Source organism: Leptonotus elevatus, chromosome 2 (assembly GCF_054856555.1).
Source record: "Leptonotus elevatus isolate MCC_2025b chromosome 2, RoL_Lele_1.0, whole genome shotgun sequence".
Classification (NCBI taxonomy): Eukaryota; Metazoa; Chordata; class Actinopteri; order Syngnathiformes; family Syngnathidae; genus Leptonotus; species Leptonotus elevatus.
In genome coordinates, this window is record NC_141240.1 from 8971695 (window position 1) to 9260052 (window position 288358).

At 40.3% G+C, this 288358-nt stretch overlaps 10 protein-coding genes across 25 annotated transcripts in view; 7 read left to right on the top strand and 3 right to left on the bottom strand.

Moving 5' to 3' along the window:
• Positions 1 to 3334: 3334 nt before the first annotated feature.
• rnd3a (Rho family GTPase 3a) lies at positions 3335 to 15105 on the top strand. The gene is made up of 5 exons (XM_086068417.1): positions 3335 to 3633; positions 3847 to 3934; positions 11625 to 11734; positions 12668 to 12802; positions 12880 to 15105. The coding sequence occupies exons 1-5, from the start codon at positions 3484 to 3486 to the stop codon at positions 13120 to 13122; spliced, it is 726 nt and encodes a 241-aa protein (XP_085924543.1). The 5' UTR covers positions 3335 to 3483; the 3' UTR covers positions 13123 to 15105.
• Positions 15106 to 48511: 33406 nt separating this feature from the next.
• Positions 48512 to 52926, top strand: mmadhca (metabolism of cobalamin associated Da). 3 transcript variants are annotated; one of them, XM_086068892.1, is made up of 8 exons: positions 48512 to 48609; positions 49016 to 49068; positions 49370 to 49511; positions 49716 to 49933; positions 50932 to 51037; positions 51137 to 51264; positions 51754 to 51840; positions 52374 to 52926. In XM_086068892.1, the coding sequence occupies exons 2-8, from the start codon at positions 49057 to 49059 to the stop codon at positions 52593 to 52595; spliced, it is 915 nt and encodes a 304-aa protein (XP_085925018.1). In that variant the 5' UTR covers positions 48512 to 48609; positions 49016 to 49056; the 3' UTR covers positions 52596 to 52926. The 3 variants fall into 3 exon arrangements, with proteins under 3 accessions (XP_085925018.1, XP_085925020.1, XP_085925019.1); XM_086068894.1 differs by having other exon boundaries at positions 51137 to 51252; XM_086068893.1 differs by lacking the exon at positions 48512 to 48609 and adding an exon at positions 48648 to 48712.
• LOC147178328 (uncharacterized) lies at positions 51968 to 55858 on the bottom strand. The gene is made up of 4 exons (XM_086068890.1): positions 54744 to 55858; positions 54243 to 54352; positions 54024 to 54170; positions 51968 to 53930 (listed from the first exon to the last, which is right to left on the bottom strand). The coding sequence occupies exons 1-4, from the start codon at positions 54789 to 54791 to the stop codon at positions 52988 to 52990; spliced, it is 1248 nt and encodes a 415-aa protein (XP_085925016.1). The 5' UTR covers positions 54792 to 55858; the 3' UTR covers positions 51968 to 52987.
• pspc1 (paraspeckle component 1) lies at positions 55439 to 62488 on the top strand. The gene is made up of 10 exons (XM_086068889.1): positions 55439 to 55953; positions 56534 to 56683; positions 56764 to 56915; positions 57085 to 57180; positions 57259 to 57455; positions 57577 to 57661; positions 58788 to 58896; positions 59279 to 59336; positions 61676 to 61812; positions 62162 to 62488. Exons 1-10 carry the CDS (start codon positions 55561 to 55563, stop codon positions 62345 to 62347), a joined length of 1563 nt encoding a protein of 520 aa, XP_085925015.1. The 5' UTR covers positions 55439 to 55560; the 3' UTR covers positions 62348 to 62488.
• A 1662-nt stretch (positions 62489 to 64150) lies between these two features.
• LOC147178330 (rho GTPase-activating protein 20-like) lies at positions 64151 to 79177 on the top strand. 2 transcript variants are annotated; one of them, XM_086068558.1, is made up of 16 exons: positions 64151 to 64246; positions 66789 to 66908; positions 68222 to 68307; positions 70033 to 70206; positions 70282 to 70431; positions 70521 to 70562; positions 70642 to 70726; positions 70817 to 70894; positions 71634 to 71700; positions 72697 to 72876; positions 72966 to 73135; positions 73241 to 73405; positions 73648 to 73760; positions 74356 to 74548; positions 76055 to 76172; positions 76274 to 79177. In XM_086068558.1, the coding sequence occupies exons 2-16, from the start codon at positions 66837 to 66839 to the stop codon at positions 77017 to 77019; spliced, it is 2439 nt and encodes an 812-aa protein (XP_085924684.1). In that variant the 5' UTR covers positions 64151 to 64246; positions 66789 to 66836; the 3' UTR covers positions 77020 to 79177. The 2 variants fall into 2 exon arrangements, with proteins under 2 accessions (XP_085924684.1, XP_085924683.1); XM_086068557.1 differs by lacking the exon at positions 64151 to 64246 and having other exon boundaries at positions 66597 to 66908.
• Positions 78573 to 81930, bottom strand: LOC147178331 (adrenodoxin-like). 2 transcript variants are annotated; one of them, XM_086068560.1, is made up of 4 exons: positions 81487 to 81930; positions 79407 to 79495; positions 79194 to 79323; positions 78573 to 78971 (listed from the first exon to the last, which is right to left on the bottom strand). In XM_086068560.1, the coding sequence occupies exons 1-4, from the start codon at positions 81621 to 81623 to the stop codon at positions 78863 to 78865; spliced, it is 465 nt and encodes a 154-aa protein (XP_085924686.1). In that variant the 5' UTR covers positions 81624 to 81930; the 3' UTR covers positions 78573 to 78862. The 2 variants fall into 2 exon arrangements, with proteins under 2 accessions (XP_085924686.1, XP_085924685.1); XM_086068559.1 differs by having other exon boundaries at positions 79407 to 79531.
• Positions 81931 to 86331: 4401 nt separating this feature from the next.
• LOC147178332 (uncharacterized) lies at positions 86332 to 90655 on the top strand. Of its 2 annotated transcripts, XM_086069294.1 has the most exons (8): positions 86332 to 86552; positions 86630 to 86673; positions 87735 to 87932; positions 88176 to 88244; positions 88364 to 89277; positions 89373 to 89510; positions 89866 to 89977; positions 90511 to 90655. In XM_086069294.1, the coding sequence occupies exons 2-8, from the start codon at positions 86631 to 86633 to the stop codon at positions 90582 to 90584; spliced, it is 1548 nt and encodes a 515-aa protein (XP_085925420.1). In that variant the 5' UTR covers positions 86332 to 86552; position 86630; the 3' UTR covers positions 90585 to 90655. The 2 variants fall into 2 exon arrangements, with proteins under 2 accessions (XP_085925420.1, XP_085925419.1); XM_086069293.1 differs by lacking the exons at positions 89866 to 89977; positions 90511 to 90655 and having other exon boundaries at positions 89373 to 89822.
• A 68-nt stretch (positions 90656 to 90723) lies between these two features.
• Positions 90724 to 130157, bottom strand: nbeal1 (neurobeachin-like 1). 5 transcript variants are annotated; one of them, XM_086068094.1, is made up of 55 exons: positions 130029 to 130157; positions 129291 to 129604; positions 122780 to 122871; positions 120415 to 120576; positions 120205 to 120286; positions 117658 to 117785; positions 117489 to 117571; positions 116934 to 117019; positions 114447 to 114807; positions 114208 to 114314; positions 113674 to 113760; positions 112239 to 112322; positions 112018 to 112116; positions 111371 to 111942; positions 110150 to 110282; positions 109817 to 109936; positions 109395 to 109704; positions 109226 to 109311; positions 109056 to 109145; positions 108798 to 108975; positions 108581 to 108714; positions 108199 to 108358; positions 107976 to 108078; positions 107732 to 107891; positions 106257 to 106415; positions 105992 to 106151; positions 105814 to 105902; positions 104966 to 105571; positions 104697 to 104872; positions 104305 to 104593; positions 103903 to 104211; positions 103673 to 103822; positions 103430 to 103587; positions 102909 to 103033; positions 102688 to 102814; positions 102451 to 102599; positions 101827 to 101960; positions 101639 to 101740; positions 101364 to 101459; positions 101163 to 101287; positions 99272 to 99412; positions 99054 to 99184; positions 98853 to 98962; positions 98583 to 98700; positions 98390 to 98487; positions 97817 to 97933; positions 97647 to 97736; positions 97399 to 97508; positions 97143 to 97315; positions 96956 to 97050; positions 96614 to 96730; positions 95554 to 95715; positions 95297 to 95445; positions 92692 to 92827; positions 90724 to 92101 (listed from the first exon to the last, which is right to left on the bottom strand). In XM_086068094.1, exons 2-55 carry the CDS (start codon positions 129339 to 129341, stop codon positions 92012 to 92014), a joined length of 8259 nt encoding a protein of 2752 aa, XP_085924220.1. In that variant the 5' UTR covers positions 129342 to 129604; positions 130029 to 130157; the 3' UTR covers positions 90724 to 92011. The 5 variants fall into 5 exon arrangements, with proteins under 5 accessions (XP_085924220.1, XP_085924222.1, XP_085924218.1 ...); XM_086068096.1 differs by lacking the exon at positions 113674 to 113760; XM_086068092.1 differs by having other exon boundaries at positions 90724 to 92827.
• A 4381-nt stretch (positions 130158 to 134538) lies between these two features.
• Positions 134539 to 192075, top strand: xirp2a (xin actin binding repeat containing 2a). Of its 2 annotated transcripts, XM_086069272.1 has the most exons (10): positions 134539 to 134860; positions 159121 to 159232; positions 172364 to 172509; positions 177939 to 178076; positions 180128 to 180214; positions 180365 to 180431; positions 180717 to 180820; positions 181034 to 190118; positions 191712 to 191845; positions 191928 to 192075. In XM_086069272.1, the coding sequence occupies exons 1-9, from the start codon at positions 134666 to 134668 to the stop codon at positions 191804 to 191806; spliced, it is 10029 nt and encodes a 3342-aa protein (XP_085925398.1). In that variant the 5' UTR covers positions 134539 to 134665; the 3' UTR covers positions 191807 to 191845; positions 191928 to 192075. The 2 variants fall into 2 exon arrangements, with proteins under 2 accessions (XP_085925398.1, XP_085925397.1); XM_086069271.1 differs by lacking the exons at positions 134539 to 134860; positions 159121 to 159232; positions 172364 to 172509; ... (3 more) ...; positions 180717 to 180820; positions 191928 to 192075 and having other exon boundaries at positions 180949 to 190162.
• A 5176-nt stretch (positions 192076 to 197251) lies between these two features.
• LOC147178335 (beta-1,3-galactosyltransferase 1-like) overlaps positions 197252 to 288358 on the top strand; it is a 100167-nt gene continuing 9060 nt past the window's right edge. For 2 of the 6 annotated variants that reach the window (XM_086068700.1, XM_086068696.1), the window contains exons 1-5: positions 197252 to 197378; positions 242047 to 242097; positions 260275 to 260381; positions 270023 to 270172; positions 270907 to 271008. The gene's annotated coding sequence lies outside the window, so the exon portion shown is untranslated. Of the gene's footprint in view, positions 197379 to 242046; positions 242098 to 249353; positions 249373 to 260274; positions 260382 to 270022; positions 270173 to 270906; positions 271009 to 274826; positions 275706 to 288358 lie in introns of those variants that run through there. The other 4 variants (XR_015094078.1, XM_086068698.1, XM_086068699.1 and 1 more) reach the window with 4 other exon arrangements.

Consider the following 288358-nt stretch of genomic DNA (forward strand, 5'->3'; position numbering starts at 1 on the left):
TTACTGTACTTTGTTTTTAGCCATACTGTACTTTTTTTATACCCATAATGCATTGCTGTTTACAGTTAAATACTGTACTGTAAAATTAAAAAACAAGAAAATGCTGTATTTTTTTACTGTAGATTTGACAGAAATTTGTTACAGTGTAACCCTGAATAATTCAAGCACATTTTCAGATGTTTGTATTAAACTAGTAGCCCTTCGCATTAAACAGTACCATAAATAAAGGATTTTGAAAAGAAGGGTGATTTAGAGTTTTCAATTAACGTCCATATTTTTGGAATGTGGGAGGAAGTTGCAGAACCCAGAGAAAATCAATGCCAGCAAGGGGAGAACATGCAAACTCCATCCTAGACCAGTTGAGAATCAATCCCCGAACCTCAGAACTGTGACACAGATGCCTACTCCAGTGTGCTGCACAATGTATGGTATCAAATGTAGAAGCAATGGCAGGCAAATGACAAATCAGCTTTTTTTGTGTTTATTATTCAAAATATGATTTGAAATAAGTAAATGTGTTCCATATGTAAATGCGAATGAAGCCAATCTGCATATTGTCACTTATATGGCCCAAATATGCAACGACGGAGATGAGCACAAAACAGTGCTGTCACCCAGGTGGTGAAGCTCTACAATCTCTTGCATCAGATAGAATTTAAATGAGGCCAAATGCACATGTGGTTCAGAAATGGCAGCCAGAGAGGGTAAAATCCCCCGTCCCCCACTCTCCTGGCAGTGTTTTGTCCTGCAGGCACAGTTTCCACACAACAGACGGGACTCTCGCCTCACAGCCTGCAGGGTGGAGCTGAATCAGTGTAAAAGAAAAAAAAATCGACCAGCCACGCCAAGAGTCCAAAAATGATATAGCAGAAGGAAGAACGGATATAGAATAACTGCTGTTTTCTCATTTTTGTTGTAACGCTTTTTTTTTTTGCCTCAAGTCTCTTTAATAGAAACTGTGTTGTTGCTCATTGGCAATTCTGTGGGGGAAAGACAGGCTGTATGTGTTGTGAACATAATAAAAGAATTCTCAGTGGAAACAATCAAAGCTGCATTGAAGAAAAAGCCAGAAACTCACCTGGGTTCATGGGGTTCAAATATGGACCTCTCAAAAGCACTTTGTGTGTGCCTGCAACATAATCAATGGCAGTGTCTCAAGGTTGCACCTAACAGCAGCCAGGGGGCTCAATCTCAGTTGAACAAATCATGTTGAAAGCACCCTAGGCATCTCATTTGGACTGTGACTTACTGCCTTTTTGTCTCTGTATATTATTCTAATATTACGTATTACTAACTTCTCAGCATCCGGCACAAAATACGTCAAAGGACAAACAAACACAGAATTATAATTGAGATGATGACTAAAGAGTGCATTTCGATTGGTCAGCTAAATCTTAGCCCTCAGAACATTGCTCAAGTACACACCCTGAGAGTTTTTCACCTCACAGGGTGAAAAATATAAAACATGAGGATAAGCGATTTGGAGAATGAATAAAGAAATGTTATATAGGCTTCATGAAAAATTAAGTGCACACAGCAAACTACCGTATCTACTGTACTATTGTAATTATTGATTACTTTGATCCTATTGTTTCAGACTGTTTTGATACATTTAGAGTGCAACTGGTCACATATTATTGCTAGCATAATACAATATTACCTTGTTTATAAAGAACGTTTATACAGCTATGCTAATACAGTTATTCTCATAATAATAGCAAAGTGACACACTGCACTTCATCGTTACAATTTATGCTCCATAAGGTAGGTATTGCCAGCCATGTCTGCCAGCTACGACAGTGATGTGAGGAGAAACTAGCATCAAATGTCACACAGAATTTTAGCATAATTTATGCCCAATACAAGCAATTTAATGACAGCTACACATTGCTTGTAGCTTTTATGAATGTGTATATTAACTAACAGATGTCACGAGCCGTGGTGACAAGTAACAAAGTCCAAATACTATGTCACTGTACTTAAGTACATATTTCAGCTATATTACTTGAGGAGTTATTTTTTCAAATACGTTTACTGCCTACATAAGAAAATAAAATCGGTACTTTTTTTCCTACCTCCATGGATGAGGCCACGGCATAAGAAAATACATAAACAGAGAGATGTGAAGTCAACTGCAGTTAATTAAGATCTTGATTCATTCATCTTCATTGTAAGATTGTGACTGATTGACACAGAAGCAAGATATTAGCCGTTCATAAATGTTTGATGGTGTCAGCTGCAAGACTGATTTGTGTCTGTGTCTTGTGCCAACCTAAAAAAAGAAATAAAAATAAAAAATACCCAAATTCTGCTATGATTAGCTAGATTAGGAATATTCACTGCTCACTTTTCAAAGCTAGCAAAGCAATGAGAACATGGTATGATAATAGCACAAAAGTCAAGCTGGCTGGATCTTAAATGTGTTATGCGATGTGTGTGGGTTTTTTATTGTCTCAGTAAGTGCACAGTTTCCGTTAATAAAAGAGGGAAACTATTTTGTTTGCAGAGACTTATTTTTTAAGTTGTAGCCTACCAGGTTACCAAAAAGGGTGATGTATACAATTATTGGCAAGAAAAAAACCCGTTTACTTTTGTACTTAAGTTAGTATTTCTTCTACAGCATAATTTTTAACTTTTACTTTTTTTTTTTTTTTTACAAACTCACCTGTACTTAGACTTAAGTACAAAGTGTGATTACTTTTGCCACCTCTGATCACCAACCTATCTATCTCTGGCAAAGAGTGAAATCCTTGGATTTCCTCCAAATACAACATCATTTTTCAAAACGAAAAGTAAATATGTAGACATTTGACCCCGAAAGTGACAATATTTATGCAATAGTAAAGTCATAATACAGAAAATGTATGTATGAATAACGCTCAGACATACAATGAAATATGAAACATGTAGGCAATAATTGCAATTAAGCGAGTCATGTATACCACAGGTGTCCAACTCAAGGCCGAAAGCAAATTATGTGCATACTCTTTCATGTTCCTTGCTAAAATAGTAACATTTCTCATTGTCTTTAAATGTTTGAACAAAGAGTTTTTGCTGGCCTCATGAATGTGTTGTGTACATATGAGACTCGATCACACATTTATTTGGGTTCACTGTCACATCAAACCAAAACTCCGATGTGGGGACCCCAACCAAAAAATAATTTGACATTCCTGTTGGATACATTTCTGGCCCTTCCAACCAGCAGGGGGTGCCATACTGACAAACAGCACTGCAGTTAGCTGTATGTTGACGAAGAGGTTGACAGAAAAGGCCCGAGCTGGATCCACGCGAGGAGGGCGGGGCTGCCACCATTGGTTCCCGTCGGCCTATAAGAGCGAGAGGGAGACATTTCCACCGGCTTCGAGCAGGCGCAGACAACTTAGGGAGTTCGTCAGCGAGGCGGCGTCAAGCATCCACACGCACCAAACGTTGGACTGTTTTTGCTTTTGAAATCATAGAGTCACTCCCCGGCGGGAATCAATGAAGGAAATACGCCCGTGTCAGAAACTCTCCGTGAAATCTGCCATGGATCCGAGTCCGAGTGTGAAGTGTAAGATCGTGGTGGTGGGAGACAGCCAGTGCGGGAAGACCGCGCTGCTTCACGTGTTCGCCAAGGACTGTTTCCCTGAGGTGAGAACCTTGAGCAACATGGTGGTGATGATGATGATGTGAATTCATGAGCACACGCATTGCTGGATGCTCGATGTCAGTGTGATGCACTGATCCACCCCCTCCCCCTTTTATGATGTATGTGTGGATGTATATAGTGCATGGATTCAGTAACATGCGCTGATGCAGCGATTCTTGTCCTAACATTGCACTGTGTTGTTTTGGTTCTGGCAGAGTTATGTCCCCACTGTGTTTGAGAACTACACGGCCAGTTTTGAAATCGACACACAGAGGATTGAACTCAGCCTGTGGGACACTTCAGGTAACAACGCCTTATAAATGCAAATCTCTTCTTCATGTGAATAGCCTATGCTTTCTTTTTTGGATTTCCCTAAGAGGACGTCAAAATAATAGTTATTTTAGTTTTGATGACGAAAGAAGATGCATGCGGTGATGCTAGTCTGCCTTTTCTCGGGAGTTCCCTTACTTGTGGCGTGTAGGCCCTATTGTTCCCTTACCTTGTTCAACTCACAAAACCCCTTGTTGTCACCGCTCCTTCTTTGGAAGTAAAAACAAAACAAAAATGAGCATAAGACATTTAGTCATTTGATGTTGGCTAACAGATGTATTGTGAGGAATGTTATGTGATGTCACCCATGCCTGTGGTTTGGTGCAACGCGAAAGCCGCATCTTTCCTGAAACTGACCTCACTGTATGCACTAGGAATAGATTGTGGCCTCAATATGTAGCCTAGTATTTAAAATGTTCTATAATTTTTTGATAAAAATCGGAACCATTTGTAAAGCCCAAGTCTGCAATCCAAAATGCACAATGGCCATTTTACATCTGGACAACACACTTTTGGAAATCTGCCTAGTTTTGAGACAACTCAGAGCTTGCAACATATGTACTGCTGCTTCAGTTTTTTTTCTGTAGATTTTGCAATCAGGGACCAAATGACCTGCAGCATCCGGTGTGTGTGTGTGTTTGTGTTGGGGGGGGGGGGGGTGTGAAAACAACCCCTCACACATCCATCAATGCCTGAGCAGTGAAAAGCGCAGCAGTCAGTCCATCAAGCGCGAGTGCAGCATATGTTGCATGTGTATAGGGGGTGAGGGGACGAGGGTTGTGAAAATGGGGACGGGTGGGGCCAAGCAGGCAGCCAGCTGTTCCTCTTCGCAGGTTTGGAATTCCTCCGTGGTGTTTGAGTAACTTTTTTTAGACCTTAAAAAATGTGTCTGCTTTAAAGAGGCAAGACTGCAAAAAGAGGCGAATCCCTCTTGAATTAGAGAAAGCAGCGTAGGTAGAACCTTTTTCCTTGAGGGAAATAGGAGAAGAAACATCTGTCAAATATTGCGCACATTTGAAATTCCTTCACGCCCACTCGTGTTTGTGTGACTTGTAAAAAGCCAAGGAAAGAAAGCGCGTTTTATAGTACTGCGTTGGCCAGTCGCCCAGAGACATTTTCCCTTTTCTCTCTCTTTCATAGAACTATGTTTGTGTGTCTTTCAATGTGTTTGAGGAAATCTTTCTTATGTGATCTTATGAGATGGCACCCAGACCCCACCTCAGATTAACCTCCCCCACCCAAGCTGACAGACACATGCTGATAGAGCCTTGGTCGCACTATCGATCCATTATGTGCTACGTCCTAGTGTGTGTTCAAACAAAGACCAGCAGGCACTTGGATAAAGAGCAGCACATAGAAATGAAGTCAAACACAATTTCTAAACCCCCACCCCCTGCTAGAAAACACCTACACACACATATGGTGGGGGGTCTTTGTTGTGCCCTGATGGGCAACCTAATAAGCAGTGTGTGTTTAACGATGGAGGGTGAGATAGGCCTAATTCAGGTCATTAGGGCAAACCCCTGACAGTTTGCTCCGCCTTCCATTTGCCCATCCTGCCTTGTCGCCTTCATTGTAGTGAGCAGTATTTATTTTACTTTGGGTGAACACCTGCAGTCTGGGCCCGGGTCAAAGTAGGACTAAGATGAGCCTCCCACATAGCGACAAGTATTTCCGGGAATGTGCTCCCTTCCCGTCGGCAGCCATTGTTGCATCGGATCGCGTTTCGGGGCTCGAATTAGAGCTGCATGTCTGGCATTCCTCCGACTAAAGGTTTCGCCATCCCTGGGACAAAGAACCCTTTTGTGTCCGCAGGTCTGGATCCTTAGAAGGATGAAATTGAAGTGGCGTGATTCACTAGTCCCACACGGACAAATTGAATCATGGATGAATTAGTTAATTGGCAGGAGAGCCAAGACTACACGAAATAAAAGGCAATGCCCTCAACTTCACCTTGTTGCGAGCAGTATTAAAAGAAAAAGATTGCTTTTAAAAGTCCAGTTTTGATATTTTCACATTACATTTTTCCAGATTTCCAACCCCTTCAGAGTTTTGTAAAAAAAAAAAAAAAAAAATGTGTGTAACCTTGTACAGTAATGCTGGTAATAAATTACTCCAAAATGTGCATGTTTTATAGTAATGACTACTCTTAAAACATTATTTTCCCCAACCAAATAATCAGACTACATTTACTCATCAACTTTATTTACTTTAAAGCTACTGAATGCATAAAATTCTATGTTGTATCGCTACTGCCACTTGTTGATGAAAAATAAAACGCATCCTTCTTCACATACGCAATGCACACATGACGTCACATCCACAGACCGAGTGCGGGAAATTCGAACCCGAATCAAGTCTGAAAACCTTTGGCCAGAGGCTTGCAGGAGTACTTACTGTGAACAGCTAAGGTGTTAATCTATTAAAACACATTCACTGCCATAAATAAATTTTAAAAAATCTTAAAAATTAGGGGTGACAGGCAATTAAATTTTGTCATTGTAATTAATCGTATGACTTCACTAGTTAACTCACAATTAATCACAAATTTTATATCTGTTCTAAATGTACAATGAAAACAATTCAAGGTTTTCATACTCTTGTTAACAAAAGTGGAAAAAAAATTAAACTAATAGAAATAGTTCAAATAAATTTTCGACGTTTATAGCCGTCAATGGCAGTGAATGGATAAAAAAAAAAAAAAGGAAAAAAGTAGAAATTTGGGGCGTCAGGTGATTAAAATTTTAATCATAATTAATCATGACTTTACTAGTTAATTCACGACTAATCACAAATTCTATATCTGTTCTAAATATACAATAAAAAAATTCTAGCTTTTTATACTTTTTTTTTAACAAAAGAGTGGGGAAAAAAAGTTAAACTAATAGAAATAGTTCTAATGAATTTTTGACGTTTTTAGCCATCAATGGCAGTGAATGAGTTAATTAGAAGATGTTTCAGTCATAAATGGTCAAATAAAAAGGCTACTGTAAAGATATTTTTGGCCAAATTGTTGCAGAGCGCAGCTTTAAGAAGGTAACAGCAGAATTTCAGTTGGTAAACACCTTCCACCACCAAAGGCAGTTACCATTAATTGCCTCCAGTTTGCAGCAGTGAGCAACATTTGACAAGATTTTAGCCCGTATCCCACTGAGCGGCAAACATTTGCGAGGGTCGCTGATATTGTTTATGTTTTTTTGTCCGGGTTCATTCGAGGTGTTCACTAACAGTTGTAATGGTTGCTGACAGTTTCGCAAAATGTTCAAAAACTCCCTTCCCGCGATGCATTCACAAGCATTCGTAAACAAGAAAGCTCACAATGTTTGAGTGTTGCGTGGCAGGTCAGGTTAGTGTTGAAGGGCGAACTATCAAGCTGATTGCTATTTATTGCTACCACGCAATTTTCCGATAGCTAACATTAGCATAATTATTTTTGATTTGAGCATGGAAAGCTCCCTAAAAAAAAGTCTGCGCAATTGTAGTTTTTTTTGTGTGCAGTAGAGTTCACACCATCCTCCTCAAAGTTGTTAAGTGCCAGTAAAAATGATACATACGCCATCAGACCATGACAAAAGTTTCATTAATCTAGCTGTAAATCAATGTTTCATCAGCAGAATTATGAAGATATAAATTGAAGGTTGAGAAGTTCATTAGAGGGGCTTTACGTCAAAGAATTAGGAGTGGGAATCTTTGAATGTCTCATGATTCGATGAATCTGAATCTGCAATCCGATTCAGAATCGATTTTCAATTCAAAGTGATCTGATTGACAATGGTTTTTGCCTCAATCTACAGATGTGCAAAGAATTGTAATGATCTACTCCAGTCTGACTCGCTAATGTTAATTAGCGCGCTACTCGCGGCACTTTTATCACTCAAAAGAACGGCTCCACACTGCAAAAAAAACACTTTTATTGGAATAACTTGATCGTGACTTTTTCCTTCTACTCTCTAATGTGGCTACAACTTAACAGTGTATTAGACCGTGTGGAACCACACTGCCCCTAAGTGGCCAAATCGGGTACAACATGAACAGCGCTCCAAATAAAGGCACACACAGACAAAGGCAAGCCAGTCTAAAATAATTTAAATAAAATCGATTTTGGGACATTTAAAATCGATTCAGAATCATACTAAATCATGATTCTTATGAAAATCTATTTTTTTTTTCGGGCACACCCTTACAAAGAATGTTGTCTTTATTAATTTAAAAAAAAATACAAATAAAAACAAACTTTATTTTTAAACATCACTGTTAAATGTGCATTTCCAAAATACAATGTGGCAAAGGATTGGCGGTCTTTCTCAGGCAGCATAGTGCACTGTCACTTTAAGAAACTTTCAATCAAACTTTGTTTTAACATCTAATAATCAGTCATAACGTTACTTTTAAAATTAAGTAAGCAGTAAAGTAACCAAGTTGCTTTTTGAATTTAACTGGCAACACTGATCTGTTAAACAAACACAATTTAAAAAAAATAGGGTATGGAAGTGAGTTAAACTGCCATGCAGCATTTGATTATGAATTTGCCTATTGTTTTGCTGCTTTGTGATGTCAGGTTTAACAATAGCATATTGAATGAACCTTTTGTGTCAGAGTTGAGCGAGTGCTTGTAAAAGCTCCATGGGGCTTGAATTGTGGAACATTCTTGTCACTCTTTCCACAGGTGGTTCAACACTAGACATTCTACGTTCCTCCGCTCGAGCTCAGCTATGCATTAAATCAGCAGGTCTTTCCATAGCTCTGTTGCGGTTAACTCCGGGGACAGCCTGTTTGTGTTAGCTCGCACAACAATCCAGCTCAGCAAGCCAGTGGTGTCTACGTAGTTTGCAGTCAGGAGAATTGGTATCTATATCTGTATTCCAAACTGGCATTAGAGCACCAGAAATATTGAGCTAACATGGCATTTGTCATTGCAGTTGAAAATGGAGGTCGAGCCTGGTGTGTGTATCTTTCTTTTAGATTTACAGATCCTTTGACAACAACAGCAGCAGCTAATTACATGGCAGTCACCTGGGGTGGTGGTGGTGTGTGTGTGTGTGTGTGTGTGTATCCTGCTGGGAGAAACATTAGGAGCATTGGTTTGGGTGAAGGGGCTCCAACTGACTCCCCTCAATTATTGGCTTTTGTTTACTGTGTAGCATTCTTTGTTGTTGAATTCGCTGGCAGGTTATACTACATCACACTGCTATCAATTCCCTCTATTTACGTAGCAAACAGTCATCACCATCCAGCTGACACACCCTGTGGTGAAAACATCAACCAGATGAGTTTTAATGTGCTATACGGTGCTCTGGCAAGCTGAACTGGATCACTTGGTGGAAATGTTTTTACTGAATCCCCCCCCCCCCCAATCAACATTTGGAAGCAGTAGTATTGCGGAATGCAGGCTTGTAACCAGAGCGCAACGGGGCTGATTCCCTCAAACACGACACCCCATAATATTTCAACGTAAACACACATTTATCCACTACTTTAACATGCTGCCAGGATTGCCTCCTCTACCACAAAGACGTCCATCATAGGACATTAATTTGAGGTCTGTTTAAAACAAAAACAAAAAAAACAGACACATTTATGATGCACTGTATTGAAAGTCCACTTGAAAATCCTACAGCATTCGATTCTTCAGCAGACCAAGACATTTTGGATAGGATTTATGTTCTAACACATGCAGCCATATAGTGTATTTAATCGTGAGTTAACTAGTGAAGTCATGCGATTAGTTACAATTAAAAAAATAATAATTCGCCTGACGCCCTTAATTTTTAATAATCTTTTTTTTTAAGATTAAAAAACAAGTTTATAAAAAAATTTGGGGTGTCAGGCGATTAAAATTTTTATTGTAATTAATCGTATGACTTCACTAGTTAATTCAGAATTAACTCATTCACTGCCATTGACGGCTATAAACGTCAAAAATTCATTTGAACTATTTCTATTAGTTAAAAAAAACTTTTATTAACAATTGTATGAAACCTAGAATTTTTTTAATTGTATATTTAGAAAATATATTAAATTTGTGATTAATCGCGAGTTAACTAGTGAAGTCATGCGATTAATTACTATTAAAAACTTTAATCTCCTGACGCCCCGCTTTTTTTATAATCTTTTTTTTTTATTCATTCACTGCCATTGATGGCTATAAACGTAAAAAAAATAATTTTAACTATTAGTTTAACATTTTTTTCCCACTTTTGTTAACAAGAGTATGAAAACCTTTTTTTTTACATTTGTACATTTAGAACAGATGTAAAATTTGTGATTAATCGCGAGTTAACTTGTGAAGTCATGCGCTTAATTACAATTAAAACATTTAATCACCTCTTGCCTTTAATTTTTAATAATCTTATTTTTTTAAAGGAATTTATGGCAGTAAATGAGTTAATCACAAATGTTATATCTGTTCTAAATGTACAATAAAAAAATTCCAGGTTTTCATACTTTTGTTAACAAAAGTGGGAAAAAAATGTTAAACTAATAGAAATAGTTTAAATGAATTTTTGACGTCTATAGCCGTCAATGGCAGTGAATGAGTTGAACAGTGTTTATGCTAATATGGTCAATCTGTGGCATGTTGTGTGATACACAATAATGGGTCGTCAATATTTGTACTTACTCATCACTGCCAAGTCAAAGGTGAAAAATTATTGACTCACTTGCACAATCAAGTGACTTGCTCTCCCAATGGGTGACTGAGTTCATGTATCAATCAGCCAGTGTTACGGTTTTATTTCACCTAAAAGGAAGTATGGCTGGTTTAAATGCTTACCCTCTCAAAACGATTTGAATAAAGAGAGTGATACGTGTGTGTGTGCGTGCATTCCTGGCTGTTCAGTGTTTGGAAACGGACCTCCCAGGGGAGACTTCAATTCCCCATAACAAAATTCCCCAGATTTTTGGCGGCCATTTGTGTGTGGTCGGCTATAACTTGTCATGTGATCTTGACTCACCTTGACATTACCCCGCCCCCCAGCACTTCCTGACCACGATGTCTGTCGGGGCGTAAGGGCGTCTCCATCGCATATGGCTTCAATTTGAGGAGGGAGTGGTTTCCTCACTCTGAGGTTCTATTTCTCTGCAGTTCTTTTTTTCTTTCCCGAGAAGGATCTTGTCACAGTCAGCACATTTTTTGCATTATTTGTTTTGCTCTCTGTTGCTATGGATGATGTCATGTAACCAAGTGTAGTGCATTCGTTATACATTCATTGTTGTGTTTGAAGATCAGGAATGGGCTCCTCCCTAAATGATGAAGATTTCACTCAACTGTATAGAGTGAAAAGTGTCTGATACTGGCTGATTTCCTTTTTTTTCTCGTTCCTGATGACACTATGATCCATATTTGGCTGATCTCAAAATCTTTAACAGTCAATTAATTATGGAATATGTCTTAATGCCTCAGTTGGCTACCTGTTCTCCATTTTGTATGTATGCACTATAAATTAAGCTTGTAAGAAATCTGCCACACAATGATTTTATACTTTTTTTTTTTTTTTTAAAGAAAAATATACGTGACGTGTTATGCTTCGTTAGCTCTTGAGCATTTGACCAAAAATTAATCATCTATGAACCAACTGGCAGGGTTGTCGGAGCACAATTTCTACAACAGCAACGCTGCTTGGTTCATGTTTTGAACCCATCTCCTCATTTGTCTTTCTTCCAGGTTCTCCATACTACGACAACGTGAGGCCTCTTTCGTATCCCGACTCGGATGCAGTGCTCATCTGCTTTGACATCAGTCGCCCCGAAACGCTCGACAGTGTTCTGAAGAAGGTCGGTTGTCTTCGATTCTCTTCATTAAGCCCTTCCACGTGTGACATCAATAAAGCATTCGGTTGTGTTTGATCTGCTGGCAAGAAACCTGTCTTGGATTGATCTGGATCCAAAGTCTGAAATCAGTCAAGTTGGCATGTGCACTCGGTTACATAGTTGAAAGAAGGAAGTGACACAACTGTGAAGCTGCTGTGGTTTTGATCTCCTGATTGTGGAAGTTCAGGCTGACTTCCACATGATACAGTGTGTAAATAACACCAGCCATCACCAGACTGGTAGAAGATCTGTTTCTTAAACACAATTACTCAAAAAATGCAAAGAGGCTTTCCACAAATAAAAACATGCTAGAGTGTGTGTTTTGCACAATACTCCCCATTTGCTGTTGGCGGTCTATAAATGTTATGATATGGAGTTTTTGGAACAAAGCATCAAACAGAAGTTTTTTTTTCTTCCTCTGTATCTAGTTTTTTCTTATCTTGTACCAGACTCAGAAAGGAAATCTAAAAAGACCCAGAGTTACAAAGGAACAAATTCCAATTTTTGTAAACCGTGTCGATAGGAATATGTCCGTCCACGTGGCCTGTCTGTTGCAGCAGGGTCATTGTGAAGTACGATTTCCCGTTTGCACGTCGGTGTACTTGATCCCCTGACTGAGTCGCCTGGGCCAGATGCAGTTTCGCCTCCGATTAAAGCCCTTAGAGAATGTCCATCCATCACAGAGCGTCTATTGTTGGCAGGAAGGAAACATGGAGATTATTTGTAGCCCCCGTCCACCCCAGGGTTCAAAGCCTGTTGGGCTAGAGGAAGTTGCGGGGTTGACCTTTGTACCTCGAAATCCGGCTAGAAATCAACCTTGCCCAAGAAGAACCAGCAGATGTTTTGTATATTCCTGCAAAAGTTCTGTGTCCTTAATTACAATTTTTTTTTCTACAGTGGAAGGGGGAGATACTGGAGTTTTGTCCCAACACTAAGATGCTGCTGGTCGGCTGCAAGTCAGACCTACGCACTGACCTGAACACGCTAGTCGAGCTCTCGAACCACCGGCAGACCCCCGTGTCTTATGACCAGGTACACTCAAGTTTCCCCAATTTGTATTTCTTTTTTTCAAATTGTCGAAATCACTTACCATCCCCTTTCCTTCACAGGGCTCCAGCATGGCCAAGCAGATCTCTGCGCCGTACATCGAGTGCTCCGCTCAGCAATCGGAGAACAGCGTGCGGGACATTTTCCATGTGGCCACGCTGGCCTGCATCAACAAGAACAGCAAAAATGTCAAGCGCAGCAAGACCGCCCGCAAGAGGATTTCACACATGCCCGGCAGGCCCGACCTAGCAGCTGTAGCCTCAGACCTCCGCAAGGACAAGGCCAGAAGTTGCTGTGTCATGTGACTGATTGAACTGAGGGCGAATAGACTGACGGGATTGGGGACTGAGCAAGCAGGAAGCTACAGGGAACGCCTCTTGCCTGCATGACAAAGACCCATTTTGTGCCTGGAATGGGGCATTCTAAGATTGAATTCATATACACGTTCCTGGAATACGCCGCGCCAATGACAAGGCAAAGTCGCGTCCCGCTCCGCACAAGCCCCCTCCCCAGTTGTCAAGGAAGCTGTCAGCGTGCTACCTGATCAGGAAGTGGGTTTACTTCCTGCTTCCTGAGGGAGGACAAAGCAGATGCAGGCCACGCCCACAGGAACGAAGTTGGAGAAGTGATGTCATTGGAACACTCGTAAGAACATACGGCATTGTGATGAGGCCACGGTTGGGTGGGTGGGATTGCAACAAAAAGGGGCAAAGAGGTGCTGATGTTGCCGGCGCTGGGCTTGAGAGTAACACATTGTCCGTCAAGTCAAGTCAAGTTATGTCATGGCAGCCTTGCACAATGAAGAAACTGTTTGTCCCGTCTGCAATATGTTGTATAATGTGAAGTCATTGGTGTGTAGCGGTGTCACTTTCCCATGATTGGTTGTTCTGGAAATTGCATGTCTGCACTAGCGTCCGGTGTTTGAAGGAAATGTTTGGCAAAATGAAGAGGCAATTGGTGATCAATTTCATATACATTCATTTAATACTCATTTTAGATGGCAAAAAATGCTAAAGGTAGCATATTTCCTGGAATTGATATTCCAACAATGCTCCCAAAACATTTAACAAAGTAGTATGAGCTAATTTTTCCTCACATTTAAGTACCTCAGCCTCAGGATTGTTCAAGAAAAATGAGCATGTTAACATGTGATAGCAACTAAGTGGTAACTGAAATCTCCCAAGGTACCAAAGATGAGGGGTGCTGCCGCCTCTACGGTCTATTCATCATTCCATCCCCTGTACACCAGTCTGTGGTGTCAGCAGATATTTATTAGAATCTTCGTTATGTGTTAGTCCTGCATTAGAACTTACCTCTCTCTTACTGCTTGCTTCTTTTTTTTTGGCAGCCTATTTGACAGCTAACTAGTTGGATCTCAACGCTTGCCAATTTGGGAAATCCATGGCGTGTCCATTGCCTCAAGAAGTGGAAGCTAATCTCAAATGAATTGATAAATACAAATTACCGCTCCGTGTAAAGCTACAGCAAAATATGCAATAGTCCTCTGAAAACAGGTGGCGGTGTATTTATTCATGTGCATGGAGCAATAAGGATATTTCTAAGATTACCTTTTGTTCGGTTTCTTATTTTTAAAAAACATTATTATTTTTTTTACTAGACTAACAATTAACATCAGAAAGGTTGTTTGTGTTCGGTAGCAATGAGTTGAATGGCTCCAGTGACCAGTGTCATCTTTTACAGTAAGCTACGTCTCTTCTGTAGGCCGTAATGTCGACTTGGTTGCTAGCTTTGCCACTTGACTAGCCCTTCAATTGTCCATGTGCTTCTAGTCAATGAAGATTATGTTTAACCTACTACACTTTCATCAAGGGTCAACTGTCCACCTCCAGGAAAGAGCAGCTAGTGCAAATGTTGCCTTAATGTACAGCGCTGTTAACCTCTTAGTTTGGTTATTAGTGAAGGTAACAAAACTAAGGTTTGTTCTTGTATGCTTTTTGCATCAGCCTGCTGCACATGTTCTAATCTGCGTCATCAGGGTCTATGATTAAAATAAATAAATAAAAAATGTCTGTGTTGGAGCAACGCAATTTAATGGTTGGGGGGGAGAAACCCCCACACAGGTAATGACGCAATTGTAATGTCAGTTTTAAAATGTCCCACTTAGTTGGCGCCAGTGCTGTGACTCAAATCTTTTGGTTTCATGTTGTCTCCTGCCTGTGTGTATTTTCATGTTTTCTCTAATGCTGATGTCACCTTGCCGATGTCGTTACCACCATATTTATTGATATGTATATTTTCCTTCTAAAATAAATGAAAATGTAATTGAAGTTGGAAGTGTTGTTGGTGGTGGTTCTCTGGAAGTTCTCTCGAGTCATGGTCTTTTTTTTTCTTTAGTTCAGGCACACCTGTCTTTCATTTGAAGCAAACAGGATGTGGGAGATTACAATTAACAGTGAAAACAAACTTGCAAGCGCTTAGAAAAAAAGCTGCTTAGTGAATGTTTGGCACATTAAATCACTTTCTCCAAGGTCAATATGAACTTTGACACTCGTTTATTTATCAAACCATTAGTACAACCCAGGTCCAACTGAATGTTGTAATCAGTGAAAATGTGTGATTTGTGTAGGTTTTGTTACTTGTGGGCCGGCCTGGTCCCTATCCCCCACGAATAATGGGGTTCCACTGTGTAGATTTGATTTGTAATATCACCATTCACCACTAGATGACAGACATGGCTTCGTTGCACTTCCCTGTACTACAATGTGAGTAGACCGAATATTTTTTGTGGACTTGGAATGACATGAAAGACAAACATAGTACCTCATTGTTTAACTTTTGAATGAATTGATTTTTGTGAAAAATGAGCAAAATGAGTTCTGAGCCATTTTCAACAGTAAGAAGATATTTTATCTATAATTAATATAACATGATTTTTTCATGAACAGTTAACACATTTAAAAATGTATTTTGCCACTTGCTATCTACAGAAGATAACATCACCTGTGCTGAAGAAACGGGTAATGACCAATCATGGCTCAGTTTGCTGACCAAACCCAGAAAACTCTAGCCAAGCGAGGCCATTTTTGACGCGTCATTTCCAGATGAGTGGTGTGGGTGTACCCCCCAGGAGGAGGGTGTGGGAGGAAAAGTAAGCCACGCTAACCCTTTTCCACCTTATTCCTACGCCCCATGAGTCTTTGCGTGAATTATGCTTCCGACTTCTGTAATGAATTGAAACCGGCATTTTGTTTGCAAGGAAACTGTGCAAGTCCACTTTCTATGACAGTTACAGACTTTACCAAAACACCAGTTGTTGAAGCTTTAGCTTCATGCTAATGTAGCTGGGTAGTACGATGGCATAACAAAGAGGCCAGCGACAACATACAGTCGCATGTTTACTCGCTTCAGACGTGAGGCAATGAGCAATCTCAAAACGCTCTGAGGCGTAGCAGTACTTGCACAATAATAACCGTCATGTTTTGTTAAATGAGGTTGGGCAAAATCTTGTAGGAGCTAGCCAAAACCCATTTTCAGTTCCCATTGCATGTTAGCTACATTACTAGCCGGGGAAGTCTATTGCTTGATGTAAAGAAGCTTTACGCCACTTGATGTCATGAACTGCAATCAATCTTCACCTAAATTTATGCGAGCATCTCTACTTATGTCAATCTGAACTGCTGCAAACTTCCGCAAAAGGCGCTCACTATAGCTTAATGACAAAAACGCTTACCACCCTCAATAATCCAAGCAGAATATTGCTGGGACCGTTCTAAATTCAGAGGGTTAATACTAAAGTGTCGTATCTCCCATACACAAAAATCATACCCGATGTTGATGTTGGCACTTGACCATTCTTGGCAATGGCAATTGTCGCAAAGCAAACCGGTTCAATGTGTGCGTTATGCCGTGTTCTTTATCCACAAAATGAAATGACTCGAGCATAGGTGGTTGATGTGGGCTATTAAAATGAAGATTCTCAGACTAATTCCTCTGATCCTCATCCCAGGTAGGCGCTGTAAACTACTGTTCATCACAACGTCCCTCTTCCTTGTAGTACAAGTGCAACAAGTCATTTCTCAATGCAATGGGGGCTCAGGATCATTTAGAAAAAAAAAAGGTGGGTGGGGGGCATAAGAACAGATGTCCAACTGACGACTGAGGCCCCGTCCAGACGGAAGCAAAGCCGGCTTCGTTCCTCAAACAAATCTCGTACACACAGAAGCGCTTCAAGACTTGCGTGTGTCCAAAAGAAGACGCTGAGGACGTTTAATGGCTGTAATGTATATGCCAAGTCTGGAGTGGCGCTGTAGCGCAGTCACAGGGAGTTAGCGGAAAGCGTAGAAGAAGAATCAGTGAAGAAGACGGACACTTTTTTTTTTTTACTTTATTGCAATCTACAGAACAAACATGGCTTTGCATATATCAAAACAACATGAAAAAGACAAACACAGGAGAAGTGACAATACTGGGCGCGTATTGAAATCTTCCCATTCTGGAGCCCGTTTTCAAAAGTGATCGGTTTCAAGCTCCGAAACCGCGCCGTCGTGTGGACGAACGGCTTAAACGGTAAGAAACTTGTGAGGATTCATTGAAACTGGCTTTCGTGTGGGCGGGGCCTGGGAGCCGTTTTGGGAAATATTTTTTTAGCAATGCATACAATGATTTTAAATCCAGTCCCTGCTCTGTCTCTCACCAAAAAATGGGAAGAGGGAGGGTTATACAGTATTGGAATTCTAAGGATGCGGTTAATAATTAATTAGTTATGATTTCTCCAAAACTAATTGATGAAATTGAAAATAGGCCTACATGCTAATATCAGTTTCCTGATGAAAAAAACCCCCAATCTTTGACGTAGATGATGCAGCTGTAACAGTATTATGACTTGCTAACCATTTCATATCAACAACACACATGTACTATAATGGGTGTGTGAAATCATGCAAGTTTCCTCAAGTTGATCTTAAAAGGAAAATGCTGCAAATTGTGAGGATCAAACAGCCAGAAACATACACTCAAACATTCTCTCAACCGCAACTTTCTGTTACGGGAGTAAAAGCAGTTCCTTTTGAATCATCTCATGGCCAAGCCGTCTGCCCGCTCCAGTTCTTCACTTCATTCTTTATTCTCATTGTTGTGTCTCTATTTTACAGCTGTGCATGACTGATTGCGTGAGGCGTGAGGAGGAGATGGGGGTAAAGGAGGCGGAGGTGACAACACGCCACCAGTTTAGGCCTATTGATCCAAGCATTCCATCCCAGCTGCTCTTGACGGGAAATAACATAATGGGATGGGGGATGTGTGCGGATATGAAATCAGTGACCTCAACAGCTCACTTGAATTCCCTATCACACTCGGGCTCTTTAATGGCAGCACTCCATCACGGTGCTGGATGCTCATTCTCGCTTGTATTGCGGTGTCACATCTAAACTCATTTATTTCTCAATCAGTACGGATGAGAAACTTGTTCAATTTCACAAGATGGTGGAAAACAGTCTCTCGCTCCCTAAGTTGATAGATGAAGGGATGCATCTTATTTTCTCCTCACTAACACTTTGTCTATATGATGTTTATGACAAAACCTAACTCACATTGAATTGGTAGGAAATCTCAAACGTTTCACAGTAGAACACACTCACTCAGTTTAGTGAGTAATAGAAGGATCTGCTTGTTTTGCTTTTTCTTGAGCTTTTTTTTTTTTGCAATAACACTCAATTCAGGGGTGGACAAACCCAGTCTTTGAATCTTGCAGGTTTTGGATGTTTCCCTTCTCCAACACACCTGATTCATCTGATCAGCTCATCAGCAAGCTCTGCATAAGCCTGATAATGATCCTGTTCATTGGAATCAGATGTGGTGGAGGAGGGAAACATGAAAAACAGGGGTGTCAAACATACGGCCCGCGGCTGCAAAGGGGTTTAATGCAGCCCGCAAGTAAAAAAAATTATAATATTGTCAGACCAATTGATCAGCCGTAATTACACAAGCAATCCTCTGATGAGCAATGCAACTTGTACAAGGAATTGCCTTGGATGTCATTATTTTACACATAACCTAAAGTTAGGGTTTGTTTAAAATAATTTATCATAGACCGACATAAACGTGTTAAACACGACACATTCAATTACTGGTAACATAAACACATATGGCAAGGATTAACATCCTTATAACTTCATTAACTGCTCCACAGAATGCATGTAACTATGCATATGCAAAACAGGTCTGGAAGTCATACAGGCAAAGTGTTGCTGCGTCCATTTGCATTTGTCTTATTTTATGGAACAATATAATTACAGTTGAGCTCCCTAATTTAGGGCTGGCTCACAAATTGTGAAAATCTGCGTATAATAATAATAATAATACAGAGGTACCTCAGAGTTTGAACATATTTTGTTCCTGTGCAGTGTTCAAAGTCCGAATTGTTCAACCTCCGAAAAAAGATTTCCCTTAGGAAATAATGTAAATGCAATTAATCTGTTCCCAAGATCCAAAAACTGAAAATTTCCATTTCAATTTCCATTTCTTTTTTTTATATTTACACCCTGTACAATATTTAAAAAAATTACAAATTTGTTGTGGAAAAATCGAATCTCGCGAGTGTATGGCGCACCTCCGGGAGTTTTCACACTCTGACTGGAAATGAGCAGCGCATCGTCTCAACTACTGCAACGTGAGCATTCGGCATCGCTCGGCTTCACTCGTTTTCCCGTTCAAGGTACATTCGGCTTAGCTTGCTTTGCTTGGGTGTTCAAACTCCGAGAATGAGTTCAAACAAACGCATTTTTTTACTTAGATTTTTGGGTTGAAGTCCGATTTGTACGAGTTCGAGACGTTCAAACTCCGAGGATCCACTGTATTTTTAAGTTAAATAACATGATATTACCGATCCGGCCCATTGGTAATATATTTTCCTCCATGCAGCCCCTGAGCTAGTATGAGCTTGACACCTCTGCTCTAAAACCTGCAGGACTCTGGCCCTTGAGAATCAGAATTGCCCACCCTAACATCCTAACAAGAGAAGAAGAAATTCTGTATGTTATTAATTAAAATTTTGGAGGTTTAAAAAAAAAATGTATTGTTGTTTTTATTTTAAACTTGTTTGACAATTAAAAAAGTGAAGTCAGGAGAAAGTAAACACTGGGTTTTATTGTTTTCAATGTGACTGTTAAGAATGTCACTTAACTATTGCTTGTATATAAAAAAGGTTTTATGATGACCCTGGGCCAGGTTATTTCTATATCAATTATTCCACATCAGATAATATTTTGTTATCAATATTTGATTACTGTACTTGTATTTCCATTACTATCAGTATTTTTCTCACTGTTTGACTGTGAGAAATTGTGTAGTTATACTCCTTTATTGTCAGGAATGCAGAACACTTAAGTGATTAAATATGCTTCCTTACCCAATGAAGTTTCAGTTTTTTTTTTTTTTTACAGAGTCCGTGATGAAAGCTAGTCTGTATATTAACCTCAGCTATAGTGCCACTCACACCATGTGATGTCTGTCTGTCTAGTTAACACCTGACCTCCACTGACCACCTCCTCCTCTTATTGGGAGCAGCTGCACATCACAAGACCACAGATGACTTTCAACCAAGATTTTGGTCTACTTTTCTTGCTAACACGCTAACTGTAGACCTACTAAAGTGGCCTTTTATGCCAGCGCAGCCCACCTGAGGATTTTTTTTTAAGACCAGGAGAGTTGTGCTCATGTAGGCCGGATTCCTCACTTATTACAGTATCTGGGTCAGGCGAGAAGTAGCAGACCTCTGACAAGATCGGCTGTTTCAAAGAACAGCTATCTGATATACAATTACAATTTACAGGAACCTCTACTGCTTGGTCCCATTTGGATAGTTCTGTTTCCATACCTTGCAACACAATGGATTTCATTTCAGGAAGCCTGTCTGTGCTGCATGTTTTATAGTCGAAACTAAAAAGTCGAAATGAAGTAATTGGAATTTCCCAACTGATAAAAGATCATCATTTGTGCCTCTCGTCTTAGCATGTCACATTTTTGAGGTTGCACTCAGGGTGGAGTAAGTTTGGGATGTTCTACATATTGCAAAACTAGCTCATGGTTTTTTTTAATGAAGGAGGGCGATGTAAGGGCAGGAGGCTTAAAGGGCCAGCTAGTGAACCGCCTATCTATTATGTCGTCAGCTAACACACCAGGTGTCTAAGTCTTGAGTATTTGAAAGGAAATCTGTTGTTAATATTGTAAAGTACTGAGAAAAAAATCCACCTGATGCAGTTGTAGATAGTTTCTTACATTCATTTGTCCGCCCCATTTCCCCCCAACTGACAAACTCATGCAGCTCAGCCCTCATGTATGTGGTGAGATCACTGCCTGCCAGCAGTGTCAGCTTTCAGTGTAGGGGGGGGGGGGGGGGGGGGGAAACTACATCCATACTTGTTCTTCATCACATTTGAGTAAGTTTATATTTGTAGATGTGAATTGCAAGTTTGCATGCTCTGACAACAATCCCAACCTGGGATTGGAAACCAATAAAATACTACGGTAATTAAAATGAGTCACTCTTTACTGGTTATATTCTAACAAGCCATTCATTTAAAAAAAAAAAATCAGACGTGCGTCCAGCTCACCCGCAACCCAAATGAAGACAAGTGATCAAGGACACGGATGGACAATTATGTATGATTTTGTGACTGCGATCTTTGTATGGAGCTGACACAGCTATCACATCGTGTGTACACACCCTGCAGTAGAATACACAAACCAAATCGGGGTTTATTGTTCTGCTGCATGCTGTGGCAAGCTGAACTGAAACGTAGGCCTAGCTAGCACTTGGTGGAAATGTGGCTTAAAGAACCCTGGTTCAAACCCAAAGTACTTATAAACACTGCATTTTCCTCACGAAATGAGAGCAGAGCAAAAAGCAGGCCAATGCAGGCCTCCCTCTCTCACCCCTTTTGATTAGCATGAATCAGCTTAAGATGTCAAGCCAACCACCGTGGCCACCAGGAAACACACCCTCACACCTCCTCTCCTCCGTCTCCCCTCCTCTCCTGGAGTGTTGCTGAATCCCTGCTGTGCATTTTGTTTTGCTTGAACGGTGGCTCCATTTCATCTCATGTTGTGAGTGGAGGGCGGGAGGGGACTTCTCATGGCTGTCTTTCTGCTTGTTGTCCTCCGACGAGCCCGCCAGTCTTCTTAAGAAGTCATTAGAAATCCACCATGGGAAATCAAGTCCCTCCAATCCCGAACCCACTTTAGCTACAACGTAGCGGGCCTCTCCCTTCTCCCTAACTTCAAACCGAGCTGCTCGACAGCCAAAAGCAATTAGGCCCACGAGGGAGGTCATGGATGACTCCAGGTCCTGCAAGGTGGGGCCCAAAAAAAACTGAAAGTCAATTAAAATGAGGGGGGGAAGTGGTTGCTCTGCGATCGCTCCACAGATTTCAAAGGGAGCACACGGGATTGTTCCAACCATCTGGAACGTTGAAGGATAACAAGGCTACAAATCCGACGGGTTTTCATGAACATCTTGTCTCATCCCTTTGGGAAGCGGCTGAAAGATCATTTGTAGGTCACACTTGAGATTTGACCTAGAGGAAAGTGAAAATATAGTGCATAACACTCATCCTGTCCAAATTCTTGCAGCTGCAAAATAATTCAAAATCCCCTTGGGCCACAAATGAAAAGAAATGTGTGTGATTACTAACTTAATATGTTGTCATGCTCCAGAAACTCCACTGGTTTCTCCCAGCAGTAATGTGGGGTCAGCACAGTCTATGCTCGTCTCATAGGGAACATTCTGCATACTAGTGTTGTCACGATACCAACATTTTGACTTCGATACTATACCTGCATAAAATACCTCGATACCGGTACTGAAACAGTACAAAAATCTAAAACATCAGCAAAGCAGCAAAAAAAAATGTTTTTATGAATTCAAAATATTAGGATGTATACATGTTCATTTATGTAAATAAATGATAAAAATAAACTATATATTTATGTATATACTGTATGTGCTTTCACATTGCATGCCATATTTTTTAAGTACTGTATTTGACTGCATTCGATGTAATCCGTTTTAAATACTGGCAATACAGTGGCACTCCAATGACTCAATCTAACGTTGCTTGAGTGCGCGTGCATGTCTCATGTTTTCAGTGAACGGGAGCGAACGGATCACTTCCTGAAGTGATTCGTTCTTTTCTCAGTTCATTTGAGCTCAATCTTTGCGAACGACCAATCGGCAGCCAGTGTCAGACACGGGCGAACGTACTCCCACGCTATTAGCGTTAGCTAACGCGGATCAGCGAGTGAACGAGTCAGTGAGTGAACGTGTTGCCAATTCCGGTTCAGGAATGACTAAGTAAGTGAACGTACTTTTGTTTGTGGTAGAAACACACCCATGACAACAAATATAGCAACATAACATTAACTGCGTGTTTTTATTTTATTTTTTATTTTTTTTACGGCCGTGCCAGCAGGGGGGGGGGGATGAATTAATCTTTTGAACGCTTCTTTTTAATGAACTGATTCTAAAGATTAAGTTCACTTAAAAGAACTCTCATGCCCTTCACTACTTCCAATTAGTAGAATGCGTAATCAAACTGGGAACAAAATAATTCACACTCGACTTATTTTTTAAGGGACGTGTCAAAAAGTGCGTCACAACCTGTTGCTGTGTCAATCATCTGGGCTTTTTCTATGCATACCTGTGATTTCCTACTGTGTGCCTTTCCATTGAACGCACCTTGAGTCCACTGCAGGGCCAGGAGTGATTGTTGCTTTTTCTTCTGCTTCTCTGCGAAAAACATTTGTTACAAAACGTCATGTCGGTTGGCTTGCCGTGGCTGTCGGCCATGTAAGAAAAAAGTTCCATATGACACTTTGCGTGTCATGCATCTCAACGAGGAGTGCACGGCCAGCGAGCGCTTCAGTGTTCAGTGCGTGAAGCCATCTTCCTGAGCCCTCTCGCACACAAGCTGAAAGAGGCGTGCCGCTTAAGGCGTTTTCCGCATATCGGTAGAAGAAGAAGGTAGACAGGCGGCCATGCGTGTATGTGTACCCGCCTTTAAAACAGAGTTGGCGGGCTGTCTGGTATATATTTTTTTAAGTACCAGTGCTAAAAAAAATTTTATACCGAGCCGTTTTTGATATCAAAACATTGAGGTACGGTACTGGTACCGGTATCTCGTGCAACACTACTGCATACTGACGCCAACATTAATTTAAAGTAGCACTTAGGAACTTTTCAACCTTAATACAATATTTTCATAGCTCTTCTGATGAAACATCGACTTAAAACTAGTTGAATAGTAATTTTGCCATAGCCTGAAGGTGTCGGTATCATTTTTACTCGCACTAAGCAACTTTGAGAAGGATAGTAGGAACATTGCCATAAAAAAAATTACAAATGTGCTGACTGCTTTATGGCATATGTCACTTCCCCATTTCCACATTTGTTACAAAGATGGAGGTCAATTTGAATGTTGATGCACGATTACTGCTTTCCTGGCAGAAGTTGCATAACAACTGACATTTTTTTTCTGAGGAGACAAAAAAGAAAAAGGGAAGCTACCGGATAAAAGGACAGTCAGGGATCAACATTGACCAGGCTTTCACTCACTGGCATGAGCTAAAAATACAACGCCATGCGCTTGTCCTCATGGCAAATGAGGTCTTCCTTCAGGCATAACATTACCGCTTTTGACCATATGGGTCCGCCATAATCAACGTAAACTGAAAGTTCCTTAGTAATGCTTTAAGTGGTCATTTTAATTGTTTGTACCTGTACAAATTGGTCTCAGGAATGCCTGCCTGCCAACCCATCAAGTGTGAAATTACACAACATTTTGTGAGTTGCATATATTTCAAAAATGTGTCTGTCAACAAGCCATTCTGAATTTTGCCAAATTGTATCGTAACATTGTTGCTGAATACTGACCTCCTTAGCAGCTAGGGTAGGCAAAAAAATCATCCATTTCAAGTGGAAAACAGACACAAAGATTAACATTAGCTTAGCTAACAACATTAACAGCCCTTTATTCTTATAACCAGCACTTGAATTTTTTACTTATCTGTGCCTCTAATGGGCAAGTGTAATTTGATGGCTTGTTGAAGAAGCCATGAGTTAAAATAGAAATTATGTTGTTTTTTTGGTTTTTTTTATGACCTTATTTTACAACAACAAGTAGCCGCTATCCTAGGCACCCCGTTCGTTAAGTTAACAAAAGATGTACAGGCTGGGGCAAGATGAGCAGTGGTGAGATAGAACCCCGCCCTCCCTCCAGAGTGTTACAAATGAATGTGTGCTGTCATTCTTTATTCTTTAACCAACAAATGTCAGAGACTTTTTAATTTAGACACCTGGAAACAGTTTTAAATTTTGAAAAAATACACAATACGTCTCCTCCTCTGCAGTCATTGGACACAATATTAGGTATACGTTTATGTGATGTTTGTGTTGCGAATTGCTGTCATTTTTCTTACACTGCTTGTAATTCTTTTTTTAGCATAACTTTTTAGACTTTCTGAAGAAAATGCATTTTCCCCCACTTTGCTCTGAAGATTATAATGTTATGGTCATTGCTAGGAACTATTTCAAGTTTTCCAATACTGTGATTCAAAAGTATGGTGACGTTTGACCCAACTTGTGAAGCACTAAAAGCCTCTAAAAGCACAACTTCACATTTAAATATTGATAGATTAATTTTGAAAAGTGAACTTCAATCTTGCATCCTTTTCCTCCTGTCGTTTTGTGGCCTAAGGCTGTCACTCATGCCGGCGTGCTCGAAAAAAATGTGAGGAAATTTTGGGTTGGGCCAGTCTTGCGCAACATCCTGGATGTTCTCACCCTAAAAATAAATCTGATTAAACACCATGTCATCAACTGAGAGTTTCCCTGCATCTCTCCTGTCTTCTATTATTCATTATTAGAGTGTCTTTCATACTGGAAGCATTCAAATCAGGAAAAAAACTGTATAGTTAGGGAAAAACTGTTGAATAACTGTTTGTAAAAAATACATATAAATAAAATAATAATGAGATTTATTTAAACAGCCATCCATGCACTTGTCCTCATCAGGGTCACAGATGAGCTGGAGCCTATCCCATGAGGGGCGGGGTATACATTTGACTGGTTGCCAGTCCATAGACAAATATAGACAAACAAGCATTCACATTCGCACCTACAGACAATTGTTTAATGAATCTAAGAAACATCTTTTTGGAATGTGTTAGGATAAAATGCAAACTTGATAGGAAAGATATACTACAGTATTCTCAACTGCATTGTGCTGCCATATTTGTTTATCATGTATATGATTTATTTTGTAAGACAAGGCTTACCTAATAGCCAGGCAAATTAAATATAAAAGAGTTTGTTGTGTGACTTTGTCATTTGTTTTTCTTGATAAAGGATTACAAATTATGCTATGAGTGAGTAAAGCTCATTTCCCACCAATAAATTGTCAGAATTTCCTTTAAAATGCTTTTTTTTTGCTTTGTATACTTAAAGAAGTGGCATCATAAATGGTGTTGACTTTTTATATCCGCTGTACCTTCATAAATAGATTAGATCCTTTAACATCAGCATGACTCTATCGATCGCTCTACATGCCAAATGGTCGCAAAAATTCCAGTTAATTAGGAGGTGTATCATAATAATGACCCAAATAATTATAACCTTCAGCTTACCTACACCATGTCTTTGTATCTCCAGATTCTTGAATCCCTACTATGCCGTTTTTTTCTACATTTGACAAGGTAGGTGCTCACTTGTGATGGTAAGTAATAAAATGGGCAGACACAGCAGCAACAGCTTGACTCCACGAAACATGACAGCGAGTTGTTGTGGCACCGCTTGGACAAATGTGAGACAATTGTTCCACACCGGTGGAGACCCAGATCTGTCACATCTATGTTGCTATTTTTTGGGAGAACGCTTATCTTTTCAAATTTCATGGCTGCAGCATTGTCCTCATGTGGCTGAGCATTTTTCCTCTGCGAAAGATTTCCTTGTCAGGTTGTGTAAACATGACATTCTCGTCCCCGTTTGCAAGCACTCATACACGCAAAAATACAGAATTACATTGTGGATGTCACCATAATGGGAGGGATACTTGCTTACTTAAAAAAAAAACAGATATTCTAATATCAGATTCATTTATCTGATACAGACTATAATATTACAGGACAGTGGGCGAGTGGTTAGCACATAGGTCTCAAACTCCGATCCTCGAGGGCCGCTGTCCTGCATGTTTTCGATTCCAACACATCCGCCTCAAAGCTCTGCAGAAACCTGCTAATGATCCTGATGATTTGATTCAGGTGCGTAGGAGGAGGGAAACCTCAAAAACATGCAGGTCTGTGACCCTCGGGGACTTGCATTTGAGACCTATGGGTTAACACGTCTGCCTCACAATTTAAAGGTTCTGATTTGGAATCTTGCCGAACATCCATATCTCTGATACGCGGTCCAAAATCTTTCATACCTTGGCAACTTTTAAGTCAATTTTTTTTGTGACTCTCATTTGGTTTTACAGTACAAGTAGTAGATGGATGCAATTTATAAGAAATGTTAAATAAATGAAAAGCTATTTGTTATTATTGTGTTTTTTTTTTTGCATTTTGACAAAATACTCCAGGTCTACAATTTTTCATACCCATTTTCAATTTGAAATGAAAATTGTGAATTTTTGTAAATTAATATATTCTTTGCCTTTAACTCTTTGACCACCAAAAACGTTTAATAACGTTTAGTAATATCCAAATGAGTGCCGCCAAAAACGTTAAAAGACGTTAACTATGTTTTTTAATGGAAACGGGTGGAGGAAAGCCTTGGCCAGCTGTCAAGCAGATTGAGTTAGTATAATGACTATTTATGGGCACTAGATGGCAGCGATGACTCTCTTTGGACAAGATCGGGTAGGAGTCAGTAGAAGACGTGAGATGGAGCTGAGGAAGCGAAAATGGCGACCGGTTGCAAGCAGCTCACGCTTGAGCATTTTTTTCAAAGACGAAAAAACATCGACCAGTGCTAAAGAGCACATTGATGATGATGATGGTGACGCCGAGGTTGACGCCGAAGTTGGAAGCGTTGACGCGGCGGCTTCGATCACGTCGTAAAACGTGGTGCACAACCGAGCACTTCTGCACAGGCGGACGTTCAATCGGACGATGAAGAGTACCCCGAGTCCAATGCATATTCATCGGAGGAGTGGGTACAGTCTGATCACGGAGAAGACACTGGTTCTGCACTACGATGCCACCATGAATGGAGTGAATAAGATGGATCAGAACATCTCTTACCACCCGGTATAGGAACTGAAGGACATGAGGAAGCCAGACGTAACACCACCGTAACGTAACCGTATCATGATCCTGATAGTAGACTTGATGACAACATGACCAAACACACACTGCAGTATATACCTGCTTCTCCCCAGAAAAAAAGGCCGGCAAGAAAGTGCACGCGAAGGGGCAATCGCAGTGAAACTAATCTGTGGTGCAAATCCTGTTGCGTCCCCTTGCACGCAGGGGAGTTTTACACAATATACCACACAAAAAGAAAAACTGTGTAGTTGAAACATCCACACAATTGTAAATAGTACCACAGTTGCACACATTTGTAAATAGTTTGCCAAATTGTTTTGTCAAATTGTTACACTGTTGAATGTAAATAAACGTATTTTGCTATCAAAAAACACGTTTTCATTGTTGGTGGTAGTGTTTTACAGAAGTAAAGCACTGTTTAGGTGTTTGTGGCATCATTCATGGAAAAAAAAAAGGTGTCAAATTCACTAGAGTGCATGAAATAATATCATTTCACAAAAAGCTTGATTTCTCCGTATTTTGGTCCAAAACAGAGCATTTGAGTGAAACTAACTTATTTTCTATTGTTGATTACTGAAAAACTGAATAAGGTAGAAACAAACGTTTTTTTCTGATGAAAGATGAGAGTTCAATCTTTCATTTGGTAGTATCTGTGTTTCCATAGTCCAAACACAAATTTTTCTGTGGACCTTGAAAGATCAGTCAAAATGCTCTAAATCAGCTGGCACCCACATGTTCTTTTCTGAAAATGGTTGGCAGTCAAAGAGTTAAAAAATAATAATAATAATAATTTTCTCCAGCCCATTCAACATGAAAATATACTGAGAATCTAACGTGAATAAGATTTTGCTAGTAGTAATTCATTGTGCTTATACTGTATCAAATCTTAAGACTGACCATATGGTTCAAGATGTGGGCCCAGAAAGGAAGAGGAAGCAGATGATTCGAGTTGAGGTAGGGTTTAATGACAAAAAGGGATAGCACATGAGCAGGATCCGGGAGCGATTCAAGGCATGAAGTGCGTGTGGTGAGGTTTATCATGAACCTGACTGACTGGTGAGGCACTGACTCCTCCGTAAAAATGTGAACTCAAAGTAGATTAGCCTTTGTTTTAATTCTGACCTTAATTGAAACATTTGATTTCAAAGCTTTTAATTCTGGTAGTTTTTCTTGTTTCAAGATGGAACCCAGCAGTGAGCAGATACAAAGAAAACAACAGAGGTCCCAGAATTGAACCCTGTGGAACACCATACATTGCATTATACACGTGAATACACATTGGACCAATCCCTTTCTCTTTTTACACGACATAGATTGTTTTGTTGTTGTTAAAAATAAAAGGAAAAAAGAATGGATTACAAAAAAAAAAAGGAATCACACAACGTAGCATCACAACAGTCACGAGTCGACTACTGCATGCACCAAATTCCCTGTTGCACACAAAGGCCAAGCAATGTAGCGTGATCACCTGCAGCCAATGATGGCCAATCAGGGCATATCATCACGAATCATTTCATTGCGTATCTCCTTGACCTCCACCGAAACCCTGAGACTGACTCACTGAACCCCTCGGGTTCGATTGCACACAGGTTAAGAAACACTGATCTAGTGGTTATGTACCTGTATGTCTCTGGGAAGAGCACAGACTTCTTCTACGCAATGCAACAATGGAGCTCAACTCAACACTGCCACCCTATGGCATCGGCAATGTACTCTTCGGACTCCATCATGCAGCTTTAGTCGCTTTTCTGGTCAATAAGGCTGTAACCAAGACACACATTCATTAAATATATCATACAAATTGTGTAGCGTGAGCATATGCAGTACCTGAATGATGAAACATGATGTATATTATTGATGATGTACTGTAATCAGAAATACAAATGTGTCTTGTGTGAGCTCATGTGCCAATAACTATAGGTGTCAATCACAGCTAACAATTTCTTGAGACTTGAGGGACATTTATTTTATTTTATTTTTTAATTGGGGTTAACATTATGCAAACTCTCATGACAAAATAGTGACTTGAGGATTTTTTTGTACATTCCATCTGGTTGGTGAATTAAATAAAAATACTTTCTGCAGTAATGCTTTGACATTTTAGTTTTGCAGAAAACCTATTAGAATGCAGCTTATCCAACATTTTACAGCAATTACAATATAAAAGCTTTCCATTCAGCTATGTTCTAGCAGAAATTGTCAGAAATACTCAATTCAACTAAATCTGCATTTCGGCAGACTAGCGGCATTTTGTGCCTAGCCACCGGAACAATGAGTGACCGTCATGTTGTGACCCATAAACACAGTGACTGGTGTGGCTGCAGAGACCGCATGTGGGCAGGTGTTGTCGCCAAGCAGGTGGTTCGAGGCGAAATGGTGGCAGGCCGCCGCAGGGAATGACGCTGCTGATGCGTGTGGACAGGGCTGTCACTGCTGCCACTACCTGCATACCTCATTAACATGAAGTGGTATTTGTAGTGGGGTGGGGGGGGGGGGGGGATATATAAATTCAGTATTCAACAAACAGAATATATAGTAGGGATGGCAAAAATGACTATGTATCAAAGCTTTGTCATAATTGTCTAAAAAAAATAAAAATAAAAGGCCAACTATGGATTTTAAATTTGAGATGATTGTTTGTGGAAGGAATGAAACAGCAATCTTAAAAATCAAATTTCCTCATTGGCTTCTGGGTTTCTACTTCAGAAATAGTATATAAGTATATATTGCAACCAATATGATTTTTAAGTAGATTAAACACCAGGATTCATGTGACCATAGCAAATAGCAGATATTTGTATCCGACAACACACGACGTGTTGCTGAGCCCTCAGGCTGCCATTTCAGCAGTGTCACAACAGTGTAGTCTCGCAATGATACGCATGTAGCTGGCATGTGCAATATGGCTTTGTGGAACCTCATTATGCAGCAATCAGTGTCACCGCTCATCACAACAGTGTCGCTTGGGTGTAGCCTGAGGCTATTTCGTGAGGAATAATATGAGGTTCTCCGAAGAAAGATCATCTTGTGCGCAGAGCTGGGAATTAACAACCATTTGTTACTGCACTTAAATTGATTTTTTTTGTACTTGCGTACATATTCATATTTCTATATTTCATTTATATGGACTTTCTACTTCTTATTTTGTCTAACACTAGGCACTTTTTCAACTGTCACGAATCACGTCACAAAAAAAAGAATCTCCATAATTGGCAGTAAAAAAAAAGTTACTTTTTTCTGTACTTTTTTTTCTTTTTCTTTTAACTCTACTTGAGTTAAAGGAGTTGAACCAGTACTGACGCTTTTATAAATGCTTTCTTAAGGTTGATGTCTGGAAAGGCACAGATATTTGAGTCAGATTAACACATTTATGAGCCAAACACATTGGTTACAAAATATGCTCTTTGCACAAATCCATGACTTCCTGAACTCAATACCACTCCTTCATTTCCTGTCTTTCATGATTGGACAAACTGATTAATCCAGGTGTGTCTGGCCATTGTCGTCGTGGTTACTGAGTTTGTCCAATCATGAAAGAGTGCCCATTAGCAGCCAGGCATAGAATAATTTTTTTCTGAATCTGGTTTGAGTCCTTTTAATGGGAAAATTATCTTTCCATAGACACACTTGTAGCTTGCACAATAAGTGCGGCATCATAAAGTAATTTTAACCAAAAATCTGAGCGGATGTCTAAACTAACTAATAAGTCTCTACATAGAAGAAGAACTGCACCAACCTTTGGTTTTTGACATTCATGTGGTTTTGTGAGATCACGTGATCATGCGAGTCACATCACATCAGAGGGCGGGACAGCTCAGATGAAGGCTCGAGTGTTGACAGCCAAAACTGTTTGTAGGATAAAAGAACTTCTCTTTGTCCCTATTATTTTGCTACTAACTAAATTACTCCGAGGATAATACCAATTTTTTTTTATAGCATAGGTACCATCAAACCGTGGGGGTGGGGGTGTGGGGGGTGTATAATAGCCTACATTAGTATGAGAAGAAGAAAAAAAGGGGATTTTTGGGGTGCATATATAATGCCAAACACACACCTAATGACACTGTAGCATTGTGTAACATGCAGCTTCGCATGGAACTTCTAATGAAGGTAGGATTTGTTTGCTGCATTCACACCTTCAGGCACTGGAAGCACGTAACACTCCTTTTCTATTTGCCGTAGCATCTGTTGATGGTGAGCCGCCGTCAAGCTCCATCGGGCAAATGCGCCGCAGCGCCTGGCTGATTTTGCCGCGGCGCCGATGCCAACACGCGAGAATCTGACAAGATCAAAGGTCTTTTTCGCTTCCTTTTTCACTTCAACGTGAGGCTGAATCCAGTCATGGTGTTTCACCTCCAGCACAACAACACCCCAATTGTTATAATGAGAATGTTTTTGTGTGTTACATCCATCACTGAGTGTGGCGCTCCGGTTATTCATATCCCAAGGCTCAAAATAAGTGGATATGCATCACAATTGGCCAATCAGAATTCACAAAAACCCTGAAAAGCAAAATTCCTAATGCGTTTATGTGGCACAATGCAAAGCTGTCAAATATTACAGAAATTACACCCGTTCACTGATTATTCTGTATTTAAAAAAATCATCAGAGTGGTCGCTGTTATACCAAGGGCTTTAGTGTTTCCTCCGTTTTGTATAATGCTTCAATTCGCAAAAGGGACTCGAGAAGCTGCCCCATAACCGATCGGGGATGAGAGCTCCAATAGGGTTGATCTCAAATGATGTCACGTTTTCCTCATTAATATGCATGAGTTGGACAAAATAACAGCGTAGGACACACGCGTACACTTCATTTTGGAAGAGAACGACATCCCAGGCGTGAAATTTTAATATGGTGCAATCGACAAACAGACTTTGGAACGGCTTAAACGGTGGTTGACATGCGGAGACCTCAAAGTGGGCGGAAAGAAAGCAGTTTTCGTAGAAAGGTTAGATTTATTGTATGATCATTGCTGCCACTCCGGTGCGGTCTAGATGACTGCTAATATCGCGTTGGTCGCTAATTTTGATAAAAACGAAACACATTAAAGTTACGATTTTCATTTGAAGATTTTAAGCCTTCTTTTGGGCTGTTACTTCTGTCTAGTTACTTTTGTTAAAGTGGCGTGTTGACACAGTGACCGCTCACATCTTGTGACACTGATCAACTAGCATGATGGTGTAAGCATAGGGTTGCGCTGATACTTTATTTTAATTTTTACATATAAGCAGCAGTGGCTTCCGTTGGTAAACTCGAGGTATTTTCGGTGCATAGTAGCTAGCATGTTGTAGCAGGCTGCTAGCAGAAAGGCTAACGCTGAGAAAGCAGACGATAAACATACCTGCAATCGATTGGTTCTGGATTTTTAGCTGCTGGCCACTTCCACCGCCGAAATATAGAGAGCACGTGTCTTCGGTGACATTTTTCGCGTAAATCACAGCTGTTTAATTATACATGCTTGAACCAAGCGGAGACATTCCTCTGGGAACTCCCTTTATTAGATCCCGGTCACAACATCGCCAGTCACATATTGGTAGACACCAAAGCAGCAGAGGTTTGTTGTTACCATAATACGTCTGTTAAGTCTATTTTTGGTGAAATAGCGAGTCAAGTTTTGCCACGTACAAATACACTCCCTCAGTTGCCTGCCTGTGTTTCTTGTCTGAAAATCAAGTGGCCACGTCCATGCGTAGTAGTTTGGGGGCGTAATTGTAAACCACGTAATTTTCATTACAATACTCAAATACTGTACTTAATTATTCGATAGCGGCGTCCCTACATTCAATACCTCCATTATATTGTCAGATTTTTATTTCAAACCCCTTGCTGCAGGATTATGGGACTAACCTGCAAAGAAAATATGCTCCTCAAAATTAGAAAGTGCGCCTCAAATAAAGTTATTTTTTTAGCAAAATTATTCCTCAAAGAAAAATATATATTTTGAGCCTTGGACTAATCAAAGGTGTACCAGCTGGGAAAGGTTCCAGCGCACCTGAGATCCAAATGAATGAATGGATGAATAAAGTAACATGAACATGCGTAATTGCCTTTGTTATTAGTAAGTGTGTGTCAACACAAAAAAAGAGTTCCTGACACTTTTGGATAATGAAATATGTCTCTGTGTCATTTGGACCCAAAAACATTATTGCTGTTCCAAAGAAGTGAACATAACACTCCGCTTAAAGCAAAGTACTGGAGCATACACAGTTCTGACCCGTTTAGATGACTAAACACGCCCTGGGTCAAAGTGACCCAGGAAGACATTATTGTTGCTCCTCTCAAACAAACATAACAGGAGGCTTAAATATCTGTCTTATCCTGGGCATTGACCTTTGTAGGTTCCATTGCGCCCCTACAGTAATTCCAATTTTGACTGCTAATTATCAAAGCTCCACATTAGCCAAAATCCTAGCGTGTTAGCCAAAGTCCTGAGTCCTGACAGCAAAGGCACCCACCAGTATACGAGCTGTGATAGAAGATTCACACTGACAATCAAAAGAGGCATGCAGCCAGACAGTGAGGTCACCGTTACCTAAGGCAAGGTCAGGGGGGAAAAAAGCCACAGGGTAATGGAGTGAAGCTCATCAGCAAGCTGCCAATGGCAAACAGCGACTCACCTCCATCTGTCAGGGGACTGAAAAATGCCTGAAGTGATACTTTTTCTATTTCTGTTTAGCGGAAAAGTGCAAGGCAGCAGGGCAGATATGGAGGCAGATGTTTTATTATGCTTGAATGTTATGTTGCTGCGTCTCCCTTGTTGCCGTGAGCAAGGGACAAAGGAAAGCACTCTCGCTGGAATCAAAGTGCTTACCCGTGGAAGCAAGCCCACCACCGAGGGAGCTGCTTCACGTTTTTTCCCATTAACTAAAGATACGGCAAGTGCTGATGGTGGAGCTTTTGCCCAAGTCTCCGTGCCTTTCTTGTCACAAGCAATCCAGATGTTACACCTGATAGCAATCTTCCTCCCATCCATTTTCTCTAGCGTCCTTAAGGTCACGGGTAACCCCGGATGACTTTGGTGAAAGACAGGTTGTGCCTGAACTGGTCATCCCTCAATCACAAAGCACATATACACAAACAATTAGTGTGCGCACTCACATTCACTTCTATATACATTATTAGTATTCAATCTTATGTTCAATTGTGAATGTCTTGCAGTATGCTTGCATTGCGGCCACGTGCAACAGAAACCTAACGAATGGAGCAGCATTGGCGAGTTGGGAGTTATAATGCGTATTACCGACACCTACAGGACTGTCGTGGAATGATACTGATTTTTCAAAAACAGGCATTCAGATAGATGGTCCTTGACAAATGTCTGAGTGCCTTTCAAGTTCCAGTTGTTGCTTCTATGTTATGAAAATAACATTAGACTTTCGCTGAACAGAACTGAGTTAAACCAATCAATCCAATGCATGTTCTTCTGTGGGCTTATTTTGGCAAGGTTATCAGCTTGTTAATGTCTTTATCGGGTAAAACCTGCCCTTGAGCATTGTCGACAGCGTCTGTGGGCACACAAAGGAACAATAGTTGTGATGGTTATGAAAGGAACTAACTGCAGTTTAAAAAGAGGAGAGGAAAGGTTACAATATGCGCCATACAGTCTTTCACCATCAGCCAACGGTAATGTCATACCACAAATACCTGCACACTTCACTGTGTTTTAATTAGGATGTGCTGGGGTGTGTAACAAGTATATATATATATATATATATATATATATATATATATATATATATATATATATATATATATATATATATATATATATATATATATATATATATATATATATATATATAGGGGGTGTATTAGGGGTAAAAATCGATTCTGCAATATATCGCGATATTACAGAGCGCAATTCTCGAATCTATTCAATATGCGGCCGAATAGATTTTTAAACATCAATTGTTTATGGGAATATTCAACAAAACGTCTTACTTAGGGTTAGGATTTACACGTTAAGCATGGAAGAATGTTATATTAATGGAACATTAAGCCTTAATATTTTATTTCAGTGCTGTTCAAACATGGAACAGACTGCAACCTGAATTTTCAGATAAATAAATAAATTTTCGTACAAATCTTACCGTGTGCATTTACAAGTTTACTGATTAGTATTTTCTAAATTTGAGTAAAAAAAAACCCCCGCAATAATCAATTTATAGATTTGTATCGGGATTAATCGGTATCGAATCGAATCGTGACCTAAGAATCGTGATATGAATCGAATCGCCAGGTACTAGGCAATTCACACCCCTAATATATATATATATATATACACATACTGTATATACACTGCACAACAACAATAGGTTTATTATTGTGGTTATAGTTTGCAGTGGTGGAGAATCATACTGTGTTACACTGTGACAATGGGTATCATTATGTTTTGCAAATGGCCATTATGTATGTACAGTATGTAATGTATAGTAATGAGTCATTTATTGTAACTTAAATGTTCCAGTGGAAGCGACACTTAAAGCTTCTCTCTGACCTTGAGCGTTCCTTTGTTGACTGACCTGGCCGTTTGTGCATCTTTGTGTTTATCTCCTGCTCTCATCACAATGAGTGTGTTCTGCGCTTGTCCCTCAAACTGCAAGGACGTCTGTTCCATCAGCATTACCGGCATTCATCATGACTACTCTTTCAAAGGATCGCAATTTAATGTATGTTTCTTTCTGCAATTTGGACATATTACATGTTTAGAAGTTTTCTCTGCAAGAGCAGGTGCATGGCCAAAATTGCACATGGCTGCAGGGTTGCCGGAAGATTCAAGTGGATAAGCTTATTGATTATTAGATAGAAAGCCGAAAAAGGTAGCTATTGATTGAGCAAACCTCATTGCACCATTCATGAATCAATAGAGAGAAAAACGAGGAAACGGGCTTGCCCAAAGAATAAAAACAAATTTGTTAGACTTCCATCTAATGTAAGGTTTATGTAACAGCTGCTCTGAAATAGCAGATTTGTTCATTTTACCAAAATCATTTTATATTATGAGCCCGGAGTCGGCTTGACTAGATGATATATAGCTGCCGCAAATGACCCTGAACCAGAGAAGCGGTACGGAAAAGAGATAGATAAATATGACTTTCTAGATACATAGTAGGGACAGCAACATTTGGGCACCAGACAATGATACCTAAAGGAAGTGAAAATGGGAGACAGAACAGATGAAATTGGATGTAGGCTACAATAAAAATAATAGACCAGCTGTTCAGGCAACTCCCGAAATTCTTGTTGGCCGCCAGGCCCCAGGTTGCAGCATCATGCTTCGGGTTGTTTCTCTTCAGCTCGAACCCGGCCGGGCCTTAGACAAGTGGAGGAACTTATGACCTGCTTCAATTGCCAGTCGGTGTTAGCATAAAACCTTCAGGCTCCTGCTGGAAAGCAAAAAGGAATGCCGGGAAATGCATACTCAAACATCTCAACTTCACTTCCCCTCTTTGAAGAGTAAATTGAAAGAGTTTTTTAAAAACATCATGAGGATTCTCGCGTGTAGTACATTAGCACAGTCTGAGCGTGCGAGTCTTTTCCATTATGAATGAATATCCATCCCAAGCTTAACATGGGGCATAGAAAAAAAGAAAAAAAATCGGGGCTTCATTGCACATGCCAGCTGACTGGTGATGTTCTTGCCACCTGTCATGACAAAAAGCTGCAGGGCGAGCAAAAGAGCACACGGACCGCTGACGTTAACGTGACCAGATAAGAGATAACGGTCCAAATTAGGTCATTGCTGGTCGGGGGGTTGGTCCTGTCTGATGACGAGAGGTCATCTCCTCTCACCTTGTCTGGCTGCACACAAAAGACTCGCAGCCTTTCCTCACTTTATTTGTGTGAGGTGAGCTGATTCAATCGATATGTTAATTAGTACTGGCTCATATGACCGTATGGTCAGGAGGTTATATAATGGGGATCTATACAGCAGGTTTGAGTGCCCAATTCTGACTTTATGCATTTTTTTAACTGTCTATTAACTCATTCACTGGCATAAATTCATTAAAAAAAAATAATAATAATTCGGGCCGTCAGGCGATTAAAATGTTTAATCGTAATTAATCGCATAACTTCACTAGTTAACTCACGATTAATCACAAATTTTGTATCTGTTCTAAATGTACAATAATAAATTTTTTTTAGGTTTCCATACTCTTGTTAACATAAGTGGATTTTTTTTTTTAACTAATCGAAATAGTTCAAATGAATTTTGGACGTTTATAGCCGTCAATGGCAGTGAATGAGTTAACATTTTACATACTTTTCAACTTCCTCCTTCATCTTAACCACTTCAAACATCAAAGCGTATGTAGGAATGTCCCTAGGTGTGATTGTGAGTGAGAATGGTTCTTCGTCTGTGTGTGCCCTGCCATTAGCTGGCAACCAATTCAGGGCGAACCCCGCCTACTGCCCGAAGACAGCCGGGATAGGCTCCAGCATGCCTACGAACCTAGTGAGGATAATCACTTCAGATAATGGATGGATGAATGGTTTGTTATCATGTTTTATGTTGTGTGTTTCTGTAAAGTGCTTTGGGACAGCTACGGCTCTTTCTTCTTGCTATTTTCCAAATGAATAATAACGTTCACGTTGCTACAGTTACGTTCAGAGAAGAAAAGGTCATTTTTGTGTGTTCTATTCAGGGTTATTATAGTTTTAGAATTTTTCATTTTTGTAAATTTTTTTGTTTCGTTTTGAGTTTTGGTTTTCAAATTTATTTAGTTTTAATTCGTTTTCAATGTGGTTCTGTTAGTTTTTATTAGTTTTAGTTATTTCATAAATGCTTAGTTTTAGTTTATTTCTAGTTAGTTTCAGTATTAGTTTTAGTTTAAAAAAATGTGTATTACTTGTTTACGTTCAGAGAAGAAAAGGTCATTTTTGTGTGTTCTGTTCAGGGTTATTATAGTTTTGGAATATTTTCATTTTAGTTGATTTTTATTTCATTTTGTTTTTTGAATTTATTTAGTTTTAATTCGTTTTCAATGTGGTTCTGTTAGTTTTTATTAGTTTTAGTTATTTCATAATGGCTTAGTTTTAAAACTATTGGTAATACATTTATTGCATGAGCCTTTGGGGATTATGTTAAATGTGATTTTAAGTAGATTTATTTTTATATTAACCACAATAAGGACATTTGAAAGTGTGCCACACAAAAGTGACGTCAATAGAAAAGCATCTTCAGATGATGTTGCTCCCATGGTGCTTTTTTAAATATTGCGCACAAGCAATAAAAATTTTTTAAAACTGAAACCAAAGGCTCATGCAATAAATGTATTACCAAAGACTAAAACAAAGGACATGTTTGCTATAATTATAGTTAGTTTTAGTTAGTTTTGTAAACATAAAATGTAGTTTCAGTTTTTTAAAAAGCATTTTCGTTTTTTATTTTATTTCGTTAACAAAATCGTTTTTTGAATTTTCTTTTTTTCGTTAGTTTTAATTAACTAAAATAACCTTGGTTCTGTTCAAGTGTACCGACAGTATGTACCTATTTTTGTCTCTGTATCATGTGACCCGTGACCCGTGACCCGTGGCCATCTGATTATTGTACTGAAAGGTGCTGTTGCCCCTCAGCGTGGTATCACACTGGTGTGTTTAAGCCAAGCGTGAGGAGTTGAATCAGCCCCGGGGGCCTAATGCACTATGACTCTCTATTTTGGAGCATCTCCTGCTGCCTTCTAACATTATAACATCCTCCTGTGGAATTACATTTGTCACTTATTTTTCTTCTCCGGGCTCATTTTTAATTGTTTTACCTCCTTCGTGTTTATGCGCAGGCACTGTAATTTTTCTATTGGACTATCGCGCGCACCTCTCGTGTCGTGTTAGCACTTGGGTGTGCAGTAGTGGAAAATATGAGAAAATGGCTGCCAGGATGATATCATCACAATATGTTTCCAATGATACCAACAGTATCTGTATTGTCACACACATGTTACCCAATTTGAGCAAAATTCTGCTCATACACACACTACACACACGAGCTAAAATTTGAGTAACGAATGAACTTCAGCTGCTGCTTAAATGAATCACCGTCAACTGTTTATTGAACATTGCAAACTGTCAAACACACAAGTACCGACGCTCATTTGAAAACGAACTAGGCACACATACACTGCAGGTGTTGTTGTGACCAGACTTGTCCCAATGTAGTACACTTCATAAAGAAAATAAATAAACAAATAAACAAATCTGTAACAACAAAATGGTGGTGTTTTTTGGGTGGGGATAAATTGAGTTACTTCGTCACGGAATGGATTAAATTTGTAAGTCAAGGAACCACCAAGGCAAATTTCAGATACCTTCAGAGAGAGCCCATTGTATATTTCCAAACACTTTATAAGGATACCACATCAAATTCCACATGTGGTGATGTAAGACGGATATAACAGAGTGGATATTTCCAGCTGCAAATATCACAGCAAAACCAAATTGGTTTCTACTTGTAGTATTTTAGAGGGCATCGTAAATATACAGTGGTGCCTTGAGAGATATGAGTGATCGGACTGGTGAGTTTTTTTGAGACACGAAACGGATGATTTTTTGCTTTGACTTATGAGCAAATTTTTTTAGATATGAACTCAGTATTATGGTAGTGGAATTAACTAATTTCCTATGAATTAATCATGATGCACAAATTTTCTGCTTCATTCTTTACACTATTATTTAATAGGGGTGTTAGAAAAAATCGATTCGACAATATATTGCAATATTAAAGCGCGCAATTCTTGAATCGATTTGATATGCGGCCGAATCGATTTTTAAACATCCATTTTTTATGGGAATATTCACCAAAACGTCTTACTTAGGGTTAGGATTCACACATTAAGCATGGAAGAATGTAATACTAATGGAACATTAAGCCTTAATATTTTATTTCAGTGCTGTTCAAACATGAAACAGACTGCAACCTGTTTGTTAAATGCAGTGGCTCAGTTATAAGCCTGCATTTTCAGATACATTAATTTCCATACAAATCTTACAGTGTACATGTACAAGTTTGCTGATTAGTATTTTCAAAATTTGAGTTCTCAATAAGCAATTTATAGATTCGTATCGGGATTAATCGGTATCGAATCGAATCGTGAACTATGAATCGTGATACAAATCGAATCGCCAGGTACTAGGCAATTCACACCCCTATTATTTAATTATCTTGTGACCATATGTTTTTATAAGGCACAGTAATATTTTTCTTATTACATTTTTTTTTTTGGGCGGGAGAGGTTGGAACAGATTAATGGCATTTCCTTTTTTTGTAACACTGTAAAATGATACAAGTGTTTTGAGTGATGAGCGTGGTCAGGCAACAAATTAAACTCATATCTCAAGGCACCACTGTGCTGTCATTAAAAGCTGGTTGGAGTGTCATGTTGTTTTCTTTCTTTTTTTAGCTCTTTGAAAGCACTATCCTTGTCAACCCTGTAATCCAACCAGACAGCGCTATAAGACAGTGGCGAGGTTTTAAGTGCCTTCAGAAATGTCACAGTGCATCACTTTTGGTCACACATGCACACAAGCACACCGACACAATCGCAGATATTGTCACATATGTCAAGTGGAAGTAAATGAGAACGGAAGATGGTTCACAAAAATGTTTCTTGTGGGCTTCAGCTCTTCCTGTGGTGTGATTATCCTCGCTGTGGGGTGACATGTTAGCAGGAAGGAGAGATTTGGAGTCAGGTGATAAGAGAGGAAAAAATTATTTTGAATTCATACACCGCTGCTGGTCAGTTCCATAGACCTATATAGCAGGAGCGAGTCTAGGATCAGGGTTTGAGGGGTGCTGACACTTTTGGTGCCAAAGCACGTCCATAGTAGAGCATTCGGTCACTGGTGGGATGTTAGGGCTTCACATTCTCTCGCTCAAAACACGCGGATTACATATTAGATTACATATTACTAATATACTAATATGCAATCTATAGTAATATATTTAGCAATATTCATGAATTAAGGGTTAAAAAGGAACGTCATTCAGTAGCATTAGCATGGTAAAATCCGTATTGCTTAAGCTTATAAATTACACTTAAAAACAAAAAAATGAATACAACCTGAAGAGCTAGAAAAAGAGTAAAAACATTTTTAAATCAGCATCAAAAATACATTTAGGGACACAAAAGGCCATCTCTGACAACCAAGAGGTGGGCGGTGTCAGGTGGAGCAAACCATTTTTGAAGCATGAGGGTACGGTGTAGTGAGGATACTGTATTGTTGTTGATAAAATACAGTGGAACCTCGGAGTTTGAACGTCTCGGAACTTGTACAATTCGGACTTCAACCAGAAAATCTGAGTAAAAAGGCCTCAGAGTTTGAACTCATTTTCGGAGTTAGAACACCCAAGCAAAGCAAGCTAACCCGAACGTACCTTGAAAACGGGTAGCCGAGCGAAGCCGAGCAATGCCGAATGCTCACGTTGCGGTCGTTGAAACGATGCGCTGCTCATTTCCAGATCGTGAATACTCCCGGAGGTGCTCCATGCTCGCGAGTGCATTTTGATTTTTCCATGACAATTTTCTTCGCCATGGGCCCAAAGAAAGACAACAGTGCCAGTGGCAGCAAAGAAAAACATACAGTGCTACGAACCACAGTGGAATTAGGAAAGAGATTATTGCGCCGTTGTAACTACGGTGACTACTTCTGTAAATACTGGCACGAGGACCCCCCTTAGCTGTTCAACAACGTGCCTGACGTTAAACAACGCACGCAAGGACCGCTTAGTAGTCCAACAATATGCCCAGTGTAAAATACACAAACTCAGCACTGAACTAAAGCTAGCATTAACATAGCATTTATCATCCACTGATGCCATCACACCACAACAAAAAAAGGCAAGGTATTTTTTTAATGTTTAAATACTGTACAGGGTGTAAATGTGAAAAACATAAATAGAAATTAAAATCGGAATTTTCTGTTTTTGGATCTTGGGGACGAATTAATTGTATTTACATTATTTCCTATGGGAAATTTTTTTTGCGGATGTTGAACAATTTGGACTTTGAACACTTCGCAGGAGCAAATTATGTTCAAACTCCGAGATACCACTGTATTATGTTTATACTACGTGGTTTTAACATTTCTCTAGCTTGTTAAAAAAGGACATATAAAAAATGTAATCTTAAAATCGCTCAAAATTCCTCAAGAATAGGCTAGACACCCCTATGCTTAGGTTTAATTAAACTGGGTGGACATACAGTATGCTGATTTTGACCATCGAGAACCAATTATGTGTGAATATGAAATGAGAAAGACCCCACACATGAGGAGGAAATCGGCAGGTGTGTGATTATTGCTCATGTTGTCCGGCGCACTCGAGATGACCAACATTGCACACTACACACATAATGACATCTCCATTAACAATCATATGTTCCTTCCGAATTCTGGTTCAGTGCCAGGACTGACAGAGAAGCAGCATGGTGCCGCGAGGCATCCAGACGGCCAGAAAATGCAAAGGAGTAAAAAAAAAAGAACTGTAACATTAAATAGTAACCGTTACGGAGCCCCTAAGGTGACATGGTAGCTAGGGAAAAATAATAATTTGCGTTCCCTCAGAAATAACTTTGCGTTCCCTTGCAACGATTGCATACTCTTGCAATAAATGCAATACATCTATTTATTGATCTATTTATTTATACGCGTTTATGTACTTCAGGGTCAGTTTGGATACCGTAGCCTCGAATGCACGGGTGATAGGCGGTGGCACCATAGCATAGATATCTACGGTACATCAATTAATTTAGAAAAAGGTAAAATTGCGCCCCCTCGCAAAAAAAAACAACCTTTTGCCGTATCTCGCAATCATAGCGGGGGAACGCAATTTTTGCAAGGTAATGCTTTTTTTAGATTTTATTTGTGAGGGTATACAAAAGAACGTGAGAGAAAGTTATTTGCGAGGGAACACTTTTTTTTTTCTACCATGTCACCTTAGGGGCTCCATAAACTGTAGTAGTAGTAGTTTATGTGATAACTAATTTGCATTAGCAAGCTCTTCTAATTAAATGTTTAGTATGGTGAATGACTTGTGAGAAGCACACTTCTTAAAGGGGAAGTCTACCCCCTCAAAATTCTGGACAATAATATGTTCTATGCAGCCTCACTAGTCTAAATAGTAAATACGGTATTTGGTTAATATTGCGTTAGTGGAATAATAGTTACGCAATCAATAGCCTATCCGAAGGCGGCCATTTTGCCACTTGCTGTTGAGTGAAAAGGACATCACAGTTCTCAGGTAACAACCAATCACGGCTCAGCTTCAGAAAACAGGTGAGCTGTGATTGGGTGTTGCCTGAGCAACATTGATGTCATCTTCAGTCGGCAGCAAGTGGCAAAATGGCCACCCCGAGATGGATTTTGCTGCAAAACTCACATTCAACAAATGTAATATTAATCACATTGTCATTTTCAGACTAGTGAGGTCACATATAACACATTATTGTCAAGAAATGTTTAAGGTTGACTTTCCTATTAAATGGGTATCGTTCTGTTTCCTGTCACAATCACAGACGCCATGGCAAATATGAAATCATTCACTGTCCTTGACAAGTATACTTGTCAATAAAAAAATTTTTTTTTTATCCGGGATGGGTGGGGGAGCATCTGATGTTAACCATGTTAACCATGTTAACCATTCACCAACTATTATGTGCTCAGCACACATTTAAGTTTAACATGAGAACATATTTCTTTGCAGTAGGTGCCAAAAAGATTTGTGTTAATTGTGTGATCCGCTTGGAGGGTACTTGGAGAGCACTGAAACATCCGTGAGTGTGTTTTTAATAGTCTACAAGGAGGATGGAAGATACTGTTGATATGTTTGTTTGTATCCATTGTTGACATTTGCACCTTTTAGGAGAGGGGGAAACTACTTTTTTATTTATTTATATACGCGTTGATGCATCGAGGAGTGTGTTTCAGGAAACAAATATAGGTTGGAGCACTAGTAAAAACAGTATATTTTAAAATGTGCTATGGCCTAGCAGCCGTCTGTTGGTGCGGATACTGCGACAACAACCCCAGAGGGCCTTGATGCATATGCATGATTTGTACAGTGTACATACGCACCGCTAGCTCATTAGCAACCGCTGCCCTGAGGCTTCCAACTGAGGGCAAGACCTCATTGCACAGTTCAGCAGCTCTGATAGTACTGGGAGCGTTTTTGGACTTCCCTGTGTGAACGTCAGGTGCAAGCACCTCCAGTCATATTTCGTCATTTGGATCCTTTCTGCCGCAGCTGTCATCGCCATATTTGGTGCAATGCTAACTTTCTAGAGCAGAAAGAGACGGGATAAGCTGCTTATTTGGGAAATAGTCTAAAATTAAGAGTGACGTCACCCGGCATGGAATGGAAACTATTGTTAAAGCAGGTTTACTATCAATGGAAGCAAAAATATATTCCACATATTAGGTTTTACTGAAATCAACTCGTTTCGGCGGAGAGTGTACACTGTAGCTGGTTGCTTGCTTCCACTTGCTGAAACAGAGTCCAAGGTGTGGAAAAAGTGAGTGACTTTAAGACACTGAAAGCACTTGAAGTCATGGAAGCAGCAGCTCAAATACAATACGACGTATGGCGCCGAACACCCAAAAACCACCCTCCCTGTGTCTTGACTAAGTGCCACCTATCACTATCAGAGGCTAATGCTGTTAGCTAATACTAATCTATGCATCCAACAAAAAGAAATGCAGCTCTGCTTACCTTGCACAAAGCCATCACTGGCTAATTCAACCATATTGCCGACCTCCCAACCCCAAATACACACACTCTAAGCGAGTGCTGCCAAGATTAGATATCACGACTACCTTGACAGTAAATTGTTGACCGCAACATCGTTACTATTTTTGCAGTATCAGAAAATAATTGAGAATCGCTGCTGTAGGCATACGTGAGCGCATTGCAGGTGGTAGGTGTAAACATTTAATAATTTATTTATTTCACACATCAATAAGTTGTGGGCTGTGGCACAGCTGCTTCAAAATCACAACAGCCGCATGTCAACTCTAGTGTCTCATTAAAGTTCAGAAAACTAATGAGAAAGAATGTAAAACTGCTATAGTGTATCTGAATATTATTCTTGTTCAGAGATTTGATCCCGATGTAGCATTTAAATGGGGATTTTTCCAGTTTTTTGTGGTAGGCCTACCTAAATGTTATGAGTGTTGTATAACAAATGCAAATTATTTTTATTTGGATTAACTTTTTAAATCTATATTATTCATTTTCAACCCAACATACTATTTATTTTTTACGTTTTATTTGAGTTAAAAAGAAGGCAATGTCTGAGCATTGAACGTTCAAGTATTGACATCAAATAAAACGAAACGAAATAAAGGGAGAGTGAGGTATTGTGAGAAAAAGAGCACATTTGTGGTCATGTTACCAATTTGTTATCAAGCCCCTCCCATTTGAGCTTGGCCATGAAGAAGATGACTGGATTGTGCTGAGGTAAGCATGTGTTTTGTACAAAAATATATTTTGGGGATATAAAAGTACTGTACTTTTCTTTTCTTTTTTGCTTTCAACTTAATCAACGGTGACACTAAAGCTAATTGACTCAAGTGGAAAAACGTATATCCCACATGTTGTTGAACTGTCAACTTATAAAATTATGTGACAATGCTAGCTAAAGATTAGCCTGAATTTTGAAGAGTGGTTGTTCTTTATAAAATGGTGGTGGTAGGTTTAAGTGAGACAAATGCCATGGGGCAAAGTGAGACACTGTCTTTTTATACATGCTTTGTTTTTCATGTCAGCAACAGTTTAAAAAAAAAAGAATAAAAAAAGTCATCATGACAAGGAAAATACATCAACCTTGAAGAGAAGAAAATTGTGGCCAAATTCAAAGCCTAATACAGCTGAGCCCTTGATGGGTGGATGAGATCAAATCCTGCCAAAACAGTCGCCATTTAGCAGGTTGCAGGAGTTGTGAATCACGCTTTTGAGTCATCACTTCTGGGTTTAGGTCCACTGGGATTTTCCCTTCTAATCGTGACATTTTCCTTGAAGTGTTTGCACCATCTATGGTGTCAAACCCTGAGCTGCAGCCAGCCACTGGGGATAATATGGATGGTCCACTTCCACAAGACGATAAGGAAGGTCCACATCCTGCAGATGTTCCATCGGAAGATGAAACATCCACTACAGAGAAGTCACCCCATACTAATTCACCCACTCCCTTTCCAACTGACATGGATGTGTGATATATGACTAGCCGACCTGGATAAGTGACTCCTCAAGAAACATTGCACTTCCCAAATGTCCCCCCACAAAACAAAACACACGGAATTGTGTGAAGACAGCCATCCTCACGGATACTCCTGAGAAGGCACTTGAAAAAGCTTTTGATGAAAGACAAAAGAAACTCCCAGGTAAAATGCAAGATAGGAAATAGGAGTGTGCCATAAAATCGATTCTCATAAGAATCGCGACTCTCTTTTAGTACGATTCAGAATCGATTTTAAATGTCCCAAAATCTATTTTATTTTAATTATTTTATACTGTCTTCCCTTTGTTTGTGTGTGCCTTTATTGGGAGCGCTGTTCCTGTTGTACCCAATTTGGCCACTTAGAGGCAGTGTGGTTCCATGCGGTCTAATACACTGTTAAGTTGTAGCCACATTAGAGAGTATAAGGAAAAAGTCACGATCAAGTTATTCCAATAAAAGTTGTTTTTTTGCAGCGTGGAGCTGTTTTTTTGAGTAATAAAAGTGCAGCGAGTAGCGCACTAATTAGCATTAGCGAGTCAGACTGGAGTAGATCATTACGATTCCTTGAACATCTATAGATTGAAGCAAAAATCATTGTCAATCAAATCATTTTGAATCAAAAATCTTTTTAATTGAAAATCGATTCTGAATCGAATCGCACACCCAAAAATCGGAATGGAATCAAATTGTGAGACATTCAAAGATTCCCACCTCTAATAGGAAACAAAAAAATAAACCAATTGAGAAGAAAATCACATATAGCAGGCAGCTCTGAGTGATGTTCCTGTGCCACTTGATGAAGCATCTCATGATGAAAGATCTGACCCTGAGAGAGGTCAACCAGAAAGCACAGATCTCTCAGTGGGTGACTTTGTTATTGTCAATTTTGCAACCAAACTCAGGAATGTCCGTTACATTGGCACGGTTGAGAAAGCTGACGATGATGAAATAGTCACACACTTTCTCAGAAGACCCATTTTTGTCACAAAGCAAAATGATGTGGCACATGTTCCTAAAAGTGATGTTGTGAGGAAACTGCCACAACCTACAAGGCCTGAAAAGAGCAACACTTCATCTTTCTGTGCAACCTTCAGGGCTGGAATGTAGAATAGGTCTTTCTTGCTATTGAGTAAGAGATGTTCTAGTCAAGTAGAGTGCAATTTATGAGTTAGGAAAGTTTACCTTTTCTTTGCCGCCATCTTATGGTGAGTTTTACACCGCGAGTATGCCGCTCAAACAGCGCGTGCGCAGCCTGTCCTAATTTGCTTTCCGTAGTTATTTTGCGAAGGTTACGACGTATTTGCCAGGTAAGAACATTCTGTACTTTATTCTGAGTTAGTGCAGATTAAGGCTTGTGTGTTGTGGAACATTTAAAAATGAATGTATAGATGTGCCCCTCTCTTGAATTATGTAAGCAGGCATTAAGATTTCAAATGTCAAAACAAGATCAGCTGATTCACCTTCGGGTTTCTTTTAATCGCCATTAACGCTGTTTGTCGAAGTTGTCACACTGTTATGAAGTTAAGGTTGTCTTGCTGTTTTCGCCTTTGCCAAATTAAAATAAATACGTAACCATAACATTGCGTCAGCTAGTGTGTGTGTGTGTGTGTGTGTTGTAACAAACCTTAGCTAGCATGTCCCGTTAGCTACAACTTTCGCTAGATAAATGACTTAGGCATGCCCAGTTATACATTCGTTTATGTTTTCGAACAGGTCATACGGTTTATTAAGAAGGCAGAAGTCGACTCTCAGCGATGCACAGCACGGTAAGTGACACATTTGTAGCTTCTTGTAGATGTGCTAACTACCATCCGGTTAGCTAATGTTTGACATGAGGTGGTACACTAAACAGATGTTCAAAAAGAAAGAAAGAAAAAGTACATTTAGAGAACGATCTTGTCGATAATTGTGCGTCCAGGAATCACAATGTATCCGCATATATCACTCAAAGATCATTGAATTTATTCCGTTGCTAAAGTACTCAAACCATGGATTGAACCTTCAGCAAAAACAAACAACTTGTGGTTTTCTTTCACCATTTAAAGTGATGCTTTTGGTACTTTGTAGGTGCTGTGTGGTGGAGGGCGGCTGGTCCAATCTCAGACCCTCGGGCGGCAAATATTTGCTGCTCTGAAGGTCGGCAGAGTCAGAACTTTCTCGACTGCAAACCCAGATGAACCTTATGTGTCCGTGTCGCACACAGAATCAGGTATGCTTCTAAATATTGTACTGTTGTAAAATACCACCTATAGAATATGTAAAACGTTATGCATGGTCAAACTGTTTAATTTGCACCATAGCGATTTCAAGTACAAAAGCAAAAAAATAACTGGTTCAGATTTTTTTTGTAATTCTGCTAATTAACTAAGCAAACAACAGCTAAAGGTTATTATAACTCAGGTGTCCTCTGCAGGACCTAGGACTGTGTGGCCCGATGAGAACATGGGACCGTTCGGACCTCAGGACCAACGATTCCAGTTACCAGGCAATGTCGGATTTGACAGCCACCTGGATGGCGTGGAAGAGAAGAAGAATTCTCCAGTTGACAGGACTATGCCTGATGTACTCACGGCCCCATGCAGCACAGAGAGACAACAGTTCATCCTAGCCCAGTTTGTCAATGAGTTTCAGGTTCGAGTTTCTATTGTACTGTATATTACTAATGGCTCAACTTTGCCATTGCTGTTGTAGAATGAGAGATTAGAAAATTCTAACATTTTGACTTAACAGCAGTTATCCCAATGTCTGTGCGTCCGTAGTTAAACCTTCAATTAGATTAACCGTCCATCCATTTTCAGTAGCATCTATCCCAGCCAATCACGGGCAAGAAATGGACTGGATGCCATCCAAACACAGTAAATTTGATTTTTCAAAGTTAAATTACCCTTAAAACATACACTTAAGACTTAAATATGCCAAGCACATGTTTTAAAACGTCACAGACACAATAAACAGCATTACCATATTTTTCTAGGATTTTTTTGGGCTGAATTTGTAATTAGTATTTTGAATTTTAACATAATGCAATGAGTGTAACCACCGACATGCATTTCTTTATGAAGGCAATTATGGGAAGGGTTTACAGAAAATAGTATTATGCAAAATATTTATCTAACATTGGACCCATTTCGCCCACTTCTCCTAATGGTTATAAGTGAACCACTGTATATTTGCGGATTGGCATTCGTGTGTGCAGATTTATTTTATTTTTTTGGTGAGGGGTGGGGATGGAACCTATTTGCTGTTTTTGTGCTCAAAGGTTCAGGCCAAAGAAATAACAATATTGCTTTGGCGTTACCGGATGGCATTTTGGTGCCAAGCAATTGTTGAAATAAGTTGAGGACCTTATTTACACATTTGCATTTAAGCCACATCTTGTGTTATCTATAGGCAATGACAGTGCAGTAAATCTTTTTGGGTGTGTGTGAATTACTCACGGTTTTCGCTTTTTCCGTCTCACCCACGGATAACGGGGGTTCACTGTATTTAGTGAATGAAAGGTTCATGTCAACCAGTTCTTGAACAGTTTGGCTTAATTAAACCTGAACGTACCCTGAATTGAACCTAATGTTTATTTATTTCGATCAACACTTGCATTTAAACTTTGGTCTGCTTGTGCTTCTCATCAGGGGAAACTGGGCCCCATATCCAAACGCGTCCACAAAGCTGAGCAGTACTTCAATCAAGCAGACACAGATTGCTCCATAAGTTCCTGTCCTGAGCTGTTAAGGAAAGGTGAGTGTCGTTTTTTTTTTTTTTTTTGTGAGTTTCACCAAAAGAGTGGATATGAAGTGCTGGTTCATAGAGCTAACTATAGAATATTTGGCTTGTCAGATTTGGAGCTCTTGTTCCCGACAGTGCCCAACACTTCCATCACATTAGTGACGGTCTCACAGAGAAGCGGTCGCCGCAAGGAGGCGGAGCCAGACAGAGAGCAGCGACTCAGCAAAGTGAGTCTTGAGGTGTGAAGTGGAACCTTTAAAGTTGAATCAACCCGTGGTCCTCATTAGGGTTTAGCTGGTGAATTTCCTAGCTTACTTTGGGCAAGAGCTGTACGTGCTGCACACTGGTCAGGTCACCAGCTAATCACAGGGCACATATAGACAAACAACTAGCCAACCAATTTCAGAGCACATTAACAACCATTTACATTCACACTAATGGACAATTTGGTCCTCAATTAAGCCGAGCTTCTAATGCTGAACTTTGTTCTTTTTTTAACTAACCAACCAGTAGATCATACAACATCACCATTGCCATCTAGCATCTATGACAGTGAGCTTCAGCCTGGGAAAATTATTTTCTACAGGATATATTCTTTGGTGGATAAATATGAACAACTAGACTGGAGCAGGTTGTGTTTAAAGTTAACTGTGTTCTGTACATGATGCCAGTGTTTGGATACATAAGACGTATGAGGAAATGCTCACTGTGCTTCCTCCTCACTGCAGTTTGTGAGCGGTGCTAAGGAGATGTGTTTTGCACTGTGGACCGCAGGCTACTGGGCTGACTTTATCGATCCGTCAACAGGAGAAGCTGTGAGTTCTTTAGCCGCATTCAATTCTGTAACTGTAGACATGTGATCGGGTACACTTGTGAAAGAAATGAGCTAAATCTGAATTTTTAAAAAAAAACTAATATTTTTATTACTTTAGATACCTGAGAGGAGAAAAATATTATCAGTATGATGCAGTGCTGTTCCAGGCCGCTGCAAACTACACTCACATTCGAAATTGTTAAATACTGTTAATGCTTCTTTGAATGAGTGAACTGCAACTGAGTATTGTTAAGAGTTCTTGTGTTTAATTACAGCACAAATGGTACCCTTACATTACATAAACACTCTCTGTATTAATTATGTGCTTGTTACTGCAATACTACCAGAGATAAATTCCTTGTGTGGTGGTCATTCTGATAAGTGTATTGAGCAACTTGAGGCCAAAATGATGTTCTTACCTAATTGTTGTTCACATTGCTTTGGCAAGGAATAGCATCATTGTACAGGAATCAATTTCTCAACCTCGTTGTTTTTATTTTCAAATTTGTGGTAATTGCTGTCTTTTTCCAACAGTTCTTCGCATCCCCGCTTATTTCAGGCGCTGGACAAACAGGGGCGGAGCCACGGCATTCTGGCTTCCGCATCGAGATGTCGGGCACCTGCACGGTTATCCAGCACATTCTGAGAGGAACGCCTCTGTTTGTGGGGACGGTTTTCACCAACGCGCCGACCCACAGCGGCGCCATCACGCGACTGCAAGGACTCTCACATGAATTGGATGATGAAGCTGAATAGTTTTCATGGCACTCCAAGTCAATCCAATGTTGTGAAAAGGCTTGGCTAAGAAAAGCATGTGTGGTTTTTACTTGTCTCTGTAAAGTGCGTGTACCACACTGCAAACGGACTCGACTGATCCACAGCAACTCTATGCTGGCCCTGCACCCGCCCTGCACTGAATCCTCACACCAGCACTAGGACTTCATTTGACTCTTTGAGGAGTCACCACCAGGGGATTTTAGCAGACAGGGTGTCACTTTTCGAGGTTAGACTCAGCCGCTGTTTTCAAGTATTGATGGATTCAGCTGCTGAACCAATAAAGTGACCTCAGGCTACACTGATAAACAAAGCCTGTCATTTGCTTTTCTCACAGGAAGCACAATTTAGAACTCATAAGTCTTGGTCCTATGTCAGAGTTTCCTGGTGTTGGTAGAAGCCAGCAGCGTCGCCTGTCCTTGATCACAGGCCAGAGAGACTTTTGCAGTCCTTTTCTTAAAAAAAGCTTTAAATACAGTAAAAAAGTCCTTCTTTTTTGGTGCCTGGAGATGGTCTTTCAAAGCCCGAGCAAGAGCTTCTACAAATACAAGTTGACAGCACATCATAGAAAAATACAGACGCTCCTTCGATCCAAATTCCTGACAGAGGTCCTTGTAGATGTCAATGTGGAAGTCGCCTATGTTCTGTGGGTGGTTGGGACGTGTTTCCATCACAGTGCTCTGAAGCTGTGCTAACATCCAGTCAATGTCCATCTCCAGCACCGATTTGGCATTGGAGTGGGCAATATGGTCCATCAGCTTCCACAGGAACACAGTACAAAATATGTTTTCTTCCTTTGTCCACGTTTCTGCTGGCGGGTGAAGACAAATGTTTCCTGGCTTTGTGCGCACCTCAGTGGGAATATAAGCGTGAAGTTGTATTTCTTCCTTCTCGGACGTTTGTACAGGGGTGGGAAGAGGAGCCACCAAGATGTCCCTTGTGTCTTCCGATGAATCGCTGTCTGCGCAGTCCTCTTCAAATCCATAGCGACCCGCCAGCCTCATGTTTTCCAGGCAATCCCTGAGCACTGAGATTGATTGTAAAGCGATTTCGCCGATTTCAGACACCTGATGAGGCACATCCAGGTGTGGCACAAAGTCCAGCTGCGATGACATTTCGGACAGCGCTTCGTTCACAGTTTTGGACACCTTTGCTGCGACCAACTCCAATAGGTGATCACCGCAAGGAGAGCGAACCTCCCCGGCGTTTATTGTGTCTTTGAGAGCCAGTAGAAGCGAGTCCCAAATGCATGCATGGATATCATCCTCTGTCACGCAGGAGTAGTTGAGCGCCCGGTGCGGAAAGTCACAACCATTCCTATGAAGGAGAGAAAACATCATTGTACAGATTTCAGAGTTTCCTCCGCATGTGTTTGTTTCTACTGAGTGTGGGTAGAGGCATTGGACTTACACTACGATCTGGGCATGCTCTTTCACCTGAGGCAACACAACACTCAGCACCTCTTGGGAGATTTTGTATAGGATGCTTTGCCACATTTTCAACATCACCATAAAAGCATTGCAATCAAAATGACCATATTCTATTAAGTCCCACGTCCTGTAGGGAAGAGTTAGCAGTCGTTAGCCCACAATGGCAGTGAATGATTTGAGATTATTTTGTTTTACTTACTCGGTTGTTAAGCCATCTAGGTACAACTGTAATTCGCTTTTGAAGAATTCAGTGGCAAGCAGGGGCATGTTCAAGTTGCTGCACCGCAGATATTTGGGTTCAATTGGGGACTGACAAGAAACAAAATTATTACACAAAACAACTACTAGATTAGACAAGTAGATTTGAAAAAAAAATACTAACAAGAGATGGGTTTTAATGGACACTCATTCAACATGTCTTTATTATGGTTGTTTTCAGCACTATACAAATAACATTTATTTACATCATCACCCTAATTAGGCAGGCAGACATGTTGATACTGTGCTTGGATGTCAATAGATTGTGCACGTGGATCACGTGCATTACGTAACAACCACGAGCCTACGTTTGTCATGCTTTCAATGTAATCACTATTCTATTACAAATGAAATTGTGCTCATGTTTATGCATGACTTGAAATGTAAACTTATCATTGGATTTTAGTATGTGGGTTCACGCTGCATATGTGTGATTACTTACGTCATCGCTGTGGGAGTGAGCAGAATGACCCCTCTGATCGTTATTCATACTTGTTTTCAGGGAAGAGGCATGCCTCAGTCCTGCCTTAATGAACCCTTTCAAGGTAAAGTCTTTTGAAAGAAAAGAACATTTCACCGCCTCTCGTCAAGAAAACAAGTTAAACACTCCATCTGTGTAATTTGACGCGTTCCACCTTGACAATGGACGTGTTGCGACTGAACACGACACGTTTGTCACGTGACGTCATCCACAACTTCGTCTTTGCGCGCACACACGCACTGTACTGTACTTACTACTTCTACCTGCCGGTTTTGAGTAGAAGCACCAGTTGCTCAAGCCACAGGGATATTATTTTGGGGACCTGGATTCTCCACCTTTGGTAGTTGCAGGCCCTTTTCTAAATGTGTGTTACGTGTTAATATTGAGTGAACACGCTGTTATTTCAATGGGTGACCAGCAGAGGGACCTGGTGGAACAATTTTATGGATGGCAGTAGAAGAAATGACGAGGAAATAATAAAAGTACGAGTACGGGAGCACGCTGGCTGTTAAAAAAATAAATAATCAGAACTCAAAATAAAGCTCCCCATGGCTGTTAGAAAAAAAAAAAAATCAGAACTCAAAATAAAGCTCCCCACAGCACGTAGTCAAGGTTAAATCTTTGCGCACAGAAGTGGCCTTCTATTTACTTCCGGTAACCAAGTTGCGCGCGCATCTTTCGCCATATTGACACCAAATTCTCCTCCATCGCCATTCAATTTGCTTTCCTCTCCAGTTAAACTTACTGAAGACTGCGTTAGCGATTTAATGACCAAACTATGGCTGACCAAGATGTACAGTTACCAAACCCGCAAAGTAGCAGTTCACCAGCACCACCCAAAAGCGGTGGAAACTCCCCCGCCGCCGCCGACGACGACGAGCAAACGCCTGTAAACAAAGACAGTCCAGCTGCACGGGGTGAGCAGTTATCTACGCCTGAAGAATCTGAAGGAGCCGCGATGGAAAGCGGTCAGACTCCAGTACAAATGACGCTGGATATTTCAAGTTTTAGGAAGCCAGGCGAGAAAACTTTCACGCAGCGCTCCCGTCTTTTTGTTGCGAATCTGCCGCCGGATATACCCGAGGAGGAATTCGTCAATTTGTTCGCTAAATATGGAAACACAGCCGAAGTATTTATTAACAAAGAGCGAGGATTTGGGTTTATTCGTTTGGTATGTATAAAGTGCATGAATTAATCCTTATTTCCATGACTGCTGTTAACATGCTGTAACGTTTTGTAAGAACGCCACTTAGCTCGTTACAATACTTAACTTTGGTGCAAGTAGTGTCATGTTTAAATTAATCTTTTATAATAGTTATAGTTGTTTAAAAATAACTGTTTACGTTTAAGAACAAATAAATTGACAGTTTAAAACAAAAGCGAACATACAAGGATCATTTATTGATTTTAGCCCACTATCTCTCCTTGCATGTCTGGATGGGTGCCGTTTTGCAACTGAAAATGCAGTACAGCAAACAGTCCCATTGAATTCCATCCACAATGAGGCATTAAAATTAATACTGTACAAATAGAGAATTATGTTTTGTACCTTCTTGACTGGTGTGTACTGTATTACTTTTTTGTCAAGTGAAAAATACATTTATAATCGCACACATTTTTTAACTTTTGACATTTTTGTTTTGGTGTAAATTGTAAATGAAGATTCAGTTTGGATTTTAAATTAATCAAGATCAACATAACACAGACCAGGTTTATATATAATCTTTCTAATGTTTCTTTCCGTCTTCCAGGAGAGCCGTACACTAGCGGAAATTGCCAAAGCTGAGCTAGATGGGATGGTATTGAATAATCGACCAATCAGGATCCGCTTTGCTGCTCATGGCGCGGCACTCACTGTGCGCAACCTTTTGCCTGTTGTCACGAATGAGCTCATGGAACAGGTAATGTAGACAAGAGCGTTATAATAGCTCTTTTTTTCCCTTTTGTCTAGTAGTGATGATATGCAACCATGTGCTTTTAGGCCTTTTCACAATTTGGCCCGGTGGAACGGTGTATCGTTGTGACAGATGACCGTGGGCGGCCCACTGGCAAAGGCTTTGTGGAGTTTGCAAGCAAAGCGGCCGCACGTAAAGCCCTGGAATGCTGCACAGAGGGCGCGTTGCTGCTAACTGCGTATGTTTTTGTCTAAAATGATTATACCTGCATGGCAAGCTATTCATAGCTTGCAAAACCAAGTAATCGTTAATGTTAGGGTGCATGTAATACGAACAAAATTAGATTTATTATTGTCATTGCACAATGTAGGACAGAAGATCGAACATGTTTATGCCCCTCTCCTTAGAACGCCGTGCCCAGCCATTGTAGAGCCCACAGAGCATTTTGACGATGAGGAAGGTTTGCCTCAAAAAGTGTTTTCGATAACTCCGAAGTACCTCAAGTGAGTCAAAGGTCGATTAATGATAAGGTTTTTTAGTGACTCAAAACCGTTCTGCAGCGTTTGCTTGTCTTTCATCAGGGAACGTGCGCAAACACCGCACTTCGCCCAGCCGGGCACATTTGAGTTTGAATACTCATCTCGCTGGAAAGCTCTTGACGAACTGGAGAAACAGCAGCGAGAGCAGGTGGACAGGAGTATTAAAGAGGCCAAAGAAAAGCTGGAGGCTGAACTGGAGTCGGCGAAACATGAACATCAGCTCATGTTAATGAGACATGGTAGGATCTATTTGGACTGCTTCAGCTAATTCCTGCAAGTGCAAACATTCTCGTCAGTTCCGTTATAAGAATGCGCTCACTTGCCCCTCCTTCACCTCCTTAACATTGCCATCCTATTCAGATCTAATGAGACGTCAAGAGGAGCTGAGGCGACTCGAGGAGCTCCGCAACCAGGAGCTGCACAGGCGAAAACAGATAGAGTTGAGGTGTGTTTTCCTTGCCTACATAACACGGACAACTGCTGCAGGAATATGGATGTAAACAACATTGCACAATACACTACATTACAATGTACACAAAAATAGTGTGCATTCCTTGTAAATTCGTTTTACTAGATATTCATAATGGTATTTTTCGTCTTGATAAAGTTGTGATTGATTTATTTAATTTGATCTGCTAATAAATTCAATTGTTTTAAATGTGATCTTTAATCCATTTAATAGTTTTTCTTATTTTAAATAAATAGGTAGAAAAAAATTAAATCATTATCAATATCGACTGATATGAAATACTGAAACTGTGAAACATTTTTCAGCCATATTGCCCAAAACCTCAATGCTGTATTTTACACGACTTGGCAGTGGGCGGCTCTGTCTCGCTCGCTTAAACCATGAAATGGGCGTGTGCAGTGGATCGCTTAAAGGGACAAGTGTCGAACTTAAGGCCTTGGGGCCAGATTCAGCCCGTCACTTCATTTTATGTGTCCCTCGAAGGCAAATCATGTTTATCAAATTTATGTTTCTTGCTCAAATATCAAAATTGCAAATTGTTTTTACTTTTAATAATGTTGACATATTTGCAAGCATTTTATGATTGAATAATTGAATAAATGTTTCTCCCCCTACTGGCTTCAGCATACAGCATGTAGTAAAATGAGCCAATCATACATTGATATGGGTTCACATTCACAATAATAATGTTTCTCAGAGGGAAAACATAATTACGATGTCCGCGACAAAAATTAATTTTACACCCTTGGCTTAAAGAAATGCCTACATCTGTCGGCCAATCACATGGCACTGATGTCAGGGCCCTCCTTAACCTGTGTTCTCGAACCAGGTTGGACGAGATTCTGAGGAACAGTTCCACTGTATCCGCACGGCCCTGAAAAAGTGTAACAGAAAAGCGACCAAACAGGGCAGAACCAGGCTGTTTTGAGGCAGAACCGTTACAATGGAAAAGGGAATTTTACTTATCGTGTAACTTTCCTGTTATCAGATTTATTTGCAGGTACGGTTGCACTGTGTTATCTTGCTATGATGTCACTATTTACACAGCTAAAATCTCAGCACTCAAGTTGTTCTTTCTTTAACATGCTGTGCATGTCTGCAGGCATGAGGAGGAGAGAAGGCGACGAGAGGAAGAAATGATGAGAACACACAGAGAACAGGATGAGCTGAGACGCCAACCAGATACCTTTAAACCAGCCTACCAAGACAATGTAAGGGTAACTTAGTCATGCCGTCAAACTCACGAAAACGTACACTTTTGATAATTTTATATTTTGACACAAAACTGAAAAGAGCACAAAATCAAAAGCCAAAAACAATTTGATTTGTATTTGTGCGTTACAAGACAAATTTCACATATAACTGTGACTTGTGATTTCTAAGGGTGCACCAATCAATTGGCTGGGATTGAGATCGGCCTCGATAGTGAAAGCCAATTCGTCTAATATCACATATGATGATTTCTGACCAGTTCATGAGATAACAAGTAAATGCTCTATTGTTGCCAGTTACGTACCTCTTGCATGTGATGTGTGAGTGTGGTGTCATTGGCTATCAGGGTTGCCATATGAAAGTTCTTCTTCACTTTTTCAGAGAGAACAGGAAATGAGAGCGGCTGATATGGGCACTCGTGGAGCCATTAATATGGCAGGTATGATTGTGTAAACAGTAGTAGATGCAAGAATGAATTCCTCAATGTTGTGTGTCAATCTTTCTTGTTTTGCATTACAAGCTGGCCATCGGCTCCTTCTCAAAAAATTAATGTTTTGAATATTTATTTCTATTTGGGAGCTCTCATCCTCTGTTTGACGGTTAGTTGCAAATTAAATGATATAAAGTGCTGCTCAAAAGTTTGTGAACCTCTTGAGCAATTTTGACTTTCCAATTGTTGTTCAATCTGAACCATTACATTTTATATGAAATAACAGGTGTAGGTTTATCAATTCAATGCATTGTTCTTTTTTCTAAAAAAAAATTAAATAAAAATCAATTGTGTAGTCAAAACTTAATTAAAAAGAGTTTTTGGTCAATTCGTGTAGGTGCAAAAGTAAGTGAACCCTGAGCTGCATTTCTTAAAACAAGCAGTCAAGTAGGATCAGGTAGGACAAATTGGTAGCTAAACTAACCACTGAAATGGGCAAATGAAATGAGAGGTTTAGCAAAGAAATTGTGCATCACAGACTGAGATAGAGACAAAATCACATCACTTTAGTCTTATCCAGGTGAACCCATACTGGTCAGTCATGCTGAGAGGAAGAGAAATGGGGAAAGCTATAAAGTCATCTAAAAAAAAAATAGCTTCATCATTCCACTGTGAAGCAAATCATCTGCAACTAGAGAACACTGACAATTACTACAATCCAGCCTAGAAGTGGACGACCTTCTAAAATATCAGCAAGAACCACAAGAAAAATGATAATTCGGGTAAAAGCCAACCTGTGCATCACATCGAGGGATTTGCAGACCTCTTTTGCTGCATCAGGGACACGTGCATGCTTCAACAATCTGAAGAAAAGTCCATCTTCAAGGCTTTCATGGAAGGCTTGCCATGTAGAAGCCTCTGCTCACAAAAAAGATCAAAGCTGCCCATCTCAACTTTACCTGGACAAACCTGAAGCTTTTTGGAAGTTCCTTCTGTGGACAGATGAGTCCAAAATTGAGCTGTTTGGTCACAACTAAAAGTCATGTTTGGTGAAAAGTCAACACTACATACCAGCAAAAGAACCTTCTCCCGACAGTGAAGCAGGGTGCTGAGAATGTTAAGTTCTAGGCTGGCTTTTCATCCTCAGGACCTGGACAACTCCACATAGTCCAGGGAATCATGAATTCAGAGGAATATTGTGAAATCCTGGATCCTAACCTGAAGCCGTCCTTTGTGAAGTTACAGTCTGGTGGACGATGGATCATGCAACATGACAATAATCCAAAGCATTCCAGCAATACAACCAAGGAATGTTTGAAGAACAACAAGATTCATGTTGTGGATGTGCCCAGTCAAAATCCTGATTTAAATGCTTTCAAAATACTGTGGCGGGACCTGAAGCGGGCAGTTTATGCTAGACGCCCATCCTACCTCTCTCAATTGGCTGAATTTTGCAAGGAAGAGTGGCAAAAATCCCTCACAGTAGATGTGAAAGACTGATAAGTCACTAAAGAAAGTGTTTGGATGAAGTTCTTATTGCAAAAGGAGGTGCAATGTCTGATTAAGTGAGAGGTTCACATACTTTTGCACCCATGAAATCTGAGTTTTTCTTAAAACCAATTTTGTTCAAGAATGAATGACAATATTATCATTCTTTTTGTTCAAGTCCATTATTTTCAATGTCAGCATTGTAGATTGGGGTATGACTAAACATTTAATAAGGTTATTTTAATATTTTACAAATATACAAAAAAATCTGACCATGCCTGCAGGCTTCACAAACTTTTGAGCAGCACTGTGTGTGTTATATCTATATATATAGATAGATAGATAAGATAGATATAGATATGTTCAAGTTTTTCTTTTTAATGTTAAAATAGCTTACCTTTACAAATCTCACAGAATGAAAAGCCACGATAGAGTGATTTTGCAATAACTGAAACGCAAAGTTGCTAAATTGAGCTCAGGTTCCTCCCGTTTCCTTGAGATGTTTTTCCACATCTTAATTAGAGTACACCTGTTGTAAATTCTGTAGATTTTTTCTAAAGGCACCTACTTGTTTATTTAAGGTCCCACAGTTGACAGTGCATGTCAGAGCACAAACCAAGAATGAAATCAAAAGTATTGTTTCCAGGCCTCTGAGACAGACTTTGCCACAATCCCTCAACAGTATCACATAACAGTAAAACACATAACCCCCCTCATTACCATATACTACACAACGTTACAGTGTTAAAAACAAACAAACAAACAAGCTCCTCCTAATCTTAAAGGATTTATTGATCGTGTCTCAGGGAACGCGACACTGACCCTTCCGATGACCAACCCTGTTGCTTTGTTTTGTGTAGATGGCTTTAACCAGGCCCCAGCAGGACCCAGCGCTAACCAAGGTCAAATGATGAATATGGGTGGAAGAGGCGCCGCCATCATCCCAGAGGGAAATGCAAATATGGGCCCACTGCTGATGTCTGAGAATGGCAACATGGTAACGTATTTGGCTCGAGAGTGCTTTAACTACTACCAATATTGAATTTTTTTATTTATTTTTTGGGGGGTGGAGGTCAAGGGCATTTTGATAATTGTAGGTTGACTAAGCTGATATTGCTCAATGAATGATTGAAAATGATTACAATTTTAAAACAAAAAAGAACACGCTAACAGTTTGTCTCTCTGGCTCTCTTCCACTGCTCCGCCAAACCCCCAATCTGTTATTTTTGTGGATGAATTGGATCAAAACAACTCTGGATCCATTGCACTTGTAATATGGGGTTTGCCGTTTGGTGGATACTGGATTTCCCTCTCAACATCCAACATATGCTGCCATGTCAACATAGCGAGGCGACAGATACCCGCTGAGTAGCTTGCTGGCAGGACGAGTGGAGGTGGAGTCACCGAAGCAGCAGCAGCCACCACCACCATCAACGCAGGGCCCTCCTGGGGGTCCGTCACCAGTGTACGGAAGGGGGAGTCCTGTAGATGGAGTGTTTGACGGGCCAAATAGCAAGCGCCCCCGCTATTGACTACATATTGCTTTCTCAGTCTCTTCCTTACCTCCCTACTACATCTGTATTTTGCTGCCTTTTTTCCAGTTTATTTTATACATAATGCATTTTTCTGTTAAAAAAAACAAAAAAACAATAAAAAATATATTAAGATAGAAATTTGAAGTTGGTTTTCATGTTCACATTTACAACACTTCGCTGATTGAAACATCAGGTCAAGTCCTCTTTATTTATATCAATCATAATGTCTTGCTAGGGGTGAGAGAGTTGTCACTTCTGAGTGCTACCAAGTGAATTGAACAGTTAAAGCTACCGTGGTCAAATAGACATTACCGTACTACGGCATCCTGGCCAAAATTCTGTCTGTAGGAAAGGTCACTTTTACTCATTAAGGTTATAAACTAACACGCATCGTGTACAAAAACTATACCCCCCCCCCCCCCCCCTGTTCACATGCCATGTTTTTGTGTTACAAATATGATAAGTCATTTCAACACTTTCAGTGATTGTGACCAATAATATAATAATCTATAATAATACAAAGCAATTATCAGTTGATTTTTCCAAAAATCTTTTAGAGATGAGATGTAAGATACAAAGATCTGAGATAATATTGTTGCACAAGTCTGCACACCCTCTGGAGGATGTAGCTGTGTTCAAAGTTAGCCAATCACAACTGTTATACTAAAAGTGAGTCAGTAGACTCCACCCACCATTTATACTGCTTCTGATTAACTCCAAATTAAATTAAGATGTTAGTAGGCTTCCTCTGCTTTTTTTGGTTGCTTTCTATTTAAAGAGACTACAAATTTTAGATTTTTAAAAAAAATGTCCATTAAAAAAAAAACTTAATTTCAATATTATGCAAAAAAACTTCAATCACATTGTGTGTGTGTGTGCGTGTGTGTGTGTGTTTTAAATGTAATCATTGGTCTAGTAATCACTAATTATATTACATAGGTCATGCCGCAACTTATTTATGACATATTAAGCCGCCATTTTTCTGATACGGGTACCCGTATCAGTAGACTCCACCCACCATTTAAACTGCCTCTGGTTAATTCTAAATTAAATTAAGATGTTAGTGGGCTTCTTCTGCTTTTTTGGTTGCTTTCTTTTTAAAGAGACAGTGTGTAGAAATATATATATATATATATATATATATATTTTTTTTTTAAACAACCTTAATTTCAATATTATGCAAAAAAACGCTCAATCACATTGTGTGTGTGTGTTTTTTTAAAATGTGATCATTGGTCTAGTAATCGCTAATTATATTACATAGGTCATGCCGCAACTAAACATGGCATGTTTAGCCGCCAATTTTCTGATACGGGTACCCAAAGGAGAATAACTTCCCCAACGTCATAATTAGTTAACCTGGCAAGAGCCAGATTGATAATGAGAATCACTCAAGGGAGTTCTCCACAATATCCATCTGAGACTGCTCCAACGTGATCTGCTTGGGAAAGGTGAGACATTCGGTTCAGTACTTCAAGGTGATTGGGCAATGTGGCAAATTGTACAAGCCTACCAAACTTTGTTTTGACCAATCATGGCAACTGATAAAAATGTTGTTGTAGGTTAAAAAAAATAAAAATAAAAATAAAGCACGATCATTCTTACCAGCTAAATTTGCACAGTGCTCCTCTCGCTGTTCTTCATTCAACAAGGAAACTGAGTAATTCTGTGAGAACAGAATTAATTGCAGTGTCCATGCATTCGTCCATGTAGTAAGGCTTCGAAGCTTCTTGTTTTCGTCACAGCCACTTATCCCGCCCCTAAACACAATTTTGCTTTGTGATTGGTTCGAACAAAAAGTGTAAGGATCGGTGAAAATCAGCGGGCTCGGTTCAAGATAGATTCTTGGGTGTTTGTGAACTCACAAATCCGGCGAGAATTCATCTTGCAGGCACGGTTAGTAATTGGTGGTAGGCTTGCAAAGTGTGGTCTGTGAGGCACCGTACTGCACCTCCTTCATAATGCCATAATGCATGCACTTTGAATTTAGGTTGTTGCATTCTATTAGTTCACCACTAGATGGGACTAAATTCTACACAGTTTCCTTAAAATCTGAAAGGTTTCTGCTATGGTTTCCCTCCACCTTGACTAAATTAAAAAATACTTTCAAATCACACCTTAAACGCCACCTATTTCGAAGTGCTTTTAATCTGTGATTATTATCCTTTGTCTAGTTTCTTTTGTTTGTTTGTTCTACATGTGTATAGATTAGATGTATCTTTGAGTGGTATTTTTTTCTTCTTTTGACTACTTTTATTATTGTAAATCCCTACTTTTAGGTCCAGGCTTTATGCTTTCTTCTTCTCTTTCTTCCTATGAACCCGTTTTCTACTGCTCATTTGTCTTCGACCCACTGTAGCTAAATTTTCAGGTAGGCTAATGGCGCAGATGGCGGTCATTGTTTAGCTGACCGATCCAGTATGCAATTCTATTCTAGGTAATGAATGCTCCTAATGGTTTGGTTTTAAGACGGATGGCTTTCTTGATGCAAATTTGTGTTATAGAAAAATGACTCCAATCTTAATCCTTTCAAAAACGTTTCAAAATGCAGATAGCTTCATCACAGATATGAAATTGTTTATAAGAGAGTCAGGTTCAGCTCATGCCCCCAAAAATGTTTATGCCAATGCCCTTGGATGTTGTGCTTAGTTTGTAACACATTCTGTATATTATTACCAAATCGTTACAAGGATTGGAAATGTAGATTTGTTGAAACGTGACATAATGGAATAAATCAATAGTTTTCTCACTCAGGAATTAAACTTGTGTGCTTTTCTCTGACACGCCCAAGGCTGCTCATTATCAACATTAGGAAAAGTAATCATTGTAGTGATCCAATTTAATGGAGTCGATGGTGGCCAATTTGGGGAAGGAGCACTTGCTGGCCTCATTTGGCTTTAGCCCAGTTTGTGGCCCACTTCTCTTTCTTCAAAAGTGTGATCGATAAACTGGATTTCAGTGTTCTCAAAGCTTTAATTCAATGCAGCGGAACCTTCAACGTAAAATATATATCAAGTTATTTCTCTACATAAATGCCCCAAAAGTTGGATCTTGCACTGTCACCGTGTTTGATATCAGCAGAACTCAAAAGTGTTGCGATCTGAAGGATGAACTCCACAAGGGATGAATTGACAGCTCCAGTGAGTTGTGTACTGTATGTCAAAGATGCGTGTGAACCGGGAGGGCGAGAAGTGAATGTAATATTTACCTGAGCTATGTTGAGTGTGAATGCGAAGAGACTTTACTCTCAGACATGCATAGTAATCCAAATTTTTGTTCAGTTTTATTGAACGTTATTATATACACCAGTGATCCTATACATGTGATCCCTATAAATATTACTTAACTCATTCACTGCCATTGACGGCTATAGACGTCAAAAATTCATTTGAACTATTTCTATTAGTTTTACTTTTTTTTTTTCACTTTTGTTAACAAGAGTATGAAAACCTCGAAGAACATTATTGTACATTTAGAACAGATGTACAATTTTTGATTAATCGTGAGTTAACTATTGAAATCATGCGATTAATTACAATTACAAATTTGAATCGCCTGACGCCCATCATTTTTAATAATTTAATCGCCCGATGCTTCTAATTTTTTAACTCATTCACTGCCATTGACGCAAAAAAATCATTAAAACTATTTTTATTAGTTTAAATTTTTTTCCCACTTTTATTAACAAGAGTATGAAAACCTAGACATTTTTTAAATAACCTTTAAAAAAAATGATTATTAAAAAATTCGGGGCGTAACTAATTAATCGCATGACTTTGTTAACTCACAATTAATCACAAATTTTATATCTGTTCTAAATGTACAATCATTTTTTTCTAGGTTTTCATACTCTTTTAGACATTTTTTTAAAACTAATAGAAATAGGTTAAATGAATTTTTGACGTCTATAGCCGTCGATGGCAGTAAATGAGTTAATGTTACTCTGAAGTAATGAAAGGACGGCGCCATTTTATCGCTGGGACAAGCAATTTACTTAAGTACAGTAATGAAGTACTGTATTTATACTTTGCTACTTAGCACCACTGGTCGTATGCATAGTTATGCAGCACATCCAGCTGTCCACCTTAAATCACTTGTGTTTAACTGTCACAATGCAAGGGGACATGCCGGTAGTTAACGGTTAACAAAGTGTGAGCAACTTCTAAAAATAGAGGCAACTTTTCCCTGTCTGCGTTCAGGCGCCGCCTCTGCAATGAGTGTCGACGCATTAAGAGGTGGCTAATCCACAAAGACCAGACGCATGTGGGTTTGCACCTCTCGAACCTGGGCGCTGATCATTTAGAATTGGATTATTATCTCTCTTCTGTGTGTGTGTGTGTGTGTGTGTGTGTGTCACTTAAATGACAGGCTGAACATTTCTTGCAACTTCCAAAGTACTGAGATGTTTTTTCCTCCTGGATTGCATTAATGAGATTAGATTGTGTGAGGACAGCTGGACTCTGAACTGCAGACGTCTGGAGGCTGGATGGATAACATGTCTCCGCAACTTCAACAGGACCGACTGAGCCAGGGTTCGGGACAAAGCGACAACAGACGGGTAGATATTTTATACACTTTTGTTGTTGTCCAATGAAAAGCGTGATCTATTTATTGTTAAATGTCAACATTATTTCCCCAAATTAATGGTAATTTTTATTATTCAGAGTGTTCCAAGTGATCCTAATGAGGGCAAGTGGTATAGAAAATGAACGGATGGTTGATTAACACATTCACTGCCATTGACGGCTATTGACGTAAAAAATTCATTTAAACTATTTCTATTAGTTTACCTTTTTTTCCCACTTTTGTTAACAAGAGTATGAAAACCTAGAAGAAGAAAAAATATTGTACATCTAGAACAGATATCAAAATTATGATTAACGGGAGTTAACTATTGAAGTCATGCGATTAATTACAATTAATATTTTTAATCGCCTGATGCGATAAAAAATGAAAAGAAAAGATTATTAAAAAGGAGGAGCGTCAGACGATTACATTTTTTTATCGTAATTAATTGCATGACTTCACGAGTTAACTCACGATTCATCACAAATTTGATATCTGTTCTAAAAGTACAATTAAAAAATTGTAGGTTTTCATGCTCTTGTTAACAAAAGGGTAAAAAAAAAAGTTTAACTAATAGAAATAGTTCAAATGAATATTTGACGTCTATAACCGTCATTGGCAGTGAATGAGTTTTAAATACATATTTAAAATATTCCAGAAATCCCTACAAATGCTCAGTATGTGTACAGTCTGTGGCATGACACACTTTGTCCTCCATTTTTTTTGTACTATGGCCAAATATGCTATCTAGTTGGTCTGTTTTTTTAATGGCAGTCTCAAAAATGCATGCCGCACACTCTTGCTTGACTGTGTTCAAACATACTATAACACGCCAAAGTCCATTGAGACATTAAACTTAATTTTGCACCAAATTTAAGGTGTGCAAGTGTGAGGAATGTTTGCCTCAGTTGGATCAACAGTATTACACAGTATTAGAATGCCCCAAATGTGCGGCCTGTTAATTCAGAATTGTGGAACCTTGAGCCAGGATAAAAGAGGCTGACTGGACCGTGATTGTGATTGACAATAATAATGCAGCATACCATATTTGTGGCATATTTGCAGCAAAGTGTTGGTCAAAGGGGCAGCAGGTAGCCAGTGCCCGAGGCTGCCATTCTAAAATGTGCACTCGTCCTCATCAGCGTAGTGAGGGTCTCTTTTACCAAGACAAGGCATTTGTTTGTGGCGTCATAGGAACACACATACACAGGAGAACAGAAACACGGCTGCTGTTGGATCTTGAACCTACCAGTAACCAGACCAAATCCTTCAAGACAATGTTGTTTACATTTGTTTCTCTTTTAGCGGGTGAAGTCCCAAAGTCTTCGGTGTCAGTCCGCACCTTCCCTAGTCATCAGAAAAGCTCTCTCCAGGTCCAAAACCCTTTCCAGGTAAAACCCTTTCCACGCACAGGAGATGACTTAGCAACATTGCTTGATCAACACTGTATTTCCTTCTTCAATTTTGATGTACATGATGACAATTTTGGCCATTGTTTTTAGCAAAATGCAGTTTTCCACAGGCTTGGAAAACAATTACGGTAGTAATACAATTAACGCCAGGGGTCAACAACCTGGCGCCCCAAAGGACCATATGAGTAGCCCAGCAGGAATGTTGTGGAAGTAATAACTATAAAGTTAAATCTATAGAAATAAAATGTTAGTACTGGTAGAAGCCACTTACATAAATTAATATAATAATATATATATATATTTTTTAAATAGCAGACTAACGACATTATTAGCGGCAAATTTGTTATTTCAGAAGTGTATATGTAACTGGCAGCCCTTCACATGAATCAGTACCCAAGAATTAGCTCTCAGCATCAAAAAGGTTGTTGACTGTCAACGGAAAGTTACTGCTCCCACCATCAGTGTCGGTCGTTGACCATCAGTGTTGAAGTCAAAGCCTTTGAACGACCTGAAGATTTCCTGTCTTTAGAGCCATTTTAGGCCAAATAAATAACCCCAAATTTGTGTGGAGCCGCAAAACATTTTTCAGATTGTGATGATAGTGGGCCACGTAGGGTCCAAGTGGGCCCTAATTAGAGCTGGACCAAAACACATAAATATGACAGCAGAATCCAACACATTCATTTTCTTCGACCTTTCCGCTTCGCTTTTCGGATTTGTTTTTGTAATTTTTAATACTTAATTTCTCATACATTTTTAGACTTTTCTGCCTTTCTCTCAAATTTCTGACATTTTTATCAGTTTTATGGACATAGGGTAATTTTTTGCCTCTCTTCTTCCTTTTTATTTTATGGCTATTTTGGGGATTTTTTTCTGTCTTTGCTGTTATAAATTTTCTGACATTTTTGGCAATTTTGAGTATGTATATGGTAATTTTCGGGATATTTTTTTTTTTTGGGACATTTTATAGTTACTTTTTGAATGTTTTCTTTTTTGCTTTTTTTTGTATGGATTTTCCGACTCTTTAAACAATTCCAAAGATATTTTATGGTAAGTTTTGGAATTTCTTCTTTTGCTTTTGGACATTTAATGGTTACTTTTGAACATTTTCTTTTCTGCATTTTTTAAAAATTCAATTCTATGACATTTTTGCAATTTTCTGGTAAATTTCAGAATTTCCTCTTCCTTTTTGGGTATTTTATCTAATAAAAAAAAAAGCGTAACTTAAAAATTTGGACTCACAATTTTTGGATATTTAATTATTCATTTATTTTCTAAATCAATTCATTTAAAGAATTTTTTGTCAATTTTTTTTTTTAAATTTCTAGTCATTTTATTTAGCGACCCACAGGGAGCCACATGAGAGGGACTAAAGAGCCACACGTAGCTCCAGAGCTGCAGGTCTAGACCTTTGCGCAAACGCCTGCTCCAGAAGTTCAGTGTTTTCATCAAAGCTGGTAGTAGCGGGCCTTCTGCTGCATGGTCCATCAAAAACAGACCCTTTTTTGGATCGCGTAACTTTTACCTTGTGATGTTCATAAAGCCTCCCAAGGTTGGCACTAAACTGCAGACAGGGACAAAAAGGCTTGCCAGGCAGCAATTTTGCAATGGTGGTCCAATGACAATTGGCGAGCCATCGGAAAGGGAATATTATGCCTGACCCCTAGTAATAGTGATTTGGCGCCACGTGTTGGGCTCTTCCAGAGAGAGCCTCCCGCTTCCCGTGTTCCCGGAGACGTGCTCATTGGTCCAGTCCTGCCTGAGAGTGGCCGACAGGTTGTTTCTCCAACATGGACACACTCAGTTGAAAACTGGCATGCAGACTCAAGACAGACACTTCTTCCTCTTCACCGACATCCTGGTGATCGCCAAAGCCAAGTGAGCGCGCGTGCGTGTGTCAACGCCCGCAGAAGGCAAGATGTTCACATGCATGCGACATTTACGTTGCGTCAGGTCAGCCAACCAATTCAAGCAGAAGGCCCAAGCGCGCGTATGCGAAATGTGGACGGCAAGTTGCATGGAGGAGGTGTGCGAGGGAAGCACCTGCCCCGAGAGGAGCTTTGTCATTGGGTGGCCCACCTGTAACTCGGTTGCAACGTTCAGGTGAAACACACACTCTAAAAAATAAGAAACACGTACATACGCATCAGGTATTTCTACATTCATGCTGCGAGTTTTGTTTGACATGTCAGCTCAGCGGAAGAAAAAGAGAAATGGTTGTCTCTCCTGAAAAGGTGAGCTCGTCTTGAATGCGGCACGTTGATGTGCGTTTGCGTGCAAGTGGCAAACGAAACCTTTTCATCTTCTCTGTAGTCGCATTAAAGAGGAAAAAGAGAAGCAAGAACCGAAAACCATCCCTCTCAGAGTGAATGGGAAGGGACTTAACACTTACGCTGTTGTAAGCAGACGTAGAAAAAGAAAATGTTCATTTACCAAAACAATTTCCCTGCTTCCCACTCATTGGATGTGATCCTCTTCCGCCATTTAGACCAAGACTCTGCCCGTCAGCAACTCTGATTCGACCCATGAGGTCATCCGACTGGCCCTGCAGCAGTTTTGCATCATTGTGAGTAACATCGCCAGTTGGATACCTTCCGTCTAATATTAACTCATTCACAGCCATTGACGGCTATAGACGTCAAAAATTCATTTGAACTATTTTTATTAGTTAAACTTTTTTTTTCACTTTTGTTAACAAGAGTATGAAAACCTAGAAGAAAATGATTGTACATTTAGAACAGATATAAAATGTGTGATTAATCGTGAGTTAACTAACTAAAGTCATGCGATTAATTACGATAAAAAATTGTAATCGCCTGACGCCCCTAATTTTTTACCTTTTCTTTAAAAAAATAAATAAAAATAAAATAATTGTTATTGTTTTTTTCAAATTTTTAATAATCTTTATTTTTATTTTTTAAAGAAAAGATTATTAAAAATTAGGGGCGTCAGGCGATTACCATTTTTTATTGTAATTAATCGCATGACTTCACTAGTTAACTCACAATTAATCACAAATTTTATTTCTGTTCTAATACAAAAAAAAGAAAGTCTAGATTTTCATACTCTTGTTAACAAAAATGGGAAACATTTTAAACAAATAGTTTTTCTTTCTTTCTTTTGTTAAGTTTTCATACTCTTGTTAACAAAAGTGGAATTTAAATTTAAATTAATAGAAATAGTTCAAATGAATTTTTGACGTTTATAGCCGTCAATGGCAGTGAATTAGTTTAAAAAAAGTCTATATTTTAAAAAAATATATATATATTTGTGGCATAACTGTCTGACTTTGTTTTTGTGTTCAGGGTAACGTGAAGGACTACCAGCTGTGGATCCTCTCTAAGAGGGACAATACGCCCTACCCGCTCATTGGTTAGTCAGCAGCTTTGATTCATTTCCATCGCTTAGTTTAGATGGATGCAGGATTTCTGTTTTCTGCTTCTTGAAACTTGAAAATTATCAATTTGCTTTAACGTTCGCAACCAACGATTGTCAGTTTGTTTGTTAGCTGGCGGAATGCAAAAACAACATAGCACAATTTGTTGGCTGACTAACCTCCTATTTATTGTGCTTTGTAATGCATTTTCCCCTTCGTGTTTTATCTGTCGGCTTACAAATTTGTAGCTGTGACTATGAATTGGCGAGTCGGTTCTTAAAGCGAATCTTAACTCATTCACTGCCATTGACGGCAAAAATTCATTTGAGCAATTTCTATTAGTTTCACATTTTTTCCACTTTTGTTAACAAGAGTATGAAAACCTAGAAAGAAAAAAATATTGTACATTTAGAATAGATATAAAATTTGTGATTAATCGTGAGTTAACTAGTGAAGTCATGCGATTAATTACAATTTAAAAAAATTATCGTCTGACAACCTTAATTTTTAATAATCTTTTCGTTTTTCTTAATTAGGGGCATCAGGCGATTAATTGTTTTATTGTAATTAATCACATGACTTCACTAGTTAACTCAAGATTAATCCAAAATTTTATATCTGTTCTAAATGTACAATTTTTTTCTAGGTTTTCATACTCTTGTTAACACAAGTGGAAAAAAATGTGAAACTAATAGAAACCGTTCAAATTCATTTTTGACGTCTATAGCCGTCAATGGCAGTGAATGAGTTAAAGTTGCATTGTGGAGTGGAAAATGTTCATCTTAAATCTTTTTCTACATCATGCATGCTCCACTAATGCCCAGATGAGTACAAAGAGCTCTGACTTTTTTTCAACAAAGACTAATCCTATCAGCTTGTATCTTCCCTTCTCTGTTGGTTCTGTGTCTGTGGAACACTGTGGCATGCGCTTCAAGCTTGAAAAATACAACATGCATGAAGAACAACCTACTCCCGGTTGTCCTCTGTCTCAGGTCACGAGTTCCCCTTCAGTATCCACATGAGTCACGTGAGGCAAACGTTGACCCACAGCGCTACGGCGCCCGAGGGCGGAGACTGGGCGATGCAGTCGGAGCAGCTGCAGGTGCACAAGCGCTGCCAGTTCATCCTGAGAGCCCGCCCTGACGAAACGCTTCAACTGCATGTGGCCACAGGTCAGCTCGGCAACTCTAACAATGGCGGATATACACATATATATATATATATATATACATATATATATACTCTCTTGTGTCTGTGTCAGAGTTCCCCCAGAAGCCATTAAAAAGGAGGCGCTCCCTCATCACTTGGGCCTTTCTGCGAGGCTCCTCCCCCCAGATGGCGTCATCCACGGGCACCGCTTCTCAGGGCTGCTTATTCGGACGCCCGCTCAGCGCCGTGTGCGTGGAAGATGCTCTGCCAAAGCCCGTGATGGTGGGTGTTCATTTTCCTGACAAGTTTCTGGACAGTTACCGGAAATGTCCCGCCCCTTCACCGATTTGAGCAGAACACCATCTCATGGTCATCCTCCCTTGCTAGGACATGCTGACGCTTCTGTATCACGAGGGCCCGTGGACGCGGGGCATCTTTCGGCGGCCGGCGGGCGCTCGGGCCGTCAGGGAGCTGCGCGACTCACTGGACGCTGGCCAGTTCCTTCTCCCGCTCACACGGGACCACATCTTCATCATCGCCGGCGTCTTTAAAGTAGGCTTGTCATGATGACCCACATCTCTCACCTGGCCTTTAATCTCCTCCCGCACATCCACATTAGCAGGACAACATGTTCATAGGGTCCTTAATCTGCATTCTAATCCTTGTTATTGTGATTGGACAAGCACTCCTGTGTTTATGCCTTCTTTGACCCCATCACAGCCCAAAATGTCCATTTCTAATGTAAACATCTTTCCTCACTGTCGGTCACTGAATAGCTCTTCAATGTTTCCCAGGACTTCCTTCGCAACATCCCCGGCAGCCTGTTATGTTGTGAGCTGCATGGAGAATGGATGGACGTGCTGGTCGATGAAGAGGGGGAGGAGGAGCGGGTGCAAGAGATACAACGGTGTGATAAACCGCTGACCACTTGGCCAATTTGTTGACATTTCTTGCACGTAAAAATGAACTCATTCACTGCCATTGATGCTATAAACGTCATCAATTCATTAAAGTAAAAAATGTTTCCACTTTTTTTAACAAGAGTATGAAAACCTAGATTTTTTTTGTACATATAGAACAGATATAAAATTTGTGATTAAACTAGTAAAGTCATGCAATTAATTACGATTAAAACATTTTAAATATTTTCTTTAAAAAAAACAAAAATAAAATAATTGTAATTATTTTTTAAAAAGTTTTAATAATCTTTATTTTTTAAAGAAAAGATTATTAAAAATTAGGGGCGTCAGGCGATTACCATTTTTTATCGTAATTAAACGCATGACTTCACTAGTTAACTCACAATTAATCACAAATTTTATTTCTGTTCTAATACAAAAAAAATAAAGTCTAGATTTTCATACTCTTGTTAACAAAAATGGGAAACATTTTAGACAAATAGAAATCGTTAAAATGAATTTTTGACGTCTATCGTCATCAATGGCAGTGAATGAGTTAAAGTCAATTGTCGCCAATAGAAACAGTTGCTTGTCCTCCTGCAGGGTGATGAGTCGGCTGCCCAAAGATAACGCCGCGTTGCTACGCTACGTGCTGGCCGTGCTGCATGCTATACGAGACAACTCCCGCGAGAACCAGATGACCAGCTTCAACCTAGCGGTGTGCATCGCTCCCAGCATGCTTTGGCCTCCCGGGGCACTGTGCAGCCCCGAGGCAGAAAATGAAGGAACCAAGAAGGTAAGTGAAAGTGCAAAAGTTTTTTTGGGGGGGGTTAAATGTTTCCTATTAGTTGTAATGGCAACATTCACCATGAGATGGCAGACATTGCTTAGTTGCGCTTCCGCTAGCCATCAGGAATTTTCACCAAATTTAAAAACAAGCCTATCGACCTAGTTGGCTTGGAGACGTAATTACTAGGTGTGGGAATCTTTGAATGTCTCACGATTCGATTCGATTCCGATTTTTGGGCCTGCAATCCGATTCAGAATCGATTTTCGATTCAAAATGATTTGAGTGACAATGATTTTTGCTTCAATTTATAGATGTTTAAGGAAATGTAATGATCTACTCCAGTCTGACTTGCTAATTAGCGCGCTACTCGCGGCACTTTTATCACTCAAAAGAACGGCTCCACGCTGAAAAAAAACAAACTTATTGGAATAACTTGATTGTGACTTTTTCCTTCTACTCTCTAATGTGGCTAAAACTTAACAGTGTATTAGACCGCGTGGAACCACACTGCCCCTCAGTGGCCAAACCGGGTGCAACATGAACAGCGCTCCAAATAAAGGCACACACAGACAAAGGCAAGACAGTATAAAATAATTTAAATAAAATAGATTTTGGGACATTTAAAATTGATTCTGAATCGTACTAAATGAGAATCGATTTTTTGGGCACACCCCTAGTAATTACCAGGAAGAGCTCACTCGTCATATATTATATATATGTTAAGGCTGGGGAAACAAAACTGAGTGAACTGTCGAGTAGGACTAATAATTTGGAAATTTTTAATAAAATTGCACGACAAGTTGAGTTGGTAAGCCTATATGGGTGATTTTTGTGAATTTCCTGTTTAGCACTTTTATGCTTTGAATGGTGATTCTGATGCATCGGAACCTTGACTTTTGCACTGTTTAAAAAAAAAAAAGACAAAAAAGGAAATAACCAGTGTTTTTTTTTTTTATTGTTTCAAACCCTTTGTTGAAAAATGTATCTTTGTTACATGCATTTCAGCAAGATAACGTGATGCACATGCACATATTTTGCCCATATTGAAATCCATCAGGTTTAGAAAGTGCACGGTCCTATGTGGCCCCCTGGTGCTGATGACAAATGGTGGCCTCCTCCAGCATTTAAGCTGGCCATCCTTGCATTAGAGAAGCTTTTCTGAGTGTCCTTGCTTCCTTTACAGAGTTTACACTGCTGTGCTTTTGAAATGACCCGTTTTGACATTTTGAGCCACCGCAAAGACTTGCTCGCTCCTTTCCTGCACTCGACTTGTCCTTGGTGCCCCTTCAGATCGTCTCTTAAGGTCACCTATAACACAAGCAGGGATAGCCACGCATCCTCAAACAATTACGCCCTTTAGATCAGATAACTGCCTTCTCCCTTTTTTTTTTTTTTTTTTAAGTTGGTCAACAATTCAATTTATAACCTTAAATTGGTTCCGTGTAGAGTGTAGAAAACGAATTGTGTACGTAAGTTGAAAACTCAATGAAGTGTTTGTGTGGTTCGCTGCAGGTTTGTGACTTGGTGAAATTCATGATCGAACACTGCCAGCAGATTGTGGGAGAGGAGCCCTCTTCCCTGTTTGGAGGCTCGCCACGGAGACTCAACACGCAAGAGCCAGAACTCTGCGGTACTCGCCATCTTGTATCTGATCCAATTTGACGCTGAAAACATTGTATGTCTACATTGATGGTCACTCACACAATTTTGTCACATTTCCCCGACCCGCAGACAATTGGATGTACCCTATGACAGACTCGTCCTATGACAGTCTAGAGAACGAGTTGGATACCAGCAGCGGCGGCTCGCCAAGTTTTTGCGGCAGACGTCTCCGATCCAAACCAGGCAGTCTGGACTCGGTCCTCACCTTCAGCGACTACGAGCAGGACAACGAGGCAGACGTGCGGCACGCTGACTGGCAGGCGCTCAGGGCAAGCGGGCCGATCCAAGATGCACCCGTGGCGGACCCCTCCTCGTCCACCCTGGACTCCGTTTACCTGCTCAGACAGCGTCGGCGTTCTGAGCCGGCATTGGTGCACGTAGCAAAGATTCAGCCGAGCCCGTCCGGCGGCAGCACGGACGGGCTCACTGGCGACGATGACGACGACGACGACGACGACAAAGGCCAGCGGGCCTCGAAGTCGGGGCTTCACCAGAGGTACAGAAAGTCACTGGCGGCCATGGAGACCAGCTCCTCCAGCATATCCTCGAACCCCACCTCCCCTGCACCAACACAGGTCAAAGCATGCGATGCCGCAAGCTGCACTTTGGCTTCAGGCAGACCGCAGACAAGTCGCAAAGCGTGTCCAGCCAAAGAGCATCTGAAATGCTTAAAAACTTTGAAAAGCTGCAGGAGTCTCCACCCCAACTCTTGGCTGAGGAAAGACCGCAGATTGTCTTTAAATCAACAAGAGAGCTTGGAGAAGAACTCTGCCTCTAGCGAACGCACAAATTCACCCACCGCTGATGAATATTAGCATCTTTGGCAGGCTAAAGTCACCATTTCTACAGATTCTAGAATACGGCTGAGTTAACAGCAGCTGTCATGTGATATAGTTAACCGATTAAATGGAAGTAAAAATGAGTTCCTCCTTAAATTAAACGTGAAAGTGTGAATACGCCACCTGGTGGATATCTTGCTACAAAGCATTTTCACGCTTCTGTTGTCTTACCTACTGTTTACAGGATTGTTTGTCTGCGCAGCAACAGTTCTTAATGTGCTCTGAAAAATGTTAACAAGCAATTTAACTGTTTTAAATATGTTCTATGCACCCCCACATGTCCAAATATAGCATTCTGATTAACATTGCGTTCGTAGAATGTTAATTTAGCAGCAAAATCCACTCGTTTTTATCCATCTCAAGGTGCGGCCATTTTGTCATTTGCTATCAACTGAAAATGACCTCACAGTTGCTCAGGGCTCATGTAACGACCAATCACAGCTCACCTGTTTCCTAACTTTGGTCATGTGACCATCGCAAGCTGAGCTGTGGTTGGTCGTTTAAGACTCATTAGTCTTGAGCAACTGTGGTATGTATCATTTTCAGTTGGCGAGAAGTAGTGATGGGAAAACGAAGCTTCATGAAGCACTTGTGATATTTTATTTTTTGACTCCCCTAGATGGTGCTCTTGGTTTAAATATAAAGGCTAGTGCAAAGGAAATTGATTACATTTCCACTGCATCTTTCAACCAAGAGTGGCATCTAGAGGAGTCAAAAAATATTACAAGTGCTTCATGAAGCTTCACTTTCCCATCACTAGCGAGAAGTGGCAAAATGGCCGCCCCTGAGATGAATAAAACGGGTGGTAATTCCACAAACGCAGTATTAATCAGAATGTCGTGTTTAGACTGGTGGGGCTGCATAGAAGATTTTTCACTTGACTTCCCCTTTAACTCATTGACTCCCCGCCATTTTCACTGAAGCAACCCCCTTCGCTCCTGGTTGTTTTACTGGATTTTGACTCATTTTGCAAGTCCCACAAAATATTGTGTTCTATTGCTATAAAACCATGGGACCTACCAAAAGAAAGATTAGAGTATCTGTTTCCATTCAGCAATTAGCATTAGAAATAGAATATAGTTAAGTTTCATCATTATTCACAAACCTGTTGATAACACTGGGGGAAAATAGCTTTTTTCGCAACATGGCCCTGGTTGATCTCTTATGCTCTGCTGCTACACGCTGGTCGTTTTTTGTAATAACTACAATTGCGTTAAGCGACCTCTTCAGGTCAGAGGCTGCATCAAAGCCTTCAGTATGCTTTTGCATTTAAAAAAGAAAAGAAAATGAAAATGTATAAATATGTTTTTGGGACCATGGCAATATTTAAAATAAAACATTTGTATACGCATTTAGGAGCAAAAGAGTTAACGGCTATGAAAATCATCAACAGCAGTTCTATCACCTATAGATGTAACAAGATGGTGAGGATCGGGCTTCACCACTGCCCATCAAGCTCCCTCGTAAGAATCCAAGCAAACATTTACAAATGCTCTCATGGGCCTTTCCCTCCCAATACAGACGTGCTATTAGAAAGGTTACCTTTTTTATTACTACAATTATTATCTGCTTCCTCTATACACAGATGTGTTCTAGCTATGTACAATCACATGATAAAATTGTATGGTTATATAAAAGATGTCCAAATGTGGCGATAACGTCACATGACCGAATTACAATAAAATATGCTTGCTGTGCGGCTTTGCTAACATGTCAGTCACGTTCTGTTTGCCATTTTGATTTGATCGCTCCGTAGACGCGCAACAGCGTTTGTTGGTTCGTGTCGGTTTAGGCGCCGAGCATCACCATCAAAAAGTCGCTAAGAAGAGCCATCTTGACTTTGACGGATGTCTGCTACGCTCTCTGGAACGCGGGCCACTATGCCCTGCAGGGACCTGCTCAGACAGATCTGGCAACCCAGACGCGATCTACCGAGGAAAAGAGACACAGTCAGCCATTTCATTTGTAAGATACTTGTGGATCTTTGTGAGTGAAATACAAAAATAAAGATGAACAAAATGCTTGTCGTGTCTGTGCTCGAGCGGACTATCAATATGCTTGAACGTTTTATCAACAGTCACTTTATGACAAAATGAATTTGTTTCAAAAAATAAAAAAAGTCTTATGAACACCATCGAGTGTGTCCTTACGTGTCCGTCAGGCCGTACGCCAAGTCCAACATGTCCATTTCCTCGTCCGTGACGGGGCCCAGTTTTTTGTACACGTCCTCGTCAAAGATGAGATGGCAGGTGGAGCACGCTAGCGTCCCCTCGCATGCCCCTGCGGCCAAACACACACCAGTTCAAAGTGGCTCCTTATTGTATATACGCTGCTCATGCGAGCGCCGTGTCTTGTTTACAAACCAAAACCGTCAAAGTCGAGATCTTCGTTAATGACAACGTCCAGCAGCGAGTCGCCGGGAGACCCCTCCGCCGTTATCTTCTCGCCGTCCCTGTTAATGAAGTGGACCGTCACCTTGTTGTCCGACCTGCACGGGAAGTGAACAAGTGAGCACGTCACTACCAAGTTAAACGTTCCGTTTTTCTCTCTTTTTTTTCTTCCTTGCGCGTATTCAACTCGATGACCTTTTAAGAACTATGATGGCGAAACCGTGCATAATCTGACTAAATGCTAATCAGCCATAGTCAGACTCTCCTGCACCGATTGACCTTCTAAGCATGCCAAGATTTAAGCAAGTAAATGCTTGATCACTCTGGAGGGGGGGAAAAGGATAAGAAAAAAGCTGTTTGATAGCCTTGTAACCTGCCACAAAAAAAAAGAAAGAAAGATGGATGGCTGCAGCCTTGAGCTGGCAATTCAAGGTTCTACCGACCTCCCAAGTAGAACACACTCGAGCATGCAATCAGTCTTCGACTTTCAAAATTCCTTTCATGAGTGTGATGAGTTGGAACAAAAACACTTTTCGGCCAACTGCCACACAATGACAGGCGTGTACTCACAGAACAAAAAGTACAGGGTGTTCAATACAGTGTTTGACATTGTTGGTCATGTCAAATTTTAACAATAAGTGTGAAATTAAAGTTAAACTTAAGTTTAATGTTTCATTAAACGGGTGTGCCTGCCAATTTTACCCCCCACCCCCTGATCATAATGTTACAGTGGTTTAAAAAAAAATTATTATCCAAGAGATTTTTTTTTATATATACCTTACACCTATTTCAGTACACTTTGTTATGCATTTGTTAGTTGCTTTGTTTTTCTTTTTTAAACTAATCAAACACATTTCTTTTACTTTACATGTATAGTAGGTAGGGGTGGTAAAAAAAATCGATTCGGCAATATATCGCGATATTACAGCGCACAATTCTCGATATGCGGTCGAATCGATTTTTAAACATCAATTTTTTATGGGAATATTCAACAAAGCGTCTTACTTAGGGTTAGGATTTACACATTCAGCATTGAAGAATGTTATATTAATGGAACATTAAGCCTTAATATTTTATTTTAGTGCTGTTCAAACATGAAACAGACTGCAACCTGAATTTTCAGATCAATACATTTTCATACAAATCTTACAGTGTACATGTACAAGTTAACTGATTAGTATTTTCTAAATTTGAGTTAAAAAAAATTGCAATAATCAATTCAGATTCGTATCAGGAATAATCGGTATCGAATCGTGACCTATGAATCGTGATACGAATCGAATCTCCAGGTACGAGGCAATTCACACCCCTAATAGTAGGCCTACTTTTATCTGTACTTACTTTTCAAGAAGTACTTTAATCACAGTGTTACCTTTAATTACCAAGCGATGTATAACGTTTCAGTAGTAATCTTTAGTACATTTTAGAAAAACAGTAAAACCTCAGCCTCGTTTACAATTAATACTACTACTCTAATGAACTTTAATGTTGGTCACTATGCTGATATTTGGTGAGTTTAGTATTCTTACTTGGTGTAAAAAGTTCAAGACCTACTATTGTAGTATAACAACTGCCAAAAATTATGGAATCACTGGCTCCTGGAGGATGATCATTTAAAATTAAATAATTTAAAATTTCTTACAACTTGCAGTGGCTGTCAATGATTAAACCCAGCGACAAGCAGTATTTTTCATCAATCTGCTTCCAACTTCCTCTGATTGCTGTTTTTATTTTTTAAGTTACAGGCAGAGGGGTGGCATTTTGAATTACAAATGTTTTATAGAACATAGGCGATTCGCCTCTTATCTCCAAAATTGAGCATTTAAATGATCAACCACCAGGAGCGATTCCGTCATTTTTGCCAGTTGTTATGCAAACTGGATGGTTTTACACGTGCTTGTTTTAGCCGGTGCGTCAAGTTAGCAGACGTGAGCAAGTGACTGTGAACGTGAGTTATTTACCGAATAGCGGACAAAATGTCTTCAGGCCGAGTTGTTTGTGGCACACACACATGTGGTGTTTGCGCTGCCAGAAAGCGCAACGAACGACCTACCTCAGCGGTTGCTTGCCGGTGACGAAACTCCTGTGAGCAGTCAGCCCCGAAGCAGCACAACTTGCTGCCGCCTTCCGCGCATATTCGCGAACTCCAGCGTGGGCTATTCTCCGGAACGCTGTCAGCAGTGACGCCATTTGGATCACGAGCAATATGTCCAGTCCACTCGAGGGCGTTCTCTCACCTTAACGCGCTAGCAAGCTAGCGAGTTACTTAAAGCTACCAGGAGTCACTCAGTCAGTGTCACGCGTATTGCGTAATCGACTACTCTCTGCGATGCGAGATGACGGCGTGGACACACCGAACAACCACAGCATGGACGGGGACGTGACAATTAAAACTAACAAATAAACAACACGTTCAAACAAAAACAAACTTGCTTACAAAAACGACGCACTACCGCTTCCCATAGTATGTTTGTTTAGCATTGCATTTCCTGTTAAGGCAAAGAGTGGTAGCAGTCAACTTCTGGTCATTGTTTCAGAATAAAAGTTGAACCGTTGCCGAGGGAGTTGCATTGTGTCTCTTGTGAGTTCCACACTGAACGTAAAAATATTGTAAAATAAATAAAATATTCAAGACAGAGATCACAACTAATGGGCAAGACTTTATAAATACACTATAGTTGAGAAGCCTTAGCGTTTACTTTATTTTGGAGCATCCATATTTCTGTGCATTGTTTGGCAACGTTTACTTAAAATGAAATTAAGTGTGGGGTGCCCCAAGGGTCAATTTTGAGCCATTACCAAGGATTGAAATTAGTGGTTTCACATCATAGTTTGTGAGACAAAAATTGTCATTTTGCGTCTCCAGCAAAAATAAAAAAGTGAATGGGCCGACGCTGATGTGGCAAAACGCAGAGCTGCCAAATGTTAGGGAAATCATTACGTGCTAAGGTTACACCTGGCCCGTAACACATTAAGATTGTTCCAAATATTTAAATAATAATAATAATAATAATAATTAAAAGTCATCAGGGTTGTCTTTAGGACAAGCGCTCCCCACAGCTGTGGGTTGTGGCACCTCTTGGATCTTGTGTTGTCATTGTGTATGTTTGTACAGTGTTGTGTATGTATTGTTGGTACAGACTGTACATACAATACAATCAGCTGCCACATCCAGAAAAAAATATTGGTGACAATATAAAAGTTTATTAATATAAGTGTGGTATTTAGCATATTATCTTATTCAACTTAATACCAACCCATTCTCTGTATCACTCATCCTCACTAAGGTCACAGGGGTTATCCCAGCTAATTTTAAATTTGAAAATAAAAAACATAATAATATCATTATTATCAAATTCATTTACATCTATTTACATTCAAAAATCCAACAAAATAAAATGTGTTCGCTAGTAACATTCAACATTAACATTAATTTTCAGCCTTTTTATTTTTATTAAAAATAATAATGTGCTCGCTTTCAAAATTTTCACTTCTTGTCATAACCTTTTGGTGCAGTTTGTTTTTAATTTTTTATTAAAATACGAAGTTGGCCAATAAAAAATAAAAAAGTGCAGTGGCCGCAAATAGTCCCCCGGCCAAACTTTGAACACTAGCATCAGGTGAGTGACAGATTAATTGTACCCTCTGCCATCTATAGTGAAAGATCTTTAATTATTCTGCCTGTCACTATATTGCAACTTGCTAGCATAAACATGAACATTACTTCAAGTAAAGAAATCAACAATTTTGGACCAATTTGATGATCTCGCACAGAATCAGAGTCAGAATGGCTTTGTTGTCATTGTAAACATGTCACAACAAAATTAGGAGTGCTTCTCCATAAAGTGCATAAAATACAAAAGGAAAAAATAATCAAACCATAAGAAACAAAAAGAGAACAATCAGAGACACTCAAAAGTGTATTTTACATAAAGTGCATGCTAGTGCACAAAATGCAATAATAATAATAATAATAATAATAATAATAATAATAATAATAATCCATCCATCCATCCATCCATCCATCCATCCATCCATCCATCCATCTTCTACCGCCTATCCAAGGTCGGGTCGCGGGGGCAGCACTTTTAGGAGGGATTCCCAGACTTTTCTCTCCCCAGCCACTTCAACCAGCTCCTCCGACGGGATCCCAAGGCGTTCCCGGGCCAGCCGAGAGACATAGTCTTTCCAGTGTGTCCTGGGTTGTCCCCAGGACCTCCCGCCGGTGGGACATGCCCGGAACACCTTTCCAAGGAGGCGTCCAGGAGGCATCCGAACCAGATGCCCGAGCCACCTCAGCTGGCTCCTCTCAACGCGGAGGAGTAGCGGCTTGACCCTGAGTCCCTCCCGGATGACCGAGCTTCTCACCCTATCTCTAAGGGAGAGCCTGGACACCCTGCGGAGGAAACTCATTTCAACCGCTTGTATCTGGGATCTTGTTCTTTCGGTCACGACCCACAGCTCGTGACCATAGGTGAGGGTAGGAACGTAGATCGACCGGTAAATCGAGAGCTTCGCCTTACGGCTCAGCTCCTTCTTTACCACAACGGACCGTTACATAGTCCGCATCACTGCAGTCGCAGCACCGGTCCGTCCGCCTGTCGATCTCCCGCCCCATCCTGACCTCACTCGTGAACAAGACCCCAAGATCTTTAAACTCCTCCACTTGGGGAAGGATCTCATCCCCGACCCGGAGAGAGCACACCACCCTTTTCCTTTTCAAATGGTCTCAGATTTGGAGGTGCTGATTTTCATCCCAACCGCTTCACACTCGGCTGCAAACTGCTCCAGTGAGAGTTAGAGATCACGGCTTGATGAAGCCAACAGCACCACGTCATCTGCAAAAAAGCAGAGCTGCAATGCTGAGGCCACCAAACCGGACCCCATCAATGCCTTGGCTGCGCCTAGATATTCTGTCCATAAAAGTTATGAACAGAATCGGTGACAAAGGGCAGCCTTGGCGGAGTCCAACCCTCACTAGGAACCTATCCGACTTACTGCCGGCAATGCGGACCAGGCTCTGGCACCGGTCGTACACATAATAATAATAATAATAAATAAATAAATAATAATAATAATAATAAAATCCATGACTTAATAATATCATGCTGTTATTGTGGTTAAAATGGTCATGTAAACTTGACTTGGCTTGAAAATTGTAATGAGCTGGGGGGAAGCAGACTCTAAATCATGACATGCGGGTTCTGGCAGACCCGTATCGTCTACCCGAGGTAGCTGAAAGTGTCCATGACCTGAATGTGACAAGTCCTTAATTATACTATTTGCTCCACGCTGTTATGCATTATATGTAAGTATATGCTCCCTATAGTGGCGCGGGAAAGAGACCCAGGTGGAGCAGTTTGTTTGTGAGGATGTCGGGGACGATGGTATTAAACGCCGAGCTATCTACAATTAGCATCCTCACATAAGTGTTGCGGCATTCACTCCCCTGGCTCAGTGTGTCGCTATCGTGGACCTGTTTGGCCGGAGTGCAAACTGATGGCGGTCAAAGGAGGCTGGAAGACTAGATTTTATGTGCTGTGAAACCCGTTTCTCAAGACATTTCATGATAACAGGCGTTCGTGCTACGGATCTGTAGCTGTTAAGGTCTTCTGGAACACACACATTGATTGATCGGCTACAAATACTCACAGGGCTATATAGGACCACATACACTTCCTTGTATGACAAAAATGCTATTTTAGAAAAAAATACATTTATGCATTTAGGCTAAATAAGTTTGAAGCAAACAACAAAATAACCACATTCTGTGATTTATTTTATTGTATTCGTTTTCCAGTGCAAAGCGTTCTCGCATAAAAATTGCCTTTCAAAAGTAGCACAAAACTGCTGAGCAGCAAACCAACACTCCTGTTATGTTTGGAAAATCTAGAAAGGAAAAAAAAAGGTTCAACTTTATCTGCTGGCATTAGTTTTTTAATTTTCGAGTTTTAAATATTTAAAAAAAATTGCATATTTGCGTTTTAATATTTTTTGAGGATTATACATTAGAACTGATCACACTAACCCATGAACATTGTTAAGAAACAAACAAAACAAAGCAAGGTAAGGGCAAGGCAATTAGCACATTTCATACACAAGGCAACTCAATGTGCTTTACACAAGGAAAGACAACACCTATAAGCATCAACAAACACAGTAGTTAACAACATTCAACAGGAGGGCTACATGTAAGAACTCTTTTTGCGCATTTTTTCCATAAAAATCAACTTGCTCCAAATTTTTATTTTATTGAGATACTGTACTACGTTTGTCCCGCATATCATTCCAAATATGCAAAACATTATTAGGCCTATTCATAAGACCTGGTGTAAGCGCAGCCTTGTCTGACATCTAGTGTTAAATGGTGATATGACAACTGAAAACCACAGTTGATGCATTTTTTGTGTTGCAGATTTTTGTTGTAATTTCCCCCCTATTTTTTAAAATATATTTTATTTTTGTTTTTTCTAAAAAAAAAAATCCCCAGGGAACCCCCCTAATCCCCCCACCCACCCACACATACACATTTTCCCTAGTATTATGTGGAAGACCTATACTGAATGTTTATGTTTTTGTTTTGTTTTTTGGTGGTGTAAAGAAAAACATACACATAAAGATCCCTTTTTTTGTACAGTATTTTTGTTACTAGTGTAACAAAACAGAAAAGACAACACCTTAAAAAAATACACTTTTATGTACCTGAGACTGGGCTCCAATGTGGTTGCTATGGCAACCACCAAGCTTTCAAGATAAAAAGCTAAAAATAATTGTAGTTATCCATTAGCATTATTTGTGACAGGTATTTTGTATATATTATATAATATATATTGCTGCTCTCAAAATAATAGATACAGTACATGTTTTCTTTTCGCTTATGCATTGGGTAACATTTTATTGCTACGACTTTGATGTGACAGAAAGGCCGCTGTTATTAGCTGCTGTTGCATCAGCATTGACCAAAGAGGGCAAAGATCTCCAATAAGCTCATCGAAACCGTGACTTGTTATGGGATTGGCTGCTTAGACAGTCACCTGAGTTGTAAACTCAGGTGACTGTCTATTTATACTTGGCCTCGTGCATTTGTTTGCCACTTGCTGTTCATTGCTGCCAACACAAGTGAGGAACACACTTTTGTATCATTGCTTACTTTAAGAGGTCGCATTACAGGTAGCTTTGTGTGAATCTTGTTACAGGATGCTCAAGTCAGTGCTGCCGCTGCTGTTCCTGACACTGTCAGGTAAGAAACTTTAAAAAAAAATCAATGATCATTTATTATAAATAAATCGTATTATAAATTATCATTTGCTCTTTTATGTATGTGTGCATGCAATGGATAAGGGCTTACAATTTACACTAATATTACTTGTGCCTTTATGGAAAGCATGTACTGTTTATTTGTATTATTGTTTTTCTTCCTTTCATTTGTTTTCTTTTTTATTTTGATGATACATTATTAAATAAAATAACTTACTTCATGATAGAAGTAATAGGGGGTTGGACTATATCAATTCTTGTACTTCTTCCTACTCCTTTTGACTTTGCCAATGATTCCTTATTTAACTTTTATTGTATTTCCCTACTTTTATTTCATACTTTGTATTGTGTTTATATGTCCGATAAACAAAAACTACCCTCCCCCCATCACCCTGACATTATTATCTTGCTTGCAGAGTAATAATCTGACTTTTCTCCACAAAACTGTGCACAATTATTTTTTTTGCAACAAATCCTAAGTAACAGCCAATTTTCAGAATGTCGTCTAAGTGTTAGTCAGTGCGCCCTCTAGTGGAGAACATTAGCAACATCAGTTCATTAAAAAAAATGCAGTTTGTCTTCTGCCTTCACAGACCAGATTGGACCTCCAAATGGGCCGGTTCGAGCCCACGGGCCATATGTTTGATACCACCGGGTTAGCATGTCTGGCTCACAGTTGATAGTTTGTGGGCTTGAATCTCCACTCCGTCTTCCCATGTGACGTTTGAATGTTTGCAAGTGGTTAGCTCACCCACAGAATTGAGTGTTTGACGCAAGAGTCAATCTCAGCGTACAGTACAGTCACGTAATCACAGTAATTGACCTCCTGAACGGCTGTGTCGAGATTAGATTGCGGCAATTGATTTATAGCACTACGAAATGCAACACATCAGATTGGCACAATTGGCAGTCATTAATTTCAAGTTGTCCATTATCAGGTTACAGTGTTTGTTGAACTGTAAAGAAGTTGCGGTTGTCATTTTTCAGCCAATTCCTGAATGGAGCTTCTCACTCCGAACACAATCTAACTGAGTCCCTTCACAGGAATGCGAGCTGCACCCATCGCACCTCTGAGAGGACTGCCCAAGGCGCCGTCGCCCTTCAGGCTCTCTGAAGGCTCTCAGCAGAACGACATCCTTGGACATCTTCCTGATGGCTTTCAGCAAGGGACTGAGCCATCCAAGCGCTTCTTTGACAACGGCCTGGTGCAGGACCACATCAACGAGATGAGCAGGAGGACAGGTAGGCCATAGCAGCATATGCTAGGTGGACAACAGCATTTGGGCTTTCCTCAAACGGTTTCCCCAAAATTGGAAGCTAAATGTCATGGTAAGAATGATGAATGGTTAAGATTCATGGAAACTAAGTGGTCTAAACCCACCAATGGTTGATTTGTTAACTAGTTTAAGAGACCTGTCTCAATAGTTTGCTCTACATATTGTACAACTCAACATGGACTTTAACTGAATGTTTGCTCATCTGTAGGTTTCGTCCACAATCTCGTTGAAGAGGGACTGGGTGAGGTGGAGACAAAACTCTGGCTGGCAGATGAAGGTAATTTGTCAATCGGTGGCAATTGTCAATAGAAAGTAAAATAAGATTTATTTTCCCACATACATCTGAAATATAGGCCTACTGACAAATGTCTTTGGTGTCTGCAAAATGTATTTCAGTCCCTGTTGACGTGCCAGCTAAGCGGAATGGAGGTGGCTGGGTTCGAGTTGAGGAACCCTCCTCTTCTTCTCACCTTCCAGATGGTTTCAGACAAGGAACCGAACCCTCCATGTCGATCCCAGATGGTTTCAGACAGGGAACCGAACCCTTTATGTCAATCCCAGATGGTTTCAGACAGGGAACCGAACCTTCCATGTCGATCCCAGATGGTTTCAGACAGGGAACCGAACCCTTTATGTCAATCCCAGATGGTTTCAGACAGGGAACCGAACCTTCCATGTCTCTCCGAGATGGTTTCAGACAAGGAACTGAACCCTTTATGTCAATCTCAGACGGTTTCAGACAGGGAACCGAACCCTTTATGTCAATCCCAGACGGTTTCAGACAAGGAACCGAACCCTCCATGTCGATCCCAGATGGTTTCAGACAAGAAACCGAACCCTCCATAACGATCCCAGATGGTTTCAGACAGGGAACCGAACCCTCCATAACGATCCCAGATGGTTTCAGACAGGGAACCGAACCAACTATCCATATCATCAGTAGCTTTAAACTGGAAGCTGAGCCCTTATCTTCTATCCCAGATGGTTTCAGACAAGGAACCAAACCCTCCATGTCGATCCGAGATGGTTTCAGACAGAGAACCGAACCTTCCTGGTCAATCCCAGATGGTTTCAGACAGGGAACCGAACCCTCCATGTCTCTCCCAGACGGTTTCAGACAAGGAACTGAACCTACAGTCTCCATCATTAGAGGCTTTGGACAGGAAGCTGTTCCTGGTGCTTTCAAGCCGGGAACCGAGGGACAGGACCGTTCCACCTCCCGGCTCCAAACACAGACATGTAAAGGGGAGGTCATTAATGGAAAGTGCTACGAGTTCAACCCCACACCTCTGGCGTTTAAAGAAGCACAGGTGACAGAAGTTTATACATCCATCCTACTTCAGCGCTGTGCTTTATTGTGTACACACAAACGATAATATGATGCATTTGCACGGTTTGTTTTCAGGTTTTATGTAAAGCTCATAACCCACACGCTGAGCTGGCATCTGTAACAAGTGGCGACCTTCACTCCCGCCTGGTTTCCATGGTAACCAATGGCGGTGAGCGCAGCCCACAGTTGACGTGGCTGGGGGCCACGGTTAAGGCAAGTCCCTTTCATCCACCAAACGCTGAATACATACTAATACGTTCAACTCAGGAAATGGCCTCAATTCATGGGATAGAAAGTGTCTGCTGTCAGTTTTTATTAATGGGGCATAGCGGCCTTGGTTGGAGGTCAACGATAGTCTCGTCAGATATCTTATCAGAACTGTTATTCTTACCTTGGTTCAAACATTGACCATTGGACTTGTGAGTAAATGTTTCTTGTAGCTGACTGATGTCAGACAGTGAGGTCAGTAACATTCAAAATAATCAAACATGCCTTTACATATTTGACATAATATTGATTGTAGACTGTATGGTCACACAATAAACCGATAATATTTCCAATGCTGCAGAATCAGCAGGCCTCATGGCTCGATGGCTCAGAGATGAATTACAGTGACTGGATGCCGGGTCAGCCCAACATTCACACAGACAAGCCTGTCTGCGTCGAGATGTTCAAGATAGGTGAGACACGAGAAATACTCCACGCAGGCAATCAAACACATTTCTTTAACCAAGGTCAAGTTCAGGTTTTTGCCCACCACTGTATGACAAAATACGCACATATTCAGTGAGAGTTATGAAATAACCACATAATCTGTAATGCCACATCATATAATTAACTTTTTCACCAAACTCCCGGGTTGCAATCTGCTAAGAAATAAATATGATTTTAAGCACCTAAAGGCACCTTAGCCTAAATTTGGAGAATTTCAACCCTACCAGTCAAACCCTGATTACAGAGTGAGCATAATAAAACCAAAGTGCATGTTATTTAAACTGTGCCCTCCTTATTAATAATAATAATAATGAATTGCTCTAATTGCATAACAAGTCTTTGAAGGCAGTTTTGATGACCTCACACTTTTATGTGCACTATTAATCAAAGGTTAATTGTACTGGGACAGATAACAAGACAGTATGTGGTATCTAAGGTTCAAAGTCAGTCTTTGCATGACACCAATTGGCTCATATGTCTCAACCGTCGTGCCTTTCAGATGAAAGCTGGTGGACAGCCGCTGACTGCGATTTGAAGAGAGCATCCATCTGCTCGTACCAAATCGCTGCATAAAATTCCACCGTGACATCTTGCCCTTGACATTGATCGAAAACACCACCACACATTCCAATGCTGATTAAAACCATAAATGCATCTTACACCTGTGTGTCTGTCTTCACTCTTCTTCAGGCAGAGAAGGCCACACACGATGAACCCTTGCAGTCTAAATCCAGACAACACTTTAATGATCATGTTCCATTTGTGTGTTTACAAAGCAAGTATGTACAGATTAGGGAGGCAATTTAAAACAATTTCTTACAATACGAGTACCTGGAAAGTGCAAAAAGTACATTTGATAAAGACAAAAAATAATAAAAATCATGCTGTACATTACATATTTATATCGTATTCATAAATAATCACAGATATACACATATCCATTTGGTGACAGTCACAGAGAATGATGCAAAGATACAACACAAGTCTGCCATTTGTCTTAAAGTCACTTCCTTTCAGGAACACCAAAACAATGAGAACCACCCTCGGATAAAGGCACTCCGTTTGTCGGAAGTCTTACAACTCAACGTCAGATGCGAGTGAACAAGAACAGAAATAACTCAAATCACAGGATGAAAAGGCTGCATCATTAGTAACAAGATCTCCACAGGTTCTTTACACTGTGGCATTTAGTGTCCAAATTAACAAAAATACTTGGCGTAATAATATGTACCCTGTTAACAGAAAGGGCGTGTAGTGTGATTTAAAACAAAAAAGTAAACAATACATATTTGACAGCGGCTAACAGTCGGGTAAGAGGGTGGCAGCAGGAAGACAAAAGGTCGATGCAAGTGAAATGATGCGAGGCGGCAAAAGAAGACAAACGCAACCAACAAAGTATTGCTATAACATCTGATGGAGCCCTTGGAGAATCCCTAAACCGCGTCAGAAACAAATGACAAAATGCTACGTTTCCTATAAATAAAAATATTATTTTAGTACAGTAACTTAAAAACATTCAATCAATAAACAGACTGCTTGTGTTAATCTCTACAGGTCATCTTCTGCCATTAAAGCTCAACATAAAGATTCCTTAAAGTGACAATTCGCAATCCAAAATGGCACTTGACACATGCCGAGTTACAGGCTGCATACGTGCACGACAAAACGACAAACGGAAAGGCCGAGAGTTTTGCTCTTCTTTGAGGCAACATCCGACCTCTGCACCCGAGGCCAACTAAAGGAAGGGGACCGAAAGGTCACTTGAAAATATACACAAACCACGTGAAGAGGTGTCGCTGAAAGCTGCAGCTGCTTCCGGATCTGAACCTCAGCGCCAGCACCATTTGCTCAGTCCACAGCAAAGAAACTTTAGCACATTTCACTTGGATGAGGCAAGCTGACATCAATGGAGGATGATCATGGAGGGGAATGGGTAGAGGGGCTTCGGCGGGGGCGGGGGTTAGGGATTGGGGAGAGGGAGGGCAGGGACGGTGCTCATGCTAGATGATGTTCTCCGAGTCCCCCGAGGAGAACTTGGTCAGCCTCCTGGTGGAGCCCCACAGCTTCCGGGTGATGTGGCCTGAACGCAGCTGAGATGAGCACAGGTAGAGGAAATGGAGGAAGGGGGTAAGATGGAGGAGGAAGTTTAAAAGCCAAAAGAAACAGGGAGAGAAAGGGGATATGATTGATGAGTGATTAGTTCTTAATATTTGATTAGTGGTGAAGCAATCAATAAAATATCAAAAGGTTGATTGACTTTGTTATGAAAAGGCGAAAAGTGAAAGGTGTGCGATGATTTACTGTCTGGACTGATTTCTGCTATATACTACAAAACACTACATATTCATACTACAATTCTAAATCAGTGCAATATTATCAGCTTGCATTATTATAAAGTATCTCCTGCAGGATTATGGCCTGCAGAAGCAGCGGTTAGTGTTGATTGATTTTCCACATTAGAAAGTAATGACACTTCCGGTAATCAAAGTGGGCGGAGTCGAGGACTGGACTAGAGCTGCTATGGTTTGTGGCTGACAGAGGCGGGGCTGAACACCAGCTGGTCTCGCTGGTGCAGCAGGCGAGTGGGCGAGCGAGCTCGAAGCGGGGCCAGCAAGGGGGAGGCCATGAGCGGCGAGCCCTCCAGGCTCTGCGCGATGTAGTTCCTCAGCGAGTTCTTTACCTCGGCCGGCTTGCCCACGCCCACGATGATCAGCTTGCCGTCCTGGAGGCCCACCAGGATGTGACTCTGCTCCTTGGTGACGGACACGCAGCGCACGGGCACCCGCATGGCCATGGGCTCCGCGCACAGCGACAGACTGCACACAAGCACAATGCAATGAGAAATTCAAACGACACTTTCAGGAAAAATACCTTTTCACATTGCGCAATACGTCATCATCATCATCAATTATGATGATGATGATCATCATGGGGTGGCGTATCCTTGAGCAAGATACCGAACCCGCAGTTGCTCCTGATGCTGTGTCATCATGTAGGTGAATGAGAAGTCAAAATGTAAAGCGCTTTGAAGGACTTGTAAGATGGACAAGCGCTATATAAATGATTGAATTAGCATTTAGCATCATCATATGTGACATTTGATGTGAGACCTCAAGTCAAAAGATAATTTAGGTGTTTTGCATTTCAGTTGTTTTTTGTAACTTCTTTAAGACAAGAAGGACGGCTACCATGTGTGTCATCACCCGAACTGCCAAATGGTACGACTCGTCTATATTTTGTTAGAGAAATCACTAAACGCCAACTCATTTATGCTCACAACATTGATTGTTACAGATAAAAAATAAATAAATAAAAAGTTACTGTTAGAATATATTGTGCTTGTCCGTTAGCGGACACTCTCGAATTAACAGCAACTAGTAGATTTGAACCGGACTGTGCGCAGATCAACAAAACGGTCTGTTGTTGAAAACATGCAGCTGCTCTCTACTGTGCAAGTCACCTGCTTTCGAGGCGCTCGTTAGCATGATACTGTGCATGATACCGTGCCCAAGCGGCTCACAGCAAATAAAACAAAAACTGTTCCCAACTACCTGGCTAAAGAATATTCCAAAAATGGAAAGTGAGCCAAAGACAACATTTAAAGGAGTCAACTGCAGACATATGGTTTGTTCACAACAACAGCTTCCTCGGGATGACAGCTCACTGGATCAACACTACTACTCTTTAACGTCAGAAAGGATCAAGGGTAGGCACACGTATGATGTCATATGGACCGTCAACTACAGTTAACAGCCAGTTAACGGTTCTAACTTTGTAAAAGCCTTTCAAACAATACCAGCCTGAATCGCTCTCTGACAATTATGATGATGATGGTGAAAAGGAAAAAAAACAAAAAACTTTAGATATTGCATTCATGCTTGATACCCCCCCCCCCCCCTTTCAGAGGAGTTTTTCTTTTTTAAACCACCGCTGGGGTTAGCAGCTTTTATGATGATGACAAATGGTAAATCGGCTGCTTTTTATGTAGCGCTTTTAACTACACCATATGGCGTCCAAAGCGCTTTCCAATGCCTCACATTGACACACCAGTGGTTGGCTGCTAGCACGCAGGGCGCTGCCAGGTCCTCACGGATGTGAGATGACCACTCTACCACTAAGTCATGCCGCCCCATGAAGTCTCTTTCATTTTCTATCTTTGACTAATGATCCCAACTGCAAAAGAGCAAGTAAACACTGTACTTTAAAGTGGAACAATTCGGTTTGATTTAATGAACTCACAGCTTTTAAATCAAAGCCAATTGTCCAATTTAAATAGTTTTCGTTTCACCCCTAGTCAAAATTGCACAAAGTAGATGTTACTAGTTTGTTTGCAAAAAAAAAGAGTGCTGCTGGGTTTTAATTTTGACTTGACTTCATTTCTTTACAACAGTTGACAACAAAATCGGCAAAGACTAAATGAGATATTTTTTGACAATGGCACAAAGAAATCTCACATACGGATTCAGGCTGCAACTGCGTCTATCATTAAAAGGCCGATGCAATAAACACATCACGATAACAAATACTGAGGAAGCGTAATGATTATGTTGTGCAATTGAACAATGTGTAATTCTATTTACATAATATACTGTAATAACTGTCCTGCGGTAATGTTTTTAAGAAAATGCAAAACTAATGGACATTCAGAGAAATTGTTATAGAAGTGTCTAACGTCAACACTCACCTCCATACTGTTACTAGATATCAAAGTTATGAGATAGTGCTTCATTGTTTTAGGGTTCCATCCATCCATCCATTTACTACCGCTTATCCGGGGTCGGGTCGTGGGGTCAGCAGCTTTAGGAGGGAAGCCCAGACTTCCCCGTCCCCAGCCACTTCAACCAGCTCCTCCGACGGGATCCCAAGGCGTTCCCAGGCCAGCCGAGAGACATAGTCTCTCCAGCGTGTCCTGGGTCATCCCTGGGGCCTCTCGCCATTTTTTTTGTTTGGGGTTTTAAAGAGGTAAACTTCTTTCATACTTGTGGAAAGTATAAATGTTGAAAATGGGATCCGTGTTGCAAGCTACCTTTACATTACATCTTCATTTTCATCAGTATTGTTTTTTCCTGTGGTTAAAAATACTTGATTTTCACAGTTAGAAATGTCACTAAAATATTGCTGGATACTTGCATGATGTTGGCTATAAATTGACACTTAACACATTTCATTACTTCCTAATGGAAAATTGTTTGAGAATCGCAACAAACCTCAAGGTCAATCATTACCCCAAAGCAGATTGTGTTCCTCTGTTCAACTCATGTGAAGGATTTTAGGCTTGGATTTACCTGTAGAGGTCTCGAATGGACAAGTAGCCTTGCTCGCTGCCTGTGATGACAAACTCCCCAGAAACGCACATGTCAGTCATCTGTTCCTTCAGAGGTTCACTGCAAAGGTGCTTCCCATTAACAGAGTAAAGGTGGAGGGCATTTTTATCCTGTAACAAGAAAACAACACCTCGAACCATTTAGGAGATGTTGGAAAATGAGCTAACAATAGAAGTTGAATTTCCAGGATTCAATGTTCATCAAAGCAACATATGCACTTTTAGTGTTGCTTTGCCCTCCAGGCAGGTGTGAACCAGCAGATGACCCTCCCAGGACACGGCCAGGTGGAGGATGGAGAGGGGCAAGGAGCTGTCGCACGGCGGTCGCAAGCAACGCACGTACTGACCTCTGCGCACCGTGTGAATGATCACTACACCATCCTGTTACACACACACACACACACACATTAAATAGTCAAGAGCCGTATGTGCACAGGCCTCCACCAAGGCTTAAACGTTTGTTATGTATGAGGTCCTGTAGATTCTTTGCAGGGGGAAATTATAATATGCTATATACCGCTGGCGTTGGGTAGAAATTTCACATCCACAACTATAATTTTAAAGTTAAAACAAAAACAAATGTTTTTGAGCCATTAACATTGCCATTGTCAAAGACCGCAAACCATTTTATACACTTTATATTGTTCAACATTTAGCTAAAAAACCACACAATATTTGTGAAAAAAGTATGAAATTGGCCACATTTGGACATAAGAGGTTTCGGCCCAATGCTAACACCACAAAACCTCTGCATTAGCATTAGGGTCAACACTAGATGGTGCTGTTTTCCTTTCCCCTAATATTTCTTCCTTTTTATCTCAGATGAGTGATAGACGGGTAATCCATCCAATGTATTACATGCTTTTTAACAAGGAGTAGTGATTTAATTACAAAAATAACAATATATAAAAACGGAATGGTCTTGTAATCCTTGAAGTGTTGATTTCGTAGTCATTTCTTTACACTTTCTTAATGTCTTGGCACTCGAACAGCTCAGTGGGCATCACTAGCATGTCCAGTTTTTTCCCCGCCACATTTCCTGCCGAGCAATAAGGTCATGCGAATATGTGAGCTCACCGGAGAAAATAGTGTAAGCAGTTCTGTTGAACCACTGCTTTATTTCAGTTGTGAAGGTTCATAATTCATCATGGAAACTATGTGCTCTCTTTGTGGTTTAGTGCATTGCAAGAGATACTGGAAGTAATAATAGTACTGCAGGATAATAAATGTAATGTGCTGCCTAAAGTAGCATTTGGAACAACTTGTGTCTTAACCTCACCCGTGCTCCCGACACAGCCATGTCCAGTTCTGTGCTGATACTAACACTGACCACCTCATCCATGTGGCCGTATAACACCTGAACAGGTTTAGGGTGCAGACCTACTGGAGCACCGCCCTATATGAAGAGAGAACAGTCAAAACCGTTGTAGTAGTTGTGCATACATAGTGTGATGTTTCTACATCTGCTAGTCAAATTAGCGAAGAATTCCAATCATAATATTTGACCAAGCTGCTTCAATATGCTCGATGATCATTTTCTCAGTCAAACAAGCTACAGCAATAAATACGTTAAACTAGCTGCTTGTGTGAAAAGAGAAGTTAGGACCAATGATGCTCGAACCTGCTGTAGAACCTGCCACACCATGCAAGTGGTATCTCTGGAGCCGGAGATCAGGTGGATGCCGCAGTGATCTGTTGACAGGCAAGTTACGACATCTGGAAGAGATATAAGATGCGGGGAGAAATGCTAAATCTTGTAGAAAGGCATCTGGAAATCTCCATATTTTTTTAACTGCGTATGTAATTACCCATGTGTCGGATGTGCTGCCCGACAGTCTTGCTCTTGACAAGTGAGGTGACTCTGAGGCTGTTGTCCCAGTGGCCTCCACTGAAGAGCAACTTTCCGTCGTGCGAGACCACAAACAGCCTTGTTGTTACCTCCAAACCGGGAGCGAAGGGTCCTGACAGAAAGCGCTGGGTCCTGCAGGCAATGAATAAGAAATGCGCTTGGTGAAAGAGTGATTGGCTGCATGTGTGTTAGGGGGAGGGGTGCAGTCTTCTCACTTGTTATGGGACACTGTGGGGTCCTTAATGAAGGTGAAGTAGTTGGAGATATTCTTGTTGTAAGGCAGCCACCCATGGGTGCCAAACAGACAGTTTTGACTTACTGTCACCTTGAAAAAAAATGCACAGGGAACATTTAATAGTTTGCAGTAGGTTCAATTCAAACCAAATCTGAAATATTTTTGGTTGACAAGAATCATTAGCCAGGCTAAGAAGGCATTAGAGAAGCAATAGTTTGCAATGCCAACCATTATGTCTGGACTCCCTTGACTGATGAAAGAGTGGGACTGATTCTTTGGAACAATAGCTTTCACCAGTGGGATGTTGTCGCTGATGCCCTGCAACAACATGGGGGGCAATGTTAATGTGAGACATTGTATGTCATGCTCAATAGTAAATGGTGATAGAGTGGTCAAACCTCCACAAAGAATGACTTAAGGTTGCTGAGGTGTTCAAACATGACCAGAGGACACGAGTCCAGCAGAGCCTTCCTCTTCTCCACTTCCTCCTGTGAAAGGCGAACTGGATGTGGCTCCTAGTCTCCCACAAACACGGACAGATGAAGTTAACATAAAAATAATTTATCATAGAAAACATGCATCTAGGACAGTGTTTCCCAACCTTTATTGAGGAACAAAATAAAAATAAAAAAATAAAAATGAATGTCTCAATTGACTTACTCTCTGTTGTGCTTGTTCAATTAAACATGAAGGTGATATACTTACATTCGATTTACCGGTATTTTTGTATAAAAGGCTACACGGGTTTATTTGACCTTATGCCATCTAATGGAAGAGCATTTAAATGTTGTGCCTTTCACTACGTGTTGCTGGGATAGAGGGATAAACAAAGATATACTTGTAACAAGTAAGCGTTTTCAGGAAAAATGTGTGAAATTAGATCATTTCCTGTACTCCGGATAATCCCTCATGGCAGACTAAATTGCCACAGCACCCTGGTTGGGAATCACTGATCTCGAATGCTACTGCACCTTGAGTAGCTGGCAGGGTGTCTGCCCAAAGTTGCTGATCATCCCTTCCAGAGCCTTTCGTTCCTTTTCATCAGTGATGGCATCGAGGTCTACTGCTCCTGTAAAGTCAAGTTGGGATAAAACACTGAGACTCCATTGAATTTCATAAATAAGAAAAATGTGTGGAAAGATGGAGCTTGAGAGAATGCGTTACCCTCATATGTGCAGTAGTAGAAAACATTGAGGGCTTCCACTGCGGCGGGACCCCTCTGCTTGTAACCGAAGATCAGATCGATCCACTCATTAAGGTGCGCTGACACATATTCAGACTCCTGTCACAGCGACAGACACACAAGTCATAAAGCCTTGAAATAAGCATGTACTACAATAGCGCAAAATTACATTCCATACTTGTACGACAAAATGCAATAAATAGAATAATGAAGCGCAGTCGAGGAGCACATGAACTAGAACAAAAGCTCACCAGGGCTTTGCGGTGTTTATAGATAAAGTCCTCCGGGGACTTGGCCCATTTGGGCAGAATTACATCATTTACTTTTTCTTTGGTTATCTGCCGGCGACCAAGGTCAAAGTCTGGGTGACAGAGAGCACAAAAGAGTGTAAATAACATTGTCTTATTGAAGCCAAGTGTACCGCAACTTTGATTGAGTCCATAGAGCCTCACCATTGTGGTTCTCAAGAAACTCTGGGAAGTAGAAGAACTCAGGGATGAGCTCCTTGACGTCATTGGGATTGTCCATGAGCGTCAGCCAGGTTGCTGGAATGGAGTGGAACTGCCGGTCGGCACAGTCAAAGCTGAAGACAATCAGAAACAAGATGATATAATGTACATTGTACAAAAGCTGGATATTATGATACTGAAGATTGAGAGGACCTGCTTACCGTCCACTCTGCAGTTGGATGTGCAGGGAGGTGAAGGGCTCAACTCGGATCAAGTAGTGCATCACACCTGCTGCACTTGAATAGTGGGTGCCATAATGAAACTTGTCGATAGTTCCTGTTGGGTCCTCAAAACCTTCATACCTAGCAGACACGAGAAGACGGTCAAACTGAGTCAAACGGATGCCACTCCTGTTGCAGTGAGCTTCAAATATATAGTTGCAAGAAAAGGTGTAGAATGACCTATATTTTTGCAATAATTATAGTACTAAAATGTGATCTCGTCTTCACATCAATAGACAAATACAGTCTGCTACCATACAATTGTATGTTGACATATTTTTACTAAACAACAGGTAAGCGTCACAGTTCAGGATGGAGAAAATATGTGAACCTTTGGATTTAATTAATAACTTGTTAAGACTGCTTTGGCAGCATTTTTTTTTTTTTTACTTCAGCGATAGTCTTGGGATTAATGGTGTCTATTATTCCTTTGAGGCCATTCTAGTTGAGGCCGGGACTCTGACTGGGTCACTTTAGAATGTGTATTTTCCTCTCTTGAGCCATTCTGTTTTTGGATTATTCTGTCCTTTGTGATGTCATGTTCTATCATCCATACTGTGTTAAGTTTCAATTGGAAGGTAGATAGTCTAAAGTTCTCCAACAAAATGTCTCGATAAACTAAGGAGTTAATTTTCCCGTCAATGGTAGCAATGCATCCAGGCTATGAGGCATCAAAGCTGCCTCATGATGCTCCCCTCCACCTTTCAACATTCACACATTTTATTTCTTGTTTAGTATTTTACTTATTATAGGTTTGTCAACAGAGATGTTTGCATGTAAGTCTTTCGTTGATCTTTCATCTCATCGAGTATTCTTTGCGGATGGCTGATTCCTGACTACAATTAGCTTTCAAGTTTTCAGATATTTTTTCCAGGCTGTCAGACTTCAAATGTTTACATGGTGTGTCCAGATCTGCTAACCTCTAGACATTCATTTCATGAACAATTTATCAGAATTTTCACTTTTTAAAAATTCTGTCAGGAACATTACAATGCAATTGCGCACAGGAGAGTGTTTTATATGTATTGTTGATAAAAGCTATCCTATGACTGTGTACTAACATCACTAAAATCAATTTCAATTGCACAAATTACTTTAAAGAATAAATCACAAAATTATTATTTACTTAGTGATATTTGAACAATCCACATTACAAACACATAGTTCTAAATAAAGGCAGGACCCTAAAGAATTTTGTGCTACTGGATTTTCAAGGACTGAAATACAAACAAATGATTAAAAATATCACCATTAGCTACACGTCAACAAGCCGTGGCTGTTTGTATTCCAGTACTGTGAACAACACAGTAGAGTGTGACAGTGTTTATTCTATGATAAATAAAGTTGTCGTTAACACACAGTTGTTGTCTGTTTATTATTGGACATAATAATCTGGCTTCTTAGCCTCAAGTAGCTTTCAGATAACGTCCAACTCCACTGACTTACACTACAGTGGAGTGGAGTGAACAGTGATGCATTATGTCTGTGGCGTTTTGTCAAATACGGTAAATTGCAATTTTCAACCAAATATTATTCCTTGTTTTCAACTTGTCTGAGCAATTTGATCTATGGGAGAGCCGTAACGAGGTAGAGGTGGGTGATTTCCGTAACAAAATACGGAAAATCCGTAATAGTTGACAGCTTTGTGTGTCCAATATTTTTGTGACTTCAATGAAGATAAATCATATTTGATTAATTTATGCAGAAACCCAGGAGTTGAGTTCAGTAATTCCAAATGGTCCACATACTTTTTCTTGCAGCAGTATAATATACTGTAGTAGATACTGCCCATAGATAATATACACATGCAGTACACATAGTTGAAACATACTTTTCTCGGACAGCCTTAGCATTGCGGTTGTTCTGTACTGCCACTGGCTTTGACAAATCCCTGAATACCAAGGGATCCGAAAGGTCCAACTCCTTGGAGGTGTAGTCTGCCAGAATCCATGGAAACTATTGACAAAAGTACAAGGGTGGTAAAACATCTGGCAGATCCTTCACTGGTCACGTATTCAGTCAGGGAACATACCACTGGATACTGAGCCAGGTCGTTGTATGTTCGGCCAGCAATTGTGTTGAGTTGCATCAGGTAGTCAAAGTTGGAAATCTCCCGGTTGACCCATTTCTGTGGACAATTTGACCCAAAAAGCAAACGACATAATTCATTCAATTTCAGTATGAGGTAATTTTTTACATATGCTTGATTAAGTTGTCTATTTTTAAATCTGGAATTATTTCCAGTGCAACGTTGTCTATTATACTAACACTAATGAGAAATCAATCCTGTACAATCAAGTTCCTGACCTGTGTTAATCCGGAGGCCTTCAGGAGCTCTTGTGGAGAACGTGTTCCATACAGACTGAGGGATCGTAGTAGCAGCATGCGATCATACACCTTATTTCGTGCCTGTAAATGGGAAAACATGGCAGTTATTGCATTGCTATTTATCAAGAAGTGAAGGTCAGACACATTTAATGAAGCAGAAAGATCACCTCTTTCTTGAAGTTGAGAAAGTAGTTGGTTTGGTCAATAAGGAAGATCTCCAGAGCAGAGCGTCGCAGATTATATCGCCGTAGGTGGACCTCACGGATCTGACTCAGAGGCCATTTAAAGTCATGACCCACACCTGCAATAAACATGGAAGTAACTGCATTATGATTGGTGTAAATTAATGTTCAAACCCCAATTCCAATAAAGTTGTCTTTATTTACGTTGTATACAATGTCCTAACTTTATTGGAATTGAGGTTTGTAATATTGTTGCTATTCAAGTAATAATAAATTTGACGTTTGATGATTGCCTGCGTCATAATTCTTAATCCTCATTTGTTGGTTTGCAGGTTGGCAGGTTACTCAAAAATACCTTTTCTACATGAAACTTGAGAGGGAAGAAGCTTTTGGTATGGCTCTGGATACACAGGTGGGTCTAGGATTTGTTTTTGCAAAGACAATTTTTGCATTTTTATAAATTTCTCTATGGATTATGCATTAATATGAATGAAATATTTTAGGCATTTAAAGATGTACTGTTTGGTACAGATTCAAATTAGTTCAGTCTTTTTTTTAGTCAGTGATCTACTTGCTAAACTTGTAACACAACAACACAAACAACCACACCTTCGTCCTTCTCTTGGCTACTGTCATAGAAATAGATGTGTTGTGTGGTAAGTTCCAGGCGGCCGGGTACCACGTCAACCACCGTCACTAGCTGACAGTCTTCCCACAGAATCAGTTTCTCCTTTTGACCTGCCTCCTCTGCTTCAATCCTGTAGAAAAACATGCAAAACATTATGACCCATTAAAACAACTTCAGTTTTATGACGATCAACTATGATTCATGGGAAAATTACACACTGGCTATTTGCTGCCGCCAGGTCATCCTCTGGCAGCTCCAAGATGTCATCTTCTAGGTTGGTGACTTTGACCTGCTTCACAGCCTCCAGCAACAGAGATTCCGGGTTGACAAACTGCTGATGAACACCTGAGCAAAGTCACGGATGTTAAAATATTAATAACAACATTTTGATATTGTAAAAAATGTCCCATTAAATAAATCATGGGATTTCGTGACCTACCAAGGTTGTCTCGCAGGGCGCTGGCCTCCCTATAAGGGTCAAAGTTGTAATTACGGATCAACTTCAGCCTCATGCGGGAAAAGTTCTCTGCGCTGGAAAGCTTCCAATGCATCTTCTTTGGCTGCCTGTTACATAAAGGTCAAAGTTTCCTTCAGCGAGATACTGAATCAGTGTGAATGAGCAGTCAACTATACTTCAGTGGCCACATACGCTATCATCATTTATGTAGTTTCTTGTAGATAGAAATGTGGTATACAGTAGAACTTCTGAAGCCCTAAAATTCAGAATTTGCCCAACATTTTCAAGACAAGTATGTGTTTGAACGGCATGCATGATATCACTCAAATGAGCTGTCAAAGTTCAGCAAATATCAAACGATTAACTGTGGATATGCGATTTGCTTTTTCTTGAGCTATTTTACAACTTATATTCAAAAAGAGGGCTACTGCTATGGAGGACGTAAAATTTTAGATTGTGGTCAGCTATTTCTAAATACAAGAAATACTATCTAATATCTCTACCTTTCAGCCCAGGGCCCCCTCTCACAGTCAAGGCCTCGCCGAGCTGCCTTCCACTGCCTGAGAGAGGCGCTGTTCTGGCTATGCTGTTGCTTTAACATGCTGTTGTATCTCAGGTTCTCTTGACGACTTTGGCGTGAACATGGCTCAACAAACTGTTCCTGGTGTTAAAAAAGGGAATAGGTGACATGTTAGGCCAGGGCAATTTGCGTATTGTTAGAATCCAACTGAAGGGTTCCAATTAACCTGAAAGCAGATCTTGCTCTCTCCCCTTTCTCGCTCTCTCTTATGCAGGCTGACCATGAAGGCCTCATAGCACTCCTTCCAATAGAGTGCCATGTTCTCATGGCCCTGACTGAAGGTCTCAATTTCATACTGCTTCATATATGGAATGATCTGAAAATAAATTGGAGAGACTTCACTAATGCGGTCATCTCATCATCTCAAACATGTCACGGCACATTTCAGTCTCATACATATTTGTCCAGGTAGACGCGCCATTCGGGTGAGTTGCAGTATAATTGGAAGTCCTCAAAGAAAGATGGGCTGCCGTTGGTGTCAGGCAGTTGGGGCAGATGCAGCTCCATATAGAGGAGGCGGTTAACTTTGGAGAGGAGTGTTCGCAACAGAGGAACCAGGAAAGAGTATGTTTCCTCTGTCTTCTCCTGGACAGAGCGCCGCAGGATGCACTCAACCTTGCCAAGCAGGTAGCAGGCCTCATCCTGGCTGGACACTTCCTTCATTTGCAGAATAAAATTGAGCTTGGCGGTGGCTATTGCACACACCTGTGACGTCAGAAAAACAATTGATTATATGACAGATTTATTTTTAATTTTTTTACAATTACTGACAAAAACAAAATAAAAACAATGTTTCACCTCTGGGTCTTCTTGCGCCATGAAGCCTAGCAACAATCTCAGTCCAACTTGGGAAAGCTGGAACCACTGGGTGCCAGCAGAATACCACACCATGAGACAGTCCATCAGTGTCACAGTCTCCTCCAGCACCTTCTCTGTCCACAGCGCTGGGCTGATCAGGCCCTCAGCTTGAAGGAAATCTTGTACCATGTGAAGTAGACGGACGGCGTTCTCCGTGTGTTGAGGCAATGTGGCAGCAGATGCCTCACGGTTGTCAGTCACAGCCAATTCCAACATACGCTCCATTAAACTAGACAGAGGGGAGGGTGCACATTTACCAAAAATGTATGTGAAGCATTTAACCTGCTCCCACAGCAAAGTAAGTACTGTCAGCACTCTGGTAGAGGACAGACCCAAGTTTGATTTGGTCAACAGGAAGTAGCAGCTCATTGGCCGTTCCCAATTTAGTGAGCGCTGAAAAGACCTGGCCACGCTCCAGCCACGCCGAATCGTCAGAACCCTCAACTCCACGCCACATCACACACAGCACAATCTCCAGCAACATACTGCACAACTCCTCCTCAGCCCGCTAGAAGACAATAACAGAAGTTTAATATTTTTATAGGAATAGTATTCATTTCTTCAATATAATGTAAGCTTTCTGGTAAACATTTCAAATCACCTCAGTATTATTAAAGGACTCTCCAAGTGAGATGTTGTCACTGAAGAGGAAGGTGTCTTCACTCGCTGGGGCGGTCTGATCTATACTTGCAGAGTTGCCTGGAAAGGGCTTTGGCGCTTCGAGTGGAGAGGGTGTGCTGGGCATACTGCCAGGTGTCTGGCTGCCACTCTCTAAGCCCTCGTAGGCCTGCAGGTGAGACAGGTCAAGCACCAAGCCTCCAGATTTTCCCACTAGCCAGGGCTTGACTTGGGTTTGTGGCTCAGCCGAAGCGGAAGATGATGGCGTGTCCAGTAGTGAGATAACATCGCTGTTCTCCATGCTGTCGACAGAGCGAGTGTCGCCCAAGCTAAGCCAGTCGTCCTCTAGGCGATCCAAGCGGCCAGCGCTGCTTGCCCTTGTTCTACGGGGTAGCGGGAGTTCCAGGCGGTTATTATTGCTTCCGCTGGGTTGGTTCAAGTCCAGGCTGCAGGTGCTGACTGCGTCTGCACTTCGTGATGGCAATGAGCCTTCACCTCGCAGGTAGAGTCGTGCAAGGGTATCCTGCCAACACTGCTGCTTCGAAATCTGGCAAGCAGCATCTTGTTGGGACTGGAGGAGCTGGTACACCTAAACATAAAGGGGGATATTAAAACACTAGGTAGACATTTTGGAAGATTTTAGAGTGATTTTTGGAGATGTTTTTTTATTGTCACGTGTATGAGTCTGTGACATTTAAAAGGTTGGTTGATTTGTTGTAAATCCTTCTCTATGTGGATCATGCTTTAGTAAGATGCCTGATAAAATGTCCAACATGTCTGGCTGTAAAAAAATAATTTCAGGTTCTGAGGTAGTAGCTTGTGCTTCCTCACCCTCTTGCAGACGATGAGCCGTACACTGGGTCCAGTTCGATGAGTGAGCTGAACTAGTGCCATTAGATCCTTGTAGTTCACCACTTGATCTTTATATTATAAGCATACACATGCCGATTACACTTGGTTCTCTCCCTGTGTTACATGAAATATTATTATTGTGAAAAGAAAAGCTGACCTGTGTGCAGGACTTGATTGAGGAGACAACGAATGAGAGTTGGCGTGATGTGAAGATCAGAGAAAAGCAGTGACAGGCCGTTGTAACCCGCTTCCCTCAGTCTCAAACGCTGCTTGTTTTTCTCATAAATGCGGTCACATCGCAACATACGCTCAAATAGCTGTGCAGAGGTAGGGACACAAATTCAGTGAATTCTACAATATATGTGAATTCTGTGATGAATGGGGATCATTTTATTTTTCAGGTGGAATTGGCTGTAACCCACCTTGAAGACAAGTTCTCTAAGGCGGTCAGAGTGTTTATTGTTGAGCAGAAGAGCGTAGCAGGAGTCAGCTGCTCCGGGCTCAAAGAGGAGCAGAAAGAGCTGGTCCCTGGACGGACTGCTTTGAAGGAGGCTGAGTAACATCTCTAATAGCCCACAAATCTTTAACACAGAAAAATCTCTTAAAAATTAGTCATTGGTAAGAGAATACATCGGCAAAATTTCTTTCTCTGACATATTTCTGCTTATTCGTAGGGTGAGAGGCGGTGATTTGCGGAAATTCACGTATAATTGACCGCCATTGAAATGCATTTGGGGGAAATTAACATAAAAAATAACCCCAGCAAAAATCTTCTACATTTTTTGATAAATATTCAGTGTGATTTGGGGGGGGGGGGTACATAAAAAAACATTGATAGATAGAAAAAATAAATGAAAATATGTAAATCAACGGGTACCGAACCAACAGCATGCAGGGGTCCCCTGTAATGTGTGTGTGTGTGTCAATTTACTCAACGTATCCTTGTTGATGTGTTACAATCTAATACAGACATACACTATAGCTATCTTAAAGATATGCAGTATAGTCAATTAACTAACTGTCACAATTTTTATGCTTACAGAGAAGAAAATGCAGGAAAGAGAGAAAAAGGATGCCTGGCATGAAATGAGCCAGTAACTTCCTGTTCAGGCACTGCTGCAGTAATTCCCATTGGGAACAAGTCCATTACGCAATCAGCCAAAAAGCTTATGTTTGCATTGCTAGTTGTTTATTATGATGATTATTATTATTATTATTATTATGTTTATTATTATCAATTGTTGTTGAAATTTCTGTGAGGTGGGGAATGGGCCAATAAACAAACCAGTAAATGTTGGTACAGTTTTGGAAAATTAGCCATTTTTGACATTTTCTTTCTCACATATGTAAATATGTCAAAGTTTCTTGAAATAATTAATCTTAATGACAAAATTCTGGCATAATGCACGAGTGAGACACCTATAAACTGTTGGGCGTTGATGGAAGACTATGTACATTTAATTCCATAATCAGTTTTACCATATATGGATAATCTAGAAAGCATATAGTCCAATGCTTGGGTGGCCAAGTTCGGTCCTCGAGAGCCCCTATCCAGCCTGTTTTCCATGTTTGTCTCCACTAACACACCTGATTCATGATCTGGATCGTTATCAGGCTTCTGCAAAGCTTGCTAATGAGCTGATCATTAGATTTAGCTGTGGTGAAGGAGGGAAACATGGAAAACAGGCTGGATAGGGGCTCTCGAGGACTGGACTTAGGCACCACTGGTCTAATGTAAAGGTGCTAGGAAAACATAGGATACATTATTTACAATGGTACAATGAAAGTAACCAAGCTTCAGCTCACCCGTGACCCGATCGAGGACAAGCGCTACAGGAAATGGATGGATGAAGGCAATTTGGTGACAGTTAATGCTGAGTCATTTGTACTTCCTTACCTGATCTTCATCTCCAATGGCAGCAATGTATCCAATAATGCTGTGCATCTCCTCCTGTGATATGCCCTTGCTGATGTAGTACTTGATGAGGTCGCAGAGCGATGTACGGATGTTCAGAATGTCATCCTCACTCAGGTCACTCTCTTTAGTACTGTTTTTCCTAAAGTGAAAAGCTGAATTTGATTCTCTGCCAGGTAGGACTTAATTAGTCATAAAGTTGGGGAATTGAATCATTGAATCTTACCCATAATAGAGGCGTACACTGTCCAAAAGGAATCGGACTCCATATTTTTTGCGAAACTGCTTCCTGTTGTCTTTGATGACAGTGGTCATGTACTGTATATGACCTTCAAAAGAAACCAACACAAAACAAGACAACTCAGAACTACTAAAAATAATGTTAAATATCCCCGATTTAGTACTTTAAATGTATAAGTATATTATTTTCTTTCAGTTTAAGCTCTGACCTATACGTAAAGGGAAGTCCCCTTTGTTCCAGATGTTGAAGTTGAACAGTAGATGTGTGTGAAGTTGTTGCAGCAGGCCATGGTTCTTCTCATACGTAACCTGCTCTATCAGCAGCTGCATAGCTACGAGCACACTGACATCAATGTGTCCAGCTGGAAGCTGAAAACATACACCATATTTAGAATATACTATGAACTGTATATGAATTCACAACTAACGTTAAAGTGCCCACAAGTGCTTCAGTCAAAGAGCAATTTAAGATGATGCTAGTGACCTTTTGATCACACACTGAGCTAGTGAACTTTGCACACATTGCCAGCATTCCTTACTAAGCCTACCAGACACTAGTGTGAATGTGAAAAATTAGCCTCAAACACACACCTTCTGTAGCAGGGCTCCCAAAGTAGCAACACCATGCGAGTGGAGCAGATTCTCCTGGTTTATAGCATGCCTCTGTAGAAAATGCTTCAGCACCAACAGTAAGGTAGCCACCAAATTCTTCTCCAGGCGTGCTTCTGAAACAAGATATCAAAAATGAAGATTTCATCTGCTGCTTGTTAGCGCATTGTGCTTGGAAATACAAGGTTGCCAAACAGACCTGAAGCCCTGTTTGATGGGAGAATGACCCATTCTCCATCAGCGGGCGTGCTCACATCTGGGTTGATAAAGTCCGACCCAGTTGAAGGGTCACCATTCTGTTGATCAGGGGTGATGAGCGCCAGCTGCTCTAGGATTGGAAAGAGCACTTGCAGCCCGCCTACACAATTGATAATATCCTGTCAAAGATACAGAGTACAATAAAAACAACGTACGTTTTGTGTACAGAATGATAATCTTGACAGAATTGTGTCCTAACCTTGATGTCCCAGTTAACAACTTTTTTCCCAGTCAGGCGTCCATGCAGTTTGTTGGGGGAAAGATCGAGACAGATTGGGTTTTGACATGCCTGTTGACAAAAGTTGGTTTAAACATAGGTGAGACTTACTTGGCACAGAGTGCAGATTATTTTGAAGATGAAGAAATTACCTTTGGTGAATAATGCAGCAGCAGTTTGCTTGAAAGGTCACCAAGTTCAGACTCCTGGGCTTTTAAAGGAGACACACAATTTGGACCTGTGTAGAAACAACATTTCATACAACATTAGTTTACAATTATTTTTTAGCCCGCCATCTATGCATCTTCTCCATCTGTTTACCAGCACTACAGAGAGCTTTGATGTGGTTGGGTTGCAGGGCTTCATGGAACACCATTACACTCGCCAGCTGACCCTGCAAAGATGTGGGGCTTCCCCACTCACTGTCCTGGGTCCCTGCTGAAATGAGCTTTGTCACAGACTCAGGCTTTCCGCTCAGTAATCCGCCCCAGGTGTGCGGCGAAAGGATGCTACCCAACGAGGAACGTGTGCTGGGTGAGGTGGCTGATGAGAAGGGGGGGTCAGGGATCTGGGAGGGAGGGGGAGTTGTGGTCCGGTGGCCCGCTGAGCCAATGCAACAGGAGGTAAATGGCTGTGGGAATGGAGTAAGCATTCACTTAGTACACAGTGAATAACTGAAAACATTAACTACAAAGTATACATTACAAGTTTCTGATTCAAAGTATTACGAATGAGGCTTTCACCTCAGTCATAGTGGGATATTTGAGGGGAGCAGATAGCTTCTGCTGTCCGTCCACATAAATGTAGACGAGACTCTGCCCAAAAGGTCTCTTTCCTGGTATGTGCACCACACCAATGCTGTGCTGTTGACAAGAATAACAAACATTAAACCCATACTTATACTGCCTCTGTGTTGATGTGTGCGATCCCTTTAACACAAGTTATTGACAGGGCAGATAATGTTTGGCAATAAATTGGCCTTACGTTACATATTGCTCATTGAGAAATCATTACTTATTACAGCTTTTTACTGTACACTGTATGAACAGTAATATGTAGTACAGTATGTCACTCACCCAGAGGGAGTCACAAAAGCAGTTGTCGGGCAGCATGACTGTGACGTATTCCTTCTTTGTGCAAACAGCCACCACCAGCACACCCGCAGAGCTAATAAAGGCCTCAAATCCTGTGCCCCCCGAGGTAAAAAAGCTGCACAGGTTGAAAAATGAGAAAACATTTTCTTGATCAAACATGTTCTCATTTGTTAGAGATGCACCACTCAATAATATGTTTAATGAATTGTTCTCTAACATACAATACAGTATTTATTTACACAACAACTATCTATAACAACTAAAATGTTGTATTGCACATGCAAAGCTAGCTAGTACTGTAAATCCTATCCTTGCAGCTCCAAAATAATCACATCAGAAGACGCCAAAACATGTTTGTTCAATGGTTAACATTACGATGCAAAAAAGAGCAAGCCATTTTCAACACTTCAGATTGGTCAATAATATGTAAATAAATAAACAAATGAAATAAAAAAACAACACCCACACGTGGATTGACAGTGCGGACAGGTGAAAAAATTAAAATTTAGCAAATTGTGACACTACTATACGTTTTGGCCCATTGCCAACGATATGAATAATCTTGTCAGTACTGTGAATTAGGTCTGCTCAATTATGAAAAAAATATTAATCACGATTCATTTTAGTAATGATTTCAATCACAATTAGGACATTAGTTGTTGTTTTTTGGTACAAAACAAGAAAATGTTCACACATGTAAAAAATATTAAGATAAATAAATGTATTTGAAACACTGTAATTATGCAAGTTCCTTTTGGACCAAACAAGATTTATTAAATTAGTCATTTTAAAATAAAAAAGGTGCAAATATATACATTTAAACAACTCAAAATTTGTATTAATAATCTTTTCTTTTTGTTTACAATTATGCCGATTTTGTAATTGTGGAGTGTAATAATTTAAATTGTAATTTAATTTTGATTAATTGCACACCTACTGTGAATGTGGCATTTTCTTCAAAGATCGTGGAACGATTCTATTCAATAAACTCCCCTTTTTTTCTTTTCTTTTTTTAAATCAAACCAATTTTCCAATTTTTGTTACACACCCAAATGAGAGCATTTATCATTTCTTCATTTGCCTTCTTTAAATATTGCTTTCAGATTCAAAAACGCTGGTATAAACAAGCCAAAACAACTCTGTTGTTGAAAATGGTGTTCTCTCTCTGGTCTTTTTCTCCCCCAACTGTTCCTTTTAACTAACCTGTAGAGCTGCTTTCTCTTGTCTTTGCTGATTGGACCCAATTGATCCTGGTCCAGGGACAACCAGGCTAGGAAGCTGAAGGCAGAGCCTGGCCAGCGTTGCACGGTTGGAACTGCGATGCCAGCCATGCTGGGCGATAGATCAAAGTATTGCATTGCACTTTCCAGACCCTGCTTACGTACCATGGTCAGGAGAGCTTTGAGAGCGGGCCCCACATAGGGGTGTGCTTGGTTGGACTTGGGCGGTCTGAGCAGGTGTAAGAGCCTACGGAGATCCCTGGCACTCAGGGACTGGGAGCCAAGAGAGCCCACCAATCGCAAAAGGCTCTCTGCACAAACTCTGTGTAGCCGCCGGTGGCACTCGAGAACAGCCAGCGCTCTCAAGACCATGGCAGCATTGACACAGGTGGTGCGTGTCTGCCGATTCAGGCAGATGAGGCGACAGAGCCAGTCGCCAGCAAAAATCTGCAACTCGGATGAGTCTAATTCTGGAAGCCACTGGATGAGCAAGAGTAAAGGCTCCACATTGCTGATTCCCAAGAGGCCCACTGACGTGTGGTCACCCTCCACTGCCTACACATACACACAAAGACACACAGCCAGTTACAACACAACCTACAGGAGTAACAAAATAATAAATAGCCTCACCATGTTCATCAACTCTTTAAGGAGATGTCGAGAGGGTTGGCCGAGCGAAACAAGGACTTCGTACAAATGATTATAACCAATTCTTTCTTTGAACACCTCCTGTGAGGTGTCAGAAAAAAAAAGTTGCTTTTATTATGTAGTTGTTTATACAAGCAAAAAAATTACACCGCACATTTCTTCCATTTGTATTCTGAATCTGAATTGATTATATGGCCCTTCACCTTTGCAGCTGGTGATTTATGCATCACTGTGGTTAGGGCTTTAATAGTTGCTACAGCAAGGGAGTCTAACCGTCCTTGCATCACCTGGAAAAAAAACACACAACAAATCCACATAAGCATTATGTTTGAAGACATTTAAAACATGTAAAAACATGCAGACAATTTTGATCCACACACATACAAGCTAAACATTATTTACTGAATAAAAAAATGAAACGAAAAGATGACGGTGCTTGGTTTTGATCCGGGTAAATGGCAAAACATGAGTAAAATCACCAGCAAGTGTTAGAACTCTAACTCTAGTAGCTGCAGGGATCAAAGTTTTTACTGCATATGTTACCTTGAAAATAATATCTTGGTCACAAAGAAATGAAAAAGAAAACACTCATTTACAAACGTGAGCACAAACATGCATAGATGCACACAAAGCCAACCACAAAGACTTCTTCATTGCACAAACACAGCGAATACATGCAACCCACACACCAGAAGCCAAACCATGAAAAAAAACACATCTCCATCCAGCTCTGTCCTGCTCCTGTCCAACAGATGCAGTGTTCTTCGCCTGATGTTTCAAGAGAATAAAACATGCAGCTGAAAGCAGTTTGAATTTTGGACCAGCTGGAGTGGGACTGTGTTGAAAATGTCAATGAGCCCAAATCTCCTCACACCCTTGAACTCTGGGAGGACAAACAACCCAAAATAAGTGAGGGAAATGAAGACAATATATAGGGAAGGGAAAAAACGGAAAAATGCAATCCAATTAAATGAAGCTGGCTGGCAAAGCTGTGAGGGAGGCATAGAGGTCACTCCTCAGCAAGACTAAAGAGATTTGCTATCACACTATTCATCAGTTTGGTTAATTACAGATACAAAATGTATTGACATAATATCTCAATCTGTCACTTGTATCTATATTGCAAGTGGATCTACAGCTTCTTATGTCCTGTGCATGCTATGTTATGTTGGGATTCAACAGATAAACGAAAAGAAAAAAGAAACAAACGTATCATCTGCCTCTTCATTAGGTTTCGTCTTAGCAAAAACAATGGCACATTGACATATCTGACAAATACATATCTATCCACCTTTTTCAGTGTATCTTGATCACTGGAGGACTTAAAACTTAACTAACCTAAGTGGCACCAATGTGAGTAAGGCCAGTACAAAGAGCTGAATGAGAATAAGGAACTTTTTTAAGATATTCATGCAAAAGCAAAAATACTGGGTAATACTTGTATACAAGAGTATTAAAGAATTCCAGCATTTGGCCCTATTTTGAGCGAATTTGCGTGCTTAAACCTTACAAACTGTAATAGTCATATTCTGGGCAGGGTCTTGCTGTGGAGTGGCCAGTATCTCTGGTCAGGTAAGGGGGAGATGGACAGTGAATGGGGTCGGGGGGTAGGTTGAGGTGGGACTTCCTCTGTTGTACCTGAGTGTCTCTCTCTCCTGTCAGTAACCTGTTGTTGGTTATATCTTTCTGGTCCTTGTCTGCCGCCGTGCACCTAGCGTTAACCAGCTGACACACACAACAGGCAAGATGTCAGCATAGCGCGTGGGAGAGTTGAGAACGCAGGAGAGAGGAAGGGACAAAGGTCGGTGCATGGGAGAAAGAATGTAGTGAGTAGAGCGGCGGGTGAGAAGTGAGAAGACCTGACCCTCAGTAGGGGTCACTGTGGAGGAGTGATGGTGATCCAGCCGAGCTGTAGAGAGTTACCATGCATGCAGTGTACAATTTTTACACTAAAAGCGTCAACTAAACATGGCAAACAGTGCAGAGATAGGTCAAAAAAACATTTTGCGGTTTACATTCATAAGTCATATGCTTTTCAAACGTTCCTGCTAAATGAAGAAAGCTTTTCTGAGCGAACCTTTAAAATAAAAAATAAAAAACTATTTTCATAGCTACATCTCAGTTTGTATAATGAATCATCAAGTACCAGGCTCTATTCAGCTAAGATTTTACCTTGCTATTTTGGAGCAGTCGTGTCAGATGCTCAAAGCAATTACTGTTGAGGAAGATGGCTTGGAGAACTGGCCTGTCTGAACAAAGGAACATGTCCCTCATTGTGTCTGTGTGACAGTGAGTAGGAAAAAGGGAGGGGGGGAAACACAGACATAAAGTGATTAAAGTACTACAGTATATGAATGTTCTGCAATACTGAGCAGTTGTAGGATGAGGCACATCCGTTTTGATTGCCATACCTAGCATGTGTACTTGCAGTGCCACAAAGCGGCTCTCCCAGTGTCTGCCTAGTGTTAGCACTCGACCTTTGGCTTGCTGTTGCTGTCGAGCAGCAACCACAGCTGCTGGGTCCGAGTTGAGCAATTTGAAGTAGTTTTCTAGAACGGAGGCAATTTCTACTTGCCGCTGGTCGGAGCTGGCGGCCAGGAGGCACTGCACCACCACCCTCAAACATCCCAAAGTCAGACATGCCTTGCGATCAGGCTCCTCACTGTCCCAGTCCTCTCCTTCGTTTGAGGAACAGCTACCCATGGAGCAGTCCACCAGCACCCGAATCAAAACCTCCATGGTGGCCGGGGAGACAGCAAGTAGTGCGTTCTTCTGCCAAAGGGATAGTATGGAATGGAAGTAAAAGACATTAGATTTAGTTTTTGCCTGTGTTTATAGCATTGGTCTGAAAATGTGGGTTTTACATAAAAGATAAGGATGAGATAGGAGATCAATAGTTCAACTTTTATTTCCAAGGATTTACATCTGCAAATGATAAATTTTGAACTTTATTTCGGGTGTGGCAAGACTCCACGTAAAATAAAGTTTGGAACTGACAGTGTTCTGTTTTTTATTTTATTTGGTGGGACATCTAACTCAAACATGTGTTAACAGGAAAAACCCAAACCTGAAGTTCAACTAAGAACATTTTCACATTTTCTGACCTTACATTCTAATACTTGAGTGTATTTTGTTGGGACTTTATGTGATAGAACAAAACTAAGTATTGCATAATTTGTAAGTGGATTGAGTGTTCAGAATTCTAAGCAAATATAAATCTAAAGTGTGGTGTGCTTTTCTATTCACCCTACTGTACTGATACCCCTAAATACAATCCGGAACATGGTTAGATTTAAAAAAAACAAAAAAAAACTTTGAACATCTTCTCAAAGAGCACCATTCAATCCATCATTCAAAACCTACCAAGAAATGGCCGTCTACCTAAACTACCGTAAATGAGCAATTTTCAGAAATACACAACTCAGGTGGCATAAACTGTACTAAGGACAATTATAAGTCATGTACGCCAACAAATTTGGCCTTAATGGAAGAGTGGCAAAAACACAGGGTATTGTTTGAAATAAAGACATAAGAAGTCCGGTTTGCCATGTAGAGGTGCCATATAGGTGCTTTGATCAGATAAACAGGGCTGAACTGGCACAAAAAAAATACAATAAAATAAATCTGCCCTCGCATTTTGACTAAGGCCTGCTGGCCCGGCCCGACTCCTGACCACTTGAAGGTTCAGTTTGTTGTCTGTACTGTAAATAGATTATTGGGCAGCTCCCTCTAAACTGTGGGCCGGTCTCTAGAGGAAAAAAAATGAGGAAAATAGTCATTAAATAGCTCTGCATCAGCCCCAAAAGACGCCGTCCCATGAGAACGCATAGGTTTGGTGAATTTGACTATATTTGCGTGATCCTTAAATAAGACACAATGCCCACTATGAAACCTGGAGGTGGCACCATCATGCTTTGGGGTTGCTTTTTTCAGCATGGGTAGGTCAAGCTAGTCAGAGTTGATGGGAAGATGGTTGAATCGTGGGGGGAAAATTTGTTGGAGGTTGCAAAAGACATTAGTATGGGAAGGGGGTTAATCTTCCAGCAAAACAATGGCCCTAAACATAAAGCCAGAGCTACAGTACAATGTAATAGTTCAGATCAAAGAATAATCATGAGTTTGAATGGCCCAATCAATGTCCAAAACCCATGGAGCATCTGCGGCAAGATTTGAAAATTGCAGTTCACTCAGACAGTCTCCATCCAATCTGTGTGAGCTTGAGCTTTTTTGCCAAGAAGAATGGACCAACAATTTTAGTGTATAGATGTAAAAAGATGGTACAAAAATAGACCAAAAGACTGGCAGCTGTAATTGCAGAAAAAGGTGGCTCTACAAAATATGGTCACGGGGGTTGAATATAAATGCACAGAACACATTTGAAAAATTTGATTTGCCTAAAAATGTGAAAACTACATATTATTTCCGTTCCACTTCACAATTTGTGCTAATTAGTGTTGGTTGATCATTAAAAATCTAAAAAACAAAACAAAAAAAACATAGACAACTTTGTTTCTAATTTGGCAAAATGTGAAAAACTTCAAGAGGGATGAATACTTTTTCAAGACAATGTTTAGAAATTCAACACTCCTTATTTGCTGAATAATCAATGTACGTAATACGATACAGTACACTGTAGCAACAAATTTAATATTTCAATCACGTTTGATTACTTACATGAAAAATGGGTGGATAAAAACTAAGGGTGGTATCTCCTAAATTGTGTATCATATACACAATTTATTTTGAACCTTGTCTTATGTGTTTGTATTAAATTTGCGGTCCATAAGACAAATTTCAGGCAACAAAATAACAGAATCCAAACATCTTGACAAGTCTGAGATATTTATCAAAGTGATCGTATTTATAATCTGCTCAACCAAATTTTCCAGGTGCCTTACCTGGTCACCAGCTACTATGGCACCAAAAAGGTGCAGTAGACAACATTTTAAGCTCTCCTTAAGGTGTTCACTCTCTTGAAAACACTCTAGAAAAAGAGGACACATACAGACACACCAATGCATTAGAGGACCCTAAATAGAGGTCTAAAGACTTTGTAAAGCAGATAAAATAGGATTCTTGTCAGGACGGAACGTGCACTAAACAGACATGCATAAGGCAGTAACTCTGGGTCATGGTATTTGCAGGTCATCCATTAACTCAACAGTCAACACATCTTGTTGGGTAGGGCATGTGACATCTTGGCATTGTTCATGAATAGATTTCAAGAATAACACTTAAAATGCAAATTTGGGAACTACTGTGCCATGAAGGACAGCCCATGCACAAAACACAGCGCCTGGCATTATGTTTGGTATGAAATTACTACAGCTACACAGCGTGTGTGTGTGTCAAAAAATTTAATTGAAATTATTTTACATTTTTTTCATCTACATACTTTTCAGGAATAGAGAGATGAATGGGAATGACAGTGGGGATGGGGGGTATAAACTTACGGTAAAAGAAGGGAACAAATTCCACCGTAAGTGGAGCTGCTTTGTTCTTCTGCCTGCTTCCTTCGACTGTACCCAGCTGCTTGCTACAGAAACAACGCAGGTTGGACACATGAATAAACATGATTACACAATCAGTATATTCTAGTAGCTAAGTGCAATTCAATATTACCTGCAGATCCGATGCCTCCAGTTGCAATAAGGGTCATAGAGGTTCTCGCAGAAAGCCAGTGCATGACGGACAAACTCCTCTGCCTGGCTCTGGTCCACCAACTCCTTCTCTTTGGTATTGCTCTTAAGCTGGAAGAACACACAGAGATACACTTTGGAGATTCCTTTTTCCATTTGCACATTGAGCAGCGCAACCGAAAGTGACTGAACAGGACAGCTGCAAAAAATATATATACAGGGTGTCCAAAAATATATATACACGTTTTAAATAATTGTAAACCAGGTGTTCATTATAATTTGTTTTATTTTCAACATGTAAAATAATTAACAAACATTGTTTTTGTTTTATTTTTGTCACTGCTTGTTGTCAAACTGTGTTGGTCCAGGCACGCGAGGCCTGAAACAATCCTCTATGTTCACCTGATCTCACACCACTACAAGCAGACTTCTTTTTATGGGGATACCTAAAAGACAAAGTTTACACCAGGGGTGTAAAACTCCTATTAGCTCAGGTGCCGCATAGAGGAAAATATATTACCAAGTGGGCCGGGTCGGTAAAAAAAATGGTATTTAACTTAAAAACAAACGTCAATTATACGCAGATTTTCGCTATTTGTGGGCCAGCCCTAAATTACGGAGCTCAACTGTAATCATATTGTTCCAAAAAATAACACAAATGCAAAAGGAACGCGGCAACACTGAGTTCCGGATGTGTTAAATCTACCTGTTTTGCATATATATTGTTCCCAGAATGCAGTTAATTAAGTTATAAGGACATTAATCCTTGTCATATGTATTTGTGCTCCCAGTAATTGAATTTGTTTCCTATTTAACACGTTTAGGTTGGTCTATGATTAAAAAAAATGTTTTTTTAAACAAACCGTAACTTCAGGTTGGGTGTAAAATAATGACATCCAGGACGATTCCGTGTACAAGTTGTATTGCTCATCTGAGGACTGCTTGTGAAATTGCAATTATTATTTTTTTGATGGTTAATTGGCCTGACATTACAATTTTTTTCCTACTTTCCAAAATCGTCTCGCGGGCCGGAGTAAACCCCTTTGCAGGCCTGATCCGGCTCGCGGGCCGTATGCTTGACATCTCTGGTCTACACAATGAGACCTGCAACATGAAGTCACTGAATTGAGAGCAAGCATTGAACGTGAATGCATCCAAATACTATGCAAATTGTTTCATGATGTGTGCTATTCAATTGCGTTGTCGGCAGTGTCTGGACCACAGCGGGCATCAGTTTGAGAACAGGCAGTAAAATCAAGAGTTAAGTTTTATTTTGGCATAGACCTGGTCCTAAAATGTGGATTCGTTAATCATGGCAACGTCAGTGAACAAATTCTGGTTAGATTTCTAACTTAAAATGACACAATTCCGTGTAAAAAATACACATTTCCCGGAAAATAGGGTTGGGACAAAATATCGTTTTGCAATGTATCGCGCTACCTTTTGTCTCGATCTAAAGTATCGATCTTTTAAGTGGTATCGACACTTTCGATACCTTATATCGCTGTGCAACGCGTGCAATGCATTACATTACATTACAAGTAGCCTGTCATATGGTAATCTGCAACACCGATAGGGGGCGTCTCTCTCAGCGTGAAAATTGTAATCCGGCAAAATAATTCCTATTTTTTAATAAATGTACCATAAACTGATTACATGTTTTTTTCCTCTGTCTATAACAGAACGGTTGTTTACTCTGAGGTAGCACAAAATGCTACGTGAAAGATGAAAGCAAAATAAGTTCAGTGCCTGTTGGGATGCAATGTTCACTTTGTATAAATCAATGAAACATCAGAGCTCCCAGCGTAAACTACCTTCCTATAAGGAGGTCAAGTTACCCAGCTAACATTAATAACAATGATCAAGATGAACCGTGTATTTTTTACGAGGCGTCACGTCATAAAGAATTCGCCAAAAATGCGGACGTTCTCACCGAATGAGGTGATGAATGGCCAATGATAATGATATCCTGATAATAATACAATATTGAATAATCGTAAGTATAACTTTGATGTCCAGTTTTGTGGATGCCTCTAGAGCTAAAGTGAAATTGGCTTTTAGCTCATTTGGTCGCTAGTTAGCTTTATCCTATTGGCTGGCAACCAGTTCAGGGTGTACCCCACCTACTGCCCGAAGACAGCTGGGATAGGCTCCAGCACCCTCGCGACCCTTGTGAGGAATAAGCGGTTGGTAAAGTGGATGGATGGAACTTGATTTAAAGACAACGTATCGCTGACATCAGTGACAAGTCAAATCGTCGTTACGTGACGTGCTGAAGGAAACAACTTCAAAATAACAGCCTACCAAGGCATTGATGTTCATATGTTATTGGTACAGTAAGGTTTATTTTTATGTTGGCCTTTTCACCGCATGCTACCGTCTTGAACAGGTGTTGTTGCGACGGTCTTCCTGGCATTTTTATGCCTCAGAATTTATCTTTTTTTTTTTAAATAGTTTTGTGGTGTTCTAATCCCGCCAGAGACAGAGACAGAGACAGACAGGCAGACAAAATAAAGGAGATGAGTTAGACCTGCTGGATATAAAGTGTCGTCATGGCAATGATGTGGTTGATGTAGGAGCAGGTGCCTATCTCCTCCACATTGGACAGGTTCCTTTTAGAGACATCCAAATGCAAACACAAACACAAGCATGAGTACATAGAAACAAAGACTTCAAAGGATATCAATGACCTTTCAAATGACATTATCTCATGTGTAATAGATATGTTTGTTGTCTGGACCTGCACACAACGATGAGAAACTTAAGCAGTAGTAGCGCCAAGTTTTGCTGCTCAGGCTCCAGGCCATCAGAGGCTTTTTGGACGCACTGCAGAAGCTGGTGGCGCAAAACCTGTAGGATGTTGTCTGGGAGAAGGCTCAGTACTGGTGGGGGTTCCTCCAGCCTGCACAAACAATTTTAATATGATCCAATATTGCGTTTGCGTTATGCAATATGGTTGACATGAAAAAGTCAACATTTTATCTTTTTTTCCCCATTGATAGTGTGCAACATAAAAAAAAGTACAGCAACATCACAAAAGTCTTTTGATCGAAATCACGATTCCAGACAAAGCTTGCTTTTTTTGCAGCGCTTATTGACTGACTCAGAACCTGTTGTATCAACTAAAATCTCACACAAACACAATTTACCGCCTCTTCCACGAAGCTTTCCAATCAGTAGCATCATGCTATGTAACTAATTCTAAAGTCAGAGCTGTCAACACTCACGTTATTGAGCGTGAGACTCACGCATTTCAGTTCAATGTCACACTCACATGCCAATTTCTCACCCTAAGAAAAAGTACCACTGGGTGGGGGGGAGTTTTGTTATTGTTAAAGGGCTGTTGTCTTGGCGCTTTCATCACATGTTGCTCCTGTCAATTAAGTGGCAAGATTGCCTATGAGTCTCGTGCCCATCCCCCGCTACCCTCGTCCATGCACACACTAGCCTGTCATTGCTCTGCTGTTGTTGTTTTGCCTCTTCCTCGTTGCATGTGAGCGGTAAGGTTTATCCCAAAGAGCACCCCCTGTACCGAAAGTGAGTATATACTTGTTCACTTGAGAACTTGTTGAAGTACACATGTAATTTTCAGTTACTGGCTGCTGTATTTTGATGGATAGTTGCCCTCTTTATTTGCTTAATATGAGAGACGCGCAAGCGTAGAAACTTTTCGTTTTACTCGATCTTATAATCAGGGCTGAAGCAGTCATGGGGCACCCAGCTAAGCTGCTCATTGTAAAAAAAAACAACCCGACAACAACAATAATAATAGACAAACAAAAGTAAAGTATTAAGAGACAATTTTTATATGCTAGTTCAGTCCTGGTTTGAATGCTATGTATAGCTATATTAAAAATATCATTCAATGTAAGTTTATAACGTTACAATTATTTTTCTATATATATGGTACATTGCAGTTGTAAGAATGCCATTTTAAGACAAGACAGGGACAAATCAACTGAAAAAAGAGACCATTTTTACACAGTTGTATAGGTCTGTAAATTTAAAAATTTATTGGCAGGTTTGCTCTAAAAACGGAATACTGGAAATAACAACCCCTTAAAAACCTTTGAAGGGGAAGTAACCCCAAAAATGTTCTTTACAATACTGTGTTCTTTGCAGCCCCATTCTTCTAAACACAATATTTTCGATTAATATTGTGTTTGTGAAATATGAATTAAGCACCAAAATCCACTCATTTTTATCCATTTCATGTGGTGGCCTTTTTGCCACTTGCTGTTGACTGAAAATTACATGACAGTTGCTCTTGGTTCAGGTAACGACCTATCACAGCTCAGCGTGCAAGCTCTCAAACTCCAAAAACAGGCCCACAGCCGCCGCTCCTTATATGCAGAGTATGTACAGTGCGTAGGCACAATTGTGCATGGTGGGGCATCGCGACATCATCAAGCGCACACGTTAAATATAATATCAAATATACATTGCAATTGGGACCTAGGCAACAAAAACACTGAGTACTCGAGCAAAAAAACAAAACAAAAAATATATATTATGTATGAAAGCAAGCAGTGGTTTTTGCTTCATTGAACGAATTTAAAAACATTAGAAAAAGGACTGCGTCCCTTACACAGCCTCTTTAGTGTCCTTAAAATACACTGGATGTTTTCCCCCCGTCATAGCTTTTAAATTGCAAAATGAAAAATATCTAAAACACATGACGTTCTACAAGAATAGCTTTATTTATTTAAATCGGTATCAAAAATACGTCTAAATTTAAGAACAGCTTTAAATTTACTTTGGGTATACCATTTGGGGGGGGGGGGGGGTTCATTTTAGGTAGAAATGACATGTTAAGGGCACAAAGTCATCTCTGATTAAAATTAGCTGGTGACCAATGTGATTAGAGTACTGTATTTTTGCGACTATAAGGCGCACCTAAAATTTTGCCTTATAATAAGATGTAATATGTTCCCAGTTACATGATCTGTAAATATTGTTGTGTGACTGTGGTCAGCATTCCACTTGACTGAGTATTTCCCACCGACATATTCAATCTTTTCCAGAAATCTTGTAAGCTCTAAATTACACACTGGCCTCCAGAAAAGAAATAAGCATAAGAACATCTGATTAGAGTCACCCTTTACCTTAATGGTGGCTTTTCAAAGTCAACATCCAGACATCTCTCATAAGAGCTGATGAAAGTCTCCAGCCATAGCTTCAAGTAGTCTGGGTCCCTCTGAGAAGAAAAAACAGAGGCCACAAGGAGAGAATTTAAGATTTCTGAGATTTTATAGTGTGTGTACTAAGCAGCCAAACACACAGGCAAATAGTGTGTTTTATAGTCCCTTCCCATGCCAGCAATATTCATGATTATACTGTATGCACATTAGTATTTGATGTCACTGCTGCATATCAAGCACGTGAGAGCAATAAATGCCTCAGGTGGGTGTGTTTCTTTCCTTCTTAGACCAGTGACACGATATGCACCTGCTGGAGTAGAAAACGAGTTGGACTGCATTCTGAGGGCTGAGGGGGTGACGGAATGGGAGGAGGAGGGGGGTGGGGGGTGGGTGGTGGGTGGTGGGGGGCAGTTAGCAGCCGGCTGATCGGCATATCCTAAATTCCTGGAACAAAGCCCAGACAGCGATGGTTTGGCAACATCAGCCACAGGGGAAGACAGGTTTACAAGGCTCTCGCAGAGTCTTAAGCAATGTTGTGCAATTGTCAATAACTGTCAATATGCACAGTGACAATGTTTTTTTTTTAAATATCATATATGTATCAAAAGAAAGGAGATAACATGCACTATTTTTATAATGCACTATTATATGCTCACTGACAGCTCATCACATAAAGGCTGACTGATTGTGTCCGTCTGCCTGCACGAGAGGATATCAGCCAACCAGAGCAGAAAGCACACTTGCTGCTTTTCTCATGAAGTCATCAAGACAAGCCAGTGAGTGGAGAAACAGCAGCCCCCGGCCACGTAGTAACAATTTGCACTCAGGGAGCACAAGACCTATGAGCTATTGACAACAGGAATGTTTACAATTTGTTTTCTTGCGTTCACTGAATTTGAATCAACAACTTTAACCTCTTTGAATGATTAATATGCTCCATAATTACAACCTGCAAAAATAGAGATTTAACTATGTACACATTCAACATGAAAAAAGAGATTTATGCTTTTAAATTTATATTCTCATAAAATTATATATGATGATTTCAATGAGTGGATTCCCAATAACATGCTATTATTGGAGCATCCCTTAAACAAAATAACCATAACCAGTTATGAGCAGATGAACAAATACATAAAAAAATAAAATAAAAATAACCACACCGATGAAAATATAACCCGCAAGGTGGTGGTAATACCACCTTCTGTTGGGAAAAAAAACAAAATTGTATGTGGCTTAATTGACAAAATGAGTGTGTACTGTTTGAACTGCCACTGAATTTATTGGAGAAGTATTCTATCTTTTGCAGCATGTGACTGCAGTGTATGTGTGCGCGTGTATGCATGTGTGTGTGTGTGTGCAACACAGTGTCCTTGTTTAGGCAGCAGTTTGGGAGCACAGTTGCCCATTGAGGGTTTGGACTGTGGCACATATGGACACACCCTGCACTGTATGGCTCCTTTTACCCTCTGCCTTTTTCACTAGACTGGAGGAAAAACCCTTAAACACAGACAGGCAGACAGACAGAAACCCGCACAGAGTATGACAGTCTCACACTCACAGACATACACATCAATGTTTTTCCATTTTTTACACAAAGAGCAAGTCATGCTCACATGCACACACAAATGAACAGATACAAATAGAAGCCACGATGTCATAATAGTAGTCACATCACAAATGCCCAAAATAAAATCAAGCATACTTGTCTTTAATCAGACTTAAGTCCTTTAGCACAGCTATTTCAGCACATTGTGAAATATCTGTTTAAGATGACCTATGTGCAGCTACCAAGATCATCAACATGCACTCAGTGCTTCAGTGAGATGGTCAAGGACTTACAAAGTGTCCTTGTGGTAGGACACTGCCCCTGCGACAATTAAATGCACAGAACAGTTGATGACAGTTCATATTCATTGTGACGGCAAGAATGTTCTGATCTGGTAGAGTAAATCAGGCCCTGCTATGTGACATCATATCCTGATTTTAGAATTGGGAGTTATGTTGCTAAGGACTCTGCTGCTGAGGCTCAGCAAGCACTCCAAACCTTCCAGACAGGCGTGGTCGGCCAGTTGTTCTGCTTGTGTGGATAACCCATTTTGGTAGAAGTGACACGGTTGGAGTCACCGAAACCACAATGTTAAAAAAGCTCCCTTCAACTGTGGATTTTAAAGAAGGATGTGGTCCGTGACATCACAGGATAAGGGTGCATTTAAAGAGTTGAGTGGGCGGGGCATAAACCCATACAATTTTTCAAGTCAGTGTTATTTCAGGAGTATCCAAAGCATATAAGGAAATTACAAACAAGCGAAACATAATCAGTGGAGGAAAAGAAAGGTAGATTGGGGAACTTTGTCTGACCTGCATGCATGGGGTACAATGAGTAATCACACGGCATGCCGCAAGCTAATAGACAGTTTTCCTTTTACATCACGCACCTCTGGACACTCTTACGGCCACCATGTTGGAAGTCGACGTATTGCTTTGTTTTGGTGCTTATTTAGGTGTTTGAAACTTTGAATATATAAATTTTATAGCCAACGTCAAAAATGGTGAATTAATGTGTGGTGATTGGCTGCAACAATACAGATGGGAGAGACAAAGTCTAATTTCAATGTTAACCTGGCTGCACCTTTTGAATCAGGGCGAGGAGACCGAACTTTTGTTAAAGAAAAGACGGATATTGTGGCTTTCACGAATCTGCAGAGCTGATTTCACACCGACCAGATACCTCGTCAATACATTCGTGCTTGTTCTGAACACTTGAGGTTGAAGGCAAGCTTTTACATTTAGCAACATTAAAACATACTTCATACAGGGCACAGGTTACTGGATTATTTACAGACACTGTGCAAAGAGAAATGGACGATGGATGGATGGGAGGATGATTGGTTAAAGGAGTGTTAACGCTAGCTGCAACACAACATTTGTACAGGTTAGCCTGTTTGTCTATCAAAAAGTAAATTCAGAAGCGAAGAAGGACTGACATCCTGTGTTTTTCTTTGTTTTGTTTTTTTCTCTTTTTGCTCATGCTATCTATCTATCTACCTATACTATATTTGTGATTGACCACTAAACAGTCAATGCCTCTAATTTGGTGCCCAAGTGCAACTCTAGCACGGCAAGACATTTACAAAAAGAGGGGTGTGAACACATCCTTTGGCAATCAAAGTAACTCATCTCATTCCCTTTACACACGTTGAAAAAATTGTTGCTACCCATAGGTCGGCAAACCCTAATAAGGAGCGCGCGGACTAGATGCGGCCAAAATATTCGATAGCTACAGCCCTACTACAACATATTACATGGGAAGACTCACATTCAAAGCAGCAAGCGTGGTTACTTGTTTACAGCTATACTATTAACTGTACAGTCGCAGTTGCTAGTGTTTATGATGTTGGAGTTACATTAATCTCAAAGGTGAAATTTGTTTTGAAATCTTAAAAAAAACACACACACAAAAATGATCAGCATCCAGCGCTTTCACTCATCAACTAGAAAAATGTCAACAGATCACATTTAATTCCCTCTAACGTCTGCTGTTGAGACTCCTACAGTAGGCATTACTAGGATACTAGGACACCACAAGCAATTTTAGATGAAAATGGTGAGGTAAAAAAAACCTGCATTGACTGCAGCACTATGTTGCTTCCACTGGTTACGAGCGGAAACCTGCAGATGCCTCGGTGCAGTGACAACACACAGGCATGAGCCAATGACAGCGTCTAAGAGGATCTCTTATTATGTAATGGCTTTAGCTGTCGACTGTGACCTCTCGGCATTCCAGTGCTTTGGGAATATCGCTGTGGCACATCTATACAGTACACTCACTTCATCAACACATCAACAATACGACACTTAGCTGTAACGCTACATGCAGCTGACGTTTATTTGGGATTGACATATTTATTGTATATGCTATGATGAAGATTAAAATGATAGAGAATGCAAAAAATACACGCACACGCGCACAAATCACAAGCTTAAAAAGACGCATATTAGGGGTGTGAATTGCCTAGTACCTGGCGATTCGATTCGTATCACAATTCATAGGTCACGATTCGATACGATTAATCCCGATACAAATCTATAAATTGATTATTGCGATTTTTTTTTTTACTCAAATTTAGAAAATACTAATCCGTAAACTTGTACACTGTAATATTTGTATGAATTTGTATTTATTTATCTAAAACTTTAGACTTATAACTGTGAGCCACTTTATTTAACAAACAATCTGTTGCAATCTGTTTCATGTTTGAACAGCATTGAAATAAAATATTAAGGCTTAATGTTCCATTAATATAACATTCTTCCATGCTTAATGTGTGAATCCTAACCCTAAGTAAGACGTTTTGTTGAATATTCCCATAAAAATGTATGTTTAAACATCGATTTGGCTGCATATCGAATTGATTCCAGAATTGCGTGCTGTAATATCGCGATATATTGCCGAATCAATTTTTTTAAACACCCCTAGCGCATATGTCCTGCATTTGGAGCGGATCAGCCGTGGTTTGTATTCAGACTGCGAGGCGAACCGCACCGAGTGAGTTTGGAAACGGACCGAGACCACCTCAAAAAGTGGGTCTCGGTCCGCACCAGGATTCGTTTGTGTGTATTCAGACCTGCACAAAAGGTCTGGATCCGTGTGGGAAACAAACTCTGGTCTGTTTAAAGCTGACCGAACAGTGCAGGTCTGAATACAATTCATGCCTTGTATAGTTTGGTTAAAAGTGAAATGATATGTTCACAATATCATTCTTAACGACTATTATTGTCATTACATTATTTATTTATTTTTTTCTAAATATACAATTGGCATGTTGTGGCAGGCAAATTTGTACTATATAAATAAAGTTTGCTGCTCTTGATTTGGATGGCAAAAGGTACAGCACAGCCAACCTGTATAGACCTGCTGCCATTCATGCAACAGAATAAGTCATGGCTCCCTGCAAGATATGTATAATAGCTTTGTAATCAACTATATACAAGCCCAGATTCCACACTGAGTAAGTCAAATTTTGACTAAATGAGTCAAGATCACTATTTCATTATGCATACTTGTTGTTTTTGTTTGCTGGTTTACCATGTAGTTTTTTTTTTTAAACATAAAATAGGTTCCTTGGCTCCACACTTTGGAAAAGACTTGTCTAATCATTACTCTCTTCAATAAAAGCTCGAGTTATTAAGTGTGATGCACATAGACTAAGATGTGTCATAATTCATAACCAATAGGGATAGAGGAATGACTATTATGTCCATTACTTACTACATATGGATAAGACACGTCACTTCCTCTAGACGCGCTGTCATCATGTCACATAATGACAAAAAAGAAAAAGAGTTGCGGAACAGACCAAACGGAAATCAGACCAACGAAGAAGAAGCAGAGGAAGAACTAAAGCAAAACTGTCGAACATAACGGTTGTCCGTCAATACATTAATGACGGATGCCCGTTTTGTTAGCAATTGACGAAGGATGGGAAACTTCAAGAAATTGATGGACTATTAAGCATTTGCCGCTGTACTACCAATTTGAGCTCCCCTGACGAATTGTGCTCCCTATAGCGTTACTGAGTATGCGCTATAGAAATGGTTGACTTTGGTAAATGGAAACAAGGTGAATCTGTTTTTTTAATGTGTTATTGGGAATGAATTGTGATGTTTTTTTGGTGACATCTATAAATAAATAATATAATACATGCATAAAAAATGTTTCCCCCCCTTTCAACTCAGAATCTGCCAAAAGATACTCTGGCTCAAGGCCATAACGGAAACTGACATCTTTCCTGACTCAATGCAAGCACACACTACTGAGATTTCTGACCAATATTTATACTTTTCACAAATGACTCTGTGTGTGGGGGTGTATGTGGGGGTGCGCGTGTGTGTGTGTGCGCGTGCGTGCAGGGCCATGTCACTAGCTGAGATGAACATGTATTCAAGATCATGTCATACAAGTTTTACTTCCACACACAGCTTTGCTTTCATGGAGAAAATACTCTTAAAAGGGGGAGGTTGTCATAATGTGCATGTTATTACCAGGGATTAGCGTGGGCAGTGTGTTGTTGCAGCCAAACTCACACGAGGAGCAGCTCAGGCAGGCTGCTTTGATTGGACCCATGCAACTGCTTAGGCTTTATAGGCAGGTGAATTAAATCTAACCAACAGCTGACTCAAGCGTGCTGTCTCGGTTTGAGAGTCAGCTCATTAATCTCCACAGTAAACACTGCACGTTGTGCACAACATTCATTGACAACAGTGCCCATGTTATGATGAGAAATGATGAGACAAGCTGACGTGACCATCTTCTGTAGCACACACGGGGTGGCTTCAGATCAGCTGTGGTGTGTTCTTATGTCAGACAGAACAAGTATTGTTGGCACTATTTACATAGCCTGTGTCATTGCAAATACACACTAATGAGACGTCAGACACAGTGCTAGAATGGAGCAATTGGATCGCATCTCACCTTGGTGCAGTAAAGCATCCAGACCTCGTAGAGTCTCTCGCTAGATGCCATGGCTGCAGTGAGTGCCCTCCTTGGGCTGCCAGCTCCACAGGGGTCACTTCCGTGGGAGCTTCATCGTCATCAAGTCAAGAAGACCTCAACCTCGGTTGCTGGGCAGCAGCAGCATGATCGTCCCACGCTGGCATTACATCACACAAAACCGGAGAAATCCGCGGAAAACCTCCCAAGAAGGAGTTGCTGATGCCTGCTGGGGATTAAAAACCCTTCGGCTTCTCTGGAGAAGGAGACCGTCGGTATCCAGAATAATGTTGACCCTGTCAACACAACACCGCAAACTGATAGTTACCGTACAAACTTAAGGAAACTAAGTTACTAGCGGTAAAATACATTTGTTAGTCTCGATGCACTTTGAGCTTTCCTATCCAAGCAGAAACAGGCTGACTCTACTCGGTCAATACGCACACATGAACAATGTCTACTTCTTGTGTGTGTTCTACAAGCAAGCTACAACCGGTCTCGACCTTCCTGTAACACCTTCAGACATTTTGGGGAAAAAGTAACGCATTAGACGACATTACCTGCTCAAGCTAACGCCAAGCTAGCTGTCAAAACGACCATTTCCATCTGTTAACATTCCTTTCTCCTCCTCCTCCTCCTCATACTCATGTGACAGAAACTGCTCGTCTTACCGAACCTGTCAAACCACAACGGTCTTGCATGTTATAAGAATGGCGGTACCTGTTTGTTTTGGTTTTGCCGAAGAGAATTGGCTTGGGAGACACCTGGATAGCGAAAGTCACTATCGTTGCCGGAGTAGAACCCGTCAAGTTCGCAAAAACAACGCGATGAGTGGAATAGAGTGTAGGCTTCTGTCCGATGATGACGTCAGGGGGTATTTCAAAATAAGAAAGAAGGTTTCTAAGGCATCACAAATCGGGCTTTCGCCACAAAAAGAGCAACATTTGGTGCACATCCGACGATTGGAAGATCATCGTTATGGATAATTTTGAACATTTACAGATATTTCATAAAATGCATTTACATTTGTAATGGGAACGCCTTTGCGTTTAACCATGATCTCTTATTTTGTTAACAAACCGGAAATGTAGTAGCAGTCTACATGCTACCTTCACACTGTTAACGTAAATGTATCCGTGTTGCCTGGTCTGGCAGAATTACAATAATTTTCTAATTGTGCAATGTGTTTATTATACGATTATAACAATTGGCATATGAGCGTCAAAAAACCCGTTAGTATGCTTAATGTTTGCGACATTTTTTCCTGCTTCACGGTGCCGATGTGGCCTTACGTAGTTGCCAAGGCTTCTTTGCTTGGTTCATTTTTTTTTTTTAATGTTGTACCGTCGCCCAGTGGAGAAATTGTAACGATGCAAGTAGTACGGGAACCACCACAGTGAATGTCAATGTTATTTTATCTTAAAAAATAAGAAGAAAGAGGGGAGAAACAAAAACCTAAGCGCTTTGTCTTGCCATTTTAATTATTTAAAGAACAAAAGCCATGAAGCCGAATTCACGAATGACTAACTAGTCAAGGTCCTCCAGCCCTACCATCCTAATTCGGACTCAAAGTTTGACTTTACACGGAAAGGAATTGTACTCTATTTCACGCTTAAGAATCCATATTTTAAAATTGAATGCTCATCTTAATCACGCCATGTAAATTTATTTGGCCTAAAAAAAAAGAAAGAAAAAAACTGAAAGGCTGTACAGCAGATATAGGTTGTGCTGTAACCACTAGAGGGCAGCATTGGCCTGTAAACAATTTGGTTCCTCATTTGCTGGAATGCACAGTATATGCCTAAACTATACCTGTACATATACCGAAAGGTAACATAATTAAACAATGACATGCATTTTCTTGATCCTTTTGAGCTTGAAAATGCATTTTTGTTGGTTTCTGTACGTGTAAATAGGATTTATTTTGACCACTATATCCTGATATTTTACAAGCCATTTGAGGCCTTACAATGAACCTCAAAGAGACAGCTTAATGTGAGTTTTAGGTTTTCTGTAAATAGTCACATTTTCACCTCCCTCAAGGACTTTCACTTTTAAATACAAGTTACTGCTCCCAAGGCACAACAATAACACCAGACGATGGCCATTTAGCCTACTTTTCCATATACAGAAAAAAGAAGAAGTTGATGGCTGGTAAGGGGAGCAGATGACACATCTGTTTAAAGAACACTGCGGAGAGAAACCCTTGAAGTCAAGAAAAGCTAACTACACCCCAGCACACCATGAAGAAGAACATGAACAAAGAAGATAAAAACAAAAGCGGAGTCCTCTCCTATGTAATAGAATCTGGCATTTAACAGTAATTTTATCCCGGTGAGCCTGTGAAGACATGAAATATTGTCTCATTGTATTAAGGGAAAACTTGCCGGGCAAGTTGGTTGCATTTTAGCCCTAACACTGTTTATGAAAACGTTGTTGGCTCCTGCTTTGGCACTCTTTGAATAATGTATCTGTCCCAAGTATAAAGGGAGTTCTACTATGTCCTCACAATATATTCATCATGACAGATCATTCATTAAGATTAGAGGATTATCTGGATTGCCTCTTGACTTCTTTCTCTTTTCTTTTTATTCACGGGTCTGTCTGACTTTCAAAGTGTGTTTATCTTTGGCTTTTGTTACTAAGACGCCACTATCTCATAATGCCATCACTCAGCTCACTTACGTTCATCATCATCATTTACTTCCTGTTCTTCTATCCTCTGTGAAGAAAAATGGGGGGGGGGGGGCACATTGAATCAAGTTTTAAACGTGGCAGTGTGCAGGACATAAAAGCTAATTGCCACAAAGTGTAAGAAACCACCACAGGAAGAAGTACTTTATTTCCTGTGTATCCAACATCATGGGTGCAGTATGGACACGTGTGGCATCCTTCTTTTTATTGGCAAAGAGAAGTTATGAAAAACAGGATGGGTGGTGAGGTTGAAATCAGTTCATCTGTTTCTGGGGAGCTAGCCAAGTTTCCCTTGTGGTCAGGTGACTAAAAGTCTTCTTAAAATGTTTTGTTTTCTTTGTGTGTTGTTGACACTAAAAAACAAAGTGGAAAAAATGATATCAGAGATTGTTCTAACGTGCACATTTCTGTGGAGATTTCTGTACAGCCCGCATTGCTATGTGGCGGTGGATGCACCATGATAGCTTGATGGTCCTCGATTGCATTTAGGTCTGAACTAAATAGCAACAGAGAGTACACAGTAGAGTAAATTTGACTCTAAACTGAGACTATTTGGTCCCAGTCTAAATAGAGTCAAATGTACCACTGATTGTCACATCCACCTAAGTGGGGCGAAATTCATTCTCCGTATTTGACCCATCCTCTGAGGGAGCGGTGAGCAGCAGGTGGACACGCTCAAGGAATAATTTGGGGATCTAACACCCCAATTCCAACCCATAATGCTGAGTGTCAAGCAGGGAGACAAATGGGTCCCATTTCTATAGTCTTTGGTAGGACAGGGCCAGGGATTGAACCCATAACCTCATAATCTCAGGGCAAATCTGAGCTGGTTATGCCCAGTGATCTATGTAAACACACATTTCAATTTTTTAACTATATTATTTATGTATAAATTTATTATATATTGTAATCGCTTATAATGATTAATAAATACATTTAGAATACAATAAAAATGATACAATAAATATATTTCAAAGTGATCTATCTAGACTTCCTATTGTAACCAATTTCATTGGTTGTTTGGCTAACCAATAAAATTGGTATGCCTGTAACCACCCGGAGTGATCAATGTCTGACCAGTCTATTGGTTAATCAAGCAAATATGATCTTAACCTACTAGATTGGTAGTTTTTATTTTTATTTTTATTTTTTTAATTTAATTAAATTTTTTAGAGAGAGAGCTCAGTATTGTTCATTCTGTAATTTTACCGATTCGACATGTCATCATCATTGCTCTCTTTTTTATTTATTATTATTATTTTTATTTTTTATTTTTGTATGTGCGTGAGTATGTGCATTTGCGTGTGTGTGCATGTGTGCGTGCGTGTCAGTATGTACTCATGAATTCACCTAAAACCTATTAAAAATCCCATACCGTTCACCTAAACCGTTTTTTTTTTTAATCAATCAATTTTTAGAGTGTGGGTTAAAGGGGGTGCTTAACCGATATATACAGTAGGGTGGCTGAGAATATAATCTACAAATGTATTTTAAAATATCAAATATAATTCCCGAGGGGCTTAACTGGAGCTACACAGACTTCTGATGGGGCTACAGCACCCATTATCTCAATTTGTGTTTTGTGTGGGAACGTGGGTCCCACAAACCCCGAACACCACACAAGGGTTAACCCAGTGTAGCACCATCCCTGAGGATATGTTGCCTCAAGCAATCACTGACCCACCGCCAAATTAGTCAAAATGGAGGATGTTACATGCAGCAGAATGTTTACACCTCTCATGCCAAAACTCTCTGACATGTGTTTCGTGCGATGTTTCTCTCACCACCTCTCCTGGTGTACTTGCCTGTCTCGTGACATCTCCTGACAGTGACACAGTGCTGCCCAGCAAACCTTCTGGCCACCGCGCGGTTGGATGTGGCACACTGAAGGTGTTTCACTACCAGAGCATCTTGTCTTAGTCTCATGACTAGTAGTGGATCTAAAAGGATTGATATGCCTCCCCTGCTACATTTCTTTGCAATTTGCACAACAGTGAGTGAAATTGTTTGGTATAGGCCTATGTGCATGCTCCCTTTATTTGAGCAGAATAACTTGAGTGTCAGGTAGAGTAAAGAAAAAGTAAAAAAACAAAAAAAAACTACAGTATGTGGAGTGCTATATTTGTGTTCGTTAGTTCGCAGGATAAAATTTGACGGGCTTCTCTTTCGCCTGTGCACCACATCACTCCAGCCATGCTGTATTGGGTAAGCATCATGTGGTCTTAAGCATTCACAACATTTGGCATGTACCGAACATTTATTGTCTTGACTTTTTTAATTTCTGAGAAAAAGGAAATTTGTCTGAGGACCCAAATGCAATAAAAAGTAGTCGTGACAGCCTCCTGCAAGAAAGGATTTCTTTAAGGTTAATCGTATTGAATCTGAAATGCTTTTCTGCTCTGCTCCATTCTTTGCTCTGGCAGCCTCACTCTTTTTCCCTCTGTGCGAGTAATTACAGGGAAGATGAGGGGAAAAAAACATTGGCGAACTTTCCCTTTCTCCTCCTCCTTCCAGCCTGCTCAACTTGTGGAGCTGCTCGCACAAAGAGTAACCCTGCAACAATTTTCATTCACCTTCTGTTAGTCCCTCATCTTGTCACCCACACGATACACTTCCTCGTCTGAAGGGAAAAGGAAGGTGGGGGATACGGTTTCTTGAGGACAATGGAAATTCAATCAGGAAATGGAGAGGTTGTGGCGGGCCCAACGTCCTCAGGCATCCCCTCCCAAGGCCACCATAGGCCACAGGTAGAGACATCAGAAGATCCAGTGCTCAAAGAGGACCTGCAAGCTGCTAAGAGGATCGAAAAATTTGACATCCCGCTTGATAGCCTGAAGAGGATGTTTGAGAAGTCAACCGTGAGTATAGAAACTCTTTTAAATTCCCTTTACTTCTTGGTTCAATTTCCACTTTTTTGCATGTCACCATAGTCTGAGGTCTGCCGTATGCTTTGCATTTTCTGTTGAATATGTCACATAGATGGATGGGTTTCCTGTGAGTTGAAAAGAAATGTGAAAAATGAATGCAGAAGCCACAATTAGTAGGCCAAGCATCTGGTAGACAGATCACTGTTGGGAAATTACACACTTGGAAATGTATTACCTCACCCAGATTTTTTTTCTTTTTATTGCTTATTTGTTATTGTGCAAAAATACCTTACTACTTACTTTCCACTGAAAACACTGCAGCATTTTTCTTACTTGAAACATTACACGAGTCCTTAGTGAATAATGTATGGATCTTGTGTAGCAAGTGGTGACATACTTACAAACAAAAAAAGTAGCTAAAACGTTAAGAATATGATTTGGACAACATGTATTATTTGGTTGAACTGAGTGGAGGGGGAAAAAAAAGTGCACATTTCTCCTGCGCCATTTTTCCATCTCTGCTGGCAACCTGAGAGGAAAGTCTCACTCACATTTTCCTAATATCTAATGATGACTTTGAGAAGCCCAGACGACCTACTTTTCGACCCATTGCGTTTGTGAAATTTACTGCACCAAGTTTTGGGAGGATGGTGAATGGAAACTTTACCATGATGATCCAAATCCTCTTCCCAATGCCAGAATACAACCCTGTGCCAATGCATTATGGGGAACGTAGTTATGCAGTGCCAGTCAGTGGCACAGACACACTAGAACAGTGTCACTGGATAGTGCCATTCAACACCCTGTTATTTGAGACAGATGTATGGTCAAGAAGGATTTCAAAATAGCCCAGTAATTGCTAAGTCGGCTGAAGCTGGACTCACATCAAACATATCTAAAAAGAAAGTAAACAAGGATCACTTGAGGTCACATCTGGCAACCGAGGTATGAATGTTCCACACAGATGACTGTGGCTAATGATCTGCATCGAAAACAAAAAAGAGGCACGATTGCATATTTGGAGAAGCGGAAAAAAGCTGATACTTGCTTTAAACGTCTCGAATAACCCTGTTTTTGTTACTTGAACTTTTCTGGCAAAAGAAACCATGATAATGAGAAGTGTCATGATATTTTTGGCTACACATTCCAGAATATGAAATCAAACATTGGAGTTCAAACTTGTTGCAGAGGTTCAACCAAATGTACTGCAAATGCCTGTGCCTCAGCCCACTCTTCATTATTACATTGCTTCCAGAAACAGTAGCATGCTGTTTGTAGTCACTTCTTTTTCTGTTAACATCATTCTTTTAACATGTTCCATCTGTTTAAAGTACTTCTCCCTTTTCTATTGCAACTGGTGTACAGCTGCCACATCATTAGCTGCACATACAGTCCACTCACCAGTCACAACATTAGGTACACCACCATCCATTTATTATTATTGCGCTTGTCCTCATTAGGATGCCGCTGGAGCCTTTCACAGCTGACTTTGAGCAAGAGGCCCAGTGCACCCTGAACTGGGCACCAGCCAATCACAGCTTTAGGTGCACTCTGACTAGATTTAGTTTTAGATCCTATACCAAGTAAACAATGCCTGGTTATCGTGTAGCCCCCCCTCACGCCACTGCAAACAAAAAACGACAAAAATAAATATCTTCTGTATGTCTAAAAAATAAATAATACCTCTCAGATTGATTGATCAAAACATTGTAAATGGACAAATCTTGATTGCAATTTATTGGTATACTGCATCAAGAGCGCGTAAGACGTCTTTAGAATAGATGCTAAGTCTGTGTTAAGCTTTGTCGGCACATATGTAGGCAGTTTCTCAGCAAGACACTAAGGCCCCGTCCACACGAAAGCCAGTTTCAATATATCCTCACAAGTTTCTTACTTTTAAAGGTCCCATAGTATGAAAATGCTTTTTAGTGGGGTTTTCTATCAATAATATGCATCCCTGGCCTGTCTACAATCCAACCAGGCATGAAAAAAGTCAGTCTGCGACTTCTTTAGCTTTCTCCTCAAATGTGTGCTTCAAACGGGCAGATTAAACTTCCGTGACTTAGTGACGTCAACAAGACACGGAAGTGCATTCGACCCCGCCCTCTCGTGTTAGTGGCCCCGCCTCTGGTAAAGGTTTGCCACGTCCACTGAAATTCGAGAAGCTGGCTGCTCCTTTCTTTTTCTCTCCCTGCTCGCAAATGCTCCGTGGAGAGGGGAAACATTGATCAGGAAAAAGGGGTTGCTTCCTTCGTCCCAAGTCTTTGAGAAGACAGTGGATTAATTTTATTTTTGAAGGACGTGTACCGACATCATTTCAGTTTTCAGGACAGTTTTGTTAGTGAAAGGTTGCTCAGAACTGGATTAGCAACACGTTTAAACATAATGGATCGGTCCCAACAGTGTGACACGACTGCAAACGGGAAAGATGCAAGTTTAACATTTTTGATTTAGTCTTCCTTCCTATCCTTTCTAATAAGAGATGTGCACCTTCTACCATATTACTGGTGTATTTTTAGTGGCTAAAGTGGGAGCTACATTTGTCGGGTGGAGGTTGTTTGGTTACAAGAGGTCAGATATGATAAAGCAGACGGTGGTTGGATAATATGAAGCGGTTGCCTATTATTTTGTTAAGATACAATCCGCGGTGGTTAATTTGCTGTGACTGGCAACTCGCCACCTAGTTGACGTGACTTTGCGATGGTAACCGGGTGCTAAGTGGACTCGACGAGACTGCTTGCACGTTGCGACCGCGCAGTGGCCTAAATGTGCACATTTGTGTTATTCATAACCACTTGTAAATGTCTACAAGCATTCACAGCAAATCTGAAACATTCACAGCAAAATAGCATTTGCGGGAGATTTGCCGGTTACGGCAAAATAACCATTGCCTAAACAATCACAAACTAACGCTACAACATAGTCTCTGTAGTAACTTTATGCCATTTTTTCTTATGGTAAAACGTTATGCCACTTTTCCACAAAGTTCTCAAATGTGTAAAAGACATGTCTGCATTTTTGTTTTCTTCTGCTGCCATGGCCAGTCGTTTCCATTCACAACATTAGCACATGGCTACCATGACCCAAATCACTGCCCCTTCGAGAGAAGGGTATGGCCTAGGCGTGGCCTGGTGCAGCTATTTACATAAAAGTGACACACCCCTGAAACAGGCTGTTTTGAGCAGTGTTTGTTGGCTGATTTAGGGACAGCCAAAATATTAGATTCAAAGTCAATTTTGACGAATGCATGTCACAGACATGTCTTTTACACATTTGAGAACTATTTTAGTATGTTGAAAAGTTGAATAATATGAGACCTTTAAGCCGTTCGTCCACATGACGGCGCGGTTTCAGAGCTTGAAACCAATCACTTTTGAAACCGTGCTCCAAAGTGGAAAGATTTCAAAACGCGCCTCGTACGCGTCCGTCTGGACACCATATGCATGATACTCCTCCAGTGATGACGTAATGGTCGCAGCTTGATGACGACGCATTGTCGCAGATTGATGACGTATGCACCAATTCTCGCGGGACCGTCAGTCTGTCAACAACAATGGCGAATAGCCATGTCGTAGACGTGTTGCGTAGCCTCTTGAGCTTGCTTATGCTTTTGCAGCAAAATATTTTGCTTCTTTATTCCCACGGTCAGCAAGTGGTGTTGTACTTGAATCTCCCACCATTGTCAATTCTCCTGTGTTTGTCTTTTTCATGTTGTTTCGATACATGCAAAGCCATGTTTGTTCTGTAGATTGCAATAAAGTTAGAAAAAAAGTGTTTGTCTTCTTTGCTGATTCTTCTTCTTTGCTTTCCGTCAACTCCCTGTGGCTGCGCTACAGCGCCACTCCAGACTTGGCATATACATTACAGCCGTTAAACGTACTCAGCGTCTTCTTTTGGACACACGCAAGTCTTGAAATGCTTCTGTGTACAAGATTTGTTTGAGGAACAAAGCCGGCTTTGCTTCCATCTGGACGGGGCCTAAAGCTTATAAAATATAACCTTGGCTATAACTCCTTCGTAAGGCAAAATTTAATATTTGATGACATTTTTTTTCCTCTCCACATTTTTTTCATGCTGTGTGCCATTTCAATTATTCAAATGATGCCATGTCATTGGTTGGGCAGATTGACACCCTCCCAAGTGGTCATGGCGCTTAAGTCTCCAATGTGGGTGTACAGTCTGCTTCCATTAAGCCCGAGCGCAAGGTGGTGCACAGATTTATCTGCAGTGCAAAGAGTGTGTTTTCGTTGCAGGATTGGGCTTCGGTGGACATGAGTTTGTGTTTACAGCCTGCATCTGACCTTCTGGTCTTCACCGTGAATACAAGGAAGAATGTGCACGTGCAGATTCACATGTACAATATACAGTACGGGCCAAAAGTTTGGACACACCTTCTCATTCAATACATGCTTTATTTTCTTGACTATGAACATTGTAGATTCTCATTGAAAGCATCAAAACTACGACGACAACTATGACAACTAACTAACACATTTGGAGTTATGTACTCAACAAAAAAAGGTGAAAATAATAAAATAAATACATAAATAAATAGCCACCATTTTTGCTGATTAATTTTTTTGCACATTCTTGGCATTCTCTCGATGAGCTTCAAAAAGTAGTCACCTGAAAAGGTTTCCCAACAGTCTTTAAGGAGTTCCCAGAGGTAAGAATGTCAAAAGCAAAAAAGTAACCAGAGCAAATGACTATTTTGAAGAATCTGTAATATAAACTGTGTTTCCAGTTGTTTCACTTTTTTTTTGTTAAATACATAACTCAACATCAGTTCATACAAAGTTTTGATGCCCTCAGTGAGAATCTCCAAAGTAACCAGTCATGAGAATAAAGTAAATGCATTGAATAAGAAACTGTGTCCAAACTTATGGCCTGTACTGTAGGTAATGCCATATCATGCCGAGGCCACACATATACACATGCCACAGCTTGAATGTACTGTATGCAGAGTATAATGTCAATCCGATTTAAGTACTGTATGCATACAGTAGAAATCCAATCATAGATGAAATTATGTTTCCCCCCCGCTTTATTTTGGTCATGTACACACATCCACAGTACTTGAAATGTGATCACTGCATTTGACCCATCGCAGTGAACACACACTGTTGGTGGCACCCACTGGAGCAGGGGGCTGCTTCAGCTCCCAGTGAGTATTGGTGCCTTGTTCAAGGACACCACAGCCCTGTATCCAGGGATGGTCATGAACCGTTTCCCCACGTGGCAGGTAACGATCTTAACCGCATTGTCCTGTCCAAAAATTGAGGTGACGTTCTGCACTGATGTAATGGCAGGTATTGGCCAGCGGGTGGTAGTGTGGCATTGATAGGCTATGATAACGTTGCAACCTTATTAAAGACCTTATTATCTCAGTTATTATCACCGCTAGGGGTTTAAGTTCATAACTTGTATGAATATATTCATCAGTCTGTCAAATTATCATGATTTACATGAAAAGTCTCTCCATCTGGCCTTACTGGTGTATTTAAAGCAAAAATGTAACGGGGGTGTAAATGTTTTGGGCAGATGTAGTTACACCAGACATCATAAAGGAAGTCGTTACGGGGATTTTTTGTCACTTGATTCCCGTGGTTCTGGCAAGGTAACATGACATCACGAGGAATAAATTTAGAGAGCAGAGCTGGCGGTCTGGAGTCGCAGTATATTTCACAACTTAGCTACTAACTAGCTAGTCCTAACACCACAGATTTTTAAGATATATTCAATTTAGTCTTTCATGTTCATGTTTGTCCTCTCTGAGCTGTTGTTGTTTATAAGTTGTTTATAAGCCACTAAATGGAGTAGGCCTCTGCATGTAAACAGTTGTTTGGTCAAAAAAACATACACGCTGAGAAAGGAGCCTGGGAGACTAGCCAATCCCTGAGGGAAGCCAAAAACCCATACACTAGCATCCGTGATCACATTCACTTAAATGTTAAGTAAACCAAAAGCCACAATATGTCTGTGAGAAATGGATCTGCACTTGATGAGGACACTTGCGTCTCCATCAAGTCTATTGAGCTTGTAAAAATTCCATTAACTTTTACCAGGCATCTCTAGCGTCTCGCTTTCACTGATTCAAATCTTTTAATGGAGCTGGCAGCAGGGCCCAGTGTGTGCTCGTTGCAAATGTGCTGTGTGATGATGACTTGTTGCTGCCCGCCTGGGTTCTGGCAATTGTTTCAGTGAATTTGCCAAATGTGGCACAGGAGTCATTTTAATAAGTAATTGGCCTTCACTTGGTCTAGCTTGTTTGCCAGGGTGCTCTGTCAGAAATATGAGTCAAGGACAGCTTCAGTCTTTTCAAACTTATGGGACTTATTTTTTTTGTAGATAGAGTAACTTGACGTTGGTGCAGGCGCAAACCTTGCTGCATCTTTTTGAGAACTGGGCAGACCATTATGCGCCAAGGTGGCCGTTCCAGTGTAGCGAGTGTGTCCTTTGATATGCATCCGCATTGACAACTGTCAATACAAACAGCAATGGCAGAGTCCCTATTTTAAGTTGGTATCAGCTAAAAAAATAAAACATAAAATAAAACAACACAACTTTGTTGCACATTCCGTTTTGTCGACAGTTAAAAACACGCACCACAGCGCAGTATCCATTCAATATTATGCATTCAATATTATCAATATATCAATATTCACTATTTGGCACATTCAGCAAATCCCCCTACTGGCCACACACAGCCCCAAAGAGAAGCTTGTTAGGTTTTAATCAGGAATGTTAGCAAATTCAGAAACACAATCAGCCTGTGATTGATTCACTGATACAGTACTAAATCCGTGGGAATAAACTTTACATTTAATTACAAGATTGTGATGGGAAATGAGGATCAAAAGTTCATGGAAGCAGAAGGGGTCGGGATTATCCAATAATAATACAAAAATCAGACCAAAAAAGATCAAAAAGGGTTTTTCATTTAAACTACTCATGGCCGAGATTTTTGTCTGTGGGAGTGGGATGGGACAGCCCCGCTGGGAGTGAAAATCCACTCCTGTGTCACCCTCTAGTACGCAGCGCGTACGGCATGGCTGGAGCCAGCCAGGATGCACACAGACAGGTTTAGGACTGGAGCATAAACATTTAGCGGAGAGAGGGCGAGCGAGAGAGAGCGCATGGCAGTAGCAAACTACACTGTCAAAAAAACCCCACCTTTTCTACAGAAACAAACATTTGATAGTATGAGTCTCTCTCTCTCTCTCTCAGGGCCCTGTGACCACCAGGGATCTTAGTGAGCTTATGCCTTGGCCCTGATAGGGGCCCAAGGACCAGAGTTGGGGACACCTGGTCTAAACTATATGTATCCTGTGATTCGCTAGCGACCTGTCTAGAGTGTAAACTCAGTAAACACAAATTGTTAATTTTGCACTCTTTACAAATCCTGTACGTATTTGCTGTCTCGCCACCAATTTGCATTATGAGTTTAAGATACAAGGCCTTATCATCTATCGTAGACACGCTTCTTTTGTCACTGTGGAGGCTCCTTGCCATCTCTGCCTGGCATGAAACATAAAGAGAAGCTGTCTCGAAGTCGAGATTTCCAGTGAAAACATTTGGCTGCTTACCTTCTGATGAGAAAAACAGTTTGAAAAGCAAAGCTTAGATGCCCATTGAACAAGAGGTTTGACATGACTGAGGAGAGACAACCATGCAAAGACCTAGTATGCCACCTTCTATGATCTGCATAGCACTGGGAATCCGTAGACTGTGATCCACCATGTTCATGAAAGTGACGTATGTGTGCGCACACATACACACACATTGGAACAAGTGAAGAAAAGCGGTTAGGGTTTCGCCCCAGCTTTTCTTAAACGCTAGTAAGTGACGCAAAGTCCGTTAAATACATTTTAAAAAATCCTTTGAATTTACTTAATTTGAACATCTACATCATGTACACATGATGAAAATGCGTTGAAATGACCAGTAGCAGATTGTCAATAGAGGGCAATATAGGGCAGCGCCCTGCCGCCCAGTAAAAGGGAGAAGAAATGAAAATAAAAATATATATAATAAAAATGACTTCTCTTTTTAGATGAGGAGGATAAATCATTTACAGTCAATGATGAGTAAAATTGATGTACAGTATTTGTATCTGGCATCTCAAGCGATGACATACTTCTGGTTTGGGCACACTAAACATTGCAGATAGACTCTATAAAAGTTCTGAGTTCTTAAATTAAATAAAATACTTGTTAATCATGTGACATGTGCAATAGGTCCTTGTGCAATGCACACTTATTAGGCACCGAAGAGTGTTGAATTCCACCGTACTGTTAAAGCTGACATTTCCTGTTTCCATTGCGCTTGTCCTCATGGGAAATGTGGTCTTCCTTCAGACTTAATATTACCGCTTTTGTCGCCATAATCAACCTAAACTGAAAGTTCCTTAGTGTTGCTAGTACTTTTTTTTCAGTGAAGCTTTAGGAAGAAGTTGGAGAACATCAAGCAAGCACCCAGTGTGTCAGCCAATGTCAGTTCCTTGGGCGGCTGTATACAGTTTTTGGAGAAGCAGAGCCACATCCCACAGCCACATTGTAAAACGTCATGTATAAATAGTAGTGTGTGCTGATGTGGTCACTGATGCTCACTGAACATCAAGATAGCATCAAGCATGATGAAAGAGAGTGAAATAGAATTCATATTCTGAAAGGATGGAGCCAAAGCACGTATTAAAGCCCAGACTGCTGGATTGGATTGGAGACTCTGGAAAAGAAAGATGATGAATTTAAAAAAAAGAGAGGAAAATAAACACTGGAATGGACAGATATGAACTGTGTTAGGAACGGAGAATACAAATGAAGCTCACATTTTAGCAATTCATTCATGATGAAACATTACACGCACACAAACACACATGCATGCCCCCCCCCTCCCTATCACCCCCCCCCCCCCCACACGCACACACGCACACCCCCACACACCCACAGGGTGCATCCAACACCGTAACCTTTGGAATGATATTGAACTCATTGATCAGAGCCCCACTGTTAAAAATGGAATCAGAGTGAGTCATCACTTCTAAGAGCCCACGTGACGTTGCTAGCAACTGTCTGTTGGGGGTGGCCTCTGCAGCATAATTACAGGACTAAATCTGCCCCCAACTGCTAGTCTGGGTCTGTTTGCATGTACAACCAACAAGAAGGAATGTTTAAAAAACAAAGAAAAATTTCATGTTTCACACAGCACTTGAGGTTCTTGGTGTTCGCTGTGGAGCAGCACACAAGGATGGCAGCACCCTGGTGCAAGTTTGCCAACATTATGGAAGTGCCTGTCTTGCAGTATACCAGGAAGTAATGAGAAGGTTTTTCCCACTCGTTGAGCTGTGGAATGACTCCAGTTGGTTGATGGCGTGCTGTGCGTAAATAGGCCATAATGTGAAAACGCTTTTGAGGCCTTTAAGGCCTTTTCACACTGCGTTTGTTTTTTGTGGTGCTCACCACGGTGCAGAGCACAAGGATGACAGCACCTGGTGCAAGCTTTCCCATATTTGGAAGTGTAGAATCCGGGACCTTGTTCTTTCGGTCACGACCGATCGTGACCATAGTTGAGGGTAGGAATATAGATTGACCGGTAAATCGAGAGTTTTGCCTTTTGGCTGAGCTCCTTCTTTACCACAACCGACCTATACAGAGTCTGCATCACAGGAGACGCTACAGCGATCCATCCGTTGATTTCCCACTCCATCCTGCCCTCACGCGTGAACAAGATTCCAAGATACTTGAACTCCTCCACTTGGGGCAGGATCTCAACCCCAACCTAGACGGGGTACTCCACCCTTTTCCGATTGAGGACCATGGTCTCAAATTTGGAGGGGCTGATTTTCATCCCAACCGCTTCACCCTCTGCTGCAAACTGCTCCAGTGAGAGTTGGAGATTGAGGCTTGTGGAAGCCAACAGCACCACATCATCTGCAAAAAGCAGAGATGCAATGCTGAGGCCACCAAACCAGACCCCCTCAACGCCTCGGCTGCACCTAGAAATTACGTCCATAAAAGTTATGAACAGAATCAGTGACAAAGGGCAGCCATGGCAAAGTCCAACTCTCACTGGAAATGAATCCGACTTACTGCTGGCAATGCGGACCAAAATCTGACATTGGTCATACAAGGACTGAACAGCCCGTATCAGAGGGTTCGCTACCCCATACTCTCAAAGAACCCTCCATAGGACGCCACGAGGGGCACGGTCGAACACCTTCTCCAAGTCCACAAAACACATGTAGACTGGTTGGGCGAACTCACATGCACTCTTGAGGACCCTGCTGAGGGTGTAGAGCTGGTCCACTGTTCCACGGCCGGGACGAAAACCACACTGCTCCTCCCGAATCCGAGATTCAACTTCCCAATGGACCTTCCTCTCCAGCACCCCTGAATAGACCTTAGCAGGGAGGCTGAGGAGTGTGATCCCTCTATAGTTGGAACACACTGTTGAAAGCTGAGAGTTGACCGCCATTTTGACTTGAGACATGAACTCGGAATTGTCAATTGTACGTCATGTCATAGCTTGACGAAGAGCCTATCAGACCAACCAGACTGTGTGTATGTAATGCTTCATATGATTGGTACCGCCAGGAAACATTGGTGACTGCTTTTTCTTTCAGGTCTATTATTTTAATAGATTTCATGCATTTAAATACAAAAGTAACAACCTTGTTTTGTTTTGTTTCGAACATGAGTATTGAGTAAATAGTAAAGGTATTCATGTTAAAATGTAACGGAAAAAAAGTAGTCTAAAAAATAAATACTCAGGAGCAGAAGCACCTGGGCAGGCAGTATCTTGCTCAAAGATACTTCGACATAGTTACACTGGTCTGGGATTGAACCCACAACCTCACGATTGCAGGACAGCCACAAAGCATACAGTACCAGGGTTCACCAATTCCGGTCCTTGAGGTCCAGAGTCCTGCAGGTTTTAGATCAGTCTCAATACTTTTGTTTTACTTTTCAATACGTATGTCTGTACTGTAAAATGTGCTGGTAGTGTTGAGCGGATGCACGTGAATCCAGAATTGATAGAAGAACTCCACAAGGTAGTGCAAAGGGGAAACAGACAAGCATGTCATTGCTTTTATAATGACAACAAAGTGTGGAACTGACATCCCCTGTTGATATTGCTCATGCAGAAGTTGGTATGAAAATCCCCCCATCTGGCAGTCGTTTGTCTGCTTTGCCGAAATTAGAAAGGCTCTCTTTGTCAAAGCCTTGGCTTCCCATACCACATTAGTCTGCCTTTTTGCTTTTTGCATCTTTCGCTTCAAGTTTGTTCAACTTAGTATTTTCCCTCTATTCACGCAGCCTTTCCCTCGTCTCATCACTCTTACTCAACGTTGTCTTCTCTGTGCCTGTGTTTGTATAGGATTGTCTCGCAATGGCTGTGTTTATCCATAACGAGCGCAGGCAGATTTGTGCTGTTGCATGAGAAAAAGTATTGTTTTGTTTGAAAAAGAAAGAAAAAAACAGCACACAGTGCTTGCAAAGAGAGAAAGCAGATACCGAACAGTCCAAAAACTCTGAGGGAGGGTAAGAGGGATTGCATGAAAGCCTGGATGAGCTTCAAAAAAAAAGAATGCTCACTATTGCATAATATCAACAGAAGGCATGTGATATTGGAGAGAAGAGGGCAAGTCATTAGCCTTGACGTCAGGGAGTCAGCATTACAGTTTTTTCCATAGGTTTGGCACATTTCTTGAAACTGAGATGACATTTTCAAAATACCATGGACAAATCCCAAAACTACCTTACAATTGGTCTCAACTGAATGGCATTTCTCATTGCTTTCATCAAATTGCCAATGTCTTAGAACATGTCTCATTTGCCTCAGTGGATCTGTGATAATGGTTGTGTACATTTAGCCTACAGTTAGCACAATCTGCCCACATTTAGCACATTTTCCAAATGAATAGATATTGCTGATCGAGTTGGATGAGTTGTTTTTCAGTCTAATGGCTATCCTCTCCAAAACATGTCAGCAGGATTTCAGTGTGTAAGTCATAATATGCAAAATCATCTGTTCAATTGTCAAAATTAGTCCAGCATATCACAGGGGATCAGTGTAGAGGATGGTTGAGACATTCACGCCGTTTTTTCCTCGCTGCATTGCAAGGGAAAATATGATGAAAACCTTTGGCCAAACAGAGAGCAGTGTATGGATGCCCAAGAGAGTCAGGGATGATGGCCAAGAGGGGGAAGGCTAGTGAAAGTGTTATAGTAGTTGGTTCTTCATTTACGCTGTGTGCGAGATATGATTTTAGTTATTAGTTTTCAGTTTTTCATAAATATACAGAATTTGGCTTACACTTTCTTTTGTTGCACTCTAATGTGTAAGTAACTTTATGTAAATAAAAACTGTTGCAATTTCCCTGACTGTGAGTATGTCAAACCGCAAACTTTGAATAATGCTCTTGTATAACCCCCCCCCCCCTCAGTTTTATATATAATTGTATTTTGTTAGCTGTTGTAAGAGAACATCTAATGATTTTGACTTGTCGTGCTCACAGAATGCCAAAGGGACGATGTATTTTGGGGGCACTGACTACTTGTATGACATAGAAATTTCATTTTGACACATAGGTGAGCTGTTTTGGGAGAGATATGAGCTTTTGCAGATGATCCAAAGAGTTGTGCAAAAAAAAAAAGCTTGCAGTTTTGAAAATGTCATCTCAGTTTCAAGAAATGTGCCAAGCCTATGGAGAAAAACTGTAATATGCGTGTGGAATTAATGTTACACAAGCAATTGCCAATTAATAAAGTGTTATGTGTGTCCATCGACTGTTCGATCATCTGCTCGCCTGCCACATTAAGTACATACGTACAATCTAATGAATGCTTATCCAACTGTGTCAGTAGATCTACCTTTGCAAAGAAGAGTTAATATGTTGTTACTATTTATTTGACCCATCTCACTTATTTTGTGTGTCCATATTTCCTGCAATGGGACAACAAAAGAAATGTAATATGCTGGGAGCAATATACAGCTTTTGATACTGAAACACACACTTCCGCCAAGGCCATACAATCCAAAATGATCCTACCCTGTATATCCAACTCCATCCACTGCACCTGGTTGCACTATGTCCCAATGCAAATGAACTGTAACTGTGAGGACAGAGTGATAGATGAACAAAAGATCCCACAGCAAACAAGATCGCACGATAAAAAAAAGAAAAGAAAAATAAGAGTGAACACAAGGAGCACAAAATAGAGAGAAGCTGAATGATAAGAAAACAAAAAAACAATGACCACAATAGGATGTTGTGGAGAAAGACATGACTTGGACGGACTGGGCTGGCCTGAAATACTGATGGGAGCTCACTGACAGACCGGCAATGCCCAGCTCTGGTGCTAAACACTGTATGTTTACTCTGTTACATATAGCTAGCTAGCTAGCTAGCTCGATAGCCTGCTCAATAGCTGCCTCGATGGATGGATGGTTGGATGGATGGATGGATGGATGGATGGATGGATGGATGGATGGATGGATGGATGGATGGATGGATGGATAGATAGATAGATAGATAGATAGATAGATAGATAGATAGATAGATAGATAGATAGATAGATAGATAGATAGATAGATAGATAGTGTTAGATTATTAACATTGTTTTTCAGTTTCGATTTATATTTTAACCGTTTTGGATATTAGTTATAAAGATATAAATATAAGACAACAGTTAATTCATATGTTAAGCCAATCTATAGTCATTTGTTCTCTTCCTGGGAAAGAGAAAGGTAACAGGTTTCTTTTCTATATTATCTAAGGGGAGTATAGTTGGTACCAGTCTCTGTCCGGTCGAAGAGAGTCCAAGGATAGGCTGATTTACTACTCTTCAAGTCTAATCTGATTTGTACCTATGGGAACTTGCTCATGGGAGGGGAGAGGGATTTTCTTGTATTCACTGACTTTCAATAAATGTGCTGTGTGCTGGAGGAGGAGATACACTTTTGAACAGATCACTGCTTGGGTGTCTTCATTTGTGTGATCAGAGGCTTCTGAATAATTATACCTTTGCAAAGGGACTTCTTCACCAGAATCTCACCATTCAATTTATTGAACATGCAAAGAGTACAATAATAATATTGTCTACTCTATCAATAGATAGATAGATAGATAGATAGATAGATAGATAGATAGATAGATAGATAGATAGATAGATAGATAGATAGATAGATAGATAGATAGATAGATAGATTGATAGATAGTATTTATTCCGTGATGGAAATTGTATTTGCTAACTTCATAGCAAAGTTTATAAAACCCTTCCACAAGATGCAGTTTTGTTAGAACGAGTGGAATGGGGGGAAGGAAAAATTACGCTTACTAAGGTAACCTATGCACACACATGCACACACACTCAGAACCGGCAGTCTATTATTATCCCAGATTATGGTACTTTACAGTGTGCAGGCACCCGCTGTCTTCCCCATTAAGTCACAAGGCCACAGCAGTCCAGATGACTTTGACAGCTCTCACTTTTCCTTGCAAATGTTATTTAAAATGAAGTCCTTAAATGAATACGGTCTAAACGGTCACCACTTATTCTATCCCTTCCATGTCACTTTTAAACTGGCTGCCTTTGGGAAGCCCAGCCAAACTGTAATGTGAGCTCCCATGGCACTGATGGCAGTAATGATCACCCAGTTTGTTCACTATGGACCTCACTCAGTAACAGTGCATCTGTGTGTATTCTGTAAACAAATATAGAAACTTCTCAGATGATACATACGCAAAAATAATGATGGATCAGCTTTCTGAAAAAATGTCAAACACACATCTTTTTACCCAAGGTGCACAAGTATTGAAACTGCAGTAATTTATATTTATACTATTATAGTAAAAATAATAACGTAAATCGTCCATCTGCAAATAAGTTGACTAATGTCCTAAATAACCGTGACGTAAACTTCTCATCACTTGCGACATTCAAGTGCGTGTACATGCCTACACACTGTATGAATGAATCCGCCGCTGACTGTTTACACTTATCAGTCAAAAAAGCAGACTGCGCGTGTATTCCTTGATTGAGCAGCCGGAAAAGGCATGAAACTGCAATTATTTGAATCATTAAAATGTCACCAGGAACTAATTTGAAATGATTTAAAAATGACATCATTAACATGTCATCATTATTGTACTGTATGTTGTCAAGCTCTGTGTTCAGCAAGCTTTCTAATAATATGAACCTTTTGATGGTCTCTCCCTGCAATTAAATCAATTAAATCTAATCAATTAATTTAATCAACCCGAGTCCAGCCAGTAACTCAAAGAGGTAAATTGTTTCAAAAACAGTGGGAAAAGGTCTGTTTGTCTTAGACTTTTAACAGTGGGTGATTGTTATTGCCATTTTGAGTGACGTGGGACTGCTGAAATGATTGGTTGGAAAAGGTTTGCGTCGTGCAATGCGGGTTATGTTTTGAGAGCTGACACTTGTACGCTGTGCCAGAAAAGCCATAAGACACTTTATATAGCCAAAGGCAACTGTCCAAAGAACTGTCACAGTGGTTGGTTGTGAGTGGTGTATGCTGCATGTGTTACAGATAAAAGGTACAATATAATTTGAAATGATTTTTCCCAAATTGTGAGTGTCTTATTTTCTTGGCAGCCTCCCTTGAGTCACTTACTGGCCACTAGAACCTGCATCATTAAAAGGCATCTCCCTTGCATTACATTAACAATTTCCTTTGAGAAATGCCAAAATGACAAGTGAACTATCATTTAGATGAAGAATTGGTTAAAAATTAAACACTCAATTGAAATGACATTGCCAACAGGATGGAGCGAGAGATGGCAAAAAGTTAAGTCAAGTCAAGTTTATTTATATAGCCCTTAATCACACAAGAGTCTCAAAGGGCTTCAAATGCCCACAGTTGACATATCTCAACGACATCCCCTAATCGAACCACATGAGGGCAAGGAAAAACTGGCAAAAAATTAGAAACCTTGAGAAGGGACTGCAAATGTGGTAATCCCCTTTCCAGGATGACCAGGCTCCAATGGATGCCGAATGGGCAACAATTTACATAGTTAAGATGCTTTAATGGATGTGCTTTGTGGTTTGCTTAGCAACTGATTGTTACACCAATTACTGTACACATATCAGATTCATTTACGACGGCGAGTGCATGATTCTGATGTCTTCCTCCATTCCCATGATTGCAGACACTTTTGCAAGTAATGACTCTCTGGTAATCATTGACCTGACTGTAATGTCAACCTCCCACTCGGTAACATGTCATGACAGCAAAACAAGGTATCACATTTTTAAAGGAACATATCACATATATTTGTACCTTTTGTATTGTTTGGCAAAAAAAATGTATACGGACCCAAGATGTTTTTGAGGTACGTTACAGCATTAGCTAACATTAGAAATAACATCTCCAAGTTTGTAACATTTTAATGACAAGTGTCCATCCACCAATTTGCTATAGTGTTGTCTTTATTAGGGTCGCGGGTGAGCTGGGGCCTGGGTACACCCAGACTGGTCACTAGTCGATTGTAGGGCACATAACAATCCTTCACGTTCACATTCTCCATTATGAACAATTTAGAGTCTTCAATAACTGCATGTTTTTGGAATGTGGGATGATGTCAGAATACATGAAAAAAAAAAAAGTCAGGAAAACATGGGGAGAACATGCAAGCTCCACACTAGTGCAAAATGTATCCGCCATTTTTAAATTAAAGTCTCGGTTTTAGTCCAGTTTCAATCAAGCTTGTTAAATTTGATCATATTTGGTCAACCTCATCCCGCTTTTATGTAGTCCATTTTTAGCCGACTATAAATCTAGCATTTTAGTCTTTATTTTAGTTTAAGAAAACATAATTTTATTTATCTAGTTTCAGTCAACGTTTTAGTCTAGTTTTAGTCAGGACATTCATTTTATCCAAGTATACTTTTTGTCAGCAGATTATGTTGAACATTTCTAAAACAATTTCACATAAAAATTTCTCTCATCTTTTTGATGAAAAACAACTTCACACACAATTACAGTATATCAACATATGGCTACTATGGCTCCATTCTATGAGCTAGTAAATTAGCCAGCATTAGTCAGCGGTCGGATTAACATTATTGTTGGAACGTTATAGCCGTTGGATTAATGTTACGTTATAACTATAATCTACAGTTGTTGTTGTTTTACCTTTCACCGTGAATCCGCCTCCTGTCTGCTCCATGTGTCTGTGCGTGTTGCACTCACTAGCTGTAGATTTGAAGGGGGGGGGGGGGGGGGGTACTGTTTGTCACATGACAGTGTCACAGTGACAGATTAGCAGAGACAAGATTTTACGAAATCATAAAATTTTCGTCTCATTTTTGTTCATGAACTAAAATATCTACATAGATTTTAGTCTAGTTTTTATTAGGGTGAAGTACTTTTTCGTCTTGTCTTCATTAGTCAACGAAAATGTATACTGATTTAGTCCCAGTTATTGTTTATTCATGAGGGTTTTAGTCTAGTCTAGTCTAGTTTTTAATCCAGTGAAAAATGTGCATTGACAAAATTATTTTTGTTTTGTTTTCGTTGACGAAATTAACACTACTAACACAAGAAGATCAGAGACAAGATTGTAACCCTAAAATTTGAGAAAATTAAAGCTGCTCTTTGTAACAATTTGCCCCAAAATATTTTAAGACTTTGTATTTGACCATTTATGACTGAAACATCTTCTAATTATCAGATTAGCACTTTAGCTCACTGTTTCTCAGCCCCGGTCCTCGAGTTATCAGGCTTCATGCAAGCTTGCTGATTATCTAATCGTTTGAAACACCTGTGTGGCTGTTCGAGACATGGAAAACAGGCTGGATAGGGGTACTTGAGGACCGAGGTTGAGAACCACTGCTTTAGCTGTTCACAATGGGTACTCCTGCAAGCCCGTGGCCAATAGTTTTCAGACTGGATTCGGGTTTGAATTTTCTGCCCTCTGTCTGCGGGATGTCATGCATATTGTTTATGTGAAGAAGGGTGTATGCAGCTTCATTTTTCATCAACAGGTAGCAGTAGCAATTCAAAATGGAATTTTCTGCTGCTAAGGTGTTAATCTACTAATTAGATGTTTCAGTCATAAATGGTCAAATAAAAAGGCTATTGTCAAGGTATTGTTTGCCAAATTGTTACAGCAAGCAGCTTTAAGGCAAAAGCGATAACTCCTATTACTCCATTCCGCCCCAAGGCAATTATTACCATCGAAAATAATATACATTCAATTAAACAATTCCGGGTCAAATTCTGTCCATCCTAAACCATAAATTATTATAGCATATTATATTGACCAGGCAAGACAGAGACATGCGTATGGTTTCGCTATATGTCATAGTTTCATTTGTAGATCAAAAGTTATCATGATATTTCCGCATTTGCCTTCATGGTAACCTTCTGTGTAAAGTGTAAAATAAAGAATCAAAAAAGCTGCAGAAAAAAAATCAAAACACAGCTGTGGAGTTAATACTGTAGATGTACTGGTCAAAAGCACAAGTGAATTAAATTGAAGAGGGATTTAAATTTAGCGGTGCCACTGAATTGAAGGTTAAAGGAACTTTTTAATTCAATACTCATTTATACATCCAAATAACTGCAAACAAACACATTCCAGATCAAAATATTTCTAAGCCTTAACTAATTGTTTGGAAAGGATAATATGACACAGAACAAGAGAGAAAAAGGACAAATGAATCACATGAAGGAGAGAAAGGTCAACTGCACTCTTCAGAGACCATAAATGCACAAGGGTATGTCATTAAAAACCAAGTAGGAGCAAAGGTGATTGGTGGAGAACGAACATGTTAGTACTTGACACAAGACTAAAACGAGAAGTTTTGCTCTGTGACAGTTGAACAGTCATCTCTCCCCCTTAGTAGGCAGACACCAATGTGAAGATTCTATGAAAGATGGCACATGTCATCTCTCCAGGCAATATGATGCGCACATCTCTGTTACCATGGTTTCACTATTGCCCCGTTTCAATGGCCTTGCAGTTGGCGTATGTCACATGAAATAGTCCCAGATGGCCAGAATTGATTTCATTCGCTGAAATTCTTTTAAGCGGATCCAATTTTTTCTCCCCATGAATAGATTCTCCATTGTGAAGGTCTGGCACCGTTGAGATCCACTTCCACAATTTATTCTTTCTTACTGATTATTCCTCCTGTAAATCTGCTGGAGACCGGACAATTTGCCAGAAAACTCCACCCATGCGAAATCTAACTACGCATGGGTGGAGTTTTCTTCTTCAGTTATTTTTCGCATAGTCAGGAGGGTTTGGGTTGCCCCGTTGTGGGTGTGAACACAGCTGACTAGCTTTGCGACTAATGGAAGCGACTTGTTTCATTCCCTTTAAGAATTTAAAGACACTTGAAGGCACGGAAGCAGAAGCTGACTTGCAACTTTTCAATGTCCGAACACATGTATACACACTTTCCTTATTCCTTATTACAAAATGAGGCACAGTAGAGTCTGCGGCCTCCATGTGCCTTTTGAGGGTTCATTGTTCAAACAACACGGTACACGGTAATGAATATTCTAATTGTGGCCAAGAACCCTACATTTCAAATGGTAGATTCCACTAACAGAGCTTCCTGTCAAGTATCATTTCTAATACACTTGTTGTTCTCAGTGAGTGACATCTGTGATCCCCTTCTGTTGTGGAGTCAAACACACATTTTGTGAAACATGGAACACTGGGGAGCTATTTTAGACCATGTGACAGTGCTCAGTGCAGCTCAGTGAATTGAGCTTCATTCGAGGTGAGCGTCACTAGAGAAAGCGGTAGAATGACAGTGATGGAAAAGGAAAGATGACGAACTCCCCATGATGGCTGGGTGTGTGCGATACTGTGAGAGAGTATGCAAATGAGATCACGTGTGTTTTACAGATTTGCAGGTTTGATGACCAATTTTGTTTTCTTTCTGAACAATTTTCAAATTATTGGTTGACACCTAGTAATTGCATAATTTTACCTTGGGCACAGTGTGCATTGCGTGACTGTAGTGGCTCCATGCTGACGTCCTGCAAGATGCAATTCAAAGACCGCTACGGGGAAAACAAAATTTGCATAAAATAAACACCCATACATTTGCACTCACTCACACACACGCGCACACACACACACACTGGATTTGCAAATGGAAAAAATGGCGTGTAGGCTGACTTCTAAGTTGTGACAAAATGCTTGCAGAAAAAAAACCTCCCACCAAGGACGCGTCCTTATTGAAGCTTTTTTTAAACAAGTAGAATTAATGACATACAGCAGAACAGAATCAATTCAAGTTCAACCAAGTGCACTTCCAGTCAATGCATACCGGCCGCGCTCATCCATATTTACTTGTGCAGTATGCGTAGACCAGATGAGCAGCGCCGTTTCTGTCGGTAATTTTATGTGTGTGTATGCCAGCCAGCTGTTATTGCTAACCTGGATTCAAATCTGAGTTTGTCCTACTTTTTCAGTGTCAGACTGACATTTATTTGAGCAATATGCACTTCCCCTATGGATCAACTATAACCAGAAATGATGGTGTACAGTTGCACTCATGTTGGGAAATCATTTGTTTTATCCTTCTATCTGGTTTCAGCAAAGAAATGTACTCTCAATTCCCCAAATTGTGCAGCTTTGGAAGCTTGAAGTGTTGCAGCAGTTTTGCCAGACGTGCTAAGCTAACTTTGGCTGTTACAGTACAAATTGATTGATCTTTTAAGTCTAGACTAAGCAGAAACGCCACAAAATAGAGAAGAACAGGAAGTAAAATCGGGTTCAGCTGTTACTGTCCGAGTCGAGGCTGCCAAAGTCTAAGCCACAGGAGCGTTAAATGAACAATGCCATTCAGCTTTCCACTGGCATGTTCTGCTCTATATGTTGATTTAAACTGTGTTAACTTTCTATTGAGTGGTCTAGTTCAGTTTTTACCAGATACAAATGCACGAAACTCCTCTCGCTGTTCAAATTCAACAAGGAAACGGTGAGTAATTCTGCGAGAACATAATTAATTGCTGCATCCATTCGTCTGTTAGGTTTGTTTGTTCCCCCCCCCGCCATCAGCGCTTATTGGTCCAATCGAAAAAAGATCGGCTGCAAACGTATCAGCTGGAGCGGTACAAGATGTATTCTCCGGAGTTTGTGAACTCACAAATACCGCGAGAATTACCTAGACAGACAAAAGTTATTGCTAGCATTTTGATTAAGAATGGCACATACAGTTGTTTTTATTTATAAGTGCTCCAAAACATTTGGCTCACTAGAAGCACGGCACCATAGACTTGAACAGGGCGCATGTAGACAATCTAGAGCAGTGGTGGGCAAACTCGGTCCTCAAGGGCCGGCGTCCTGCAGGTTTTGGAGATTTCCCTGCTGCAACGCAGCTGATTCCAATCAACAGGATCGTTACCAAGCTTATGCAGAGCTTGCTAATGAGCTGATCATATATCAGCTGTGTTGGAGAAGGGAAACATCCAAGACCTGCAGGACTCCGGCCCTCGAGGACCGAGTGTGCCCACCCCTGGTCTAGAGCATAGGTGTCAAACTCCGGTCCTCGAGGGCTGAAGTCCTGCAGGTTTTGCAAGTTTCCCTTTTCCAACACAAGCTGATTCCAATCAGCAGGATCATTATCAGGCTTATGCAGAGCTGGCTGATGAGCTGATCCTATATCAGCTGTGTTGGAGAAGGGAAACATCCTAAACCTGCAGGAGTTTTTAACGCCTATGATCTAGAGGCTTAAATTAAGTTTACATGCATGTTTTTCAATGTGGAGTACCGGTGAAAACAACCTCCACACTGGGAGGCCCGAGCTGAGATTCTAATCCAGCTGTTCAAACTGCGAGGTCACTGTGCTGCACTCGCTCCATCATGATCAAGTGCTTTTTTTCTTCTTCCTTCTCCACTCTCCAGTGTTACTTGTCAGCTGACCCCGTCATCATACGTTCAAACTGTTGCCCTTGGGTTGGTGCTACAGGACTCATAAAAACCCGGACAAACACTCAGAGACAGCTTTCCTCCAGAGCTAATAATGCTCTGAATAACAACAAAACACGAATACACTGAAAATAGCACTGCTACTGCATTCCTGTAGCCATCCAATTTTGGTCCTTGAAGTCCTGTCAATCTTGAACTTATTTACATCAATGTGCAATATGTGATGCACTTCAATAATATGTGCAACTACTTGTAATGTAAATCACCTCGTGCAATTCAGCAGTTGCAGTAGGCTATTCACACTTTAAATAAATAAATAAATGCAATATGCACCATACAATTCTGCTCTCAAAACAGCCCGCTCCAATTACTACTCACAACTCAACTTCTTTAACCTCCACATAATTTTCTCCACATTTACGAAACGGACCAAACCTAAGGACAACGTGACTTCCACATTCACAACAGACAAATGCAATAACTTTCTCGCATCTTTTCAGTTTCTTTATTGTTTTATTTTATTACCTTTCCTATGCCTCCAGATTGGTGGATACCTGGTGCAAAATGACAAAGGCATTCTATTCTATTCTATTCTACTGTGTCGCCAGAGAAGGAACAACTCTCCAGAAGTTAGTGTACAGCAGTGTGTTGATTGTGTCTATGTGTGTTTTCATCATTAAGTCATTCTCAAATGGGGGCCCTGAGGAAACGTGTTTTTTTCCCTTACTAGAATAAATTGCAACTTCACACCATCTACAGCTTTCATTTTCAGAGATTGCCCAAGATGTATTAGCTCATCTGGAGAGGTGTACTTTAGTGTTATTATTGTCAGCCATTTTAAAATTTAGTCTCAGTTTCTGTCCAATTTCAATTGCGCTTGTTAGTTGTTGTTTAAAAAAAGTAAAAAATCTAATTTGGTCAAACTCATCCTGTTTTTATATAGTCAACTTTTAGTTGACAATAAGTCAAGCACTTAAGTCGTTATTTTAGTTCAAGAAAAAATTATTTTATTTATCTAATTTCAGCCAACTGTAGTTCCCTTTCAGATCTTAGATGATCTCATACTTCTGTCTGCTTTAACTAAACCTGTAATCCAACTGAAACCATAGTTGCCCGACCAATATTACGTCTTCCAGATAGCACAAATTGAACTTTAAACACAACTATTTCAACAAGTGGCTAGCATCGCTGCATGCAAGCTAGTAAATTAGCCAGCATTAGTTTATTGTTTTTGTTACCTTACCACAATGTCTTGTCTTCGTGGTGAAATGTGACGTGTCTTTTAGATTTAAAAAAAATGAAAATTTCCAGTGTTAACATTATTAACATTGTTTTACTGTTTAAATTGATATTTTAACCGTTTTGATTTTAGTTAGAGCTGTGTAATAATAAGACAACAGTTAATTCAAATGTTATTCAATCTATAGTCCATTGTTCTCTTCTCTGGGAAAGATATGTCTAATAAAGGTTTCTGAGTTATCTAAATGAGTAATGTTTGGAAGTTCACGCAGAGTTCTGTCCATAAATTATCTGGTCCAGGAGGTGCCGGGACCAATTGTTTACCAACATCTGTAGTGGACTAAGATACAAGCTGAAGATTTATTATCCGTTTTGTATTTCACTCTTCCCACAAGGAAAGGATGAAGGAGGGGGAGAGTATTTTCTGTTAACACTGCTTTTGTATAAGTTGGGATGAGCCCAGAAGGAGGGCACATTTGGTGACCACTTCTGATTCAGCAAGGGTCCTGGATGACTTTCTAAATAAAATACTTGCAAGTAAGCCTCTTCACTAGATCTCAACTTTGAGTTTTATTTCAACACGCAAGAAAACAAAGGCTGTTTTCTAACACCAGCTACCTTCTGCCCATATTCCTGCCCTTCGATTAAAATCAAGCATGCCATGCCACCAAACCAAATAATAGCGACTGTTACCCCAACAAAAGCATGCTGAAAAATGCAACACTATAGACAGCATTTTTTTGGGGGGGGAGTCAACTCAAGTTATTGATGTGATCATGGGGAATTGCAAGTTGAATTAGCCATCATCCAATTGCTATCGCTTTATCCATGCTGTTTTTGTACTGCATAAGACTTACCATTCTACATACTGGATCCGTTTGTCCTTTTGTTTTACAAATGACACAAATTCCTTGCTGATATGACTTCAGTTTCATGGCATTTTTAATACATTGGTACTTGTAACTGTCTGGACAACAGACAGCTGCTGTCAATGACCCGAGGTGCCACCTTTCCTTCGCTACAGTGAGAGAGAAAAAAAGCGCAGGTGTTGTAATGTGACAGCTCTCCCCCTTTTGTTCTCTGTAACCAGGAAGTGACAAGCGTCCATGCCTCACCATCCAAACGAGTGCCATCCAGATGCATTGCGCTGCCTGATCAACCACGAGATAAGACAACAGCCTTTTGTCTGGACGACAGTTTCTGTGAGTACTTTCAATGAAAATGGAATGTGAATGTGAGATAGTCGGCCCGGTGTTCTTCACTGGCTCTTTCAAATAACAAACCCAGCTGTAGAACATGGAAAAAAAGCAGCTTGGCAACACTAGATTATTCTTGCCAGATAAGACTGCCTGCCTGAAACATTTTTAATAGGGAAACTTGGCTCTTGGAAGATAACTATGTCTTTTAGATGCCATGCCTTCAGACTGTGATAGCAACACTGAAGAAGTTGCCCCTAGTTTGTTTTCAGCTGATTGTGATAGTGGTGTGCACACCTAACTTTCAGTTTGTATGTGTGTTTGTGTTGGCCCAGTTAACTCACAGATCAGTTTCCAGAGTCTGCGCTAAAGTTGAATGCCCTCGAGGTCGTACAATTGGGAATTTCACCAAAGGTCTGGGAAAAATACACCAGAAGTTGCACACAACTTTACCGTTCAAACCACCGCCATGTGGCATCATGCGAGACCTTAGAGAACCTCACGAGACCTTAGTAGCTCAGCGAGGATCAACAAAGAGGCAGGCACACTTTACAACCACACTGTTCTCATAACCTGTACACAACTTTTGATATAATACATATTACATACTAATGTATAGTCATCACTACAATGCTGATCGTTAATATTGCAGGTTTCTATTCCCAGTCGCATACCTCGTCATTATTCTACATACTGTAAAATGTGCAGTATAGTACAGTATTTGATTCCTGTATAATTGATGTATAATAATTTCACAGCTACTGCTGGTATTGGTCATATATGGTATATATATATATATATATATATATATATATATATATATATATATATAAACAATTTATTAATATAATTGTCCATTTGCATTTGAATATATTTGATCTACTATCCTGTACTGTATAGTTGCCTCATAACACTGCTGCTTTCAAATCTGGTCCGTTTTATTGCTTGTTGCAAATATTTCCAAAAATGTGCTTTAGTAGGAAGACTCATTTTGAAAGCAGTAAGACTCCCGTGGTGATTTATTTTTGATTTATTGTCCTGGTTAACTTATTATCACACCTGACAATAAGAATTTAAAAGGGTATGTATTTATAAATTGCAGGCCTATGCCTTTTGATAGCTGCTTATTTCTGAAAATGGGTCTGTAAGCAATGATGCTTATAGGATATAGATAAAACATGGACACAAAATGGACATTTTTGAATATGAAAGCACCTTAATAGTTAAGTGTCATTTCATATTCTGTTTTTGAGAAAGTCTTTGTCACTTAGTCCCACCCAAAAAGAAAATTCGAAATGACTACAATATCTCTGACAATTTTTCTTTAGCGCCGTAGAAATGCAGTACTTGGCATCGGTTCAAAAGCGTGCGTACCAACGTTCCCACGCAGTGTATGGGATTTATCAATTTGGATTTGTGCCCGAGGATGTTTTGCTCATGCTTACACACAAAGCTTTGTGGTAGAGAAGTAAAACTACTGATAGAACGAGCCAACATGCCAAAATTAAACAAGTGTTTTCCAAAAATAGTTGGAGCCATAGATTAATTGCCCCTGCATTTTAATGAAAGCACCGTGACACAACAAATTCAGCTATCATTCAATCGAGGTACAAATCTGTGAATTCTGGGGAGCTGGAGGAATTAATTCTCGCACGATTCATTAATTTTACAGAATAGCTCTGTGGGTGTGCGCCTCCATTAAGAGGCTAAGGAGGGCTGACTGTGTGTGTACAGTAATGACGTCATGTGCACAGCTTGCAAGACGGGGATTCATAACTTGCATGACCTCTAGTTTATATACCACTAAGGAACTTTTCGACCTTAATAAAATATTTTCATAACTCTTGTGATGAAATATCGACTTAAAACTAGTTGAATGGTACCTTTGCCATGGCTTGAGCGGGTCTGTATCATTTGTACTGGCACTAAGCAACTTGGAGGAGGATGGTAGGAACACTGCCAGACAAAAAAAAAAACTACAAATGTGCTGACTGCTTTATGGCATAAGTCACTTCCACCTTTCCCCATTCATTACAAAGACGGAAGTCAATCTGAATGTTGACGCACGATTACTGCTTTCCTGGCAGAAGAACAATACCGCTTTTGTCCATATGGTGTCGCCATAATCAACGTAAACTGAAAGTTCCTTAGTATTGCTTTAATTACAGATAATACCACTCTTCTGTGGGCCGTGACACTTTTTTTTTTAATATGCATTGCGTTAGCTGTCAATTTATTTCAGGTTTCTTGAATGGATTGCTGCTTCTATATATGGTCAATTGGAGGTGTTTCTTTATCAACACTAATTACTTACTGGTGTGGTAGGACAGGTGTCAACACATTTGATAAATATTTTTTTTTCTACTTACATACATACTCAATTTCATTTGTTTGAATGACTTTAAAGCATGCTCTACGCACGCTTTGCCCCAGGTGAGCAGTGGCTCATTTACATGATATGGTACCACCCTCATCAAGGGATGAAACAGGGGTTCAAAGTGTGCTTGTCTTGGGGGTATTCTATCAAAAACTTTTGTTTTAGCACTCATTGATTAATATAATCCTTCTCATGACAGTAGACCAGCAGATCCCAGCAAGAACACAAACGCGCGCACGTACCCACCTCCATACACACACACATCAAACAAATTGGGAACTTCACTATGCCAATGCACCTTCGCAACCCCGCAAGGAATTTAAAGCTGGAGCTGGCTGATGATCCTCGTTCCTCATGTTTTCCTCACCGCGTAGCGGCTTTTGTCTCCGCTGACAGGTTGTCACCGACAACGTCGTATAATCTTCAGGGTCAAATGACTGTCAGTGGCGGCAAGAGATGTTTTGGAGGGACAGGAACAGAGCTGGGGGTCTGTTTCTCGCAAATCTGTCAAGTTTAAATAAAGCATGGTGGCGTAGTATCTATTCTTTCAACAGATGCAAAGCTCCCGTCTATATCCCCCTGCTACTGCTCTTCATAAATCCCGGCTTGTTTACTTGTTACGACATGTGTCACTCACATGCTTCAAAAAATAATTCAGGTCTGTAAGTATAAACTATGTTGCAACATTAAATAAATTACTTTATTTTCTACCTCGCCCCGCATATAACTACTGAATAGTGTTAATTAATTTATAAGTCATTTTAAAATTTAGTCTCAGTTATAGTCCAGTTTCAATCTTGCTTGTTAGTTTTTATCATTTTTAGTCAAGCTCACCCCGTTTTTATTCATTTCATGTTAGTCGACTATAAGTCTAGCAGGTCTTTATTTTAGTCCAAGAAAACAATTTTATTCATCTAGTTTTAGTCAACAAAAACTGTCAACATTTTAGTCAGCACAATCATTTTACCCCGCATATTTTTTGGTCAGCAGATAATGTTGAACATTTCAGATCTAAAACAATTTCACATAAAATTTCCTCTCACCTTTTAGATGAAAAACAACTTCACATACAATTACTACATACTATGGCTCCATGCTATGAGCTAGTAAATTAGCCAGCATTAGTTAGTGGTCGGATTAATTTATTGTTGGAACGTTGCAGCCGTTGGATTAATGTTCCATTATAACTAGAATCTTTTTTTTTTTAACCTTTCACTGTGAATCCACCTGTCTGTTGCACTTGCTAGCTGCAGATTTGAAAGGGGGTGGGCGGGGGTTGAGGGAGGGGGGGTTGTCACAGTGACATCTTCGAGAAAATATTTTTTAAATTTTTTTTCATGAACTAAAATGTCCATAGATTTTAGTCCAGTTACTGGTAAAGTTATTAAGTGAAGTACATTTTCATCTCGTCTTTATTAGTCAATGAAAATGCATACTAAATAGTCCTAGTTATTGTTTTTAGTCTAATCTAGTCTAGTTTTAGTCCGGTGAAAAATGTGTTGTCAAAATTATTTTTGTTTAGTTTTCGTTGACAAAATTAACACTACTACCTTTACTGTGTTCCAACCAAAAGTTTTTATTTTTATTTTTAATGTGTATCAATTTGCGTGTTTGCGCCACAAAGATAACCAGCCAGGATATCTCTCATGTTTTGTTATTATTAATATTACTGTTCAGAGTTTACAGCACTGATAACAAATAAAAGAAAATAAAGAAAGAAAAGGAAAAAAAGCACACTAGGGTGCATGGTGTCACAGATCATATTTTTTTCATTATCAGTGACATTTGTAAATCGAAATGAATCTCTAACCTAATATACCAGCCCAGGGTGTACCCCCCTGTTGTCTAGCTGAGATAGGCTCAAGCTCATTGTGACTCTAGTGAAGATAAGCGGCATAGAAAATGGTTGGTTGGGTGGAAAATGAAATGTCATGTCAAATAAGTCAATTAAAATGCATCAGCAACTTGATGATAGAACCTTTGACGCTGGTTAAATGAGCTCTAGTCACTTATGTAACTATAGAGATGCATTTTCCAAGGGAAATTTTGCGATGTTTCTGAATTGTAAAATCCTTGTAGGTGGGTGGGACTTTCATTTTGAGGTACCTTTACATAATTTCTGAAGTGATTTGCTTGTCACTCAAAAGCACAATCTCAAAAAATGAAAAGAAAACAGCAATTCTTTATTATTATTTTTTTTACTTTGGGTAGCTTTCATTATGTATTCTGTGGGAGTGTGTTTATTTTCCACTTTAGGAACAGGAAATCCATGTGCAATTTCAGTGGGATTATCAGACGAGCGCAGCCTCTCCTCAAGGCCGATAACCGCACTTTTCTTTGGTCAATGGGCTGCCAACAACAGCTCGCGGGGTGGGCTCAAGTCAGTAAACACCAGTGATCACGGCTAATAGAGGAAATAGACATGAATAATTCATGTGAAATGGATTCATTCTTGTATTGTGGGAAGGATTGCACCAGAAAGAATGAATGAAAGGCTTTGGGTTGAGGTCAGTGGTTTATGAAAAGATCCTCGCTTATGCTGAAGGGCAATGTTTGTTCACAGGAGGGATAAAAGAAGAACTCTGTTGACATCGGCTGCTTCCAGTGCACTTGGTTGGATGATTCAAAATCAGTCTCTCTCAAGCCCACATTTTACAAAGCAATTGCTGTCTTTCGTTTGAGGAGATGCTTGATGCTGTCTGCTGTCACCAATGTTTGGAAGATGAGGTCATTTCCTCAGTGCAAAACCAAGCCAAATTTGATTCTGTGCAGGCTCCTGCTGCATTATAAGGCGGATTTCTAAGCAATAATTAAAAAAAAAAGTTTAAAAAAATATTTATTATTATTATTATTATTATTGTTTACAGGGATCTAGAGTTGACAGTGCAGTACCACATACTGCAACATGACAAACAGAAAATTTGATCTGTTGGAAGAACTGCAGAATTTAATTTGGAGCAAGAAGAAGAGGCAGAGAAGGTCCCCAATTAATCTAAAAAATACATTTGTTTTCTCCACAGGCCAGAGAGATGCTCTGATTTGTAAAAATGATAAAAAATAATGCAGATACACAAATGATACACAGATGACATTTTATTTTAGTCTTCAACTAACTAAAAGTAACTACAGATAAAGTATATCTGATTAATCAAACTTCATTTAGTTAAGCATGATGATAGGCTCTATTTTGTTGTGACAGTATGCGATAGTATGGCGCGAGGCAAGAGCAACACCAGGTTGTGGAAATTTTGCAGTGGGTGCAGATACAAAAGTGTTGTTGTTTTTTTTGCGTCATTGTGGGTGTGACCATAACCGACTTCATCCACTACTAGTCGAAGTGGCTACTATCATGATCTAAAATCGGCAAGGGAGATCACAGATTTGTGAAGTGGACGCTTGGAGTCTGTCTTCCACAACCTTTGTACTGTCCAGGTGTCCCCTCCCCCAACCTTCCGTAGCTGTGCCACTGCCAGCGGGATGGCTTTAAAAATATAATATAATAGAGATGATAATAATGACATCCACCAGATATGTCCGTTGAGCTCAGAATCTGTCTGGGCTCTGACAGAATCCACCCAAATTGCTATAGATTACCTGCGCCAAAATGTAGACGTGGCTCCAGCAGCCATTAAGTTTAGTGTATTTTCAGCCACCAAGTTGTCAAGTGCGCCAGGCGCATGTCAAAGGAAATGCCCTCAGTACGTCGAGCATGGAGCAGAGAGATGAACCAAATTCCCAAACAAGCGCATCGAAGCTTATATATACATCTGCATGAAATCAGGATATACCAGGCTTTTACGCTCAAGTGCAGCTTTGCTGTCTACAACAGTGTTGGGAAAGTTAATTTTCTACACTCTTCCTTCTTTAAAAGGAACTAGTTCAGTTCTTAGTTCATAATTATTATTTTTTTTAACTAAGTTGATTGGTCCAAATTTATACTTTGAATATAACTTAAAAGGCCAATGAGAAATTAAATGAGTAAGAAAGTAATATAAGAATACTGTACACTAAAATAAATAATGCATGACTTATTGACTTGACAATTTTTTAAATAAAATAACAAAAACAAAGACAGACAGTTGTTTCCTGCGCATGTTGGCCTCTTAGGAGCAGTGTGGTGCCGTGCAATCGTGCATGCATGGATTACAATGGGATGGAAGAAGGTCGCATTTAAGCTCTGTTAATACAAATCATTTTTCACAACTTGGGAAAAAATTATGCCTTTGAGTAGTGTTATCTTACCTGTGTGGATGTGTTTTCAAAGCGCTTGTGTGTGAATAGCCGTTATTTGAAGGAATAGCACTCCTGAAGTTGATGCTAATGTAAGTGTCAACTCTGAGATTATTGATACATATTCATAAAGTTTGTTAGTGCTTGAATAATAATTTTGTGTGGTAAATTACTAAATAATTGTATGTAATTTTACTAAAATGTTAACGTATCAAAAAAGGGCAATATGTTAATTTTGACAGCTTCGTGTTTTGTTCGTGTCCGGAACCTTTGTTTTCGCTGCGCATGTCCACCTGTTAGTGCTAATGCTGTATAGTTCATGCTCCGAGTTGGACTGAAGAGATGATAAAGGACTGAAAGAAACCTCATGGATATTAACTGACATTGTATCTCTTTTCACAGCAAGTGGCCAACGAAGTATTTGTTTGTTCTTTTGTTTGCTTTGCCGACGCGCTGTCTAATTTGTACTGTTGTGTTGCTTATAAATGTAGTTCTCACCGCGTGACCAAAGCAGACGTGCAAGCAATAAACGCCCGTTCCAAAGAACCGCCTGCGTCAGTGTTGTTGTGAAGAGAGCTACAGCTAATTTTCTGTTAGCATTTGAATGGGATCCGCTATCGACTTCAGCATTAGCGCTAGCGATGTTTTATAAACAACGCATGTTTTGTATTTGAATATACGATGTGTGTATTTCTTGTTGTTGTGTGTTACTGTTAGGAACGCCAAAATCCCATACGCTCCGCGCTTGCTACGCAAAAAACACACAGCGAAGTGAGTTACATCGGGCAAGCTAGCGTCGCATTTAGATGACGAATGTGCCTTGCCACCGTGTGTCGCCGCTGGGTTGCCAGATAATGGTATTTCCCGGGTAATTAAGGCCCGTTTATGGTGTCTTTACTCTGGTTTTTGAACAAGAGAAAACCTGGCAATCTAGAGAAAAAATTTTAATGGGTTCAAAGATGCTCATTTACCTCAGAATGAGCTCATTTACAGAAATGTTCACGAAGCATAAATGCACTACGTTCAGTTGACGTTCGCCCAAAATATGAACTATGAGTTCATGAACTTTTGTTCAGTGAACTCATTCAGGTACAACACTGGTCTACAAATATAGAACCCAAAGTAAAAATTGTGTAGGACAGTTTGTTTTTAAATGCTAACTCAAGGCAAGTCATTAGAATAAGTACAAGTATTGGTTCATTAGATTGTGAAAGAGTAACCTCATGCTGCATGCTCCACATGTTGAATTTTTATAGTATTTTCCATACCGACTCTTACTCTGTATGTAAAGTCTGCGTCCATACCACTGCTGTGACATAAGGTAAAGAGCATGCGGAGTACCTTGATACTCGATTCTAAAAAAAGGCCAAGGCGCATGCACCAATCCTCTCATGTAAGTCCATCCTATTTTTTACGAAGGGGGATTCTAAAATAAAACCAGCTGTCACTGCATGCCAGGGCCTCACTGCTGAGGAACACGCTGCTGGAGCTGGCCTCCAAGCTTTGGTCTCTATCCAGGACTCTGCTTCTTTTTCTAATAAGTATTCCTTTCTGGAGTTTCAAGGCCCTTTGCTATTCAGTGGGATTCTATTGACGTCAGTTGTTCAGTGTGTCCTAGGCAGAAGGTAAGCAGTCATTGTTAATTACGGACGTTCAAATAGCGAGCCTTCTTCAAAATAAGAAAACATATTGGAAATGGGAGACAACATTTGTGATTTTGTCAATGGCTGGGGGGTGAGGAGGAAGAAATTGTGATGTTAAGTTGGTGTGCTGTTTAAGTGCCAGAAGGAGCAAATTGTGATATTTCAGTGACTCTGCAAGGAAACACTTTCTGTTTTCACTCAGCTACCATCGCTGGCGACAAGCTCATCGGGAGGTTTCTGCGAGTGTAGCGAATGAGAGACAAAGTGCTTAGCTGAGCACAACGAAGCACTCCAGGGCAATCCATTCTACTAGTAAAGAACTTATTCTGATAGATATGACAACTCAATTATTGCGCCTGTTTCGCTTTCATCTGTGAGCAGAAAATCAGCCTCCGCGGCTGACGCTTCAATTAGTCGAGCTCATTTGGGCCGCAACTGTCAACCAAAGACTTTGTTCAATAGCACAAGATTGGGTCGCTTGCGGGCGTGTGGTGTGTGCAGAGAGCCGAGAGAGATGTGTCACACCGCTGGGTTTAGCTCGGGCAGTATTCTTGCCTCGCCACGTAACCCTTAATCACTGAAATAACTCATTTGTCTCTGTCTCACCTCAGCGGGAGTGTGGCAGAGTCAGGGAGGCCACTCGCTTTCTGAATCCACAATTCTGAATCTGAAAGTTATCTTCTCTCATCTAAGAAACTAGGGGCGCTGATAGCGACCCGCCAGGCTTCTCGTTTTGTCTCGCTCTGTTGGTCATTGTTATTTTTAAGTTTCTTGGATGGGTTGTGACAGTGAAGACAAATTCCTTCCGTTTGACATACTTGGCAAATAAAGCTGATTTTAATAAAAGTGGTACATTTAAATTTAACAGTTGTACCTACAATGAAGTTGCCAGCAGTTTTCCTTGTACCAAGAGCACATAAGTTATCAAATTCCCGTAATAATTAGGATAGTAAGGGAGTTATTTTATGTAACATTCACACAGCACAGACCTGTACACACAACTCCCCTTCCCTTACTAAATCTTTCTCTGTGCAAGGGAACATGATGCTGCAGTAACAGGCAGTATATAAAAAGGCCTGGTTTATTTTCTCAGCCTGAGCCTGGCTAGCTCACCTTTGAGCTATGGCAGTTTTGCAGACAACATAGCATTGAAAGAGCCTGTTGTCACTGCCGTCATGCATCAAAAAGCGGGTCTCTGGCTCTGTGACAGCTCCAGACCATGACGTGAACATTCATCTCTGGTGATAAATGAAGCCGTTATCCTTGTGCTTCTGTCACCATGCCGGTGTGAGGTTTCAAGACAGCCTCAGGTGTAGGATATCTGACCTATATTTATAGGATAGACTCAGTAAAAACCTGTTTATTTTCAGATCCCACTCATCACACACTAACATGCCACACGTAACAGAAATCTTAAACTGGTGTCATGAGGACAGCATGTTTTTATCATGTGATGCTTGAACCATAGTCATTAATACCACTCAAAGTCAAAGTCACACTCTAAATCAGGTGGGGAACATATTCCTTGTCGGGAGTTATTTCTGTTTTGATCCTCAGGGGCCAGACTAGATTACTGTAATTGTATTCATAATCAAATATTAATACGATGCAATGATGTTCCAGCACACAGCAAACATATTCACCTCTAAGTGTGAAGATGAATCAATAAATGCACACCATAACACCATTTCCTATACTGCTTGTCCTTCAAAGGGCTATGAAGAAGCTGGAGTAGGAACAACAAATAACAAGACCGACGTATAGCATATTCACATCTAGTGTCTTCAGGTAAAAACAAAAAATTAAACACTGCGTTAAATTGATTAAACCATTTGAACACCTTATTCCGACTATATCCACCTTTTGATAAATTGGATTAACGCACACAGACTATTTGACTGGAAAGCAAAATCATCATGCATGTTTATACCGAGTCGCTACAAATGCCTGTGACGTGTGGGGAGGTCCATTAATGGTCAGCATTCGTTCTCAGGAGAATGTGCAGATGAGACTATATTTCAATTATGGCTTTGATTAAAACTTTTTTTTTCAAATCTTTTAAGATGCTTCAATCAATTCCACAGTGTTGATGTGATAGCAAGAAAGTCAAGAATATTTCGTATAAAATCAAATACATTGATGTTGTATTCTTGCTGATCACGCTCTTTTTTTTTTAAATTAAAATAGCATTTGGTCTTATTGTTATTTCTACATAAAGTACTTTTCTGCATACTTTGAAGCACTGGACAATCTCAATATGCCTAAAGGAAGGATTAATAATTAATTAAAAACTCTTCCTCTATGCATTGCTCCAATAGAGCTCAGCACTGCCACCTGTCAAAATGAACATCAGCATGTGCAGTACATCTATGAGAAACCATGTATATTGGTGACATAAAGAGACACAGCAGTGTCTTTTATGTGAGGGCATGCACACATTTCTGCCTGCATCAATTAATGTGTGCCTATCGCCACAATTGAAGAACTTAAGGCGCAATGCCACTCTTCCTTTCTGGACCATTAATTAACAGAAAATATGCAAATTCAGCTGTTTTAATGATGAAATCATTGAAATGATCTGACTGAAAAGGAAAATGGAAAATAATTTAATATAATCATTATTAGTGAAGGCTCTGCCTCCCCTTCCTGCCCTGACCGCACATCCCTGCCACTGTTCCTAACAATCTTTTACTTACTTACTTGTTGACATACTTACATAAATTTAACAAGAGAAAGAAAGCTGTGCACGGACTGTGATGGGTAAAAAATAAATATACAAGTAATAGTTTTTAACTGTAGCTTTCATGATCCTGATGAAAAATATTACGAGTGTGCAGTAACTTGTAGAAATGTTTGCAAAAAACATCTGCACGTAGTAAAGTTTTGTATCTGTTAAACCAGACTTTATTTAATCAACATTATAACCCTCATATGAGATGTTGTCCATGTAACTTGTATTGGAGACCACATCCAACCAGCAACCTCTTCTTTGTTGAAAAATCAACATACATTTTTTTCCTCGTATGTTTCCTAAATAAGATGAAAGAAGCATCATACCACCTTAAACTCAAAAGATATGCAGTACATGTAGCACTGCCCAAAATTGAATTGGATCCAATGCATGTAAACCGGGATTAAACAATACAAATTGGAGTGACCAAAAACTACATTATATCGGTGAGCCAATTCATTTGTGCATGTACAGGTACTGAGAGAGCCTGACATTGATGTTTTTGGACTGTGGGAGGAAGCTGGATCCATCTATGAATTCTGTTCAGGGTCAGGTGCACTCTGTCAAAAGTCACCCAAATCAGGTGAAATAGTTAACCAGGGTTACTTATTTAACCCCAGCTGATGGGGTTAAGAATTTGACACAGCACATTGGGTGAAGATTTTGATTTTTAACCAGCAAAAGCTACAAACTAGTACTACCCACACTGATGAGTTACCAAAAACTGTTTTACCAGGTTATCAGTATAGCTGTGGTTAAAATTAATTCAAATTTCATTACCAACATTTATGAAGAAGAAGCAACCTTCACCCGTCAGGTCACCACAGCAAGTCACTCACATGATATGTTGTGGTGAACAGTTTTTAACACCAGATGTGCATCCCGAAGCAATTTACACATTCTCCAAGGGTGGGCCATCCACGCTGACTAGGATTTGAAACACTAATCTCTGTGTCTCCTGGCAACAATGTTTCCCATTGAGCCAATCCAAGCCACCACCAATGTTCTATAAGAAGTCAGGGCAAATGTCTGTTCAGAAGTTTAAGACAGGTTTTCTCAGTTTTAATGTAGACAAACTTATTAAAATAAGTTATAATGTGTTCATGGAACAAACTCATTTATTTTATTTTTTTTAGAGAAAGCCCTTGATTTTAAGATGTACCTACCTACTAACGCCATGAATCTCTCTCTCTTTTTTTTTTTTTTTTAAAGAGTTTCCAGCTCTTAAACCTATGCTCCTAACTTTTGAGTGACTGATTATGCTCTGAAGAGTGTCTCAATTCTACAAAGGAAATGAACATTTCGTCCTGATGCACTATATATTTCATACGTACAATAATACCTTAGTATGCCCATTCAAATTGTGATTCAAAAGAATAATTATAAAAGTAGAGTTGATTGGGGGTGCGGGTTAGGAGCGTATCATGACACGTGTTGACCTCAAACCCTTATTGTTTCTGTAAACACTGTACTGTATATACTGCACTAAGCAGATTTAAATGTTTAGCGAGAAGCTGCACAGCCAAGCACAAACAGAAAGAAATAAAAGCAAGCAAAGATGATGGCACAGATGGGATCTTTATTATGCCCCAATATGTTTTTAAAGACGCAGTTGCTGCAACTCTCGACAAAAAGTTCTAATGACTTTCACCATTAGTGCACACACAGTGCATGTGCAGCAAATACTGTATGTGAGCATCTGATGACAAGAGAACAAGGCGTAGGATTGCAGAATGTCCAAAGGTTATAGCCTGTGCAGATAATGAGAGAAAATCATTTTCATGTAGGTTTTTCTTTCATCCCACCACATTGTTGCCACGAAAGACTGAATGCGTAAAGAGCTAAAAGGTCCAGTGTGGGTGTGTTCTGAGACGCGGTGCAGCGTTCTCTGTTGCTTAATGATGCTTTGTAGTGCAGAAAAGTCAAATACAGAATCAATGGTCTCCTCTAATTGGTAGTCCATGGGGGTGCATTGAGCAAAATAAAAAAACATAAACGAGCATGTGCTTATGACGGCTTCGTTACAGATTCTTATCTTGCGTCTAAATATACAGTGTTGCTAAGAAAAGAGAATGTCAAATAACGGCATTATTGCCCAGCATTGATGACATTTTATTCACATCTGAGGCCATGTCTTCATGTTTGTGTGTATGTAGCTGCAGAGCAAGAGTCCATCCAGGGGAGTCGGGCTCCAGACGCTGATGACTGTGAGACCAGCGAGTCTGTATCACTGAAAGAGCGTCTGGCCATGTATCAGGCTGCAGTGTCCCACAAAGAAAGTAGCAGCTCCTCCTCTGCAGCGGTAAGTACGGTGAGGTACATGCAGTATTTAGGAGAAGGCATGGTGTACTGGCAGCTGTGCACAAACGGACTAACCCTACTACATACAATGTTGATAGGAAACAAGAATAAAAACTGTGATGTGATTATTGTTGAGGGTCTTCTGCCCAGATTTAATTATAACTGTTTTGATTTAGTTATAACTGTTTAGATTTAGTCATAACTGCTTTTATTTCCTCAGTAGAGCTGGGTGAGTGTTTAAATGATGTTTGGGGGAGCTTCCTCTATTCCCACATTGATGAGCCATTTGTCTGGGGTGAAGCAAATGTGTTAATAGGATTTATTTGTAAGTCTTATCTTGTGCTAGGTGCCGTCAGGTCTGAGATCTACTATATTTCCACATCAAAAGGCCATCTGTCAATGTGTATTGAATGCTGTAAAAGTCTGTCTTGGCTGGGGGCAGGGGTGGGGAGAAAGGGGAGAAAGGGGAGAAAGGGGAGGGGTTTAGTGGTACCGCCTTTCTGATAGTACAAGACTATTGTAATTGTCAGGAATCGACACACTTGTGAGGAGAAGCAGACATTTGTCTGTAAACTTGTTTGTGTCCGGAATATTCTGTAAAATAAATCCTTCGAAGGATCTGTTCACCGATCTCCAGTCTGTATTCGGATAATCAACATTCTCACTACCCGGAACAAAACGAACACGCGGAAAACAAAGATTTGTTTTCCAACATTATACATTCCATTCCAATTGAAGCATGGAAACAACAATTCTTCACCAACCAATCAACAGACAGCAGTGTGTTTTAGCACCCATGCAGAACCCGCTTCACAAAATACTAAACATCTGCAACTCGCTAAGTAGAGCAAATAAATGTCCCTGGCCACTAGTCAAGCCTTTATACTACAGAAGCACATGAAGTTTGCTTCTAGATTTAAAAAAAAAAAAAAAGTGGAAGGAATGTGTATTTTGAGCTCCTCGTCATCTTTATGATGTTCATAAACTGTTGGTAGTTCCTCTCCAATGGGCTTTTTCAAATACCTTGAGAAGCAACATGGATTGAATTACTTACTGTAACAGAATGTAAAATTATAGCTCCCAAGGCAGTGTTCAAGACTATATTTGACTTCATTATATATTGCACCAGGGCTTGACAAAATTCTAATGTGAAATGTGCTCACTGCTCAGGTAAGTCCAAGCACGCATTGGTGAAGTAAATCACAGATAGTCACTGTATAACAAAATTAACACAGGAAATCAGTCATTATTTGAATATCATTTTGACTGCATCCTGAGTAAGGATTAACACCCTAAAATCAACAGCAAATTAGCCAAGGTCATAATATAAAAAAAAGAAAGAATTCATACAATAAAAAAAGGTTGAAACAAAGTATACATTATATGTATTGATGTGGACTCAATCAAATGAACATTTTGACTGGCCAGTGGCCATTTAATTTGGTACACACAATGACAATGTTTAATTTAATGTGGAAGTAGTGTAGCTGTGCTTGTTTAATAATGCATGTATTATTTTTGGTTACATTTTGCAGTGTTGTAGGCTTGCATTGCAACATGCTGAGTGACACTTTTGTTATGTTGGTTACCTTATTAGACTGCACTAGAAAGACAACATATTGCATTTACTGAAATGATGATATACTGCAGTTTAACACCACGCCACAAATCTTGCATTTAATTTCCTTGAATGGTGCATAGTACATACCCTATGTTGTGGCAAGTGCAAACTCCAATTCCAATGAAGTTGGGACTGTGTGTAAAATGTAAATGAAAACAGAATACAATTATCTGCAAATACTACTAATATTCCATTGATTGCACTACAAAGACAAGAGATTCAATGTTCAAAATGATGACCAGTAAAATAAGCATTAGCTGGGCTAAATTGCGATACAGCATTAACTTTGCTCTTACAGCCGTCTCTTGGTTACAAGTCTTCACAGGAAGCCTTTTAAGACCTCAAGTTTTACCTCCATTTCGCTTCAGAAAGGGTTTGTTGTTAGTGCCTTTCTAGTCCCTCTAAAATTGCATCAAATACACTTTACAAACATACATCCATCCTTTCTCTGTGCCGAGTTCTAAAATTGTGCCATAATGTCACATAAATGCAGTGTGGGATCACGGCAAGGACAGCTTCAAGCAGGATGCACTGAATCATTTCCGTGCACTTCACTGCTATAATGGCCAGTGTTGCAGTGCCTCAACCTCCCTGACCTCACTTAATGCTCAGTGTCAGGCCTCTTGTGGCAGCACTGACAGCTGAGAGCTCGGGCCCGATCTGCCAGACAAAATCTGCATGGGATTTTCATTTCCTCCCCCACTTTCTTCACTACCTTAGGCGGCTGTCGTCAGCATATCCACACAAATGTGACAAGGTGCCTCCAGAACTCCAGTGTGCCCTGTCGATCATCCAACTAAAATAGTCTATGTTGAGTTTTCGCCCCATATCAAATGCTGTACAGCATGATTAGCCGATGTGGGATTACATTGCAACACACTATATGCTCGCCAATATGCAACTTTAAATATGTAAACGCAGGCCCGGACTGAGGAGGCGGGATTTTTCCCGTTTGGACGCCAGGGGGGGGGCGCTGTTTATTTCGGGCCGCGAGTTTGTTTCAAAAGCAGCAATTAAAGTGCTTTTGGTGGAGAGACCTAGCCATATAAAGTGACGAATTTAGAGTGGTCTGCATTTTCCTGCGTGGTCGGCCTGAATTATGGACCTTTTGGCCGCTATTTTGTGCAGAATGGATCATACGCATTTTTGAAGCAAGCGCCACACTCTCTCTCTCTCTCTCTCTCTCTCTCTCTCTCTCTCTCTCTCTCTCTCTCTCTCTCTCTCTCTCTCTCTCTCTCTCTCTCTCTCTCTCTCTCTCTCTCTCTCTCTCTCTCGCTGGCCGACACTACAGCCAAACAAGACACTCGTAAAAAAAAGTCATGTCAAATAGCAGAAAAGACTGAGAAAAGGTGATATTAAAGGAGTGGGGCTGACGCGCCAAATGCGCCCCAACTCAAATGTATAAATCATTGCAGAGCCCTAATAGAAGTGCATGTGCCTGATGGAGAAGACAGTAAGCAACACCAACACATAAACAAACAAAATAAGGTGTCAATAATGGTCCAATTGTATATTTGGTTGATCATTTTTCTACAAGTCATTTAGTGTTGTGGTATTTGTATTTGTTGGGAACAGTAGGTAACATTAATGGAGAGAAAAAACATTCTGCCCCACTAGAAGGAAGAGATAAATAGTAGGGCTTAACCTGCTTTTGGGGATTAAAAAAAAAAAGTATAGTAATTACATTGAAAACAAATCTAGAAATGACAAGTTTTTAAATGTGAAACTAGCTTTTGCTTTTTGCTCCCAATTTTGTAAACCCTGCCCTTGCTAATAGTAATTCAAGCAATATTCCAGCCCAAGGAAGTTAAAATGTGATTGCAGTTCATTATTTGAGCTCTTAAAAAATATCAAATTTGTCTTGTACCTTACCGAATTAACTCCTTATTTAGGCTTTCTGTTTAGAGAATATGACAGCTGGTTAAATCTATTTCTTTAGCACACTTGATTTTATTTATGTTTTCATAAATGTTCTGATATACTGATTGTGATCTATTAAGTTATTTAATTTTTGATCATATACAACATAACTATTGACGTTGGTTACTTATTTGAATGTTTATTCTATATTAGATTGATATATTAATACATATGAAATATACATCTTCATTAAAACACTATAAACTAAAGTGGGACGGTCTGAGCCTTGAAACTCCAGGGCTGAAAATGAGTCCCAGTCCGGCCCTGTGTAAACCTGTAGCCAAATACAAATGTTTCATAACACCAGGCTTTTACTGAGTATCTCCATTGGCCACCTGAGAAGTCCTTCAGTGTACCACTTGAAACCATGCCACCCCCATTCTCTTAGCTCTGGGTCAGGACTCGTAACAAAGTAAAGAGATGTATGCCCTTTACTTTATTTTAACAAGCCTATACTGTCAGAAATCATGCAGGTGTAAATCTGTTGTCTTAAAATAACAACTGGACAATGATTATAGTGAGTTCAGTGTATGATGTAATTGCAATACTTCAATGTTACAAGCTGAGAGTAGAACTGCAGCAGTCCTGTTCATTAAGAGAATACTTTATATTTAGACCTGTAAGTCCATTTCAACTTATACTTTAACTTATACAGTGATGGATGTGAAAAGATGAATTTATCTCACATAACAGTCCTGTCTGTTTTTGTTTTCCTGGAAATTAAATGTGCCATAAGTGATCATCATTAGACTTTGACATTGACAGTATATCCACATCATATAGAATAAACGTGTGTCTATGTTAAACTATTGCTTTTGTATAATAACAATGTACTTATGGGTCAGTGATTGATAAGTGTTTTTTTTACTGTCTCTTGTAAATTGCATTGACCCCCTCATTTGCATAATGCTCCAACTCATGCACTCACATTATACAATTCAGACACAATAAGAGTATAAGCTGATGTTCTAACATTTTGCTATTGCCTTGAGGTCCTTTCACACCCAAGCATTACATCTCTAAGCTCTCCAAAAGAACAACTTTTTGGGAAATATTCTCTCATTTTCATCAACATGTTCCAAAAACATGAGACATGGGTAACAAAAGACTGGGGGGTGGGGGAGAACCCGGGAAAAAAAACACATGTTTGGAACATTCTATAAGTAAACAGGTTTATTGGAAATAGATGAGTGGGCATAAAAGGAACATCCCCAAAAGGCTCAGTTCTTCACAAGCAAGGATGGGGGCAATTCACCACTTTGTGAACAACTGCATGAGCACATAGTACAATAGTTTAAAATACACTTCTCAATGTGCAGTTGCAAGGAATTTAAGGGATTTTATCATGTACAGTCTGCAATATAATCAAAAGATACAGAAAACATCTCTGCACGGAAGAGTGCAAATACTAGACTGACCTGCCAGCAGTCCTGACCTGTCTTCCTTTGAAAATGTGTGCTGGATTATGAAGTGCAGTGTGACAACAGAAAACCTAAACAGTTGAGCAGCTGAAGTACATTGTACATCAAGCAAGAATGGGAAAAAAATCCACGTACATAGCTTCAACAATTAGTGTCCTCAGTTCCCAAATGCTTATTGAGTGTTGTTAAAAGAAAAGGTGATGTAGCGCAGTGGTAAACATGACCCTGTACCAGTTATTTTCAAACGTGTTGTAGGAATCAAATATAAAATAAGTGATTTTTCCCCCCTTTAAACATGAAATAACTTGTCTTTTTAGTGTATTCCACAAAATGTACTGTATGTTGAGTTAAGTTTGTATTTAAATTTTACACAATATCCCTACTAAATTGGAATTGGGGTTTGTAAATGGCGTGAACGTTTGCATTTGATTTTTCTGTTCATTTTATTGATGTATTTTGTTTTCCCAGGTGATGGAGGAGTCTGAGGCCTGTTCACTGCCAGGTGGCCTGGCCAGTGTGAAGAAACAATTTGAAAACCAGAACGTTGCCTCATCATCTTCCCAGTCCAGCAGCACCCAGTTCCATTTTCAGCAGAGAACCGTGCAGGTGAGAACGACAACACAATTGAGTTGTTGTCATTGACATAGTTGTTGAGCCCAAGATTAGGCAGTACACAATTTTTGTATTACAGTATTCTGTATTCATACCGATTTGTTAACTAAGCTACATAGCTATACAGTAGGTGTTTAACGATACACACAAAAAAAACAATTCAATCTGTAACTTATACAATATATATATATATATATATATTGCTGGAAACATACCTGAGCCAAGCTGCACATTGCTCTTGTTTTAGCCACTCCGGTTTATGGGTTTACAGCTGATTGTAGCTATGATGCACACGGTGCACATGTAGCCTACTGCACACGTAGTTCCTGGCAGAAAATAAGCACACGCATCTTTAATTCCGAACTTTACCCGTGCACATTCCTGTACCAAACCGAACGTCCTGTACCAAAACGGTTTAATGCAAACACACAAATGTAATGTTACACCTCTACTAGAAAGCAGCTGTTTTGTTTGTTGTTGCTTTTGTTGCTATAGTAACACAGTGCTTTAAAAAAAAAAAGGCAGAGGCAATAAGTTTTTCGGGATTAAAATAACCTGTAACCAAAAACCCCAGGTCCTTTGCTTGTGTTCCAGTGCACTTTTGCTAGCATTAGCACTCGAGGCATTGTAATCAACAATGATAAATGTTTCTGACAGAAATGTCTACATCAGTTTTTCAAGTCCTTGGAGCTGCTTGGAATAGCAGCAGGTCCATGTTTTTGTCAAGTGGATGAACATTATCCAGGAAGACAAGTGGAAACAACGTTCTGTTGTTAGCCCTTATCCTGGTTAGCAAGCTGGTGCTCTCCTATCAGTCCGTGTTTTCCTGGTCTTGTCTGCTTTCCATATTCGATCTGCTACTGTATTAAGTCAATCACTATTTTGGGAGCTCAACTCTATTTACTAACAAGTGGAATTAACAATACTGTAGACGTGTCTACAGTATTGCACAACCACATCTGGATTTACTATGAGCAGTTATTTCATCTTTCATTATTCATTTGTTTAGGCCTTATTGCATTAGTGAATTCAGGTAATGAAAATGAAATGGATCTTGTATCATCAATTCTTCACTACTCTGCATACAGCAAATGCCAGAACATGTTACATCTGCTTCTGCTCAATCCTAGCGAAGCAAGGTCAAATCTGGCCCTCCATTCACTCTCCCCATCTGTTCATTGAGACGGAAAGCAGAGTGGATGCACTGTGCGTAAAAGACCTTGCTGAATGCTAAATTTTACATAGAGGTGTGTGCGAGAAATGTCTGGCTCTGTTTCATCGACTCAGTGCTCTCACGCCTCAGCAGAAAGCACTTCCAGTCAGATTTCCTTCACAGATGTTTTATCCAGGATCTATGCCATGTTTTAAAGCTTGTTGAACATTCAAAAAGATATAATCCTGACATACTCTAAGTGATTTCAGGGGCAGAGGCTGTCTTTTTCGTGTTAACTGCAAAGGAGACAAGCTCAAATACTCTACCACTTGCTCACACGTCTTTCATTTTGGAATAATTGGCTGATGCATTTCTTTACAATTTTTAAATAGGAAATCACTGGGTGTAATTCAAACTCTGCTGTGCAGCAATAAAAATATGTCCACATACTATGAAAGGCTCTTATTAAGCTTTATGAAAATTACTCTCCGGCTGTCTCAGCTTTCAGCAATAGAGGTTTATAGGAGTGTACTTGGGTACAAATTAATGACAACCCGTACAAGAACCGCATCAAAATATACATGCTAGGACGATGACAAGAGCACAGTTGTGTCTGTAGTTTGCAGTGGTGGAGAACTGCATTCCATCACCGAGAAAATAAAACACTGCTCTTTCAGTATAACTTAGCTCGTTTTGACCTCACTGGAAACTATAACCATGATAAAAGACAGTTAAACTAATCGGTAAATTAGCTATTATATCACTGCAAAATCAGAATTTTTGATACATCTCTTTTACTGGATGTCATTTAATTGTACCAAATAAAGTGTTCACTGAGCGAATGTTGAGAGTGCAAGAGGGATTCAGTCAGTGTATTTTTCTCATTTGAAAGGAGGTGTCCCGCTCCTCCGAGGTGACTATGCGAAGCACTGTCAGAGAAGATGTCCCCTCCACAAGCATCTTTCAAAATAAGCAAGAGGTACTTGGTGTTGCTCGTCACATCCATAAGATCCTGGACTCTCTGCTCCATGATATGTCCTGAATAATACAAATATTCTAAGCAGTTCACATAGCGTAGATCAAAACCCTGTGACTGTAAGCATACTAATAATTTGCCTTCATTTTGCAGATGATCCATGAGGAGAGAGTGCACCATAACAATGTGGCTGCAAGTCACGGAAATGACAATGAAACAGGTTAGTTCTCTCTGTCTTCTATAATATAATATGCATTTTTTATGCATATTAATAATACATCTATAAGCCATCCCGATGATTGCCTGTTCAATGCACAGGGGAAAAAAATCAAAGAGGCAAAGTATGCATGGCAAAATATTAGAAAGAGGAAACTGAGTAATTGCAGCTGCATGGTTCCAGAAAATGAGAAGTATCCGGGTTTTTAATGAAATGATTTATTTCAATTTCCATTCCCCTCACTGTGAAGGACTTAATGAGGGAACCATCATCTTGTGTCTAATTCAGTTAAGCTTGCCGGAGGAGAGGACCTACCAAAGGTTTCCATGCAGTCTTTGAAGCAGCAATATGAAAAAAACATCGACGAAGCCACGCCAGCTAGTGAAATAAAGGTATTCGTTGTTCCCCTGATCCATCCAGTCTATCAAAATAAAAGTAGAAATGAAATGATCATAGATGTAACTTCCAATTTGATCAACTGCAAACTGAAAATAGACATGACATTTAAATCGATTGTGAAACTGTTGACATTACTGGCCCTTAGAATGATAATGTGACCTTACTTTGACTGTTTTTCTTGCCATGCCCACTTATGAACTACTTAGGTCGATATGGATTTTAACCAGTTTCAATGGATGCCAGTTAGCCAGTTGTCCAAAGCGTCAACCATGATCAACCACCAAAGCTCCTCCTCTGTAAAGACCACTGCCTCATCTGCAGTGTCATCAGCAACGCATGAAACAACAGAATACTTTCCTCCTCCTCCACCCATGAATCTGCTGGAGATAACGCAGGAACGCCTTGAGAGTAGTGCCCAGCCCGACAAGCAAGCACCCCCGTATAAAAGCAATGTTAACAAGGAACAGTACTTTAAACAAAAAAGCAAGGCTGAACTAAAGCGCCTCTACAAGCATATTCATCCGGAGGTCCGCAAGAACCTTGAAGAAGACTACCAAAGCCATCTTACTGAGTCAGAACAGATTCAGGAAACGGTGGGGGATGTCCAGCAGACATGCTTCATGTTTGAAAATGAGGGCTCAAGTGGGAGTACGAGCCCTGATCGAGAATCTGTGGAGTGGGATGAGATCCTCAGAGGAGAAGTGCAATCTAGGCGCTGGATGTTTGAAAACAAGCCACTGGACACGATAAAAGATGACGCCCCTGATGAGAATGAGGTTAAGAATATTGCACAGCAGGAAATCATTGCAGGGAAGGATGTCAGATACACAGCATGGATGTTTGAGACTCAACCCATGGATGCACTGGGGAATGAGACACTTGCTTCTTCTGAGGAGGTACAAAAGATGACTGATCTTGCAAGAGGTGATGTTCGTACCGCTACTTGGCTCTTTGAGACGCAGCCGCTGGACTATCTGAATAAGATCTACCAAGAAGATGAGCAGGACACTGTTACCACAAAAGACATCACCGGAGGCGATGTGAAAACTGCCAGGTATCTCTTTGAGACGCAGCATCTAGATTCATTGGGCAAAACAGAAACCATTGAGGAGAGCCATTTTTTGAGCCTGAAGTCTGAGCTGGAGGAGGTTAAAGGGGATGTGAAGACAACCACTCGCATGTTTGAGACTCTGCCCATGTGTGTCATCAGGGGGGATTCGGGAGAGATGCTGGAGATCACAACTATTCGTAGGGAGGAGACTGAGAAAGGAGATGTAACGACATCACGCTGGTTGTTTGAAACCCAACCCCTTGATACTATCAACAAAGACCTTGCTAATGTAAAGCTTATCTGTGGGATTTCCATGGAGGATAACATTCAAGGGGGGGTTAACAAAGGTAGATGGCTTTTTGAGACAAAGACTCTGGACACCATCAAGGATGAGGAATGGGAGACCACCAATAATAAAAGGGAAGAGATCATTGGAGCTGATGTAAGGAAACACTGCCTGGTTTTTGAGACCCAGCCTATGGATACCCTGAAAGATAATGCCAATGCTCAATTTTTACCCTCTGAGGAGATAATGGGAGGTGACGTGCAGTCAGCAAAGCATCTGTTTGAAACAGTGCCCATGGAAAATCTCAAGGAACTAATGGATGTGGGGAAACTTAAAAAAATGGAAGCAACTGAAGAAGAGAAGGGCGACGTGAGGCATCAAAAGTGGGTTTTTGAAAGCCAACCTTTGGCCAATATACGAGAAGAGAAGAAAGAAATGATGAGAACTGTGAATATTGAAGCTCTAGATAAAGGTGATGTGGCAAACTGTAAGGAAAGGTTTGAACGTATGGATTTAAGTAAATGTGAAGGGACACAGAAAATTCAAGTCGAGGGCGTCACAAGTGGATCCGTGGAATCCAACCGAGTTCTTTTTGAATCCACGCCTTTGTATGCGATGCTAGACAGTTCTGGCCATTACCATGAGGTGAGGACTGTGAGGCGAGAAGAGATTGTCAAAGGAGACGTGCATAGTTGTCGATGGATGTTTGAAACACGGCCTATTGATGAGTTTGACGAAAGCCTAAAAAAGTTTCAGATCATAAAAGGTATATCGAAACAAGAGATTGAGTCAGGGGATGTTAAGACAGCCAAATGGCTATTTGAAACACAGCAGCTTGATGCCATCAAACATGTTGACAGTGAAGAAAGGGAGACTAAAGAAGAGACTGAAATTGAAAGAGGGGATGTTAAGACTTGCAGGTGGCTTTTTGAAACACAACCAATGGATGTCCTTTATGAAAAGGCTGAAAATAGCGAGACAAATGTTCAGGAGGTGCAGAGAGGTGATGTCAAAACATGCACTTGGCTCTTTGAAACCCAGAGTCTTGACAACATACGTGACCATACAGAGTCTGAGACAATTTTAAAAACCTGCACTGTAAACCAAGAAGACATCCAAGGAAAAGACGTGCGGCTGGCCCGCTTTCTTTTTGAGACAGAAAATCTTGAAAACCTAACTGGCGAGGACAGTGGTTCTTTCAGAAGGGTCACAGAAATCGACATCCAGTCAGGTGACGTTTCCAGGATGAAGTACATTTTTGAGAATCGTTCATCAGACATAGTGAGTTCCACCTCTGAGGAGACAATGCAGCTGTTAAAGATGCAGCAAGCTGAGGACATCCGCAGGGGCAATGTGGTCAATTGCACGTGGATGTTTGAGAACCACCCAATTGATACAATCCACGTTGAATCCAAAGAGGACAGAGAAATTCGAACAGTGACCGATGTTCAAGGAGGTGATGTTAACAAAGGCCGGTTCACTTTTGAGACTTTCTCCCTGGATCAAATTAAAGACGAATCCACTGAGTCCGATATTTCAAAACTCACAAGTATCTTTAGAAATGAGGTAGAGAAAGGGGATGTCAAAAACTACACCATGATGTTTGAGACCCAACCTCTGTATGCTATCCGTGACAAAGAAGGCCATTACCATGAAGTTACTACAGTTACCAAAGAAGAGATCATGAGAGGAGATGTGGTGGGTGCCCGGTGGCTGTTTGAGACCAAACCCCTAGATTCTATTAGAGACTCAGAAGAAGTGTATGTTATAAAATCTGTTACCGAAGAGGGCATCAACAAAGGAGATGTTAGCTCTGCCAGATGGAGGTTTGAAACACAACCTTTAGATGAAATCACAGAGGAAATAAAAGTGATGTCCAAAACAGTTGCAGACATCCAAGGTGGTGATGTGAGGACAAATAAGCAGCGATTCGAGACAGACGAGATGTCACAAAAATACATCCGAACGGTTAGTGTGAGTGAAATCCAAAAAGGGGATGTCAGATCGGCCACGTGGATGTTTGAAACCCATGCGATTGATGAGCTTGGCGGTGAAGGAGCAGAGTATGATGGTATGGAGAAAGTAACAAAGGAGGAAGTGATGAAAGGTGATGTCAAACAGTCTGTGTGGCTATTTGAGAAACAGCCGCTCGACAGCATCAAAAAGACGGATGACACAGAGCTTGTGATTCAAAGGGAAGAAATCCCACAGGGGGATGTAAAGACAACTACATGGCTGTTTGAAACAACACCTTTCCATGAATTCAATGAGAAGACTGTGGAAGAAAGAGAAATTGTAGGAAAAAGCATTAAAGAGACACTTGAGGAACTTTACTGCCAGAAAATGGTCAACTCACAAGGCATCCTTATTGAGGCAGATGAAATTGGCGATGTCCGCATGGCCAAGTACAAACTGATGAACCAGGATACCCCCGAAATTCAAAGAGAAGAGATCATCCGCGGGGACATGAGCAACATAATGTTGAACCTCTTGAATCGCAGGGAGACAACTGAGAGAGGGATAACAATAGACATCGAGGAGCGGGGCAATATCAACACCACAGTAGCGCAACTGTTCAACCAAGAGAGAGAAAGCAATATTGAGAAAGAGGAAATCATCCATGGGGACATTCAGGAGGCCATAAACAATTTGCTTAGGAATGAGAGTTCTTCCAAACATGGTATTCTGATTCAAGAGGATGAAAAAGGAGATGTGAGGATGACAATATATTCCTTGTTGAATAAAGGGGAAAGCGCAAGTTTGGCGAAAGAAGATATCATTCAAGGGAATGTCAGCAAAACCCTTCACCGCCTCCTCTCCAACTCGGGGGCAGAGGACCCCAAAAAGATAAGGGTAGGAGAAATAGAAAGGGGTAATGTCAGCTTTTACACAACTTGCATTGAGTCTGGTGCCATGGACTACTTGAAGCAGCTTCAGTCTGAGACAGATGAAACTGTGCAAGCAGTAGAAAAAGAGTGCATTATTGGTGGGGATGTTGAGGAAACCAAAATCTTGCTCAGAAAAAATCAGCAGGAGATAGGTCGCACAGTGGCAAAGGATGATATAGTTCCTGGTGATGTATGCAGCATAGTCCAAGTCTTCATGACAGAGCCCACTGTGACTTACCGAAACCTGGAAAAACAGGACATTGTGAAAGGTGACCTTAGTGCAACCATGGATTCATTGAGCCAAGCCATTAACCAGAAAGCGGCAATAGAGAAAGAGGAAGTGGTGAAAGGAGACATACCCACGACTTTAAGATCGCTTGAGAAGGCTCAGCATCAGCTCAAAGAAATGGAAAAGCCAGAAATAATCAGAGGAGATATTAGAGGTGCTCTTGAGTCACTTGAGAAGTCTGCAACTACAAAAATGGAAGTTGCTGTTGAAGATTTTGTGCCAGGTGATATCAAAGGAACCCTCAAGTCCCTGGAGGAGGCCAAACGTGCGGTCAAGGAAGTTGAAAGAGAGGAGATTGTCAAAGGAGACATCCACAATGCCATGCAAAGTTTACACGAGGCCTCCAGTGAGAAAAAGTCATATCAGCACCAAGTGAGTGAACAAGGGGATGTTAAGGGAGCGATTCAGCTCCTCCTTGAGCCAACAACCAGCCCAAGGATGCAGCGCCGGGGGAGCATCGAAGGAGATGTGAAAACATCCATAAAATCACTCTGTGAGGGACAGGAAACAACATTATTGGAAAAAGAGGAAGTAGTGAAAGGGGATGTTCAAGGGGCGATAAAGTGCCTGATGCAAAGAAAGCAGTATTCAAAGCCAAAGCGTATTCACTCAAAAGCAAAGGCTCCGCAGAAAAATCCACTAACTCTAAATCAAGTGACACAGGAGCGCTTCCTTGAAGAAAAGCAGAAGAGCATAACAGGCAGTTCAGACGCTGCTGTGAAAAACCTCTCTCAAAGCGTTGAGTCGCAAAAGCACAATGAAAGCAAACTGGTGAAAACACAGGTAATTACCAATGAGGCCTCTGTGACTGTATCCAAAACAGACAATACTGCTGGGGCCTCTCAACAAAAGAATATAAAAGAGGAAAAGCCCAATGTGCTGCCCCCACAGAAAACACAATCCCCTAAGCCCATTATGATAAACACTAAACAAACATCTAATTATGAGCAAGAAAAAGCTAAAACAGCTGACTTGAATACAATTAAAGGGGTGCACACCTCAGTGCAGTCAAATGTTTCAAACAAACAAATATGTGAAACAAAGAAAGTTCAAAAGATACAGACGACCGTCGTGCAGGAAACTGTCTCTCATAAACAAAATGTCACAATAACTGAGCATACAGCTAAAAAGCAAACAGGGAATCAGGCTTTCACACAAATGAAAAGCTTTAAAAGCATGAAGAGTGACTCTAATCTTGACATGGTGACACGGGGCAAAATCAAAAAGGGAAAGCCGGAAATTCACTTCCCTCCACCTCCCTTATCACCACCTCCTCCCTCGGAGTCTGAGCTTTCTCTCCCTCCACCGCCATCTCCAGTGCTGGAAAGCCCAGCATCCTGCTTGTCCCGAGCTCCCACCGCAATGCAGGAAAGAGACCTTCCACCACCACCACCGCCGCCTCCTGTTGAAAGTGGAAAGTCAGAGACAGAATTTTTCCCGCCTCCTCCTCCAACCTCTTGCTCTGGACAAGATTTTCTTCCTCCCCCACCCTCACAAGAGGAACTTAATGCAATGCCTCTACCTCCTGCTACAAATCCAGGGAAGCCCATTGGTAAACCTTTGTTTAAAGTGCCCAAACAACCTGAGGCACAAAGACCTGTACCGGTTAAACCAAAATGGCAAAGAAACGTACAGACTCCATTGCAACGTCCCACTCAGCTTCACCTTGACCAAGAAAAAACAACAACCGCATCCCTCACAGAGGTTAAAGTTCAGAAAGGTGCAACAGAAGCAAGCCAGCAGGAAGAACACAAGAATATTCAATCGGACAAAAAAGTAGCAACCCTCCCTTCTGTCATATTGATGCAAAAATCAAGCCCACAGCCACCCAAAAAAACATTTCCTCCCCCCTTGAAGTTGCCAATGCCTCCCGAACCAGCTCCCACACCAAAGCCGAGGCCGTACGCTCACAAATTTAAAACTCCCTTAATGCTTGCAGAGGAAAAATACCGTCAGCACAAAATGGAGAATGAGGAAACAGGGACAAGTACAGTCACAACTCCCACCTCTCCCCCAGTAAATATACAAGCCGCCACCAATGTTGACAGTCTTCAGCGTTCCATTTTAAATGGGACTGAAAAAGTAGAGAAGACAGAAGCAGCGAAAGCAAATGTACAAGAAGAAACTTCAGTGCAACATACAGCCGCCAAGAAAATCCCATCTCAGATTCCTCTGAGCAAGCCATTGATCTCTGTGGAAAATAAGAAAGTGCCCCCAGTATGTTCCAATAATTCTTCAGATCACAAACTAGCTTCTAGTAAGACCTCGTCAGGAAAATTACTCTCCTCAAAAGTCAGCACATTAAATCAACCTGCACCTGTGGTCGAGAGTCAAGCTTTTTCCCAGTCTGAACATGAATCCTCAAATGTACAAGCCCAATCATGTGCTACCATTGTCACCTCTTCAGTTACTGAGCAGCAGCAATTTATTAAGAAGTCCAGGGCTAGTAATATCGCTGTCACACACAGTGGTCTATCTCAAGAAAAGATACATGTCCAAGGGCAGGCTGCAGCCACGGTGAAAACCGAAGATGCGAAAAATGTAAATGAGGTGGCGACAAAAGACGGAAATATTCCACCTTCTCAACCTACAAAAATTCCCAAGGTAACGCCAAGTTTCAAGGTGAAAACCTTTAAGATGCAGACTGACAAAAAAGATGAGAAACACGACACATTGGGACAAACAGAGGCAAAGAAAAGGGAAACGCACTTACAGCAGCGGACAAGTAATGTGTCACAGAGGAGTGAAACAAAATCGACCCAGGAGAGCACCCACGTGACATCGACAGAAGTGAGAGAGACCAAAAATTTGGTGCCCATTAAGGAAGGAAGTTACATGAAGTCTGGGAAACACGTGCCTGTAAATGAAGCTAAAGAAAGCCAGCCACCAGCAGTCACTGTTTTAATGCCCAAGAAGGCTAAGACAACATCTGTGTCCCAGGTTCAGCAGAACACAAGGGCACAGCAGGTCCAAAGACAACAGGAAATGGTCATGACCGAGAGGATGGTCCAGCACAGCTCTCAGAGACAAGAAGCTGCTCATATGCACCAAAAACAAATAAATAAAGAAGCTGCAGAAATAAGCAACATGCAGACAATTTCGGGAAAGTCAAAAAGTGACATATCTGCCAAAATGACTCATATGGATCAGGCCCATTCAGAGGAAATGCCAGAATTAGAGAAATGTCACGTAACGCAGAAGATGCTCACTCAAATCAAAGAGTTCGAGAGCATACCAAGCAAGATCGACCCCACTACTGTCGGCATGATTATAAGTGATCTCCCTGACTGGCTGCTTGGTTCAGATGAGAGAAAGAATTTAAGCGCAATTGCTCAAAAGTCAAATAAGAAAAAGTTGAAAGATATGGTGGTTTATTTAAAGAATATTATTCAAGTTAAGCACACAAATCTAGAGCAGAAAATGACAGCTGTGGAGATGAAAGGGAAATACTTCCCTCCGACACCACCCCCAGTTGCTCCAAAACCAGATCAGAAGGTCTTCAGTGGCCTGACTACAAAGTCATCAAAAATCAGCGTCAGTTCATCCAAAACAGAAAAGAAAGGGTCTGAAGAAAAAAAGCCACTGCACGCGAGCAAAGTGCAACATGAGCTGATTGAGACAGCGGATCAGAGAGTCCACTCCCCATTGGCAAGCATCCGCACCCCCTCTCCCACCTTCATTAGCATTGAATCCAGAAGAATAGAGTCACCGCTCAGAGGTACCCCGTCACCACCGCCTTACAAGTCTGTCGGGACGCCTCCGCCTCCAGCTCGTAAGCAGTACACCGCCACATCCACCTTCCGGGCCACGCCATCTCCCACCATGAGCCGCTCTGAGAAGCTGATGAAACTGAAAGACGCTACCTCACAGCTTTCTTGCAGCCCCACGCCTCCACCTCCCATGGCGGCACCAGACCTATTTGTGGATTGTGGAGTGCAATCATCTCCGCCTCTCAGACAGGCAACTCCCACAATGAGGAATGAGCAGTTATTGGTGAATGTGGCAGAACTGGGCGATTCCATGATGACAGTGAAAGACAAAAAGTGTTTTTTCGAGGAGGCCCAGAAAGCAGACTTAAACAAGCCGTACCTTCGGAAGGATCCGATTGATATTCCTGAACGCCTTGAAGGTGATACTGAGAGTGCTCAGGTTTTGACTGTAGAAACCCTGACAGAGGATCTTCCAAAAGTAGACATGACAAAGCTGGTAAATAAATTTGAGTCTACAAAAGCAACAGTCTACTCCAGGAAGGAGCCAATTGTGATTACAGAGAGGCTGGGGAGCGACACTGAGGATACAGAGACCGACCCGCACACCCCGCGAACAGAAGAAGTGTCAACATTCAACGTCAAAGCGATAAAGAATGTGTTCGAAAGTGGCGAGCACGGCTCCCAAGCAGCCCGAGACCTGCGAGAACAAATTGAAAAAAGAGAAGCAGACTTTTCACACTCGAAACCAGTGGACCAGTCTGAAACATCCTCGCTAACCGAGCGGTTCTGTAGCATCGATGACTTTGGGAACATGATGAGGAACGAGGTGCATTCTCAGAGCTCTGGCAGCTCTGTGACCCGTGGCAACCCTCCATCCTACGCTGATGTGGTGAGAGGCAGAGTCGTAACCGTTGCTGTGCCCTCCGATGCATCCAGTGAGGAGCTACTGAGAAACTTCCAGCAGTCTTGGGCTGAGAGCCAAGGAAGCTTCCAGAATGTAGGCTTCAGCGTGGTGGAGCAGATGAGTTCACAGATTGTCACACGTCAGCAGGAGACTGTCGTGATGGGTAATGCCAACATTGCAGCATGAGGACACTAAACAGGCGTGATGGTGTGTTTTGGTTTGTAACATTTTAATACGTCATGCAAAAAGAAACATTTGATTAACCCTGCTTTATCATTGTTATGTGCATTTTGGTGTTTTCAGCAGTTTATAGGTAGGTGCTCACATATTTTCCTGTTTGTTCATGCCACTTAGGTGTGATTCTTAGCAATGACACTAACATATTGAACTAATATTTCTCACACTTGGTTGTTTGGTGTTTTCATTGTCTCCAATGAGGTGAGCAAGGAATGCTTTAATGGTTTAATTAGTGACAGATGAGGCATTTGGTACCTAGACCAACACTACCCGACCACTGCCACTATCACATTGCAATTACAGTATATGAACCATCTTTGGACTGTGACGCTCTGTTACATGCACCAACAGTGACTGATGCGCACTGCACTTCCGCAGTCGTAGAAATGGAACACCATTATCCTGTACTGCAGAGCAGAGCAATTACGGCTCTTCAGAAGATAAAATTAAATAAAACGATATGCTCACCAAATGCCACCGGCACTGCAACACTCTCCGGGGCTTCGCAAAAGCACAATCAATTGTGCATTTCACTTTCTTTAGAACCATATTGCGGGCTAATTTAAAGGAGGGGGGGGGGGGGGATACATCTGAAATACATGACGCACAGAGTGAGTTATGTTTAAGCTGTGTGAGATAAAGCAGACTTGAGTGACTTGTCTACTAGGCTTGCTCTGACCAACGAATCAAAACAGAAAATGCTGACATCATTGTGGCCCAGCTCTCACTTGTTTGAATTCGGTACCATCCAATAATCTGTGGTTTTCCACATTGCACTTTAAGTAATGCATCCAGGCTAGCTATATGATCTGCATTAAGTCTTATGCATTCATGCAATGCCAATTACTGTATCCACAGTGGCACTGCAAGAATGTTTTAAATACAAATAATTTCAGAAAGGTTCCGCTGGATCCGGTACCAGGTTCGTAAGGTCCAGCTGATCAACAAAAATATGAATGCAACATTTTTGTTTTTGCTCCCATTTTTTTAAGAGATGAACTCAAAGATCTAAAACTTTTTCCACATACACAATATCACCATTTCTCTCAAATATTGTTCACAAATCAGTCTAAATCTATGATAGTCTTTGTTTTTCTTTTTAAAGAGAAAAAGGTTTCGTTTACCTTGACTTTGAAACATTTTTGTCAACAGAGATTAGAAGACAAGCGGAATTTTTTTAAAACTAAATCTGTGATAGTGAGCATTTCTCCTTTGCCGAGATAATCCATCCCACTTCACAGGTGTGCCATATCAAGATGCTGATTAGACGCCATGATTAGGGCACGGGTGTGCCTTAGACAGCCCACAATAAAAGGCCACTCTGAAAGGTGCAGGTTTGTTGTAGGAGGGGGGGCTCCAGCAGTACTGTCAGTCAAGGATTTATTCGAATTACTATCTTTTGGATTTTCAACATAGCTCTTGTATTGCATGTCATTGCCGCTTGAAAATGTTCTTTAAGATGCATGCTGTTGTTACTGTATGTTCATGTAAATTAACATGGCATCTCCTCTGTGTGCAGAAGATTCAAGTTCCAGATTCCGAACTGTGCAGGGTGTGTCGGAAGAGGGTGTACCCCATGGAAGCTCTGATTGCAGACAAGCAAAACTTCCATAAAAGCTGCTTTCGCTGTGACCACTGTAGAGGCAAACTAAGGTGAAGTGACCCGATATTGTAAATATTTTATTGTGCCTATTTTCTGAGAGTTTACCTGATCTTTGTGTTCCTTCTTTAATAGTCTTGGCAACTACGCATCTCTCCATGGACGAATGTACTGCACGCCACACTACAAGCAACTCTTCAAGTCCAAAGGAAATTATGACGAAGGATTTGGAGAGAAACCACTCACAGAACGATGGAATAACAACCAAAAGGTTTCATTTGAAAAGACTGCAATCAAATCAGTCTCGCCTGAAAAGAAAGTGAAGAATTCTACACATCCCACTGCTCAGAGCAAATTTATTTATAAGGAATGTGACACGAGCTCGGCCGGAAGTGGACAAACCAAGTCCACAAGTAAGATTTCTGTTGTGTGGCCGCCCCAGACTGATTCTCCCAAGAGATCCTTCACTATTGAGGAGGAGCTGACGCTGATGAAGCCATCATGGCCCCCTGCAGAGGCTGCAGTCCAACAGAAAGAAGTCACTGAGCCAATAAAGCCTGCAGTGAAAATGGACGTCATCCCCCCTGACGAAGCAGAAAATGCACAGCAGGAGAATGTGCAACTGAGTGCTGATTTAACCTCAAATATGAAAACACAAGAGGAGACTGCAGTCGAGGCCTCAGTTTGTCCTGCCTCTGGCTCTCAAGAAGCGGCAGGTGAGATTGCCTGCCAGGAAGGGAACAACAGTGCCTTAAACGCTTTGCCTCCACTAGACTCTGTTGAGGAGTCTGAAGTGAAGGAGCAAAGTGAAGAGACTGTAGATGGGTTTGTGAAAAGTGTGATGGAGACGCGAGAAAAGCAGATTGTGGAGGAAGTGACAGTAAGTGGCAGACAGACAGATTATGCAACAGGTGAAAATGCGGCTACAGGGAGAACTGAAGAGGAGTTACGGGTGACTTTACCAGATGAAGAGGCCTTCAATTCAAACATCAACAATAATAACAACAGTATGCTGCTTGACCACCACGTCTTTTTGCAAGGACTGACAACGGATGAGGAGAAGGAATTTCAGTCCAACCTTTTGACAGACGCAAGTAGAACTGGAGATGTGTTCCAAGCTGACTCCAGTGACGAATCAAACTGGATGCCAACTGAAGTGCTACAATTGGCACAGAGGGACGATGCCTTCGTGCCAGCTGGTGCCAAATGTGCTGAGGCCACACATTCAGATCCAGACGTTTTCACACATTTTCCAGAAGAGAAAGCCCAGGGAACGCTTTCTTTCAACAAGGTGGCGGCTGAGCCAAAGATTAGCACATCCAGTTTCCTGGAGGACATTTTCGCCGGGCTCAATACCAGCGGCTCCACTCTGCTATCCGATTTCCAATTTGACATCTTTGGGAAATCAGAAGGGGAGGGGCCTCCGCTGTCAGCGCTGGACGACCTTTTGGATTTGGGGCGAGAGCAGCGGGAAAGAGCAGAAGATGAGAGGAGAAAAGATGGGAGCGGCTACGACGCCTCTGTGTGGGCCCATGATGACACTCTGACAGCAGAGGAACAGATCAAGAGGAACCGATATTATGATGACGACAGTGATGCTGACTATTAAATAACAACCATTGCGGTGCGAAACCACAATCAGACAGCACCCCCCCCCCCACCCACCCCGCTCCATTTTATATGCACGTCCATGGAGAGATGAACTGCTCTCATTTTATTCACCTAGCTTTCTGCAGTTTTAGCAAAGATGAGCTGCACCTGGTGTGCACCCTAACATGAATATTTGCTCTTGTATGTTGCACAAAATTCACATATGCCTTGCTGCAATTGTATTTACAATAATACATTTCACATAAATAGAAATTGATTGCCTCAATGAATATATTTGGACAGGTTTTTCCTTTTATTTCCATTTATTGTCTGCGTTTTGGGTGAAATAAAGCTTCATGAACTCAACAGTTTATGACTTTTTAATGAGTAAGTGCAGAGAGAAATGAGAGCAGCAGTGGCGCTGGGGTGTTTGATATACCACTCACACACATAACAGGCAAGAAGAGATCTCTTCGGAGAGAGGTATATTGATTTTTACTCATACAGAAAGACTTTCATTTTTTCATTTGGTACTACCTCTCCCAGTTTAGTTACCGCTTCTTCCTATCCAGAAAATAAGTAAAGGTACTGTTATCGGTAGCTGCGTTTCCATGACACTTTTTCGCAAAAATAAAAGCGATATTGCACTATTTAGATAAAGTACAATTTCGACTTGCCGGTGTTTCCATTGAAGAGCGTTTCGCTTCTGAGGCGCAATTCTTGTAATGTCCCATCTCGTGCGATCTCGCAGTTCTGTAGGAGGTGCTCATGATGTTTACGGAAGTTGTTAATATTACTTTAAAAACATCTCCCTCCCCTCATCGGACGGGTTCGGCCATTTGGTGTTGGTGTGTGTGCACGCGCTTATAACTGGTGTTATGGTGCGGATGGATTTCAACGACGACGTGCGCCGTATGTCGCTCGTTTGCTCTTTGCCAGGGGCAACGGCCATTTCTCATGTAACGATATGGGACGTGCGTTGAACGGCGGCACATTGGCTCCATAGCTGAATCGCTTTGTGCTTAAAAAGACTTGTTATCCCCTCCGGAGGCAGCTCCGACACAAAAGCGAGTGGCACCGTACTTCCTACTTCCTTTCCTCTGTGATCGTGCGAGGGTCACATGACTACAGGGAACACGCAAAAAGTGTTTCCACTTTTGCGAAATATTTCCACACGTCTCAAAAACTACCTCATGAGAGCGTAAAAACTTTTTTTGCGATATTTGAGAGTTTTTTTGGAAAATCATGTGTTTCCATTACAAGCTTGCTTTTGCGCAAAACTGAGGGTAATGGAAACGCACCTAATTACCGTAGCAAAAACAACTGTGGGTTCTACAGTCTGATGACACCTCCCTGCCATTTATTCAATCTGGATCGACAATTCATAGTAGAGGTTCATTTCATTCATTTTTGCACTTAAACTGGGAACTAAATTTCTCCTGTAATTTCTTCTCTTTTTACCAAAAAGCAAAACTTTTCTTGATACTGTAATAAGTTATCCGCTACCTGCCTACATAAAAGCTGTATTGGAACAGCGGGGATGATCATTTGCTCATCTTTTGTATTCAACTTCTCCCCTTCAGAGGCAGCGGAACACTTGTGGAGTCAGGGGCACAGTGCTCGGGGGGCACTTCCAGCACACAGGGCAACCATGCTCAAAATTAAGTACACATCACTTCCGTGGGCAAGGTTAGAAGGGTTACTTTTAAAATGTATTCCATTACAGTTACAAGTTACCTGCAAAAAAAATAATTAGTTAGCCTAATCCAAGTAACATGACATTAAAGTAATGTAACTTGATGAAAACCAAAATATATGTTAATATACATTTGCGAGTGATAGGGACCTTGCGCTGGGCATGAAAATAAGGCGCTTTACATGATTTTCTGAACCTTTGCGTCAACAAATTGTCAGAATCTGGACCGTTTTCAGAACCATTCCATTCATGACAACAGTACTTTTTCAAAAATAAAAACTTTTGTGTACAAACACACTTTTCCAAATTATTATGCACAGCAGTGTTTCAAGACATTTTTATAGGTTGTAAAAAACTGAAAACAGTCATTTGTTGATTTGTAGCAGTAGCAAGTTGTATTTGCTGAAATCAAAAGCTATTTCAATCAAAAACATCTTAACAGGTCAAGTTACATTTTAACAATGGGACCTCTCACTTGATAGCAGCTTTGCAATTCTTGCATCGATTAAACTTGAACTGAGTTTCTGGACAGCTTCTGGTTGTATTTCTATCCAGGATGTCAGAATAGAATAGAATAATAATAATGCATCAGATTTATATAGCGCTTTTTTAGACATTCAAAGACGCTGCCAGTGTGCGCCTACGGCCCCTCTGAGCACCACCAAACATTCGCACCTTCCATACGCCAGTGTGAGTTGCACGGGAGGCAATTTGTGTGAAATGCCTTGCCCAAGGACACAACGACACATGATTTGGGGAGAGCGGGGATTAAACAGCCAAACTTCTGGTTACTGGACGACCATCTCTACACCCTGAGCCACGGCCGCCATGGATGTAAACTGCATGTGAGGGAAAAAAAGTGTTAAACATAAATTTTCTACAGTTGCCTTTTCCCAGTCTCCTGCTGTAGGGCCTCGCCGGTCACCTGAATCAAAAGGAAGTGCTTCAACTTGTGTTACCTAATGTAGAAATTGTGTATTACCCAACAACAAAATGGTGTCAAGTGCAAATGCTGATTGGCTCGTAGCTCTTGAAACCCACTAGTTGCCACAGTAACAACAAAAGTCAAGACCCGCACATAGGGCATTAAAATGCTCATCATTTTTATAGATACTGACAATAGTAACTGATTCAACATTATCTATTAACGTTTAAGTTACGTCTTAATTTGTCATAAAGTGGCTACTCGAAGAGTTTCACTCAATTTAAATTGATTGCTTGGAAAATCCGTGCAAGGTTTTCGCCTCTTGGAGGCTGATTTGCTCAACAGCCAACCTCGGAAGACAAATGGGAAAAAAAGTCATCGTTGTTCACCAGGATCAAGTATATTTTCTTTGTACAAAGTAAATACGAAGTAGGCCTAACATTTTTCAGCAGTCGTGAAATATAAATTCACGCAGAGAGGATAGTTACATGTCTACACATCAAATTCCAAACAATGTTAAATCGCAATAACTCGTATAACTGCTGTATGGGTTGAGTTTAAGCACTATTTTAGCGTGTCTCCCATCTGAAGTCCAACCTCTACTTTATCAGTGAAGTTGGCTTCAATGATTTTCCTCACTGATTCCCAACTAATTAATTTTCTGGAATATAGTGCACATGTCCATCCTGTGATTGACTGATGATCATCTCTCACCCTAATCACCTAATGTGACCCCAAACAGGAACGGTCCTGAGGCTCATAGCTGTTGTTTGACAAAACAACAACAACAACAACAAAAAACCTCAACAATCCATATATACATGTAAGACTTAATTGTACCACATTCTGCTTATAGGTTCCATAAAGGCGGAGTGGTTTAAAACATTAATAGACAGTAAAATCATGAATAAAACACAGTTGGTGGAGAATGGGGATATGTCCCCAAAAACACCCTTTCTGTGCATGTAGAGAAGACTTGGCACTGTGTTGAGTGAAGTTGACGTCGCCAGCTGAAACGGGTACAAGCGGGATAGATCATACATGTGTGATGTTTGAATATTGTCACTTTTCGCACAGATGCCATCATCAGAAACGTCAATCATTTTCGTTGAAACGGCCTCAACGCTGCAAAGCAGCATCCGCCTCGTTCGGCTCGTCCCCCATTCTCCCGAGGCAGACGCTGATTGGCTACTCTCGCTCCACTAGCGGTGCTCTTATTGGGCGGCTGCTCTCCTCGCGCCGGTTGCAGCCTGCCCTCCAAGAGCGTGCGGCGCGAGCCACTGAACGCTGTACATCAAAACTGGCGACCGATCAGTGCCGACCTGACCGAAGCCCAATTCCTCGACAAGCTGGACAGCAGAGCAGGGGAGCACCGGTATGTAAATCTAAATCGGAATCTAAAATTCTCTCAGCAGCGCTTTGTTTTGTTGTGTGCGTAATGCTCCCATGTGTTTGTGGTTTTTGAAGCACTCATTTTGCGCTGCAGGTGCGCTCACGCCACCCGAATGCTGTCTTTTAAGGAAGTGAGGTTTAATGTATCATTTTGCTGTTTCTAGTGTAAATGAATAGCAACGGGTGAATTTTTTTACTTTGCATTAGTTAATGTGTGGCAACTTGCGTGCACAGATGATACTGTGTTGGACTGTAATGAGAGTGGATGTGTCGTTTTAAAAGCATGCCATATGCCATCATCCAGTGACAAGAAGCCTCTGCTACTGGCGCCTGCATGTGCGAGAGAATGTGAGCATTGCAGAGATGGACTATACATCCAGATTAGTGCATTGTGTATCTCATAATACCCAGCTCTTCATAGCCTAATAACAAGAAGACATCTGGCTGCTAATCCATGTTAGTCAAATTCATCACGTGCGTTTTAGTACAAAAAAAAAAAGTGCTCAGTTACCCAGGCGATGTACACAATAATTAGAAATATCACTATCGGCAGGAAGGAACACATTCCATTAAAAGTTCACTTTAAAATACTTAATCTGTCATGCAAACGGCAAAGCCACGGGTGGCGCTGTAACCCCCACCTGTAGGGCCATTTTATTTCATTCCAGTCAGAACACTTAAAAAGTAATTTCTTGAATGGTGCGTTGACAACATTGGAGAAGTGTAGACTTTTTGTGGAGTTACTATTAAACATGATTATTTTATCATTTATAAACTCAGTGCTCACTGTGGCGCTTTGTTTATTGCATTGACAAACGCTGAAAACAATGTTTTTGCAAAATTATTTCACAACCTTGTATGTAACTTTTTCCACCCAAGCCACTACAAGAGAAGATGACACAATGCTGATGAAGTCTATCAGCAACTCTAAAATCTTGCTGTGTTTTTCATGTTTTATATTTTATGTCAATTGGTGACATTCTTCCACTCCACACTTGCTGATTGCACCTAAACTAACAATGGGTGGAGCGTAGGCCCTCATCTGTTTGTTAAAAAGAAAAGAAAAAGAAAAGCTAACTCAATGACTAAACATATTATTTTGCATCTTTGTAGAAGAAAATAATTACACAATATTTACTTCTTCTGAAGAATCAATCATTTTCCCCACCAGCTACCAGCATCGGTGCTTATGATTACACATTAAAAAAGTAGTGTTTTCCCGATACCGGTATCGGCAAAAGCCCCGATACTGCATAAAAGCAGTGGTATCGGCATTGGCAAGTACTAACAAGTAACATGCCGATACTATAATTTCCGACGCTAATATACGACTTTGGATGCAGCATGTTGTGTTTTACTTGTGCACAACATCGCTGATGTGTGACGTGTTCACTGCATGCCAAGCTAGGATATCCTATTGGCCTTTGAATGCTCTGAACCAATGGCAGGGCAGCTTTTTCATGGTGAAAAAAAACAACAACCCAGGTATCGGAACGGTATCGGCATTGGCTGCAAAACTGGAATCGGTATCGGGGGCCAAAAAACGGTATCGGAACAACACTATAAAAAAGTAGTATTAAAATAATTTTTTCCTGGAGAAGTATTATAAACACAAAAGCTACAACAGTGGTGTATGGTGCTTGTCCAACGTTACTATTTTTTATTTACAAGCGCAATCTGTTGTAACAGACTATGAATATTGTACAGTATTTACATAGAAAAGCACGTTTTTTTGGTCTTATTTTTTATTGTTTTTTTTAGTTAAAAGTGCTCTTTTTTAAACAGTTAATTTGTCAGCAGAAGAAAAAGCAAATCAAATGGAAACAAAACAAGGTCTTTCTTTCCTTTCTTTCTTTCTTTTTAAACTGTGTGGCACCTCAGGCTTTCACCTTGCAGCCAAGAAGCCATACGATTATTCAAGACCACTATCTCCGCTCACTTAATCCTCCTGTACCAATTTGGAAGCATGCACTTGGACAGTTTCTTTGACTAGCATTAAAAGATCAAGACACATCATCTCTTCCAGAGTCATGATGTGCTGTGAGGTCAATAAATCGGTATGTTCCTACACGCTTAGTATTGTAATAATGCCTTGAGAAAGACAAGCCCGTCACAGGAGCTTTCAGCCTGTTTAATTCCACACACCTTCCAAATTGTCTCTTCTGGGCCGATGTGCTGGCACATGACCAGATACTGACGCTGTCTAGAATGATGAGGTAGGGTGGGGCTTGTCTCTTTCAATTTCAGAAATATCTCACAGGCTTTCCATTCATCATCTGGGACATGACACACAGTGGTTTAATCTCAATTAGAAAGGTACCTGGCGCACATGAAGGACTTTATATGACGGTGATGGGAATTGAGGTTTACAGGAGATGATTGTATTGTTTTCCGAAGAAACAAGTCACTCAGTTTATGACTTACTAACTAAGGGTGTATTCAGACCAGAAAAGTCCTTTCAGTCCGCTTGTTTGGTCCGGACCAAAAGCGGACTTTATATTTTTTATTTATTTATTTTATTTTTCTTCTTCTGGAGAGCTCAGTATTGTTCATTCGGTAATTTGACAAATTTTACATGTCATCATCATTGCTCTCTTTTTTTATTTTTATTATTATTATTATTTTTTCAATTATTTTTATTTTGTATGTGGGTGAGCATGTGTATGTGCATGTGCGTGTGTGTGCGTGCGTGCGTGTGAGTGTGTATTCATTAGTTCACCTAAAACCTATTAAAAATCCCATACCGTTCACCTAAACCGAATACTTCAGAATCCAGCTAGAGTCGTGAAGGTTGTCAGGAGACCTGAGGAAGGATCAAAGAAATGAAAGGAAAGTGAAATCCCGCACCGACCAGACATCACCTACTACCCACAGGGTTACCAACCCCAGAAACATCTAAATTCCAACAAATTAGGGAGACCTCAAGAGACCAAAGGAGAGACTGAGGAAAGGAAAGAAGGACAGATGAAGCAGAGTGAGATCCAGAGCGGACTTTATTTTTTCGTTTGGTGCGGTTCATATTCACACTGTGATTTTTGCAAGTGGACTATATTGCGTAATCACGTCGACCGCGTGACGATCTGTGCTCCCATTGGACAAAAATGACGAGGGCTGAACGCATAACCGAACTCGGAGAGGAAAACATGAAATTCCGACGTGCTGCATATGCCCTGCATATTTGTGGCGTTATTAGATGCAAGATATTTGCGAGCGTCACTGGCAGCTCATTCAATGGAGGTTCCGCGACGCTGTTTCTAATTTTAGAACACGTCGTCGATTGCGTGCAGTAACCGGAGGAGCAGTTGCGCTCCGCGTGCCCACCACAACATGCTGACAACACCATGGCTAAACAGAATACGGATGATTATGAATGAATCTAGCACAATATTCACTACCGGGCAATATCCCCCCCGCGATGCTTGGCTACGGTGGCTTGTTAAGACCAAAAAGTCGCATATGTCCTGCAGTTGGAGCGGATCAGCCGTGGTTTGTATTCAGACTGCGAAGCGAACCGCACCGAGTGCGTTTGGAAGCGGACCGAGACCACCTCAACGAGTGCGTTTGGAAGCGGACCGAGACCACCTCAAAAAGTGGGTCTCGGTCCGCTTGTTTGGTCCGCACCAGGATTCGTTTGTGTGTAGTCAGATTTCGCCATTAAATTACACTCTATGGTAAAACAGAGGTTCCATAAAATCCCCTGCGCACTCCTTAAGTTCTTCATTTAATGTGTCAGGTGTTAACTTATTCCACTCTTTTTTTTTTTTTCTTATTCCACTCTTGTGGGGCATCCTGTCTGTCAAGATTTATTGGACAAACATGACCAAGAAAATATTAAAGTGTTTTTATTTGTGATTGGATTGATTCTGCTAAAAGACCTCGGGCACAAACTTAATTTCTGAATTAATACACAAAAGAAAACAATGCATTTCATAGAGGAAGTGTATGGAATTACATTTATTGTTGCAAGGCAGCCCACCCAAGATGCAATAAAATGCCTCTGACATTGATGAATGGTGGCTGTAAAGTGCACGCTAGGATGTAGTATTTCAAACCCGCGGATTGAATTGCAATATACAACGTTGACGCACATTTTTGCTTTTGATGCGCCTTCTCTTGTCAACAATGTTCAAAGGGAGAATCAGTCACTTTGTTGCTTGTTACACTGGCAGTGTTGGTGCCTTCAGGGAGCTTCACAAATGTCAGCGTTGCTTTTTGTGAGACTCCCGGGGAAGCTACGTTTTATGAGAGCCCTTTAGTTTTGTTTCCCCCTTTACATTTTAGTTTGTTATGCTTGTAAATAGACAGTCAAATGTACTCAATTAAATAAAAACAATATAAATAATGCTGAGTTTTAATTGTCATTGTCAAGAGAGCAATGATTATGTATTGCCACAAGCAGCCGGTTGCAGGCCACACTTGTCGGCTAGAGGACTAGAGCCAGCTCGAAGCGTGCTTGCACCTGCTCACGAGAGCTAGTCCGCTGCTACACATCCATTTGCTGGTGAGAGAACGAGATTAAGCCAGAAAAGCCTCTGTTGTTGCAAAGCTGAGCGTGAATGGAGCGGGGTGAGGGATGGCACCGTAGAACTGGGCGATATGACTTTAGAATAACATTTCTGATTTATTTATATTATTTACAAAAATCCAATTTGGGGGTCCAAATGTTTTTTTTTTTACACAAGCAAATGACATTATTCAAAACACACACTTTTTTTTCACCTTTCCAGGCTCTGGTGTAATTCTCCTGATACCAAACATGCTTTGAAATTTTTTTTTCTCGAGCCAGCTTTTTTTCCCCCCTGAGCATTAACTTGTGTTAATGTGAGCACAATACAATTTTTATGTTCTCTTAGCCAGAATTAAACTATCTGAGGGGGAAAATGGCTAGAGCAAAAAAGTCTCTTAATGTAGCGACCATATTACTAACCTGGCAACACTGAGCTTTTCGTAGACATGTTGTTAGTGTAAGTATTGCAGACGAATGGGAAGCCGCTAAAAAAGGCAAAACGGAAAAATTTCAGATCCATCCATCCATCCATTTTCTGTACCGCTTGTCCTCACAAGGGTCGCGGGGGTTGCTGGAGCCTATCCCAGCTGGCTTCGGGCAGTAGGCGGGGTACACCCTGAACTGGTTGCCAGCCAATCGCAGGGCAAAATTTCAGATCGATCAATAAAATTGATAAATAGCCCAACCCAACCACGTTTGATGAGGCAGGTGCTTTAATTCTTGATCCGTGGATTATTTTGATGAAAGCGTGTAACAGAAACGCTTCCAAGAAGACCTGGCAACACAAAAAAATGCACAGCATGATTCCTTGAGTTTTTTTTTTCATCACTCAATTCAAACTGCTTGTGAATGTTGTCTGCAGCGGTTAGTGTTAGCCAGAGGTCATCAATCTTTGAGGTGATATTATATGGAATTGATTAATCAATATTTTGAGAGGGGGCCTTTAATAGGGCAATAAGCCTCCACGGGTTGTAGGTTATAGTGTAGGACACCCTGGAACCTGAACAACTGACCTCAGGGAGGAGGCAAGGGGGTCAACAAAGAGTCATAGCATGCTTTTCCTTGCTTGACCTTCTTACTGAATAATGAACAGTCAACTACAATCTGCCGTGCATTACAATTCATGCATGAATGCTTTTTACTCTTATTACTGGAAGCGGTTTTTACACCGGTGTCATCTATTATAAGGTCAGGAGGCTTACACCACTGTGGCTGTAGTGTTTATTTTGTCTTCGTTGGAGGCTATTTTGTATTGATGGGATCTGAACTAGACTTGCACATTGAGCTCAAGTTACGGGTCTAAATTACAAGTTATTGGCAAAAATGACAAATGTTGATCTGTTTGCCATAAACAGGTCAAATGAAGATAGTTTGATGCCATCCACTTCATTAATATTCTCAGCTTTATATGTTGGAACTGCCTTCAACTGCACCAGAGGATATACACCATGGTTACTATGAATATGGTCAATTTTTTCGGTATACTTCAACTACAGTAATAATAGTAATCAATGTTGAGTTATTTGAAGTTTTGCCTATAATTTTTCCCTCAACTCGAAAAACGGCCAACAACAGCAGGAATGTATTAACAATTCTGAACATCCGGGCATTTGTGATATTTGCGCAATGCAACGCAATGCAACGCAATGCAACGCAATGCAACGCAATGCAACGCAATGCAACGCAATGCAACGCAATGCAACGCAATGTAACGCAACGCAACGCAATGCAAACACTTCCTTGACACAGTGAAAATTAATTAATGACTAATTGTATTGCTTTTGCCTGTGACTAGCATATAAACCAGGCAGATTGTTATAGTACTCACATGCCATTTCATCACATTTTGACATAAAAATAATCCTCACAAATCCAGTTATAGCGATCCCAAATCCAACGCTTTTCAGTGGACAGAAAGGATAATTTCCCCCAGTAAGACTAAGCTAAGATAGGCTAGCATGGCTCCAAGTCATCACATTTGCCGGCCACATGGTGCTTAGCATTAGCATTTAAAGCTAGTGTTAGCACGACAGACTAATTGCTAAGATAATAGCTAAGGAAGCATGAAACTAAAACTTGAACATAAGAATATCACAAGATTTTAGCATGTTTAGCATTAGCATGATGGCTAAGCTAATAGCTAGGTTACGATTCAGCTAGCACTTGGACAAACATACTCATTGACATAGAAAAACAAACCTGCTTGTTTTTTTGGGCACATTACAGATGATACAGTATCTAAATTTCAGTGTCATGTATATTGACCAAAAGTATGTGGGTTATCATTGTGATCACATTATTGCTAACAATATGGGTACACACAAGGAACACTTTGCATCAAATCTGACTTGTGCGCCCAAGTTGCACATTACATAAGGTACAACCATTCATTCATTTTTCGAACCGCTTATTCCTCTCAAGGGTCGCAGGGGTGCTGGAGCCTATCCCAGCTGTCTTCGGGCAGTAGCTGGGGTACACCCTGAACTGGTTGCCAGCCAATCGCAGGGCATACATGTTAATTCAAGTCTTATCCCTTATGAATTTTACTACTCGTGCTGTGATAAACCCACAGACATATCCCGAATCCTACCCATCAAACCACTATATAAAGTGCACATTGCAGGTGTACTATCTGTTGTCAGTCCCATAAGTTTATCTCAAGGCAGCCTAACTCGCCTTTACAGCAGCTTCACTTGTTGATTTTACTTGTGTGATGTAAAACCCACTCATTTTCATCTCTTACAGTATGGAGCTTCTGTTTGTATATGTTGAGGTGTTTGGTTTTTATAGCATCCATTTAGTATGTTCTTTCATCTCATTCACATCGACAACACATACAAAACAAATGGGTCTGCCCTTTACGTTTGTGAAAAGGTATTCTGCTTCCCACCTCTCTTGAAAGCTTGTTTTCTATCTTTCGTTTGGGCATTTTTGGGAGGGGGAGGTGAACTTTTGCCCAAGGAGACTGGCAGCATGTTTGCTAAAAGGGCTGTGCAAAATTCAGAATTTCAGATTTCAATTCAATTCAATTCAATTAAATTAATTATCTGATTAGGCTTTTCATGTTAATAAAAAAACTATTACACTTCACTATTTACTATAATTAAGTATTGTGTATGTAAAGTCTTTATAATATTTGTATGAAATTCAAGTTGTAAACAGGCTTACTGTACAGCTACATTGTTAAATACGCTTTTATCTTGCAGCATTTAGGGGCGCCATGGCTCAGTGGTTGAGTGGTCGTCTCCCATCCGTAAGGTTGTGGGTTTGATCCTCACCACTGGTGACCATGTTGAAGTGTCCTTGAGCAAGACACTGAACCCCGATTTGCTCCCAGTGGACCTGGCAGCGCCTTGCATGGCAACAGTCGACCACTGGTGTATGAGTGTGTGGGTGAATGTGAGACTTGATTGTAAAGCGCTTTGGGCACCATATGGTGTAATTAAAGCTCTATATAAAAAGCAGTCCATTTACCATAATGAATTTGTTTGAATTTCATGGAATTTTAATTTTACTTCCTGCAAGTTGAATTTGAATTGCAGTTCTGCTTCGGTTTGACACCTCAATTCAAATGTAAACAATTGTATTATTATAATAAGCGAAGTGCGCATCTCGACTGCACGGTGCATTATGGGTAGTGGCGTGGTGCATTGTGGGTACAGTCATTGAAAATGAATTGGATCCAAGGAATGAGCTCTGATTTCTAACATTTCAACCGCTGACTTCGGGGGTTGACTTGCAAGCTTTAAGGTGTACAGTTACGCAAAGACTTTCACCACTCTAATCTCCGTCATTCAAATGACGGTAAATTGGTAGCCTTGCTTTTTTTTTTTTTCACGCATAGGCAAGCGTAATGCGCACTTCGCTTATTTAGGGGTTATTCTCAATACTGTTTTTTTTTTCAGTTAAATACCATTTCATGACTCTTTCTCAGTTGACAGACTGAAATCCAACAAGGCCATGCTGACTTCAGCCACCAGTCTTTGCAACAACATGGCACATGAATAAATTACTGCCCTGCTGCTTGTATGTAATTATTTTTCAGGGCGTTTACTGTATTTGACACGCACGCACGCGCACACACACAGATACACACATGCACACAAATATACACAAACCACGACCACCACAGTAATTCTCACCATAGCAGGAGGGTCTACATAGCATGTAATCATACTTGATTCCTATGTTTTTACAATTTCTTATATTTCAGGAGGCAAATTATGTGGGAAGACTAAATAATATGATCTTATTTATGTCCAAAACAGCTGTTGTTGTTGCTGTAGATGACAAATCAGTATGATGTGAATACACTGATTGGACTGTTCTTAATTGCGATTAAGGAAATGTGATAAAATTGTTCTGCATTGTTCGCGGAACACATTGCACAGTCCCGGGGGGTTTATAGCGTGACTCCCTGCTGGGCCTGGGCTTGTATTGTTCAACTAAAATTGTTGATGTTTGTGAGATGTAATCGTTGAGATGACACAGGCTCATCTGTTTGGTGTCAAAGCTGCGATTGTTGGTGTAAGAGCACAGATTGTCATGGGCGTCTTTACGCTGAATGCAGATATGCAACGAATCAGCGGTCATGTCAGTATGTGGCCTTTCGTTGGCTTATCACAGCTCCCACGCAGGTTAGCATCGCCAACTCTTGCAACTGTGTTTGTATGTTGGCTGCTGTCACCTCCGCAGTTCTTGCACAAAGCTCTGAGAAAAGCCTACTGAGCCTCCCTACTTGGCTTGCCAAGACTGCGACAAAGGCTCTCTCTTGAATTTGGGCGGACATTTCTTTCGGCAAATTGACACTTTTGTCAAGCAGTTGAGCAGCTTGGTGTTATTGTGGTCAAATATTTCTGAAAATACATTGTAGGGGAAAAATACATTTATTAGTGTAACGTGAGGGTTTGTTGGTGGTTAATGGAACACACTTTATAAGATGAGAAAGCAGGATGGAGACAGATTTCTTCTGGAACAACGCTGTTTACACTTCCTGACAACTTATCAGCTGACTAACACTAACCAATCAGGAGCTAGCAAACTTTAGCTAAATGCAAGTGAATGAGTGAATGATTCAACACGTCAATTTAACTACTTGTGTTTAAAAAAAATAATACAAAAATGTATACATGTGTAAGTAATAATTCCGGAAACATATATGTATAAGTAGATATACATTTTAACATATTAACATAAATCTAACCTTACACTAGTAATTGTAGTTTACAAGCTCCAGTATTTGTCTTCACAGTGTGCAAACCAAATCCTTTCAAGATGCATGTCAACAGTAAGTCAAATCTGCACCTTGCATGGATCCTGCTTGTAAGCTATGGGGTGAATTTTCATTAGCAATGCTAACAGGGCTGGACCCATTAATCGGACGATTTTAGCACTTTTAAATTTAGCAAAAATCTGCTTTATTTTTTTTTACATATTAGCGAATGACAAAGATAATGACATAATTCGAATTGAAACATTTTCAACTTTAGAGCCCTGTTGTTTAAAGGTGCATTTATACACCGTGATTCCTTCCTCAAATAAAACCACAAGAGTGTTGGCAATTAAGCTGGGATGCGCTTCCTCGCATTCGCCGCAGACAGACCAAACTCGAGACGAATGTTGTCAGATTTTGATCACAAGATATGGATGATAGACTTTAATATGTGTTCAGTGGTGCTGAACAAGCTTCTGGAGGCACGCCAAGACACAAGCAAGCGATTTATGACATTTCAATCACCGCAGTTTTCACAGCAGTTGATATACATTCACTAAGATCGTGTCGTGTATGTATGTCTTTGTCAATCTCAATAGCATCACTATTGCGACATTGCTTAACTTTTTTGTATTGGTTAAAAAACGATATATCTGGATGGTATGATACTGCGTAAAACCATAAAACCATGAAGATGATACATACCATCTGCACATAAACTATGGAAAGACAGGTTGAAAAGAATTCACGGTCATGTAAGGATATATAAAGACAGCCGGGTTCAAGGTAAGCTATGATGAGGAGTCGTGCCTCTCGTCGTGCCTCTCGTCGTGCCTCTCGTCGTGCCGTTTCTGGTTATTGAATCAAATAATAAAATACAGATTGCAGTTTTGACCTCCAGTCACCAAGCAGAAAGTATTTTCCTGCGTTGTAAAGTGTGAACAATTGGACGTCGTCTCTGTGACTGCGCAGCTGCTTTCAATCAGAATTTGCTCGCAACAAGTACGCAGCCCTCTCAGGACCCATTTCAGATTTCATGTGTTTGACTTGTTGGCCTAATTATAGCGCACATTATTATGTGCGCACAAACACCACGCAGAGCACCATTAATCCTCGCCTAACAAGATGTAACACCAGCGATTTCACACAACAGTGATTTGATTCTCTTGATGCATGTTTAGGCATTGTTACCCAATGTAAATTTGATATTTGCTCCTCTTCTTTATGTCTCCCAAAGTGACTCAAATTGATTTTCACTGGTGGCAGGTTGCACTATATTACAATTTGTGAACCCCGTTTTATCCCAGGCACTGTTTATTATGGTCGGATCAAACAGCTGAGCTGTTGATCTTGATCACTACTGCTTCTAGTTGTGTTGCTGAATTTGAGGCTGACACGTCTTTGGGTATCCTGAAAATAAGGGGCTATTATTATTATTATTATTAGTAGTAGTAATAGTAGTAGTAGTAGTATGCTACTTTATGCTCTCTTGTATTATTTGTGATCAGTTTGCCCCAGGTTTTAGCACTTAGGACTTCAGAAAAAAGGTAATGGTTGGTCATTATTGAGTTTTGACTGCTCCATGGACTTGACTTCCTGCACTTTTCTTCTTTTCTCAGAAGCAGTAATTGCAAAATAGGTTTACTTTCGTCAATTCTGGCAAGGAGGCTGAAAATAAGAAAACTGTGATTATGATGCATTCGTTTTTTTTTGGAGAGCACTTATTCAGATTATTAGTGGGGGATGCATTCAAATTATTTTTCTTGTGACCAGTCCCAAAACAACGACATACTGATTAAAAACGAGTATTTTCCGCAGTAGAACATAGGAGTCAGCAATTTGGATTGACATCAAATTGTACTCTTTTAGAGGCACCTACCTTCTGCATATGCCAGGATTTTCCATATGTTCAAAAATACCCAGTTTTAACAAAAGCTGAAAGGAAATCCAGTCACCATCATGGCTTCCTTTTCAGAGTAATCTATGGCCTTACGCTTGCAACAAATCCTGATAGAAACATGTCCTTGGCAGAGATGAAAAACATCACACCTTTGTCTTTTTGATTTTCTTGATCTTTAAGTAATTGTCATGCAGTCTGAGCGGGTTTTTCCACAACAATGACTTGCTTGAATTGTTGTGCCTGTAGCCGTCAATACATAATCACCATGGCACCATCAGCCAGGCACAGTACAATGCAGTATTCCTGTGTGTTGGAGTTCAAGAGACGAAAGGTAAACAGCTTACTTTTTGCATTTCACAGGTTGGAATGGTTGGCTTATATATTTTCTCAGAAAGTCACAAATTAAAATTTGCAGGGTCCAACTAAACGACAGCCATGCTTTGGTATACTGGGCATTCTGTATCTGTGTGTCGTCTGTGTCAGGTTAAGGGAAGAACTGGCAGTGAAAAATTCAAATGCGTTACTTTCCAATTTTCTGTCTTTTTTCATTAATTGTTCTACCGCAGGAGAAGTGTCATTTCACAAGCATTTTTCATTTTCAAGTGTTTCAAGTGATTGATGCATGTGCATGGCTGAAAGTCTGTTTTTGCTCAATCATACCAGACGGGTACATCAGAAATTGCAGCAACAAGTTGTCCTCCCCTTGAACACTCAAGATGGCCGTTTGATTGAAGTAAACACTTTGGAGGTTTGATTGGTGTAATCATTTCTTGGAATGTGCTTGCTCTCTAACAATAGAATGTTGGTTTTCCTCATTCGTGTAATCCAGATTAGCCGTCAGCAAGCATCCTTTTTTTGCAAAAAAGTTTGTGAATATTTTGAGCGTCGATTTTAACCCTGTATGTTGCACTGAATTAGCTGCCAGGAAATAGAGTTATACTTTGCAGCAAACACACGATGGTCTGACAAGGATAAATGACTTGTTTCAAGGTCTCTTGGTAAAAATCTCTTGGTGCTGCAGTTACTTCACGATAGTCTCTTAGTGTATTTCTCTTATGGGAAAAATAATGTCACAGGATTGAGCTAAGGTTGGTTCTGGTGAGACACGCCTCGTGTCTTCTTCAATATGAAAAATCCATGCATTTTTTAGGACGTGGTTGATCTCAAACTCATCCTCTGGATGAGTTTTCATATTTAATCAGCTTTAGGCACTAAGGGTTTTACATGCACACCAGTGGCCATCAATATTCAGAATAGCTACATGATGGCACACATGCATTTACTTGTTTCATGTTTTTATTTGGCAGTAATCACATACAATACTGCGTAATGGTGTCTTAGGCACCAATAGATTTATTTTATTGCTGTGACCATATATACAAACCCCAAATCCAATGACGATGGGAAGTTGTGTAAAATGTAAATGAAAAAAGGAACACACTGATTTGCAAATCCTTTTTTTCAATTACACTACAAAGACAAGATGCTGTAATTAATATATTATAAAAAATTATATTTAATAAACAGTATTCACCCGTTTGTAATTTGATGCCTGTAATAAGTTCCAAAAAAGCTGGGGCAGGGGCACGTTAACACTGTGCTACATCACCTTTCTTTTTAACAACTCAATAAGCACTTGGAAACTGAAGGACACTAATGGAAAACGCTTTATAGGTAACATACCCCCCCCCCCCCCCCGCACATTCTTGCGTCATGTACAGCATCAGTTGCTCATTCAATCAATTTTGTGCTTTGTAATGTGCCACACAATTTCAATGGGGGACAGGTCTGGACTGCTGGCAGGCCATTCTAGTACTCACTCTTTTCCTACAAAGCCATGCTGTCAGGAGCACACCGACCACCGTTCCATCGTTAGTGCTGTTTTTGTACAAAGTACTATTTTCTTGTTTGTTTATGTACAGTTCTGTGAACATTTGCTATGCCCGCCAGAACTCAAGAGTGGCAAACAGCACCAGATACATGTTTGAGTGACTTTCATTACTCGCAGAATAGACCAGATGACAGCAATTATGCATCAGCAATCCTGCGTTGGAGAGATTACAACTCGCTGGAAATCGCTATGGTAATGCAAATATGTCTTTGCTTTATAACATTTAACTTGACTCTAGCAGAGTAATGATTATACAGTAAAACATGTCAATGTTTATCATTACAATAGCGGTGTACTTTGGTAGCTGTAAACACTCATGCAAACGATAAAAGTACATGTATTCTTCTAAATAAATGATGGCATGCATGTATTGTTGTAAGTTGTTTAATTTTAAAAATGTAGGCTATATATTCTTCATGTTACCTAAAACTGAATATATGATGTGTTCTTGAGCCCACGTGGCAATATCCTTTTCACAATGATGACTTTTTTTTTTTAATGCAGTGCCGCCTGAGGGATTCAAGGTCACAGGTATTCAGTATTGGTTTTCGGACTTGTCGCTTACGTGCAGATATTTCTCCACATGCTCTGGATCTTTTGATGATATTCTAATATTATATTATATTGGACTATTTTCTCCCGCAGTTGATCACCAATACCCAGTCATGACATTCCTCTATTTACAATTAACATGGTCACCTGTGCAATGTTCCAAACATTCATTGCATTCATCAACTGTCCCAGTTTTTTGTTGTCCCTATCCTAGCTTTTTGGGAATGTGCTGCAGGCATTAAATTCAAAATGAGTCAATATTTGGTAAACACACAAACAAACACACAAACAAACAAAAACTATAACATTCACCAGTTTGAACATTCAATATCTTGTCTTTTTAGTGTAGTATCGCTGGGCAAGTAATCAAGATTTAATCATGATTTTGATTTTAGCTTCTGTCGATCTTGAAAACACTGAAAGAAACATCCATCCATTTTCTTAACCGCTTTTCCTCCCAAGGGCCGCGGGGGGGTTGGGGGGCTGGAGCCTATCCCAGCTTGTTTTGGGCAGTAGGCGGGGTACACCCTGAACTGGTTGCCAGCCAATCACAGACTGAAAGAAACAATTGAAGAAAAAATGATTGATTTCCGGAACAGCACGGTGTTTGTGCAAGTTCCCAACGTTGTAAAAGTTCACAGAATGCACCTTGTGACTTGCGCACCAGGCACGTAACGTTATGTTATTCTGCCTTCCCAGAGTGTTTGTTGACACCCCAGTTGGAGTTTACTACACTAAACACACACACAAAATAATTGCACATACTGTATATTTAAATACAAGTTGGCTTGTTTTAAAAACATCGCCAGTGCTAATGCTAAAGTCAGTGTAAAATCCCATTGACATGCTATATTAGCATCAACTTTGGAGTGTTATTCCTTAAAAAAAACCTATATTTATACACAAACACTGTAGAACGACGCAGGCATGCACCCCCCCCCCCCCACACACACACACACAGTTAATATACCAATACCGAAAGTCACATATTCTTCACAATCTGTCAAAAACGAGTTATAGTAATCGAGCTCAGTTGCTACTTGATTTTATCTCATTGTTAGTGCATACTCCATGTATAAACAACACCACACTGCCCCTAAGAGGCCAACACAAGCATAACAGGATCAGCCGGTACGTATTTATTTATTAAAAAAATTCTATATTGTGGTGGCGTATTTTGCATCTTTAAATACCACGTCCAAAAGGCAGGTGCAACCGGCATCACTTCGTGGAATGATGATGGCGAGAAGGAGGCAATAGAAAGATCAGCTCTTTTCTGCTTGTGTAAATATTTTTGAAATGCCCAAAACAAAAATTATTGTTACATATCGATTCTTGATCTAAGACTATGTTCACACTGCAGGCATGAAGCCCAATTGGTATTTTTTGTCAGATCCGATCTTTTTGCACAGTCGTCTAAATTTTAAAACAAATGCTTCTAATATGAATGGAATGTGTCCGTGAAGTGACATGCATGCACATTAAACATGCTCCTCTGTTTATGGTGCCACGCTGGTGTTTACTTCAATCCTTCTGACACAGAACCTGAGTGCTTTCCAGATTAAAAAAAATAATAATAATAATTAAATACAATACAAAATACCAGCACTTTAAAATCATGGTGCAGAAATATTTTTGCCATCTAAAAATCAAGGTTCTGTATTGTTACCAGCACTAGGTGCAATGTTAGTCTTAACTAATTTCTTAATTCCATTAAATCCAAATTATTGAGCCAATTGTTTTGATATTTTCAGACATTGTTACGGGCATAAGCAGAGATGTGCATGTGAGTTTTGGTGGCGATTAATCGTAGTTTTTAACATTAAGCCATGTTGAGCTTTTTTACATGAAGCGTTTGAGTTTTTTACACGTTCCGTCCTATATTGAATTCATATGGAACTAATAACGTTGTCTGTGTATGTGCATTTGGAATAGACAGTAATTATTTGGCTCGTTAATATGGTTTGAAACACGTTGTTGTAATTTGACACCTCTGTCACAATCTTTGTTAGTGTATGTTTGTGAGTAAAATATATGAAAAGTGATCTACTGTACTAACCCCGGACAAAATCAGTGAATACTTTGAGGGCTGCCAGTCCTTTCACTTTAATGCTGCTATCCATCCGTCTTCTATCTTCATCAGCGGGTATGTGATAAAAAGCCAAGTTTGGTTTACAACCTTGTCTATTAGTACAAGCTACCACACAGCAAGATATGACCACTTTAGAAGATAATATCGATTAGATACAGGACTCTACACTTTACGAGTTTCAATGGTTTCAATAGATGCAAGTGGTTATTTTGCCAACCAGCGTGCCAGAGGGGTCATCCCTATCAGGGCTGTGACATCACATGCAAAAGGCCTATGCGCAAAAAGAAAAAGAAAAAGCATGTGTTGTCTGAACATAGACTAAGGGCTGAGATGAGCCAGTCACAAGAAGGAGTCATGTCATGTCACCTGTGATAAAACTCCTTTTAACTCTGCATGTGCCAATTACTGTTGGCCTTTCTCTCAGCCGTTTTTTAGGTGTGTTGTCCCAAATTTGAAGAACAATGTCACATAGGATGGGCAGATACAGTACATCTAATTCCCATGCATGGGGCGAATTAAACCCAACAAAGCATGACTTTTATGTGCTTTAGTGCTTGTTACAAATTGTTGGAGCAAAAAAATTTCATTTTTGCTACAATCTATTTGCCTCTCCCACGAGCTCTTCGAATTCCATCACTTCACTTCATCAGAGCTACATCAAGTGCAAACTCCTCTTTTAAATACTTTTAAATACACTTCTTCTAACTGTATTGCCACAATTTTACAAACACGACCACCAACAATGTTTGCAATCTGCTACAGTGATCACACAATTGTAACCTACACCCGCTATTTGGTATCTTGGTAAATTAGACACTTAAGGTCACATTCTTAGTAGATCAAGCGCAACATGCCGAAGAGTGCACAATCCGTTAGTGTGAACACACAACTTAGCACCCACAATTTGGGGTTTTCGTCAATGAGACAACTGGCATGTTTCTGTTTCAATCATCACTTAGGTTTTATTTTTATTTATTTATTTTATATATATATTTTTTTAACTATCATAAGAACAGACCGATTTGCATGGTGTGTACAGCAAAAACAATTGGTGGTTGGTAGTCAGGATTGCACAGTTTTTAATTAGCAGGTCAGACTGTCTATTATTATTATTATTATTAATAATATATTAATATGCTCAAGTCTCTTCGTAAAGTCCATAGTGAGAGTGATTGCTTGATTGTTCAAGACAGAGCCTGCTGTATACATACATTATGTTTTACAACAGTACTTTATATAACAATATTTATAATTTTCCATGTAGTCTACCTGGATGAAACGAATAAGCGTACAATCTCCGTTACCAAAATGCATATGGGCAATTTGTCAGTGAATAGTGGAGATTGAGGAAATTGGCTGGTACTGGTTAAAGGTACGGTCCGAAGTTTTTCCGTTGCTGTTTGTAACAACCACATTCAAAACTGACGCTCGAAGAAGCTGAGCAGGAACATGCGTGAAACCAGTCCACCAATCAGGAGCGGGCGTTCGCACAGCGAAATTTGCATATGCCACTGATTGTAGCTTGCCTCCGTGGCTTGGCTGGAACGAGAACGTTGAGTCTCTGCCCAGAAATGTCCTGGACAGGCCAAAACAAATCCTTTAAGTTAAAGTAGACCATGCCTTTAAGTTAAAGTAGATGCCTATGAACGTGGCAAAGTACACATCCATATGTATGTATCTTGGTCAAGCCATTCCTTATGCAGATTTGCAAAGAAAACAGCATGTGTGACGTAGTAAAATGGCTTGATTGATTTAAGCGGATACATTTGTCATTGCCCGGTCAGGCCAGCATCTGTTCCTATATGAGGGCCCGACACAGCCCCGTAGTGGCGCCACCACTTCTGTTTTGCTATATATAAATCTGATGCATTATTATTATTATCTTTGTAATGGTACCACTTGGAAACTGGCGTGCTGAATGCCACCTCCTTCTGACAAAGAACCTGAGTGCTCTTGCTAGATAAATGAATGAATAAACAAACAAATACATGGATAAATAAATAAAATACTGGCACTCAAATATGATGATGCAGAAATATTTTTGCCATCTAAAAATCATGGTTCTGTATTGTTACCAGACACTTGGTTCAACATTAGTCGTAATTCACCAGTAGCCGGCAGGCTCGGCCACATCCACCTTAAAACAAAAGCAAGGTTGTAAGAATTAAATCATGCTCTTATTACTGTAGTAGCAATTCATCCTCAACTCGGCAAATACCGTATATGGACATTTTTACGGAAATATCTGCTAAACTGGCAGCCCTGCCTCCCTCCCGCTGCCGCTCTAGCCTCCTTACTCAGGTTTATCATTAGCTGCTGTCCTACATGGCTTATTGCCTTTTCCACTCTCAGCTGTCCACCGGGCTGAAAAGGCCTCCCAGGAAGAGATTAGCTTTCCAATAACTCGCTGAGCATCCACCTTAGCATCTTGCGCTCCCCAGAGTGAATGCTGATGAGAGTGAGCAGGACTCTGTAATAAAAGACTAGCAAGTATTTGGCAACTGTGAAGCAGCTTTAGGGCACATTCACAAGGTAAGTAATCCCTGATGTCCATCATGTGTCGCCTTTTTTGCGCGAGACAAATAAGCTGTCCATACTAGCTGAGGACGACGTGTACATTTTTGTGTGTTTGTAGGTCACTGAGATCTCATTAAGCTGTCTCTTTCACTTTATTTTAATGATGTTTTATATTAGTTTAATTTGAGTTGTAAGTGACAGTGATACGCATCTTGGGGCAAATAAATATGATTGATCCCTCAGTTGGGAAACTCATTTGCTGTCAAAACCACTCCATACATACAGTACAATCATTCAGATAGTATCACATTTCAATAAATACAGCAAAACACATGAGACGCAACAAAAATCAGGGCAGTAAATTGAAATAATTGAACCATTTACAGTAATGCTGGAAAATCATTTTCATTGAGCTTGTAAGGCAGTTAATAACACCTTGCAAGGCAAAAATGATTTTTAGGCTGGTTGTCATTTTCATTTGCAAATAAATCAGGGGAATCTGGTTTAATGCCAATAAGATATGCAGATTTATCTTTTTTGACAAGCTTGTTTAATTTTATTCTCACCAACAGTGCAAATGATGTGGCCAAGATTCCCTAATAAAGACATCAAAAAGGACATTTGAATTCATAATATTTGAACAACCATTCCTCGGTAGGGGTTTTCTTGCCTCAAATGGTGTCAGATGTGGTACCATTCTTATCATTCACACACAAATGCTTTGACCAAACACATTTTATTTTCCTTAAAATATGTACTATATAAAAAAGATACATAAATAATCAGATGTGAACAGTTAAACAGTGAGTTTAATCAACTTTGAGCTGAATGTGGCTTTGTTAAATTGCATTTTTACATTCTCTTAAGCCCTTTCACAGCCAGAGGTCGGGAATGGGCAAAATTGGGACGGAACAGCACAATTATCTTTGTTTGTAACCCGCTTAATCCGTGAAACCTAACCTAACCACCCACTGCAGGACACTCCCAGCTCTTTTAGCAACAGACTTTTCACACCTGTGCATTGTGAAGGAGAGATCTGGCCACTTCTATATCTACCCGGAATATTGGGATTGCTGGACGGATTGGATTGGACAAATTGTGCACAGAAAATAGTCTAGATTTCTATTTTGTGCTTCTTGTACAAATGTCTTCTCTTGCATGCTGTTTTTTCTTCATTTCCTGAATCCACTTTTGCTTCCAAAACGTTGCAAAGTTCTCCATTGTGGGACGTCTGCTGATTGGTCAAATGCTGCAATGATGCCCTCTGTGATGTAGAGTGCTGTCCATCAATCCAACCATTTTCTGAACCGCTTATCCTCACTAGGGTCATGCTGGAGCCTTTCCCAGCTGCCTTTGCAAGTGACGAAATATGCTAACTTGCTCAGTAATGGTTTAATATATATTTAACAATGAATAACTGCAGATAGTAGATCTCAGGCAGCAGACACGCAGCATGGAGTGGAAGAGAATTGAGGAAGCTTGTATAGGTATGATTTGATGCCGTACAGCGTGTCTGAGAGGACCGTGATCTGAGCTGTGGCATTCTGCAGCTCTTCCAAAGTGTCCTTCCTTTCCTCAGTCTCTCCTTTGGTCTCTTGAGGTATCCCTAATTTGTTGGAATTTAGATGTTTCTGGGGTTGGTGAAAGACTCTGGTTGGTAACCCGGTGGGTAATAGGTGATGTCTGGTCGGTGCTGGATTTCACTTTCCTTTCTTTTCTTTGATCCTTCCTCGGGTCTCCTGACAACCTCACGACTCTAGCAGGATTGTGAAGTATTTGGTTTAGGTGAACGGTATGGGATTTTTAATAGGTTTTAGGTGAACTAATGAATACACACTCTCACGCACGCACCCCTACACGCGCACATGCACATACTCACCCACATACAAAATAAAAATTAATAAAAATAAATAAATAAAAAGAGAGCAATGATGATGACAGGTCAAATCGGTAAAATTACAGAATGAACAATACTGAGCTCTCCAGAAAAAACAACAAAAACAAAAAACAAAGTGATCTTGGAACTCTCGCCGATCTCACTCATGGATGATCATATCAGAATCGGCAGCATAAATCCCTGATTGGAGCCCCGTTGATGTACATTGTTTGATCAAATATTTGAATGAGACACTTAGGTATCAGAACTTTATTATCTTAAACATTTGAGACATTACATTTGCTTTCTGTTGAGATTTATGATGAACTGGTTTCTTTCTAGTCACATGCCTACAGCTGCTGAGTTCTGACAGAACTGGCCTGATTCTTTTCTGTGTAAATATAATATTTATGGAGGTAACAACACTTGTCAGCTTGTTATGTTTCACTGCACAGGAAAATGCAAAAAGCGTTGTGGCGCCTGTGTCTCTCTCACTGATTAATGGCAACTGGTAGAGAACACATGTGGCTTTGAAGAAGCAATTTATACATTTCATTTCAACCAAAATAAAACAATAGAAGTTCATCTTATTGCGATGAGTCTCCAGGGATGTAATACCTCAGCCGATGCTCAGCACAGTGTAGCGTCTTATCCAATAATAAATCCACACCCTGAACTGGGTTCCAGCCAATCGCAGTGCACACATTGACTAACAACCAGTCACACTCACAATCACACGTAGGGACAATTTAGAGTGTTCAATTAACCTACCGTGAAAACCGGAGTACCCATTGAGGCACGGGGAGGACATGCAAACTCCACACAGGAAGGCCGGAGCCCGGAATTGAACCCACAACCTCTGAACGAGGTCACCATGCCTTCTACGAAATCATTTAAAGTGAATTGGTTTGTTCTAGGATTAAACTGTCACCAAACATTTACTGACATTACATTTCAGAAAAATGTAACATTCTTAACAGTCAAAAAATGTATAGTGACGTTAACAAGTGTACAATAACATGAAATCGAACTCATACAAGTATAAAATCTCACTTATCCTGTGAGATACAGTACATAATAGAGGCCCCGTGGTGTTTAATTGGTACTGCTGCTATCAATTAATGTATTTAACATCATCCAAACTGCTTTACCTTATAATGATGATTAAAATTGGATATAGTAATACTAGCGATTATTGGTAATCCGGTAATCCTCATTTTTGAAGGTATTATGTATCATGATTGGTGTCACTTAATGATGGGAATGGAAAACAGTTGTTTTTAAGAATCACTTCCCAGTAAATTGATTCCTAAGCAAATAAGTGATGACATCACACAAAAGAAGTGTATTTTGGTTCTGAACTTTTCAAACATGGCGCGAACCTTCAATAGAGGGTTGCCGCCTTTTCAGATTACCCACAATGCACTGGATGTCATACTACTAGGGAAAGCCCCTCTACCAGCGTCATTTGTAATTGTTCGGAGAGCAGAAGAATGTCAGTTATGCCTTTTTTCGTGTGTACTCGGAGGCTGTACTATTCTGGGGGGGAAAGTCGGAAAATGTTTTTTTTTTCTCCGGAAAATTATCACAAATCTGAGATTAGAATTAGAGATAGACTGATAAAAAAAATTCAGGGCCAATACCGATGGCGGACACTTTACCACGAGACCGCTTTCGGTCATTTTTGTTTTTATTTGCCTTTATGGGTTTCGAGACGCGAAAGTAGCTTTTATTTTTTTCTTGATTAGACCGGTTGGTACAGCCATAAACAGCACACAACTTTGGCATCTGGGGTTGGGCCGCTTGTCGTGACGTCACATGAAACCCACCTATTGACATCCTTTTAAATTTCTAACAAAACGTTCAGGGAGCTCCCAAGGTTATCAGTACGTCTTAAGTTAAATGGAAACTTGAGCAAGTAAATACCATAGCTCTACACAGTTTTCTACAGTACCCCCCCACCCCCCCAAATTAAAAATACCTAAAATCTTAAACTTTCACATTTCTTTGTTTTAATGTCAAACAAAAACAAATTGGTCAGTAGGTTCCCAGGGTCAGTAACATCTCTTATAAAGTTAACTGCAAATCTAAATAAATAGCTCCCTGAGATTAAAATGGTTTTAGATTTACCGTATATCGGCCATCAGATAAAAAAAAAGAAGAAAAAAAGGCAGATACCGATATTCGTCAAAATGCCTAATATCGGTCTATCCCTAATTAGAATGCCAGAAGAAAAGCCAGCAACGAATCAACTTTGGCAGGCTGCACGAGCAGATCAAATTTGATCACTTTGTCACAAGTAAAATATTCCCCTCTTACATATATGACTGCTCTTTGTTCGATTCTTCTATGGTATTTTTTTCATCTTGTTAAACTACTCTGCAAAAAAAAATATAAAAATAAAAATGGACAGCACTTACCAGCATGAAGCAAATGTCGTCACTCGTCATGGGATCCGTACACCGGCGGATATTCCAAATATAGTTAATCATCAGATCCAGGATCTCTTTCTTTAGCAAGTCTATTTCTTACTTTTAATTTAATATATTCATGCGCCAATGCAAGTTATGTCACAATCACAATCGAGGACGTTAAGCATTCTTGTGGACAAGCAAGCACCGCCGGTCACCAAGAGAGTGACAATATAGCGAGTCGGGTGAAAACTGTGCACCTGCATGTGTGTTATAATAATTTCATAAAGTAATGTAAATAATGTAATGTTTTGATATATTCAATCGATATACATCCCACTGGGCAGTACTTTCAGGTCAGCAAGCCAGTCTCTCTGTTGTAATTAATATGATCCAAATTGCCGATCAAATGCAATTTGCCAAGGTGTCCATTCACTGCTCCATCGCTACAGCCTGGCAAAGGCCCAACATTTTGATCCTCCTAAACAAATCTAAATATGTACACTAACCAGCGTACCAGCATCAGTAATGAAAAGGAGCTGTATCCGCTTGGGATTGTGTTTTTTTGTTTTGTTTTTAACAATTTTTAGCATAAAGGTGGGAACCCTCTAGATATTACCCTATATCATTTATATTGTTATTTTGATAATATACTGTATGGGATATTGTGTTAGCTCACTTATATAGCATCCAAGTCATCCTTTTGCCTCACTTTTTAGATGTGACCAATCAACCCACACTTAAACTGTTAGGTTAGTGTAACAGTTGGAGTATGCGTACATTTTTTATGTCTGAGTGTGCAGCAGTATGCATGTTTAATAGATGCCAGTTTGCACTATGCAAAAGTAAGATAATCAAACCTCACTCCCCGTGTCTGCCTCACCTGCAAATAGTCGTTTACGGCACTGCTACAGGAGCATGGATGCAAACAACATTGTACATTACAGTACATTATTTTGGATAGTGCACATTCCTTGAAGATATTTTAAACAGTGCTTTTTCAGTGGATCTGTTTTTTTGAAATTGTATTTTCATTAATATTTTATCCATGAATTGTTTTTTTTATATAAATTGTGTTTTATTCATAATTGGCGAAAACACGAGAGAATACAGGCAGTGGAACTTCGATTTAACGGACTAATAGGGGGTGACACATCATCACTTAAAGCTGATTGTCCGTTAAGATGGATTTGTAACTTTTTTTTTTTATATTGCAATTGAGGTTATATCATGTTTCCTTTTCTTCACAATTTTTTTAAACTAATGGATGCTAGTAAATGGCTTGACAAAAACAAAACAAAAAAACTATACTCTGTATAGGGTGTTGAAAATCAGTATGGGGTAGATGCCACGGACTTCCAGGTTTTACACATCAGCGCCGTTTCCGGCCACTGCTCCAACACTCGCACCCCCACCCCTGCGCCCCCTCAACCTGCTCATCGGCGGGAGGGTGTCTCGGCTATCTGAAATGCTTCGGACACTGAGACAGACGCTACACACTCGCAGCCTCTGCGGTACAAAGGCGGAAGCGCAAGTACTGGGACGCGGCCCACACGTCGCAAACCAGAAACAAAGTTGATGGGTGAAAACCCGGAAGTCGGAAGTCCCGCCTCCTCCGTGGCATATAGTCCATAACATGTTGAAGATGTGTGTACGCGACGCAGTAGCAACCGCCATAGATATGAAGGTATATTCAGTAATGCTAAGCTAATGGCTATGCGCTCTGTTGCCTTTGATGGGAACGTTGCCCCTGCCGACCTGGCCTTCACGTAGGCAAGTCTGTTAGCCAGCTAAGTGTGTAGTGTATATCTGCATCAAAAGTTGCACAACCCGGAAAATGTATGTACTAGTAGTTACTTACAGACTTTGACAACTACAGTAGGCCTAAAATGATAATGACATCAGTGATATCATACAGTAGGCCAATATTATTTGTATTATTTCATTCTATCCTCAATTGAGACTCAATAAGATAATCAATGTAGAATTGGATTGATAAACATTTCCAAGAGTTGGAATCACTAAATTCTTATAAATTAGTATCTAGCACCTGGAGTGGAACCTGTGCTCTTTGTGAAGCATACAACCAAATTATTCCTTATTGCCGATATTAATAATTGCAGAATAAAAAATGAAATACAATTGAGGATTGCCTCTATTGCCTTTCGTATAATCTACCACAGACAAAGATGTCGACCTTAATCAGGGGCCCTCAGCATAAGTGATAACCTTCAATTGACAGGATGATGAATACTTGTTATGCAGATGACAATAATCAGTCCCTCCCTGGATTTTGCTGGCTTTTTCAAAATTGCCTTTAAAACGCATCACTCTGCTGGAGCATTTGACAAAAAAATATTTATTTTTGTTTAATTTAAAAGGTCTTTTGGTGAGATTGAATTTGCATTCAACTATTTTGTGTCTTTCCTCTGTGTCACTCAGTGGCATCATTGGCACATTAATGTATCCCATCTCTGATTACATTACACATTCAACAGATTTCATTTGATGATATTAACACACACAGACGTATGCACTGAAATTAATAACAGTAAAATGCTGGTAACAACATTCCATAGTGGCTAGTACAATTCAAGGCAGAAAATAGTAGGGGTGGGAATCTTTGAATGTCTCACGATTCGATTCGATTCAAAATCGATTTTCGATTAAGAATGATTTTTTTTATTCAAAATGATTTGATTGACAATGATTTTTGCTTCAATCTATAGATGTGCAAGGAATTGTAATGATCTACTCCAGTCTGACTCGCTAATGCTGATTAGCGCGCTACTCGCGGCACTTTTATCACTCAAAAGAACGGCTCCACACTGCAACAACTTTTATTGGAATAACTTGATCGTGACTTTTTCCTTCTCTCTAATGTGGCTACAACTTAACAGTGTATCAGACGGCGTGGAACCAAATCGGGTACAACATGAACAGCCCTCCAAATAAAGGCACACACAGACAAAAGCAAGACAGTATAAAATAATTTTAATTAAATGTAAAAAAAAAAAAAACGATTTTGGGACATTTAAAATCGATTCTGAATCGTACTAAATGAGAATCGCAATTCTTATGAGAATCGATTTTTTGGCACACACCTAGAAAATAGAGTGTTGTATTGTCACGATAGCGACTTTGATACTAACCCTGATAAAGTAGAACGGAATAATGGTTGACAGCTAAACACCTTGACATTATTTTAATTTGTATTCCTTCAATTAATTTATTAAAATTGTCCTTTGACTGACGTGTGTAACTTAAAAAACATTTAGGCTGACTGTGTATATGAGTGGCTGGCACATGCTTTTTATTGTATTTTTTTTAGAGATATAAACTTCGATGCAATGACTTCTGATCTGTGGTTTTGTTTCAGCCATTTTCACAGTAGCAAAGTATTGGTCAGGAGATGGTTTTCATTTGTGTACCACAGAATTGCACAGTGTGCAAAACACTTTGCGTCTTCTCTTGTGTAGGACATCAAGAAGCTGCCTTGCACGGTCTTTAGCTGGATTTTTTGTTGGGAGATGAGAGACTTGGAAGTCGCACTTGCCTGCTGCTATGAATAGTGAAACTCACGGAAACTCCGATGTTTGGTCCAATTAGCGGAAAAGTTGCAGTGATGGGATGAAATTGCAAGCTCGTGTATTGTTTGTGGATGCTGGTTGAATTTGTTTGAATTGTTGCGATCGCGACATCGTGAATTCTGGAGGGACTGAATAATAAACATTGTCTCCTCAGCAGTTATGATCATGAAATAGGTTTGTTAAAAATGGTTGACTAGAAAATACAAGAAGTAAAATGGCAAATGAGGTGTGAGACGTTGCCAAGGCATCCGCCCTGTAGTGTTGTTTATGAAGTGGCCAATCAATAGAAGCGAGAGTGGTTACTGTTGCTTTTTTAGTTCTTTGTGTGGCAGTTATGGCTTGTGTCAAGGTCCTGCAAGCTTTCTTTACCAAAGTAGATTTTCGGACTCATTGCAAGCTTATAACTTATAATTAGTATTGATCGTAATGTGGCTTAAGTTAAAATTTTAGTTTGTTAAAGGTCAGTTGAAAGTAGGAATACGATAAATATAGAGAACAATTCCATTGTGGCATCAGAAATGAATATGCTTTTTATTGATTTCAATATGTCTGAATTGTTATATGAATGAGTTGACGAACAGGATGACACACTTTGAATCATTCAATCATGTTATTAGCTGCTCTCTCGTCGCAAATCATTCGATTTTAGAGTAGCGGCAGAAGTGGTAAGTGGCAAGTGATCTACACACAAATGCATGCACTTGTCGCTTATTTTGCATTAGGGATCATGTTTGAGTTCTGTGTGTGCGCCTACCACACATTCCCAACATACCTTGTTAGTCATCAGGATCATGAACACAAGCTTAGTTTTCATAAAAGTGATGCATCGACCACCTGGAGGGGTGATGCCTGGGTGGCATTTTGACGTGTTCACAGGTTCAGCTTAATTGCTTCTTGCTTCCCATGAAATTTCCTTATAAGCCTTTCGATGAATGTCAATCTGGATTTACCTGCAGCAAGTAAAGTTCTGTGTTGACGCAAATGCAGTTGTGTCTTGTAATACAAATTTTCAAAATCTCCTTTGATGTCTGTCACTCATCTCTTTCTTGTGAGGATTAGCGGCACAGATGGATGGACAGACAGATAGTGGGCGCTAAATTGCATGTTTACTCCCAAACAGATTGTGTGCACTGTTGGCAACAGATGTGAAAATGGTGAAGACTGCAGGATTGAAAAGACAGTTTTCCTTTTAAGCTGATATCTATATTTGAAGTAAAAAAAATCTCGATTTTTGGGCCTTTTCCCCAGTGCTGAAAAAAAAACCCTGAGAGGAAACACTGGAGTAATAAAAAAGCACTCCAAGCATCGTATTTATGTAGCCCCAAAGATAAGAAAAAGTTTAAATTTTGTCTTCAAAATGTAGTGCATCAGAACTGCATGCAAAGAAGAAGGGCACGTTTGGGGAAACACGTATAGCAAGGATGTGCAACTGCACTTCAAGTTAAAGCACTGTTGGCAGACTTGGCATAATAGCACTGTCTTCCCCATAAGAGGAGAGATGGCACACCCAAAAGCAGTGATGAAGAGAACACACGATCAAGGAATTAGTCTTTTAGGAATAGGAAGCAGATTTACCAAATTTAAAGGCGAAACTATGTGCCCAGTGCATGGCCATTCTACCCCCCCCCCCCCACACACACACACACAAAACAGCATTTTTTTGGGTTCCTTTCACAGTTGACAGTTCATTCAAAGTGCATGAGGAGTTGCTCAAATTGGCGTTCTCGTAAAGCATGGATTATTTAACGCCGTTGCTACTTCTGCACACACGCATTGGCGGTTTGGACAACAGCTGTTGTTACGGTTGGCACACTGGCTTTGTTTGCTCCTTCAACAAAGCACAGTGAACTGCCCTATACTCCACTATATCAGGCAGGTGAGGGAGTACGGGGATGATTTTGAATGGCATACAAGACAAACAGTGTATTATATTAAAATTTTGGGTGAGTTTGATTTTTGTGGAAAAAAATGCATAAAATGAGTTCTTACACTTAATCTTGGTTTGCTGTTCAGGAGTATTTTTGCCCTATTTGAATGGCAATCTTTATATATTAGAGCCCACTGCACTGGAAACCCCCCAAAATAAATAAATCACAGTATGTGTTTAATTTTTGTTTGCTTGAAAACCTTTGTTGTTGAAAAGTGGATCTTTCATGCATTGGAGCATGAATATATTAAGATACTGTGATGTAAAAACTCAATTTCAAGATGGGACGTGTGAACAAAACAGAATACAATGATTATGCAAATTATTTTCAACCTATGATATTTAATCTTCAAGCTGATAAATGTGATTGTTTTTTTGTTTTGTTTTTGTTTTTTGCGAATATACTCTCACTTCCAAGCGATTTTGTCCATCTATACGTCATTGTATCTGGAGAGATTTGTGTACATTAGCATCAAGGCTAAACAAACAACATTGAATGCCCTTAGTGACCCTCAGGCACTGACTGCATTGACAACCGGGATCATTGTGTAAAAGTTATTGCCATGTGGGATCAGGAAGACTCGCAAAAACCCTTGTCAGTTATCAAAGTTCGATGTTTCATCTACAAATGCAAGTTAAACCTCTACCACGAAAAGTGAAAGCCATATTGACAATTCTGAGCTTACGTCACTGAGTAACAGAATACTTCATGCCGACACCTCCTCCTTCCTCCTCCTAGGCGGAAGAATAAAAACAATGGCAGGTTTTGTTTCTGTGCCTTGGGCTGTGCCATATTTACTGTTTCCACAAAAATACAGGCCAGGCCAGCCTGAACAACACATTTCAAAGAAAATCTCTTTCTGCTGAAGGTCTTTTATTTCAAAGAGGTCAAATGCAGCTATAATCCAATTGATCCAGACAATTGATCCCACTAAATCCTGTCACATTACATTGAGCCATATGACATTGCCTTAGAGCAAGCAGCACAGTGCAGTGCGGTAGCTGCAGCCTTTCACATTCTTAGCATTGATCGCAAACTGTTAGTGTTTTGTGCCGCTGAAGGTCTAATTCTGTTATACATTCATGAATGTATTTGTACTGCACAGGATTGCATGGAATTTTCAATGTGATGCTAGTATTGTGGACCGACACGGGGCATGAAAAGAAACAGCGAGCGTTACGCATTGGTGAATGAGTCAGCCCAACACTGAACGCTTGCTTCCCACTCAGCTTCTTATTTTCTCACCCTGTATCATGCAGGCTTTGCTCCTGCTTTGACTTCACACCTTTCTCACTGACTGCCGCTTGATGGCAAAAACATCTGTTATTTCCCCCACACCCACCAACGCATCCATGTTTAACATACAATTAAAGTCAAGAGCAATTCTGAAACACCCGTCTTGGACTCAGGTTCCAAGGCACTGTTGATTGTGATGATGACACTGTGAAGGCATCAGCTCTGTTTGCAGTCAAGCTATGACCAAAAAACTGCATTTTGATAGAGTGTGAGAAAGCGGGACACAGGAAGATTAGTGCAATTATTGCTACTTAACTGATCTGTCACAGCAAAGAATCAAGCGCAAGCCTTGACTTTTTGTCAATGGACGCCTCGGATCAAATGATACTCAGATTTTCCTGTATCAGTCTGTTGATTGGTTATTTCGCTGACACCGCTATCTTCATCCTGTCAAGCGCCTACAACACAAGTGACGTAATAGGATAAACTCTAATTGCTTAATACATGTGTACAGGATTTTTGTCCATGCCTTCTATCTTGCTCTGAGATGGTAATATTCAAAGTCAATTTATCACCAGCCCTTGATTGATCAAGGACTAAGTCATATAGCTTTGCTCTGGTGTTATGTGTCACAGCCAGAGGTGGGTAGTAACAAGTTACATTTACTTGAGTAATTTATTGAATTATTTTTTTTACTTCTAAGAGTAGTTTTACTACACAATACTTTTTACTTTTACTTGAGTAGATGTAGAAGTAATGCTACTCTTACTCCGCTATATTGGGCTACATTAGAGTCGTTACCCGCTGCCCTGAATTTGATTTTCAAGTAAGCGCTCCGTTCACTGATCTGAATACTGAACGAACTGCATGCCGATAGGCCAAGACTTTTGAAGTCGTGAGGCCGCCATATTGCCCCTCCCAAGAAACGTTTCTCGGCATACGATTCTATACATTTACAGTATCGAAATTGGAGAACATTTGAGACAGTATTTAGCAGAAACAGCATGATTTATGATGTTTTAAATTTGTCAAACAAAAACCGTATAGTTTATTCAGTAGTCTGCTCGCGAGATGAGAGGAGCAAGATGGTAGCTCTGTGACTTTAAGGGCTTGCTATCGGCTTTGCAGTCATGTATTCAGATCAGTGGCTTTCTTGACTGACTGTGTGGGAGCATTTCCGCGGACACTAGTGATGTGACGTTCACGAATGAATCGAGTCTTTTGAACGACTCTTCAATGTGACAATGGGAACCAAGTCTGTATAGAGACCTGTTCAACCCCCTAACCCCCCTTTCTCGCGCGCCACCGTTCGCTTTTGGAGGGAGCGTCATCTTCGCATATTAGCGTCAATCAAACAATTAACTTGTAAGTGGGTCGTTAAGCTCTGAAACAAGCAAACAAGAAAAATAAAAGTGGACACTGCTAATTTTTTATTTTATGATTGGAAGATGCCAGCATTTGCATGTAATTATGTTTTTGTCTCTCTGATGACATTGTTTTTTAAAATAAATCAGACTTCATGTTTAAGCAGTTACTCAGTACTTGAGTATTTTTTTCAGTGAATACTTTTTTTACTTGTATTTGAGTGATTTTTTTGATGACTACTTTTTACTTTTACTTGGGTAATATTATTTTGAAGTAACGCTACTCTTACTTGAGTACAATTTTTGGCTACTCTACGCACCTCTGGTCACAGCCTAAGATTTTTGATTTTGATTTTTGCAGTTATTGATTTCCCAGCTCTCTGAGTAGATTTACTGGAGGATAAGTGAACACTTTGAAATAAATACACCTTCTTCGTATACAGGAATCTTTCTCTCACTGTTGTGAGGTTCCAATAGGACCTACTGGCCACGTTCTTTTTTTCTTAGAAGGTGAGAGTGACAGTTGTTGAGCATTGCTTAGAGAAATGCTTCCCAAATCATGTCTCGATTTTAATCTAAAGGTTTTTAAGGTTATTGTGGGACAGTGGAACCAGTAAATCGACAACACAAACTGACAGCCCTCAAAATATCCATGTAGCAAAATTGGAAAGCTTGCTATACACAGAAACGGCTAACGTATAATAATCATTTTCATTAAGCTTAATTCCAAAGTTAAATTAGGGAATGTTGGACACCGCACGCAATACGTGCCTAGAAAAAAATAGTTGAAGTACCGAGAATGAACAAACACTGCACAAATTGTTCAAATTGAAGCAAGGAATAAATGTAGCATCGCAAAGAGGCATTTGTGGCTAATAAAATTCATGCAATTAGCGTTGGAAGTGACAGAAAACATATAAGCCATGTTGGTAAACATGATCCATATGAAATCTGCACCATGTAAATCTAAATGTACTTGATGCAATCTGTTCATTGAATGACTACTGCCAACTCAGACCGCGGTGGATACGCACGCAGTACATACAGCACATGCAAAGGTGTGTTTGCTGTTTTTCCAAAGCTGATTCGTTTATTTGTGCACATGCATCGTCTGAGGTTCTAAATTTGATAACAGGATATGCACACTCAAGTATAAACATTGAATCACAGATCATGTGCATCGGCAAGATTTAAACACAGATTTGTGTGTGCAGCATTCTTAGGGAATGAGGCCCATTGCGTCACATGCAAAAACAACAAAAACATACACGGATTGAAGAAGTAAGCCTAATGGTTGTCTCATAAATATAATAATGTGTTTGAACATGGACCTGGAACACAATATGTTGATCAATAGCATTCAAGTGTTTTCGCTATCCATCAATGTTATTTCTGTATGTGCTATTTAAAGCTAAGAGAATACAGCAAACTGTTTTTGTGTTATGTGTGCGTTGTACAGCAAAAGTGGTTCTCCGTATTAAACTAATCCCCGAGGAGAAGTGGGCAGCAAACTTGGTCAAGGGAACTGGCTGGAAATTAACCTCACATGTTATGTTCTAGCAAATGAAACTCCTTCTTATGCATGGTGAAATTCCCTGTGTATTGAGCTTTTGAAAAGGCTGCAGACCTTTAATTGGAAGAAAATAAAGTCTAAAATGTCTACAATTAGGCCTGTTAGAAGTGTTGCTATCACTCAAATAGAAACATTAACTTTCATTATTAATTTCACTGCCATTGACGGCTATTGACGTCAAAAATTCATTTGAACTATTTCTTAGTTTAACATGTTTTCCACTTTTGTTAACAAGAGTATGAAAACCTAGAATTTTTTTTATTGTACATTTAGAACAGATATAACATGTATGATTAATCGTGAGTTAACTATTGAAGTCATGCAATTAATTACAATTACAAATTTTAATCGCCTGACGCGATTAAAAAAATAAATGATTAAAATATTAGGAGCGTCAGGAGAGTGTTTGAATCGAAATTGATTGCATGACTTCACGTGTTAACTCCCATTAATCACACATTTTCTATCTGTTCTAAATGTACAATAAAAAAAATCTAGGTTTTCATACTCATGTTAACAAAAGTGGAAAAAAATGTTAAAACTAATAGAAATAGTTCAAATTAATATTTGACGTCTATAACCGTCAATGGCAGTGAATGAGTTAATGAAGTTGAAGCAAGCAATTTGTGTTGAACAGAAGATCGTAGGTTGAACCCAACGTTCTTTATGCTCTGAACTGAACGTTCTAAACATTCGCTTGGAACTGCAGTCAAGACAATATTTCAAATATTGCTGCAGGATTAAAAAAAAAAAAGGTACACTTACACAATCTGATGGGATCGACTTTCTGCAAATTGATGTTTTACCACAAGCATTTTTCTTGAACGTCTCCTGCTCTAATCTGCACTTTCTGACCTGTAGCAGCAGTTCACTGGAGGATGTTACACAGCATTCTCTCCTTACTCGCAACATTAACCACCAACAGTTTGCCCGTAGCAATGAGGGATCCAATCAAGTCGCACAGCTCGGCAACCCCCATTGTCTCTTTCCTCTTAGACTGTGCCACAAGGAAATTAACACCTTCCATAATTGTGATGGTTGCCAACAAGGGGCGTATGATTGTAATGGAACATGTAATAACGCAAAGGAGCAGAGTGTTTCTCAGGTGGCAGGAGTGGTTGAGCCTGAGCTTTGTGAACATGTGCCTTTGTGACGAAGTGTCCTTGAGCAAGATACTGAATAGGGGTGTGCCCAAATAATCGATTCTCATAAGAATCGCGATTCTCATTAAGTACGATTCAGAATCTATTTTAAATGTCCCAAAATCAATTTATTTAAATTATTTTATACTGTCTTGCCTTTGTCTGTGTGTGCCTTAATTTGGAGCGCTGTTCATGTTGTACCCGGTTTGGTCACTGAGGGGCAGTGTGGTTCAGTGTTCAGTGTGTTCCGTTGTAGCCACATTAGAGAGTAGAAGGAAAAAGTCACAATCCAGTTATTCCAATAAAAGTTGTTTTTTTGCAGTGTGGAGCCGTTCTTTTGAGTGATAAAAGTGCCGCGAGTAGCGCGCTAATTAGCATTAGCGAGTCAGACTGGAGTAGATCATTACAATTGCTTGCACATCTATAGATTGAAGCAAAAATCATTGTCAATCAAATCATTTTGAGTCAAAAATCGTTCTTTATTGAAAATATATTCCGAATCAAATCGCAGACCCAAAAATCGGAATCGAATCGAATCGTGAGACAAAGATTCCCACCCCTAATACTGAACCACCAGTTTCTGCTGATTCATCAATAGTTGAATGAGGAGATGGTGTTAAAGAGCGTTGAGTACCTTGTAGATAGAAAAGTGGTAATCAAGTGAAAGCCCATATTCATCTTTTTGCCATTTATAATTCAAATAAAACGTAATTATTTCAGTGTAATGTGTGTCATATGTTTACTGTATCTGATGTGTTTGTTTGTATTTATTTTAGTAATAATAATGATGATTTTGGGCACTATAATTATGATATGAAATTTCTATACCGTTTTATCTCTATTACTGTTCATGTGACAGACTATAATATCACATTCTGCATTCTAATTGGATTGATATTTTCAGTGCTGGCAACTGGCAACCGAAACACTAGTGGAGACAAACATGTGTTAGTCTTTTTGTGTGACCATTTAATGTCTTAACCTCATCAACGCAGCAGTATAATTAGTTGCATCTGATTATGCTACAATTTGTGCCTCTCAGTTCACAATTGCAACTATTAGCTGTTCACAGTGAGGAATGAGCCCCGAGTGCAGACTAATTGTACCACTTTAAGTGGAAGGAAAAGCCAGCGCTGATTAAAAGGGGTGCCAAGGGCGGCAGGTGGTGTGCTTTTGTCACTGAGGCTTTGGGTGGCTGTTAGGATGCAAGAAAAAGACACGCTGCAAGATTTCATTTTTGGGAATGAGTGGGCAGAGTAGACAAAGAGAGATCAGAACTTTTCCAGAAATTACGACGGCACCACAGCAGATTGAGGGATGGATTATGGCTGACAGTGGCGCAGAGATACCTCAATGGGATCAAAGGTGTACTCTATCATGTTTTGACAGGCTTACAGGTGTGGGAAAGGGTACTTCTGAAAATGAAAAAAAAATCAATGACAGTGCAGACAGTTGTAACAAGAGCGAAGAGAAAGTAGTCCATTTACAAGTGACCCCGCTTCTGTATATTCCTCTTGATCATATGGTGCCTGTGCAGTATTGTTAATGTCAATTATTTTCCATTCACTCTTAACAAGTTTGTGGCTCTCAGCTCAAAACATTTTAGATTCATTATGTAGCATTTTTCGGTCTGTGAGTCTGTGGTAGCGCACCTTTGACGTTTCCTGGTCAACAAGATTCAGGCTCGTAATTGGAATTACGTGAAAGCGTTAAAGCGTTATTAACAAATTATTCATGTACTGATTCACACCTGGAGTTAGTAGTTTCCTTGCATGTGTCATAAGCAATATGCTAAAAAAAAAAATATATATATATATATATATATTTTTTTTTTTATAATTTCAGTAATTGGCCCAAACTAGAAGTATAATTAGTCATCATTTTCCTGCTCAGAATTAAACATAGGTACCAGTAATCATCCTGCCCCTGGGCAGTAAGACATAAGATACTGAGTGGCATGATGCCGCACATTATATATAACACTTGGCTGCTGAGGAATGCCTAGAGAGTGTCTAACTCATTAAACATCATCATACGAGCTCGGAGGTCACTGAAGCGGTGCGACCCATTTATTTGTCTTGAGCGCAGCTGCTGGCTCATAGTGCCAAGCGGAGGGAAAACAGGCCATTCCTCAATTGTGCATGTCATCTATTTCAAAATAGTGAATGAATGACAGGGCTATAGGGTCAGTTTGAAGGGATTGGCAATTGACCCTGGCAATTCGGAAAACTTCAATATTTGAGTGATTTCACAAAACCTAGCCAATCCTGAATAGCTTTTGATGATGGATGAACGCTGTGGTCTCACCCCTAAATTAGGTCCATAACTCTTTTCAACCCAAACTATTCGCCAGATAATAATGTTTTGCAGTGTAAACACATCGACTGCGACCTTTCCACAAATAGTGGCCATCCCTAGTGGATGTTGTTCCCCAATTCGTCACTGTGTGTCCAACCAACTTAATACAAATACTCTTTCAAACATGTCCCTTATTGCTTAGAAAAACAACAGGTAGCAATGAAATTGACCACAGCTTATAGAAACTATTGCTAATTTGCAGACATTGTGTTGACAAAGGCAAATTATTTGAACTCAACCAAAACAGCAGCACTCAGAAAGAATTGAATTGAAAAGGAATGACTAAGATTATTTTTTATGAGGAAATTGTACTTTACCCAGTTAAGTTCCTCATCTGTCTCTTTCCCAGGAGCCAGCACCAATCAACTATCTACCTAATCCAACTTAATAAAGATGAATCTAATTTTAAAAACAATTTGGAGTGCATCGCCCTAAACCTGCATTATATCAAATGTGTATTTTAATTAGTGGAACGTTGATTTAACAGACCATAGCAGCTGCCAGTTAGAGGCAATTTTTGTGCGGCCTAACAACACCCAATACAATGCAAAAATATTTGTTTTTGTGACCTAATAATCTTCAGAACTCTACAATGCAAAGTTTACCCTCACTTACCTTGCTGGTGCTTCAGGAGGGGGGGATCATGGTATACAGCTGGTCACGTTCATATGACGTGATGTTCATGCGCTTCTTTTCTCACAACTGGCAGGGCTTGACAAGAAACAACTGTATACTCTACCAAATATAGCATATTTGAGAGATTTGTACACAACAGCCAAATAGCAATGTGAAGCTAATTCCCTTGCTTTATATTGACCTTTTCCGGGACTGTCACCCATGCCAACATGTCCATGCATTGCATTTGATGGAAAAGTCACCCTGCCAACATGGCTGCCACATAAGGATGTCTATTATCTTGATCTTGTCTGTACTATATATTGTATCTGAACACAACAGTGGCCTAACTTGGAAATATGTGGGCCAGTCTCTGTCAATTAATTTTACGACCAACAGAGGCCAATTGTGGAATTATTTTTACTGAACATAGAAGGGTTTCGAGTGGACTGTCTGTTAAATCTGGAGTCCGTTGGTCCATTAAATCAAGGTTCTCCTGTATATTGTGATTTGGCTCATTTGAATTTGACTTGATGCACTATGTTACAAAAATGATTCGTGTTCATTTTTTATTTTTTTTAAGACCTAGAATTACATCCTTCTCATCCATCTAAATAACACATTTTTTTGTGTTCACTAGCTTCAGCAGTCCATCAAGTTCACCATGTTTCTTTCAGGCATGCAATTAGTTTCAGCCTCATGATTAGGCATTTTTATGTATCCCAATTTCCCTTTCTTAGTTTTTCCTTATGTTACTACTGGATTTTACCCATGCTAATTTGAAGCAGCTGGTGCAATTTCTAAATTGTGGTGTCCCCCCCCCCTATAGATTAATTTACCTTTGGCCCAATGGCGATGTAATTTCTTAGTTATTTTGTTGACTATTTTTCTAATCTGGAAGTAAGACGCCTGGTTCACTAAAACCCCGCCTCTCTCTGTGTGGCTGCCACACCATGTTCATGACGTCGTCCTTGCCGGCTGCTACCTGCACCACCCACAATGCAGCAAATATAGAAGAACATATTGTAGCGTCTAAGAAAGGATCAGGCCAAGCGGCATGCTAGCAACAACTCTTTAATGCCAATTTGGAACAGTTCATGTGGGCTGTAACCCCACCGAAACCAGAACAACACACTAACGGCGCGCGGTTTACGAAAAGTCTCATGTTGCCTTCACAGCCCCTCCAGACCAACCCGCCAACCACACAGGACAATGTTGCTGAGCCTCACGCCCTTGAACCAAAGTCAGTGGCAAGCTTAATACAGCATTGATGTACTATTCATCTATGCACATGGTAATGTGCGTAACAAGCTTATTTTTTATACAACAAAATATGTCTGACATATGACAATGAAGCTATTTTTTGTGCTTATGCTAACATTATATCATCATTTAGTTAGCGGTTTGATATACTTACAGCTCTGGCCTCTTCATTGGGTTTGAGTGTGGGGAATTCGCAAGTTTTAAGGTTTAATCTCCCGGTCAATCCTCTTTGACAGTGGCCAAGTTTAACCAGGCAGCCCTCTTAGAAATGGCGATCGCAGACAAACAGCTGCTGGATGGACTGTCGCCGAGTTAGCCATATAAGAGTGCCTCTTTCCCGGATACGCTTGTCGGGTATCCCACAGGCTGATTGGGAAAAGTGGGCGTATATTTAGTCTGCATGGACATATGCTTAGTCTGCAGAGGTGGTTCCTGACTTATCTACGTAGATAGGTGAAGACTGAGACGTTTTCTTTGGGTGGGAGGGACTTTTGCTTGGAGAGCAGGAATGAGTAGGAATGCTCAGAGATGAGTGAATGGAGGAAATGGCATTTTAATATGGATAAAAGCTTCTTTTTTTTTTTAAAGATGATTTTGCATGATGTATTATAATAGTTAAAGCAAAAGCTTGCAAGAGTAATTTCAGTATTTCAACTGCCCTAACTGGAACAAATAAACAAAGACTATAATAATGGGAGTGTCCAGCACAATTTGTAGTGAAATGCAAGATTAACCCCAAAGCAACATTTAATTCATTGCTGTTTAGTAAGAAAAGTGCTCCTTGACACTTCTGGGAAACATGTCTGTGATTTGAAGTTGGGTTTTTCAAACCTGGTTCTGTTCCCAATGGATACAAACTGTAACGATTTGGGGAAGGGGAAACTTCGAGATGCGTTTGCTTTCTTTCCATTGTGCTTATTAGAGATGCCACGGTATTCACAATCACAGCAGTAATTATCGTGGTCTTGTCTCAGTGTAAAATAATGAGCCAATGTACTTAATATTTTGTTTTGCTGTGACAATGCTCTCTCTCCACTTCCTTGTTGTAATACTGCATATCCGCACCCGCTTGGCCGCATAACTCACGTGACCACATCACAAGAAGTCTAGTGATGATTGGCTGACTGGCCCACATGACCAAAATACTGCATTTGAATGCGGAAGTAATATGTTCAAAGCTGTAACTGGGTTAATTAAGGGGCGCACATTGATCACCCGATTAAAAAAAGAGAGAAGTAATATAAGTTTCAGGATATCATATTAATCATCAACACTTTGACCAAGCAGCCCCAGGTGTCTCCCGGCTACACCTGGGAGAGGCGGCCCACGCGCCGGTCTCCCTGGCCCCAACGCTCCCCAGATGAGTTTTATTTCGAGTTTTCCTGTATTTCTGATTTGAGTTGAATTTTTGGACTTACACAAAGGAATCCCTGTCATTAGGCACTATCCAATTTCTAATGTTATGAATTTAAAAATATCAATACGATACTGTCAAAGTAGTGAACCGACACTTTTTCAATGGAAAGTTTATCTGTTAAACTATGAGACCTGTCACAATAACAAACTTTCAGGACAAAATATTTTACGATAAATGATAGTATAATTAGTTGTTTTTTTATGGCTTTTTATGCCACTAATATAGTGATGTTAGAGTAAAAATAATTGCTTCCACTTTTACAATTCCCCTTCAATTCTCAAGAAAATTTGCAACAATAAAATATCTTAGATGAAAAATATGAATACAAATAACTCAACAAACATTAACGCAACACAACCACATAGTTGGAGTGTCAGAGTAAAATGAGATGTCTTATCTCCTTCTTAATGTCCTTTTTCACCTGATTGCACAAGGCTCGAATGGCTGTTTAGGAAATCCACACCTTTGTTAACCTTGCCTGCAAGCTGGATTATGGCGGTATTTGTGAGTTCACAACCTCCCGAGAATACTTCTTGTACCACTCCAGGTGATACGTTTGCAGCCAACCTTTTTTAGGTCGGACCAAGCAGGAGTTGTTTAGGGCGGGACAAAAACAGAAGAATGGACGCTGCAATTAATTCTGTTCTCTCAGAATTACTCACCGTGTCCTTGTTGAATTTGAACAGCGAGAGGCACTTGGTGCATTTTTATCTGGTAAAGATGTTTAAAACGAGACTGAAGATGAAACTTTCATCCGTTGCCTTAATTGGTCAAAACAAACGTGCAAGGATGCCGCATCGTCCAATCAGCTCGAAGTATTGTACAGCAAGTCCCTCCTTACCCGAACGGATCTGTCGAGTGAAGTCCCAGATTGATAATGTGAAGAACTCCCTCGAGTGAATCACAATTATCAATCTGGCTTGTGCGGTTACCAATTTGCCACCCCAGCTAAAACTGTCTAGAGCCACCAGTGATAGAAGTGCATGGTAATGTGATTTGAAGATGTCTTTTTCACAAAAAACTGTGGGACAACGCACAGAAACTAAAGTCTATTTGGACGGACTCGACACGCAAGTAAAAGAGATCTTTTTTGAAGCTGTACTCATCAATGAGGCGCTGAAATCATGGAAAGATGGAAGGAGAGCTCCAGCGTCCACACATATATTAAAAAAAATAAAGAAATACATTAAGCCGTCGCAGCCAAGGTGGGCGGGGAAAAAAACATATCGGTCTACCGCTAGTTACATCCCAATATTATATTGATCTAGAAATAAGCCCTATTGTAACTACACTGAAATGGCCATGATAATTCACATTCTGGTAATTAGCATACTGACAAGGGGCCGTTATTTTTTTTCTCCGGTATCTGAGAAATGACTTTAATTGAGAACACAGGCATGCATGATTCCACAACAAGGTAAGCGTCTGAGGTCTGAATTAGCATCCGCGGGCAGAGGAGTTGCAATGCTACTGGAGCGTGTTTGTAATATACCAATGAGTATGTCTTCGCATCTGTCAAATAAGCTAATTTGCCAGGTGACTGCTCATCAGCTGCCTCCTTGGAGCGTCTGTGTGTGGGCTCACAAGTGTGTGCATGCATGCGTTTCGGTGCGGTTGTGTGAGCTGGACGTGCTGCCTCTTCTGAGAACACGTTCTAGTGTGTGTGTGAGTAGCTTGTTAAAGGAAGTGTGTGATTACTCTGGATTCGTGCCGACAGCTTGATGTATGTGAGCTCCGATCAGGTGACTGACTCGACGGGGCTGAGACATGCCACTCAAGCTGGAGGGCAGGAAGGTCTTTCCAATTATCCAGAGGGTAGTGCTCTCTGCCTATTAGCAGGGAAGTCACAGGGCTGCGGTCTGACTCGAACTTGTTTCCTCACTCTCGCTCTCAACATTATCACTGGCGCTGTTGTGGATGTGGACAAGAGTCCTCAACTCAACTCCACTACATAGACCATAGAAGTACTGTATTTGTAACACCATTATATTCATAGAAAGAGAGAGAGAAGGGAAGAAAAATAGAGAGCTCCCTGTGGGAAATATTTGTGAGGTCAAAGGTCGCTGATGTTTGATGCGCGGGCGACAAGCTTTTCTCCAAGTCGTACCAAAGGTGACTGAGGTTAAGGTCTAGCTGCCTCGCGATTTGATTCACTTATATTACTGACTACGTTTACATGCAGGCAATAACCCTTTGGCAATATTCGGATTTTGAAAGGCCATGTAAACACGCGCAATAACACAAATATGCTCTTATTCGGGTTTCTAAAACCGGAAAACTGGTTCATATAAACGCAATCGGAATACCTCGAATCAACGGGGCATTGCTTTTCGTTGTGCGCATGATCGCAATCTCTTCTTCTTCTTTTTTTCCTCTTCTTCGCTTATTTGCATTCGCAAGGAATCTTGGTCTTTGTAGCAGCGCCGTCCTACACGGGCCTCGCTTAAATACATTGATTTCTCCGCAGAGTTTTCACGTTATATTGTGCCTCTATGGTGAAAATGCCACAGTTTGTGACATGTTAACTATTCATGTAAGACAGACACGACATCACTCGTAATGCTTAAACAATGTTTATCTCCAGCTTGCAGTGTTCAACAATACACGTCCGTGTAGGAACATTAGATGACATACACATAGTTCCGCTTTATCTAAACAAAGTAAGTCCGTGCTTCTGGAGCGAGTAGAAAACCGACTACTTTATTTAGCATGGTGACTGTGAGTGACATGTATATAATGTATTTTATTGACCGTTTAAAGTTAGAAGCGGAAATGACGTCTATTTCTGCCATGATGGTGTCCGTCCTTCACCCCCTTACATCGGGTTATCCCAAACGCCATGTATACGGGGGTAACTTTGTCAACTTGCGCATGTAAATGTGTTATTCCGATTGTTCCATAAACCCGAATTCTGACCTTAACCCAAATATTGCCTGCATGTAAACGTAGTCACTGATGCATCTTGAATCGTATAGAGGTGTCTACATTTCTTTTTTCCTTACTTACTAGCTCTACTTTCAAATTGAAATATGTTCCAGATTCCTTTTACATGATCTTTGTTAGTTTTTTTAAACAGGTTTGGAGAGATGTATGATTTTTGACTCAACATTTGGCAACAGTTGTTTTTCATTCTAGCAAAAAGCGAGTGTTTCAATTGCATATTTAATAGGGCTGTAACTAACAATTTTTTTAGAATAAATTATATTGATTATTCATTGGTCACACTACCTTGCCTTACAATAGCCGGCTGGCAGTGGGCGTGAGGACGTAGTATTTAAAAAACAACAATAAGAACAACATTATTTTTTCGTACGTTTTCCACAATAATCACGCACACGCTCGCTCGCTCTCTCTGACATCTGATGAGTCACGATCACAGTGAGGATGTGATTGAACTTTATCATGATGCATCTAAGTAGCAATGGTTCCCTACAAAATAGTACTAGTGGGAGAAGTAATGGATTCTCCAGCTACGTTGCAACTTCATTTGATTACTATTCATTCTATTCAATTAGTGATTATAGATTTTCCCATCAAAATTCACACATCACTCACTTCAATAACAAAGTGATGGCACACTCAGTTTCACTTCAACAGCAATGAAATGAATGCTAAGCAAAGTTCAGTAATTGAAAATATTCTGTGCTGAATATTTAAATTAGACTCCATTGTTCAGTCTGATGTCATCTCTGGTCTGAATTAGTACCAAAAAGTGAGTTAAAATATGGCCTCCGTGCCTTCGTTGGAAGCATCGAGTGAGAAACTCAATTTGATATGAGCGAATTAAATGTGACCTTTTCAAGTCTTAAGTGAGTCTTAAATTATAAGTTCTCATCAAAGTGCATTCATACCTCCTCCTTCATCTGTTTGTGCCGTAGATAACAGTGCCTGCATACTGATGATGATTTACAGCTGGCAACACACAAAAACATCCCTTTGTCCATACATTAAGAATAGTCATAGTCTTGAGGTCTTCCTGATTTGTTGGAATTTAGATGTTTCTGGGGTTGGTGAAGGACTCTGGTTGGTGGCCCGGTGGGTGGTGTCTGGTCGGTGCTTGATTTCACTTTCCTTTCTTTTCTTTGGTCCTTCCTCGGGTCTCCTGACGGCGGTGTTCGGTTTAGGTGAACGGTATGGGATTTTTTAATAGGTTTTTGGTGAACTAATGAATACACACACACTCGCACGCACGCACGCACACGCACGCACGCATACTCACCCACATACAAAATAAAATATGATGATGACATGTCAAATCGGTAAAATTACCGAATGAACAATACTGAGCTCTTAGAAAAAAAAAAAGAAGGAAAAAAAGAATAGCCATATATTCCTTGAAGGTTTTGTACTGCTTGCATACATATGTTACTTTCTGACGAAAAACAAAAACACAGCCACACTTTTGACTGTTGCATGTGACGTGATTGTCCCAATTTTACTCTACCAATGGCATTCATTATATCAAGGCTTTAACATTTACAATTGCGACCTTTAGTGTTCATTAAATACATACTTTTCCTTCAGGTAGGGCTGTCATAGTTTATTTTTAGCAAGGGTGAAGATTCATAATTACTGTACAGTGAAGTTTGGCGGATCTCAGCCAATGCACAGAGGTTACAAAGAAAAAAAAAACACTTTGCGTTCATAACTTTCTTTTTCAAAAGGTGAGTATCATTGGAAAGCTTACTACAACATACAGCCTAATAATGATATCAATCATTTTTTATTTATTCCAAACTTAAATTAAAGAATGCTGTACTTAAAACACACGTCATGTGTTGTAAACCAACATCACAAAATGCCGCCACCACGTGGTGAAATGTTCTCTATTTGTACCGCGCGTGTGTTGGGATACTGGATCGATACGAAAACTATGAAGCCGTGGATTAATGTGAGCGGCTCGCGGCAAGAACCACCTCCATGTATATTCCGTGCATTCTTGGTTTATGCGTACTTTTAATTGGAACAGTTTTAGAACTGTGATTGGTGTCGTTTCATGATATCACAAGAGCGTAAGAACGGACAAGAACGCAAATTGAGAAATGGCTTTTTTGCTTTTTTGTTTTCTTCTACGCGAATATCAATGAAATGTTTTGATGAGATTGTAAACTTTGCAGAGGAATTTTGAACACTGCTCTGCTATCTGCTATTCCTCATTCTATTTCTCTCTGATAGGCTGACATGTCTTTTTTTTTTCTTCGATGCAGGGATTGGGAGTGGGCACTCTTATTGTGTTGGAAGAAAGCCAGCTGTGTCAGGTACGATATGATACACTAACTCCAGCTTCCTGTCAAATTGCTGCTCAGTCGGGGATGAAGCCAATTCCTGGGTTTAAATGGCCCTTCATCCTAGGCAGTGCTCTCCCTATTGAGAGAAATTTGAAAGAAAAAATGTTGCTTATGAGGTGCTCAGCTAAAATCGTGTTGTTTAATGAAGCAAAGGCTTTCTTGCTTTTATTGCAAACACATTTCAGTCTGGAGTATTTGTGGGATAATTACATGAATGCTGAAGAAACACCAATGCTGTTCATGTTCTTGAAATGTTCATATTGTAAGATTTCTGTGTTGTATTAATCATTATTAGGGCTGGGTTAGTAATTGATTTAATTGCTAAATACATTTTTGGGAGTCAAATCGATTTTTTGTTTTTAACTCATTCACTGCCATTGACGGCTATAGACGTAAAAAAATCATTTGAACTATTTCTATTAGTTTCACATTTTTTTCCACTTTTGTTAACAAGAGTATGAAAACCTAATAAAAAAATTATTGTACATTTAGAACAGATATAAAATTTGTAATTAATCGTGAGGTAACTATTGAAGTCTTGCGATTAATTACAATTAAAACATTTAATCGTCTGACACCCCTAATTTTTAATAATCTTTTCTTCTTCTTTTTTTAATTAGAGGCATCAGGATATATATTTTTTTAAATTGTAATTAATCACATGACTTCACTAGTTGCCTCACGATTAATTAATTTTTTATATCTGTCCTAAATGTACAATCATTTTTTATTAGGTTTTCATACTCTTGTTAACAAAAGTGGGAAAAAAATGTGAAACTAATAGAAATAGTTCAAATGAATTTTTGACGTCTATAGCCGTCAATGGCAGTGAATGAGTCAATTGGTTTGCACACACTGATCAACATGTTTAGTGACTGTTGAAGCCAAAGCCAGGGAAAACTTTGGCCAGAAACATACAATTGATTATAATTATTGGAGATGTTTTAATGTACAGCATGTCAAGAAAGGAGCATGGTAGAAAATCATGTTGAACATTGTGAAAGACATTGTGCCCGTTCTTAAGTTGCAAAAGAAGTCATTTATCCAGACGCTGATCCACTTCAATGGCAGTAGCAGCTGTATTGATAAACCCACATCAAATATGTAGAGTAGTTTATCCAAATGCATTGCACCCTTCACCGGGATTATCCCCATTTGGCCACACTGTATGGCTTTTTAACAGACTGCTTCCATTAAGGTGACTTCAGTTGAGAAATTCGTCAGATCCCTGCAGAGGGTTTTCATTGTAGTGGTGACATTAGAACACGTAATAGGACATGTCCAATGTCTTATGTTGTAGACTCGCTTATTTCCCCTTGCTGTTTATTAATCTAAAACTAAAACCTACCTGGCTGGCAGGTGTCTGGAATGCTGTATACACTTTTATCCATGTTATTTCTAGTGACAATTTTGTTGTTACAAATACTTTGTTGTCAATTTATTGATGTTAAATTGTTGACTATTATTATTTTTTTATTATTAAGGTTTGTGTAAGGTACTGTATGCTCTACATGATTAATAGCAAATTCAAAAGTGTATATAAACAAAGAATTACAGACATTTAAAAACAGTTCAGAAATAAAATAAGATTTAATACAATTACTAAAAAAAAAGAATGTATAGTGCAAGAAAATATATATTTTTAATGATTTTAAAAATGCTCTAAAATAGCTCATTCACACAAGCCCTTTTTTTTTTGCCTTTATTTAAAAACATTCACAGACTTCACTTTTGTTGGCAACTTATTCTATTTGTTTGAAGTACCACAGCTAAATGCTGCTTCACCATATTTGCTTGATCTCTGGGCTCCACTTAATGAGACTGCAAACCTGCAGGGCCGTTCTGGGTTTGTATTCCATTACAATTTATTAGATGTATTCAGGGCATGATTTATTGACCAGTAGTAGAACCTGACCGTCTGTTCTGCGTATCACTGTGTGAAGCCTTTATAACTGGAATAATATGTTCTGATCCATTTGACAAGGTCATTTCTTCAAGTTTTGAATAATGTCACTGCCATTTGCTCATTGAATGGGACACATTTGATTAGATCGATTAAAATTGGAAACTGGATTTCTGGGAAGAATTTCTTTCATCGCCCAGTCCTAATCAGTATTTTAGTTCTATAGTTTCTTTTTATTTTACCTACTGACTCAATGTAAGCTTTTCATAATTTATTCTGTGTTTTATGATATGATATGATTGATTGATTGATTGAATTTGGTGATAGCACAGAAAATAGCTAAAGAACTAAACAACTAGAAACTACTGTGAAAAAATAAAGTGGAAATAAGGACAATAACAAAAAAAAACACAGCCGCACAGGAGTATGCAGTAGCGCAAGGAGAAAAGATATTTAAGTACACTATACAAAACAAATAATAGAACAATGAAACAGATTCTTAACTACAAAAGTTTAGAAACAGACAAAACAAACAAGGAGCCAGAAGCAAAGCTACATAAGAATAGATCAGAAAGAGAGAAAATAAAAACCTGGAACTATACTTTGAGAATACACAAAATTGGCTAGAAAAATGCACACAACCAATGACCTAGAGGAACAATATTACAAACCTAACTAATGATGACAAGCAGGTGGGCTGGAAACTCAGCTCATCCACTTGCCCCAGTGACTAAAAAACAACAAGAAAAAACACATCTCTTCACACACATAAAATCATGACAGCTTATTTCCATTGTGGTGTTCAGTACATAAAAACATGCAACACAAAACAAAGATGTGAAAGTGCAACATCAAATCAACAACAGAAATCAAATGTGTGTGTGTTTAAAAAAAATAAAAATCATTATTTGAGTTAAATGTGGTTTGGCTTCATTCCAGTGCTTCACGCCCTGGCCATTTATTTATTTATTTTCACTGTCAAATATGTTAATGTTACACTTTCTAGTATAGTTTTTGCAGCTCCTGTTGCTCTGGGTTGTTTTGCGCTGGGCTATTAATAGTGGATGTTGCTTGAGGCTGGTTTGGCTGTCTGTTTCCATTTACAAACACTTTGAAAAGCAGTGCGCCGCCATGATCTGCTTTGAATTGCCTCAGACAAAAAAGCAAAAAGAGTCAAAAACATGTGTAGGCGCATGAAAACTGTTTTTCTCAAGGCTTTATGTCGTCAGGTCGAAATCTAGTCCAGTTTGTTTCATTTTGAAAAGTCCTTTCGTCGTGTTGTTTCCTGTTTGACTTGTTGCTTCTTGATGTCCTCTCTTTGAGGTTTGGCAACATACTAATTGAAGGTTTTAAGGCTTACTACATTTGTGGCAATCTACGGCCAAGCATTTCCATGTATATTCATTATTCCACATGTATTTGGTCGTGTCGCTGTGTCTTTTGCGGTGTCTTGTTCTCTGGACACATGGAAAGGAAACAAAATCGGTTTGCGACACTGCATGGAGTCACACTGCGAAATATGAAGTTAAAATGCAAAGCTAGCAGGGAGCATTCCGTTCCAAAAGACAACCCAGCCATGCTTTAAAATTAAAAAAAATTGTGAGATCTTGCCTTCCTTTCCCTCAGGATGCTGAGTCCTTTGTGAACATAAGGCTATACAACCAACATTTCCAACATTTGCTCTTAAAATGTCAGCTAGCTCATTTCAAATTTAACAATAAATGTCAATTGAGTTTGATAAAATTTTAGTTGTATGACTTAATCACAAGTCTCGAACAACATACTATTTCTACATTTCAAAAACATCACAACAACAAAACATCCAACCAGTAATCAATGCGTAACACATGAATAGTAATGTAACCTAAATACAACAATTAAAAAGTGTATTCCATACCATTATATGTAAATCATTTTGCTATCAGACATTTTAATGTTTTTACTGCTCTCGCCACAACCTGTCTTGTTTCCTATTGTAGATAAATGAATCCATGCGTTTTGCCTTTAACAGCGTTGAAGTTATATCTTAAAACCTGATGAGATATTTTCCCTTGATTTTTCTCAAGCCGCTACACCTCCCCTAAACTCTTCTGCCACTCCCCAAGGGAGACAGAGATTTTTTATACCACCAGTCTTTACAAACACATTTTCTCATATGCTTTTGTACATAATGGCCCTATTTTCATTCCCGGTGCAACTGTAGCGCAAAGTGGAGTCTAACAGTGCACATGGGAGTCATTTTCATGGTTTTGGTGTTTTCGAAGACTTTGCGCCAGTAGATTTTGGTGTTGTGCGCCTTTGTGGGATGGAATGAAGTGTTTTCCCAGCCAAACGTAGCGGCCACAGTCATTTGGAGACGGAGGAGTGCATGGAATGCAGTATGCGCAAAACCGAAACAGGCTCGCAGGAGAAAAAATATATTTGGGAAGATAATTATTGGAATCCGTTCAATTAATTGATTTCTACATAGATTCAGAGGGTTTGTCCCACGCCGTTGCCAAATGAAATACGTTGATATCCACCACATACGCCCATGGCACGCCAATATGCCTGTGCCTCTATCAAATGCACCCAAATGGCATTAGATCAGCTGTGTTTCAAACTTGACCTCCTGTTAGGCAGTCTAGAATTTAGTCGACTTTTTTGTGACCAAATTGGCAATGCACTGATGGGCCCGGCAGCCGGCACGCTGGAAAGCCCAGGGAGGCATCTCCTGTCTACTAAATTCACAAACACGCTAGACACAGGAGTGTCAAACTCATATTAGCTCAGAGGCCACATGGAGTGAAACATATTACCAAGTGGGCCGGACCGATAAAATGATGGTATGTAATTTCAAAACAATTCAGTTATACACAGATTTTCGCTATTTGCAGGCCTAATAGCGGGGCTCAACTGTAAATATATCGTGCCAAAAAATAACACGAATGCAAATGAGACACGGCATGAGTTCAGGGCGTTTTATGTCTACCTATTTTGCATATCGTCACCCTCTTAAAATAATTGCCTAAGTCATTTTTTTGCAAAAATTATTATTATTTTGCCTAAATCATCTCCTTATGATGCAAATGGTTAATTGTTTTTGTATTTCCTGAAAGATCAAAAAAAAAAAAAAAAGACTTAGGGCAGGGGTAGGGAACCCTGGTCCTTAAGCGTCGTTGTCCTGCCTGTTTTAAATGTCTCCCTCCATCAACACACCTGATTGATGAACAAGATCGTTATCAGGCTTCTAGAGAGCGTGCTGATTAGCTGATCAGTTGAGTCAGCTGTGTTTGAGGAGAGAGACATGGAAAATAGGCAGGGCAGTCTGTGGCTGTCGAGGACCAGGGTTCCATATCCCTGACTTCGGTGATTATTTTAAGAAGGCATCAATATATATTTTTCCCAGAATGCATTGTGTGGCACATTCAATGAAGTTATAGGACGTTAATCGATGTTATATGTGTTAGTGTTACCAGTAGCTGAATGTGTCATGTTCAGCACGTTTATGTTTGATTTATGTTGGTCTAATATATATATTTTTTTAATAACAAACCGTAACTTTAGGTTGTGTGTCAAATATTGACATCCAGGTCAATTCCGTGTACAAGTTGCATTGCTCATCTGAGGATTGCTTGTGAAATTTCGAATTTTTATGTTTCAATTTTGGCCGTCTGATTAATTGGTATGACATCACTATTTTTTTCAATCACCTCACAGGCCAGATTAAACCTCCCTTTACCCGTGTGTGCCCGCCTTAAGGCTGAGTGCAGTCTACTTTTTGTTACCAAATTGCTGGACGCGCTGGCGGTGAGGCAGCTGTGTCTGCCGGAATGCCAAAAAGGCGCATTGTTGCACTGCCACGAAAATTGAAATGTACTCGTTTTTATGCCCACCGCATGTGCGCCAGTCAATGAAAATAGAGCCCAATATGTGCAATCATGAAAAAAGTAGCAATTGCAATTCTCTCCAAAATGGTGGTTAATTGCTGAGATGCAGATGCCAGTCTGATAAATCGTAGAATGAAAATAAACTCACTATAAAGGTACCAGAAGTTGCTAATGCAGCACAGCATATAATGCATATACTTTTAATCTAACCTTGATTTCACATACTGTGCTAATAAGTTTGGATGTAGGATGTTATGATGTTCATATCACAATATTAGCTTGAGTGATACCTTTTTCCAAGATTTGGAGGTCACACTTGCCGAGGAGAGCTTTCTCTGACGGCGGTGATGGGCAATTTGAACAGAACATTCAGAGGTTTGAACTATTTGCATAGATAGCGCCATAGTAATTTGTCAAGGACTTTTCAAAGGGTGCTTTATCATGTGCAGAGGCCAAATTCGTTTTCTCTATGAATACATTCTCTGCAGTGAACTTATACATCTTCTCCACGTGTCATTATGTTATTGAATGGGGCAGTCATGCAGGTTAAAAAGCAAACACTGCGCTTAAATTGTCAAGCTCCATTTTCCTGTGAGTTGCGACGGCCGTGATTCATTTCGGGGTTTGGGGCAGTCAGTCCACACTCCAGAAGAAACGTTTGTTTCCTCATTGAAATTGCAGGGCGATTTTTTTGCCGATGAATCACCGCCGAATTGAAGTGGCCCATTAAGAGACTAAACCTTGGCAAGTGGCCTCAGTGGGACATTCTTTGTAGTGCAGTGGGAGGTGAAAAGCTGATGAGTGGGGAACGCTGTGTGCCTGTGGGCAGTTTGCATCCCACATTTAGTTTCAACACTAATAGAAATATAGACTTGTTTCAAAAGAAAGAGGTTTATCTGCATATATATAGTATATAATTGTGTAAGTATTTTAAAAAATGACGGACTTCAAACGGTGACCAGCAGGATGGTCCTGATTACAACTAAATTGTCAGAATGCTGAGGACAGGCGATGCCTTTTGTTGAGTAAGTGCTCGTTGATTTATGGCGTGCACCAGGGGCATCTAAGTGCTCTGTAGAATGAAAAGGTGATACATTTCAGCAGCGAATTATTTGTCTCAGCTGACATCTGAATCACTGCAGCCTTCCTCGAAGACTTCACCTGCCACATTCTGGCAGCTGATCGCCAGCAGTCACACTATGATCAACATGGCGGAAGATCACACGCGGATCAGTAGGTAGCCAATGCAAATGAGGGTTTTGTTGAACTGAGTTGATGTTGGGGGTTATGCTCCTGCATCAGAACGGTGTCAGCAGAACTGCCACCCATTATGATGACTGCACTCTACCCCTGCTGAATTCATGTATTAATAGAGCCCCAATGTCATTCACTGTTGGAAGTATAAGTCAGAAAGGATGTGCTTTATTGCTTCATTTTTATCTTTTGCAGGTTTGGTTCATGATATCACACAAGGTGAGTTGTGATATGCCCAAGCCGATTGTCGAATTTATTATTTAATGATATTTATTTTTTCACATGTCCATTATAGGACTGTACATTTGCATTCTGAATATTGTTTACTTTTGTAAGAGCTGATGTGTTTCTGCTTGAGCAAGGAGCTCTGGCCGAGTCAGTCAAAGTATCACTTGAGAAATAAGACATTTGCTTAGTTTAGTTGGAATAAACATACTATAACAAAGACAACATAAAGGGCCCTCCTATATCTGTCTATCGGTCTCGGCTCTCAATTAGGCTATTGTTACTATGTTATGGCAACTTTAGTTACGCTAATTAGAGACACTGTTGAAGACACTGTTGATGTTTTTCTTTAATTTTCATGGACAAACACAATATTAACATGTTGCTTTTTACTCTTACGCTTTTTACTAAACTGCAGTATGTCACATTTTAAGACTGACTTCTAATAGATGTCCCATTTCTATATAAAATATAGACCTCTTTAACTCTTTGACTGCCATAAACGTTATAAAACGTTTAGCATAAACCTAGGGAAGGGCGCCGAGGACGTTAAAAGACGTCCCCTATGTTTTTTTGTTTTTTTTTCAAAAACGGGTGCAGGAAAGCCTTGGGCAGCTGTGCTGAAAGAATCAGGCTGATCTGATTAGTCAAAGACTCGTTTTGGCCCCTAGAGGGCAGCGATGACTCTCTTTGCACAAGGTTGGATGGGCCGCCCACCGTGGGCGTCAGTAGAAGACGTGAGGCGGAGCTAGAGTGTTGAGGAGACAATGGCTGATCCAAGCCACAATGGCTAGACCAAGCAACCGGTTACAAGCAGCTCACGCTTGAGCATTTTTTTCAAAGACGGAAAGCATCAATCAATACTAAAAAGCGCATTGATGTCAACGATGATGATGACAACGAGCTCTACGCCAAAGTTGGAAGCTTTGGCCTGTTACTATCACGTAGTAAGCCTCACCGGCTACGCGCGGCTAGCGCTGCTAAGGCCGGAAAACGCGGAGCTGCACAAGCGGACATTCGATCGGACAATGAAGAGTACCCCGAGTCCAATGCATATTCATCGGAGGAGCGGGTACAGTCTGATCACGGAGAAGACACTGTTTCTGGACTACGATGCCACCATGAATGGAGTGGATAAAATGGATCATGCAAATGCTGTTGCGTCTTCTTGCACGCAGGAGAGTGTTACACAAAGAAAAACTGTCGTTGAAACATCCACATATTTGTAAATAGCACCACAGTTGCACACATTTGTAAATAGTTTGCCAAATTGTTGTCAAATTGTTACACTGTTGAATGTAAATAAACGTATTTTTCATTCTTGGTGGTAGTGTTTTATAGAAGTAAAGCACTATTTAGGTGTTTGTGGCATCATTCATGGACAAAAAGAAGTGTCAAATTCACTAGAATGCATGAAATAATATCGTTTCACTAAAAGCTTGATTTCTCCGTATTTTGGTCCAACACAGGCGAAATTGGGTCAAACTAACCATTTTCTATTGTTGATTACTAAAGAACGGAATAAGGTAGAAACAAACTCTTTTTTTCTGATGAAAGATGAAAGTCCAATCTTTCATTTGGTAGTACGTGTGTTTCCATAGTCCAAACAGAACATTTTCTGTGGACCTTGAAAATCAGTCAAAATGCTTAAATCGGCTGGCACTGGCGGCATCCCTTTTCTGAAAACGTCTGGCAGTCAAAGAGTTAAGCAATGCCATGTAAATGTATTTCCTTGTCGGTCCAAACAATCCCCCGGCCGGTGGTCTTCATTGGAAATGTATGTAGAGATAATTGGGTCACCGTTATGGCGGACGAAGTTAGATGGTACTAAGGGAAGTTGTAATACCTGCGCCATCTCTAAGGGCACCACGTTTGACAAACGATAAAATCCCATTTTACATGTACGTAAACTTAGAGTCAGCCACATTTCTATGTATTTGTATGTATTTAACATTAAAACATTAAACGTTTAAAACCATACAATGAGAATCATCTATTCATTGAAATGCTCTTTCCAGTTCAGAATGCATCATGTCACATAGCTTTGATACTCGTATGACACAGCGAAATAATGGATGAAATCACTATAAATGTGCTAGAGATTTACTGGTCAGCTGAAATAGAGAAGAGTAGGGAGCAGCCATTGGTATGTGACGACTGCCGTTTGTTGTGTGACATGTTCTCATGTGTTCAGCAAATTATCTTTGTTTTTCTTTCATTCTAAAGTGTTTTTACACATGTAGGGCTCTATCTTTGCAGACAGTGCATTCAGGTGTAAAAACGGGCACATATTGATTTTCGATCGGGTTTGAAGGCGGTCTCCAAGTGCCCACTTCACAGCGGTGATCTCTAATCGCGCTAGCCGAACTTTACGTCATCCACCCGTGGAGGTTTGCTTGCCTTTCCTCCTTACGAATCTATTTTGCACACTCTCTAATTGCTTGGACTCCAGAGAGTCAGTTTTGCTTCCGCCATGTCAACCGTGCACCTTTCATGTGTTGAATTCAAAGGGAATGAGAGGAGCCGCCTACAAAAACAGAACTCCACCTATGCGCACAGTTAGACCGCGCTATGGGCATGAAAATAGTTCTTTGCTTTTGATTGTCCATGTCAGTTGTGTGTTGGAGGTTGTTTTGTAAACCCAAAATATTCTACAAAAAAAAAGATAAACCTCCAATATATATTCTTTCATTCCTTCATTATCTATGTCACTTATCCTTTAATTTTTTTTTTGGGGTGTTAATCACTCAGGCATCAATCACTCACTTTATCACCCAGAATGTGGTCCGCGGGCCGCCAGTTTCCCTACAGTAGACACATTACATGTTTATTAACAGCAGGTTGTTGCGGTTTGTCTGGGTCGGACCCTGGAATGCAGAGATCGCGACAAGTGGTAGAAAAAAAGGTAACATATTTTTTTTTGTGGAGGTCAGGCAATCAGGCAGGAAGAAGGTGGGATGGCTGTAGAATGTTGACGAAGAAAACTGTAACAAAAAACAAAGATCCGGGGCTAACAGGTTTAAAAAACGTTGTGGTTACGTCAGGCAAAATGCAAGAACTATTAACGCTATAAGATATGCTGTGTGGCACTAACGCATGGGATGAAATTCTCTGGCGCCATCCTGGGTGCAGACCAGGCTTCTTATTGAGAAAGGCTGATGATCCAATAAGCGAAGTGCGCATTAAGTTTGCGCATTCGTGAAAAAAAAAGAAGCGAGGCTACCAACTAACTGTCATTTGAATGGCGTGGAGTGGTGACAGTCTTTGCGTACACCTTAAAGCTTGCAAGTCTTACACTTTGTTAATAGACGCATAGGTCACATAACAAATACTTTGGGGTGTGGGGTAGGGTGGAGACACCGTCTTCGCCCTACATCCCCCCTCCAATTTTGGACTGGGGGAGGGAGTGTTGGGGTTGGGGAGCCATCGGTTGGGGCAGACCGCAGTATTAAGCAGTGCTGCGGTCCCCCATCTGCATCCCCGGCTTTGGGGGCCTGAGGGCGGCGGGGGCTGGGTTGTGGTGGGTGGCGGGTGTGGGTGTGGGGCGGGGGCTGTGGGCCGGTGGGGTGCATGGTGGGCCTGCCGTGCCCCATTCTGCTGCGTTGGGCTTGGGGCGCGGGCCTGTGTTGGGGTGGGGGGCGCTCCTGGCTCCCGGGTTTGCTCCCCGACCCTGTGGGGCCCCGGAGTTGTGCCTGTGCTGCCGCGGCCTGGGGGGCCCTGGGGGGTTGTGCTTGCTCTATCCTGGCCGGCGTCGACGGCTCCCCTCTTTGGTGGAGGTTTTCATGCATGCCAGATCCACCACACCAGCATCTATCGAAACTCAGACACAATCTGCTTCTTCCTCTGGTCGTTGAATCGGTGGAGGCTGATGTCTGTGGATCTCACTCTGCTTCATCTGTCCTTCCTTCCTTTCCTCAGTCTCTCCTTTGGTCTCTTGAGGTCTCCCTAACTTGTTGGAATTTAGATGTTTCTGGGGTTGGTGAAAGATTCTGGTTGGTAACCCGGTGGGTAGTAGGTGATGTCTGGTCGGTGCTGGATTTTACTTTTCTTTATTTTCTTTGATCCTTCCTCGGGTCTCCTGACAACCTCACGACTCTAGCAGGATTGTAAAGTATTCAGTTTAGGGGAATTAATGAGTACACACTCACACACACGCACATATGCACACACACACCCGCACATACACATATTCATGCACAAAAAAAAAGAAAAAGAGAGAGAGCAATGATGATGACATGTCGAATCGGTCAGATTACTGAATGAACAATACTGAGCTCTCTCTTAAAGAGAGAAGAAAAAAAAAGCTTGCAAGTCAACCCCCGAAGTCAGTAAACCACATGCTATGCATGTTTAAAATACATGAAATAAAAAACAGCAACTTTCCAGCGGTTGAAATGTTAGAAATCAGAGCTCATTCCATTGGATCCAATTCATTTTCAATGACCGTATGGTAGTTTAGTCTACCCACAATGCACCACGCCGCTACCCATAATGCACCGTGCATTTTAGATGCGCACTTAGCTTATTGAGCCCAGGTGTGCCCCACTAGCTGCCAGCCACACCCACCTGCCTGACCTGCCAGGAGAAAACAGACCTGCCATGCACAAAAGGCAATTATGACACAGGTTTCTTTGCTCACTGAAGTAATGGATGAACAGTACGCTTATGCCGAATGCAGGTAATTTGTGCAGCCTGCCCGGTATTAAATTTTAATTTCGCAAAGTCTGCACTCTGCCCTCAAACTATTTGCTATCCACATTATGTGACCAATCACACATGGCTTTTTAAGATGAAGACAACAACAAAATTTGCTCCCGATCAGGAGCCAGCTCCCATTATTCACTTCAACGAGCTGGCTCTAATAAACGGATCGTTCACGACCAGCACTACACCACACTGTATATACATACAGACGTGCAATTATTGTCTGTGTCTGCGTATATAATTATCATACATTAAGGCGCTCTATATATGTAACACTTGGGGGCTGCTATGGTTGTGTTGTTTGAAGGTTTATAAGTAGCATAACATCTATGCTAACTTTCTTTAGCCAATCTCTAGTATTTCACATTGAACTTGCAGACATTTGTTGTTTAGTTCTCTTTGTCTTACGTGTGAACTTCACGTACTTCAGGGAGTGACAAACAGCTTGAAGCAAGCCCATCTTGTTGGAGAGTTGCCCATGATAGCATATGTAGGTCGTGTTGGTGACGACAAAGTGTCGTTAGGTTTACAGTTACTGGTATGCCGTGCAACACTATTCTCATGACTTTTTAACTCGAACTTCTGACACAGTGTCATTGTTGTTGTTGATTTAGATTCCAATAATTTTGTATGCATTCTGATGGTTCTGCCGTGTTTAAACCACCCTGTGCTGAAACCATTCAGTCATAATTTTCTGTACTATACCAATCAATTGAATGTCAGTAGGGATGAATTGCTCTTTTTATTCTCTGTCATGACGAGGTGACATTATTTATGTGAGCCCCAAAAAACTAAAAATAAATTGTGAGGGTTAGTACAGACTCAGCAAATGATCCATTTATTTGTCCACTCCCACATACTTACTGTTATGACTCCTTCTTCCAGACTGACACTGAGCAGCAGCGTCCGCACTGACCTTGTGACTTAGACGTTTGCAGCATAACGCTAGTAGAGGGAAATGTTCAACGATTGCACAGAAAGACAATCCATTCTTGTGCCAAGTCACACAAGGGTCCATCTGTAATGGGATATTGTTTCTCTTTCCCTTCTTCCCCATAGGAACTCCTTATCATCACAAGCTACATAACTTTGAGACAGCTCTGCCATTCAGCACACCCGCCTCGCTTCCTCTCCCTAGTCGCCAATCACACCCTCAGCATAATAAGTCACACCATGGTAGCCTTCGACCCTCTCTGTCATCAGCAACCTATCCCCCATGCCTGTGTCACGGCAAGACCGATTTACTTTATCTGCTTACCTCCCTCTCCATTGCCTTTCTCTGATAGAATGCTGCCATTTGCTGTTTTGTTTGACCCCTTGCCCTCCGATGAAGGGCATTATGAAAGGATTATAAACATCGGGTCAGAACCTGCTGTCATTACTCACTGTTTGTCATGCAAGATAGTGTTGTGGAGGGAATCAGCCAGAGGAAAAGTGTGATTATCAGCGTGCTCCATTGTCAGACCACTTGGGATCAGCTGCACGTCTTCAAACGAAATGTCGATGCTCCCGCTGGCCAAGGAGGGTTTGTCTTTCAAGGGACACCTGAAAATGCGCAGTGCAGTGGGGGCTCCCCTTGCGAGGGCGGCTGTAATTGAAGTGGAAATGACAAAAAGGACTCTGGAGTCCAGGCTGCCAGGCAGGACTGAGGAATCGCAGAGAGGAGGCAGCTGCCCTCTCCTGGGGTAGTGATGCGGGGGGGCTGAATTTTCTCACCTTGACGTGCAATTAAGCTGGAAGCATGAGGAAAAAGAGCTCAATACACCAACACAAGTCAACTTCAGTCCTCACATTTGGATGATTTCTGCCAGTGAAGTTTGGACACAAAGTGCTTTCTTTTACTTGGTAAATAATTTGAATCAATTTATTTGTAGAACAAACCAGCCTATTAACATTTCAGTCAATTAATTCACTTCCCAGAAAGTGTCAACAAACAGTTTTCTATCTAAGAGAGTCGTGTGTGAGGACATTGTCAGTGTAATGAATTACCGAGAACACAAAATAATAGTAGTCAGCAACAAATTTGAAATAGCTACCACTGGTAAAACTTGAGTGTGTACATTCAACCCTTTATACAGTATAATTTTGAGCGTTCTCAGATGTAGCCTTAATACAAATTCCCCAAGATCAAGTAGGAAGTAATTACAATTACAAGTCAGAGATTACAATGGTGAGAGACACTGAATTATTCACGGTAGTGTATTTCACGATGATGTACAGTATATAGTACAGAGAGCACAGCAACAGTCAATTTAAGGGTTCAACCAACAGCAGTTTTTGTCTTTTCAAGTTACACCCTTAGCTTGTTAGCAAGCCTCTCAGTTTCTTGCAAAAGGTTACAATGGGGTCCAAGGCTGGGAACAAGCTCAAGCACAGAGCTTAATATCAAAATGGTGAAATGAAGACAACCCGACGCCAACGCCGTCAGTTTTTGCTCTCGTTTTCCAATTTGTTGTGCTGTTTTATCAGAGGGTTAAATGAGAGCCAGCACAGCCAGCAAGCGGCAAACACTTCCAATTTTTCTTTGTTTTACTTACTGATGCCCACTTGAGCTTCAGCTTCAGTTTGAAGAATCACTCATCGGCTTCCTCATTATCCCTTGCCCTACATCAACATCACAACAATTCTGCCAGCGAATAGCTGGGTGACATTGAATCAGGCCCAACTAGGTTGCTGCCCAAATGGTCTTCTGCACACAAATGAAATAGAATGTAAATGGAATGAGTAAAGTGCTGGCACCGTTCCGGATAAAAAATATTATTTAGTTGGAACTTTTTCCTACTCCTTTTTGGACCAGCATTCATGGTGTTTCGGTATTGCATATTTAATATTTATATTGTAGAATGTTTGCTTATTTTCTTTATTTGTACCGCATCTTTTATTTGTGTACATTTAAACATGGTAATTACAAGAACTTAACAGACAATTATTATTCTTCATTCGTCTTCTGAACCACTCAATAACACCTCATTTAAAAGTGTGATTAAAGATTGAATATTGAGACAGTGTGAAATTTTAATGAATACTTAGTTTATACATTACATTACCTCGGCTAAAAGCCCTTGATCATAGATTTCTGTGCATAAACTGAGCAGAAAGAATAAAATACACTTCTGTTAATAGTACACACAATTATGATCAAAATATTTTGGAGAAATTATTAATATTAATTTTAATATTAATATTGTTATTATTATTGTTGTTATTATTATTATTATTAGACAAAAAATTGCATCTCAGTTGACACACTTACTGTGCCCAATATTTACAAGATCATAAAAGATTGTTTCTTAAAACACGAATGGGATATACAGCATAAGTCTTTCTTTAGATCATTGGTTTATTTGGGGGGGGGCATTTTAGGTATCAAAAGTACTAGTGGTATCAGTACTTGATATTGGTATCTGTCTGAAAAACAATGGAATTAAACATCCCTTCCTCTTCCCTTAAAATGCAGTAAACACCGACATTACTCTTCTGGACGCACTGCGGATTCCATCGATCCATTTTCTTGCGATTATTCTATTCAGGGTCACGGGAGTGAGCTCGATCCCATCCCAGCTGCCATTGGGCGAGAGGTCAATCGCAGGGCACAAACAGCTATGAGCAATTTAGAGTCTTCAATCAATTTACAGTAACATGCAAGTTATGGAAATGTCTTGTGGACCGTGCCTTTTGCGAGTGTGCGACCCAAACAGTAAAGAAGAACCATTTCTCCAAATATCGACCATTAAATAGCCAGCTCAGTGACCTATTGGTAGAGTGTCCGCCCTGTGGCTGGGCGGTCGTGGGTTCAATTCTGGGTCATACCAAAGACTCTAAAAATGGGACCCATTTGCCTCCCTGCTTGACATTCAGCATTAAGGGTTGGAATTGGGGGGGTTAGATCACCAAAAGATTCCTGAGCACTGCTGCTGCTCACCGCTCCCTCAGGGGATGGGTCAAAATGCAGAGAAAGAATTTCGTGAATTTGAATCTTAATTCTAAAGAAATTGATTGGGTTGAATTAAGATGGCCATTGATAAGTTGGTCTGGTTTTCCTCAAAAGACGTTATAATGAAAGAGACCACTCATTTAATGGTGAGTAATCCAGGCTGGACCTCCTGCCCTAAATCAATTTAAGCAACCGATAGATGGATGAATATATGTGGAGATAATTACAATTTTCCCAGATGTATGACAATACTGGCATTTGCTCAGAACAAGTATTTAGCATAAAATGAATTACAGTGTCCTACATGACCTCTTGTTAAATATGTGATGCATTGTTGTCATGGTTATGATAAAGATCCTCTTTTCCTATACATGCCTGGGTCACATTCACATCATTTTGAAGCCTTTGAAGGAGACATATGAGGCTTCTTCCCTACAATTGAAAACAGACACAAGTGTCTGTGTCTTGCTTGTCTCCCCACCTCAAGCTGTAATTAGGTGAAGGGATTTACGTGTCCCATTGATGCTTGGAGCCCAGTTGTCAGTCATTCCCCTGGTAGGGTCTCCGAGGGTAAATAGTTTTTAGGTGAGGAACCAGACAAAGAGCGACTCTCACACCCAACATGATTATAACACAAGGAGAACTTCATTTTGCTGCGTTCATGCATTTGTCACCGGGGCTCTCTTCTGCAATGTGGGTCCCCTTTCCTGAGGTCTTACCACTTGTGGACCTGGGTGGTCCAGAAGTTGGCTTTAGGCATGTGTAATATCACATCTCGTTGTTTTTTTATGTTAATAAAATGTTATCACAGTATATGACAGCGGTACAATGGAAGGGACATCAGCTTTGAACTATATGCAGTTTGGAGCTGCTGAATTAGCTTCTGGCAATTCATCATTTAGAAACCAATTCATCACCGAAACACATTAGTGGTGCAATTTTGCCAAATTGGTTGGCACAAGTTTGTTGCTCTAGCTGACTGTATTATCATAAAAATAAAAAAAAAGGTTGAATGGAACATGAGCACATTTAAACTATAGATAAAGCTGTGTGAAAATATCATGATTATCATGACCAAAATAATCATGGTTATTATTTTACCGCAATGTTAATGTAAAGGGTGTAACTGATCATGTTTGTTTTTTTAATACCACACGGTAGGGCGCGGCATTGATGAGGACTTGGTTCTGGGTTCTTCTGCGTGGTTCTCTTCAGGTAGCCATCATTATGCACATTCCAAAAGCAAGCTAGACGGGGTTATTATTATTAGATTTGAAAAGTACCCACGCTTTTTGGAGTCTATGGGGGGGGGGGGGGGGGTGCTGGAGAGCGCTCCTGCTCAAGATGCCCTGGTTGTGCTGGGGGCACTTCAATGCTCGCCTGTGATGCAATGATGTTGACTCTGCATTCTGCATCCATCCATTGGGGTGAAGGAGGTGGTCCATTTGATGGTGGATCAACCTTCCCACCCTCACCTACAGTCAACGGCTGTGGGTAGGAACAGAAAGAACAAAACCATGGATACAAGCAGCTGGTTGAGATGAATGCCTACAACATGCTGGAGAGACCATGGGCCTGATTTACTAAATGTACCAACTTAACCAAAACCGATTATGTACACTTTTGGTGAGTGTGTTGTGCGTAATCTACGAAGATAATTTCCAAAATGGAAGAAATATTTGCCCTTTGAAATTAAGAGACACAAGATTGCATTTTTGTGGTTGGTGTAGAGACTCTGAAGGTGAGTTCAAGAGTGCAGTTGTCACTCAAACCGAAGTGGAAAGTTCCTTCTGCTCCAAAGTGTTGACGTTTCTCATATGTGAGTAAGCAGGCTATGGTGACAACTGGGAGTAAGGGGAATGCCTGCCTACCCACTAAACAACAAACATTTGCTCCACCGAAGACATTTAATAGCTTGGGCTTGGCGCCCGGTCCCCTGTGACAGCAGAAAGAATTTCTCTTGGTTGGTCTTTGTTCATTTCTGCAAAGCTTAAAAATAATACATCTTTCTTTCTGAATGCTTCAAGCAATGACGTAGGTCAGGGTTTTTTAGTGCTTCAAATTGACATCCCTATTAACACAAGATAATGTGCTGTATAATCAAGCAGTGCGTTCATTTCAAAGCTTGACAGTTTGATCCATGTGTTTTTTTGACTTATTTGCAGAAAATACGTTGGTGAATGTTCCTCTGTGACTGATTGATATGCCAAATGACATAAATCCTGTCTTTCTCTTTTTCCATTGCATCTGTCTGACAGATATTCAGGTGGTCGTACTGTGTATGGAAGCATCTGTCAACAGTAAGCAGCACAGAGCACCCATGAAGGCTTTTGCATATTCACTTTGATGTCACCAATATGTCAAGGTGAGTCCAATCCCCAAGGCAGCCACATGTTCAGACATCCTGAGCTGCTAATGAGCCAGACACACTTTGGTTAACTACAAACATGCCTTTCTACTTTAGTATTTCCTTGTTTGTTCTCTTTGGAGCAAATCCCTCCTCAGTTTAAAGGAAGGCTTCATGAATTTTACATGTGTGGCTTGATTGGTAGTAATTAATTATTTTAGTTTGGAACAATGTAACAGCAACAGCAGAACGACATGCCACTTATATAGATATATTCCACTTTTATATATTTAAAGCAGTACAAATTAATTAGACGATTGTCCTTGCGTGTACAGCTCCCGAACGAGGCACTCGTTTTCCAAAGTTTTTGTGCCTAAAAATACCATCCCGTGCCGTATCTTCCACATCCAAAGTAGAAACGATAGCTCAAAACAATAAGGCTTCATTCTTTCAGGATTAACGCTGGTTGCATTCCATTTGGCGTAGCTGCGTATCATTGTGCAGCTTAATCCAACATTTAAAATATTTTTTAAAGTTACTAAATGTACATGAAAATTCATCATATCAAATTATGGAAAAATAATACTTTTTATCGATGCAAATGGAGCACATATAGTAACGTAAACTATCCCTTTAATTCATAAGAATTCTATTTTCCTTGTGCCCCACCCTCAATCCACATCAGCTGACTGTAATGTTATTAAAACAAAGTATGCCCTGTAACAGAGGTCATCAATTAAAAGTCAAGTTCTGCAACATCATTTTGTATAGCAAACATTGGATTATGGTCCAGTTAATTGTTGATTGAAAGAAAGGTCCTGAAAATGCAACTGTATAGCATTACAACAATTTCTGTTTGATTTATTTTGTCTTGGAGTCACCATTTAAGATGTTGGGTGAAAGACAACCATTATTTGAAACACGGCTTTGTTTGTTTTGGTCCTCCTATATTTGTGGATATTACAGTGACTCTTTGCCCATTTCGATCAACCGCGCCAGCTCCCACTGACCACTTGAGAATTGTGATACTCCATGGCATCATAAAGCAGCATACTTCAAAGCATAGCCTGCTGTGCGTTATCAAATAAAGCACTAGATAGCTGTAAAGCTGTGAGGAACATTACAACTAATTAGCTATTAGTGTATCTGGGGTAAAAGAGTGTAAATGAATCATGTTTCTAACCAGTACTGTTGTTTGTCCGTCGGAATTGCCTCTCTTTCCACATCCACGTGTGTGTGCGCGCGTGTGTGTGTTTTGAATTATAAAGCCACATTGGCAGTCATTACTATGCAGCAGGCGAGTGACAAGCTATTAGGCTCCCCTGCAGCACCGCAACTCCTCCTCTCCTTATATTTAATAATGAAGACAGAATATATATATCAAAATAAACGTCGGCAGGGGAAACAACAGATATAAATAAAGGACTGGTAGCATATTATTTTTCTTTGCATTTAGGCAGCTGTAGCCAAGCGATAAAGATGATCAGTTTCTATTGTGCGGACCATCCCCCCCCGGACACATGGCTGCCGTGTCCTTGAGCAAGACACTGTTGCCACTGATCACACGTAGGGCCTCATCATCCATGGGGCGCACCAATTTGCACAAGGATGCTTTTGCACAAATGCACAGTGGACGTAGCTATGCGCACCGATTGCATTTAAGCGCTCCCATGAGATGCCCAACTTAACGGCATTTGCATAAGGCATGTTTGGAAATTTGCTCTGATACCACCCTGAGAGTGGCGCACCGTGTCCCCATGAGTTGGAGCGCGTATGAGCACTCGTTTTTTGGTACACTCTGAATAACCGAATGGGCCGACGCCACAGGGGGTAGGCCTCGGTCACATTTGGCCGACATCGGATTGGTGTATCTAAGCTTTTACAGCATGCTAAAAAAAAAGAAGTGGCCAGCGTCTGTGTAAATTGTATTTTCTTTTCTTCCTCTCTGGCAGTGAGCCATTAATCTGATCAAATCTAATTGTCCATTTAGAGCACTCCAGTTTGATGGGCCTTGCTAATTGGTCCCACATTAACAACCACAATTACTACTGCAGCCACAAGATAATGTGTTTCACCGCATTGTCCCCCCCCCCACCCCCACTCCCACCCCCAAAAGTATTCATTGGTTCCTAATGTATTTCTTTCATACTGATTTGTGCATGTTCATGTCTCAGTTCAAATTTCTAACTTTGAGTATGTGTGTTGGCGTGTGAGTGGGTAGTTGCTAATAAATCAGATTACTTTGTGGAGTGATAAAAGCAGCAACCAACAGAGCATCTTGCATATTTTGTTACTTTGTTCCAACCTCAAGTGTGTGATCAAGTTCTCAAGTGGGCCACTCAATCACTCACTCACCCACTCACTCACTCACTCACTCACCTGTGCTCAGCACAAGTTTGTGTGCAATTGTTCCGTGTGGGGGTGCGTGTGTGTGTGTGTGTGCGTGTGTGTGTGTGTGTGTGTGTGTGTGTGTGTGTGTGTGTGTGTGTGTGTGTGTGTGTGTGTGTATATATATATATATATATATATATATATATATATATATTAATCGCACATTTTAGATCTCAATGTATATCTAAATTTATAATAAAGTGTACTATATATACTATATTTTTATGAACATAAACGTGGGAAGCAATGTTTACAATAAAATAAATAAATAAATAAATATATATATATATATATATATATATGTATGTATGTATGTGTGTGTGTGCATACCACCAGTTACAAAAAAATGGTCATGTATGTGCTGTAAATAAGTAATGTGTATATAATAAATAATAAACCCTGTCTACAACACACGTAATTCTTTGTTTGCAAAAGATTTACAACTGTAATATACCACAGCAGCAGATAATGCTGCAGCTGTGTCACTGTCTTCTCTTATCGCTCAGTTGTAGGCAGTCATAAATTAAAGCCTTTGTGCAATGTAGTGGGAAGAGGATAAAAATAAATAAAAACAAACCGTGGTAAATAATGTAATACAGTTTGCCCCATAAAAACACTGAAAAATATACACGACTGCCATCATACGAGTAACACAAATTCATTGGATCAATACTTGGTTTCATTTTAGAAATAATTAACAAACTGGCCTCACCACATTAAAAACGTTTTACAAATACAATGAAATCTAAGGCAGTGCTACAGTAACAAACATATTATATGACTGTGATGTCTGTCATAACAGTTAATTAGTGGCTGTGTGAATGTTAATACAAAAGCGGTTGCTTCGATCTGCTTGTGGTGATCAAATTGAGGTTGTTACTTGACGCGTATTCTTAACTGGAAACTCAATTGATGTTATATTAGCTGTTAGGATATTAGTGAGTCTCTATACCTCTAATAATAATAATAAATTAATTCTGTAATGCACTTTTCATCAACATGATCTCAATCTGCTACCGAGAAAAAAAAAATTGAATCATGTTCATAATTAAATGTCATAGGTCTTTCTAAATAAAAAAGTTTTCAGGCCTGATTTAAAAGAGTCTACACCCTTAACTGGGTTGGGAGGCTGTTCCAGAGTCGCGGTGCGGCTGCGCAAAAAGCTCGGCCTCCCATGGTGGAGAGTCTGGTACTAGGGACTTGGAGGAGCAACGTGTTTGAAGATCTGAGGGTGCAGGTGGAGGATTGTACCGTGATGAGTTCTTTGAATGTCGGTGCGAATCCATGGATGCATTTATGAGTAAGTAGCAGAATTTTGTCATTGATCCGGGATGAAATGGGGAGACAGTGCAGTGATTTGAGAATGGGGGTGATGTGTTTGTATTTTTTGGCTCTCATCAGCACCCTGGCAGCGGTATTTCGAATATATTGCAGCTTCTGGATTGACTTGCCAGGTAGCCTCTGTGCCAAAAATTCACTGCAGCTGGGGATGATAAGAATGATTGACAGCTTCTTCTTGAAAGTTTAAGGCACAGAGCACTTTAAGGACCAATACTTTTGAGTAAGTTACCTGTCTTGTGGAAGTGTGCTTCAAATAAAGAGCTTTATGATAAACAAATTGCTAAATAATCATTTATCAGTCATTATTGCCCACAATGACCGGCAGCAATTTTCTTCCCCCCCAAAAAAGGGTGAACCTTATGAAAATGTGGATGCCCTTAATGTTTGTTTTGGCGCATCAAAAAATAAAGTTGGGTGCACCTGTGCAGTGTGCAGCAGTGAGAGTCCTGCAAAATGTGGTACTTGTACATGTACAGTCTAAAACCCGCCGCACACTGAGCAATGCTGCTGAATACAACTGAAGCAGACTAAGCGAGCAGCTGTTCTCACTTGGGTCAAGCCCCATCAAACTCCCCGCTCCCAACCTTCATGGTTCTTTATTTCATGGTGCATCTATTATGTCTTCACCCAATTAGATGTCAATACAATGAACACTCGAGCAAATACCAATTAACCTAATTAAACTTATAGACTGATTCTGTGTCCGCTTAACATTGACTTTATGGGCATTTTAATTAGGTGGTTAATGAGAGACACTTGTTGAGTGCTTTCAAATAAAGCCCCACTGTAATCGTCTGTATGATTGGCGTAGAAGTGACATTGAGATTGTGTTGTTGATATTTAGTGATGTGCTTTATAGGGCAGGGCTATTCAATTACAAATTCATCCATCCATCCATCCATCTTCTTAACCGCTTGTCCTCACAAGGGCCGTGGGTGGCGCTGGAGCCTACCTCTGCTGGCTTCGGGCAGTAGGTGGGGTACACCCTGAACTGGTTGCCAGCCAATCGCAGGGCACACAGAGACGAACAACTATCCACACTCACAATCACACCTATTGACATTTTGGAGTGTTCAATTAACCTGCCATGCATGTCTTTGGAGTGTGGGAGGAAACCGGAGTCCCCGGAGAAAACCCACGCAAGCACTGGGAGAATATGCAAACTCCACCCAGGAAGGCCGAAGCCCGGACTCGATCTCACGTCCTCTGCACTGGGAGGCAAGAAATGTAGCCGGGCCAGACGCATTCGGCACCCAGTAAACATTTTCCAGTCCAGACTTCTGACATACTTATTGCATGTAACCTAGGAATGAGTGGGCAAACAACAAAGAGGGGTAATTCTTTGAGGATGGCCGGCGGTTTCCTCAGACTTGTGAAAAATCTATGCAATTTATTCAAATTCATGACAAAAACAAAACACATTAAATATAAAACTACCTTACGTTAGTGTATGTGGTGTCGGCCAATTGGGACCTGTGCACTGCTCCATCTAGCACACTAACACTTTTTTTCATTCTGTGTGAAAATCCATAAAAGCATTTCATGGGAATACTATGCTGAATACATGTTTGGAGGTCCACCATTTATTTATTTTTTTAAAGAGGAGATGTGCCTGCCGGATTAGCGATGCCCAACCTTTCTCGCCCCGCGGACCAGGTTATGATTGAATATACCTGTAGAACTCACCACTGTGCCATCACATTGACTGAAGTTGTTATATAGTGGGAGCCGTGCGCTTTTAAAAAAAACTTTGAAAACTTGTCTTTTATAATGCTGGCTGGTGGAATTGCTCTCTGCAATTAAAGGTGAAAAAAAAGTCCACTTCGGCTAAAACACTTTAAACTCCGAGCTCCAGAACCTCCTTGCTAAACTCAGTAAACATGTTTTATTCCGTCAATATGACTTTGTACATTTTATAGTTTTCTGGAACATACTTTTGTGTGGCGACATATGTTGTAATTGTTAAAAGTTTTAAGTTTCAGCTTCACGGGGTGCTGGACTTACTAGTCTCTATACTGTGCAAGATGAAAAAAGTTCTTAAGTTGAGCATGCACGGGAAGTCAGAGTTGACATTTTACGGTTGCTCCACCCACAGTGTGTACTGCATCTGGCAAAAAGGTGGATAAATGAGAGACTCCGTTGAGTCTGCGCAGCCAGAAAAGTGCATAGCTGTGTGCCTTTTCTGATTTGAGTAAACGGGATATCAGGATTGTTATTAGGCTCCTGCAGAGCTTGTTGATGAGCTGATTATAGGAAATCAGGTGTATTGGAGCGCAAAAACATCTCAAACCTGCAGGATTCTAGCCCTCGAGGACTAGGATTGGGAAACCTGCCATAGACAATCGAAAATAGATTGTGCAGGGGACGCGGATCGTGCCTTGACAGTGTAACTAGGTTACGGAAGGGGTGAATGTTAATTGCTAGATTACATTTCTAAAAATACAGAGACATAATGTGAATTATAGGTACGGTTGGGGAATCTAAGGTCCAGAAAATAAAACCTTGCCACAGATTGTCTTTAGCCATAGGTGCTTCTACTCAACTGATTGTAGGACACATTGATCAGTGACACTTCAAACGCACCTAGTGATGGCAAAATCAAAACAGTGTTTCGGTACGTATCGAAACCTTGGCGGAACTTGTGATTCAAAACACTGTCTGTATCAGAAGGACAATGTCACGTGACTGTTTCGCGTTCCATTACACCCGCAATTGTTTTGAAGCATCAGTGTTTGTTTCAGCAAGTAAACATTGATCACACTACAAACACTAAGTGATTGAGAAAAAGATATCCTTTCATACAAACCCAAATAAATCATAAAAAGTTGAGACACACAAAGACATACAAAAAATAGCAATTCCACTCCACATAAAAGTCTTTTGGTTGAATGTGATGTTCTAACCAGTAGAGGACAAAATTGATTTATTTAATCAAACAAAGCATTTAAGAAGTCATCAAGTTATATTGAGAAATAATAATCTAGTTCAAAGGTAAAATAAAAAACAAACTATGAATATAATTTCTCTCACTTGGGGCATCCATTCCAATTTATTATGCTGATTGCTAATTGTGTGACAGCCAATAGCTACTTTCCTTACTGGGGAGTTTGCAACACTGCTCTACTGTTTGAATGTGTTGATTCTTTTTTTTCCCCAATCAATTGGTCCAAATAATTCAATCGTTTCAGTGTTCCATGTCTGCCATCCCTACCTCGCGAGGGCTGCCTCAGGTACGAATGTAAACTTTGGCAGGAGCACATGATAGAATATGATTTGAAGATGTCTTTCGCAAAAGCCTGCAGGAAAGTACACAGGAACTACATAAGCCTATTGAGAAGGACTCGGACAGCAAGATAAAAGTAGTCTCCATTTCTCCTCTGTTTTCCCTCCACCACACTGGGGCTACAGTCAGAAATTTCCAGCATGCTAAAATATGTTCATGAATCGTTTTTTTTCAGGCCATGTATTGGTCGAGGCAAAATCCCCACGTGTATCAAGAACTATCCTGCACTACTGTTAGGCCTTGTCCACACGAAACAATATTTTTCCCCTCCCGTGTAGGAAAAATATCCGTCCACAGTAAAACGCAGAAGTGTGTTTTTAAGCTCATTTACAAGCATGCCAGGCCTCTATGAGGCACTTGTTATCTAAATACTGCTCATCTCTTCACGTCACTTCCACCAATATGTCACACTAGTACAGACTTGTCCGTGCGCACAAACCTTTTTTGTTTAGTTTTTTAAATAATGAAGAAATACGTGGAAACAGACAATCAGAGTGAGTACATCATAACGGAGGAAAAACAAAAGATAAATACAAAATAAAAGACAAGCAAAGTTTGTTTGGTTTTAAACAACTTTGTTTATGCAACTCACAATACAAAAAAGCCAAGTTGAAGATTTTAGGACCTGGGGGAAGATCGCACCGGTCAACTGTCCACTCCCTAGTCACTTTTTAGAGCCGCGCCCTTAGTCCTAAAACACCTGCACTCTTCCCCCAGGACCTAAAACCTTCCTTTACACATACACAAGTCAATGCTGAGCGTCTCAAAAGACATCTAATCAGTTTCCCCATTTGACGGGAGAGATGACCCAGGCAATCCTATCCACAAGAACAAAGAAAGACTATAACAAGCAAACATTGCCTGGCAGTGGATAACGGACGCAGGAGCAGAGAGTTGTTCTTTAATACTCCCCCGCCACTACCACAATGTCTTCTGGCATCGGATCAAACAATTTGGACTACTCGGCTCACTCACCTAGTACTACTTCTATCTCGTTCAACGTGGAGCCGTGTGAGATGAGCAGCACACCTGCAGTAAACAAAGGAACGAGCTCCTTGAGGTTTGTGTGTGAGTGACGTGTGTAGAGCGAAGACGTAAATCTCCGTTTATGACTGTCCACACGCAAACGCAGATCCGGAGAAATCCACAAATGTGCAATTTGGCCAGAGTTTTTAGTAACCTTCGTTTTTAATGGGGGGGGGGGGGGTCATCGGAGTTATGTGGATGACAAGGCAAAATGGAGAAAAATATCTCTGTTTGCAAAAACCCTGGCTATGTGTAGTCTGTGCTTGTGTGACGTTTTGTGGAAGCAATGTCGAGACGAGCAGCATTTGGCTAGTAACTACTGCCGCCTAGACGCTTGGCATGCTTTTAAATTAGCTTAAAAATGCACTTCTACGTGTAAGTGTGGACGTTTTTTTTCTTTTTTTTAATAAGCGAGGCAGTGTGACAGAATATTTTCCAAGACAGGGAGGGGAGAAATACTGAAAAACAAAAAACAGCTACGTGTGGACAAAACCTTAGTCTTACTGTAATACCACAAGCTTTCCCATGATATTGCAATAATTATTATATCATAAGATTAATACTGTGATAAAATTGAACGGTGATATTTGGATATGGTTATAACTTTTGGTTTTTCTGTATATGGTTCATGTGGGCTAAACTAGACTAGACAAAGGATGTGCGATGGAGATGAGGGAAACATGCAGTTCTCTTACTGACACTGTAATGCCCACGTCTTCTCACCATGGTGTCATTAGTAGGAGGAGAGCCTTCTGATGTGCCGCTATTGTTGTGTTATTATTGTTATTATTTTACAACAGTACAGTGACTTTAAAGGCTTTCCATACATGGCTACAAATTCACTCAGATTCCATCATTTATAAAAGCAACCATGCTCCGGTAATTTTTATGGAAAATTGTTGTTGCTCACTGGGAGGCCATTTTGCAGTTGGTCAAGTTCAGCTTGAGAGATGGAAGCTACTTTTCAGGGTAGCATAGATAGGGAGGGGGTACTGATGTTTTCTAGAGCATTACATTCTGGCTGGTATTATGACCAGACTTTTACCACTCAAAGAGCAGAGCTTGCTGTCAACAAGTAAACTCTTGTGTACTTATCGACATATTTGACTTGAGCCGTGTCATCTCAGTGGCTCAGCCCAACATTATGTTCCACAGAGCAGGAGAGTAGATCCATCAAAATGTCCAAAACCGTGAAAATGGAGCACATTAAACCACACTCACACAGAGGCAGTCCTCTGCAGGCCTGGACAACAAATTGATTTTAAAGCTGTTTTTTTTTTTCTTCTTTTCTTTACTATGACCCATACCAGTTAACCTTGTCTGCATCCCAGCAGAAAATCCTCTTTTGGCCAAAGTATTCATTTGAGTCTCCTTGCAGCTGCAGCAGAGGAAGCATATGACATATAGCATGCACATATGATTTACATTTTGAGCCTATAAGTTCCATGTCACCATAGCAACTCTTTCATAAGGTGTTTTTTCTTCAATCATGGCCATGCAATCCTTCATACATGATGTATGACGTGTCTAACCAATGTCTACGCTATACTTGACGCACCGACTAAGACGCGCTTTTGCACAACTCCTAACTGTATGTTTGTTTGTTTTCATTTAAAAGATCGTGATTCCAGCTCAAGAAAAAACATCGTTTAACCCAACCCAAGAAGTCAAGTGGGTCCTCACTTTATGACATGGAAAAGTGAGAACCGCCTCTGTAGACTAAACACACGCCCACTTTCCCGGGAGCTCCAGAGTAAATTGACGACAGGTATTGATATGAGCCGTTGTCCAGTCTCACAACCCTAATTAAACAAAGTATAGTTAAGCCAAGCGTCTGCCAGTGTGGGAGAGTTAACAACATCACTCGTAAGATTATTCCATAGTGGCACTGCACAGTTACTAAAAAAAAAAAATGTTTCCAAATGTCCAATTTAGAATGTTTCACCTGAAGTTTTAAATATGACCACTTGGTCGATAAGATTAAAAAATGTATGAAAATGAATGTCTGTGATTAATCTAGATCAGATCAAACTTAACACAACAATGAGTTAGGGACTGAAGATTAAGGTTAGTTAAACGCTAGTGATGTCCCAATCTGACAACGTGATAGGAAATCCCGTCTGATCACATGGTTGCTAAATCGATCAGAATCGGACGTTATCTCCCAATCAAGACTTGGATAAATATATGAGGTTATTTTCATCACTTTTTTTTGTCAGATCTGAAGTTACATGTTGGCACAGAGTAAGACCTCTTGTTTTCCACACGGTTAAGGGTGTGGCATGACGTCACTTTGCTACAATGACACTATTGGCTGAATGCCGTCAAGTGGGCAAAACAAGGAAATAGTTGGCTGTGTGGAGTTATTTGGAAGTGGATGATAATACGGTATTATCATCTTTAAAGTGGAAAGCAGAGACAGTGCGACTTGCAGTGTGTTCAATGTGAGCATTTCGTGTGGCGGCGAAGCGTTGCTTACTTCCCCGCTGGCTCCTCCGGCAGAAACTCTGGACGTGCTTCAGGCCCGTTCCGCGGATCCGGTAACGTCGGTCGCCCTTCGTCGGCACACCAGCACCTCGCCTAGCCTGGTGCGAATCCAGACCGGTAAGATTAAATACATTTTTGCTTGTTTGCCCTTCAAATGTAGCTTTTTGGCATGAACCCTTGTTAGCCTGTAAACATGCTTAAATTAGCCACATCGTTGTTTAAGATGCAGGATTCAAAGTGTGTTATACCAGAAATGACTGGAGAACATCTACCATTTTGTGTTATTTTACTTGAAAAGAAATAATGGGGTTTTTTTGCATTCACACAAACCATGCTTGACTTCACTTTCCCTCTTAGGTCGACTGGCCTACACTCACACTACACTTAAAGCATTCAGGCTTTGGCCTTCATATCAGTAAACAAGGCTGCAGTGTTTATTATATCTTTTGTTAAAAGTTGTGGTTGTCCATAACGTTTTAAAGGAGCGATCACAGTGGATGGGGGCTATATAGCTCTTAAGAAATAAGTATTGGGCTTTTTGTCAAATGGACGAAGCCCAGCACGGATTGCCTATTGTGAGTATGCCCCTTTGTGACTGTTAATAGTAAATCCTCTCCCACTTGAGCATTTCTGACTCAAGGAAAAGGCTATAGCTGAACTTGAAGCTTAGCAGATCCGATGGGTGGAATCATTTATTTACCAGGCTCGTACTGAGCAGCGTGGCCTCTGACCACACCACCTGCTGCCTGGAGATTGCAGCTTCACCTGCGAGTGCAAGTGGCAGCTGGGGGCAGCCAGTCCAAGGGGGTTATCACGCCATCCGTGTGCATCAGAATGCCTGATGTGCACTTGCCGACTGCAGAGCGTGTGCACATAGAGAGATAGTGTGACCACTACGGTAACCATCCACCTTTCTGGCCACCATAGTCTTATATTATTCTTTTGGTTTTTATCTATCTCACAGGAGATTTTAATCTTCTGTCCCTCTGAAGCATATCTATTGTAGCTGACCCTTTGTTAGGAATCTGGCAGATTTATTGGAATTTGGGAGTTTAAAAAGATAACAAGAACATGAATCAGATTAGAGCAAGGAAATGAATGTTATCATTATTCAAGAAAGGAAGCTAAATTGTCTTTTAAATGAAACTCATTAATAAATCATATTAATTAAGCCTGTCTAATACTAGAAGATCTACAGTTTCACACTCAAGTGCTCCATGCTAGTAAATACTGGATATCTAGAACTATTCTGTGGATTAGAAAAAAAGAAAAAATATATCTTTAGATCAAACACATTGTGTACATAGAAGTGATACAGTAAGCAAAACTTTAAATGTTCAGAAAATGTTCAGTTGAAACAGTATTGGTAAATGTTAATGTTAACATTACCCCATGTTCCCCAATAAAGTCATACATTCATTAGTTGTTTTTGTTTGTCTACCAATATGATGGATTTATCTACAAAGGTAATAATAATTTAGTAGATAAATTAGCATATTTTAAAGTAAATGTCATGATAACATGTTTATGGCATACTTTTTACAAAAATTCTAAATTAGGATTAAGCATGATAGACATTTTTTTAACATTATATTCTTGCCAGTGAAATTGGCTCATTTTAAGGGGTGGAGCTGCTTGCTGAGCCCATATCACATTACAATGGGGTGGATCTTGTCAGCACATACCTGCTGGTGTTCACAGTAGGATATCACAGCTGCCTGATAATAACTGAGCCCAGAGTACCCCAACCAAAAACAGTGAAAGCATATTTGGGGTGCTTGGTCACATTGCCGAACGCAAACACGCCTGTCTTCTACACGGAAGACAAATGTAATAAAAATGTAAAGGAAAATCTTCCAAAATATAATAAAAACAAGAACGGTGAAGAACAAGACATTGTGATATTCTGAAAAGTCTTATATAAATATACAGTAAATACTACTACTGTGAAAAAAGCTGAAACATACGGTCTGTAGAAGGCACCCTTCACACCTGAGAAGGTTAGAGCCACGAATAATAATGAGACAAAAGACACACCAGCGATTTTCATTGTTTTCTTTCTTTCTTTCTTTCTTTCTTTTTTTTTTAAAATAATTCTGTTGTACCGCGAAAATAAAACATTGCCTGATTTCCATTGGTTAATCTTCAGTCAAATTTGTTATTACAAATTATTATTTGTCTGTTATTTCGGTGATTTTTGTGGAGGTTTCTTTCATTAACAAAGGGGTACCAACAATTTTGGCCACATGTGTAAGTGCTACAATTCAGAAGCTAATGCTATTACCTTGAACTAATCTTTTAAATCCAGAAAACTCAATGCAGCTAAAATAACCATGTGAAAAAGAACCACTGTCTAATTTAACCGTACCCCCCATCCCCCCCACCCACACACACAATTAAATCCATTAGAAATGTATAATACTATCGAAAGCTAGTGCCGTTAGCACTGTTAGCCAACACAAATCTAACATGCTAACACCGATCTTCTGCTTATCCTTTGACTTTGACATGATAATGGTTGTGCAGCCGTGTCAAAGTTGTTATTTTACTCTGAAATAAGCAAAGCGCGCATTACGTTTGCGCATGCGTGAAAATCAACTTGCTATCTATGGAGGTAAATATGGTGCAAAAGTAACTTGTAAAACAATTTTGTACCTGTAGAAAAAAGTATAAATTAGTATCTGTAAAAGTCGTGATTTGTACCTGTAAAAAAAAAAAGTGTACCTGTAAAAAAAAACATTATTTATCTGTAAAAAAGAAGAAATTATCTGTAAAAACACATGTGTACCTGAAAAAGTCATGATTTGTACCTGTAGAAAAAAAGTGTAAATTTGTATCTATAAAAGTTGTGATTTGTACCTGTAGAAATGACAACTAGGAGTTACAAGTGTTTTTTCTGCTGTTGTCCAGTCACGTGACTTTTGCACCGAATCTCTCGCTACAAATGGTGCAAAACTGATTTGTACTCGTAGAGGGCGGGCTCTAGAGGATTTGGGCGGACTAAAGCTTAACCTCATTGGTTGAGCGAACGACAGTGGGTTGAACTCAAATGACGCCACGTTGTTATCATTAAAATGCACAATTCCGAAATTCCAAACAAACAGAGTAGCCACACCAGTTTACGCGTCATTTTGGAAGAAGAGGACGTCTTAGGCGTGAAAATTTCAACATGGTTCAATATACGAACACCGTGTGGAACAGCTTAAACGTTGGTTGACATGCAGAGCACTCCAAGTAGGCAGAAAGAAAGACGTTTTAGGATGAAGGTAAGATTTATTGTACGATCATAGCTCGTAATCCGGTGCTAGCTAGCTCATCTCATGTTGTTAATTGTCACGAAAACTGAACACATTGAAGTCACAATTTTCATTTCAAGATTTGAAGCCTACCAGTGTAAACATACGATCAATAGCTTGTACCTGTAAAAAAAAAAAAACCTCATAAACTGCTGCTTAGTGCTTAGATGTGAAAATTACTATAGAGCTACAGAACCCTATTGAATGTTTTACAAGATAACCTAAACCTATAAGCAAACGTGGACAGTACTCAGCTACTTGTATTTGAGTAACATTATATTCAAGTATCTGTACTCTTTCTTGATAAATGTCAGTATTTTTGCAATGTATGCTTTGCAAACAGTTAAAAAAAAAGGCTCCTCCACTCTTAGTTTACTCATCACTCACAGTACTCAAATATTTGTGCAAGTATTTTTTCTGCACTTTTAATTTCTACTTGAGTTAAATTTTCCAATGTAACATTACTCTTATTTAAATATTGGCTATTCTGCATTTGAAATGCTAGTCTATCTGTATCACTAAAATGTGAGCAGTGTCACTGTCACCTAGCTACTTTAACAAAAGTAACTAGGTCAAATGTTAGTTTATTTATTTTTCATTAAATGAGAATCTCATAAATTTCAAAATCTTGCTCAAAAGGTGGAGACAACTGCTGGAGACTGCTGAAGCACCAGTGAAAAGGATGACCCACTCCATCAGCAAGCAGCCAAGAGACAGGAGATGACACCTGAGGGTATTCCATCAAACTGGATTAAGGAAAATTATTTCGCAGATCTTCTGCTGATGTGAATGTAGCAGGCTGTGGTCCCCTCCCCCACCTGTGGCAGTGGCCTTAGTCTTTTTTTCTGGTGGCTACAATAATAGGCAATATATATTTACAGCTCAACACCTATTTAGTCTTATTTTATATATATATTATTATAGGCTACTTGCCGACTTGTTGCCATGGTCGCTTTTGGCTACTGTTGAGATGTAACAGTGAAGAATGAATATGTAGGTCAATTCGTGCTTTACATTAAATCAATAATTAATAACACTATTAATGTGAAATACACATCTAACATGAAACAATTATAACTTATACATTGAGTCTGTCGGCTTTTTTCTTCTTCTTTTTTTTTGCCAATGATATTTCCCTCGTCTTATTGATAGCAGCAGTATTGCCTTTTTGGTGAGTTTTGAATTCCTCATGCAGCTCCATCAATAACTTTTGTTCTGTTTGTGAGACGAATACTGTTCTCCTTTTGGATGGATGCAGAAACGGCTCTTCTGGACATCAAATAAAACATTTCAAACAATGCACAATCTTGTTCATTGAATGATACATGTTGTTATTTGATCTGACTATTTCAAATAACTCTCAATATGGATTAAATTGTACTAACATTTCAAACTCAAAATTGGAAGATATTTAGAAAGCATAATTTCTTCACTTTTCCAAAGGTGATTGCAGTGAAATTCTCTCAGAACAGTAACCAGTGTATCAAGGATTCTCATTTGTTGGACTTCACAGCCACTTTGAAGCAGGTTTGATGTCACACCATGTGCCACCGTCTAGAGATGGATTAAGAAGTAGCTTTGATTGACTGCATGCTGGCATCTGTGCAAACAGAACGGTTGGGTCATCATATTCATACAATACAAAATAATTATAGCTTCCTAGCTGGGTCATTATCAAAACACAGCCACTCACATTATACGTAATGGGTTAAATGTTTAGTTTTGTCTTGTTAGCCAGAAAAAAATGAAGATTTTTGTCACATCTTAATATCAGAAATAGTGGTAATACTGATAGACACAGATATTGTTCATAAACATTTCCATTTGCATTATTTTTATTTGACTTCAGTGTTGAAGGTAAATGTGTATGTTTACAAGTGTTAAGAATTATCATTTTAATTTCACTGCAAAACTTGTTTTAACAACACATGGGATACTGTATGTACAGTATAAGATTTTGAAATAAAAACGGCAAATATGTCATCATGAACTCACATCATATGAAAGGGTGTCAAGCTTAATATATCTCAGTTCAAGGATACAGGTAGTTTTTGAAGACATTAAAGAAGTGCAGGGACAAGCTATTGATCGTATGTTTACAGTGTCTCAGCTATGACAATACAAATGGCCCAGGTAAAAGGAAATACATTCAGGACAGAAAGTCACAGTCCAAAGGTAGGCTTCAAATCTTGAAATGAAAATTATAATTTCAATGTGTTCAGTTTTCGTGACAATTAACAACATGAGATGAGCTAGCTAGCTAGCACCAGATTACGAGCTATGATCGTACAATAAATCTTACCTTCATACTAAAACTTATTTCTTTCTGCCCACTTGGAGTGCTCTGCATGTCAACCAACGTTTAAGCTGTTCCACACGGTGTTCGTATATTGAACCATGTTGAAATGTTCACGCCTGGGACGTTTGGGACGACGTTTGGAATTTCGGAATTGTGCATATTAATTAATGATAAAAACGTGGCGTCATTTGAGTTCAACCCACTGTCGTTCGCTCAACCAATGAGGTTGAGTTTTAGCCCGCCCAAATCCTCTAGAGCCCGCCCTCTCCGAGTACAAATCAGTTTTGCACCATTTGTAGCGAGAGATTTGGTGCAAAAGTCACGTGACTGGACAACAGCAGAAAAAACACTTGTGACTCCTAGTGGCGACTTCTTTGGCTACAAGTTGTCATTTCTACAGGTACAAATCACAACTTTTACAGATATAAATGTACACTTTTTTCTACAGGTACAAAACTAATTTTGTACAGGTACAAATCACGACTTTTACAGATACAAATTTATACTTTTTTCTACAGGTACAAAAAAAAATTACAAGTTACTTTTGCACCATATTTACCTCCATAGCTACCAAACAAAGCCGTCATTTGAATGGCGGCAAATGGAGTGCTGAAAGTGTTTGCGTAACTGCACACCTTAAAGTTTGCAAACATTGTTTAAACGGTCTTCAGCCTTAAGTGACAAAACAACGTGGTGCACTTGGTGCCATTTTTAATTGTCCTAATGGAGTTTATAGACAAAAAAACACCATTGCAAAGCTCGAAAAGACGGAAGTGTACGCTTGTAAACCTCCGTTCACTCTTCCCAATTTCCAGACAGAAAAGAAAGATCAAAACGGGCGTATAAGAGGCTAAAATGGAAACATTTTTGAACACATTTATTTTGTCAATATCCTGAAACCGAGGGAGCAGACGGAAGCATCATGAAGCTTGCTAGTGGACGTACGTGTAACAAAACTAATGGAGTGACGGTCATTTAAGAACCTGTTTCTAGCCACAATTGACCCCTTCAGTGAAGAAAGATCCTACCCGTCTTTTGATCGTGTCCCGGTTTTGTGTCCTCGATCCAACTCCCGGTAAAGTGCACACATTCAGCAATATCGGCAGTTTCAAACCATGAGCTCCTTCCAGCCATCCGTCACTTGTCTTTAAGGGGTCCGAAATTACTTTGTCTCCAATGATTAACAATGACGTAGTCATTTTTCACAGCGTCTCTCTCTTGCTCCTTTGTCAATAAGACTGGTAGTTTTTGGATCGATGCAGCATATGCAAGGGCAGCCAGTTCATTTTTTCGTTTCTGTCTGTTGCTGAACGCAGTCCTCGCTGTAACAGCAATCTACAAAAATGCTTAATTAAATCATCAACTTTCATGCGGTTGAAATCGTTTAAGGCCCCGTCCACACGAAAGCCAGTTTCAATGTATCCTCACAAGTTTCTTACCATTCAGGCCGTTCGTCCACACGATGGTGCGGTTTCTGAGCTTGAAACCGATCACTTTTGAAGCCGGGTTCCAGAGTTGAAAGATTTCAAAACGCGCCGCGTACGCGTCCGTCTGGACACCATATGCAGGATACTCCTCCAGCGATGACGTAATGGTCGCAGTTCGATGACGACGCATTGTCGCAGATCGATGACGTAGGCGCCAATTCTCGCGTGACTGCGCGCGAAACGTCAGTCTGTCAACAACAATTGCGGATAGCCGTGTCGTAGTCGTTTTGCGCAGCTTCCTTAGCTTGCTTATGCTTTTGCTGCAAAATATTTTGCTTCTTTATTCCCACGTTCAACAAGCGGTGTTGTACTTGAATCATCCGCCATTGTCACTTCTCCTGTGTTTGTCTTTTTTATGTTGTTTTGAGACATGTTTGTTCTGTAGATTGCATTAAATAAAGTTAGGGGGAAAAAGTGTTTGTCTTCTTCGCTGATTCTTCTCCTATGCTTTCCGTTAACTCCCTGTGGCTGCGCTACAGCGCCACTCCAGACTTGGCATATACATTACAGCCGTTAAACGTCCTCAGGGTCTTCTTTTGGACACACGCAAGTCTTCTGTGTGTACGAGATTTGTTTGAGGAACGAAGCCGGCTTTGCTTCCGTCTGGACGGGGCCTAAGTCTCCATTGCTTTCCATTACTCTTGACTACTGTTTGGTAGCCGGATAACGCCCCCCTATCCACAATGCACTGCGCGGTCCGAGATGCACACTTCGCTTATAGGGGTGAGCCGGATATTCGTACAAAGCGAGTAGCCTATCTGGTCCAGATAATTGATTTTTCCCGGATACGAATATAACACGGATAGACTTCTTAAGCTTTACACACACAGCTTAACACTCTTTAATAATGTTAGGTAGTAAAAATTAAAACATTGAATACAAAAAAAAAAGAAATTTGTGTTGCTATGACAACTCTTGTTCATTCACATAATAGTTCATTATTTCCTACTGCATGTGCTGTATTCAGCAGTATTTTCCCGAGTTTATAAAAAACTTGTTCTGTAAATAGTTTATTTACTATTGTGATTAAAAACAGTGAATATTCATTTTCAGACTGTTCTGTAAATATTTATTCATACACTTAGAAAGATTCCTGTTCTGAGTCATTTAAAAACGACGAAGCCCTACGAAGGCCGAAACGCGTTGGCAATTTTTTAATCAACTGGCCATTTGGCAATAAAGGCCTTTTACTTAGAACTTTCTCTCTTATTTAAAAACGTTTTTGTAAATAGTTCCCTTACTATTGTGATAAAAAAATATATATATATATTCATACACATACATTTTTTTATAATTCTTTTTTTGTGATAAAAAGCATTGATTTGAATCTTTATTAGGCTGTTTTGTCAATTTTCAAATAAACAAAAAATATACAAACTTTTGATCAATCCATATCAATTTCAAACTACATTTTTGGGTTTCTTTTTCAATTTCATACACAAAAAAAAATACAGTAATGTATTGATGGAAGCCCCACTCATTTGTGTTAAACCACGCCCACATATGGGTAAACCATGCCCATTTCCGGTTTATACCACGCCCACTACGAATACAGAGTTGAGGTGCAAAACTGCTCGCTCGCAGGCTCAGAGACCGAATTATTTGTATTCAAGCATTGAAAAGTAAATTTTCCATCACTTGTCCCTGTTTTTACAAAGCATGTACATCATCAACCCTTGGATGATTTATACAATTCTAGTTAGAACCTACACTAGCTTTATACATGTCATTGTCTGCATCATTGCCTGCATTTTGCGCGAGGTCACGTTTTATTCTGAATGTCCCCCACATCTGAGTGTTCTGGAGGTGCTGAGGCTGCCAGCCGCAGGAGCAGAAATGTGTATGTGAGAGTGTATGTGTGAGAGAGAGGGAATCAGAATCAGCCTGCTGCGTCTGGTACCTGCTCAGGATCAAAAGAGTAACTAGCAGCAACACGAACCGCACACGGCTTTGCACAGCAACTAGTGGTGGCGGACAAGTGATGAGCACAACATGAAGGGACTCAGTTTATTCCTGCTTTAACCTCTGAATAAACAACTTGGCAAAATATGTGCCTGTGTATGTTTTCACCCTGTGTTGTGCTTACACAAGATCTGGGTATGGTCTCCGGGCGGGAAGTGTTCATTGCAGAGAACAAATAGCACAGTGACGCAAAGTAGTTTTGAACAAACTGTGTTGAGGTTTTCATGCTTGCAGGTGTTTGTGTGTGTTTGCGTGCGCGTGTGTCAGCACATCAGCCAAAAAGGAAGAAGATGACCTGTGAGCGCAGTTGGATTGTGATTACTGTACTGTTGCCTGAGGTTGTGTGTTATCTAGACAGGCGTGGTTGTCAGTGCCCTGCTACATAAGAGGACATCTTCAGCCTGTTCATGTCAGACCTGCAACAAGATGGTGTCCCTGATAACGGCTTAATCCCTGAAAGCTAAACTGCAGTGCAGCCAGTGGGCAACGGCCTTCTGTGTGCACATTAGAATACATTTTAGTGTTTTACATCTGCTTCTGCTAGAGGATTGTTTGCGACACATTTTAGGTTAGCAAACGTATTAGAACAAACAGTTCAACCCAAAATAGAAGTCAATAAGACCTAATAGTTGCAAATACTTGCTTGCAATAAGTGCATTTGAGCCATTTACATCATCAAACATTTGCATTTTTCTTTTGGGATGCTCTTCCAGGCTTTCACAGCAGCATATTTACTCCTTTCAGTTTCCTGCACTGCCAGTGGATTGGTATTCATTCTGCTTTTGTGCATGCAGATTATTTGTTCGATTCCGGACCAGTGCCAAGTACCCGAGACCGATCCAATGTCTGGAAAAAAGATGGGTAGGTTGTGTCAGGGAGGGCGTCCGGCATAAAAAGCATGCCAAGCAAATCATGCAAGTGACAGAATTGTTTTTTATTGTTCTGATTTGTTTTCCTTCTTGTCTCATTTTGACTGTTGTTTGCTTTTCACTCAAACACAGCTCTGTCTTTTCATGTTGGTGCGAATGTAGTCTTTTGCAAGTCAATTCTTAAAATAAGGCAGAGCTATTTATTGGTTGAATAATATATGTATTCAGATGCACTTATGCAAAAAAAAAAAAACACTGGCGAACCACACAAAAAAATGGGCGGATTCAAACGATACTTGACGCCAGCAATATCTGACAAAAAATGTGTGCTTTTTAATTTTAAACTGCAAACTCTGTCTTTAATGTGACTAACTTTATTTGCATGCAAACCTTAGCACGGCTGAAGCATAGGCATAAAGGAGCATACAATTAAAAAGAACCACTTTTTTTTTAATACTCCAGAGTGGGATATATATAGAATGTATCTCTTTTTTTTCCTTTTTTTTATTTTTATTTTTTTTACAATGCTGCAATGTATTAAAGTTCAAGATGATTTCTGACAATGTCACTGGTGTGCACATCAATTTCTGCGTGAAGGAGGAAGAAAATATGTAGAGGGAAATAGGTGACAACATAAATAATGACAGGATCATATCGTCCTTGGAGTTCAGTTTACTTGATTTCCCTTTATAGTTTATTTCTGATCTCACAGGGACATTAAAATCAGTATGCACCGGCCTTGTACTAATCATTTTCAAAATGGCATTCTGATCAAATTATCCTCCCTGTGCTCTTGCAGAAGGCTCTGAATAGTACCTCTGCAGATGCTACTTTTGTCAAAGCAAGCTTTCATCACCAGATCAATGGAGGTCATTACCAGTGTTGTCGCATGATTGTAATCTGATTACTTTGTTTTAATAACGAGCAATCTAACGCGTTCATTTTTCCAAACCAGTGAACTGATTAAAGTTACTTTCCTAAGTAGCTGTGCGTTACTATTTTTTTTTATTACCTCATAATGTATGTAGAATGCATAATTTTGTTGTCCATTTTGAAGAGAATTTTGAGATGAAAATGTTTCTCTTGCATTTCGGAGTGACGTCACATCGCATGTCACTTTTTCTCAGCGGAAGACGCAACGCCGGGTCACATGTACTAACATGTGTGAGCGCTCGGAATCTGGCCAAAAGAATGAATGAAGCAGGAGGAGCTCCACAAACGGCTGCATTTGCCATTATTTTCGCATTTTTGTCCAGTAAAGAGGACAAAAACCTCTCAGTGCGCTGCAAACTTTGCGCTGGCGCAAAAACACTTTCGACCGCTAAAAACTCCACATCCAATTTAAGGAAACACAGCGCGATACAACTTGAAGCAAAGCTGACAGATAAAGAGACAGCCAGCAGTTCTACAGTTAATTCAACCCTGCCGGCACGCAAACAGATGAAGCTGGATTTTAGTAAAAGAGCACCAGTAAGTGGGAGTGATCTGAAAAAAGTTGGTCGGTCGATATGTTAAAGAGGAAATGTGTCCATTGAGTACTGTTGACTCGCCCTCTTCCCGTGCAATAATAGTGTAACGTCTTGCAAGAACGCCACCAGCAAACGTTGGTTGGGATGTCACCCTTTTAATTATCTTAACAAACGCTACGGTTGGCCGTAGCCGACGCCGGAAAATAGGAATACAACTCACGAGGACGAGCAGAAAAGCCAAGAACAAACACACGCAACCAACCCGCACGTAACGTCCCTCTTCTCCCGCGAGACCTGAGCCGCCCCACAGAGTCTTTCTCGTCATACCTCGAGAAAGAGTATTCCAGAGAAAGAAAGAAAAAAAGGACATGACTGTGCTACTTGAAGAGAAAAGAAACATTTCAAGTTGATGCACTTTTATAAGTATTATTTAAGTAACCGGTTGTCATTCTTATGTTGCGGCAGCAAAGAGCGGAAATTGGTCAAAAGTAACTGATAGGTTACTTTTTAAGTAACTGAGCTACTTTGACAATAACGTAATCAGTAAAGTAACTAGATTACTTTTTGGAGGAGTCATCAGTAATCACATTACTTTTTCAAGGAATCAGTAACAACACTGGTCATGACCGCAGTGTTCCCCTATTAATCCCCAACTGTTTAATACCTTTCCTTCTCCTTAGTGGTGCTTTTACTTTGCTTGTTCTCAACAAATAGCCCCACATAAGCCTAATAAGCACATTTACTCTTGGGTGCAGGTCTTGTTCCATGCAGTGACATTAGCATAACTCTAGTGACAACTGGGGGCCCTGCTTCCACTTACCCTGATGCAGCACTGAGCTTGATTATTGTGTAACATCAATGTCAAGCAGTTGGACAGTAAAATGTATTACCCACATGGATCACCTTGTCATTTCCAATTTATGAAGCCGCTCAGTATTCAGAGTGCAGGTCTACACCACGCTGAAGGTGTTTGCTTGCCTTTTCTCATCTTTGCACACAGTTCTCAACTTAAAAGTGGAACACCACGCACAAACTTCAATTCTAACTTTCAGTGTAGATTATGGTGCCCTCTCAGGTGACCGTGGTCACTTTTGTGAGCAAAACTTTGTGGAAACACTGCTTGGCTGCAGACAGATTTGCAGCAGCCGGGTTTGGGCTTAGATGAGCACTGAAGTGGGGCTGGAGCATCAGGCCTCTGTACAGCTGCCAAATCTTTTGGCCGCTATTGATATCCAATTTCCTCTGTCAGCCCTAATCTACTTTGAATTTTTAAGCTTTGCACTAAGCTCACTGTGTCCATCCCATGGCCTGTAATGCTGTCTACTGGACTGGCACCATTTATCCTCCAAAATCACCGTGGCGCCACCATTCAAGAAACAAATGCCTTGCCAGTTGCACGCAGCCCAGCGATGACATTTTAATTGCTCCTCGCTCACTCACATTAGGAGGGATGTGAACCCATTTGGCCATTGCTGTTAAATTCCTCACACATTAATTCATCCATTGAATGCTCAGGAAGTGGCACGATGGTTTTAAAACTTGGCAGAAGATTGGAGTAAAGAGGATCAAACGCTCTGCAGCAGAAGAATGCATTTCTGCACAACCTCCTGTTGAGCAGATGAGCACATTTAACAGGGGAAGTGCTGAGAGAAATGAATGAAAATATAGGCAAAGGGGCAGTAAATTATTGTAGACATTTCCCACATTTGTAACAAAGGTTATACTATGAGCATATGAAGACGAGGTCTGGCAGCTTTGAACTAGCTGTTTATTATACTCGTTCCTATTCTTCATGATTTTCTTGTCTAGGCTAATGTGTGTGTATGTTGTATGCATTAATGCATGTGCTTAATAACTTGAGTCAGGGATGGGCAACTTGAATGATGGAGGTCACCACAATTTTTCATCAGTGCTACTGTGTGTGCTAGAACCACACACTTCCTAACTAGATATATCACAAAAATACAACTTTAAATATGGACAAAATGCATGCATGTGTCATGCATAAAATATTCACTATAACCCCACAGCAAAGGGTTTGAAGCAAACAACAAAATAACCACATCCTGTGATTCACAAAAGTCTTGCACAAAAATGACCATTCAAGGATGGCACAATACTGCTTAACAGCAAATCAACATTAAGTGCAAGAACTCAATTTGTGCATTTTTTTTTTTTAAGAAAAAACTTACAGAAATTTTATAATTGAGGTACTTTGTTGGTTTGTTATCATTCCAAATCTGCAACAAATGATTAGGCCTATTCATATTATAGCATAGGTAAGTAAAATAGCCCGAGTAAGTGCAACAAAGCCATGACTGCCATCTAAAGACGAATGGTGATATTGCAACTTTAAACTACAGTCAACCCCTGCATACTTGCAATTCATTCTCAGATTTATTTATTTATTTTTCCTTTAAATATTTTTTCATATTTTTATTTTTTCCCCACCAATTTCCCTCCATTTTTATTTTAATGACTTTACTATTTACTTAATTACTAAAGTCAGGGATGGGCAACTGGCAGCCCACAGGCTACATGTGGCCCGCGACCACACTTGGGTAATTTAGTTTATAGTAAATTTTGAGTAATAATAAATTGAACCCCCACCCCATTTTTTTTTTTTTTTATGAATCAAGGGGGCACACAGATTTGATCGCGGCCCATCCAGATTTATGTAATAGTCGTTAAACCAACTGAAAAGTAGTTAACCACTGTTAATATTAAAATGCTGTGTATAACACTGTGTATTGTATAAAGCTGGAGTGTTACTGCTTTGGTTTATTGCTGGTGTCTATTTCTTCTTTTGTCTATTGCTATTTTAAGGAAGAAGTCACAAAAAAACAAAGAAATTGGTGCTTGCTGAACTGAGTTAATTGAAGGTATACTGTACATCTCACACAATACAGTATACCGACTATGTGATGTACCGTATATGGATGTGATTTATTATCAAAATATTAGTATAGTAGCCCTTTTTTAATTTTATTGTTAAATCATAATTACAAGCCACACTGGATTCATGTATTTAAGTGGACCGTCTCATGCACAGCAATGTCTATTAAATCAGCAGCCATGAAAACTGCCAGTGATGGAGGTTTCTTCCTCTTTTCCCTTGCCAGTCATTAAATCTGCAACATTGAAGCGGGCAGTGTGGCTGTAAGATGTCGGCCTGGGGTTCACCACATGATTTATTTTACCCTCTGACGCGTGTGTCCTCCATGCTTGTACACAACATGCACCTAACGGCAGAGACGTCCCAGACGAAAACGCCGCCCACACCACCCCCCTCCCCACAGCCACCTCGCTCTCTCTGTCGTTTTCTCCCTTGTGTATGCACCGCCATTGGCCCCCTGAGCAAGGTCACTCCACGCAGCGCTAATGACTGCAATCAATTATGTGGGGCATCATGAGGCAAGAACCTCACATATTTGTTGCCTCCAAGCTTTTCACTGGCTTATTGAAGTCACATGACAGAACAAAATACGCAGTATGATGACTAAATCGCTTTCTTAAATGTGTGATTGCAAGTTGTAATTCTTCACATTTATGTGTCTTATATTTTCATTCAAGACATCATACTAAGGCAGTATGGATGGATGAGTGCTCAAACATGTCCATAGGTGTGAACGAATGTGAAGTCAGATAGGATCAACGGCAGCTTACCCGTGATAATAATGACAAGTGGTGTATATTAATCATTTGTTTGTGTTGAAAATGTTCAACTGCCCTTGTACAGGGTGACACAAAAAACGTTAACTTTTTAACAATCCAATAAAACCAGAGTGATGGAGGAACACTATTTAATTCATAGTAATTGACACTTTAAAACATGCCATTTACAAAACAATCAGGGAATTCTCACTTTTTAAAAATGTCGTCCTTTAGATAGACGCCCTATCTGTACATACGCATTCTTGAATTCTGCTGTTGAGATTCTTCGTTGACCGCTGCAACATCTCAGCTGGGATTCTATCATTGTTTCTTAAGGTTTCAATTACTATGAATAAAATATTTTTCTTCTTCACTCTTGGGTTTATTGGGTTGTTAAAAAGGTACTTTTTTTTTTTTGTCATCCTGTATTTAGCTTGAAAAATCATTAGCACCTTAATTAGGTCAAAGAGACTTTTTTCCCGGGATGGGCCATTTTTCACTTAAAAAACATGTTTTTTCTTTTTCTTTATCTGGATGATAAACCTACATGACATTTTCAATTTTAGCAAATTGTTTTAGAGAAATCAGTAAATAAGTTACTATTCTGAAAACGCCTCTACTTCATTTGCAATATGGACACACTTCGTCCCCCCGTCTTGGTGGGAGTCAGCAGAGGAACCAGACACAATTTTTCCATTCTAAATCATTGTACGTACATTGCTTTTAATGTTCAAAAATAGCGACCAATCAGCAAAATGTATGTGAACATCTCTACTTATGCCCACTTCAATCTCTGAAAACAACAATAACAATAAGCCTCTCCAAGTCTCCCTTACATGTCTCCCTCTTCATGCCTTGCCTGTTGGTCTGTATATGTTTTTTATAATAATAATACATGAGAGTTATACAGAGTCTGTCAAGTCAGCCGAGGATGCTTAAGCGAAAAGCCTTACTGTGGCTACATTTTTGAAAACTACGACCAGTCAACACCAACATTCACATGCACATCACTTTTCATTGTCACTGGCTGGGTTAATTTATTTATTTATCTTTAAATTTGATAACGTCCGAATAGGAAGTTTTCTCCTTGTAGTGAATAAAAGCCTTCTTGCCTCGTGAATCAAAATACTTTTCTATCTTCTTCTTGATTTTGGTGATATTTTAATTTTCCACTGACTGATTCAAAAAAGATTTTGTGTGAAATGGCAAGTGCTATTGTGATCATAGGATTCTTGGTAAATGCGGCCTAGCAAAATGGACGACTGCATGGGATTGTGGGATATGTTACTATTTTCAGCACAAAGCTCGAACCCATCTATAGCAGGAGACAAAGCAATCAAAGATGACCAAATCCAGAGTTCTTTGTTTTTTTGTTTACTTCTATAATATTGTATGTTTAAATAAATGACATACATGTACTTGACTTCCATCCAATAATACCAGCGAGAAAAACAAGAATATTCTAACAAGGTCGGGTTCAAACCATGACCTCATCAGCCAATAGTTATCGCTGCGTACACAGGAAGTCTGCCAACCAGCTTTCCAGTTTGGTCATGTGTCGTTCCGAATGAGGCCCATTACAATCTGACTTTGTATTTGCATGCACATATGTGCAATTTGTATTCCTAAAACAGTCATACTGCTTTAGCCAGAAACACAATATAAATGTGAAGCTACTCCACAATGGCATGTTCAATTTGCATGTACATTAAACTCTGTAGTGTCAACCGCTGTTAGTATCAACATTCTTCACCGACAAACAGCATTACAGCAACAAGCAACAAAAATGTTATTGTGCTTGACTATGAGCAAAGGGCCTGGTTATGCTGTGCAGCACCAGCAACAGAGCCTGTTGATGATTTAAGAGACCGCAGGGCATCATCAATTGTACATTCTGGCAAAAGCCGCAATTGAAATCACTAACAGCAGTGGACGACTGTGGATGTCAAAACGGAATTTCAATTGTTGTTGTATGCCTCCCATAAAGATGTGATATTAGGCAGGTACCGCATTGGGCTGCTGGTTACCCGAAACATCTGACTTAGTAAAACAAAGACAACCCTCGGGCTATCAACAATAAAAAGACATTTACATTTTAGGCGCTACAGTCATTCACTTTCTCACAACTCAACATGTTCCTCTGTCAATCATGGGATGCTGATTTTTATTTTGAGTTTGCTTGGATTGGATAATCACGTACGAGAGTACCTACATGCTGAAGTGATCACAGTGTGGAGTGTTGATTCAGCGTGAGGCTTAATGGAGCAGCTGCCACTGCAGCAGAGCTCAGAATTGACATCCTGGCGATGGTCATATACATTCCAAACATTTGTCCCATCGTTCTCATCAGCTTCTGTTTTTGCTTTGCCTTGACACTTTGCTGGCATGGCAATCATCTTAGATCAGCAGATCACTAACAATATGCACCGGA

Excerpts from the sequence above, each read along its gene's own strand:
- rnd3a (XM_086068417.1), top strand. The coding sequence starts at position 3,484 with ATGAAGGAAATACGCCCGTGTCAGAAACTCTCCGTGAAATCTGCCATG. Across the intron at positions 3,935-11,624 it reads CAGCCTGTGGGACACTTCAG|GTTCTCCATACTACGACAAC; the intron begins GTAACAACGCCT and ends TCTTTCTTCCAG. Across the intron at positions 11,735-12,667 it reads TCGACAGTGTTCTGAAGAAG|TGGAAGGGGGAGATACTGGA; the intron begins GTCGGTTGTCTT and ends TTTTTTCTACAG.
- mmadhca (XM_086068892.1), top strand. Across the intron at positions 49,512-49,715 it reads CGTGTCGCACACAGAATCAG|GACCTAGGACTGTGTGGCCC; the intron begins GTATGCTTCTAA and ends TGTCCTCTGCAG. Across the intron at positions 49,934-50,931 it reads AGTTTGTCAATGAGTTTCAG|GGGAAACTGGGCCCCATATC; the intron begins GTTCGAGTTTCT and ends GCTTCTCATCAG.
- LOC147178328 (XM_086068890.1), bottom strand. The coding sequence starts at position 54,791 with ATGAATAACGATCAGAGGGGTCATTCTGCTCACTCCCACAGCGATGAC. Across the intron at positions 54,171-54,242 it reads CTAGATGGCTTAACAACCGA|GACGTGGGACTTAATAGAAT; the intron begins GTAAGTAAAACA and ends TCTTCCCTACAG. Across the intron at positions 53,931-54,023 it reads GAGCATGCCCAGATCGTAGT|GAATGGTTGTGACTTTCCGC; the intron begins GTAAGTCCAATG and ends TCTCCTTCATAG.
- pspc1 (XM_086068889.1), top strand. The coding sequence starts at position 55,561 with ATGGCTGACCAAGATGTACAGTTACCAAACCCGCAAAGTAGCAGTTCA. Across the intron at positions 55,954-56,533 it reads GATTTGGGTTTATTCGTTTG|GAGAGCCGTACACTAGCGGA; the intron begins GTATGTATAAAG and ends TCCGTCTTCCAG. Across the intron at positions 57,456-57,576 it reads GCTCATGTTAATGAGACATG|ATCTAATGAGACGTCAAGAG; the intron begins GTAGGATCTATT and ends CATCCTATTCAG.
- LOC147178330 (XM_086068558.1), top strand. The coding sequence starts at position 66,837 with ATGGATAACATGTCTCCGCAACTTCAACAGGACCGACTGAGCCAGGGT. Across the intron at positions 68,308-70,032 it reads AGGTCCAAAACCCTTTCCAG|AGAGAGCCTCCCGCTTCCCG; the intron begins GTAAAACCCTTT and ends GGGCTCTTCCAG. Across the intron at positions 73,406-73,647 it reads TCATCGCCGGCGTCTTTAAA|GACTTCCTTCGCAACATCCC; the intron begins GTAGGCTTGTCA and ends AATGTTTCCCAG.
- LOC147178331 (XM_086068559.1), bottom strand. The coding sequence starts at position 81,623 with ATGGCGTCACTGCTGACAGCGTTCCGGAGAATAGCCCACGCTGGAGTT. Across the intron at positions 79,532-81,486 it reads ACCGGCAAGCAACCGCTGAG|GTCGGACAACAAGGTGACGG; the intron begins GTAGGTCGTTCG and ends CTTCCCGTGCAG. Across the intron at positions 78,972-79,193 it reads GCGTACGGCCTGACGGACAC|ATCGCGTCTGGGTTGCCAGA; the intron begins GTAAGGACACAC and ends TTTCCTCGGTAG.
- LOC147178332 (XM_086069293.1), top strand. The coding sequence starts at position 86,631 with ATGCTCAAGTCAGTGCTGCCGCTGCTGTTCCTGACACTGTCAG. Across the intron at positions 87,933-88,175 it reads CGAGATGAGCAGGAGGACAG|GTTTCGTCCACAATCTCGTT; the intron begins GTAGGCCATAGC and ends GCTCATCTGTAG. Across the intron at positions 88,245-88,363 it reads ACTCTGGCTGGCAGATGAAG|TCCCTGTTGACGTGCCAGCT; the intron begins GTAATTTGTCAA and ends AATGTATTTCAG.
- nbeal1 (XM_086068092.1), bottom strand. The coding sequence starts at position 129,341 with ATGGCATCTAGCGAGAGACTCTACGAGGTCTGGATGCTTTACTGCACC. Across the intron at positions 109,705-109,816 it reads AATATCCCACTATGACTGAG|CCATTTACCTCCTGTTGCAT; the intron begins GTGAAAGCCTCA and ends CCATTCCCACAG. Across the intron at positions 101,460-101,638 it reads AGGCCTCCGGATTAACACAG|AAATGGGTCAACCGGGAGAT; the intron begins GTCAGGAACTTG and ends AATTGTCCACAG.
- xirp2a (XM_086069272.1), top strand. The coding sequence starts at position 134,666 with ATGGAAATTCAATCAGGAAATGGAGAGGTTGTGGCGGGCCCAACGTCC. Across the intron at positions 180,215-180,364 it reads TCTTTCAAAATAAGCAAGAG|ATGATCCATGAGGAGAGAGT; the intron begins GTACTTGGTGTT and ends TTCATTTTGCAG. Across the intron at positions 190,119-191,711 it reads GCAGGAGACTGTCGTGATGG|AAGATTCAAGTTCCAGATTC; the intron begins GTAATGCCAACA and ends CTCTGTGTGCAG.